General features: G+C 40.4%; 6 protein-coding genes across 13 annotated transcripts; 5 read left to right on the top strand and 1 right to left on the bottom strand.

Annotated features, from left to right (window-relative positions):
- The first annotated feature begins 12214 nt into the window (after positions 1 to 12214).
- TOPAZ1 (testis and ovary specific TOPAZ 1) lies at positions 12215 to 50548 on the top strand. Its single transcript, XM_053980352.1, has 20 exons — positions 12215 to 13370; positions 14778 to 17436; positions 19785 to 19840; positions 22235 to 22365; positions 24343 to 24404; positions 27589 to 27695; positions 29853 to 29938; positions 30665 to 30802; positions 35233 to 35296; positions 37024 to 37175; positions 37382 to 37474; positions 37745 to 37860; positions 38723 to 38789; positions 39755 to 39929; positions 41431 to 41531; positions 44520 to 44685; positions 45508 to 45672; positions 46691 to 46894; positions 47963 to 48146; positions 48799 to 50548. The coding sequence occupies exons 1-20, from the start codon at positions 12215 to 12217 to the stop codon at positions 49007 to 49009; spliced, it is 6093 nt and encodes a 2030-aa protein (XP_053836327.1). The 3' UTR covers positions 49010 to 50548.
- A 1536-nt stretch (positions 50549 to 52084) lies between these two features.
- Positions 52085 to 72338, top strand: TCAIM (T cell activation inhibitor, mitochondrial). Of its 4 annotated transcripts, none has more exons than XM_053985845.1 (12): positions 52085 to 52192; positions 54173 to 54248; positions 54378 to 54440; positions 57465 to 57600; positions 58139 to 58292; positions 59194 to 59440; positions 61094 to 61216; positions 63841 to 63938; positions 65538 to 65629; positions 67618 to 67850; positions 68365 to 68496; positions 71803 to 72338. In XM_053985845.1, exons 2-12 carry the CDS (start codon positions 54220 to 54222, stop codon positions 72026 to 72028), a joined length of 1533 nt encoding a protein of 510 aa, XP_053841820.1. In that variant the 5' UTR covers positions 52085 to 52192; positions 54173 to 54219; the 3' UTR covers positions 72029 to 72338. The 4 variants fall into 4 exon arrangements, with proteins under 4 accessions (XP_053841820.1, XP_053841842.1, XP_053841837.1 ...); XM_053985862.1 differs by lacking the exon at positions 52085 to 52192 and adding an exon at positions 52560 to 52783; XM_053985855.1 differs by lacking the exon at positions 52085 to 52192 and adding an exon at positions 52560 to 52787.
- A 42598-nt stretch (positions 72339 to 114936) lies between these two features.
- Positions 114937 to 169249, top strand: TRIM71 (tripartite motif containing 71). The gene is made up of 4 exons (XM_053989208.1): positions 114937 to 115809; positions 155809 to 155976; positions 165501 to 165635; positions 167798 to 169249. Exons 1-4 carry the CDS (start codon positions 114937 to 114939, stop codon positions 169247 to 169249), a joined length of 2628 nt encoding a protein of 875 aa, XP_053845183.1.
- A 9230-nt stretch (positions 169250 to 178479) lies between these two features.
- CNOT10 (CCR4-NOT transcription complex subunit 10) lies at positions 178480 to 210716 on the bottom strand. 3 transcript variants are annotated; one of them, XM_053998641.1, is made up of 20 exons: positions 210615 to 210716; positions 208860 to 208913; positions 204928 to 205019; positions 202148 to 202309; positions 201498 to 201648; positions 200354 to 200499; positions 199387 to 199473; positions 198601 to 198684; positions 197866 to 197983; positions 196854 to 197003; positions 195016 to 195218; positions 192310 to 192431; positions 191538 to 191714; positions 188845 to 188925; positions 184058 to 184171; positions 182594 to 182724; positions 181804 to 181839; positions 181576 to 181703; positions 180243 to 180318; positions 178480 to 178767 (listed from the first exon to the last, which is right to left on the bottom strand). In XM_053998641.1, exons 1-20 carry the CDS (start codon positions 210634 to 210636, stop codon positions 178613 to 178615), a joined length of 2289 nt encoding a protein of 762 aa, XP_053854616.1. In that variant the 5' UTR covers positions 210637 to 210716; the 3' UTR covers positions 178480 to 178612. The 3 variants fall into 3 exon arrangements, with proteins under 3 accessions (XP_053854616.1, XP_053854633.1, XP_053854624.1); XM_053998658.1 differs by lacking the exon at positions 208860 to 208913; XM_053998649.1 differs by lacking the exon at positions 210615 to 210716 and having other exon boundaries at positions 208816 to 208899.
- A 120-nt stretch (positions 210717 to 210836) lies between these two features.
- DYNC1LI1 (dynein cytoplasmic 1 light intermediate chain 1) lies at positions 210837 to 262266 on the top strand. Of its 3 annotated transcripts, XM_053998673.1 has the most exons (13): positions 237019 to 237263; positions 237563 to 237636; positions 247874 to 247990; positions 249483 to 249713; positions 252913 to 253082; positions 254237 to 254330; positions 255930 to 256065; positions 256450 to 256561; positions 257969 to 258028; positions 258155 to 258199; positions 258734 to 258854; positions 259023 to 259181; positions 261312 to 262266. In XM_053998673.1, the coding sequence occupies exons 1-13, from the start codon at positions 237097 to 237099 to the stop codon at positions 261422 to 261424; spliced, it is 1599 nt and encodes a 532-aa protein (XP_053854648.1). In that variant the 5' UTR covers positions 237019 to 237096; the 3' UTR covers positions 261425 to 262266. The 3 variants fall into 3 exon arrangements, with proteins under 3 accessions (XP_053854659.1, XP_053854670.1, XP_053854648.1); XM_053998684.1 differs by lacking the exons at positions 237019 to 237263; positions 237563 to 237636 and adding an exon at positions 210837 to 210932; XM_053998695.1 differs by lacking the exons at positions 237019 to 237263; positions 237563 to 237636 and adding an exon at positions 210974 to 211062.
- Positions 262267 to 269020: 6754 nt separating this feature from the next.
- On the top strand, positions 269021 to 277156 carry CMTM6 (CKLF like MARVEL transmembrane domain containing 6). The gene is made up of 4 exons (XM_053984019.1): positions 269021 to 269595; positions 274364 to 274540; positions 275465 to 275563; positions 276997 to 277156. Exons 1-4 carry the CDS (start codon positions 269140 to 269142, stop codon positions 277144 to 277146), a joined length of 882 nt encoding a protein of 293 aa, XP_053839994.1. The 5' UTR covers positions 269021 to 269139; the 3' UTR covers positions 277147 to 277156.
- Positions 277157 to 288358: the final 11202 nt, after the last annotated feature.

Genomic DNA, 288358 nt, shown 5'->3' with positions numbered 1-288358 from the left:
CACTCCAAAACAGAGAGAAGGAAGTGAGACAATGGGATTTTTTTCTTTCTTTACCAAAAGGTTCTATAATTGTTTAGTCAAGAATGAAGGAGGAACACTGCCCTGACCCATCTAACAGGACTGACAAAATGAAGGTGCATATAACTTCTAGCCCCGGAAGTAAGTTGTATATTTATACAAATTATGCAAACCTTGAGGGAATACAATACAAAACCAAAAGTGCAAATGAGCTAAAGATTAAGAAAAACATAACAAAACACCACAAGAGGAAATTCAGATTGTGCAGCACCTATGCACATGTGTAAACAGGCTAATTCCACACTGTACAGTGGTGACTTCCAGAGTCCTCTGGATCCCTTTCTCTCAATAAACTTTGTGTCTCAAGTTGCATCTCACAAAGGGCTGGAGAAGGGATGGTAGAGGAGCTGTCAGTCCTGGACACATCCCCCGCTTGTGGCCACCAGTGCAGCACCATCTGCTGGGAACACAGACACTTTGGACAAATCCTTCCAGCACCAGCATTTGTCCCCACCTGTCCTAAACACGACACACAGAAAATGTCCACCTCCCTGCTCTTCTGCCCTTCTTTTCAGCAAATATGAAGTGATTAACCACCACAGGCTAATCAGACTATTGCTTGAGGAACTGGCAGCTCAGAGGACTTTGCAGAAAGCAATAGCATACACAGAAAGCTGGCATTTTAAGGTCTTACTCAAGATGTCATTTCAATACAGTTACAGGTTAGTGATGCCAAAACGAAGCCAGGAACATGCCAAAATGAAGCGGGGCCCCATGGACTGAGCAATGTTTTTCGGTGTCCAACCCTTGCAAGGAGACTGGTTTCAGACATTCAAAATTGAGACAGAAAAGGTAAGAGTTAATTCAGCTAAAGGAGCTACTAGGTGAGAGATCTAAGCTAGTGAGCATAGCACTTGCTGAATTATTACATCAGTGTTAAATCTGTGGAAGAATCAGTCACATTTCCACAGTCAAAACTAAGCTTCATTATAAAGTAGGACATCAACATCTTTATTAACTATGAAAAACACCATGCGTCCTCCCTACATTAACAACAAGAGCCAGCTGGAAAATTTTGGCAGGCTTTTATTTTTTTCTCTCAGAAAAGCATCCTTTGGAGGAGTCTGAACCTTTGACAGAAATTAGAAAACTTTTACCCTGAAAGGATACTGAAGGACATAATTTCTGCAACCTCAGAAGGGCTGGTTAAGGGTATAGGCAACACACTGAGACAACCATACTGCTGCAGTTGTGAGAAATACCTCTATTTATCCTTCCTCAGTAATCTCCTCATCCCATCCTGTTGAGTGGCACAGGCATGGCCAGAAAGACATTAATGAAAAATGTCCAAAATTTTTGCTTACAGGAAGAAATACCTCCTGGATGTTTTGGGGTGGGACATTTTTGGTGAAACTTTAATTCTTGGATCTCCTTCAAAAGCAACCCAAAAGCTCCAAAAGCCAAGGATCCCTTAGTATGATGTAGCTTAGACTGAGTTGAACTTAATGGTATCATCTTAAGGTATAAACTTTACATTGAGTAAAAGAGAGGAAAGACAGACAGGAATTCTCAGTAGGCATTATTTAGTATCAGCTAACTAGTTATGTATGCATGCTGTAAAGTGGCAAAATATATCAGATTTAAAGACCAGAGGCACTTGGAGAGCCAATTCATCTAGTTTGTTTGAAAAACTCATCCACTTCTTTTGGTAACCCTGTGGACTGAGTTAGCACAGACAAGTCTGCTTGTGTATTCAGACTTTTGGTGAGAATTAACTTTTTATTCACTGAGAATGTTGTCATGGATTAACAATCAAGAAAGGGTCATCCATCATGTTTTTCAAATAAATGCTCCCTGTTTATCAGTGAATCCAAATATTACTAGGTTTTAATCACTACCTGGCCTCAGATTTGCAAATTCACTACACCACCATCTCATTTGCTCCATGATTGAATTTGCAAGCAGGGCAGCCATTCATTCTTGAAAAATCCAATCTACTAGCCACAGCTTATATTTCTCCTAAAACATATTATGATTCTGGAAAACAATTTCTATCATGAGGATTTCATAAAATAGCAGGGAAAATTGAGTGTATAAATCTATATAAATACCTAACTAGTAACAACCTCTAGCATTTTAATTCAGCATAGTTTAGTTTCCTTCTTATAAAAATGGTTTCATTTCACAAAAGGTACATTTTAACATAGGAATTAACAGAGTTTGGATTATTGAATTATCCAGATGAATAATCTGGATTACCCAAAATCACAGTCCTGACAGTCCTGATGAATTTCTTTTTCCAACTATTTTCAGTAACAAAAAATGAACAGGAGGAAAGGTCACTGTAACCAGCAGCGTTCTCTGAATCCAGTTGGTTACTGTTCACAGCAGCTATGTACAGTTTCAGGAGATAAATCCACAGGCCCCAAATATTTCTCAAATGCTAAATCAATTAGTCAATATTTAAAGGCCATCTACAACAAAATCCTTCATTCAGTTGCCCCTGCGAATGTTACCACTGTTATCTCACATGTACAGGGTACAGCAGCAACTTGCACTCTCCATCAGCTGATGCCTCACTCTGAGAATCAACGACACCCAAAATAATTGTCCCTGACCCAAAAGCCTAGTTTAAATGGCAAGCCTCTCCAAAAGGATGACATGAAGTGTTCTCTGGAAGGGGGTAATAAAAATGTATAGGTTGCATTTCCTAGTGAATACTATTGCAGTGTATATAATTCCTTTTCAGAACAGTACCTCTGCATCTCCATTTGACTAATGAGGCGTGCTGGTTTAGTTTGGGTTTTATAGCAAAACCAGGCTATATACTACAGCCTTTTTATAGGTTATGTACTAATTCATATTATATGGCTTGAAGCCTTCATGCATGGTAAAGCAGCAAGTAGACAAGGGAAAAGAAATGGTAGTGTCCTCACAGAGAATGCCAGGATTTCCCTATCCGTAGTCTCCTGCTTCTCCTGTTTATTTTCTTCTCCCAAAATGCAGAGGTTTGCACATGTGTGAAGCCTGGCTGTGGGGGCAGAGAACACACTCCAGCTCATGGGTCCAGCATGTGCTGGTCAAGCAGGTTTACCCGTCACCCTGAAATGGTGACACAAAACCCAAGCTGAGCGTTCAAATATGGAAAAGGTGAGGTTATAGCATGGACAGGTTTGTTGTTTGAATACCAGTTCTCATTCACATAGGGGTGTGTCCTTAGCATTTACTCACACATTAAAAGGCAAGACCAAGAAAACCCATCACAGAGCTATGCAACCCCATGTGTAGTCTCTTGTAGTCTCTAGGTTCAGCTGGACCAACATTCCAAAGTAAATGTAAAGACTCGGTGCAGTCCCTGAACTGTTTACAGTAACTTTCCCATCTTACTCTACAGAAAACATTTAGTTAGAGAAAGAGAAAAAGAGGATGAGGGTATCAGAAAACAGGTCTCTCAAAAAGCAAATTCTGTATATAGTGCCTCACTTTTTTAATGAGGCAGCAATTTGTTAATTCACCTTTCTGTTTTAATAAATACAGCCTGTAAAGTAAGGAAACATACTGTATTCACAGAAGCCTGTAACTACTCCAAAGAAAAAAATGTTAGTTAAAAACATCCAAACAAATTCCTGATTGGAAATAACTCTTTGTCCTTGGCTATACATACTAATTTCCTCAGCAGACAGGAAAAACAAGCTAACAGCCCCCAGAAAGACCACAATGCGGATTTATGTGACAAACCACCACTACCTGAAGATGAAGTGTAAATGCTATGGGTGAGTGGGGAAAAGACAAGGTACTGAGTGTATTCTGCAGCACAGGAAGAAGTTTCAGTTCAGCATTCGCCCAGCCCTGACCACCTGAATCTCTGCCAGCATCATTCTTAGCCCACATAAGGCAACTGACTAATTTCACTTGTCTCTTTTCAGACTGTTGAGCATGTGAAATGAATACAAATACCTGTCTTTCATGGTTCAAAACAGAGTAAGAAACTCAAACATAAGCTGCAAAGATAAATACCTATTTGCATATTTACAAAAGCAACTTATATCATTCTAATGTAAATAAATATATTGTTTACACTTATTTGACATTTCACTACACAACATAAACTATATATATAATTTTCCTTTAAATTCCCAGGGACCAAATAACAGTCCTGAAAAACATTCAGATGTGCCACATAAGGAAACATTTTATTCCACAGAGGGATAATACTACTTTACAGCTTGTATGCCCCAACTTTAGGAAGCTGTTCCCTCAGGAAAAAACATTTAGGCCCTTCTGGTCATAAAGCTCTGCCAGCAATTTTAACTCCCATGGAAGCTCTCTCCCCTCACAAGCAAGATTGCCCCCTGTCACCCAGTCTTGCCTGAAACCCTGTTCAAGATTTTATAATCCATAGCTTTGTAAGCAGTGGGACAAGACCTGGTGTTTGACATCTCTCTTTTCTGTGGATTCACTCATGTTTAATAAAGGGTGGGCCTTTCTTTCTATGGATGATTTCTTGTCTACATGTATGTCCATCTTCCTGAAATATGCAAGAACTTAACAGCCCTGGGACAGCCATGTCAGCCATGTCAATCCCATGACAGTCAAATTTAGACAAAATTCCCCAATACTTACTCAGAGACCAGGAAGGAATGACTGACATAAGCAGGCATACAAATAGTGAACGTAACACAATTGCTGCAGCCAAGAAGGAAATTGACTGATTTGACTGCTTTGCAGTTCTGACTTGTGTTGGGCGGTGACAACAACATTGCTATTCATTATCACTTATTGCCAGCCTTCTTACAGGTGAAAGAAATTACAGCATTTGAAAGAAAGGCTCCTGAGGTGCAAGGAAGGTACTTCTGTGTAGATACTGTAACACCGGAGAAGACCTACTCTTCTTCGTTTCTGTACCCTGTTCTGTGTGAACACATAATCTCATTTCCTCATGATTAATGCAAAACACCCCAGTTTTCATCTCCATCAACATGCCAAATGTTGTGAATGTGAAACTACAGTTTTAATTACCATCATGAATTAAAGTTTTTAAACCATCCATGTACAGTCTCTGTTCAGAAAGATTTCATATCTTCATGGAACTAGCACTTGAGATGACTCATTCAGTTGTCCTCAGCTAGCTGACCTGGGGACCAGGAACATAACTACTCACTTAAGAATTCTATCAACGTAATAGTAATAGTAACAGTAATATTATGCAGAAAACCTACAGTGGAGCTGTGACTCATAATGGGGTTTCAGAGCTGTTGTGTTATATTATTAAAGAAGGCTTTCTCTATATTGTGTCAAAAAAAAAAAAATGCTCTAGAAAGTGGCAAGGCTGAAGGGCAGTCCAGCAAATAATTTCTCCTATCACAGTGAAACATCTAATTTCTTCAGTAATTACATATTTGTCTACACCAGCAAGCACAGTGTCAATTCTGATCAGCTCTCCACAGTAACAGAGTAGTTGCTTGCAGGGCAATGACTCTAGAAATCATACTTTCCACACTTACTTATGTGCTCAGTCTGACCCACTGAATGACAGCCAAGCCAAAGAGTGGGCACTCTTGCAGTTAGCACAGCATGGAACTTGGGTCATCACAAACAGAACAACAACCCTCATGCTGATAAGAAAAGGATTTATTTAGGTGAAGAGGTGAAAAAGAAATTGTCTGTCCCCAAATGATATAGGACACACAGAAAAGAAACTAAAATGAAACTCTCTTCTCATACACAGAATGCAAATAGCTGAGATACCACTCAGAGGTTATGACCCAGCCACTCAGCCCACCAAAGTATGAAGATATGCAAGTGATATCAATATTAAGCAAATAATCTATGCTGGATGCAACTCCATGTTGAATGGATGCCTCGGTTTGACATAGCATCAACGAATTTTACCTCCAACCCTCACTACAGCATCTAATATGTGCCTGGATTATTTGTAGATCATTTTCTGTTGTTTTCAAACAGCATAATTAATAACATGTGAAGAAGTAAGCAGATGAATGCAAATGTAGGTAAATCTCTGATCTACTCTGCTCTTTCCTACACAACAAGCTATTGCACTCTTGTGTATGTGAACCAATAATGTCAGCTTTCATGCAACTCCTCCCATAGATTACCCTGGATATGTCAGTGGAAAAATGTTCAGTGGTAAAGTCAGTATACATTCCAAAATGGTTGCATGCTGCTTTGGTTAGGGGAAGCTATATAATTAGTGCACTGCACAACAGTCAGCATGGTTTCATCAACTGTAGAAGGTACTTTCATTGCTACAGAGCAATACGGCCTCAAAAAAATTATAAATATGTAAGTAGTAGACATTTCCTGGATCTGCAGCTCTAAAAACACAGAGTAATTGCAAATACACTCCTCAGGTTCAAAACTATATATACAAACTATGTAACATACTGGGGGATGTGGAGTGACTGATGCTTATGGATGAATCACCCAAGGAAGAAAAGACACAGCAAGTTGTTCTGAGGCTTCACACTCAGTACGTCAGCCACCTTGACACTGCTCAGTAGACAAAGATGTAAGCTCATTTTTAATGGATAACCATGGCACAAGAAATTGAAGCCAGTCACTTTCAATGCCTAACAGCAAGATGAATTAGGTCCCAGATTAGGGTCCCAGTTTGCGATTGATCACTGTTACTATTCAAAGTTCTGGCTCTCTATACTTTTCTTAGGAGCACTGCTAAAGACAATCCCCCACTGCTTCTTCAGTCAGTCTAAACCACAGGAAAGTTTTCTATTACTGTGTTTAGTCTTCACCACTCTCTTCTGCTTTTACAGAGTGGTTTTCTGAAGCGATTTGGGGGGGTTTTTTGTCTGTATTCTGTCTAGCACTGTCTTTTCTGATTGTTTACTGGTTTACTGCATTCTATCTATACCTTACTGCACCACTACCATTTCTAACCCTATGCCTTTTCTAGCTCTGATTTACTCAACTTTAATCTCCTCTTTTCCTTTCTTTTTTAACTTTCTCACCTAGAAATCACATTTTATAATCTTTCTTTGGCAGCAAGATGGAGGTGTCACACACTTGCTAGTGTGCAAATGCTTTCCTCCTAACTCCATCTTTTTCATCCAGACACTAGAAGGTGTTGATTCTAAAGGCAGACTTAGTGGTAGGTACATGGTATGTATTATCTATGTAAAAGCAAAGATATGTTTTACTTAGAGAATTTAAAAAATAAATTGAGACTGAATGTGTAGTCCTCTACTTGACTAGTTAATCCTCTATTGCTTGTGTATTTTTTAAATTTCTAATTCCAGCTAGCTAGCTAGTTTATCCTTAAACTTCTACAGATGCATGAATGAAAGGGAATAAAACAGAATACAAACTTTACACGGGAGTTCCCTTGTGGAACCTTAAAACTGATTACTGCCACCTTCTGTAAGATTCAGATCAGATGTGATCATCTGGAAAGTCAGTCTTCCAGAATAAATGTCAAGCAGCATAATTACAAAAAAAAGGCAAATTTTACAGATGACTTTCAAGGCTTGCAAAACCCAGTGTGATAGGTTCTTATCCCTCCTATGACTATCCTTTGACAGAAACAGAATTGCCAGAGGGAAACACTGATTCCATACAATCAATAATTTTGATTTTCATGCTGTCACAATTCAGTAGCAAATTAGGAATCAGAGAATCTACCAAGAAATGCCAGATGGTTCATTACAAAATATAGCAGCTGTCCTTTTTCCTCCAATGACTCATTTCAAACTGGTGGAAAATGAAGTTACTTTAATCTGCCCTGTACAGCTCTATAATAAAAACAGACACGAAAATAAAGGTTGAGGTATCCAGCTACTCATGGATTCACCTAGCCTGCCATGCAGTGTAATCACTCAGCAGTTTCACAAAACAGATCATGTATTTCCACCGAGGTATCTTTACTCTCACCACCCTACTGGCCCTTGTCTAATGGAGTTCACAGTGTCAGGGCAGACAAGGAAACAGCTGTCAGCATGAACTGGGTCAACACCTACACAGGGGAGATACCAAGGACTTGAGCTGACCATGAACATTGTACCTCAGAGCCAATACATGGGCAGTTAGCAGCATTCTCATTAGATGCCATGTCAAAGGTGGCTCCTGACTCAAGAGCCTGGAAGTGAAAAGCAAAAGCAATTTTAGAGGGATATACATGAATGGCTTGAAAGAAAAAGCAACTTCTTACTTCAACAGATTAGCAATACACCTATTTCCAAAGCACCCATGTATTTGAACAGAAAACAAGGGATAAAGAAGTTACTAAAAAATCATATCAATATTTACTATCTTTGGGTTCTAACTTTGCAAAACCTATAGCTCAGAACTCTTAATAAATCCTTGGGGTTATTAAAGGATTGTTTCTTAGACATACTAGACTGAAACTCTTTTTTTTTTTCTTTTTAGTTGTATCACTTTAGGGCTAATTTGGTGTGTTTTAAGAATGTAACAGACTAGACACACTCTTCGGAGCTCAGTCTCAGTTATTACAGCACAGCCAAACTCTTATCACCATGGTTTGCTAAAGATAACAATTCTATCCCTCAGCCAAGCATAAAGATGCAAGCAGTGTAAAAAGAAGTGGTCCAAGGGGACATTTTTCACATTGCTTCACTAAAAAAGGTTCATTTTCAAGATAATTCTTTCCAGTTCCCTAGCTAAAAAAAAAGACAGCTTAATTCCTATTGCTAGGTGAGTATATTAGCAAAGTTTAAAATACCGCCCAATAAAAAATTTACATGATCATCTCACCTATGTAGCTGGATTATGTGTTTATAAATTTCAATCTTTCAAAAACTTTTGGAAGATTGCTCAAATGTATCATTGTTAGATCTGCAGCCACAATTTCTCCACAGCAGCAATGTAAATTACATCAGTTGGAGAGATAAGTGCACACAATCCTCTGAAGAAAAAAAAAAAAAGAAAAAAAGTATGGGTTTTATATAAATGTAGTCACACAAGTTCCATTTTCCCACTTGAAAATTAACAGGCATCTCTAAATATACTGGTAATTCTGGGGAAAAAATATTTTGGGCACCACAATTGCCTTTTTACTTTCAGACACCTGGTACCTCATCTTTCTATTACTGTCTTGAAGTCTCTAGAATGAACAAGAAATCAGTGAAACAAAGCAACGGATCAGCAAAAGTTGAATTAGTTCTAAAATTTAGATATGGCATTGAGATAGATAACTATAAAACTCAAGAAGAACAAGTACTTATCTTTATTTCTAAATGAGATATTATTTTAAAATAAAGTTTAAACATTTCCTTGCAATAATAGTAATTCAAATGTTGGAATGTGAAAATAACTAGTTTTTCATCCTTAAGCTGTTTATATGATTTTTGAACGTTTTTTCCACTTTAATAACCTACAGTTTTAATAAACACTTGACACAGGATTTCTTTAAATATGCCTATATATTAAAATTATCTTTCAAGTATTTTTAAAAGATGGTTAAATTGATCCACTTTGCAAGACAATGTTTATACTACCTCTTTTTAGCAGTATTGTAAACGGAATGCAATCTGTTTTTTAACATAATCCACAGCTGCTTCAAAATGTCCTTTCTGAACCTCTAGTGCTTTTTTCAAAGTACTTTAATGAAGAATGCCTTTAATTAGAATTCATTTCAAGTAGATTTTTATTCATTTCATAAAAATCTGGTCTGAGGAGAGTTCTCATCATTGCAAATAACTGACTAAATACTAACGTCCTAAAAATTAGAGCTAGCAGTAAGATAATTCATATGCCATTTTTCCAGATTTCCTTTACTACTGCTTTTCAGCATATCTTCATCTTGCTATAAAACTTAAAAGACTCTGTTACACACTGAAGAAGGTTTAAACTGAAAGGTTAAATGGTTAAATTTCACCAGAGCTGAATGTTTTATGTAATACCAGCCTGGCAGAACACTGACAATGATAAATATTGTGCAGTTAACACCCTTTTATTGGGTCCTTTCTGTCCCAAGGTCCAGAAGCCCAATACTGAGCCATGGGAGAAAATGCCTAAGAAATCTGTATTTTCTGCTTTGATTAGCTTTAGTTAGCCATTTGCTGACTTTTTGTACTTAAGCATATATGTGCAATCTAAAAAGACCGTAAGAAAATAAAAGTTAACAGTTTCCCAGCCTCCCTGTTGTTCTTTCTTCATCTATGGAGAGATTTTAGCAAAAATGCAATGTTCTCTGTCTTTACTTGGACTGAAGTGTATTATCTCTACCTCTGGATAGAGAAACAGAGATGAAGTGAGTTACGTGGGCTGAAGTCACATAGTGAGCCAATGCCAATTAGTAAAATACACCTTTCCAACTACTCTTAACTTCACAGTACTGCACTTCTAGCAAGTTGTGATATAAAGCACCTTATTTCTTTGCATGGATCTCAAATTAGGATGTATGACATGTGAACACCAGAAAGCACTAAGCCACGGTGAAATGCATTTGAGTAAGGTATTTCATCCATCAGAGACCAGCTGAGGCAAACACTGCTTGTAGGACACAGTTATTTACCAACCATGTGCAATTTTGCTGACGGCATTATTGGCATTAGAGTACCACCACATTAAGTTTAATAATTCAGGATTTTCATAATGAATTTCATAACGAATTCATAACGAATTCAAAACGACCTGCCACTTAGATTCAGTCCCTGTACAACATTTTTTTTTTAAGCTAACTTTTACATGTTCACATTATCACGCAGTGCATGGTTCTGAAGCTTTGGTGGTCTCCACCTGTATTGAAACTATCACCCCATTCAAAGCCCAAACACCAACTTCTATTGTTTTCTGACTATATAATCTTTTTGAGTGATTTTCTCCCCCTAACTCAAGTCATAAGAAGCTGTGTTATTTGAAATACAAAGTTGATGTCTTCAGAACAAGAGACACGCGGCGCTCTTAGAGCAGGTCCAGTGTTAAAGTTGATCACAGAACTGGAACATCCCTCTTACGAGGAAAAGCTGAGAGAGTGGGGCCTGTTTGGCCTCGACAAGAGATGGCTGAGGGGGAACCTCATCAATGTCTGCCAGTATCTAAAGGGGGGCTGCCAGTGGAGCCAGGCTCTTCTTGGTGGTGCCCAGCAACAGGACAAGAGGCAACAGCCAGGAAAGGGATGCACAGGAAGTTGCACCTGAACATGAGGAAGAACATTTTTACTGTGCAGATGACCAAGCACTGGAACAGGTTGCCCAGAGAGGGTGTGGATCCTCCCTCACTGGAGATATTCAAGAACCGCCTAGACACAATCCTGTGCCATGTGCTCTGGGATGGCCCTGCTTGAGCAGGGACGTTGGACCAGGTGACCCCACTGTGGTCCCTCCCAACCTGACCCATCCTGTGATTCTGTGAAACAACCGCACGACCCCTCAGTGTTGGCGAGCTTCTGAAGCGCTGTGCTCCAAGGAAGGAATCACTGAGGGAGATGGAACACCCGACGAAATGGGCGAGCCTGGCTGTTTACCCACGCGACTCCGAGCTCGGGGCGAGTTGGGCGCTTGCTCACAGGCTCTGGCAGTTCCACACCGAAGCCCGGTACCTCGGGCGCCCCAAGAGCCCGCGGCTGCGGCTGTGCCCGCGGCCGGGCCCGCAGCCCCGCACGCCGCTTCCGGCACCATGGGGGCAGCACGACGGCTGCGCAGCGCAAACCAAGGCACGCCCGCCTGGCCGGGGGCTGCCGGCCTCCGCCTCGCCGCGCCGCGAAGCCGCCCTCACGACGCCGCACCACCATTGCCCGCCGGCGGGGCGACAGCTCGGTTCTTTGGGCGGGCAGGCGGCGCTTGGACGAGGCGTCAGGGGACGGATCGGTAGACGAGGGCAGATAGTGAAGGAGAGAGGGTGGGAAAGCAGCGTGGGAGGCTGCAGGCAGCGGCCTTCTTGAGTCTGGAGAGGTGCGGGGCCGCTTCCTTCAGCGCCCTGGTCTGTGAGAGGTTGCTCCGGGTGTGTGTTTGGGGGTGGGGGCAGTGAGGGTGTCAGGAAGGGCTTGTCGGTGGCCGTGGTTTTTCTCTGGGCGGCCTGGGCTTCCTTTCTGTCGGTCTGGGCTCCCTCGACTGTCCCCGGAGGCGGCAGCCTGGGAGAGGTTGTCTCCCGCTCCCAGGTCGGGCCTGCACCCATCGTGGGTGCCGGGCTAGCGAGGTTGCAGCGAAAGGTGCGCTGGTGAGCGGGTTTTGTGGGCTCTCTTGGTGTCTCTGCCGCCACCGAGATGCCGCAGTTGAGGTCAGGGAAAGTGGTGAGAGCCAGCGAGGTAAAGCCGGTTGACCTGGAGCTCAGCAGCCCCGGCTCTTCCCGAGCAGGGTGTGAGCCAGAGGGAAAGCTGGTAGTCAAGCGGAGTTGTCGCCTGGCACCAAAGAGAAAGCTTGAGCAGCCCGTACCTTCCTTTACACAACCTGCCAGGCTCTCTCACGCTTCCTTTAAGTGTTTTGCTCTGCCTGTGCCCATGCAGAAGGAGCAAGTTGAGAACAGACAGAATTTCCCAGGTAAAAAAAACAAGGGAATCCAGCACAGGAAGTCTCCCAGAAGAAGCAAGGCTGTAGCTTCACTAGTTTCAGACACAGCTGAGTGTGAAGATTGGCAAGCAGCAGCCACGGCTGCACCAATGTGCTGGGAAGAGACTCTAAGAGGGACAGGTCAAAGTCAACAGCTGTTTTTCTCAGGAACTCCTTTGCAGAAAAAGTTCTCAGCAGAGATTGAAAGGAATGAACATTGCTCAGAAGACCTGAACTTCTCTGGTTTCCACAAGGGTTCAGGGAGCTCAGGAACAGAAGGCAACCATTCCTGTATGGAAATAAAATTACAAGTCCCATCCTTGAAGAGGGAAATTGAGAGCACAGAGAGACATGGAATATCCCGTTTTCCAGAACCAGAAGTTCTTCAAAAGGTCACATGGAGTAATGAAGTGAAATGTACTGACTGCACAATGATGCAGAGTATGCAAATCCCAGATTTTAGGAAGAATTTGTGTGCTCAGGAAGCTGTCCCTAATCCAAAACCTCAGGAAGAGGTTGATACACTAGAGAAGTTGAATGAGTGTCCATTAGTTGGATCAAGAACACTAGGGACACAGGAAAAAGAAAGGAAATGCTTGGGCAAGAAAGGCAGGAGCTCAGTGGGGAAACCAAAAGTACATGGTTCCAAGGAGAGGGGTAGTTCTGCCTTGCTAAAACAGCATACACAGTGTCCAGAGTCCAGGAAAGGAGCTCTGACTATGAGGAACAGAAATGCCTTGCTGCCACAGCAGCTGCAGGATCTGAGTGGACAAGAAAAACCAACAACCAGAAGAAAGACTCAGAAGCGTTGCATGAAAGAAGAGCAGCAGAGCTCAAGCCCTCAGAAACGACCAGACAGCCCGGGGGAAAGTGGTAAGCTGGTAGCTCCATTGTAGAAGTACAGGTACAGAATTTGGGCTCCCAAATTGGTCCTGCAGCAAGACCCCTTTAAAAACTGGCTGCTGACTTAGTTTGGGAAAAGCTAGGGTGTGCTTCACAGTACTGTGAATACCACCAGTCTTACAAGACACATCTTCAGAGAGAGGAAAGGCTTTTCCTGAAGGAGAAAAGCAGCCTATTTAACACGAAGGAGAGGAGACCAGTTAGCCTTTCAAGGGGGTAGAGAAAGGGAGGGAGGAAGGGAGAGAGGAAGGGATATGGACAGAAACAGGCTGGCTGTTGGTAGGAACTGCTGGGAGTTTGTTTCTCTCAAAAGCATTCCCCATTTCTTCAGAGGTGATAAGCCACAAGCAAGAAAGGGGGCAGTAGTTTCAGCAATGCCAGAATGAAAGACAGTTAATTCCTCATTCATCTATTACCTGTTTATTTTTGATTATATATGATGCTGTCTTGTTACAGTGTCTGCTTTTATAGGATGCTGGGGTTTGCTCTCAGAACTTGCCATTTTATGAAAAATCCCAAAAGATGTAGAAGCAATGATTGTGTTTTGATGTTTTAAGAGACTGTTGAGTCAAACTGGAACAATTCTGAAAGAGGAGTTTTTAAGGTCTCTTTTTTTTCAGGATGATTGTCTAAAACCATTCTTTTTACTTTTGAAGTGGATACTTTCAAATGACATATACTTACTGTAGATGATTAATATTTAATCTAAAAACTATATTCTGAAAAACTGAAGTATTGACATTGTGTTTAACTTAAAAACAAAGGTCTGAAAAACGTGACATTATACTAGGACGCTCTTGAGTTCATTCTCTAGTCTAAATTTTCAGATACACAGTTTTTTACATAATCTGTATTTCCTTTTAAATAAAAAGTAGTAGTCTCTAAAAATGCAAGTCCTTCAGTTTTTCTGGATCTTCTTGATCAGTCAGATGTATTTGGTTGGACTGTGTCTCTGAAAGATATTCTTATGAGTAAGTGTTCCTACTACAGAGAACCTGCTGTGTAAACAAAAGATTTTAAGGCTGAGCATGCAAACAGCATCTGCATTTTCTTGCCAGATTTGCTCTAATTTGTTTTCCACCTATGTGGAATACACAACAAATACACAACTTCCAGTCTCCTTATGACACCGTATGGTTCTGTTCCTCTTTGCATTTGTTCCTGAAGATAATACATCCTTTTTACTCTAAGTGTCCCAATAGTCCCAGTAAAAAAAAAATATCATAAAACTTCACAGAAGTATTTTCGCCTTATATAGTGTCATGTTCTTTAGCAGCCTTTAATGTTTGGGGTTTTTGGTTCTCTTTATAAAATAGGGTAATCTTTTTTTCTTAAGAGTTTTCTGTAATGACACTTCTTTGGTTTTTTAATCAACAGAGGAACTGTTGAAAGCAATTGAGCAAGACACTGGTACTTCACAGGCTGTAAAGAAGGTTAAGACAAAGCAAAACAGGGTAGAAGAGTCTAAGGAAAAGGAATCTCACTATTCTAGATCTTCTACAGTTTCTACTTCAGGTGACACTGAAAGCAAGAGCTTTCTATGCCATGCTGTAAAAAAAGAGCCCGGTGTGCAGTGTAGAAAAAGGCAACACAGATCTGGTCAAATCAAGCACTTGCAAAGTTTAAGTGTGACTGCAGCTGAAGAAGTGATGAATACATCTACAAAATGTGATGCTGAACGTTGCAGTAATGCCCTAAACCGTTGTAGTGGCTTGCTCTGTGCAACTGAAAAGAATCCATTTGTGGTATTAGAGGACTGTAGTTACATCAATACATTAGTGAAGCCTTCAGCAAGTGGAACTACCAACAGTTATAAATTAAATGGGTTCTTCCATGTAGCCCATGGTACTGGAGACCTGAATGATAGAATTTGCATCACTAGTAGAATGCAAAATGAGAGGTCACTCATAAAAGGTGGTTTATCACCTAATAAAGAAAAGAATGAAAATGAAGAAGACCATGTTTCATGCTGCCTGAGTGAAAGCAGTAAGTGTTTAAGGGGAAAAAAGTGGAATATTGGTAGAAAGCCTAGAAAAAAGATGAAAATCACAAAGAAATCTGCAGACATGGCTAGTAAATGCAAGAAGTGTGAGTTACAAACCGAAGCAGCAGTTGCCATGTCAAGCTCATGTTCAGTTTCAGGACTAAATCATACAGATACAGAAAAAAAAACTCAGGAAGTACAAACTATATCAGCCTGGAGAAAGAATAGTACCAAACTACTTGAATTTGAAACTGGCTTTAAGAAGACATCTGAGCTCTCTGCAGTAGTAAAAGTAGAAAATTCAAGCAGTGTGGCACATTATGCAGCTGCCTCAGATAGCCTTCGAGCGTTAGCTCAGATCCATGATGTTTCGGATCATCACAAAAGCAAGACAGGAGGAAATTTGAAAAAAGTTTTTAAGAAATTGCAGCAGTTTACCTGTCAAAGAACAATGCCCATGACTGGTAAAAAAGTTTGGCCTGTTGAATCTTGTGCCAGGACTTCTGAATGGTTTCTTAAAAATCATAGGTCCATCTCAGAAGGAGAAAGACTTTTAAAGGCTGCTTTTGAGGATTCCTCTGATAAAAGCAATGTTAAAGCTGTGGAACATAGTGTAGTGACTAGGAATGTGAGACAGCTGGATTTGCATACATCATTGGCAGAAATTACAAAAGAAATTACACATAAAAAGATTGATCCAAATATTTACTGTCAGGCTTCACTTGAAACGATGGAATCCTCTTCTGTGGATATTTATGAGACTTTGACAGTGAACAATGAAAATGGGGAATCACCAGTTAATACAGATAAGAGTGCCATGGTTTTTAACCATGATGATGTGCAAGAAGTTAAAGCAACCTTGAATTTTACAGCAAAACAAAAAGATGAAGGAGATGTAACAGAAAGAAACAGGTCTGTGACAGTCCAGAATGGTACAATAAAACAAGAAGATAAAGATGAAGGAGCTGTGACAAATAGAGACATGTCTGTGACAGTCCAGAATGGCACAACAAAACAAAAGAATAAAAATGAAGGAGAGGTGACAAGCAGAAACCTGTGTGTGACAGTCCAGAAAGACACAACGAAACGAAAGAATAAAAATGAAGGAGATGTGACAAACAGAAACCTGCCCGCAACAGTCCAGAATGTTATAAAAAAACAAAAGGATGATAATGAAAGAGATGTGACAAATAGAAACCTGTCTGTAACAGTGCAGAGTGGTACTTCTTCAAGTAACACAAACAGTATAAACTTCAGCCCTAAATTATCAGTAGTGAACCAGACATTTTCTGATTTAAACCTAATTAAACCATTAACATCTGGAAACCTGACAAAATTCAAAATTCCTTTATGCAGAAACAAGCCTAAATCCAAGAAACGGGAATCTGTCCATTCATTTGAAAGCAAAACTTGTAGGCCACTAGAGCTTCTTGAAAGCACTAGTCCAGGAAGGCAGAAGACAGGTGAAGAGACTTTCTTGGTAAAATCTGAGCAGCGTCCTCTTCTTGTCATGAGTGATGCTACATCTCCAGCTTCCATACAGAAAAAAGCAGATGAGATTGATAGTAAGGACTTCCAGCACAATGGCTCTGTAAACCTCTCTGATGAGATGTCTGTGCTTCCTGAAAAATTTTCTGCATATCCGCATCCTCCTCTTGATGGACAGCCAGAGTCATCTGTGCCTGATTCCTATGGTACTGAATGTGTGCTGAAATCTAGTTTTCCTGATCATTCTTGGAATGCAGTTGACCACCTTACTGGATTAGAAATAAATGGTGATAGAAAATCAAGAGGGAACTTTTCACAACACAAAAGTCAAAATTTACCAGATATCCTTGAAGCTTACAACCAAGATGTTCTTGTCATAGATGTGATTCAGGATGACCCTGACCTTTTTGGAGCCAGTAATGAAGAGGAGCTTGCACCTGCACGCTGTGAAAATTGTCCAGTGAAAGCATCCTCTGCAAACTGCATTAAAGACACAAAGATGTATATTAAGCCTGAGTCTCCTGTTACCTCAGAAAAGACATATTCAGTAGAGAGTAGTTTTAGGTATGCATATAATTATTTTTTTATTGCAATATTCCCAAGTACTTTTATCGCCTATCCATATGCTTTGGTTGTAGTGGTCGGGCTTCCTTAGAGAATTCCACTAATTTCTGTTGAAATTATTTCTTTATTTGATTTTGAGTGTCTGAGTTTGATTGAGCTATGACAATAATCTGAATGCAGATAAATTAATTTGTTCTTCATAAGAGCTGGGATAAACTCTGAATTGTAGGACAAGGTAGTCCTCAACGGCTTGTTTAAATGAAGTGAAATATGAAAATAGAAACAAAGATAATTAAAAATAATGTTCTTGATTTGAGATAGCAGATATCCCTTTGAAGGCAGTTTTCTTAGTTGTAAAGTGGTACAATGCTTATAAATGTTTTTACTTTTTAGGTGTAGCTTGTTCTCTTGAATCTGTAAGAGCAAATGTCTCTACAGTAGGGTTCTGTTCTGCCATTCTTCTTCCCTCTTTCTCATATCCCCAGACATGTGAATATTTTTCAGATGTTTGATTTGGTTAAGGTGTTGTAGATTTTTATCATCCTGCATCTTCATTCAGCAAGTTTCTGGTGTAAATCATTAGGTGTTAATGTTTTACTGGGTTTTGAGATGATAATAAAAGTCACAGGAGGAGGAAAAGAAATTTAAAGTAGAAACTAACTTTTGTAAATGAGATAGTAGTTCTTCATGGAATGACCTCATCTACTGTTTAGTCTGTTTTCTCTCTTAAGCTTTGATACTTGTCGTCAGTGAAAAAGTTCTAAGATAGGATTTTTCTTTTTTTTTTAATAGAAGTAATGCAAGATTTTCCTCCAAAGATTAGGTTTATTTATTGGGATGGGTGTTTTAATTTTTTTTACATGGTCTTTCTAGGTGGCTTTATGTTACCTCTGTTTTAAGTAACTTTTCAGTTATTTTCATTCTTTTTTTTTTTTTACTCACTGCTCTCCTCATCCTTTACTTTTCATTAAACCCATGTGCAAAAGAGGAAGGGAATCTTCTCTGAGGTGCTGAACCCTTTTTTGAACATGAGAATATAAAACTTCTGGATATTAACAGAATAAAATTTCTGCCAAAACAAGCCTTTTAGAGAACAGGGCAAGTCTGTAGTAGGAGCATCCAACTTCTTGAGAAGCAGCTAGGCTGTAACATAGTAAATTTATTAGGAGGACTATTCATTTATTTCTGATACCTGTTGAATTTGTTTGCCAATAGCCAAGGGCAATAAAAATGCGTGATTCTTTCTTAGAATTTCCGCTTGATTTGCTAAAGAAACAGGCAACATTTCCTGTTTTGCTTTTTACCTTCCATAACTTGATGCAAAGATTATTAGATGGTGATTAAACAAAGGTAGTAGCAGTCAGGAACATATTAATGAACTGAATATGAGAATATTGAAATAAGGCAATAGACCTTATCACAGTTTTATTGGGTAACTTATGATATTACCAGATAATGCCAGATTATGGCCAGTTCTTTTTTTTTTTTTTTTGTTTGTTTTTTTTTTTTTTGTTTTTTTTTTGTTTTTTTTTTGTTTTACCAAATACAACTGGGACTTCAGCAGGTTATTTCTCTGGTGTTTGCATTTCACATAGAGAAAAGTGCTGGTCACTTCTAGGCATCAGGAAAACATTCTGGCCTGAAGCCTGAATGGGGCAGTAAAATTAATTTTTCACATATGCTTTTATTTGCCATTTTCTGTTGCCTTGACTGGACAGCTTGCTGTCATTACACTTGGTGTCATTCACCAGGTACAAGCTTCTAAAATGTGTGGTGATCATGATCGTGTTTTATGTATTCTGTGTGTAATATTTAAGATACATATTTGTCCCTCCTGAGCTTTTCTAAGGAGAAGTATTTATTTTTCCTAACTTATCTTTGAAATAGGTGAAGTATGTATCTTCGTATGAACAGTTGTTCTTGTTACTCTGTTTGAGATTCATTGTTAAGCAAATGATCTTGAATATAAAATTACTATAAATCACATTTTTTAGAAACTGATTAATTGGCTATTAGCACAGTATTTTCTTGATTTGGTATACAGAGAAAATTTCCCTTCCCAGTATTTTAGGCAAAGATTAAATTAGATCATGAGCTTTTACTGAAAATTTGGGGTTTTGAAATGTCTTGGTTTTACTTAATATGTTTAGACATATACCTGAAGGGATGAACATAAGAAATCCAAAAGAGAAAACTAAAAAGAGTCTTAAAACAGTGTGTTGGATCTAAGTATTCTGTCCATGGCTAAAAGTATTACTGAGAACTTTTGATTTTATGTAACTGATAGATTTTTTTTTTTTGCTTTTGTGCAAGATGGAAATCTTAAATACAATTTTTGTTCAAAACAGATGCATGCAAGAATCTGGAAGTGACACTGAAAATTCCTGTAATTTGGTGTTAAAAGGTAAGGGTCTCTGGAAATTTTTGGTATATAATCAAAAGAAGAAAAAAACAAAAGAGATCTTTTGTGACAAAACCAAGGCTTTCTGCTTTCCACAAAAAAAAAAAAAAAAAACCCAAAAAAACTTGCCTGGTTTTGTATTATCTTGTTATTGTAACAGCAGTTTGTTTCCTAATGCATGTTGAGTCAACATCTTTCAAAATGACACGAGCCTGAGTCATACAAGGAGCATTTACTTCCCTGTAGTAGTTGTCTGTTGGTAGTACTAGTGGGTTGGAGTGGGGTTTTGTTATTTGGTTTTGGTTCTGGGGTTTTTTGACATTTCTCTGACAGTTTTAGGCAAAGAATTCTGTTAGTTGTTGAGATCAAAGTAAGACACTGAGTTCTGTCATATTGCTTTGGAGTTCAGGTCAGAGTTAGAGGTGGTTATTCTCTTGTGTTCATCAGCACACAGAATTTTATAGTCAGGTTTATTTCCAGGTTTCTGGGGTTTTTTGTGGATGCTATGCCCATTCCACTGAGACACTGTTTTGTTTTTAAAGGATGCCCTTTTTTAATGAAGTAAGGTTATTTCTGATTTAGTGAGGTTTTTCTTCCTATTTAAAGCAGAACAGTCCAGCTAGGCAGCTGGATGTGAATATAATTTGTTTTGTTTTCTACAGCTTGCCTACCAGACCTACTGGTATACCTAGGTATACCTAATGTAGGAGTTTCTACTAGATAGGTTGGAAGAACAGGATTTTGACTTGGAATAGAAGCCCGTTACTGACAGTGGTGAACATACAGAGTGCTCAGACTGGGTTTGAAGGTTCATGGTGTTTCCTTTCTGGTATCAGTTTGTCAGCTTGTTGTTAATCTGACATTCTGACATCACATGTTGATTTTGTTTCAGGCTTGAAAGGTGTCTGTGACAGTACCTCTTGCTCTGGTTTTTCACATTAATGTGTTACATTCATGTAGAAAGAGTGATTTCGGCAGATAGCACCTCCTAGAAAGGAGTGACTAGAGATTGTTAGGGGAAGGGAAGATTTCAGGCTTCAGGTATTAGAAGGCAAAATAAAAGGTATTGAGGTTTTAAGAGCTCAGATACCAAGAAATAGACACAAGTTCCCTGAGGAGGAGTCAAGAGGAAAGTGCACAGTTAGGCCTCTGGTCATGTAAGGAGATGGGGGCCTGTGCCATGCAATCTGCAGTGCTGAGGTGATTGAAGCCAAACCTGGCAAAAAGTTTTGTACTATTCAGTAACTTCTGCATGTTCTTTGTTGTTTTGCTTCATGTTCTAGCAAAGTTTGAGGCTGAAAGTCTTTGGTTCTTTTTGTGGTGCTTTAAGTCCTTCTTCCCAGATCTGAGAAGCAGGATCACATCATAATCTTAGGTGACTATGCACACAGTAACTTACGTTTAATGCATGACTTTTAAAAAAGATCTGCACAGAACAAAAGAAGGGTGCCTGGTTTTGCTAATTACTGACTATTTATGTATTTATTTAGAAATAGGTGTTACTGCTTTGGTGTCCTGTGTTAAGTTAGTGAAGTCATGGCTCCTTGCCTTAGTGGCTTCACCATTTAAGAAGGGGAAAAAGTACTACAGTTAAAATATTCTGGATGACATCAATCCTCTTCACCTTTCAAGTGGAAATCTTGTGTATGTTGTCTTCAGGCAGTTGTGTCTTGTACTTGATGATCATAGAGACCAGTGACCATAAGAGAAAAGCCTTTCCAATACTAATTTGATTCTTTCTTCCCGTGTCTGGACAACACATTGCAGTTGGAAGTCATTTGTGTGATCCAGTAGTGAATTTCTTTTCTATGCAGAGCTTTTTTCTTGTACATAAACAGCCCTTTCCGAAAGTTGCAGCCAGGTGTGTGATTCATTTCCTGTGGCATCTGCAAAAGATGCTGAAATTTCCTTGCACTGAATTCTTACTGAGTTTACTATATTACAGGAATTTGGAGTTTCTCAGAGCTTTCTATATTTAGTTCAGGGTTGCATCATGTCAGATTAAATTATGTGCTTTTCTAACAAAGACTAAGTCTTTTTGCTTAGCAAATTGCCACACATATCTTTGGCTGTGTTTTAATAAAAAAGCTTGACTGAATTTATTTCTAAAGTATTGAATTCAATATTCTATAAGTAAACGTGTTGTACTGTTCTACAGGGGACCATTAAAGAACATACAGCTTGGATAGAATTTTAATTGCAGATTCAGCCTAATATTTATTTGAAATAGTTCCTGCCTTAAGCATGAAATATTTTTCCATATGAATTTCACATTTAGGAGGTCCTAGGAGTTCTTAAATGTCATTAGTTCTAAGCCTTTGTAATATTTAGGAAATAAAAGCTTTGTTGTCTTGTAGCATGGGAAACACATAAAGCAATACGTTTATACATTTTCAGCTGAAGATATGAAGACCCACAACTCCTCCAGAGGAAGCAGTCTTTCAGGAGATGTTAGTGAGGACTTTCTTAAAAATAGACAACAGAGCAAACTAGATGAACTTTTGACAAGTTTGGACGTGGATGAAAAGGTACTGAGAAATTATGCTTTCTCTCCTTAAATAGTTTAAGAAATTACAATCTACATAATTGGATAATTTTAATTACTAATGCTGTTTTATCAACAAAATCTTAAATTTCCTGAAATAAAAAGAATATTAGCATTTCCTAGATGACTGTGTATTGGCAATGTAATCTTTGCTTAACAGAACTTGGATTTTTTTTAATTGTCACCAACAATTAAACTTCAAATTGGAAGTGAAACAGGATATTGTTACATCAGTTGTTGCAGTAATGCTGTATTCCCAATGGTGTGAAAATTACTGTTCCAGTGTACTCCCATGAGTATTGCTTTGCATTTGACATTTTTACATAACATACCTAATTTTAAATGTTGCTGTTAAATGCCTCTCAGTATCAGAAGGATGAGGCAATGTTGGAAAGCTGGGGAGCTGCACAGCCATCATGCATCAAAGAAGAACCATTCTGGGCTTCATTACTTGGGCAAAAGGGCCTTTAACATACAGATGTCTAGCTGTTCAGAGGGAATCATTTTCATGCTCACTGACTTTATCTGACCTTTCTCTGTCTTCCCTCCTCTAGATAATAAGTGTAGGTCTTTTAAGATTTGCTGAAGTTTTATACTATTTGCGTCTTTGGTAATGAATTGAAATCTACATCTCTCTGCCACTCATACGTAGTTGCTGATAGCATTTACTGTTTTCCACTACTTAGGAGTGGCTAGTGGTTTTAACTGGATAAGTTAAACTGTAAAATTCACAGGGTTAAAATTGGTAAGTAATTGAGAAGTGAATCAAACAGCAGAGAATCAGTTTCCTGTCAAAATCATTTAAAAGAAGAGAAACATTTCCTTCAGCAAATGGAATTGGGGCTGCTAACATGCAAGTCACAAAGTTAACAGTGCCATTTTGTTTGCTAATCTTTTGGAGAGATAAAAAGGGTCTGTCAAATTGTAAGATTTGCTGAAGGTGGGGTACTTGTTGCAGTATTACCAGGTCAGTCTCATTTGGGTTGTTTCATAGCTTTTTGGCTTTACAAAATCAGTGTCCTAGTGCTTGCTTTTCTGTGATGTATTGGACAGTAGAAAATATGTACAAATAATCTCACCCAACCCAAACTCAAACCACAAAATGCATACTAAGCCCTACCTAAACCCCGTTCTGTATGAGGATAGAAAATAGCAGTGCACACCTGCACAGGGAATGAGATGGCAGAACACTTATTGCAGTTACTCTACCATCCAGGGAGATTTTCAGATTATGCTTTTTTGATAGTTTTTCCAATGAATAATCCTGGGAGAAGGGCAAAAACTACACATGGAGAAAATGCTAAAACTATTCAGGAACTGGTAAAATAACGTTTGGAAATCCAGTGAGAGCATATACATCTCTTAATTCTTTGGCTATAATCAATTTGAGATAGAATATGAAGTCCTAAGTTACTTCATGAATAATGGATGAAACAAAGCCAGGATTCCATTACTTCATTCTGTATTAGTCTTTTCAGAGTCTCTCCTACAAATATGTTTCATGCTTTTTTCTCCATATCGTTAGGGATTTTTTAACTATCCACGATTGTGTAGAGCTGAGCAAAAGGCTTAAATTCCTCCTCGGTGCAGTTTTAAATTTCATTAAACTTGATGGAATAACTTTTTGGTGTTCACACATCTGTCAGGCACAGTTAAAGTTGGGCAGTGGGCATAAAAATTGCTGAGATTATCATGGGAGCAAAGAGAAGTGAAGACAGTCACATTGCCTTTTTTTCCAATTAACAATCACTATTTCAAAGAACACAGTGTATAAAAGCAGGATGTCCATTAACAAAGATGTTGTAAGAATAATCATATACACTGAATAACAGTTTCTACAGTTAAGATTGTCTTACCACACCTTGCAATGATTACTAACAGTTTTAAGTCTGTAGAGTAAAGCATAACAGGCTTAGTAGTGCTTGCTGTACCTGAAAATAACTTTAAAATATCTTCACAGTTCAAGCTTGCAGATGGAGTGTCTGATATTGAAGAAGAAAATAAGACTGAAGCTGGAAAAAGGTACATATAGTGTATCCTTGATGTAACCTGTGCTATTTCCCAGTTATTGTACAAGTAAAACATGATGTTGTTACCTGAACACCACCAGTATTTAATTCCATTTTCCATGTTACTGTAACTATGTGATGAAGAAAATAAATACATGAAATAATATAATTTCACTCCACAAAGTACAGAACAAGTGTTGTCATAGCCTGACAGGACAATAGGGCTTATTTTGACTTTTGACTGGTGACAAAATATTAACTTCATGACAGTGCCTCACTTTCGCATCTCAATGTGAGCATAGCATAAGATGCATTTCTTGCCACAATAGCACTTACCAGAACTTAACAAAACCAAAAAATAGTAATAAATAAGTCATGAAACTTTCCTTTTTCTTTTCTGCTTATGAAAGAATTGAAAGATCTCATTCAAATTCAGGCTGACAAATATTTGTACAGCAGTAGAAAAAGGTACTTAAAAACATGTCGCATGCAGTTAAGGACATGCTTTACTGTTCTTCTAGCCTCAAGCTGTGTTTGTGGTGTTTACTGTACACATTTCTTAGTCTGATTTACAGAATCACTGAGTAAGCTGAGTTGGAAGGGATCCATAAGGATCATCAAGTCCTACTCCTGGCCCACCATAGCACTATTCCCAAGAGTCACACCATGTGCCTGAGAGTGTTGTCCAAATGCTTCTTGAACTCTGTCAGGCTGGTGCTGTGACCACTTCCCTGAGACCAGTTCCTGATCACCCTCTGGGTGAAAAACCTTTTTCTAATATCCAACCTAAGCTTCCTCTGACACATCTTCAGGCCATTTTCTCAGGTCCTGTCACTAGAAAAAAGTGCTTGCCCGTCCTCTTCCCCTCACGAGTAAGTTGCAGACTGCAATGAGGTCTCCCCTCAGTCTCATCTTCTCCAGGCTGAACAGACCAAGTGACTTCAGGCATTCCTCACCAAGCTTCCCCTCAAGGCGCTTCACCTTTTTCATTGCCCTCCTCTGGACACTTCCTAATAATGTGTTAATGTGTTTCTTACATCATCAAGAAACACGTCAAGACATGCCACATCTTGTGTCATGACACCCCATACTGCACTAAATATTGAAGGTGATGCCATGCCAGTGGAGAGTAGAGCGGGATAGTCCCATCCCTTGGCCAGCTGGAGATGCTGTCCCTGATGCCCCCCAGGACACAGGGCCCCAGTTGGCCCTCCTGGCTGCCTGGGCACTGCTGACTCACATTCAACTTGCCATCGACCAGGACCCCCAGGTCCCTTTGCTGCTCTCCAGCCTCTCAATCTCCAGTCTATCTGTACTTCCAGGGTTGCCCCATCCCAGATACAGAATCCGTCACTTTCCCTTGTTGAGCTTCATATGGTGATTGTCTGGGCCTGAATTACTGTCAGACTGAGAAATTTGCATTCATCAGCAGTCCAGAAATGACAGAGAATTAGTTTTTGTAGGAAATGTATACTTAAGATGATATTCTTAAGTTAGAAGAGAAATAACATACTTCAGAGTGTTATGGTTTAGGAGCAGCAATCACCAATTAGCTACTGCAAAAATTAACCCTGTCCTGGCTGGAATGAGGACATAGTAATTTTCAAAATAACCAAGAAACCTTAGCTGACATAGAAAGAGTACTGCTTTTTTTCCAACAGCACTCATTTCTGCAACAGACCTGAGTGTGCCAGAAGTCTGTTAGTGGAGAATACTGCATCTTTTTGTTAATCCACTAGCGAGCTCCAAGCTTCTCCTTCTGCTATAAAATACCCATTTAAATTTGCCTTAGTAGCATAAATAGTTCTTTATATTATAGAATAAGTAGATTGTGCTGAACAAAGTATATTTGTGCAATGGAGTACTCTGTATGGTTAGAGAAGAAACCTTCCTTTAGAGTTGAACTATTTTCTCTTGTTTTACTGAAAAATGTTACCATTGCAAAGTTTTATCTAGAAGAAAATAGAGTTGCTGTTCTTACTTAGCAAATTCTTCTTCTAGTGATGCTGTTATTAAAAAAAAAATGCTTGTAGAGCAATATAGTTTACAGTTCCTGGCAAAATTGTGTGTAGTTTCATGTCTAGATCAAATCTGAAGGAAAACTGTTGTGAAAATCCTTTTGTGTTAGAACTGAGGCTGGTATCCTAAGGAAGCATAAGAAGATTTTATGTGGTAATTTGAAATTTCTGAGTAACTAAAAATGCAGATTTTTTTTGTTCCATCTGGAAACCAAGCCAAATGCATTGATGAGAATAAAGATTAATCTTGAAAAATTTGGGTTTGTTAGATGGAATTTCTTCCACTCTACAATAGCATTTTTATTTCAAATTGTATTGAAAACCTCCCAAAGTTTAGGAACTATTTAAATTATCTTGTCTATGAGAAGTATTAAATATATTGAATCCCTTATAGGAGATAGCAACTCTGTTCCTGTCTGCAGAGGAGCAAGCAGGTTAAAACCAAGATTGTACTGAACCCAGTTTCTTAATTGAGAGGGGGAAGGGGAGCAAGATCTCATGAAAAGGGATGATATTTTTCCTGTGGCTTTGTTCACAAATACAAAAGAGATTACAAAGTATTTTGCTAGAAATATTTTTAGCTTGTTTTTGAAAACACCACATTTTAGTTGTTTAATTCTCTGGAATGTACATATTGGGAATAAAAGCAGAACAATCTTTATTGAAGTTCCCTTTGAAATCACCTAAATCTTCCGTCCAGTTGTCAGTTTTTAGGAAAGAAAACAGTTGACTCTTTGACTCTTCAAATGTAATTTGAAAAGCCTTGAGGTTTACTCCTTTGTCAAATATTAAATAACAGACTAATGTAAAGTAGATGCTTCCTCAGAGGTGACAGAAATCATCTCAGTCTTCTTGTCAGCATGGGGGGGAGGGAAGAAGTGGTTCACAGGTGCCTCTTCTACTTATTTATTGAATTTCATATGGTTATGCATTAGGGCAGAATAATCTCAGCTAAAATCATAATCAGATTGGACCAGGCAAATGAGAGTAAGGAAAGTAAAATTTTTGGGACTGCTGGCTATTTAAATTTATGGCAAATTTTGAAGTGTTGCATAAAGTGTTGAAGAAATTCTCATCTTTTATACACTTAATCTCTCTTTTTATGCATGAAAGAAACCCCTGTTTAATTTGGTGAAACAAACTAATTTTAACAAAATATTGGTTTTTAATATTCAACAGTGACTGTGACTACAAAGTGAACTGTGAATTGCTATCAGGATTGCCATTGAATGACCGAAAAGTAAATCTCTCCAGTGGAACTACAGAGATGAAATCCTGGACGAATGGTATTGTATGCTGAGCCCTTCAGATTTTTTTTTTTTGGTGCTTTATTCGGCAGTGAAATCTTAAGGACTATCTTCAGTTCCCTGAGACGTTGGCTGGAATTTTACTTCGCACATATAAAAGCAAAACTGTAAGATCTCATATGGTAGGTTAGGGGTTTGGTTTTTAGCAGAATTCTAGAAATAATTCTATTTGATATTTATGCCTCTCAGGTACTTCAATGGTACAGCAACGTTCTTAGTAGTCTGACACATTGTGTTTGACGTGTGTTATTAGCAAGTAACTTGTTTTCCTTTATTTGTGGTCAGAGAATGTGACTGCAGATTTGGTTGGTTGATTGTTCTTAAAACTTGCTAGAGTGGTTTGCCCACCTTGCTGAAGGTCAGAACTTTGTTGTTTATGCCAGTTCAAATGGTTTTGAGGCATTCACTGGAGTGGATCAAATAATTATATAGATTTAATAAGTAGTACTTCATGTTGACCCAGTATATTTCACATGTGAGACAGATGTCTGTGCCACCAGAGAAATCATAATGGAACTGCAGTCACTGCACATAACAAATCTGACATTTAGCCTTGCATAAATGCATGGTTTATTTGGCATGCAAGATAGAGAAAAATAGGAATCGATTACTTGTGGATAGATACTGCATTCTGTTTCTTTGCAACAGGTGCTTTGGAAATCAATGTTTTTAGAATTATTGCTTAATATGGATATTTATAAACATGGATTTCTTGAATTAAGACCAGTGATGGGTTCTTGTTTAGTTTCAAATTATACTGTCAGTCTGAGCTTGTAGAACAATTTTATCATCATGTCATGTAACAGTATTTTCAGATAGTGCAGGAAACACATGCTATAAAAAGCAATTTTTAAATATGTCTTCAGATTCCAGTTGTTTGAAACTGTTCGTGTCTTTGGCCTTCGAAGCATATGCACCTTCTGAAGAGTTCTTCAAAGTCTTCCTTCTTAAAGTTATTTGAAAGTTGCCAAAGCAAGAGTTTCTGTGCTAGGACAGAGCAAAACAGCTTTGTTCCCAGAACTGTGCAGGCAGGATGGGCTATTTCGCTTTAGGACCTGCTTCCCTACAAGTCTGACCTACAGTCAGCAAGGGAGAGTACAAACTCTTGAAAGGACCTGGTCAAAACCTTTGTGCTTGGGGATGGCAAGAATCTGGAGGAAAGATGGAACTCCCAGTGGCATTTTTCTATAGCTAGTGGTTGGCTCTTTACTCAGCCTTTTTCTTGTCTCTAAATGTATCCAATCCTGAATTTATCAAGTGGCTCACCATCACTTCACAAGTTTTTGCAATGTGACAATACATAAGATTTAATACTCTTTGTTCTGCATTATGCCCTGTCCTTCCTATCCTGTGATAGCCCTATCTGTTAGGAAGACATGGAGATTAAGAACCATGTACCTAGTGCCAGTCCTTAGTAGAACATTCATTATTGGATGCTCTTTAGTAACTATAGTTTGCCAGAAGAGGCTAACCACCCTGTCTTTTGAACACTCAGTCCTTTGAAGAGGCCAGATGGGAATCCTAGAAGGCAGGGCATTCAAAAACTCTCATTTGTCTTTAGATATGGAGTTGAAAATCTGAATTTTCATCTTCCATTAACATTACTCATTTTTCAAAGAAAGAAAACTATCATCCAATAATAATTAAAAGTTCTAAAACCAAGTTTCATGGTTAAGAAACCAGTAATTTACACTAGGCTTAAACTTACTACTTGCATTGCTTAAAACATAGCATATGAAAGGTTTACTATCAGTTTGGAAAAAATAGCTTAAATTTAGGGCTAGTGATGTTGGAATGCAAAGATTACAGATAAAGTGGGTAGTTTTTGAAATTAAAACTTCTTGATATTTTTATTCCTTTTCTTATCTCTGTAAGTTAGAGCAGGAACCTTGGATAAGTAGTCAAGTTTTTAATTTAAATGTGCTTACTCTTGAAGTTTGCGTAAAGTCTCACTTTTAGGATAATTAAGAAAACTGTAATTTAAATTACTGGCTTTAGACTGCATTAATCAAATTTTCATTAATCATTGCTGTGACTTGAAGGAGCTATAAATATAAAGGAAAATAAGACAAATGAGAGTGGTTTCCGTATGATTCATTTTTATTATGTGATTTGTGCCCTCATCCCAATTTTTAGGTTACAAATCTTCAAGAAGAAGTACTTCACTGCCATCAAAGAATTGTGGAGATTTTGAGCCATGGAAGATGGAGAAAAATGCAAGTGTGAGTTGTTAAATCTTTTGATTTCTGATCCTTTGGCACTAAATTTCTTATGGCTATTCAGACATGTATGGCTATTCCCCATGTATCAAGTCAAAAACTGTGAATCTGTATATGTTTTTACACTTTTAACAGATGTTATCACTGAGCAAGTATAATTTCCAAGAACAAAATCAGTGATGAAGGGACTGCTATTCACAGTGAAGTTTTCTTGATTTCTGTTTTCAGCTTAAGCAAAATCAGATAATGATTTTTGCTTTATTGGCGTTTGTAGAACTGAAAAGCAGACAAGGTTTCACATGTTTAAGACAGCCTGCTTTATCCACGATGCTGGGAAATGAAAAAAGGTTAAGGAAGTTGATGCCCCAGAATTCTCAGATGATGACTCAGAGCTGTGCAGGAACTTGTCACCTTTCTCCATCGTCTCTACTCACTGTCTATCTCATTTAGCAGTTCTTGCATTATCCCTGTTTGTGTTCTTCAAGACAGGCTTTTGTTGTATTAGACACTAACATGACATGACAAGGGATTGATCTTTATGTCCTTTGAAATGCTGCAAGTACAGTATAGAGATGAGGGTTGTTTCAAAGGCTTAATTATAGATCACATTTTCTACTTTTGTTTATAGTTTGTAGATACTTTGAAATTTAAAAAAAAACAAATAAAGACCATGTTTGCTTTCAATAAATATTATTTGGCTTTTTCTGCTTGTTGTAATTTTTATTCCAGGCTTCTCAGTCAGTCCAGCAGATCCTTGATGCACTTAACTTGCCCCATAAATACTGCAGATATTACTTCATGACTTCACGTGGGTGTGAAAGAAAAAAATGTTGGTTCTGTCACGTTCCAGGACAAGGGGATGAAAAGGTAAAACAAATTATTGAATTAAGGAAAAGATTCTAAATGTGAACACTTTTTGAAACCAAAACATCATCTCCTTTGTTCAATTACATATGGGAAGTAAGTAATCAATTAGAGACTGATGGATGAAAAAATTGTTCAGAAATTCTTCCTCTCAAGGTCTTCTAAAGTTTTCTTTAAAGCTGGTATAATTTTGAACTAGTAGATGCTTTAACACACATCAACAATTAGGCTGTACAAATACAGAGTAGTAGAATGGGCAGATTCTGAGACATTTCTATCCTGCGCATCAGAGACTTTAAGCGAACCTTTGCAAAGACTTGGTATGTACTGTTAAAGCCAAAAGCCATCTATGGTATATTACCTTCTGCATGTTTTGTGGAACAATTGACATGTTTGTTTTAAGATGCTGTAATCTCCTAAAGTAGAGCAACAATTCTCATAATATTTGCAAGCAACAATAGTTTTCCATTGATGGGCAAAGTAAATGTCTTTTCAGATCATTTAACAGAAGCATTTTGAGTTTAATGCTTCCAAGAAATGTGCAAGGCAAGCTAATGGTACTGACAAGTAATATGATTTTTAAATTGGCTGTATGAAAGTTTTCTAAGTTAACTGGAAGCAAATAAAAACATCAAAGCAGGTAACCAATAACAAATGCCTAACTTGTCCTCATCAGGTCTTAAAAGATTTATTTCTTACCTGCTATCTTACTGTATGGGTGCAATTTTTATCATTGATGTCAGTAAGTAAAAAATTTCATAATCAAAATGTAAAGAAAAATAACTTGCAGTTAACCTGTTAGACATAATTCCTAAAAAAATAACACCTAAAGCAGCTTGTCCATCTTCCTGATACCTTAAATATACTGTGTTAGAATTTTTAAAATACATCAGTGTAATTTGGTTTTCTTTTTCTTAATGTTTTCTATTTTCCTTTATATATATATATATATATATATATATATATATATATATAAAATCTGCTTTATATTTTTGTTAATGTTTTCTAACCCCTTTGAAATGGGGGGTTAAGGTATGACATCTTAAAAATCCCAAGATAATTTGAGAGTAGTTTTGTATGGAACATTTTTCCTTTTTTCTCAAGTGTGGTATATCTTTGGCAGGCTGTAGTGGATATTTGTAATTTTCAGCTAGTTTATCTGAATTATTGTGGTTTGTAGTGCTTCATTATATTACAGGCACATTAAAGAACTGTTTGCCTAAAACTGTTAAAAATCCATTTTATTTGGTTTTATTTGTGGTGCAATACTCCAACAGACTTTAACTCTTCTACCCACCAAACCTAGCCAAACTTTTCTGGTAGTCTAAAAGTATACCTGAGGTTTGTTTGTTTGTGTATGCATTTATGTTTTTAGACCTGTCCATTTAAAAATGATAATAGGCCAAGCACCTCATGGTGGCACCAAAGTACATGAAAGAAAAACAGGTAAAGAAGCTATGAAGGCATCTAATCTTATGCAGGAGGAATAAATCTCTTCAGGAGAACTGTTATGCAGACTTGTAGTCCACTTGCTTTACTCAGTGTTCTCGGTGATAATAGTCGCCAGAGTGTTTGAAGGGAAATACCTTTCCGCAATATGATATTTTTTCTTTTTCATTAAGTAACTGGTTGATGCTTTAAGTTATAACTTCCTATTATTTTATCACTTTACTGTTGTAGTTGATCGCTCAACACAGCAGTGCCTGAATTCATAAAAACATCATATGTTTTGAAAATGAGCATACTCTTGAGCTCAGCAAGTTGTACAAGTTACCAATTTTTGGGTTTTTTTCTTAAAGATGCCTCTCATTTTCAAACAGTGAAATCTGTTTTGTATTAGGTAAAGTAAACAAAAGACTGTTTCAAATACTTGCCAGAGTATTTAAAGGAAGGGTGGGTCTTAAAAGTATGTATCCAGCGATGGAGAAGAGCGTAAAGGAGGTGATGCTGGACTCTTCTCCATGGTCCTCAGTGAAAGGGCAAGACACAGTGAACTTAGTACAGTAATTTGTTTTGCTCAAATGACACTTAAGAGTGTCACACAGGCAGTCATTTCATGGTTAAGTAAGTGGTTTCAAAACATGTTGTTATGCAAGCTGTATTTCTTTTTGTGATTTTATTTTAGCGTTGTGAACCTTACTCTTTTTTTTTTTTTTTTTTTACTCCTATCCATTGAAGAAGTTTTTTACTTTCTGTGACTTCATACTCTCCTTTTCCTTGATCCCATGAACTTCCTAACTGGAAACAGAAAGGATATAAAATAGGAAGATTTCTTCCTTCATTAGTCTTGTCTTACAGCTTCAGGGCCTTGGATATATGTTTCTGTTGTGGTGGATTTTGGTTTTGTTTTTTAATGTGGCTTCCTAAAGAAATGTGATTCTACACTGTCCTTTTATTACTGTCTCTAAAGACCACTAAATGACCTTTGAACCTTTTGGTCAGTTTCAGCCACACTGAATAGGAACTGTGCATCTCAAAGCTCCCACAGCCTTCCTATAAGAAGGATCCTGGTTTTGATCTCATTGAGATAAAGGCTGCAGTATGGGAGTTTTTCCCTTACTAGACAATAGAGTGGGCACTGACTGGGAGATGCTGAAGTATTTTGTGAATTCCTGTGCTTGTTCTTCTGAATAAGCACCTCTGTGTTACTGTAGTAGGACCATGTCCTTAGTGGAGAGTTGGTTGGTTGTATAAAATAGAGACCTTTATTATGGTTTTATTAAATTGTTGTGGTAAATGAGTCATGGAACCAACTGATAGATGACAGAATAGTGTGATTTATACTGCCTTTTGAAAATAGGAATCCCTTTCATGTACCTTCATTCAAAACCTATTACAGATAACTCAAAATTTAAAGATTCTCACAGTTTTACATAGTCTGTGGGTGCAGTTACACCTTTCAAAATTGGAACAACTAAATCAACTGAAGCCTTCTAGAAGGTGTAAATGAATAACACTTTTAGTTTCTTTTATTAATGTAATACAGCATGTCCCATAACTGAATACTACTACAACTGGTTGTCCAAGCAATTTCACTTAATACTTGGAACAGTCAGAGCTCCAGATGCAATCTTGGCTTTTTTTGTGAGTCAGTCCAAAGAAGGAGAAAAACTAATTCCAAAAGGAAGCAAACTAATTTCCATACTGTAAGCATGTGCTAAAGTTTATTCTGGAAATGCCCTCAGCCCCCTGGGAGTGTAGATTTGGATTAAGTGTTAACCTGTTCCCAAGTGACACTTCACGTATATTAATGATCAAAAATCTGACATGATTTTCTGGAAGGTATATCTTGGAGTATAGCTCAACATTGTAATAATGCTTCCAAATAAAAACAATAAGCTTTATTTATACTTAGATGTATAATTTTTGTATTCTTTGGCTTGATGATCTAAACAGGTTAATGGCTTTAAAATAAGATGTCTCGGCCATGAACCAGTATCTTCTGCTTTGATGAGAATTCATTTGCTGCATAATGAACTTCATGAATGAATACTGTGTCACTTTGAAGTTGCATGTAAAAATAAACCTGATTCAGTTATGTATTACCATGACTACTAATTTAGGGCATTTTCTGTCTCTTGATGTTTAACTATTTCACAAAATAGTATTAAATATGACCAGTTTACATTGTTGTGCAGAAAGACTGAATGTTCTAGAAGTGACAGAGAATTTCTAAAACGGGGTGGGGGTTTTCCCTAACTTGGAATTCTAAGATATAATGTCAGTAGTTTTTATTTCTTCATCTGTAGAGATGGAGCAAAATGTGTAAGCATCAAAAAGCTGACAGCTTAAGATGTTAAGACAAGATTGTTCCAATACTAAATAACATTAGAATATCTAGGTATGGATTTCTTTTTTTTAGTCAATTCAATCTGCGGTGAAATGGCTCATTAAATCAAGTTAGTTCTGAGCTTTTTGTTCTGTGTCCTAATGAATGATTCTTTGGGACAGTTGGTGTTACCAGCTTCATTTCTGGATGAGTTTTTGATTTCTTAGTGGGTATGTTCATGGAATTTTTACTTACCACGTTTCATTTTCACATTTTTGCTTCCCTTTCTTTGTTTACAGTCTGCCACATTTATACTAATTCTGAAATTCTGCATTTTCAAATTCTCTTTTTTTTCTTTTTTTTTTTTCTTTTTTCTTTTTTCTTTTTTGTTTGCTATGTATATATACATAAACATGCAAACATCTGTGGTTCCAGCAGCCTCTTTCCTGAGCATCTGCATTATTTTTCTGTTTGATTTGCTGGCTTTTTGACAGAACCTTTGCCTACATACCCCATTACCTTCTTATATCATTTATCAGTATGTATGGCTTACATGGAAGCAATGTAAAGCTCATTATATAATAGAACTCATACTTGGAGTAGTTCTTTCGTTTGGCATAAACTGAAGTTACATTTTACTATTTTTTTTTCTTTTTTTTTACAGATTTGCATGGCAATTCTTAGGACATACATTAGTATCAAAGAATCAGGCCTCCTGAAACGTGCAGGTATGGTATAATAGTAGCTGTTGATGTATCTTTGTTACTTAGCTTATTTAAAGCAAATTAAATAGGCTGTCAAAAGAGAAATGGTTGCCACTTCAGCAGTGAATAAAAAGTTCTTCAAATGAAAGAATACATTCAATCCCTGCATTTTATTAGTTCATTTTCCCAGTAAGGCTAGAAATTTAGATAAGCACTTACCTCAAGAGGTTCTTAGAAATCTTATTTCCAAATAAAATGAACATACCTGACTGTAACTAGACTTGGGACTAGAAATATGTAGGGAGGAGGTTTAACAGAACCTGAATTTTATTAAGGTGCTTTTGAACACTGTCTTCGTTTGAAGAGACAGGAGTCTGTGAAGGAAGGCAAGGGCCTCCCATGAAATGGAAAAGGTAAACTCCCTCCCTCCAAATTACCACAATTTCAAAATAAAAAGGCTCTCAGGCAAAGATATGGGAATGGGAATAACAGTTCTTTACTAGGAAAAAACTAAATTTAAAAAAAAATGTAATTAGTACAAACAAAACTACTGATAGAGTCAGAAACCTGACACCCTGATGAGTGATAGTCCAGTTAAATGGTGGCTGCTCCTCCTGCTCCTGGAGTGGCAGATGAAATGCTGTTGAAGCGATGATCCAGTAGAAGGGTGTAGTTTTCTCTGGAGGTCTGGGGATAGAGTAGATGGGCCTGGTCTTCCTCTGGGAATCCAGTGAAGAGGCTGAGCTGCTGTCTCAAGAAATACTGATTTTATGCAGGTAGGGATGCTTGGCTCCTCCCTCTGGGTGGAGCATCTTACAATGGGATGATGTAACTTTATCAGTCATGCAGTGGGCCATTCAATGGCACATTAACAGAAGATATCTCTCCGGAGGGAGACATGGTTCTTGGAAAAGATAAGAAAACTGCCCAACAGATGGCAAATAGAATATATGCTTGTTTTACAAGCCAGGACAAACACCCTGGCCAAACATCAAAAACCTGAGAATGGAAGCTCTTCAAATTAAGTGTTGCTACTGCACCCACCCCCAACAGCTTTCATTTAGTGGTTACACCATATATACAAACGATTATGATTAACACATTTTAGGGACTGCAGTTCATTCAGATCCATCTGAGCTTTTGAGTTCAGTCAGAAAGGGCTTTTGTTTAGTTTTTACTCTGGACAGTGATTCCTTTTATACTGGTCCTGAGCAGACTTTAAGTTTTTGAAAGCTTAGAGTGTAGGAGAATGAGAATGGGGAATTCAGTTGCACTGTGTGCTGCAGTGTTATCGTGCTGAGTACATGAGTGTTTTAATGTGGATAACACTGGATACCAGCAGGCCACAGTATGTGTTTGTCAAGGAAGAGTGGCACTGGAACAGATTGTACAACCATCCACTGTAACACAGCACTTTCTAGAGCTTCCTGTCTGTAAAGGCCTTACTACCTTGATGCATGTACCAAATCTAACTTGGGTTTGTGCATTCTTCTTGTGCTGCACCAAATCAGCTAAACTTTCTGGGAATCTACAGGGCCTACAGTGCTCATATTCATACATATTCATAACATATTTCAGAATAGTCAGTCTGGTTCTGGTAAGGTTAACACTGTATTCAAACTGGATCCTTTCACCCATATTTCTCCTATCCCTGGTCTGTAGTATCTTGGACAATTAAGACACTCTGTCTAAAAATAAATAGTTAGCATCAATTAACCCCAAAGTGAAATTCAATTTAATTGCTTTTTCAGTCCAGATATTTGTGCAGTATTACAAAGAAGTTACTCCTGGTGTGGATTTTGCTTCTGAAGTGCTGAATGATCTTCTTGTTTCATTGCTCAACAACAGCTTGTTGCAGGAAGTATTTCAGATATTGAATACAATTGTACAAATCAAGACACTGGTAGGTGACTTTGTAATATTTTTTAAATCTTAGTTTCATAATTTTAGTTTTCTGAGTACTATGTGATTTATAGTAATAGGTTTGTTTTTCTCTGATACTCAAATCTTGGGTGAGGGGAGAAATTCAGAATATCCTATTATAAAATCTCTAAGCTTTCTAATTTAATAGAGTTGCAAAACTGATTGTGTTTTTTTTGTCTGTATTAGCCAGCTGTAGATGTTCTTCTGAAAGTTTTTGAGCATATGGCTTCTTTGAATATAAGAAATGCTGTGCCTACATTAATCAGTATCTTCTGTAAGGTATGAGTTTCATTTGTACCACTGCTGCTTGTTGGAATTTCTGAAATACATCACCTCTTTGAAAACTCAAACATATCAATTTAAAAACCAGCACTGAAATAATATTAAAAGTCTTATTGTGAGTTGCTGAATTTGTGGTATCAATTTTCATTTATTCCTTTGTTTTTGACTGTGTTTTTCCCAGTGTTGTTTGCCACTTAGCTCTGAAGATGCATTAAGTCATCACAACTTTTAATATGCTTACTTTTCTTACCTTGTTTGATATTACAGCTCATTGATGCTGGTATGTTCCTTGAGTTAGAACATTTGGACTACATTATTAAGTTACTTCGCCAATTGCAAGTTTCCAGTTGGGAAATGAGTACTGTTTTGAACATAAAATCCAGGTATGTCTTTAAGGAACTATTTCCTAATTATAACTGCCTAGCTCCTTCTTCAGCATCTATTTTTATAAATTTATGTAGAACCTTTAAAAGATGTGTTGGATGAAAAAACTATCATATCTTGCTTAATTACATTTTAAAGTGTTGTCAATCTACCGTGTTTCAAAGATCAAGCATTATTAAATCAAAATTTAGATTCTGACCACACTTAATAGTTTTTTTCCATATCAATCATCATTGTACAACTTGCTGCCAGCTGTGATAGAAGTTATATAGCTAGCCAAATCAGAAACACTGTGGTTTAATATATAGTTTATAATAGTAATATATCATTTACCCACTTAAGCAAATGGTACTTCTGCAATAAACAACCCTTTTAGGATTAGTTATAATCTGAAGTAGTTTCCTAGTTTCCTTTACAGTGTGACTATGTAAACATTTGTGCCAGCACTCCTAGGGAGGAGGGTAATTTTTTGAGTACTGCTGGGATATGCTGGACAAAATGTCAAATCTGTTCAAAAACTGCTAATACTTCCCCATCTCTTGCACAAGATTGTGATCCTTTTTCATTTTTGCATCATGTACACACACAAGTTGAGAAACTTAAGTTTGTCATTCATAAACATACCTTTGATTCTTAGTGGAAACCAAATATGCAGAATGAAAAGAGTTCTGCTCAATTATTTGTTTAATACATGCAATAATTTCCTTTGGCAAGATTTTAAATGAGCATTTTCAGTGTGCAGTTGGTGTAATGTGAAGCAAATAGGATCAAAAATCACATCAGTTTAATGTTCATATGTGATAATTTGTTGTTCAATAGGTTATGTTAAAATTCATGTATTCTTTTTTTTTCATATGGAAGATTTAAGGAAAGATATTTTGAAAAGACATGGATTTTTGACTTCAACTTGGCAGTGGCTGAAATTCAGGTACAGTATGTGCATTCTTTATGACTTCTTTTATACCTACATGAAATAGCAATTTCTAGACATATTTTAATTAGTGGGCTTTATTATCAAGTATAGTGAGCTTATGCAAAGCCATGTTTGGGAAGGCTTGACATGCAGGAGAAAACTGTCTTTGGCCTTTCTGTAATGTCAATATTTTGATTGACACACTTGTAGTTTTATATCTTCATTTTGCATCAAATTCAAAGATTTTGTAACTTTAACCAATTATTTCCTCTACTTTACATTTGTTGTGCTTTTAACTGATAGTGATACATCATTCCTCACCAAAAATGTATTTAATACATTATTTAGCAGATAGAATTCATATCTGGTATAAAAACACACAATTGTAAAAGCAATTAACAACATTGAGCAGTATTTTAAAGAATAAGAAAATATTGTAAAACATTTTTTATTTGGACACTTGTGTCTTTCATATTCAAGGTCAGATTACTCATTATGCACAATTATAATATAGTTTGTATATTATCACACATCCTGTGTAGATCCAGAGATAGGAATATATAAAGGGAAAAAACAGTACTGATTTTTTTGCTCCTTTAACACCAAAGTCATCAAGTGATCTGGCAAGCAAATGACTAATTCATATAGAAAATAACCATAAATTCAGTGTGCATCATGGGAAAAATACTGAATTAATGCCAGTTCCTAAATAGGATGAATAAGGTATGAGCTTTCTCAATTGGGGTCATGACATGAAAAAAGGAATTTCATTTCTTGAGGGATAGAAGTAATTAGCAGTCCATGCAAGTTTGGCAACATGTAGCTGCCATATGAACATGAAGGTTCTTGGCAGTAGCATTTAATCTGCATTTTTTTCACCTTTAAGTCTATCCCAGGTACATATCTCAAATTTCACTCTATTTTCTGTTTGGTTTTCTGGAAGCAGCTTTGCTTATATTTATCCTTTGCCTCCTTTACAGCATTGCAAGGAAAAAAGGGATTGGACCAAGCTGGGAGTTTTGTATCTTAATGCAAGAACTGGATGTGAACATTTTGAGGATCTTCAGAAATTGTTTTTATCTATTGCTGAAATTCTAACCAAAGATTCTGAGACAAACAGGCCAGGAGTCCCTTTTTGTGATTTTGCTGATACAGGTAAAATTAAGATGCAAGAAGTGCTTTTTGTAGATGTTTTAAAAGAGATAAAAAATAAATTAATATCGTTTTTTTGATTATTAGTTAATTTTATGTTACAATATTCTGAATCTTTTGAGGTGTAAATACAGTCAGCTGTAATGTTCAGTACAAGCAATTTTCCAGTTGCTTTATTTTAGAAATAAAATGCTTACACTTAAGGAAGATTCTGAAGGAGGAACAGTAAAGTTTTGTGAAATAAAAAGAGAACCCAGAATTCATGATATTTCAATAAAAATGGCCTGTGCTCAGGACAACGACAAATATATTTAAGTATTTTCATGTAAAGTGTCACATGAAAATGTTACATTATGTTAATAGCATAAATAAGCTTAATGCTGTAAGTATATATATACTTGTATATTTTAATAACACATTGAAGAGGTTACATCAGGTATATAATTTGTACTTTTTTTTTTGGTAAGTTTGATTTTTAGAATTATTTTATTCCCCAAAGAATCAATGGTTCCTGCAAGGGCTGGGTGCTCAAGAACCCAATGTTTTAATAGTTCTGGCAGGTTTTCTTGCCTCTTTTTTCCCTATGCCACTTCATTTGCATATCTGTATCATTCTTCCTAATGAGTTTTCAGATTACTAAGACTTGGTGAAGTGTCAGTGGAATATTAAATCATTTTGCAAAGGATTACTTAGATATTTTTCAACCTGTATTATCTACTAAAACATAATGAATATTTATTCCAGATATGTGACATATCCTTTCTGACCACAGACTTTCATATCATAAAAAAGCTTCCATTTGTGACACAGGGTGAAGATTCTGTTGGAGCTTGCAACTTAGTCTGTCTTTCCTAGAGCAGTGGTCTCCCAACTGATAGGCACCTCCATCAGTAAAAAAATTTTGAGCAGTGACCCATAATTTATTTATATTAATAATACATACATGTACTACTACACCAACATATTAAATTCTCTATAAACCATACACAAAAACAGGAATTACAAATACGAGATAAATATTAAACAAATGCTGTATTTTAAAGTATTTTACTTATTTTTATTTTCCAATAGTCAAAAAAATATTTCCTTCCCACTGCTGAACGGATTGTTGTACTCACACCCTACTTTGAGACCACTGCTCAAAAATTCTAACAGTGCTTCCAAAGAGGTTGTAATTACTCAGTTCTGCAATTACCAGAATTTCTTTGTGGTGCCAGAAAACGTAAAGCTTACTTTAGAAATAATGATGTTACAAAATTATGCCATTACATGTCCAAGCATTTTATGGATGACTTAGACTACTATGAAAATTTGTCTGAATAAACTATAGTTATTTACCCTACTTCTGATGTTAAGACTTAGGAAGTTGCTACTTTCAATGGCAAATATTTCAGAGAATGTCTTTAGTATTTTCACAATTACTGTGTTTTTGAAATGTGTAATTTCTTTAAAACTGCATTTGCATGTTAAATAAATAAATAAGCCTTATTCTTTTTCTTTCCAGTAATGAAAAATTCACAGCATAATAAAGCAGACAGACTTTTCATTGGAAGGACTGGGATAAGCGTAATGTATTCGTATCACAAAGTACTGCAGTGGATAAAGGTATGCAGTGCTACAGGAACCTGACTGGAAGAAAAAGAGAAAATGAATTAGTAATTTCTCTTCTGGATATTAAACTCTAGTTTCTCTAGTGGAATGTCTGGGTGTGCCACCTGCCTTCCTGCCATCTTAGTATTTCCCAACTGTCCAGCTGGATCAAAGCATTTTACTGTGCCTTTCTGAGCAGTAGTCTTCTGTGGAGGCTATCATAACTTGGTCTTACAACCTAGAAATTGATTGCTCATGTTCATTTTGTGATTTTTCTGAGTTGAGGTTGAATCTGAACTAAGAGACAGGTCTTCCTGAGATTCTGGGGTGAAGTGCTGATGGGATTATTTCCCAGAAACATCACTTTCTTCCGCCTGGCAATCATGTTGCATTCTGAGACCTCCCAACCGATATTTAGGGAAGTTTGGGCAATTTCCTGCACTGGTGCTTCTGCATCTGACCTCAAATAGAATGGATAAGGCCAGGAAGACAGAAAAGCAGTATGGCACATCTGCATTTGGTGAACTGCCTGTTCCCCAGAACTGCTGAAGTGCTTTTCTTCCACTGAATCTAAATTTCTAAGTTCCATGATTCTTGCAAAACTCAGACATCACAAAGAAATACCTTTACAGTCATATCTTTGCTGTCAAATATTACACAGAGCCAGGGCTAAGAGACTAGACTTTTGACTGGGTGTTTTGCATTCCTTAGGCCTCAGGCAGTATTGGTCATAATTTCACTGCAGCAAGATTCGTTTCAATATTAAATTTGTCTTTTTCTTCCTGGAAGGAACCAGTGCATACTAAACTCGATCTCTTATAGAAAGCAACATGAAAAGTGATAGCATAAGAAGTAATATAAACCTCCCCAGTGATTTTAGATTGTGTTTTGGTCAGTGATCCCATTCTGAACTTGAGCCTGATCCTTTCAGCTAATAATTATGATGTTCCTCATCCCCTACAAGGTGATTTCTAGCATGCACTTTTATGAACAGAAGCAAATGCTCTCATCCCCTTTTGTCTCTTGAAGTTTTGGGTTGGCTTTTCTTTGTGAATTACCCTCAGGGAACCATTTCTGGTTCTCATTGAGGAATTAAATTGTCTTTTGTACGATTGTCTCTAGGGGATGACCTTCAGGAATTCTGTTATGTAAAAACCTGTACACTGCTCAGTCTGTTTCCAGGGTCAAGCCAAGTCACAGGAGATACTTGGTAGAAGTGCTTAGTCTAGAGATAAGATACCTGTTCCGATGAACCGTTAATTCTGCAGCATTGGCTTCATGAGTTGAATGGTCTTCAGCAGGTCCCTTTCAAGCTGCAGCACGGCGTGGTACTGTTTAAGAGTAAAGGGAAGGAGAGAGTGTCTTTGCATTAGCACTTGAGTAATACTGCACTAGAACTCTAGGCATTTTTGTTCCACAAAACCTAGCAGTTAGAACAGTTAAGAAACTCCTCACCACAGAAGAGAGAATCTGAATTCTTGGCATTGAGGAGTGGTAGTGCTCACATGCCCACTGAAGAGTTTAGTTTGGCTTGGGTTTTGGCTGTCTTCTTCTTCTTGGTATAATGTTTGTGTGCCTTCAGACATTTTAGCTGTTTTCCAATCCATCTTAAGGGAGAGCCTTATCTTGGATTGCACAACCCCTGATATTTCAAGGAGATTCATCCTCATGTCCTAATTTCAGAGGTGCAAGTTGTGAAAAGCACATGTAGTGTTATCCTTGTACAACACGAGTTACTAAAAGTAGATGCTTCTTACAATACTATTATTTCTTTCATGTCTAGAGCAAAAGGTCTTTATTTCTTTGAGAGTGTTGTGTTAGGTATCAAACCTACTTCTCAAGAGATTACTGATCAAGATCCTCAAAGAGCTTTGTAGAAAACCATATTAGAGTGGGAATGAGGCTCTTCTCTGAATGATTTTTATCAGAACTGGCAGATCCCAAATTTATGTCTGCTTCAGGAAGCAGAATTCTTACCTCTCTCTACCTGTTTCACTCCATTATATATCTAAATATCAGATAAATCCCTAATCCTGGGGTGATATGCTAGTATCTGCTTGGTCCATGTCTTTTTTGCCCAAAGGTAGTCCAGAAAGTAAGGTAGTAATGAATTTGCTCTTCCTGCTCTGCCCAAATTAATTTTGGCTTTAGGACCTGCCCTGTGCTGTTTTATGAATATGTTGGACTGCCTGAAACTCTAAATGTGCTTTTCATATCATTTTTCCTTTAAGAACATCAAACCCCTTTATTGCAGAGCTTTGGTGGCTCTTGGGGGTAAAATATGTATGCTGCTTGGTCCTGAAGAGAATTTTCTTTATAAGAGGTAAGGAAAGTTCATAAAACAGATGTACTTCAAAAAAAAAAAAAAAAAAGCAACAAACAGCCACAAAGTTGTTAAGATGAAGTTTCTGTAGAAAACCGGTCTAAATATCAATCTAGAATCCAATGATAAAGTTATTGGTTGTTACAATGTTGGCCAGATAGGCACAACTTCTTCCAGTTTATTGTCCTGCTGCTTACAATCATCAGTGTTTTCTTTGACTTACACTGGAATAATTATTTCAGTTTAACAATTATGTGTCTGCTGCAAAATGAAAATTCTCTGTATGAGTTTTTAGAATTTGTAGATTGTGTAGTACTGAATGAAATACAAATAAATGTTAAACCAAAGTAAGCACATACAAATTAATTACAAAGTATATTAAAAATACTGTATTGAACATTACATAGTAGAAATAATGTTACGGGTAATAGTGTGTTGTGAACTCTTCAACAATAGGTTGGTAGAGTTTTTTTGTCTACATAGTAAAAAAACCCTAAACTCTTCATTTGAAATTTTACTGTATTTCACTCCGACTCAGCTTGGAACAGAAAACTGCATCAATACTTATAAATCTGTGTCACCAAATCAAATCTGTTCTATTTTATGTAAAATATACTCTGTGTTTGCTGATACCATTGTTTTCTCTGACCTTCCTTCTTTGCCTCTCCCTTTTACACCAGGGAAGGAAGGTTTTGGATAAACTGCATGAGCTACAGATACGTTTTACACTCTTGAAAGGACTTGTAGGTGCAGGGAGATCAGCATCCAGATGTCAGATTGTTAATAAAGCCGCAGAAATCTTTCTTTATTCTGGAAATTTGGATGGAGCAACAAAGGTATTGAGAGGTAAGCCTGTCTAAATTTTGAATTAAATTTGAACAGTTCATTTCTATGACAGATTTCAGATAAAAGTTACAAGCTGGTCTGTGCTCCTAAATACAGTCAGTAATACTGAGGCAACAAAGGAAAGGTGATTATCTTACTGGCTAGTATTCTTCTTTTTATGTATAAGAAATATTACAACTAATTTTTTCAGATGTTTTCACAGTATTCTACTACCAACACCATTTTATCTAAAAATCTGCCATAATGAGGGAGGAGTGCAGCTTGGAAAACGATGCTATCCCATGCTAGGAGTGTAGTTTTCCTTTGAACCAGGGGACATTCAGTGTCAAATTTCTGGCTTGGATCGATGCAATGTTGCTTTGCACCTCACAGTATCCTCATTTAATATAATTGCTTTAGAACAGTACTGTATTTCTGTAATTATTACATATGGCTTTTTGGAACTCTGATCTGCTGAAAAGAGAAGAAATTCAGAAGTAAAAAGAATAGAATGTATGCTGTAAAGTGATATTGAGGATGTAAATTTGCTGTTCAGTTTTACAGCTATACATAGATACATACATATCTATATATGCCACTGACAATCCATTTTACTGCAGTGATATTTCACAAAAGGGGTGATTTACAATATAAACGTTTAAAGAATCAGCCTAAGGACTATTGGTCATGAGGAACAAATTATTAATAAGTTGAGCTGCACTTTCTGTGCATTTCTGAAGTTTGTGTCATGGCACAGTTTACAGTACATTCTTAATGGCCCAAAGTCTCAACATCCACAAGTTCCAGTTCCTAGAAATAACTCTGCACTGTTGTCTGCCACAGAGTCAGAGTGGATCACTGATGCACCATTGTGGCCCTGTGATAAAATGGACATCCTCAATCGACATAATCTGTTATGTGCAATAGTGCACAAATACTTGAGGAAGAGTTTGTACAGGCAGGCATTTGAAGTTCTGCAGAACTTACCGGGTTTGCAGAAACATTCTGGTAAGTAAAGAAAAAGATATTATGTAAAGAGCTAAAAATATAACAGATGGTTCTGTGCTGTTCTTGTAGTGTTTTCTAGCTAAAATTTGTTGAAGAAGTAAGATGGTTTTATATAAGCCTGTTTCTGTTTTCCAGAGAGCATAGTGTCAGTTAAATATGTGTTGTGCTCTGCAGCTCTTGCTGAACTTTTGCACACACACTTGGATGTACACACACACCTTGTCCTCTTTTGCTCAGTTACTACACAGGGCAACAGGAAAGACCCATTAAATTTTTAAAGATCTATACAGTCTATACAGTGAGATAAAATAGGAATATTTTAATTTTATTTTACCTTAATTTCAGGTGAATGAGTTGGGGATATTTTCTTTAACTGAGCTAGCTAACCTAAGCATCTCTTAAAAACCGTGTTAAGAACCGAGTACTCTTTAAGGCTCAATTTATCTGACAAATTTTGGATGAATACTTCATAATGAGATATGTAGTTACTTAGGCTCCCCTAAGGAAACTTCAGTTGATTCCTGTGTGTAGGTCTCAGTCTGCTGCCACTTTCAGGTATGTTAGGAGAGATTGGTTGGGAGACCATCTACTTTAGAAAATACTGAAAGGATGTAGTTCTTCGAGTTATGAGGTAAATACAGCAAGGCTGCTCAGTCCTGCCAAAAAGGTGACAGTTCAGAGTAAGAATAGAAGCAGAAAACCAAGGGGATTTTTATTGATGGAAATCTTAAATTTGAGAGATCAGATGAAGATTATGTTTATAGGCTTGGGCACATGAATGTATTTTTATGTGATTCTATTGGTTTTGGCAGCAAATTGTTACTTGAACCTTAACACTTGTCCTTCACAATGTCAATGAAGTACTGTATGAAAAGACTTTTGATGAACAAAGCATTCATGTTATCCCAACGTTGTTCCATCTTGCTGATAGGAGCAAGAGTTCTGATTGAGAAATGATTCTTCAACTAGATTTGCATTTTGATTAATTCAGTAGTTAATATTTTCAATTTCATTTCAGATATTATAGATGCTTCTCAATACAGCTGCCTTTTTAACAAGCTGATAAATGCCTGTTTTGAGAACAAGAACCTTGGGGTCTCATCTTCTGCAGTAGACTTCATGCTTTCCAAAAAAATTGCTATTGATTTTGTTTTACTTAGAGGATTAATCACAGCTTTGGGAAGAAGTTCTTTATGGTCCAAAGCTAGGACCTATTACAAAAGTAAGTTGTTTCTTAAACAATATCCTCTCCTTACATTCTTTAGATAATGTGCTCACAACATTTCAGTAGGAGTTAAAAAAAAAAAAACAGTACTTTCTGTGTCACTCTCAGGAATTTACTTGTAACCAAAAATACTTATTAGGAAATGGTGAGTTGAAAATAAGAATCAGTGCATACTATCTGGCAAGAAATAAATATAATTGTGATAAAATTAATTTTTTACATTCAATTTCAGAATTTCAAGTATGTGAGCTCTGAAATGGTTGAAAAGTGCATCTTCGCATTTTCATCTGGGCAAATTAGATTTCCTGATACTTCTCTCTAGAAGTGTACCAGCATCTCTGTGGTGGTAAAATTATTAATATTTAAGATTTGAGAAGTCTGGCTCATTATTTTATCCTAACTATAAGAAAATTCATTTCAGCTAAAAGCTAATAGTCTGTAATGGTTTTCAACTCCCCATTTCTGAGCTAAGATAATACTGGGTGCACCACTCTGCATAGGGTCTCTCCATGTGGTCACATTATTTACTGTTTGATTCTATCTTTGAATCATTGAGGTTAGCAGACTGCTTTAAGAGACCATCCTTTCTGGGATGGATACTTTGTTTTGTCAACATTGGAATTAGTGTTTTTCCTCATCTCTTTTTTTTTTTTTTTTCCTGAAATGCTGTATATGTTGCGTTGCTGGGATCACTTGACAGAAGAGAAGGGAACAAAGCAGGAGATGCTGTTCAAATGTTCTCTCACTTTGACCATGATGAACAGCTTCTGTCTGACCTGCCTAAGTTGTACTTGTGTTATCACAAATTTGCTGTCCCCAGACTTCTGACAGAGCTTTTTAATCATAGCTGGTAAAACTCATTGAAAAAAAAAATCCAATATTTTACAACTGTGAATATTACATGCAAATGCTGTGTGCTGTGTTCTCCAATCAGGCCATTTCATAGGTGAAATAATAAAATCCATTAAGGCTTTGGGGTTGGTGTTTTTCCACATTTAGTCACACAGAAGAAGATAGATCTATCTTTGGTAATCCTAATTCCTCATTTTCTGCATTTACTCTCAGATGCTTTATCACTGGGTTGCTACCCAGAGCTGCAGGGAAATTTATATCACAAACTCCTGAAGATTCCCTTTTACCTGTCTGAAGTTGAGATGCTGTTGGCCATTGAAGTATTTCTTGTTTCAAATGCCAGTGATATTCAAAGTTCAAGGACTACTAGTCAGACTCTTCAAATAATACTGAAAAGGTTTGTTGTAAGATATGTACCTTTTTGATTGTATTTATTCATGTGATCATGTAAGTAATAGATCTTATTTTCCTTATCCTTCCCAAAGAATACATCTCTTCCTTTTGTTCCTTGAATAAGTGAGAAGTTTTTTTATCTCTTGTTCCCATGTGTATGCTACTGTATACCTGTTTGTTTTCTTAAGTAGTAAGTTCTGCTCTTGCAAAAAAATGTAGGTGTGTCACTTAGGCACAGCCTTGTTCCAAAAGTAATTGCATGCCAAAACTGAGTAAACCTTATGGATTCAAGCATGTACATGAATTCTTGCTATATCCAGTTCATTAAATGGTTTGCATTCCTTTACTGAATCTTCCAGCCCAGAGACATTTTTTAATTAAATGTGCTGTGAATATTGCAGAGCTACTTTGCACTGGTATTAAAGCTTACTACTTTTCATTACCATTAAAGATGTTAAAAATACACTTTCTGTAACTTTTTAATTCTTCAGAAAAATAATATAATCCATCTAGAAATTAGCATAATGTTTATCAGTGAAAAATACAAGGCCTTATTTTAATGTTTTTGTAATTTTCCTGCAAGTATAAAGTGTTAGACAAGTGACGCATAGGCCTGTATGGTACCTAATTTTATATTTGTTAAAATTCCCTTACAGATCTGAAGATACAGGTCAGAATAACAGTGCCTATCACGAGGCAGTGGAGAGGCTGATCCAGGCGGCTCATTTATCTGATCCAAAGTTTTTCCTTAAGCGTTTGACAATGAATGTTAATATGGAAGAAGTTTATAGCCTGGAGCATTCATCTGCTCTAAAATGGCTTCAGGAGAATATGAAATGGGCTGAGAAGGTCTGGCTGTTCCAGTAGTTACTAAATAGTTTCCACTGTGTTCGGAGTGTGCCTTACTGATTTACAGCAAGGTTTCAAACTCAAGTTGTGGTTTTAAATACTGTATTGATGATAATGCAGATAGTAGCACAGAAAGAGCAATTTTTTCCCTATCACACTGACTTATATAGATGTTCACAATGGCATCACCAGATAATGAGGAAGCTGCAGCCTCAGAACCTACATTCTCCATTCTTACAAAGAATTAGCACTTGGCTTGTTTCTCCCAGCAGATAATCATATAAGTGTAGTATAAGCATAGATAAAAGTGTAGGTAAGTGCACTGGTTGAGTGCATCTACTGTTCTTGAGTGAGACATTTTCCACATTCATTCATAGTCTGTAGAAGTAATACCTATTTCCTTTTGTCTGCCTCACAGTAACTTGTGAGGTCATTGTCCCAACTATTTGCACCTTAGATCTTAATTGCTTTGCTCCAAAAGCCCAATAAAAAGCACTGAGAATAAAATAAGTTCAAAATCACTTGAGACATGCCTGATTTAGGATACCTTTCTTCACAGAACTGAGAGCCTACACATTGCTCACAGCTGAAGGTTTAGTTTCTTGTAACTAAAGCATAATAATGTGGTTTGGAAGACTTACCACAATTTTATTTCAAAATATTGATAATTTTGAGAGTTTCAAAAAGTGGGACAGAGGTGAGAAGCTGGAAGTAGGACCTTGATAGTTTTATGGTGTTTTATAAAGAGCAATGGGGGAGGAAGGGGAGCATTTTGGAGGAGTTGTTAAGTTGTTAATAAATGTTTTTTAGTATTTCTATAAAGCATTCAAAATATCTGAGTCTGTATTGTCATTAAATTATTTAATTATATTCAGATTCCTGTAATGAACCCTCTTAGATATGCAGCAAGATAGGCAAGCAGCAAAGTAGAAGTAGAGAGTTTAATATCTTGTAACCACTACAAGAGCCTGGAGAATGATACACCGCATGAGGAGGTTAAGAAAGTGTGAAATCAGTCAGACTATGCAGTTCTTCATCACACCAGAGCACAAAATGTAGCAAATGCTCATGAATAAATTGGGCTGAAACTCCCAGCAGCTGTGGAGATGGCCAGCTTCCAGCTTTAACTGGAAGTAGAGGCTACAGCCAGGGTTACAGGCTGTGCTCAGTTCACTGAAGAATTCACATGGATGTTAGTAAGAGTTTCACTTGAGGAGAAATAATAAAATTAAATACCTCTGCTGTAGTAGGAGAAGTTTAATTACTAAAGTCTCAGTGTCATACTCCTCAGCTTAGTAAACTTTAGCCACAGTAAAAGCAATTATTCACATTTTTTGTCCTTTCACATTCTCCAGATGCATCTTGCATCTTTGTGGTTTTATTGGAGAAGGGTTTTTTTGCAAATCCAGCTTTATGTTTTTGAGTCTACATTGCTGCATAACTTTTTTTTATTTACTAGAATGATGTGTAGTATCAGAATGATACTGACATGATTGTCTCAGAGTTCTGGACCATTGCATGTGATAGGATTGGAGAAACGGATGCTATTTTTTGACCTTCCACAGACCAAGGACCAAAACAGAAAAAAAAAAAAAAAAAGAGTAAGGAGAAAACAGTTCCAATTGCCACTTGTAGCAACTTAGAATTAAGAAGCAAGAATGTTTAAAATTCTCTGTTAGGGCTCAAGACATAAAAATACAAACTTTTTCAGATGATAATTTTATCTGGTATAGAACAAGCTTTCCATTTAGAAATCTGTGCAGCTCTTGCTGAGCTAGTGGGATGTGTTCTGGGTGCGGATAGGGAATATCGTGAAGCCACAGTAGTACTCCCATGAGCACAATAAATGTTGAGACTTAGATAAAAAGCAGGAATTAATTCCTGAGCTGGGGCAAGATGGGGGTGCTCTGTTTGAAAATGTGTACCCTAAGCAGGTGGAGCTGATACCTGGCACTGGCACTTGCTGATGACCTCTCCCAATTTATTTTATTCCTCATCAAGTTAAAATAAATTCCAGGTGAAACAAACAGCATGCTTTTCTGTTGAACCAATTAATTTTTTTTTCATTTACATAGTTGTCCAGCCAATTTGCTTATGTAACTGATTGGCTTCTGTTGGGAAGTGAAAAACACACTGCACGTTACGGAAATTATGAAAATTCCCCAAGGACTGTGAGAATGTTAACTTGATTTAAAGCTTCACTGAACTACACATAGTTCCCAAACCTTGACAGTTCTCTTTTTAATCTTTTCTGGCTGGAAATGCAATAGATTGCATGCAAATAACGCCAGTCCCTAACAGTTAATCTCCCTTCGTTCTCGCGCACTGGCAGCAATAGACATTTTTGCTCCGAGATTCCATGTCCCTGTATCAGGTGCATTTTGACACCAACTACCCTTGGAAGAAAAACAGATGTGTAAATGTATGTGTACATCGAGAGTTGCTATCGTAGGACATAGTCTTAAGCTGTGCCAGGGGACGTTTAGGTTGGACAATAGGAGGAGTTTCTTGACAGAAAGGGTGATTAGACACTGGAATGTGTCTAAGGAGGTGGTGGAGTCACCGTCCCTGGAGGTGTTTAAGGGAAGACTGGACATGGCTCTCAGTGCCATGGTCTAGTGGCCGGGTGGTGTTCGGTCATAGGTTGGACTCGAAGATCTCAGAAGTCTTTTCCAACCTAACTGATTCTGTGTAACTGCAGGAAAGCAGCTCTTGCATTCCCCTCGGGACTGCAGAGTTCATGCCTGGTTCTTCGCCTACTTGGTGGTTTTTTTCTACAGAACAAAAGGCGACATGAAGCGCACGCAAGCATTTGGCTAAATTGCTCCCATCCCCTCAGCAAAAGGGCAAGCATTCCTTCTGACGGGCTTTTCCTCTTCTGTACCCGTGCGGAACCGCTGCAGGCGTAGCCGGACTGACGGGCGCAGCAGCCTCAGGAGTGCGAAGGGGCCGCTTCCCTCAGGCGCCCCTGAGGGGCGGGGCCTGCGGAGCGCGCGCCCGGCGCCGGGGGCGGGGCCCGGGCGGGGGGAGCGGGGGAGCCCCGCCCCCCGAGCGGCCGCTCAGCTGGGGAGCCGCCAGGGGGCGGGAGCGCAGGCGCGCGCCGGCCCCGCCCCCGGCGGGAATCCCCCGGGCCCGCCCCCTCCGGGGCCGTCGGCGGGGGCGATGGGGCCGAGCTCCGGCGGTCGCCGTCCGGCCTCGGCGGTAAGCGGGGCCGGGCGGGGGCCCTCGGCGCGCCTCTCCGCGAGGGGAGGGCATGAGCGAAGGCAACGCAGCCCGCCGCCCACCTGTGCGGGGGGTTCGCTCGGACGGCGGCCGGAGGACGGTGCGAGGCCGAGCCCAGGCGGTGTGGAGGGGGGTCCGCTTTGAAACCGGGCCGGGCCGCGTCGCTCGGTGACCGCCGATGGGGTGGGGGCCGGAGGCTGCCCGCGCGCTGGCACGCGCGTGGCGGTACGTGCGCGCGGGCACGCGCGGCCCCGGGTCTCGGCTGAGCTCGGGTCGGTTCGGCCCGGCCCGGCATCGGCGGCTCCTTATCCCGCGTCTTGTTCCCGAGGGGGCGAAAGGCCCGTGAGCCGGATCGCCGTCAGCTTTTCCGCCCTCTGGGAAGACCTTGCCTTTAGCGGATCTTAAAGCGAATTCTAACAGGGCTGTTTTCGGTGGTTAAAATTATTAGTGCTCGGACCACTGCAGCTGATTCCCTTTCAAGCAGTGAGCGTGTCACGTACACCCGAGCTTATTTTCTGGGCGCTGTCATCTTGTTGATTTTCACGCTGTTTTCTCCGTGCTGCCTCAAGTGTAGGTAAACACCTGAAACAGAGAACAGCGGGCTGAGCGGGGGGGTGGCAGCGATGTGAGACGTCGGGATGCCAAAGGCTTTTGCGCCATAATTCATATTTCGTTATGTTTCAGCGGGTTTGTCTTTGAGGTGAAGCTTAGTCAAACCCAGTAGGTTTTGTTTTTCAGCTAAGCCGTGTACCAATTTCCAAGCAGTTAGTAGAGCATTTAAAGCAAGAAACAATGATGCTTTTGTCTGGTTATATAAAGCGTCACCGCGGATTAAGTGAGATTGTTGAGGTTTTTTCCATCCTCTACCCAAAGTCCTGAAGCTGAAATTACAGTGAGGGGAAACTGTCTTATGACCAGAGAGCTTGTTAATGTATTTAACTTAATTTATGATTGGGACTGTTGTTACAGATAGTAAAAATGACATGGTTATTGTTTTGCCCACCTACCTGAAAATCAGAAGACAAAAATTACCAAATGTTTTGGGGATATTTTTGCTCAGTGTATTTTTTTTCCTCCCACGCTCTGTTTCTAGTGAAAATTTAGGTTCTTGGTTAAGTATATTGGTATTAGTAATATGCACTTCTGAAACTTCAAGTGTTTTGCAAACTAGGCACAGGAAATGTCATTCTGTAGTGGAACACAGATGATGTTTCTCTGATAGCTGTTCATCTCCTGTCCTTTAAAACAGCATATATAGCAGGCATGTTATTTTGATAAGTGCAAAGCGTAATTTAAAAAAAAAAATGCTTGAAAACATTACCAGTAGGGAGCTTACCTCATAATCCCTAATAATTAGGTGTATATTTGCACTCTGACATGCCAAGTGGTTTGTCTCCTGTTGGCAAAGTCTAGCCTACCGTTTCCTAGTGCAGAAGTTACTGGTAAGAATTGCTAATTCATTTTTATAAATGTCAGCAAACCTTTGATTAAGATTCCCAGGCATTGCTATATGACAGTGATTTTCCCTCTGGTTTTATATTACCCTCCCATAAAGTAGTTGGCACATGCATTTTAAAGTATTAATACTTGTTTGAGTGTAGGACTTAGTAAAAGTTTGCATGGAATTCCATGAATTAGTGCTTAAAGAAAGCTTCTATTTGTTTGCTTTTTTAATTCTTAGGAGTTCTTTTTCCCTAACTGGAGTACCTTTAAATGTTCATTCTCAAACAAGATACTGTAACAACTCATAATATTGGCAAGGCTCACTGTTAGTAGAGGGAACTGAAAGCATTCTTACACAAAGCTTTACGTTTTATGTGTTCTTGCTCAATTTTATATTACTATTGTGACTTAAAAGTTATCACCCAAGATTTAGAAAGTGCACTGGTAAGTAACAGGGGAAAATATCCATGTCCATTTCTAAAAACGATTTTTTTCTTTTCTTCTTTTTTTTTAAAGTGAGTTAGTGGATGGCTGAAATTTGGCTCAACCATTAAGTTGCTGAAATGTTTTGCTGCTTGAGAACCGTGAGAAGGTATGGCATGTTACTGACCTAATTTACCTTTAGCATATGTTTCAGTGTTTGCTTATGACTTGCATATTTGTGAAACTGGTTTGGTACTTTTGTGTCATGCTTATTTTTTTGACATTCTCATCTTTACAGCTTGAAGCTTTCAGCAGAGCATCCACAGTTGAAAATTCTCCAAAGCCATATGCCTGTCCTCAAGTGAGACATTAAAAAGGCTCTCAACAAAACAAGGGTTTTAAAATGGCTTAATAATGAGAAATATGAATATGTTAGCTAACATATTACTGCATTATTGAGTTATTAAAGCTTAGTGCTTCAAAATGTGTGAATACTTCTATAACTATGAACTTAATTTAATGGAGCTTTTCAGTGCCAAAGCTGTACACCAAAAAGTTGAACTTTGGAGAGATGTGGAGAAAAAGGAAGTTGAAGGGAGTTATTTAACCAATAAATTAAATCAGTCTTGGAGTATGGTTGCATAATGTGTTCTAGTAGAGATTGTGTTTCATGTCTTTCGTGAAATAGAGACACTGCCCTCAAAGTGGTTGTGACCTTGATTTTAATACTAAGCCTTTCTCTGCTCTTCAGATCTAAATGAAGCTCTTGGAACAATCTTTGCTCCTTGTGAGTGAAGCCATAAACATCTTTCTTGCATTTTTCCCCTCTAAATCCATTTTAATTCACTGACTTTGTCACTCCAGTTGAAAGATGCCTCAGAGTTCTGTCTTTCACCTTCAGTGAATGAATTCTTCCTTCTGTCACGCAGACTAATTTTGGCATTTGAGCATTTCTCTTTTAGGCAAGTTCAAAATAGATTTTTGGCTGGAATCCTGAGCCTTCCTTCTAGCATGACAGTGTTGTTTAGATACAAAACAAGGGAACTAAAGTTAGCCGTACTTGGCCATTTTTCATCTAGAACAACAGATGGAACTTTATGATTAATAAACTCAGAAGTATGATTAATGGTTTCCAGCTATGTTGAACTTTTTTTCTGAACTACTGGAAACATCATGCAGTATAGCTTGAGCGTGGATGTGGGAAATGGTATACAAATAAGATGAACAGAGAAGTGAGCTACTCTTCCTCCTAGCAGCTTGGTCTAGGAGGACGTGAATTTCTTGCATGTCAGTCAGCTGCAATCAGAAGGGTAACTGGTTAGTTTGCTGTTTTCCTTTGCTGGAAATACTTTTTTCCTTTTACTGTTTTGTGTCCACTTGCTACCTAAAAAAAGATTGAAATTCACTATTTTTCTTTCCCAGCAAGACAATTATTTTGGTGCTTCCAGATCCAAACTGGTAAAGCATATGACCAAGTGGACTTTTATCCAGAGTGCTTTGCTCCTGTCCGGCCTAGTCTAGTAGAGGTGTTTTTCCTGCATCAGTGAGCAACTGTGGCACGATCTTGTCATTAAGAGCTTTCACTCTCTCTAATAACATTATATTGCTGTGGTATTTCACCATCTCCTGCTATTTTGAGTAGGATCATGGGCTGTAGTGGTTACTAGTCTTAGTTTTAGAGTCTCTAAGGTGCAGTCAACAAGGAGGTAGAAGTGTTTGCCTGTGACATATTTTAGCTTTTTTTTTTTTTTAATCTTACATTTCATCTACATGCATGAAAATTGTTTTTAAGTCATAGCAGATTTGGAATTCCATTGGCCTTCTTAAATCATGAGGGTTTTGTCCCACTTTTCTACAATAACTTCTATTTTCAGCAAGCTGACTTTTAAGATTTGCTAATTAAATATTTGCCCACCTCTTAGGCAGAAAAAATTAGTCTTCACTGCTTTCATGTTTCTAATTGAAGAGCTGGGAAGGTTGAGAGAGAAAAGGTAAAGTAAGGGTCACTGCTTCTGCTTGACAACTGAAATATTATCATTTATCATTTGCCAAAGTAAAACATTCTGCTTATTGTCTGAGCACAAATTTGGGATTTTTTTTTTTTCTAATTAATGATATCAGTTGCGAAAGTCTCATGAGTCTGTGTCCAGGATGATTATTTGGTCTAGGATGCTGGATAAATAGCTCTCTGTAAAACAGTCCGGCTAACTATTATTAAAAAAGTTATTAATTTTATGTGAGTTGGATGCAGCTTTGTCTCTAATCTGCCATATATTTTCTTATTTGGGGGTTGCAGTTTGAATGATACTGTAAGGAATGAAACTGCATTGACAGAGCAGAGTCCCTGCCCTTCTGATTTGCAAACTAAAATGAATGTTAATCACCAAAATTGGCCTGATGAATTTGTTAGCTTGTGAAATCGGCTGAAAGAGCAACCTGTTGTTGTTTATTTTCTTACTGCTTTTATGAATACTCTCTTGCTTCTTAGTTTGCTAAACCTGAATATTACCTTTGAGCTATGGCAGGATATTTTAGTAGTTTTTAATGCAGGACTTGTTTTTTCTTTCCATTTCAGTCTTCTGTAACACAAGTGTGCTCGTTACAGAACTTTTGTTTAATTTCTACATAATTGCAGGCATTTGATAATTTGAACTTTCTGAACTTCCTAGAACTTCAACTTAACTTTTTCTTCTCATCTTAGGTAAAACAATCTTTTTCTTCTACCATTAAATTTCTTTTAGCCCTGGTTTCTTGTAATTCAATGAAGATGAAAGGGTTAAAAGTATTGTCGTTTTACTTGATGTTTTCTATAAAAGAGTATGTATGTTCAGGAAAATAGGGGTTTTTTAATGGACACAAGTATGGAGCTCAGAAACTAATCCAGAACTTTTTTTCACTAAATTTTGATTATTGTTCCTGGGTAAAATTTAATATTCTTGTGGCACTGCTTGAAAAATGCTGGGTTTGGCTTCTTAACGTGGAGGTTCAGAGGTATATAAGGGTTGGCTTTTAAGAGCAGCTTCAGCAATATCTACAAAAAATACCACTAAAGCCAGTATTTGCAATTTTAACTACTTGACTGGGAATTTTTATTTGAGGCATATTTGAAAAAGTAGAGAGAAGTTTCTGTACTTATTTACATGTCTTATTCAATCATTAGCATCCACCATTCCTCAAACCTATTGGTTTGGCACTGTCAAAACACCGCCTTGTTAATCCCAAGGGAAAGATCCAGAATTCAGACTCCTAATTTAATTTCTTCACTTTTAACTTATTATACTTGCAACTAGAAATGTTTACTCCATTCTATCACATTTTAATGTAATTCTGTTAGTTTGTTGTTTGATTGGTAGCATCATACATAAACATGTTACTATTTTGTTAGGTTATGTCTGGACAAGATATTGCTGCAGTGCATTCTTCAGTCAAGAACTTTGTCAGGCGCTGATGCCATCAATGCTCTCAGACCTTTCTATTTTGCTGTACATCCAGATTTCTTTGGCCAACATCCCAAAGAGAGGGTAAAAATACTTTAGTATGCTTTCTTTGTAAATATTTCATATATCAAGAATGGAAATTTTCTAGTTTTCCTGCTGTCAGAGAGACAAAAGTAATGTTAGAATTAATTATGGTTGGTACCAGAGAACAAAAAGATGCACTTCCTTAATTTTTAGCAGGGATAGGTCCCTTGAAAGTCCCTTATTTGTTAATCATATTTTCTAAGTGTTGTAAAGATAATACTGAATCCTTCCAGGCAAATTTATAATACATTTTACTTTATCCCTTTGAAATGCTGTGCATTTTATTTGAATCAATTAATTTCTTAAAGCTTGAAAGCCAGTGGATTTTGGAATGTACACAAATGTACAAGTATGTACACCATACAAATTTATTCATGCAAGGTAATTATAAATGCGGAGAACATGAACCATATTACTGCTTGTTAAAAGCGACCAACATTTTGTGAAACCTAATTCTGCATGTAAGATTAAAAAGGTTTAGATGAAAAATGGCCAAATTCATAATCTGTAATGTTTGTTTGTTTTTGTTTTAAAACAGGAAGTAAATGAAAACTCTCTGAAGAGGCTGAATGGCTACTTGGAGAACCTACAGAAACCAGGATTTCGTTCCTTTAAGCCAACTCAGCTTACTTTTTATGTAAGAGAAAGAGAGCCAAACTCTTCTAATGTTCAGGAACCCTTCAGTGCTTCAGGTGCTTTTATATCGTGTAGAATGTATCTTCCTGTATTTAAATTCCTTCAGACCATTGCTTATGCCTTGTCAGTCATAACAACTTCTCAACTGAATAAAATCCTGTCAAACCATGAAAATCTGTATTAGATCAGGCAGGTGGGGCCATCCCAAGTAATTAAACATCTTAAGCTTTAAAAAGCCTTGAAAGAATGAGACATTACAGCCCTGAGGTCAAGTTACAGTATAAGGATGTAAAAAAGGTGGATGTAAATTATATTTCTGCTTGTAATACCATTGCCATGTTTAACTGGAGCAACAGATGAGTCCTTGTTCTCATTGCAGTTCATGCGTAGTACACAATGTCAGGGCACTTGTAGAATCAGTAGGAACTTACTCTCTAAGCAGAAGCTGTATGATATCTGAAGTTTCAATTTACTTCATTGTCTCTTATCTTTGAGACTACAAAAAATATTGCCAAATTTGGAATGTTGCTTTTGATTAACTTTATATACTTGTCTCCAGTACCAGAATGCCTTACCTAACAGAAGAGTTTTACATTCTATATCCTGACAGTCAAAACACTTGAGCAAATCGTGAGGGACCCTCATGCTAGAAAATAAAATCCTGCTGTTTATCAAGAGAATGGTAGGGTTATGTCTGGTCTCCTTAACATAGCATTTGAACTGGAAGATGTCTTCTGCTCTTGAGTCAAAAGCTTACTTTGTAATTAGGGAAATTTAGGCCCAGTAGCTAAGTGATGGGACATCGTTAAACTGCATGTGAATTTTGCAGTGAGTATTGAAATAATAGTATCATCATAATTTCCAACTGCCTGTGCCTTGTTTAGCTTCTTCTGTAAGAGGAAATGAATGGGAATGCATTTAAAATAATTTTAATTAAATAATACTTGTTTTTTACAGGGTTTCGAGCAGTCAGTTTTACATTACATACTAGGGATCTCCTGAGCACAGTACTAGATATTCTCAACTCCTGCAGTTTATCTACAGAGCATGTTCAGAGTTTGAATGTGAACTCTCAGTCCCACAAGGAAGCAAAAAGCACAGTGAACAGACCTATCAAATGGGATAAGACTTATTATTCATTTACTGGATTCAAGGATCCTGAGGAGGAACTAGAGCAAGCCCAGAGAGTGGAAACAACTTTACTGTATGTAATGCTTTCATTGAACTGAAATTTTGAAACCTAAATTGGTCTTATTCTAATGCTGAGTTTTTTAAAGGTAGGCAATAAAAATTCTGAACAATACAAAACTTTATTGTCCAACATGTAATTTTGCCATGCTTGTTATAATTAGAGTTCAGATGAGCTCCTGGAATAACTACAGTGCCAGCAAAGCTGAAGCATTCTTGTCTCTTTGCCCAGCAGTCATGTTTGGTCAATCTAGTTTTGGCTGATCTAGTTTTTCAGATTTGTGGAATATTGGTGACAATTCAAAAGGAGACGGGGGCTCTACTTGCTCCACATAGCTCCTTACCTCTTACAGGACTTCTGTAACATAAATCTATATGGTTTTTAACTTTATTGTTCCTGTTTCATTATCACATTCTGTTGAGGATGGGAGCTAATACGTGAAAACTAATGTTAAAAGCTTTTAATATGCGTGTTAACACTGTATCTTAGTGTTGTGCTTCTCAGTTGCTGTTCAGCAGGAAAACTTGAATATTTAAGTCAATGTAGTTATAAAAGCTGAACATGCATTGCATGTAGCATGTTTTGTAGTAAAGTTGGTGGTTCAAAAAAATTTGTACGTGCTCATTTTGGGACACATATGCATTTTGGAGCCTTGAAGAACTTTTTATAACAATGAGATTTAAGTGCCATTTGAAATGAATGCAGAACTGTGCTGGAAGGATCTTCAGAGCAAAGTATGCCCCTTGTCCTGCATACCACCTCACAAATAAAACTACTCTAATATACACAATTATAAAACACTTAACTGAGATTTAACATGCTAGAGAATATTTTTACTTATTTTTACACATTTACAGGAATGCCACAGACAGTTATGTATTAACAGTCTTGTTTAATACATAGACAGCTGGCATCAGGCCTCCCTTTTTACTTGACTTTGATTTTTTTTGCTTCAAATACAAATGAGAATGCAACTATTTGTTTGCAAAAGTTAGAGTATGAAAAGTATGAACAAAGGCTAAATCTCTTAAGTAGTAACCTTTTCCTAGAAACAAAATTGCCTACTGAAATCTTAGATGTACTCAAAAGAGTAATGTTTGTCTGATTGTGATTATTGGCAAAAAAACTATAAAACTTTGACCTGTTTAATCTATGTTCATGTCATCTCTGTAAAAGTTACCTAACTTAGCCCTTTAGTACCACCTCCCATATTTGATAGTCTACTATGATCATTTTGTTAGGGTTTTTTTGGTTAGGTTTTGGTGTGTTTGGGTTTGTTTGGGTTTTTTTAAAGGCACATATGTGGAAACTCCTTAAATTAAATCACAGAGTTCTAAAGATCTCCCCTGAAGTCACACTGATCTGTTGTTTTATGGCTTTTACACATACATCCAAGTCTTACAGTTTTAACACTGTCTGTGGTTTTGGTCATTAGATTTCTTAGGCCCCTCCAAAGACATTAAGTGCCAAGGTTTCCTTCGTAGATATCTTAAGGTGAAGTGCTTAGCAATTTCATCTTCTATCCTCTATTTTTAAAAAATCCCTTTACCTGAGAATTTGACTTGAAACACTTAAATTATCAGTAAGATTTGAGTTACCTGTACTGCTCACATGATAGATCATACAGCAGCATGCTTCTACTGTTGAGTATTTTTCCTCCTCTTTCAGGTCCTGGCTAGATGATAATGAAGCAAGTGCAGTAAAAAAACTGAAAAAGAGTTTGCCACTTAGAAAAGAATTAGAACGTTTAAAGATTGAACTTTCTCATGAACTCCAGCTCTCAGATATCAGGTAATTAATTAGATCACTTGAACTTGGATTAAGACAATCAAAGCAAGGAAGTGTTGTCTAATACTATGCTATGAATGTTAAAACCTTATTTCAGCAAAACAGCTATATTTAATATATGAAGAAGTGTTACTGCACTGAGTAAATTTCTAGAAGTGTTCTACTGGGACAAAGTTTTCTGTTACAAAGTTTCCTGTTCCTCCTATTTGTAACTGAAAACATAGTCTCCAGTTGAAGCAAACACAGAAATTTTTGTGTATGTGTTAGTTTAGATGTTTTGCTGGTTAAAATTGCATTTCCTGAAATCAAGTTAATATCTACAAAGGTAACTGGAGCAGCAGTGAAGTGCAGCTTTGCACATGGTACATAATGACATTCTGTGAATGCATAATAAAAATGTTCTTTCTTTCAGTGTTTAGTTTCTCACTCTCTGGAGGAGATTTGTTTGTTTGAAAGATATGAGTGCAGTTGGAGATCTTGATTCTTCAGAATATTTTCCAGAAAATAATTTGTGATCCTTTTTTAATTTTTGTGCCTTTGAGTGAGTATGTTGTGAAGTGAGATATTCAGGGTGGAGAAGGTGGCTGTGAAAGTATTCACAAATGGAAAAATAAACTTTGGGGAATTATTTCAAGGGCTAGTCTGTTTTTTTAACCAGGAAGGAGAGAGTTGGAGCTTCTAAAATCATGCTTTTGTACTTTCACCCTGCAAAAGACCCTGGTTTCCTTTAAGCTGGCGCCAGGTTTTTTGAGCACAATTTCTAATGCTCTGTAACTGTGCTAGGGTGAGAGTTTTTAACATTCTGAAACCGTCTTCAGCATAAAACGCGTAGGTTTGATTCTATTCATGGCTTATATTAATTTTCTTAAGTAGTTTGTGCTTCTAAAATACATTAAAATTATTGTGTTCCATGAAGAGTTATTTATCTTCCATGAGTTACATTGTTATAATTCAGAAAAGAATGTGAGTATTGGAAATCTGACAAGCCAGTATCTTAATAGGACACAATGACCTGTGATTCTGTAGTCTCTTGCTAGTGTTCACAGAGATCTGAAAAATAGCTGGGTCACTGGCGTTATTCTGTGTATAAGTTTAGGACAGATGAAGAAATGGCCACCTTTTTCTGCTCCTGTCTGGTGCTGCTGAAAGCAAAGTGTTATTAGTAGGTAATAGTAAATAATTATTTGAATTACTTGTATTTGATTAAATTTGCTCACAAGTGCTGTGGCATAGTGCCATTCTCTGCATCCCAAAGAGTGAGGTTTTGCCAAGAGTTAGGTTTCTCTAAATGAGATGATGTGAGTGACCCCAGCCAGCAGCTGAGTACCCACACAACCACTTGCTCATTCATACATCCCCAGCGGAATAGGAGGCAGAGAATAGGAAGAGCACAAGCAAGAGAATTTGTGGATTAAGGTAGAAGTTTAATAGCTGAAGTGAAGCAAAACTGTGAGTTCAAGCAAAGCAAAAGGAGAAATTAATTCTCTGTTCCCTGTTGATGGGCAGGTGTTCAGCCACTTCTGGGCAGTTGGGCCTCAGCATGTATAATGCTTGCTTGGGGAGACAAACACCATAACCATAAGGGTCCCCCTTCCTTCTTTCCCTCAGCATTTATTGTTGAACATGACATATGGTCTGGAATATCCCTTTGCTTAGTAGGAGTCACCCAGCCTGGCTGTGTCCCCTCCCAGCATCTTGTCCACCCCAGCCTACTTCCTGATGGTGGGGGGCAGAGTGGGAAGAAAAAGTGAAGACCTGGACATTGTGCCAGTACTGCACAATATCCAAAATATTGACGTGTTATGATCACTATTAATAAAATATAAAATATGAATGTTATGAAGAAAATTAACTCGATTCCAGACAGATACAGTACAATAAAGGAATGGAATTCTTCCCCTTTGAGACAGTTTTATATCAACTAAAAGTCTGTAAAAAGGTGTATTTTTCCAAAACACTGGGACTTCACAATTTAGATGCTTTTTGAAATTTGCTTAGCAGTCAGTCTAATCGATCTGTGATGGAAAAAATGTCAAAAAACTATGTGTATTAAAGCCAACAAGGTAACACCTGGCTCCTGTATGGTTTAACAAAAATAACTCCACTATAAAATATGAATAATACATAACAACTTTCCATTGGAATCATGGTAATGTTTTGGGCTAGGAACCAATTAAAAAAAAAAAAAAAAAGAAAAGAAGACAATGTCCTTACATACTGTATTTGCTCCTCTGGACAAACATTACACAGTGTCCAAACAAACTGCATGATCCACGACCAAACCAAATACTGGGTTGTCTGGTGCTTTTTCTCTTACTAACCCCCTTCTTTCTGTGGGAGATATTTACAAGTTCTGTCTACTTGGTTTTATATTTATTTTTCCTTATTTTGTTGGTTTTTTGTTTGTTTGTTGGGACTCACTTTAAGAAACACTGGAATTTTATTTAGGCTTTTTATCAGTTCAAATAACATATGACATTGACAGCTTTTGAGTAGCCTTTGCTTTTATTACTGTTGGGGTGCTATTTTGCTTGTATTATAAGGCTTTGAGCTACATCTCAACTTTTGTGACTTTTTTTTTAAATAATATTGAGGATTAAATGCTTTCAATTGCAATTTTTATTTAGGTGGCAGAGAAGCTGGGGCATTGCTCACCGCTGTAGCCAGCTACACAGTCTGGGCCGCTTAGTCCAACAGCGACCTGAAATATTAGAGAATGTTAAAGGTATTTCTGTTGCTTGTTTCATATATCCTAATATAGTAGTGATTCAGAAATGAGCATGGGTCTTCTGTGACAAGGGAGCTGTAGTTCTTTTTACAAATCCTTTTGATAACTGCAAAAACAAACTTGTCAGTCTTACTGAAAAGCTGGTGAGAACTTATATTTAAAGCTTCTAGATATTTTTTAAAGTGACCTTTCCTTAGAATTGATTGACTGCACTCAGCTTCTAGTTTACTTCTTAATAAATGCAAGTAGAGTCTGTTGAAGGCACTAGGCTTAATATTAGCAATGAAAGTAAAAAATCTAAACTGAACCTCTTAAAGGGTGGAGGTAGCAATAGATTGTTGCCCATGGTAGATTCAAGACAAAAATGTGAGTAGGTCTCTAACCCTCGTGATGATTTACTAGAATACCTTAAAATGCTACTGCTTTCTTTTCTCATATGTGTTCCATAAAATAGCTATATTAAAGTCAGTATTTTCTCAGGAAAAACTAAAATATTCTGTAAACTTACCATCCTTCTCATACAGCTGTTTGACCTGTGGCAGTAGCTGTTTCCTGTAATTGTAATTCCACATTTTATGTCTGTCTGCAGATACCCAGTTTTGAGTGGTTTTCATTTGAGGGTTCACCTAACCCTTTGCCAAAAGACAGAGTGGGAAAGACAATGCATAGTAGTTTTAAATTGTATCAGATTTCAAATTAGATTCTTTTCCTGAGCATGCTAAAGATAGAAAGTGTTAGAGAAGTCTGTCTTGTGAACATGTTGTAGTCTCCATTTTTGGAGATATTTAGTAATGCACTGGATAGATACCTGTCAGTAACTATACAAGTACAGTTGATGTTGCCTTAGGGTACAAGGACGGACTAGATGCCTTGAAGTCAGTGTTGCTCTTTCTTTGGGATTTTGAAAAACTGATTTCTGAGAGCAAGAGCTTCTACTTAAGCCTTGTCTTGTAGATTAATACATCACACTGAAGACTTTTGTGGAAGCTTATTTTGATAAATAATTGCCTGTGCTTTTACCCTAAAGAATTCTTGCGGGTAACTTTAAAAAACACACTCAAAACTAATTTTTCCCCATAAAAATCCACCTAGAATTAGCCTTTTCGGTTGTCTCTATTTTAAAAAAATAATGAAAACATAATGTGCAAGTGTTTCTTACAGCTTGCATGTTGCTGAGAGTTCAGAAATAGAGTTGAATGGCCTTATTCATAATTTTTTGACCAACTTTTAATTTGTATATATTTCAGGTATATAGCGTGCGTTTCCTACTTTATACACGATTTATACATGAATATCTTCTCTGATGAGATTTTCTTATATTTTAAAAGCAGTCATAAGAAAAAAGTCCAATTAAATAAAAATCTATCAAGTTCAAACAGAGAGAAGGCAAATGCTGGGTCAGGTTTGTGTGAAAAAAATTCTTAAACTGGACTTTTCAGGAGCCTTTCAAAATTTTGAGAATAACAGAAGCACCTACTCATGCATTTGTGCTGCAGAAATATATTGCTTGTGACATCTTAGCCTGGTTAAGTCTTCAGTAATTGTAGGAATGATTGCAGTAACCCAAATTAGTAAAGAGCTTTGTTCAATCTCTAGGACGCACAGTGGTATTTACAGACCGCTCGGGTATGAGTGCAGCAGGTCACATAATGCTGGGGACCATGGATGTTCACCATCACTGGACCAAAGTAAGAAGATTTCAAATCAAATGAAAATGCCCCTTGTTGTGAAATCCTTTTTTAAACTATAAGCAGAAATATTAATAGGTGCAGATAACCGATGAGCGATTTAAAAGCAAACACTTAGCTAATGCATTTAGCATAATGGTGTACACTGCATTTGAAATTTAATCCTGTGTGTGCTGTTACTAACAACAGTCTTTGCTAGATCTTTGCTTTCATTAGTAAGTCAGTACTACTTCTAATTAGAGATAACAAATTCGTTTTCTTTATGCACTGTTCCAGTCCATGCAGTGAGTCCTGGCAGAATACTTTGTGATCCATAAAAAGCTAATTCCCATGAAGAGCTAATGGATTTTATTCCGATCTTTTGTAAATATGAGATTTACAGGGAGTTGAGAACTGATGATTTCAATCAATGACTACTAACCAACCTTGTCACTCCATTTTGTTCTTCTAGGCAGCTAATGTGGATGTTGCAGAATTTTATCTTTAGTGACTATGTCAATTCTGCTGCTGCTTGTGTAAAGCTCAGAGTTGATAAGCTTTCTGACATCCTAAATGATAGCATTGTATGCAAAGGACCAAAAACTAAATATGTAGCAATATCAACATGTCATTTGAGGAATTCTTTAATCTTGGTTACTGAAACATTACTGATAATTCTATCGAAAAACTTTTATTCTTAAAGGGGATTATTGGTGGAATTTCATAGTTGGGAATTTCACCCTTCTAGTATGTCAGAATATTCTATTTCTGTATTCCAGTCAGTGAATAATATAAAAAGTTAACACTCGATCTTCTTTTTTTGGTGGTGCTTTGAATTTTTGCCTGTATGTTTCACTGAGGAGGGAAAATGAACCATGGCTTGTTAGTGTGAATAATTTACTAAGAACTTAAACTGAGAAACCAGAATTTAATAGAAAACTTTCTGAGATTTGTGAGTGTTGATAGTCATTGCAATGAAAGTGTTCTGATTATACTAAAATAAACACTGACTTCTTGAAAAGATAAATGCTTCATCTTTCTAACCTCTGCTGCGGGTTTTTCCAAAGGCATCATAAAGCCACACAAAATGCCATGCAGATGGAACAATGTGTGTAGTTAGTTGTAGTGATGGTATTTGCTTGGGAAGACAAAAGAGTGGTATGTTTTTGAACCTGAAATCAGAGGCTTTTTGTCTTGTAATGCAGCTAAGATTATGTGAAATGTTACACAGAAGGTCAGTGAAAATCTTGAGGTCAGTGAGTCGGTTTCTAGAGAGCATATTTTTCCAATTCCTACCTTATTTTAGAAAGCAGTCCTAAGTACTATTACTTTCTGTTACTAATTTCTAGAAGAAGGAAGCAGTAGAATATTTGGTCAGAACTACAATATATAAAGGATTTTTGCTGGTTTTCTCTGTTACAAATGCCAATGATGAACCAAATTTTATTGTGCCAAGAGCTGTTCTGACTCTACTGTCAGAGCTATCTACTATCTATTCTACTGTTCTCCTGAGTTTCTAAAGAGATAGTTCTGAAATCACTTGACTTGTTGCAGCAGCAGCTTTTTCTTTTTTGTACGAAAAGCTACTTCAAAATAATGTCAACAGGGTAGATGGTAGATAGTGACTAATGTATGAGAAATAGCTCTACCACTATAACTGTTGTAATAAGTGTTTTATATAGGCATCAGTTTATATACAGTTTTTTTATCTGAGACTATCAATTTCTGAATATATAGAGGCTATCTATCAATGTTTTTATGTCCTTTTGGTAACTTTATGTTATAAATACAGAAAATATTTAAAAGCTTGTTCAATTATATCTTGTCCCAAATAATTTATACTTGATATTTCTCACCTATGGTATTCTTTGATTTTAATTTTTTCCCCTTGGGTTCCATGTTTGCATTGTTAAGTGTCTCTTTTCTTGTTTCTTGTTATTTTTTTAATTTATTAAAATTAACTTTTAAGCTCTGTAACATAGAAAATGTTTGTTCGTATGTATGCACAGATTTTTGAGAGACTGCCAAATTATTATAAGCTTCAAAAAAGGCTGCTGCTTTTGGAAGATCGGATAAGCCAACTTCTGGGAGGCATCCAAGTAATATATATTGAAGAACTGCAGCCTCTGTTGACTCTAGAAGAGTACTTTGAGACTCTGAACTCTTTCTATAATAAACTACATGACAGCAGATTACCTTTTCATCCTCGCAGTCTGCGAGGCTTGCAAATGATTCTGGAAAGGTAGGTATTGGCAGGGAATGTTGATTTCTTTTAGAGCTTTTACTCTTTTTTTTTTTTTTTTTTTGTTACACTGCTTATTGCTCTCATTAAGAAGAAAAGTGATACAATCTCAGATTTTCATTGTCAAAGTCTTTTTGTTTCTGAAGGTTTTAAGTGCATTTTTAGGGGTTAAGAAGGAATCAGATTGAAGACAATCCTGCTTAATTTCATTCAAGTTGGACTCACAGTTCTGTCTGGTTTAGAGTGTTGTGCTGGGTTAAATCAAAAATTTTGTGCTGTCATGATGGTGCTTATATTTTTTGAGTATTATTGTCAGTTCCTTTTAAAATGTAATTTTTAAAAAGCATAACCTACTATATTTCTCTATTCTCATGAACCAAACTTGATAATTTTTTACCAATTATTCTGATTGTGATTAATTTATATTCTTTAGAATTTTTTCTGAAAGTAATTTATATAAATAGTTGCATTAAAAAATTATACCTTGTTTTTTATTTCCATCGTGTTTCATTAGTGACAGATATGCACCAAGCTTACATGAACTTGGACACTTCATGATCCCAACGGTCTGTGATCCAGCAGCACTTCAATGGTTTATTTTTGCCAAAGCACAGGAAGCAAGAGAGAATTTGAAAAGAAAGGAGGAGTAAGTGTTCATGTGACTCAATACACTTAGCTCTTTAAAATCTTTGCATGTCCTGTTTTTTTATTTGAAGGAGGAGAATTTTAAAAAATGTATTCATACTCTTTTGCTGAAAAACCCCTTTTGTTTCTAAAATAGAACTTTACCCATCAGCTTTACTAAGTAAAGAATTACAGAATTACTGAATGCAAACAGTTATTAGAAAATACCTTCTTTCACCTTGTAGAGACAATTGTACATCATTCAGAATAAAATATCTTTGCTTACAAGATAAAATTGCATAATTCTTTTTACAGTAATGTCCCCAAAGAAGAGGTGGAAAACACCTTCTTAATGAATAAGAAAAGGAACATTTTTTATTAATGTTAATTAAAATGTGACCAAAACAGCAGTGAAATCTAAACTCAAAATAACTGAGACCAACTAGAGAGTCATTATTTCTAATTGTTGGTCAGGTAGTTGAGAAAAGAATTAGTACCTTACAAGGCAAAGAAAAAAAAAAAAACAACTGGGGAAGAATGATGAAAGAAACACCTTGTGGGTACTCTCTCATAGATGACAAGAGTGATTATGACAGGGAGTCACAGCACCATGCTTAATATTAGGACCATGGTCTGTAATATCCATCAGAACTGTGAACTTGGTTCTGGACCTTGTACCCTGTATGTGTCCTTGAGGATGAAGTAGAAATACTGGGCTTCTTAAATAAAGTACTGTTACAGGTGAGTGGGTGGTACTTGTCCTTTCAGAGCTCGTTACTGCAAGTCTTTTTTTCTACTTTGGAAAGCTTTTAATGAGTTGTTGAACTATCACACTGTCATCAGTATACATGATGTATAGATCCATATATGTTCCTGTGAAGTTATTTTAGGCATGAGTCATGCTGAAGGTTCTATGGTTTTAGCTCTGTTAAGACCTCATTACTTGTAAAAATATGTTTTGCAAGTGGACTTCAGTAAACATGATTTATTGGAAATTTTCCACAACCCTAGTCCAGCTTGGAAGTTAAATTTTTGCCATATAAATTCTAACTACTGAATAGGTCTCTATGTAACTGTCCACATGTGGCAGCTGGGAAAGTATTGTGTATAGATTTTGGGAGGGATGTTGTAGCAAATATATGCATTTGCATCTGGGTAACTCACTCTCCAAAAAACCTCTCGCTACCACACTTCATAAAGACACCAATCCAGGATAACTGTGCCCTCAAAGTAAAAGCAGCTGTGTTGTAAGAACGTAAGAGCCAAGACACATATCTTGTGTGCTGGATGATTGCTGGTTTGTATTAAATAGTAATCAACTATACTGGGTCGCAATATTTGCCCCCATCATCCATTAGCTTATGGAGAGGCTTTATGCATCGGGCAGAAACTGTGGTAGGTTTTTTACTCCATACTCCTTCCCAGTTTGTGTCTGACTGCACTTGAGAAAATACTTGAAGCTGGAAACATTATCTCATGTTAATAGCAATCAATAGACTGTTTATTTTCCCCCCTCTTAATTATCTTACTACTTTTTGAGCCAATTTGCATTTTGTGGCTCCAAATATCCAATGACAGCAAATTGCATATTTGAATCACATATGGCATGTGTATATGAAAGAGGGTGGAGGTATTCTTTGGTTTATATACCCACAGCCTGATGATTTCATTTGTTTTTCTTTTGTTCTTGTGTGATAGGAAATACAAAACAGTCATTCTGTATCACCTCTGCTTTTGTTTTGTCTTTTATCGAAGCTGAAAACTTGTTTTCCACTTAATGCTTCCTTGGACTTACTCATGTCCTTCTGATTTTCCTTAGCCTCGTGTGGTGGTTAAAAAGGCCCTAAGATAAAGGAAAATACTTTGAGATGTACTGGCTGTACTTTGCACATGGACTTGAATGTTTTGCATGCAGTAAACAGCATAGAGTGGCCATAATTCTGACCTGAATGCACAAGGAAATCCAAACACTGCTGCTCTAGAAAGTTCTGTTTTCTGTTTGGATAATGTCAGTCTTCTAATAATGTAGGATTCTCCTTCCCATGCTTCTTTAAAGTATCAGGTTTGTGTGGTGATAAAGGTGCAAGTCTCCCTGTGTAAGTGACAGAAAATAAACCTGCAGTTCTCCAGCTTACTGGAATTCCTTCAAGGGAGTCTGAGATGTCACAGAACTGGAAAGCTTGGTGCCTAGGTATTTGGGAATGCACTCAGGAACGTGGCACGGAAATGGCCCATAGAGAGGACAGGCTTGCTCTGGGTTAACTCGCTGGCTCAGCTCATTGCTGACGGCCAGAGTGGGCTGGGCTCTTGGGCCTCAGCAGAGCTCAGTGCCATGCAAGTACACAGAGGTCCCATCCTGAGCTCTGGGGAGTAGTGGCAAGGCCCTACAGTAGCATTTTCACGTGAGGCAAAGGTAGGTCTCACTAGCTGTGTCTGTGCTTAGCTTGGGCCGGTCATTGGTGCTCCTCCCCTGTCTAGCACAGGGCCTGTGCTGTAGGGCAGCAATGGTGCTGAGTCTGCAGCCAGGCTGGCTTGGACGTGCAGCTGTGTTCATGTGGCACAGTGCCTGAGCTAGTGGGGCTAGCTGAACCTGAACTGTCTCTTCATCAGTTGGTCAGTAACAGCTCCAGTGCATTAATTAAATGTACACAGTAACTTCCTTTCTGAGTAGTTTGAGTTCGCACATGGTATCTTATTTCTCTGGGATGAAGGAAAAAATCATCTGCAAGCTTTGGATTCAAAATTGATAGAATCATTTAGGTAGGAAGAGACCTTTAAGATCATTGGATCCAAACACATCAAACAAAACAAAGTTCTGCAATTGGAAAGTTACTAACACACTTAATAAGCATTAGTTTTCTATACCTATCAGTTGGTGGTTTTGATGACATACAGAGTACTGGTTTAATTAAGACAGAGTAATTATGAGCATGAAACCTAACTTTCAATGTTATTTAAGTATTTTAATTCCTTACATTAAAAATGGAGCCTCACAGGATTTTTATTTTTGTGTTTTTCCCAGTTACTTAGCAAAAAGATGTCAGGGCATGGGCCTTGAAATGAGTCCATGGGCATGCAGTGCCCATAGTCATGGAAGAATGTTCACTCTGACTTCCGAGATAGTCACGTGTATCAACCTGCACAAAAATCTCAGCTCCACCATACCTGTATATGAATTGACACCTTTGTTTACCTGCATTTAATCTACTTATTTCAGTATTTCTTGTTTTAATATATGTTCAATATATATTGAAATGCTTTTTTTAAGGTGGGGGTTTTAAGAGATGAAGTTGTAAGTTTGTCACTATGTGTTGTCTCCATTTGCTAGGATGATGATTACAGAGAAGGAGCTAATCAACACTTCCACGGAAAGATTTTCTTTGGATCGGCTGTATAAGGAACCCAGTGTTTCCAGTGCACAGATGATAGATTGTTGTAAGCGGCTGCTGGAGGAATCCTTACCCTACCTACAAGGCATGCACCTCTGCATTTCGCATTTCTACTCTGTGCTGCAGGATGGAGACCTGTGTATACCTTGGAACTGGAAAAACTGAGGGATGTATCTGATAATCAGATGAATTGTTTTATTTTCTGTAAGAGTTTATAAATATGAATGTTTTTAAGAGTAAATTATTTAAATCTGTATTTTGATATCAGTATTCAGCTCACAGATTTTCTTTCAACTGCTGCTGAGGAAGGATTGCAGTTCTAGACAATTTGCACAATGCGCAGTATTGGTAGTCCTGGGAAAGACATCTGTACGTTATCCATTCTACAGTAGGAGTCCCAGTGTATGGTTACAGTTGTGAAACCACATTTTTGTAGTGAATTCTGAAAATACATTAAATTTCAAGTCTGCAAAAATGTGCATGTGTATTTTTAATATATGTGAATATCACTAGATAAATCATCTTAAATACAGGGTGTACTGCTCCAGCCAGGCATTACATGCTGTCTTAAGGGGTTCATTGAATGCAGAAGCTAGGTGCAGAAGTTAAATCTGGTGACAATACTGGCATTTCATATTGCCACCTATCACTGAATTAGACAAAAAAAGAAGGAAAAAACACTGGAATATTTCTCCTTTGCGGAAGACAGCAGTATGTTAACTCTACAGCAGAATTTCACATGCTGGTCCAACGTTGTTGCCTTAGAATTCCAAAATATGCCAGTTACACTGTCTGTGGTTACTTTAAAGCAGATGTCATACTCTTTGTTTTCCGGCATTTGCTCCGTAAATACCTGCAATCCTCTTTACTTACACTAAAACAGACTGCAAATCCCATACACAACACTTAGACCCTAATGTGACATCTAAGGGAAGGAAGCACTGATTTGTGTGGGATTGCCTGCAAGAGTAAGTACTTCTCAGTAAGAACAAGGACTTTGCAGTATGGCAAACGCGTGAATACTTACTGGTATCCTTGAAATACCTACTGGTATTCCTTGGAAAAAAATGAAATAAAGAGTGAATGCATGTCAACACTTCTTCATTGTAATACATGCCAAGATGCATTTTAGTATTTGGATTACTCCTTAGCAAAATATCATTTGAGAAAGACCAACTGCTTAACATTTCTGGATTTGAATTTACCATAACTGACAAAAAGAAAAGGAATTGTCGAATGCTTACTTGCCTTGTATTTTTATTTGTATTGAGCCAGGAAATTGATGTGGTTCTCTATTTTCTCCTGTTAGAAGGCTCAGTATCAAGTTGTTTATTGAGATGTCAAAGCAAAAACCTCCACTGTCATCTCAAAAATGTCTGTTCTAAAACGTCAGGACAGAAGCCGTGACTTCCTCAGGCCTTCAATCTAAGGGATTTACTGGTAAGGCCTGGAGAGGTTTTGAAGATCATTTGACAGTTTCTTCCAAGTAGTTAACTTCCATGGCACGTGCCCTCCCTCAGTCCATCTAACACTGCTGCTACTCTGTGTCCCACCTGTGCAAAGCAAGTGAGCCAGTCCCATCAGCTGTAGCCCAGCAATATTCCCTCATTCAGCTCTTTGAAAGTAGGGTGTCTTTGGGAATAAAAAGACTGTACTAGTGGGGGGTTTTCTTGCTTGAGTTGAATGACCCCTTACAGAGTTTGCGGGAAGATGGAGCTGTCCAGTTTGACTGTAGAAGAGATGATAAAAGGTTTAAGAGAAGGTGAGTGGATGCAAACAAGAGCCTGAGGCCATCCTGTGAGGACTGACACTAATGTCACTGAAAACAGTGACTGCACATTCTCTTTGCAGCACAGAAGGGACAACTGGAACTGGCTGGAGAAGAAGACATAAAGGGCCTTCATGAAATAGAGATGGGATGTTTCCACAAGTAATAGGGACCCTGACGTGGAATGGGGGTTGGAGAAGGCAAAGCTTGACAAGGGGGAATGGGACTGAGCTTAAGTGTAGAAGCAGTGAAGCCGTTGCTGTGAAGCATTTCTAGTCTGGGATGCATCTAAAGATTCTCACCATTCCCTCTAAGGGAAAATAGCCAAACTCCTCTGCATCAGCCCTCAAAGGGTAGCATGGCAGCTTACTTTCCTGATGGTTCCTCCAGGCTAGGGTCTTGGATCTGTGCAATAAACCATAGTTCCAGTCCTGCCACCTTCCCACCAGTGAGATGGTTGTCTCACATGCCATGGGGGTGTGCCTTCCCTCTTCTATTAGGTTTTTTTTTCCTGAGGTCTGAAGGAGATGCATTATGAAATCTCTAAAACTGCTCAGAAGTTTAACAGTGTAAAAATGAAGGTTGAGTATAGGTCAGTAATTCAGCAGTGTAAGGTCTGGGTGTAATCGGCTTTTTATAGTGCACTTTGTGTAAGTTAGTTTTGCTGCTGAATGATCAAGTTGCCTTTACAAACATATGGGCCTCTTTACATTCTTTAACATATTTAGAAAAGCAGTGGGGACAAAAGGTGCATGTTGTAGGTGTTTATTTGGTCATGTTTGATTTATTTTGAAGACTGTCACCAAAGTAACAGAATTATCCATTTAGGTGAATGTATATGAGTTAAATCTGTCAGAATTACATTTTGATTTCTAACATTTTATATATGGCAAGGGAAAAAAAGGAGTTAGAACTCTGAAAATCTTTTGTCACTATGGCAGCGTGGAAACAGATGATGAATTGAAACTCTTGTGTTTTTAAATAGTGCAGAACACCTCAAATTCTGTTCAACAGACAGTGCTGTCACAACTCTGTGGAAGTATATTTGAATGAGTACTGACACCTACTGTAGTTTTATCCAGTACAACACTCCTGCTTGCTCTGTGACTAGTAACTGAAAACATTTGGTATGAAGATTCAAGAAGCATCCTCTTTAAAAACAAATCCATATATTAAATTAGGTGGAGTTGATGTCTTGCTGTTCTAATCATTATCATTTGGCTTAGATTTGAGTTTTTCTACTGTTCAGAAATTTGCGGCATACATTTGGAGGGTAAGTAAGAAACCCTACCACTGATCAAAGAATTGAAATGTGTGTTGGTTATCCGTCATGAGTCAATAAACCGTGATGCCCAGATCGTGTCATTCAGCCTCTGAGAGTGGTTTAGTATTTTAGTGCAGCTGCCAGAAGGAAATTCGATGCTAAAATAAAAGAGATGGGGGCTTGAGACAAAATTTATCACCTTAACAAGTTATCTTGATGCTGTTTAATACTGTGATCTTGAGATGCAGGCACTGGCAAACATTTTCCATTTTGTCACATGTTGATGTAACATTTTGCAGTATCAGTTCTTTGTGAATTCCAGTGTTACAGAACTCCTGCCTGTGTTTTAACAGCTGTGTATGAAAATTGCATGAAATTGCATGCAGTACTGCCCATTTTGTCATTGTTCTTATGGGTATTAACAGCTGGGATAGTCTCCAGCACTAGTAGGCTTGTATTCATGTTTTGTAAGACATTCAAAAGGTTGATAATGAATCTGGAGAAAGACTTAAAAAGGGAAAGTCTTCCAGAAGATTAGAGCTGATGTATCAAAGCATATCCAAAATTCATCAAAACTCTTCATGGAAAATGTAAATCTCATCTGGTTTGTGTACATGACAGCTTGAAAAACCTTTCTGAGGAAACTGAAATTTTTACACTTAGTAATTTCCAGTTGTCTTTCTGAAAATACATAGTACTTGTCTGAAAAGTATTATCTCTGTGACTCCTTGGACATACTCTTGTACGGTATGTGTGTAGTACGTGTATACAAAGATGAGACTTTCCTAGTATTTCTTTATAAGCTGAACATTATGCAAATTTGTAATAGAGAAGGGGCAGGAAGTTTTGTTGGGTATTTTTTATAGAAAGGTAGCATAACTGAGGAAGAGAAAACATAGCTGTAAATACAGTAAAAATGTTAATTTTAAAAGTTGAGAGAGCGGTGATCCTTTTCAGATGCATATAAATACTAGAGTAATTTGACTTTAAAATACAAGATTAAAAGCTGGGATCTCAATTCTGTGCATGGGGAAAATGTCTAGATATTTCCCTAGAAAGCCCTGTTAAACTACAGTATATACTGATGTAATGGGGAAATAATCTTGTTTTGCAGTTTGTCCTTTTCAGCTACATATTCCTTACACAATTGCTTAAATACTGAATAATTTAGTACTTCATTTTTGCTAAATCCTCCTATGGGGTGCTGTGTCTAAGTAGCCAGACTGATTGATTATGAGCTCAGCAATGTCTTTAAGACAAAAAAAACTTTAGAATATATTTTATTTAGTAGAGTTGAAATTTAATATTTTTGCCAGCTTTTATATTCTGAAAGTGTCTTTTCTGTGATCGTCTAGTTCCATAGCTTTTGGCTATTGTGTGGCTCCATATTTTAGTGACTTTAAATGATTTTTAACCCTTTTGCTTTTCCTAGTGTATTTACCAAAAGAACACAGGTTTAAATGTCTATGCTGTGAACTGTGCTAACTGCAGACTCCCCCAACATGCCTGAAATTGGGCTGCTTATCCTCTTTGTAAATTTCTCTTGGATTTTAACAGGGAATAAGATTTCAGAAAAGTGAGAGCAGCCCAAGTTCGTGCCAAATGTAACGGCTGCAATGGCAACATGAATGGTTCTTAACAGTGAGATTAAATAAAAAGAGCAGGGTTAATTTTCTTCTTTTTAGTACAACATCCCTACCTAGCTATTCAGGACAGCACAAGGCAATATACTGTAGATTAAGATACCAGTCAGTTTAATTTCTTTTTGATTGTTTCTCTTTCATCATCTCCTTTGTCATTTGATTTTTTTATGTTACAGGGACATAGTTGAGCAGTCAGCTAATGCCTGTGGTAGATGTGTGCAGCCTCTTTCTGTAATGGGATATTCTGGGACCATTTAATAAAAGCAGCAATCGGATGGGAACCTGATGTCCTCCCTCAAGAGTGCTCTGTGATCTGGCGGCCACAGTTCAAGATCAAGGCATTTCCTTGATAGTGCTTTGTCCAGCCCACACGTTATTTTACCCATTGGTTTGTCATGCTCCTGGGAACTTCTCATTTGGAGCTGTTTGGTTTTTTTTAATGGGATGTTTCAATTTCATTGAGTCAGTGGGTTGTAGCTGTCGACTGAGTTTTTGAATCCTGCTTGTGTTATCATCCAAGGGCATGGGCAACTTCTGTTTTCAGCTTGCATTGATTTCAGACAGACCATTGAGACAGAGCTGCAACTTTTATGCAGTACTGAAAAAAAAAAAAAAGAGTAAATGCACAGATTTTATGAAAAGGGTTTTTTTGCCCTTAATATCCTATTTTGAAAGGAAGAGTTTGCTTTGTCCTGTAATTGTATTGTCATAACATGAAGAAGAAGATAGACTGGTACATTCTTCATTGGTACATTCTTATTGCGCTTCAATTTCACGCAATTCAAAGCACTATGAAGTACTTAACAAGGAGCACTAGGTGTGACTTTAATTTGATGTCTCTCACCAATTGGCAGCTAGGCCACTGCTGTGCACGGCCTGTATGATTTGGGGCTTACCCTGCTAGCAGAGCACAGTGAAGGTGACATCTCAGAGAAGCTGACCTACCACGGGCAAGCCAATGTTGTCTTCATCAGGGCTGCCTGCACAGCCCCAGGGGAGGACATCTGATGACAGCAACCTTCCAGGTGGAGTGACCTGAGGAGCCCTGCTTGTCTAAAAAAAAGATAAATAAGTAAAATAAAAACAACCAAAGAAACAAAAGTGAGGAATGGCCTTTCTTAAATTACTACCTGAGACTGTAGCAGTGCTGATAGAATTAACAGCTTATGGTGTTTTGAGTCAATTCTCTGATTCAATTTTGCATAATTCAAATAAGAGAAGATTCCTGGAGGATGATGTTGCTGTCTTCAAAATACACAATCCCTCCAGCCAGGTGATATTTAAACACAGGGCCATTAGTGTATTGCATGATCAGATGCACATTCCTCTCTGTTTAATCTTTGAGCTTGCAAGACCTTTCTCTAAAAGGTCACAAAGTGTTAATCTAGATGTGACTAACCAGTTCACAAAGGTTTTAGTAACAGGGAAGCTTGTCTTGGTCAGTATTTGTGTGATGGCTGGAACAGCTCAGTCTCTTGCATTCTCTATTACCACAAACAAACAAACAAAAACACAAACAAACAAACAAAAAAATCATGAATAAGAATTTAAAAGCCCATATGGCTGAAAAGTTTTCTTCATTGCTCAGGTCTTTGTTAGCCTGGCATGACAGCCTTTGGAGGGAAAATAAGCTGTGCTGTAAGTTGAGGGATATATTTGCATCCTGATTTTAGCCAGAAATCTGTGCTTCATTTTGAGACAGGGAAAAGTGAGTGATACAACAGACCCTGCAGATCTAAACCCCTCATGGCCAAAGTCAGGATGTCAAAAAAAAAAAAAAAAAAGCATATATATTTTCTTTCCCTCTTTACTGGGTATAAAAACCATAACTGTAATCTTCTGGCAGGAGCCATATTTCATCTACAGTTTATGCTCTGGCCTAAAAATGAGGAAAAGGAACAACCAAGTTTAGGATTGCTTCAGCTTTTACAAGTTTTTACCCACATCCTTCTAATGCAGATGATATTTCTAATTATAATTTAGTAGCATACCCCTAACTGGGTGGCAGGGGAAAGCCACAGAGACCTTACTGCATTTGCAGGTATCTTCAGATGTCTTCAAGGAGTCCTAAAGGACCTTCTCAGCTCATGGGTCTCCCTTAGAAGCCTTGACATTTAATCATGCCTTTATTTGAAAAATCTCTTGAAGATACTCTCTCAAATACCAAAATGAAAATATATTCTCTCATCCAAGTAAAGCTGTCCAAGTCTGTATAGGGAGCATGCTGGGCAGAGGCACGGTGCCCTAAACCCTCATGCTCCATCATAACCCTACAAAATGTAGTCTTCAAATATGTTCTTGTATGCCGTTCATCTCAGTGGTAAACTGTAGCAGTTCTGTACAAATACTGAGTCATCCATGGCACGGGGTACTTGGTAACTCCTCTGTTCTTTTTTGGGTGGTGTAAAGTTTGTGCTGATTTTGTAATTCCCTCATTGTTTCCTTCTTTTATTATGTTCATTTATTCCAAAGATAAACCAGCCTTTCTTGAGGACAGAGTTAATATTAGGTGAAACTCAATTATGCAGTGATTAATGGAGGCCTAGGTGCAGTTAGCAATTACTTTTAAAAGGCTGGATTTCCAAGTGATTATGTTGTTCTCTACAAATTTATTTTGCAGACAACTTATTATACTGAATTTTTCTTGGATAATAAATCTGTGAAACATTTGCAGCATCACCCTGAGGCACTAACAGAAACTGCCTCCTCACTGATGAATAATTTAGATGGGTAAGATCTCGTACAGACCCCGTACACTCAAAAGGCGTCATCAGTTCCCAGCTTCTGGAGGGAAAAGGTGACCACAAAAGCAAAGAGAACTGCCCTGGAAAATTTGAGCATTCACACCATGGTGCACTGTTAAAGTCATGGAACATTTAGGTAAGAGGCACAAACAGACAATATCTGAAAAATAACTTGGAGTAGCTGTAAGCTGTACTAATGTTTCCCTTTCTGCTTTTTTAGTCATTGTGCACCTCCCACTAGCCAGGTTATAACCTTGGGATTACTCTTTATGTGATGAGTATATTTAGAGTGAATATTTGTGTCCTATAACTTTAACCATAGCATATGTTATTAAAAATTAATTTAATGGCCCTCTAGGATCCAGCTCTGGAGGTAGCAAACAAGCATCTTTGTTATATATTGTCCTCAATTATTCATTAAGAGCTATGGGGAGATTTTCTAGAATGTATCTCTAGTAAAGCTCAGAGCTGTTCTAATGCCAACGACAAAGCTCTACTACTTAGTTTAACAAAAATAGACAAGATTTCCCTGTTGTATTTCTCTGTTTGAGCTGTGCAATATTTTATCACACTTAATAAAGCTTATTACAAACGTGACTAGGTACAACAAAAATCCTTATGGTGAGGCTAAAGCATCATTTAATTTTAAATGGACATTTTGCCAACAAGAATTTTAATATATCACCATGTGTGTGAGCATAATAAATAGTTGAGGACACACAAAGCTTCAGTATTAATTATTTTCTTGTACACTGGAGCCATCTTCTCAGCAGTTTGCACTCCCAGTTGCATTTATTCTATCCTCAGTGTTATTCTGGTTTGCACTTTGTAGTTGTTGTTGATTTTTTTTTTTTTTGGTAAAGCAAAGATGTTTTCTTTAAATACTGCCAGTGCTGCATCCTCAATGTGGGAAAGGGTCTCATTCCACTTTGTGCACCAGATGTACAGGTGCATAAATATACAAAGATCTATGGGAAGAGTGTATCCAGGAAAATGTCAACATTCTGAAAGCCAGAGTTGAATACAGGTTGCTAAAATACTACTGTCTGAGTATTTGTTGCCATATTTTGTTTTCTTTTTGGTTGTTCTATTTTCTTAAGCATATACTCTTAGCCATAAGTAAACTTGTAAAAGTTTATTAACTGTTCCAGAAGTGGGCTTCCAGTGGGGAATTGCACCAGAGTTACTGTAAGCTAAATGTATGCTTTAAATGCTGTCAATTTTGTGATGACAAGTCCTTGTGTGGCTTTAGTGAAGTCCTTTCTCATTTACATGACAGCCAGTTAATGTGTTTTATAATATTTCCCCTTTCCTGAAGGATTGCATAGCATTTCTGTAATCCCTGTTGGATGCTTTGCATCCAGAAATTACCGTTGAAACAATACTGCACCAAGTGTCCTGGACTTCTTTGTAGATGTTTAATTTCTGCTATGAACAGGTCAAATGCACAGATTTTGTGAAAAGGTGTTCTGTTGTTTTTTTTTTTTTTTTCCCTTAAAATCCTATTTTGAAAGGAAGAGCTTGCTTTGTCCTGTAATTTTACTGTCCTAACAGGAGGGCACAACATGAAGGAGAAGATAGATTGGTACATTCTTCAGCACGGTTATAACTGAACTTCAACAGAGCAATGTGACATTTCCCTCCCACTTTAAGAAGGTTCTGAAGAGAGCCATACCACAGGCTTCACACTGACAAATTCACTTGACTGCATTTTCATCATGCAGGAATGTGGCTTTCCTGTAGAATGCCTCTTGGAGAAAGGTCCTGTCCACATGCATTCCCAGTGATGTGCTGCTTCCATTAAGTTACACTTAAGGGAACACCTAGGCAAGTCCTCTTCTACAGCCTGCCTATGATTCATTTCCAAACATTCTGTTTTATAAAAAGCTGGATCCTCTGCTAAATTTCCAGCAAACAAAAGCTGAGTGATGGTATTACATGATCCAGCAGCTCAGAGCAATTCAGCAGGCTCCAGCCTGGAGGAGAGGGCTGTGAGCACCTGAGCTGTGCTGGAACCATGGGGACCCCCAGTTCTCCTTTCCTGGCATGACCTCCCGCCATGCTGCAAGAGGAACATTCTGGCATCTGGTGCTTGTGAGAGGAGTTCCATGGGTATTCCTGGATTTCCCCATCCACATCATCTTTGCCATCTCCGGAATCAGCATGAGCCAGAGTTCTAAGAACCCGCTGGTCCACATGGAAAGATCAAGAAAGCAAAGGCAGTGCCAGCACTTTCTGACCATCCTTCAGGTCATGAGCTCTGGGGAGGAGCAGCACTTGGTCCTCTGATGTGCCTACGGTGGAGGCCAGGAAAGGATCAGAGTCTGCCTGCAGGACTTGCAAAGACCTGAGTGAAAGGAGAGCATTTCAGTCCTCCCTGCCACAGGTTGTTTGCAGCTCCCCTTCAGACAGGCTGGGATGTCATAAGGGACATGAGGGACAGAGCTGTGTTCTTGTCACACTGGTTATCAGCAATCAGTGCTACATCTAAGGTTGCATCTGCTGCTGCTGTGGGTCATAGGCCAGCAATGCCTGGGGAGTGCAGGGACCCACACCGGGCAGCAATATCTTGGTAAGGTGGGGGGCTGGATGGTGCAAAGCCTTTCACCAAGAACCAGGATTCCCCACGTGAGGGAAAATGCTCATCCTTTGCTGGGAGCCCAACCAGGAGAGCTGGAGGCTACCTGGAGATTGGGCAAGGAATCCCATGGGCAGGGAGAGCATGGCTGTGGGCAGGAGTGCTGCAGGCTGCAGCTTTGCACCATGCTGTGTGAGCTCAAGAGCTGTGCTGAGGCTCAGGGCTGTGGACCAGCACCAGGGACGTTGATTCTTTCCAGAGTGATTCAGGACATGAGGGGTCTCTGGGCTACTCCTGCTCACTTGCTTGTAAAAAATGTGTCAGCCTCCTGGAAATGCTTCATTATGATGGAAATTAGGTTTGGTACAGGGTAACTGTGAGAACTGTAGTCATCCTGGTGTGGAGGGGTCACATCTAAAAAGACCACACAATCCCCACCCCAAGCTCTATGAACGGGCCTGCTCATGGGACAGAGGTGGATGAACAGGCTTCTCCCATTTGCTTACGTTTTATCTCCAGAGGTTTGCCTTATCTCCAGGCCTTACAGGTTGCTTTTCCTTCCTGAGTACAGGCAGTGATAGTCAGCAAGCAGCACTCCTCAGATGCTGCCAGTGGAGAGCAAGAGTGTTCCAGAGGAAGTGCACTGTTACAGCAAAGCTGGCCATGAGACCCTGCCACATCCCACCCACTGCCCACCAGGCACCTCTCAGGGTGGGCTGAACACCCATCTCTCCATCATCATCATGTGCTACCCTCCTCCAACACAAGGCAGCAGTTCCTCAGCGCTCACTAAGGCACTACACTGTTCCCAATCCATTCATGCTCTGCCAATGCCACTTCCCCCAGGGGCACAGCGAGGCCCCTCAGCTCCAGCCCCTTAAGTCACAGTGAAGGACATGCTGTTTAGGGCTCCACTGGCCAGTAAAATTGTTTATATTCTGTCTTTTCTTTATATCACCTTCAAATACAGAGATATCCAGGTTATCTTGAGGGTTGCGTTCAGTCTCTCTGTCCAGGTGAACTCTTTGGGTCTTGTTTTTCACACACACAAAAAAAGAAAATTTCTAATTTTAACGTAGCTATTTAAATGATAAATCTACAATGGGGTGTGGTCTAATGCAGAATGAATCTCTCAAATGTTTTAACAAAGGAGAGTAGGGCTTGTGGGACCTGGAGCTCTGTCCTGCCAGAGGAGCAGCCGCGCCAGCGCGATGAAAGATATTCCACTGCGGGATTTCTGACACATGCTGCCCCTACATTTCTGGTATTTATTATAGAGGGAAGGGAAGACAAAAGCTCAAGGGAAAACAAAAATCTAGGTCTGCCTCAGGTTATTATAAACTGAGAATTGATAGGCAGGCTCAATTGCCTGTTGCTAAGCAGCTAAGAGAATTGGTTGACCATACCCTGGGCCTTTTAAAGAAAAAACACAAAGCAGAAAGCTTTGTGTGTGTGTATGTGTGTTTGGTATATGAAATAACATGTAAATATCATATTGGAAAACAGACACATAATGTTTTTTGTTGTTGAATGTTTGTGAGATGCTGCTGCATGGGTGATGTAAAACAAGTCAGGCCTTGGGTGGGCAGGATAACCTTTGCTTTAAAATAAAAAGAGAGAAAGGGATTCTGCCATACAGAAAGACCAAGAAGCATTTTCTTGAGTGCTTGCCCACGGAACTGTCCCTTTGGGACATGATCTCGCATCCCTCTGAAAAAGCTGAAGGCTGATGATCACAGGAACTGATTCCTGGGGAGCCAAGTCCACTCCTCTCCCAGCCATTATCACCAAAGTCACCTTTAGCATTATTTTTTTCCAAACGCCAATGTATAAAACAGAACAAAGTACTGGAGAGCCCCAGCTCTTATTTTCACCACTGCTGTTCCCAGCTTGCTTTTGGCCAGAGCTGTGGAAAAGGCAAAATTCATACTGGGTGAAGTAACACCAGGTCCCAGGGAGAGAAGGGAAAGCCCAGCCCCAGCTAGGGACACCCACTATGCTGCAGGCTTTCCAGCTCCTGGCTTTCTCCCTTTGTACTCCTGGTAGTCAGGCAGTTGAAGTGGGAGAAAAACTCTGTCTGCCTGGCAAAACAGTCTGCCAGAAGGTTATGGCAGGTTTTTGTTATTTTCTTATTGCTCAGACAAGCTAAAATGGTAAAATAAAATAGACATTTTACTTGATGAAGACAATGTTGTCTTAGGAACCAGTTTTCCTCTCACCACCTATGATTATTTCACACCCTTTTCCTTGTTGCTTCAAGTGTGATTTGGCATGCCTCAAAGCTAAAAACCCAAAGCCTAACTTAGTTTGCAATAATCAGTCTCAAAGTTGGCGATTTCTCTATTCTGACTCTGACATCCCCAAGTCTCTCCTCCACTCCAGTACCTTCCCAGCAGCCCCTCACTCACCAGCAGCACCCACAGGGTTATCCCAATTCAGAAGAGGTCTGCAGCAACCTCACTCCTTTGCACCAAACCATGTCTTCCCCAGCACCCAGAGCAAATCTCCTTGGAATCTGCTCACTATGGAGCACTCCCTGTCCAAAACAGCTGTAACATGTGCTCCTGCTCCTCACACATGCCAAGCAGTCTGCAGGGCTTTTGGGGGTGGTGAGAGCGCCCTGGTACCATTCCTGGCTCACTCAGTGACTTGGAGTGTGCATGGGCACATGGGGCCATCACTGCAATGTGCAAACAGGGGCAGGCACAAGGAGGGAACAGAGCAGAGCTGCGCCATCGGGCAGGGTCAGCCCACCCCTGCTCCCCCTCCTTCCCCAAGCACGGGCCTAAAAATAGATGTAATCGGGTTTCAAAAAGGAAAAGAAATGGAAAGGTCAAGTGTCATGACCTTAGACACGCTCTGAGGCTGCTTTTCTCCTCCCGTAGCTCGCCCTCGCTGGGCCCCCCGATGGCGTTTCCGGACCAGAAGCAGCCGGGGCGCGCGCCCTGGGCACGGCCATCAGCTGTAGCCTCTGGTCAGGGGGTTCTTCCTTTTTATCCTTCCCCATCCGCCTTCCTGCCGCCTGCAACCAGCTCCTTCCTTGCCTGGGAAAAAGCACCAGTGGGCCCCCAGGGCTCCATCTCTGTCCCTTTGCTGCAGTCACCTCACAGGGCCAACCCCCTCCACTGGGGCACCTGCCAGAACCACATTGATTTTGGGGTGCTTGAGCCCCACTCTGTACCAGGTGGGTGCAGGGAGGCACCCAGAGTTTTCCTTTCATGAACCCACAAGTGTTGGCTTTTCGTGGCTGGCCCACAGGGCTGCACTGCTCTCATTGATTTTGTCCCCATCATAACAGAATAAAGCAGCACGTTTCATGCTGGGAACCCCAGACCTGGAGCAGGGAAGGTAGAGGACATTGCATCTTTGCAATTACGTTCTCATTTTTCCCAACTGGTGAGAAATCCCTCCATTGTCCTTTGCTTTTTCCCTGCTCAAATAACACCTGAAAAACTTTGGTAATTTTTTTGTGCGTATGTGCTCAGTGCAGGTTTGAGTCAGGACTCACATTCTGCCTTCTCTTTCCTTTTGGTGCAGTGAAAAGCACACAGTCCACCCTCTGGATCCAACCAAACAGCCAAAGGGAGTATTCTCTGCCTCTGCCAGCCCTAAGTCTGCCCTGGCACTCTACACTTATGAATGTTGCAGAAGTCACTATATTTCATTGTTCATCAGTGCATATGGGGCTGGCATGGCAACAAAGTCCTTCCCCTGCTTTCCATTTGCAAATTTTCGTTCTGGGAGTACTGGGAGTATTCTACTCAATAGTTTAATTTTTATTGCAGCAGGAAAATGTAACAGTGCAGCAAAACCAGTCCCTGGGTACTGTCAGCTCAGGGCATCCTAGGGGCAGACAAAATCTGCACCAGGTCCTGACCTGCAGATGCAGGAACTGGCAAAGCACAAATACTGCAATCAAAGCTCCCATAACATATTTATTCTGCAGAAGGCAGAGAGGGCAGGATTTGGGTTTCTGGGGATGCCATGCAGATGTTCCCTCCTCTTCAGGGCTGGGAGAAAAGGTCAAAAAATTACATGTTAAATAAACCATGGCAGTTCTGAGGTGTGAATGGTTATTATAACTGCCTGAAATATTCAGCAATGTAGCACTCTGTCTTTAGCATTTTATTTGTCCCCTCACTTTGTCCTTGTCCCCTGCTTTTATCCTGTAAAGCTCCCACCTCCGTGTTCCTGGTGTTTCCTTCTGGCTTGCCTGTGCCTCCGCCCTCCTCCCGCATCCTGCATCCCTGGGATCCTGCCTTACAAAGCACAGCGGAGGATTTCAAAGCCGGTTGTCTCTATACCAGTCCACCCAACTTTGCCCAAAATAACTGTGGCACACTGAGAGGTAGTGGCTGTCACACTGTTTCCAGGAGCCACCAGTAGCTGTGTGCACACACTTTGCACAAGCTGTCCTGCCATTAGCTAATATCCTGGATGGATGCAGGGGATCTATAGCAGATATTTTTTAAAATCCAAAATATTGATACTAGAAAATCACTTTGAAAGGGTATATTCAGAATAATACTCCATTTTCTTTAATTATGATTTATCTATTAAACAGACATATTCTCTGCTTTAAAATGTTCATTACTTCTGCAGTTTTCTGCTTCTATATGTCATAAATCTTTTCTGGGCACGTGGCTTCCTCCATAATGATGTGTGGAAATCCTGGTGCATGTCATGTTATTTACTACTGGTTATTTGCTTCATCTGCAATACCAGGATCTGCCATCTGAGGTGGGATTTGCTTCAAGATCCTTAAAAACTTTAACTCAGAATATAAATCAAAGAGCTGCTTTAAAAAAAAAAAAAAAAATTAAAACCGAGCCCTTCCAGTAGGACGTTTCCTTGACCCAGATGGGAACTCATGCCAGCTGATGAAAAGGTTTTTATAGGAGACTGGCTCAGCCTGGCCAATGGTGCCAAGTGGTACCTGAAGACATCAGGTGTTGAATAAGCCCTTGGCACTCCCAGTTGAGCACAGGGAAGTTCATGGCCATTGATATCTTCATGCCTGTAAGGTGTCCCTAGGCAGCAGGAACCCCTGCTCACAGTCCAAAAGGAAGAGTGTGGGCCACCACCTCTAAAACATCCTATGTGACTCACTGGAGGAAAGGCGAGGCAGTGTTGTGAGACCCCCAGGTTTAATCCACTCGTGGCCCTCTGACCTGTGTTTTGTAAAATGGGATCCATTGAACATTGTTTTTATTCTTTATACTGGCCAATTCTTGCTACAACTATAGATGCCAACACACCTCCACCTCACTCTGCCAGATCTGTGGGGCATCAGAACTAAAAGCACTCAGTGCCAGACCACACACAGCCCCAGGGAAGGATGTGGGAGCTCAGGGGATGCTGTTCCCATGGGCCTGACACAGACTGTGCCTCAGCTGACAAGGACATTGTCATCGAGTCACCTGTGGGCTCCCAGAACCCCCCAGGGACCGCAGTGCCCCAAAGGCTCTGACAACTGGTTTTATGGACTTGAGCACTGCGTGTCCTGGCTTAGAACAACCCAGCACAGCAGCCCCACGCTGCTGGTGAGTAAGGAATGCTATTTTGGGGATTGAAACCTTGCTGTTACCAAGCTGTGTGGGCTGTCAAGGCTCGCTCTTCCCACTGGAGTTGTGAGGGGTTGTCCACCAAACTGTGTCTTGTCGGTCACATGACTGCTGAAATGCGGGGGGCTGTGTTAGGGCTGGAAGTCACAGGATTACCTCGTGTCAGGCCAAAAATATCTGTGAATTTTTATTAGCACAGATAGCAACTTCTCCTAAAATTTGATGAAAACTTTTCCCAGAATCTGACTTGCTTGTGCAAAGAAAACTTGCTTCTATATCCACCCAAACTGACCACCTTCAGCAGCTTGAACAGGGTAACCAAGCTGAACTGAGAAGGCTGGACTCAAACCTTGTGATGTGCAGTGTGACCTCTCCAAGCAGACAAGAGCTGTGCTGGTAAGCTGGGTTCTGGATGTTTTTTTGGGGGTTTTTCCCAAAGCTTTGGTTGACATTGGCCATTTACCCACAGCAGCAGCATTGCAGAGCACATGACAGGAGAACAAGAACATGGGAAATATGCAATGAATTGGGCTCTGGTATACAAAACACATGCCCACGGCACGATCTGATGCAAACATCAGACCTCTGACACATTCAACAGAAGCCAAACATGCCTGTGCCTCACCTCCTTTGGGGTTCTGCTCTGACTGGCACAATTACATGCAGGCAGGGTCGGTGGCCTGGGCTATGAATTGTCTCTGTACTTTGTAGCTCACCTTGGGGTCTCTACCATGAGATTTCCACACCTCCTCTGACTCGTCCTATGAAGAAAAATGTGTGTTGGAAGTGAAACCTTCCTGAAGCCTGGTTTAGACAAGTTTGAAAATACTGAGGGATAATCACACTGACTAAAGGAGAATTGGGCTTACTTTAAAACATTTATTGTGAAAAACACTGATTCCTCATGGCATTTTTGCATGAACTCCTGAAGCTCCACCAGCTTCCCAAAGTGCAAATTTTGCTTCAGCTGTCCTTGAGAAACTTCACATGCCAGCAGCCAAGTGGTGCTGCACAGAGCATGGCTCTTGCTGTGGCAGATGGAATTCAATTACTTAATGTGTCACAACCATGACTTTCAGGCTCCTGCTGCCTCACATCTTGAACAGGAAGAGGGTCAGGAACCATCAGCCCAGGTACAGCTTGTCTACTCTGTTTGCACTTGTAGAGCAGAAAATGAAAATCAAATCCCCAGGGCCAGAGGTTTCTCTGAGGCTGTGTCTCCATAAAAAGTAGTTGGATTCCTTCTGGCTTGTAAATCTGGCTGCTAATCCTTCTATGAGAGGACAGCACCCTCCAAGGTGTGTTCCATTTGGCAGGCAGACCTGACAGATGTTAACAAAAGCTTTTTAATTACCCTTTGGGAAATACTGATGAATTACCAGGAGGAAACTCAGATGGGCAATTCTCAGAAGGAGAGGAGCAGCTCCCAAGGAGGGTGGCAGATAAGCCTTGCTGAGTTGTTCAAAGTCAACTGGAGTGTAAAAAGTGAATACCACAAAGCAGAAAGTAAAATAATTATGGTAGTGGGTCAGATCTGGTGTGTCTCCTCATCTCCCTCTAGCATCAACAAGTAGCATCTCCAAATCTCCCTCTACCAACAACAAGTAGCAGATGTTCGAGGAAAAATGAGAAATGGGGTAAAAGTGATATCCTGGTATGTTCTCCTGGATTTCGGCACTCTGTGGTTTTGGCAAATCTCTAAGTCCCAGGGATAAATCATACATTAAATCTTTTATAATTCTTATTTCTGTGATGCATCACTGTGAGATTTTTGTCCTGAATCCACATGAGCTCATTCAGCCACTGAACTGGCTTTTCAGAAAGACTCTGAAAAATGGCATTATTGCAATATCCTGATCTTCTCTGTGGTTTTCCATGTGACTGCTGTGGAAGGGCAGCCTGCTGGGCTGTCTAAATCCAGCCAAGAAGCCTATACCAGCTACCACCCCAGAAGTCATCAGCTCCAGTTTCCCAGCAGTTACATGAATGGTTGCAGGTCTGACCACAGGAGGAATGGTGTGTCTCCCTCTGTGGAACAAGAGCAAGGCCACAGCGTTCCTCCAGGGCTGAAGGGCCATTAAAGTCTGTCAGGACAACTGCAGATTTCTCTGCAGATTGGTGGGATATCTCAAGGGTTTCATCGAAAAAGGGAATGCCTAAAAACACAGGGGAGAACATTTTGAATGTGTAGTGCAGGGGGCTCTACCCATGTTCAAGAGGATGGGTTTTGAAAAAGACAGAGTGAAAAGTCAAAAGCCTTTTTTCTTTGCAAAATACTCCATTTCAGCTCCAGACTTTGCACAGCAAAGGACAGAGTGGGGTTGTAAGCTGTAGCCTCAAGCAGCTCCCATCCCAGTGCCCTTGGGGTGCCCTGGGGCACACCCCCAGGCATTGGCCACCTCAAGACGTTTGAGAGGCAGAGGGGCTGTGGGTCAAGGAGAGGATGTGGCCACTCCGAGGGGCAGTCCCAGGCTGTAACCCACACCGGAGATCGCCTGCTTCCACGTGCTGAGCTGGTGGTAGGAGAAAAAGGGAAAACTTGGGGCAGCCTAATCCAGCATTAAAGTCCTCACTAATTCTCTCCTTCCTGAGGACACCTGAGCCGCGGGGCTGGTGCGTGGGGGCCGGCGGCTGCCGTCCCAGTTGGCTTGAGCAGCTGCAGCCATCTGCAGTCCTTGTCTCCAGCAAGGTACAGTTTCTGCAGGATGGAGCCCCGGGGTTGGATTTCTGCTCCTCAGGAGTCACCCCAGTCGTGGGGAGAGAGGGATGCAGCTTTCTGGACAAAAGGAGAGAGAATATGTTGCATAAATAACACTGGTGCCAGGTGGGAGATGCTAAACTTCTTTGTCTCTCCAGTAGGAATGCATGGGAGGAGGGAGAAGTGGCTGCCTGGAGCAGAGCTCTCCCCTTACCCTGAGCTGCTGGGAGCCAGGACGCTGTTGGAAACTCTGCAAAGGGCAGGCAGAGAGAAGGCAGGCAAGTCCTGTCCCACGGGGTGAATAGGGCAGGTCCTGCTGTAAGCAGTTCACATGCAGATTTTATCCCCAGTTGCTGCCAACGATAAGGAAAATTGCCGGGTCTGTGAAAAGGTGAGATAAGGCAGCAACCTTTTGTGCATTTGTGTTTTTGCTGCTTTGCATCTTTACAATGTGGTGATGGACACACTCAGATCCAACAGTAATATAAACTGACCTGAAAAAAAAAAATCAGATTGATGCAAAACCTAAAAAGGAGAAAAGGTACAAAGACAATTTACAAGATCATGTCCTCTTGGGTTGTTAGACCCACTGAGGCTGAAGCAGCTTTCAAAATGCATAAACAAATCAAAGATCTAAAAATAACACCAAATTATTAACTCACATTCACAAGTGGTGCTTACTTAAAATAAAAGAATTGAATTTTTAAAATCCTTCCTATGTTATTTAAGTGCACCATAGGCTATGTTGAGCATACAAATCTATATCCTTCATCAGCTTTGCTTTCTACCCTGCACGCTGATTTTTTTTTCCTCCTCATCTTTGTTTTCCACTGCTTGGAGAAGGAAATCAGTCCAAGGACCAGAGGAGCTTGCTGGTTCTTCTGCCCTCCCTCAAAGCAGCTGGGCAGTGCATGAACATCCATCTCAGGGCTGTCATCAGCCCAAGGGGCAGACAGTGAGATCCAGCCTGGAGGATGCTGGTGTAGGGCAAGGAAAGTGAGAAAGGCATGGGAGTGATTCTCACAAGTTGCAGCTCAACTGCAAGATTGCTGAGTGTTCTCAGGGGTGGTCCCAGGCCAAATCTTGGGCCACAGTCCCACATGTGTAAAATTGGGATAATGTTTTCAAAGCTTACATGGCATTCAGGAAGGCTGTGACTATGAATGGTCATGAAAAACTCCACCACAGCAGACTTGTGGTCCTTATAAGGGCTGCTGTCTCTCACTTGAGAGAAAAGGCTTAATTCAAATCAGCTGTCCCCATTGGTATTAAAATTGTTATCACCATTCCTCTTTTGGCTGTCTTGGAGCAATTGTCCTAGAACTAAAACTGCATTTTAAAGATTTGAACTGCAGTTTGACCTCCACAGGTCAGCCAGATTCCTTGAAAATAAAGGTTGGAACTTGCTTCTGATTTTCTTCTCAGAGTCTTGTCCACAACTGGGCTTGAAAATATAAACACCAGTTATCAGCATTCAAACAAAAATGACTCAGAGGAAAATAGTGCCATTATTTGGAAGCCACAGCACAAACTGCTGGCTACCCTCCTTCAGAGCAATAAAACACAGATAGTCTCAGTGAAGAAGTAAAATTAGTGCCTGAGTTTCCTACCCCTGACTGCTATTCCAGACTGCAGTTTAATTCAGCTGTTTATGTGAAGATGCCCAATTGGGATAAGGCAGTGAATCCATCCAATGTTGCAGAGATGAATGCCTTTATTCTTCCTGAAATAAAAATGGTGTCACGGGATCTTTCATGCCTCCCCACAGACAGAAGCATGATTTAAAATGCTGTCTGAGAGATCACATCACTAGAAGCACATATTACTTCCTAGCTCAGTGCTGGGGTGTTGACAGAAAGCTATAAAGTGTCCTCAGCCATGACATGCAGTGAGATGTTGTGTTCCCAAGTGCGGCTCAGCACCAAGCCACCTGTGCTGTGGCAAGGGACAATCAGGCTCTTCAGTCCCTGGACCATGATGGCAGATTTGCACCCCTTCTCTGAAAACACTTGTCTATCCAAATCAGTATAAGCATGACTTTGTAAAGAGCTAATGAACTTGAAAGATCCCCACTGCAGCATTTACTTAGCTCAGCTTTTGACTGTGTAATTTATGTTTCCCCGTCCACACTGCTATTTTCAGATAGGGTTAGTACAAGGATTTCAAGTGTAAAGATCCTTGCTAAGCGGAAACTTCCCCATAATTTATCTATTATTTCAACCATCCCTTGAAATGTGTTTGTTCAATGGTGTCAGCAACCCCCAGCTGACATCAGAGGACATCACAGACACCCACCACGCCCCTGAGGAAGGCTGGAACCTGGGCCACTGGAAAACACATCTCAGAAATGTGCCTGCCATCAACTGGGAAAGATGCAACAGCAGGCACCACCTGCCACTGCAGGACCATCCTGACCCAGAAAGGAGCTACAAAATCCCCAGGGGTCATCTATTTTTGCCATGGTCCCCACAGAGTTTCCCAGTGTGGGGAGAGAAAAGAAGCGTTTTGTGGTTAAGGAGAATGTAACAGTGGGAGTGTGTGGAGGAGCAAGGCTATGCTGGCTGTAGTGAGATTGCACTGAGGAGAACAGGTCTGTGCCCAGAGGTGGAGAGCAGTCACATGTGGCCCGCTTGGAGCAGCACTGAGATGAAAAGTGCTGCTGTTAGCAGTTTGTGACAGCCCAGCCTTTGGAAAACAGCCGGCCTGGGGGAATGGAGTGTGTTGTGTAACCAGGTACAGTTGCAGGAGGAGTGACATTTTCACCGAAGTTGCTAGAACATTAATTTTCAGCCTGGCTTGATGTCCTGCCCCTCCCACTGCCCAGTGTGTTTAGCAGAGGCAGGCAACCAGCAAGCAGGGCATTGCTTTAACCAACACTTGGCCATAAGGAAATTTCCATGTGTAGCCACAACATGGAAATCTCACTGCACTGAAGTCACTACCAGGAGTAAGGCTGTCTCACCAGCACCACACAACACGCTTGGCTTTCTTCCCTGAGGGCCCATGTCCTTTGGAATAAACCCCTTCACTTTACTGTATCCATTCCCAATCTCTTTGTGGGAATTTACTGTTTTGAACACCGTTTTGGGGCTAACTTTCTGGCACAACACTTCAGGGTCAGGTCTGCTCTGTGACAGCTTGCTCAGGTCTCCTCCAGTGATGTTTTCAAGACAGTAAGTGAGCTGAATAGACAAATTGTCCCAAAAAAAAAAAGAAAAACAAAAATATATTATTCAGTGATTTGCTGTCTGTACAACAAAGGCAAGAAGTAAATAAAATAAGTAGACATACTTGTGAAGCCATTGATGTGAGAGGGAAGAAGCTGAGCTGATGGGGGAATGATGACTCCAGAAGCATTAATGATGCAAAAGCATCACACTGGTTCCTCAGCAAAATCTGGTTCAATTCCTGCGCTGCACAAATCCCTGTGTTGGTGGGCACAGGCCTGCATCACTGCTGACCATTCCTGCAAGTGAAGAAAACTGCTGGGCAACAAGCTCCTGGGTTTGTCTGCAGCTGGGCTAAGGGACACTTTTTGTGCCCCTGTGCAGCATCGCTTGGGCCACCAGAAGGAAAGGACAGCTTTTCCTCCAGGTCTGGTCCTATGAACAGCTTCTGAGCCCAAACCCAGAAACAACTCAGTGTGAGGCATGCTGGCAGAGGCCGAGGTGGCAGACTCCCCTCTTGCACTCCCACAACTGCTGCTGCTGAAACACAACCCTGGTTTTAAATCAGTTGCAGTGAAACAGAAGGCTTTGAGAAAACAAACTCCTTCCAAACATATCCTTAACTTCATTTCCTCTGGTGGCCCTCCTTCTTTCTAGGCTAGGTTTCATGGGTCACTCTGTGTTTTAAGGTTTTTTTTCTTCTTCTTCTAATTTTAATTCTTGTCCCACCAGGGGTTGTTCTTTCATAGGATCTCAACCACAGATTCTCAGATGGCAATGAGAGCTGAGACAGGGACTTGTCTGTGTTCTCTCTGCTTTTTTTCTTTCCTCTTTTTTGCTCAGTTTTAAGCTGAGCTCTTAACATATCCCATATTTTATTCATTTAGGAGGATTCTTTTACACCAGATTAAAAGTAGATTGTCTGCCCAGTCTGTAATCATGCTAAAAAGATTTAAACCTACAATAAATACAGGTCTTTTTCCTAAAATATTTTTCCACCAAACACCTCTTCTATTGAAATGCAGCCATTTGAGCATTATTTATCTATCATGTTTCCAAACCTACAGTTGGATCATCCTTATCAACAGTCACTTCTTACAATGACAGCAATGTTCAACACCTTAAACAAGGGTAGGATTAAGATTCACTTGCCTTAGGAGTTCCGCTGGAGCAAAGCGTGGCAGAACTGGCACCGTCTCTGGACCAGACCCAGAGGAGGAAGGTGAGGGATAGGCTTTGGGCTTTGTGGCTGGTTCACAGAAGCATGCAGACCATTCTAGACATGACTAATGTGGTGTTTGTTACTCTAAAGCAATTTATTAAGTTCTTTTTGCCAAAAAATCTGTTCTTGAGTGCAGTACTCCCAGCCCACAGCAGCTCCACTGAAATGTCACTGGCTGGGATTACAGTTAAGAGTGACGGATTTTCATCTCCTCTTCCATTTCTCCTGTTGGCAGAGAAAGGTCACGTTTGTCTCATGCAATCCAACCCTGAAGCACCTCTGGCTCCCTCTTGGTAGGATTCCCTCAGGATAAAGCTGGTGGGTAGAGAAACCATGGTCCCTGATATTTGTAACAGCGAGAGAAAGATCCCAAAGCCTGTAGCTCCCTTTCCCTTCCTGCCCCAGCTGCTGACCTTCTCTCTGGCTTCCTCAGGCCTCTGCCACTCCTCCATGTCTGTGTCATTTCTGTTAAAACAAAAACAAAAGCAGAAAACCACACCAGTTTTCAAGTCCTTCCCAGGGCTAGGAGTCATAGAACAATAGACGAACCGAAACGCAGACTCAGAGTCTCACTCACATAGAATCATAAATTCATCGAATGGCCTGGGTTGGAAGGGACCTTTATCATCATCTAGTTCCAAATTCCCCTGAAAGGATTAGGGATATCTTCAACTAGATCAGGTTTTTCAGAGCCCTGTGCAGCCCTGACCATGAATGTTTGCAGAGATGGCGCATCCATCGCCACTCTGGGCCACCTGTGCCGGCATCTCACCGCCCTCACTGTAAAAATCCTTACTTCTTCCTTACATCCAATTCGTCGGTTTGCACCCGACGCCCTCTGCGTTATCGCGACAGGCGCTGCTAAGTCGGTGTCCCTGTCCCCCCGGCATGCCCGGTGTCACACAGCCGGCGGCGCTGTCCCCTGTCCCGGTGCCGCCGGGTGCCGCTGGGTGCCGCTCTCGCCCCGCCGAACCCGCCGAGCCCGGGCGGCCGCTGCCGGGACCCCGCGCCCCGCCGCCCCTCCGCCGGTAGCCCCGCCGCCTTGGGACCCCTCGGCCCTGCTGCCCCTCGGCCCCGCTCCCCTCGGCACGGAGCGCCCAGGGTCTCCGGCAGAGCGGGGACGCGCCCCGGCGGGAGCGGCGCTGCCCGGGAGCATCGCCGGGACGCGCCGTGTGCCCGCTGTTCGCGTCTCGGGTTCCTGCCTTCGGAACGAGCCCGAGACCTCCGCAACCGCCCGTTCCGTGGCGGGGGTCGCGATCTGCCGCCGGGGAAACAGACGGGGGGCTCTACCCAAGGAGCCGCAGCGGATCCCCGTTCTCCCATCGTTTCCCATCGGAAGCGCAGGCTGCGGCACGTGCCGAAGCTCCATCAGGGCTGCGCGCTGTGCAAGGCTGGAGACCCCAAACCAAAGTTTTATGATAACATCCAGGCGCTTCATTCCCGCTGTACTCAAAGGGAGTCTGACACTCAAACAACTTCGTGGATCGGGGTGCAAGGGAAGTAGGCTAACGCGGGTTTTGGAGCTTTTCATTTGGCAACTATATTTTATGGCATATTTTCATAAAGTGAGTTCAGTTTGTCCCTCTGGTAACAGAAGCTACTGCTTTTTTTTCTTTTTTTTTTTTTTTTTTTTTTTTTTTTTTTTTTTTGTGTTTTTTTTTGGTGTTTTTTTTATTGAACAGAATGAACTTTTAGATGGAAAACACTGGATTGTGTAACATGAGGATAATACTCCAAATGAACATCTTTTCATTTTAGTAGTGGATGTTTATTTTTAAGCTGGCAAAGAGCAGATGGGCAACTATCAACAAGCACAGGATAGTGGCAAGAGCAGCTGGACAATGCATTAGCTCATCTCTATTTAAAAGTACCTAATTAGGACTTCAATATCAGAAGTCACTTAAAAATGGAAAACAAATTCTGACTACAAACATAAAACAAATTTCCCTGTGCTCATCACTGGTGAAGTTCAGCAACCAGCTTTACTTATGGACTTTTCAGTCTATTTAGAGTATTTATACTGACAGTTTCTAAAGAAAAGAAAAAACGGATCATGGGAACAACTCAGTAAACACAGACTTCAGATGTAACATCTACTGAAAAATTCATTAAGTACCTACCTATCTGTTTGACCCCAGGCCCATTAATCCCAGAGTGAAAGGTCTGACAACCCAAGAGGGTGTGGGCTTTCAGAGAGGTCTTTCTTCTTGGTCCACATGGTTTCCTCACAAAGGAAGCCCCCATCCTGCACATGCACAGCAGCAATGTCCCTGTGTGACTTTTATATCCATTGGAGATTGATGGATCTAGATATCCACTGACTTGTGGCCATTAAGCTGAGATACCTTTCTGTGAGGCTGCCAACTATGCTCAGTCAGAGGAATTCCTCCTGGAAATGTGTACATTGAGGGAGTGTGGATTGTATGGGATTTTAGTTGCTATAGGATTAACCTTTACTCAGCCTGTAGGCTGGGGAGGAGGATTTAAGTGATGTGCTGGAAAATGTCCCCTGGAGATACTAATCTTTTCCCCTTCTTTCTTATTTCACTTTAAGCCTTCTTCAGGAAATTGCTTGTGGTTTAAAATTGAGATCTCTGATGTACCAGCAAACACATCTCCCAGGGGCCCGAATGTGCATTTCACACACAAAACCCACTTTAGCTCAGGTGTCTGTCAAAGCACCAGTGTGTAAACCAAGGCAAAGAAAAGATGCAGAGAATGGAGAAACATGCTCCTGGAGCCGTAGCACACGAAAGAGCCCATCTTTAGAACTCAGCATGAAAACCAGAATAACGCATGTCAGAAACTATTTGAACAGCCAAGGAAAAGGAGCGTTTTACCTGAATGAAAAATTGTTGAAGGTTAGGTATGTATTTTCTTGAGTAAGGTCTGCAAAGCTTCAGTATGACTTGGTATTGTTTGGATGGATTGAATTTCTAAATGCTGGGCTTCCAATATAGTCCAAATACAGCCTGAGTGGGAGTTTGGCCATTTATCACCCTGGGAATATAAATCAGACCATGGACTATGCCCAAACTGCACATTCTTGTAGGGTAATCATGAACGTGAAAAAGGCTTACGTGCTTCAAAACTGAGCAGCCAGTACTTAGCATGGCAGGCCAAAGAGAATTTAGTATCCCAAATCCTGCAGCAAGCTGTAAAGGTTTCAATTGTATCCAAAACATATCATTAGGCCCTTTCATGATTTTTGGTAGTCAGAATCTTCCCAAATATCTCTGAGCATTTTCATTACTTCGTAAATTTTCCCCAAATAGTTTAGACAAATTATTTTCAGCAGATGGCTTGTTATGAATAGCTTGTGAATTTTTCACTTTGACATCTGTACTGTGTTTACTGCGTGGTTTAATCAGTTCCTGGGCTGAATGACTGAAATGTTTGCAAGGGAGGAAAAATGAGCACAGGATACTAAATAAGAAACAGTGCATTTCAAGGACAAACATATTCAGCTGACTGTTTTCACAAATACTTTCAGAGATTTCCAGCAATCGCTGGCTGCCGTATGGATTCTGAATGCTATGATATATCTATGCCTGCAAGCCAAACTCATCTTGCAGCCCAAAGGGTAATTGTGATCTTCTTCTCAATTTTGAGCAGCCATGGTTAGCCATGCTAACCATGTTATTTGGTCAGAACCCACCAGCAGAATTTTTGCTCCGAGTAGTTGTATTTTAACCACTGCCCAATCCTGACTGTCTCGACTCTGATGTGGAGACAGTCTAACATTGTTAGGCAGAGTTGCATGTCCAAACTATGCTTATCTCCTTGCTTTGTCTTCCTCAAAATAACACTGGAAGATAAGGTACTCTCTTTGATCACTAACCCCCAACTGGTGAATGTTGACCACAAAGGATAAGTATGCATTGAACAGAAGTCCTAATGATCAGCACGTGGTTACAGTTTCAAGGAATGGGAAAATTAAAACAAAAAGGAAAAAAACAAACACAAAAAAACCCTCAAACCAACAAACAAACAAAAAACCCCAAACAAACAAAAAACATTAAACATGAGAGAGGCTGAAAAGGAGGGAGAAATAAGGCCAGTATAAAAAATTTCAAATATCTTCAACAGAGCAAGACCATAAACAAACATACATTTGCTGATGAGAATTAGCACACTCTTGCTTCATAGTGTCCTCTCCTACCTAAAGATAGTTTAATCTATAAGAAAATTGCAGTAACGGGGAGCAAACTACCAGGACAAGAATTGTCTCTGTTGTAGATTTTATGGCACGTGGTATAAAGGGGTTCTAGCACAGCCATCACGCAAATATTAAATAAAAATAGCACTGGGACGAGTGGCAGGAGGTTGTGAGACTGCAACACCAGTGGCAAAGCCATCTGCAGTAGCGCAGGCTGCATCACACTCCAGGCTCCAGCCGTGCCTTTTCTCACACCAGATGCTGCTGCACCCACCACCTCGGCTCACCCCCGAGTCCCCGGCATGTCTGGCATGCAAAGGCTGGCCTCAGGTTTCCTGAAAGGCTTGTGATTTTCTGCCCTGAGTTGCCATCCAAATGGTAAGTAATAAACACTTTAATAATTCATGACCAGTCAGTAATATCTTAAATAATTTAGCAAAAAAATTTGTCATCTTTCCTTGTGGTAGAAGATGCTGGCTGGAAAAAGGCTGAGCAAGGTTTTGTGTCCACCTCAGCCCTCCTCAGGAGTGAGCTTTGCCCCTGCCTGAGCTCAGCCAGGTGGGTGCAGCCTGCAAGGGAGCAATGGGAGTCTACCCTGACCTCAGGGAGGGGTGAGCACCAACCAGCTGGTCAGGGGAACAGGGGGAGCTACACATCCTCTCCTGTAGTGGTTGTCTATACTCAGAGTTGTATTTGTGGAGCTGTTTTCCTACCCACTGACGTTGGTGCTGAGACACTCAATTCCCATCTCATGTATCCCTGCTTTCTTCCAGTTAAGGATCCAGCTTCTCTGCACAACAGTGCAGACCCTGGAAGTGGCAGCTCCTGCTGCGTCACCCAGGCTGTTAAAGGATCACAGCAGGCCTAAGGCTCTTGGAGAGTCAAATGGCCCTTCATTCCCACACAGCTTAATCAGCAAGTCCCAACAAGGAGGATGTTATCTTCCAAAAGCACGGAGAAGACCTTGGAGCTGTGCTTAGTCCAGAGAACCACTTCAGAAGACAAAACCCCAAGAGAAATAAGAGAGAAAACACACTTAAGTCAAAACCAGCAGTTTTACCTGTTTAGACTGTAGCACCCACTGCAGCACAACCCTGGCATCAGGCTAAACAGAAGTAGCATCCAGCAAAGCAAGCCAAGGTCTCCAGGTGCTTGAAATTATACAAGTGCTTAAGAATGTAATTGAAAAAAGCACATAAGGAACACAAGTGGTGTCAGCCTGAGCATAATGAATATATAATAAATCATATAGGAGAATTATTTTTTATTATGCTTCAAAAGAAGTCTGTGCTCTTATTTGCAAGCAGTTCCAGTCCTGAAAATGGATGTGATCCCCTGCATGCAGGCTTTATTGGAAAAGATGTTGCATTGACTCCATTGAAGTTATGCTCGCAGAAAATGTGGTTCCCCGAAAACTAGCTGTTCCCCAAAAGCTAAAGCATTTGCTGTGTCTAAGTATATATTTTCATTTAAGAATAGCAGGCCACCCCACTATTAAAAGTGTTTAAGACAACCTCAGCTTTGCAGTGAGCATCCAGCTAGAGCAAAACAGGCAGCCAACCCAGTGGAGCACTGGGAGAATGGCAAGAGGAACAGGACAGAGAATCAAAGGGCAGCACTGCCCAAAAACCATACCAGAAGGAAGTGCAGCCCATTCCTGCCATCCATGAGAGTGAGACCTCAGACATTTTGCAGAGCTTGCTTACAGGAAATGGTCCAGCTGAAAAAAGCAGGGGAATGTCTATAGCACGCTTCTTACCCTGAAAACACATCTGCAGCTAATTGGCATGGCACATTTTTAAAAGCACCAAAGCAGGGCTTAGGAGCTTTACCCATCCCCAAACAAGTGTAAACTTATAAGCATTAAATCACTTTAAAAATTCCCTCTGAGAATTAAAAGTCACTTTTGTGACTCATGACATGAGGATGCCATTTCTGAACTTTTTAAATGGCAACTCCAGGATAAGGGAGAGCAGAGGGAGACAAGCCTTTCCTTGCATGGGATGGTTCTTGTCCACTGTAGGGAGTTCCCTCACCAGGAGATGATTCTGCCCTGACCCAGCTGATCCTGGAGATCCAATGGCTCCTGGAAACAGCCCCAGCCCAGCAGGAGACAGCTGTAGATGGCAGGCAGCTAATCTGAAGCAGTCCTGGTGATTTCTTTGAACCAAAGGACTTGGACTTTACCCTGTTAATACCTTTTCTATAATGAATGACATGTAAATGATCTCTCATAGCAGGTAGGGTAGTATGTGTGTCAGCACTGACATTTGCCAACTAAGAGAGCTTTGGGAATTTCAAAATGACCTCACAAATGTATGTTCTTACTTACTGTGTCTGCTTGCCCACAAACACTAACAAAGCACTAATTAACTCCTTCGAAGTTCTCTCCTAGCCCTCACTTCCTGCTTTCTCCAGCCCTGCTATTTCTTCTTTGATAGATTTTATTGTGCTTAGGGGAATCCCAACATTGCAGCCACCGTGTGTCCCAAAAGTCACACCCATTTGATGACTGCAATAGTTTTTTACTTCTTTTTGAAGCGATCTTTCCTTTGCCTTACAGGTTTTCCCCCCTCAATAACCCCAGAACCCTTTTCAAAAATATACAAGCTGACACAGTTGGCGGATGTCAGGAAAACTGTCAGTTACTGAACGGGCAGAAATCAGCCTTCTGAGAGATGCAATACATTATTCATCATCCTCCTAAGATCATCTAGAGGTCAGGTTATTTTGGCCTCAAGGTGGCTAAGATATGCACTCACTTTGTGGGCTGGTCACGCTCCCTGTACCTGGAAGCCTGTGGTGTTACACAAGGTGCTTGCATCAGAAACCTGAAAAGCAGAGAGGGCTTCATAGCAGAGATCTGCAGATCTCTGCTGGCAGGATCAGATAGCTCTTCACTGGCTTTTGGAGACACCCTCAGGTCTGAGAGAGTCAGCACTTCAGTCTTTGCACAAAGGTAAAAGCTTTGCTGTTTTGCCAGTGGGGAACTACAGTTTTAGCAGTTGTTAACGTAATTTTGGGATCTGTACAATCAGAGAATAAAAGTTCAAAATTTCATCCTAAAAGACAAATTTATGCTTTCGGTTCAGAGCAGCTACCTGCCAGGGCCAGCGTGGCAGGGTGCCCAAGGGCAATCAAGGCAGTGGAGATGCTGCCTCAGCCCTCAGCTCCTAATATTGGGCACCCTGAAATGCCCAGTTTCCTAGTCGTGTTCTGGAAGTTTTGTTTAGACAGGCATGGAGTCAATCATCCCCATGTCATGCCTTTGGTCGATATTCAAAGCATCTTTGGGAGCTGTTTAATATTATGGGAAGTTTAAAATATTTCTCCCTTGAAAACAAAATATAATTAGCCAGTTAGGTGAAAGCTTTTAGGGTGCTGTATATAGCTACATCAAGAAAAGATATAAAATCAGTTTTAAAAATAGAGTTTTTTCATGTCTGGGGTTTAAAAGAAAATGAGTGAAAAGTGATCCAGCATTACGAAGTAAAAATACTATTTGCATCCAGGAAATACAAAGATTTCCCTCATACCTCCAGAAAGGACACAGTATTTGCCAACAGCTCTGATATTGCCTTTGTTTTCATTGTTGAAATAGCCACATCAGAAAGGCTTGAACTGGACCAGATTCTCATATCCAAATTTGTGCCTCTCATTCAACTCTGCAATATACATGCAATTGAAAGGATTAACAAGTACCAGCAGAAATGGAAACAGTTCAGAGGACTAACTAGTAGTAGTTCTTCAACCTGAGGAACTCAATATAGTTCTTCTTATAACTTCAATTGTTTGAAATAGACTGTAACACCATGGAGTATTTATTGGTCAAACTGCAAAAGTTCAAGTTCTGCAATTTTAATTGCAGTTCTTGACTTTGACTGTGCTGTGCTGTCCCCCAAAAAGGAGCGTTTGGGCTGCGTTTTCCAGGCTGCACAATGCTCGCCGAGGTGCTGAGCGTGGTGGCTTCTGCAGCAGCTCTCACTCTGCACAGAGATCTTCACTCGCTGCTTTTATCATACTTGAAGGCTGCTTTGTGCATCCATCAGCTTCAGCCAAGACTGTGTTTGATCTGCTGATCGATGCTTGATGTGAGATCTGCCTTCAAAAAAAAAAACAAAAACCACAAAAAAAAACCAAAAAACAAAACAAAACAAAACAAAAAACAAACAAAACAAAACAAAACAAAACAAAACAAAAAAAAAAAAAAACCAAACAAAAACAAGGCAGAAAGGAGAATCTGGGGAAGGACCAGATGGTCAGACTCAATTCAGTGCCTGGAGAAATTATGAAGCAAGTCCTGAGGGACTCTATGTCCACCTCATGAAGAGAGTGACTATGAGTAGGGAGAAAGTGTGCCTGACCAGCCTGCCTCCCCTGCTGATGGAATATGGGCCCTGATCTGCAGGGATGAGGAGGGCAGTGGATGCCTCTTTCCTTGGCTTTAGCAAGGTTTCCACCATGGTCTCCCATAGCATCCTTGTAGCCAAACTAAGCTGACATGGGCTGCATGGATGGACTAGAAAGCAGGTGAAAAACTGTCTGGATTCTTAGGTTCTGGAGGGAGTGGTCACAGATTCAGAGTGCATCAGGCAGTCCATAAGTGAGTTTTGGGGTCAATACTGAGGCTATAATTGGTTTATGCCAATGTCACACACAACCTGCACACTGAAGGATAACACCTCCCCAACAAGCTGAGAGACAATGTCAAAACAGGAGGAGTTCAATACTCTGGAGAGCAGGGCTGCAGTTCAGGATCTGGATAAGATGGAGAAATGGGCAATGGGGACCTCAGAAGTTCAGCACAGGCAGTTGGAAAGTCCTGCACCTCATCTAGAATAACTCTCTGCATTAGTGGGGACCTACTGGGGACCTGGGCAGCAGCTCTGCAGAGAAGAACCTGAGGGTCCCTGTGAGCAATGACCTGAACATGAGACAGCAGAGTGAAGGCTAATTCCAGACTGGGTTTGCTCAGCAAGTGCATAACCAGCAGGTGAAGGAAAGTGAGTGATCCTTTCCTTGTTTTCAGCAGCAGTGAAATTGTACCTGTGCTACTGTGTCCCGTTTGGGCTTCCCAGTGCAAGAGAGTTATGAATATGATGAAGGAAGTGCTGGAGAGGAGCACTAAGATGGTTGGAAGACTGGGGTGTGATTTGTAAAGAAAAGGTAAGAGAACTGGGTTAATTTAGCCTGAGAAGGCTGGGAGGATGAGGCAGCAGTCAGGAATTGCAGCAAGGAAAATCCCACTTGGATGAAAGGAAAAGCCTTTGTTGTGATGGGTAGGTCAGACACAGGAGCAGGAAAGGCTGGGGAACCTCCACCCCTGAAGATTTTCAAAACCATCCTGGTAATGTTTTTTTGTGCCTGCTACCAATGCAACAGTCATTCTCACGGGGGCTACAAGAAATAAACATTTTTACCTGACTTATTTTCAAATTCCTACCAGAAGAGTGACAAAAAATACCATTTACTTAGTGAAGACTTGAATGTCTTTTAGGAACAGAGATGCTGTGACTAGCCCATGGGCAGTGTAAGGGCAGGAAGGTGAGTGCCTGGGGCTGCAGCAACACTCGGTCTCATCACCTTGGTATGGGACTCCATGGAATGATTGAAAAAGCTGCTATGCCCACCGTTTAGTTGGAATTTGGCCTGGAGTGAAGTCAACAAGAAAGAAAAAAGCCTCTAACATCAAAGCTTTCCTTTCAGGGTCAATTTACACCCTCAAATTGCCTGTTGTCTGAGTCAATCTAACAGCTCACTGCTGAACAGGGAAGGTTTACTTACCTCTAAGGACCCCCGACCTTCTCGTGCTCCAGCTCCCCATCCTATCACCTCCTCTGCTCGAGCACTCATCAGACCCTGCTGTCAGCTCCCTGGGGTGTCCACTGATGAGCAGCAAAGAGCAGGAGCTGGAGGGAAGGAGCAGGACTTGCCCCTTTCTGATGTGTTGAGCTGTTAGATTGGCTCAGCCACCTCCTGTCACCTCCTGCCAAAGGGCTGGGTGGGAGGAAGAAGGAGCTGATGGAGCTGTCTAGCTTCAAAAGAAAATGCTACCGCTGGAAATGCACAAGAACAAATTTCCCTAACCTAGTGCTGGCAAAGTCACTTGAACAGGTTCATTGTGGAAGAGGTTCCCTGGGATGTAGTGGCAGCAGATAGAGCAGTGGTCCTCTCAGAGTGCCACTGGAAATGGCAGGACAGGCACTGGCTGCTCTGCTTGGTCTCTGCACAGGGGATTGCAGGGTGCGTTTACCACTAATGGAGGGGAGGTCACTGACTCTGTCCCCTTAAGTGCCCACAAGGCCAAAACAATTGCCAGGTGGATGCTTTTTCTCTATCTACCCAAGGCCAAGGAAGCAGACTATCTAATATTGCCTGGCATAGGGTCTGGTGAGAGGAGATTACTGACTAACCACTAATTTTTACATAAAAGAAGCTAGCAACATGTGTGGGTCAGATTGTCTTTCTACTTTGTGCATCACAACCTAGAAGACTGTTCCCTACCGCTGCTGCAAATCAATCAGTCAAAAGTTGCCTGGCTTGGTCTCCAAATAACTTACCTTTGATTATTTCTAGTTCCACTGTATAGTCCACCATGTCTTGAGGCCATGGGACAAAAGCCAGGAGTCCTACAGTGCAACTGCTCTCTTAATTCCTTGGGTGTCTTCCCTTCTGATACATAGCAGAGATTGGCAACTAATCTATATATAGTACAGCACTGCAGCAGAGACACAATGCCTGCATTCAGCGTGCATACATGATGATGTCAGCAATGGCTCTTTAATTGCATCATGGGAAGTGAAGGGAGAAAAGAATTGGAAGAAAAAAAAAAAATAAGAAAGGGGGCCCCTGGCCCCTCCACTTTACATAATTTCCTTCACCGCCAGATGGGAACGCATGGGAATGCCGGCCCTGCATCTCAGGAGCTCCCTCCCCAAAGCCTGGCATTGCCACATCTGTTTCCCTGATTTCCTACTCTTCTGATCTTCTTCACCTGCCCTGCACCCCACCACCTTGGGCGAGCTTCCTGAGATGCTGCTACCGCCATTTGATTTGGCTTCCTGAGGCTCGCTCCCTCCTTCCTTATTTTCACTTCTCCAGCTTGCAGTAGCATCCAAAGGCCTGTAGTTGTGAAACACCCTGGAAGGGGAGGGTCTGCATGCAGAGACCACACAAGCCCCCTGACTGCTTTTATTTAAATAAAGAAGCATCTGTACTGCCAGGCAGTGGTTCACAAAAGGGGCTCTCAGGCTCAGCACAACTCCACTGCTCTGCAGCTAGCAGAGAACAGAAGATATACAAACTCCTCTTCCCAGCAGACATCCATCACTGTAAATGCACATGGGTTTTATTTGAAAGGAGAGACAACACCCTCCCTGCTTTAGTACAGCAAAAAAGGGAAAAGATCCTCAGAGTGACAGCATCCCCCTCTCTAAGACCTACAGTGTCAGCCAAATCAACAGCTTTAAAACTTCCCTATAAAACTCCTGCAAACATGACCTGTGGTATCCTCCATTTTAAGAAAGCTTCCCTTTGTCTTATCCCCCAGCCTATTTATAGCTGCTGTGGTGGAGGTACACTGGGAAGGTTTACACCAGCAGGCGCAGAGCATTTCCGTGCTCAGCAGGGAGGCACGTGCACAGGGACATTTAATAGCCTCCAAGAAACCTGTGGTTCCTTAGGGCTCATTTTCTGGAAGGAGACTCTCACCCAAAGGGTTTTAGCTGCCTTTTTTCCCAGTGGCATGCGAGGGGGCTTTGGGCTGCGACGTGACTCACCAGCTCTTTTTGCAGGTCCACTTTTACGAAGGACTGTAGGGATGCCATTGGGGTCTCATGTAGGAGAGGAGGCATCTGCCTTCTCCCACTGCCAGAGAGAGCTGGCCATGCCAAGAACTTCTTCCTTCTAGGCTCCCTGGTGGAGTAATGAGGAGGGGAAAGGCCTCTTAACAGGTCACTTCTTGTTCCCAGAGTCTTTGCAGAGAAGCGAATATAGGAGACTCCAGCCAAGACAGGAGACTCCAACATCTTGCATGTCTGTACACAAAAGCCTCAACCTGTAACCTGAACCTGGAGGAATAGCATGCTGCAAGATAGCAGAAGTTCCCTCTGAGTCCACCTTACAGCTTTCCCTACAGGAAACACAATTATAACCACAATAAATACTCACATAAACCAGAAAGTCTGATTAGCACCCTGCCTGGCTGCTTGCTTGTTCATTCACTCTCGTAAAGGAGCACATTACCTTTGTATGTACTGTCCCTGACCAGTGTTGGTTTTAACATATAAAACCCTAAACATTTCAGGTCCAAATTAGTTCCAAGCATGTTTCCTGCTAAGGACAATGCAGAAATAGCACTGCTTTTCCCTCTCAGCATTCAATTTATACCTTTGGAATTGATCTGTCTTGATGAGAGCAGCTGCAGGAGAGATCAGCACCTGAATGTGGGTTAGGATTAGTGCTGTATGTTACATGACATCATCTGAGGGATCCTGCCACTGGCCGAGGTTCCCGGTTTGCCAGTGCTCAGGGAATTACACTGTATGACCCTGAGGGAGAAGCGATCTGTCAACACTCCCCAGGGAATAATGATGAGGAGGTAGAAGGGGAGAGGCAGTACTTGGATGCAGGCGGCCTTAAGATATAGAAAAATGTAGGTGACCTTCGCAACCATTCAAAGAGATGGGAGACACTATTGTCCCTCTGAACACACTGCACAAGCACTTCACCCTTCCCAGCACAAGGTCAGCCACAGCAGTGCTGCAGCCTGTTAGGGAACACTCACAGCTCCCAGTTTGGGGGCTGGTAATGAATAGCTGAGGGTGCCAGGATTCCCAGCTCCCGCCGCCAGATCTGGAGGGGAACAGCTGCCTGCGCCCAGAGTTTACACAGCTGTGGGGAAGCATTAGCAGCTGACAAGCCACTCTCCCTTAAGCATCAGCATGCACCACCTCTCGCTGCTAGGGGCACTCCTCCAGCCGAGTAAAAAGATCTCGCAGATGTGAACAAGAGAGGTAAGAGAGGTAAGGAGAACTTCTGAGTTACAGCCAAGTTAACTGTGCAGAGAGGATAAATGCAGAGTGAGCAGAAGCAGTGTCAGGAAACAGGAGGCTAATAAAAAAATTTTTGCAGTTATTAGCCCATAATGTTGGCACCTGCTTTCTACCTCCAGCTGCTCAGAGCTTGCATTTCTTGACCTGCAGAGCCCATTTGCAAGGTATGTCTATTTTGCCAAGCTTTTCCTAATAGGGAAAAGTGATCTGATGGGACTTTTTGTTGAAGGTGAGTTTGAGAACCTTCAAGACTACTCCAGCATCAGTTTTCACTCCCAGTCAGTGAAGTCACTTCTTGTGATTGAGACATGGATTTATACTATTCTTAATTGTACACATTGCATTTGAAAGCTGTTTAGAACAGAATCAGGGTGAAAAGAACCAGACATTTGCATCTTCTGGCCTTGAGCCCATCCTTGGGGGGCAATAGTTGAGCTGTCATCATCAAAGATTAAAGCCAACACAGGTACTTAGCCTAGCAAGAAATCTGATTGAACAGATGGTGAATAGGGAGAGATTTGAGAAGTCTGGAAGAGGAAACTGGCTTTAGAGATACAGTCATTGGGAGGTAAAAGTGCTAAATCCCACTAAATGGTTAGAAATGGATTCTTTTCAGCCAGAATTTCTGAAAAGAGGAAAGAATTTATCAGAATGCACAGGGAAAAAAAAAATAAAAGAAAGGTCATTTAGTTTTGTCTCAGATGCATACTGTGCAGTAGGAAAGCTAGAGCAAGGCCTAAGCATAAAGGTGCTCTTGGAGACATTATAATAGAAGTGTAAAACCCAAAACTTTCTATAGCACATCAAAAAATAACATATTTGCATCAGTTGCCTGCAGAGCTTAATGCTGTGAAGCAAGGCAGTAGGTGCTTGCTTATTTCTAGAAACAGAGGATTGATGCCTAAACCTGGTAGTGTCTCTGGGGTTAAAAGTAATAGCTACTTGAGTGCAAGATCCCTGCTTCCCAAAGCCAACCCTTGAAGACTGTACAGACGCAAAGATGCACACCAACAAGATCTATAGATTTCACTTGCACATGTGCACAGAGGAGGCTCTCTCTGTTCCTTTCTGGATCTCATCACACCCTAACAAGCCCATCTTTAAACTCAAGGTAACCCTGCTGTAGGGGAGATGGATGGGTGGAGGAGGGGGTGTCAAGAGCTTGAATTAATCTGCTGAGCAAGCCAGTTTCCAATGATTTATACCATGGGGACAACACTGCTTCTTTGCTCCCCAACCTTCTACCCTGCTCAAGATCCAGCATACCCTACAGGAAGCTCAGCAACACATGCAGAAAGTTGAGCTTACTACTACTGTACTTACCAATGGATCCAATGACAGATATATGGTTAAGCAAGAGTCAGTGTGCAGGAGCAGGCATGGCAAATTTGGAATCTGAGGCAAATTTAGAAGTTTGTGCTCGCAAGAGGAAAAATGAGGGAAGGAGAAGAAAAAACAGCACAAATCAGAGCTAAAGTGGCTGAACTTAAGTGGCACAGTTGTCCATGGAGCACAGTTGTGGTGAAAACCTAAAAAAAGACAGATATTCCTCTGAGCATAATGAATAAGTCAATAACAGTGAGGTAAAAACCAAGAACAAAACCTTCCTCTTTCATTTGTCTGGCACTATTTGTCAAATGTGAAATCTCCGAAGGCTACACCAGCATCAAGATCTTGCTAAAGACTTTCTTTGTGAGTAGACCTGTTGTAAGTGATGTTTTTGTACATTGATTTACTAGATGAATTCTTGAGCAGGAGAGGCAAAGATCCAAGCAGGTTGTAATGCTGTGTCTCTTGTCTCTTTGTTAACAGATAAACAAGGAAGGGGATTCTCAGGAGCAGCAGGACAGGGAGAGTTTTAGATCTTGGTAATTTCTAGGAAAGACTGTGCAGAATTTGAAGCTATGAACCACTGTATTGGCTTTTAATGGCTGTGGTATAGCAATATTTGAGTTGGAAATGTTTTCTGGGTCCTTAGGTGCAAAACAGCAACAATGATAACAGGAGTTCAGACCCCTCTGTTTACCATTACCTGTGCACATTCAGGGACTTGCACAAGCTCCTCAGCTACTCCTGCTCACAAGACCTGCTGAGCTCTGAGCTCACGACACTGCCTTGGTGCTCAGCACAGCAGGACAAACCACATCAGGCTGCTAGACCACTTCATGCAGGTGGCATAGGAGAGAGCTCTTTCTGTGAATGTTTGCCTCTAAAATTACAGTAAAATATCCCCAAACTCACAATTACTCTACCTGGTTCTATTTAACAAAGCTTTTAACCTCCAGACCCCTGGGTTTTCCAGCTGTATTGCTTTTGGCAGGAACACCATTCTGTTTGTCCTGTAGTGCTGCTGGCAGAAGGCAGATGCTTTCCTTCAAGAAAACGGAGCTTCCAAGTGGAAAGCACATCCTGGTATTCTAAGCAGATGTCAGAGAATGACTCAGGTGCAGTCTTCTGCCCTAATGTCCTATTTTCCACTAAAATATAAGGGAAAAAAAAGAGAAAAAAAAAAAGCATTTTTAATGCATCCTTTAGCTGCAGTGGCTGGGCAGTTAGTCAAGAACAGACAAATGTTGCCAAATAGAGATTTTTTCAACTAGGTAGAAGCTGGCCCAGATCTTCAGAGCTATTTAGATTTTTGTTAAGTGTCTCTGAAGATCTGATCATTCATGCCTAGATTTCAGCATTGTTAGAATGTTTTAATAGCTAATGTTTTAACACAGTTCTGATGTGATCATGACACAGTTATGATTTTAACACAGTTTAAAGTATGGAGTTGCCTTTAGTACAAACCACATCATTTCAAATTCAGACCAGCAACAGTGTATGAATGGAGGACAAAAGAAAGATGAGAGAAATGGGTTGAAGAAGACTGGAAAAAGGGGGATAAAATGCGAGAAACCTCAGCAGAGTGACACAAAGGAGAACTAGCAGAATGCAGAGAAATGTCTCAGATGCTCACATAAGCAGGGAGATTTCATTTATTTGGCACAGAGGGACAATAGCCCTGCTAACCAGGATAGCTATTGTTCTTTTGTTTTTAAAAAACAAAAAGGGAAAACGCAAAGCACTAGCTTCCCAGGGAAAAATCATAAAAATAAGTTCTCATCCTGCTGTCCAACAAGGAACGAGAAGCCTCCCGCACTTCACCTATCGCCCCCACGCTGTTACTCACTCACGGTGTTTGTCGGCTTAGAAAACAAATTAAATATATTGAGGCCTTACTCTGAGAAGAGCTGAGGGCGTTTTTATAGCAGAACAACTTAATTGAATAGAAAACCATTGAGTCAACGCATTAAGCAGAAAAATGCGCAGTGCAATCTGCTGTATAGTTGAGCGCAGAAGTGCTCCAGCAGCCAGTGTTTCAGAAGGATTTTAATACTGGTGTGTTCCCTTTAGCTTTATTTCAGCATTTTTCATAGTGAAGACAGAAAGCCATCCATAATTGGAGGAAGCCTCAAAATGTTGCATTCCTTCAGTGGTGGAAGTGGAGAGAGAAGAAAAGGAGGATTCTGATTCAGCAAGACAGAGGTGCTCCAATACGAGGGCGACAGCTGGAGAATAAGGACCCTCTGTTCAGGGACAGTGAATTGCTTATAGCCTTTTACAAGCTCAGGGAGGGGTAAGATGTAAACGAGCTTCGGGAGCCTTGGCACAAGCACAGTGGATCCTGTCAGCAAAAAGGACCTTCCACAGCACATCATGAGCCCGTTAAGGACCATTTGAAGCATCCATGTGCAGAATTGCCCCCTTAGCCGGTTTGCTGGAAAGCAAACAGCTGTCACTGAGGGAGGCAGGGGTGTCAGATATGCCTGGGGACACGCATCTGGGAATTTCTGCCCAATTAAAATATTTCTGAACACAAAAGATGACAGTTTCCATTGAGGGAGCTGGTGCAAAGCATTATCTGGGAAACCCAAACAGATCAACCGTGCACTTGTTGTTCAGGGAATTCCCGCTCTTCACAATTGACTCATCGGGGAAAGGACAAGCTCTGCAACATCATAACTCTCTGCAGCAACCACAGGACAAATAAACAGAGCTGAGGCAAGGCTCAATGATTTTTTAACCTCTGGATAGTCAAAGCTGTGGTGGATTTCACCTGCATGCTCAAATGTGAACATACGGTTGTGTAATATACAGAACAGCCCCAGAGCCAAATCCTTTAGTGATACATTAGGCAAGTTCTTAGCAGAGTATACTACTGAGGGGCATAAAAAATATTCATGCTTGTTTACAACTTAATGCACCTATCTCGCCCCATGGACTTCATCAACAATTCCCATTGCTTGGTCTTGCGTAAGGGTGTCAGCACTCCTGAGATTCTCAGTTCTCTGAAGGGCTTTTTGAGATCCCCACAGGCATGGCTTGAGCTGTGTTTAGTACCTGCCAGCAGAAGACAAAAAGCATTTTTAAGTAGACAAGTTAGTGTTATTTGTGCATCTAAGGCCTAAATAGCATTAGTTGTTTGTACATCTAAGGGCTAAACAAAGGAGAAACATAACTAAATATATTTTAATAACCAGTTTTCCTGTTCTGTGGTGGTTCTGAGAATTTATTATCATTACTGAACAGTAATTAGTTTTGAGCTTATTTTGGTTATTTACAGATGCTTTCATTCACTAATCTCTATATTTTCCCATTTTTATCCCTTTTCCTTTTTTTTTTTTTTTTTTTTTTTTTTTTTTTTTTTTTTTGACTTTCCAATCTCTAAGCAGTTCCACGTTTTAAAATTTCTCAGATCTCCAGTTTCCTTGTTAAGGGTGCAATGCCATGCATCCTCTCTTGCTACCGCAAGTCCCGCTAACCAAGAGGGTGGCCAGTCAGTCGTGCTGCAAAGCCGAAACTTTCCGCCCACACGTTTCTGGTGGCGGGGCATTTCATCAAAACCAAAATAATTGTTGCATATTTTTATTTAAGTGCGGTCTCGCAGCAGCGCAAATGGCATCCCCGCTAATTTTCGCTAACTCCATCGCGTCACTTTGAAGGAGAGGAAGCGCCTGCCCCTGCCCAGCAGCAACCCCCGCCCCGCGCTCGCCCGCCCGGGCACGGCAGACCCGGCGGCAACCGCAAGAGCGCGGAGCGGAGCCCATCACCCCTAGACTGGGCGTCAGAAAACAGTTTCTCGAGAGACTTAATGTTTAAAGCTGCATTAACGCCTCGGTGCTTTCAAAGAACGGCCCTGAAGCTCCGCTCGCCTCCCCAAACCCAAAAAGGGCGCGAGGGTCTGGCGACCGCCCGAGCCGCGGCGCGTCAGACCCACGGTGGTAGGGGGGTCCCCGGCACTGAAACCGGCAGTATTAAAAGATGGGGGGTGGGCCAAGGGGGCTGGATGCGGACGGATGGGGGCAGGTCGGGCCGGAGGAGGGCGAATGTTTCCTGCCCGCCGCCGCCGCCCCCCGGCCGCCCCCCGCAGCCGGGCGGAAGTCAGCCCGCGCCGTCGGAGCTTAAAAGGCTCCCGCACGCCGCGCCGCCCCAGTGCCGGCGGCCGCAGCGGGGCCGGAGCCAGCGCCGCCGCCAGCCCCGCGCCTCCCCCCGCCCGGGGCCGCCCTCCGCACCCCGCCAGGCGGGGAAGGCGCCCGGCGCGATGGCTCTCCCCGGATCCCACGCCGCCTGGGACGGTGCTGCCGCATCAGTGAGTAATTCCTGCTAGTTTACCCCCCGGGGCCGGTGGGCTCCGGCTCAGCAGATCGCAGGGGAGGCGGGCGTTTTGGTTTTCTCTGCTTTCCTCCCGCCGCCCCCCCCCTCCTCTCGCCTCTTCTTCGGGTTTTATATTATTTTTGTTTTCTCAATAAAACACCACGCGAAGAGGCGAGATGACAAAGGAAATGTGATCCTAGGCGCTGCAGGGGCTCAGAGCGAGAGAGAACCGGAGAGGAGGAGGAGGAGGAGGAGGGGGCGAGCGTAGCGCTCTCGGATAGCATTGCACAGCGGCTCCAATTTGTGCGAGCGAATATAATACACCCCCCATGAATAATTCAGGGCGGCCGGCGGGGACCTGCCGCTGCTCCTCTGCCCGGCCGCAGCAGCCTCTGCGAGCCGCGCCGAGCCCGCGGCACTGACCGGCCGGCAGCAGCCGCCCGAGCCTCCGGGTACCGCGTGTGCCGGAGCTGCTGCGGGCTTGGCGCTGCCCTCCGCGGGAAGCCCCGCGTAAAGGAAGGCGTCCGGCGGGAGCCGGGACTCGGAGAGGCGAGAGAGGGGACTGCCCTTCTTGGCCGTCCTCGGATCCCTTTTATTCTTCCCATCTCCTCCTCCGCGTCCCGCCAGCGTGAGTCTCTGCCGGTGGGGTGGGCACCAACGCCGCCCTCCATCCCCACCCCCCAGTCATGCGGTGGTGGAGCAGGCGTCGGCGGGGGAAGACTGGAGCCGGAGAAGTCTGCCTGGCCACTGTGTTTCAGTGCCTCTCTCTCTCCTAGAGCTGCTCTGGATTGCAAAAGTGGAGGGGGGAACTGAAACGAAATTTCCCCTTCCCCCCCGACAAGCACAGGTTTAAAGGAAAAGAGGAAAAAGCCCAACGCCCCAAGAAGAAAGAGCGAAACTTGAATTAAGCCCCTGCTGCCCCCACACCCGCCCGGCCGAGAGGGACTTGCACTGCCGCCCCGACCCGGTTCTGCGGCCGTGGGAACCGGAGCCAAGCACCGGCGGACAGAGTTCGGTCCCCGCTGGATGCGGCGGGGATCGGGCGGTCGGCGCCCATGCACTTTCCGTTGAGGAAGAGGACAAGTAACCAAACCACGTTGTCAAACTGCTGACCCGAGGGGGAGATGAGAAGACTGTGTGAGGTATTGACCGATCGGGGGAATCGATACAATTTGTCTAATGCAACGGGGAATCGGGGGTTAAGTACATGAGAGGGAAGAGAGGATCCATTTACTGAGGGAGAACGGGACAGCTACACCTTGATACCAAAAATACTCCCCACTCCCCGCAGCAGCCAGCCCGGCAGCAGCGAGGTACGAGGAGAGGACCCAGCTCCCTGCAGACCGCCGGATCGATGACACCGTATTTGCAAAACCGGCCCATCGATCCCACTTGGCAAAACGACTGATCGATGCCAGCTTGCTCGTAAGCTGCTTGCAGAACTACCTTCTCCCCGCGCCTCTGCTTTTCCGCCCACGCTTTTTTTTTTTAAATTTTTTTTTTTTTTTTTTTTTTTTTTGAGGTAGGAGGGACACGTTTTTGCCCCCCCATCGGGGAGTCAGGCCCATCTCAAATGGCTTCGTTTCCCGAGTCCGACTTCCAGATCTGCCCGCTGTGCAAGGAGATGTGCGGCTCGCCGGCTCCCCTCTCGTCCAACTCCTCCACCTCCTCGTCCTCCTCGCAGACCTCCAGTTCCTCCGGGGGCGGCGGCGGCTCCTCCTGCGGGGGCCCGCCGCGGCGGCTCCACGTCCTGCCCTGCCTGCACGCCTTCTGCCGCCAGTGCCTGGAGGCGCAGCGGCACCCCGGCGCGGGGGACGCGCTCAAGCTGCGCTGCCCCATCTGCGACCAGAAGGTGGTGATCTCGGAGCCCTCGGGCATGGACGCGCTGCCCTCCTCCAACTTCCTCCTCAGCAACCTGCTGGACGTCGTCGTCGTGGCGGCCGCCGCCGACGAGCAGAAGAACGGCCGCGCCACCGGGGCCGGCCCCGCCGCGGGGTCGGGCGGGGGCGGCGGCGGCAACAACCGGCACCACGGCCGCCCGCCGCCGGGGCCGCCCCGCGCCGCCGGCTCCTCGCCCGCCGCCGCCGCCTCGGCCGCGCCGTCCTCGACGTCGTCTTCGTCCTCCTCCTCGGGCGGCGGCTCGGCGGCGCTCCTGTTGCGGCGGCCCCACAGCCGGCAGGGCGAGCCCCGCTGCAGCTCCTGCGACGAGGGCAACGCCGCCAGCTCCCGCTGCCTTGACTGCCAGGAGCACCTGTGCGACAACTGCGTGCGGGCGCACCAGCGCGTCCGCCTCACCAAGGACCACTTCATCGAGCGCTTCGCCGCCGGCCCCGCCGCCGGCCCCGCCGCGCCGCTCGCCCTCAGCCCGCCCTACCCCGCCTCGCCATACAACATCCTCTCTGTCTTCCCCGACCGGGCCAGCTACTGCCAGCACCACGACGACGAGGTGAGCGCGGCGCGGGAGGGAGGGAAGGGGCGGCCGCGCTCCCGCCCCTGGCCGGCGCCAGAGGGCCCCCGCCCGCATCGCTCGCTGCCGGGGGGCGGCGGGGACTGGCCGCGGCGCTCCCGCCGCCCCGCGGGGCTGGGGACAGGGGGCAGGGCCGCCCCGGCAGCGGCCGGTGCGGGGCGCAGGAGCCGCTGACACACCGGGGGAGGGCGTGCGGCGAGGCGGCAGCGTCCCGGGCGCGCCCCGCTCCCACCGGGCGATGCTCCGCGCCGCCGCCCGAGAGGAGGAAGAGGTGAGCCGGGGGGCCCCTCCGCGAGGTGCTGTCCCCGGAGGCGGCCGGCGGAGCCCCGGTCTGCCCGTGAACGGTTTTCAGCGGGGACACTGGGCTGCTGTGGGCTCTGTGCCTCTCAGAAGGAGCTCGTCGGATGCGTACCGTGGAGTGGCGGGGCGGTGGAGATGCAAGAGAAAAAGGTTTGGGGTCCCCCAGAGTCCCAATGCTAAGTTAAACTGGTTTGTAGAGTCTGCTTTGCACAGCCGTATTCGGCGTGTTACCCACTGGAGAAAGAAAAACGAATAAATAGGGAAGGAAGAAAACTGTGTTGAGAAAAGGACACCTTTTAAATTAATTAATTATAAATAAATAAAAGGTAGTGAAAAAGTTAGCAGAGATACTCACGCTTGCATATGCCAGCTATATCTACTACTCTTGGTCAACATCTTGCCTGCTTCTGTGGTGGCAAACATCTACTGATGCAAAAACAGGAACTTGCTTTATGTGGTGTTAATTTAAAACGCTTTGGCTTTGCAAGTTTTGATTCTGGCGACCCTAAGTATGGTATCATAGATCTTAAAAGAGGCAGTGGCTTCTTCAAAATGTACTTGAAAGTGTCTTACGTTTCATTGGGCTTACTTACAGTTTCTTACTGTGATAGTTTGAAACTTGATTTTTCGTTTGAAGCTGGAAAATAGCGATCTGCTGACTTTCCCCTCTTGCTCTGGGGGTCAACGCGGGGGGGATTTTACTGGAATTTTCCAGTAACCGGTGTTGGAGGTAGTTTCCTCCCAGGATGAAATTGGACAGCACAACAAGGGGCTTCAGGGGAAAACCTGCCTGAGGACAGGGGTGGTACAAGAGTTTCTGTGGGATGCTTGCTTAACTGATTCACGAAGGCATTTAGCTTAGGGAAATGTGGTGATGCCTTTGTCTTCAGTTTTCAGGGACACTTTTTCTATCTCCTCTAATGTTGCTCTAGCTATGAAATCATTCTAGAAAGGTCTGGCATTTTGGGTTTCTTAAAGTTACTAGTAGCAGGGTACACACCGCATGAATTCTGTGGAAAAAGAAAGACCTTAAAATGATACCTGGGGGACATGAAGTGTGATTAAAGAACGATCAAGTCTTTTAACAAAAAAAAAGGGCAACCCAGAAACGTTATGGCAGCTGGGTTGCTTACAGCTTTTCGTGGTATCTCAGTATCTCCCTAAGAGTAGGCTTCCTAAAGCACTTGTGTAATACTGAATGCTAGACTGAAATGAGGCATGATGTTTTTAAGACACTAGGAAAAAACATCTTTCTGCATTCATTTTGGAGTATAACTTTGGTCTTGTGGTACAGGCTAGAAAGCTTCTAGTTTTTGCGTTCTTAGTAGGATGAAAGTTATTTTTGAACTGTGTAAAATGAAACAATTGAGGGCTTTTGGCCATAGCGTAGAATATCCAGCTTCTAATGCAATGTATTCTGAATCACTTAGTAAAAGTAGCTGGGATAGGAGCTCCAATGTATTTTGTGGACTTAAAAGCTTAAATTGCAAAGGGAACAAAGGTATTCTAGCCTTGCTTAAATTGTACGGCTTTTCTAGAAGTAACTTCTGAAAAAGCTTAGTTTATTTTACATAATTTTACTTTCAACAGTGCACTCTGAAAAGAGTTACACCTCTTAAAGGATTGGGTTTGGGTGTTCCTGTGTCCTGTAGACCTAGAAATTGTTTTAAAACGAGTGAGTATTTTCAAGCCTTCAGCTCCTGTTGAGAAAGGTTTTTATTCTGCAAATTAATGATCTACTACTGTTCTTGATTAGTGTGTTCTGGTGGCTCCTTAATGCGGGTGTGCCTGATCAGCATTTGCAAGTATTTATTATTCACTCAAGAGGAATTGTTTGGAGGAGACTGACTGTTGGGAACAGTTTGTCCTGTAAATCTTTATCACTTTGGCTAAAAATATGGGTGAGGTGTACAACTTTTTTTTTTTTTTTTTTTCTGAGAAAGGGTGGCTGCAAAACTGTGAGGGTTATTGCTTGTTTAAGAATGCTATTTACAACCTCATAAAAGGAACGATAATAGAAAGGCAGCCTTCCAGGAGAGTACTTAGTGCATCACTTGGGCACTTTGTGGGGCTAATGGTGTAAAAACAAACCTAAAATGCAAGGCAGGAATGGTAGCCTGAAACCTTAATATTAGTAGTTAAAAACTCAGGTTCTGCTCAGTATATGAGAAAAGCTGGTGAACAGGATATTCCCTCAGATTAATTAATGCAGGTAAGGTTTGGGCATAGGCAGATCCCATCTGCAAGCTGCTGGAAGAGTAATTCTCTTAAATGAAGAGTTCTCTTTCCCCAGGATATATCCTCCTTACCCTGTTATAAGGAGTTTGACCCCATCCCCGAGGATTTTCTGCACAAAAGTTGCTGGTGCCCTTATTTTGTGCCTTCTTGCCTAGAACACGATACTCCTGTCCTAATACTGCTACTCATCTGTTACCTTTAATCCTGTTCCTCTCTGGTCTTTCCACCCCTCCTTCTGGGAATCACTGTCCATTCCCCATAATTTTCCCTCATTCCACCTCTGCTTTGAGTGGAGTGAGAAGGGAAATAGCACAGTGGGTGGTTACTTACAGGGTGTTCCAAGTTTCAAAACAAGACTACACATACACATTTGCCAGACAAGATAAATGTAGTTCCTCATCCTCTTAATGTAGACAAATGCAGAATTCAGCTCTTAACTGGGATGTCTGGCATGTAGTCTCTTTTTAGTGGAGATGGTTCTGGTCTTGGGTGAGCTGTTGACTCCTGTTGTGTGCTATAAGTACATAACAGTCTCTGAAACATAGAATATTGACTGTTACACTAGTGGCAAACATTAGAGAGTGGAACCCTGGACACTGCTTTCAGGGTAGCAGTGCCTGCAGATACTACAGTGATGCATGAAAGAAGGTGAATAAAACTGTTGGGGTGGGGGCGGGAAGCAAAAGCCAATTCTTTGTCATAGAGCTTCTGTTGAAATCCAGTCTGGTGGTTTACTATTGGGAACCTCACTGTCTGATGTAAAATGCTATCGTGGCAGCAGGGGAAATGCTTAATTTCAGATGTTTCAAAGCATTCTACAAAAGTAACCATGTTACAACTCTGATAATTTTCTTTTGTCTGGCAGTGTTTTTTGTAGGTACAGCACTTCCAATGCTACAGTAGCAAGTAGGATGTTATTGTTAAAAAAACCAACTAGACAGAGGACTTGAAAAAGATTTTACTTTAGTCCTGCCTATAATTAAATCAAACATCCTACCAGATATGTCAATGTGTTCTTGATTGTTTCATCTCGGACTGAAAGAGCACCTCTATTTTTCTTTTCTTGGAAGTATTAATAGACTGTAAACTAAACCATGATCTGAGAAAATGTTGGAACAGTTGTAGGACACTTGGCTTGTATTGATAAACTATCTGAATTCAAGTGAGTTTGCAGAAAGTGGAAAATGCCACAAGTTGCAAGTTAAACAATTGGGGTTTCATTTATGCCAGAGCTCAGCTCCTGTGCGCTTGAATATAATTTCATGATAACAGTGGCGGATGGTCAAAACACTTTAATAGCAGACTTCTAACACTTTCTAGGGAAAGCGTGGAGTTGCCAAATTCAGTCAGCTTAATGGTGTGTAACCCTTCTAGTTGTCATATTGCTGTACAGATTCCATTTTAGAAATGGTTCATGGAGTACCAAGACACACAAGACAAAACCCTGTAGCACCACAGCTCCCTCTGTTGCAAGAAAGGATTTTAAAGGCATTTCCCCCCTTGCCCTTAGACACACTGTTCCTTCTCCTTGCATCATGTCTGTCTTTGGTCAGGTTCTTAACTGATCAGATTAATTTACAAACTCTTAAGTTTTTTGCCATATCAGTGAGTTGCAATGGTTCATGGGACTATTGGAGCATGCAGACAAGGCTCGCTAAAATCAGATTGCTATGTTGAATTCTGGGGTTGCATATATTCCTGGATTTCTTATTTTTTTAGATTACAAATAAAATGCATTCCTTCTTACTGTTTTACAGATTGTGAAAGATGCAATTTTTGGAGGATTGTACATGTATAGGGGACAGCATTCAACTGTATAGCTGTCAGCTGAACTGAAAGCTACTTAACTGGTACCTTGGCTAAATTTGCTGATTGAATTTATGTCTTAAGCTGCTCTAATGTAGGGTAAAGCTGTGGTTTCGCAATAGGGAGCAAGCTGTCTTAACATCTCATGGCTACTCAGAGAATAGGGGCTCTCACTTCCTCCTCTGTTTTCACCAGGCTTGGCTGTGCACACTCAGGAGATGCTTCTGTGAGCCAATTTAACTTGCTTAACATGACATAAGACTTTTCTCCCTTTTGCTAGCACTGGTATAAGTTTATTTTAATTGCAAGCTGAACTGGTATGAGGGGAAAGGAGGAATAGAGTGGTTAGACAGGAATGGTAGGTTAAATGTGGTTGCTTTCGTGTAATGGCTTTCCATACTGCCAAATGCTGAGTTTTGCTCTGTGGTGCTCCCAGTGCCATCCACCCACACGTCTCGCCAAAGTAGTTGGCTGATGCAGAGGGAGTATGCCTGAGTTCCCAGTTCCAGTTCTGCATCTCTTGCTCAGGGGTTATTTATATGAAACTGCAGTGTGTGGTACAGGCTCTTGCTGTGTAGTGATTAAGGTTTTTGCTGCCTAACAAAGAGATTAAAAATTTTAGGAGTGTATCCAGATACTTTGTGTTGCTAGTGTTGTGACTGCTAGAGCTTCAGCTTTAGAGAAAAAATGTGCACATGAGCTAGAAAAATTCATACTTCCAGTGTATGTAAGAAACTGCGTATAGTTCTTTGTACTCATGCAGCCTTCATTTATCATAATTACTGTATCTTTCCTCTTCTGATATCAAACACACATACAGGTGCCCATCTGAGGACAGTGCTTCAGATTAGGTTACTGACAGTTGTGTTTTCCTTTTTAACTTTTTCCTCATGAAGAAAGCAGGGTAGTGAGTTATTTTGTTCATATGTGATACATGGAATGTGGATTTAACATCCTTAGGATGATAAGGGGTTGGAATAATCTTTTTTTTTCCACAATATTTTTAAACTTACAAATACTGTTCAGCTATCAGGTGTTAAACCCCTGGGATTACTCTGTCTTCCCTTTAGATGCCTCTTCCCCATTATATCTTTAGCTCCTGGCTCTTCTCTGCATGCAGAAATCATTTTATTTAGCTCCTTCTCTTTAGTAACGAAATTAAAACTTTGGGTTTTAAAACAGCTTTAATACCATACTGTAGAATCCAAACGCCCCCTGCTTTGCAGTTGACTGGTGTTGAAATCCGCTCACCATTTTAGGGTAAATACAGCAAAGTTGTCAGGTTTTTCTCTTGGTGATAATATGATGTTGTTACACTACTGGCTTAATTAAACACAACTTCAGACAATTTTCAGTGAGTAAAAATGGGAAAAAGCAGGTATGCCTTGGATGTTCAGTCATGTTTCATGGACTGTTTTTACTTAGAGCCTGTCTTTGAAAACCCAAGAGTATTGCTGTGTGTAAGGGTATTAATGCTTGCAGGCTGCAGCATAGACCTGTGAGGTTGTACTGACATACAGCTGGAGATATGCATACAATAAATAGGCATGAAACTAGACTACTGTATACCCATAATTTTTAAATTATGGTTTTGTTAGAACCAATGCCTTGAAGTGTATCTTGTAACTAGGAGAGAAGGTCTAGCTGAATTTTTACTTCAATTTAGTGATGAAATATTTCATCATGTGTAGCAGTTTCTCTTTTCAGCTAAACCTTCAGAGCATGTAAACATGCTTGCTAGACCATGCTTCCTTAAAGGAAAACTACTTGGTTCCTCTGTTTTTAAAGTCAAGGAGGTATCATTCCTCTTTCAATACTGTCTTGACCCAGTGTCTTCCTAGTTTTCCTCCCATATTCCCTTCCTTCCTGCAAAGTTGTTGGTGTCTTTCTATCAGGCAAAGAAGGAATCACGATGTGTTGAGAGCACAAACACTGAATGCAAGACTAATGTTACCACAGATAAGATATCACAGAAGGGGTTTATTGTCTTCAGCTGTACTCCACTTTCAGTAGAGCAGTTACAAATATAGTCTTGGATCATATTTATGTAGTACATAATTTTTACTAATGCTTTTAACCTATCATTCAAAGTCTTGAATTAAAGTGTAGAAATATTGGGTGGGACTGGCTACTGCTTGGCAATCCAAGTATTGGTTAATGTAATGAATGGATGTCCCTCATCCTAAAATATATTAGGCATATTGACTTTCTTTCAGCTGTTCTCTTTGTGGGCTCAGCTGCAGCCTGTTCCATGACTTGTTTTCTCCTTTCCCTGGCTGTGCTTGAAGAAGGGCTCTGTGGGTGGGATGGGTTTGGTCCTCCTAACAAATTAAGCTTGTGCATCTGAATCAAGTTACAGAAATGGAACAAAAAACATGTTAAGGAATTGGAGCAATATCTGCCAACTTCTATCTTGAGTACAAAAATTTCTTTAGTATGTAATGTCACCTCAGATATTATTTTATTATTCCTCTTTGCTCTACCATCTTAAAGAAGAGAAATTGTATGTGGCTAAGACAGTAGTGTGCTTCTTTTCTAAAGTTCTTTTGATTCTCAGCTACTTGTTTCTTCCTCTGCTATCAACCTCAACAAAATAAGTTCTTTTCAGTTAAGAGTCCATAGCTGCTAATCTTTTTTTAGCAACTAAAAATGTTGGCCAGCTTTGAATGCTTTAGCTGTATAGCATAGTATGAAAAAGGAATAAAACCCAGTACCCATGGATGAGGCTCATGAATATATATTCTGTGTTGTTCAGGCATCTTGGATATGTGTGTAATACTGACAGAAGAATTAATTCACAGTTATGTGTTCAGCTCTAAGAAATAAGAGCTCCATTCCTGTTATTTCACTTGAGTGTGTAACATGCATTGCTAAAACCCCAGATGGTGAACTTGTTGGCTAGGATGATGACTAGTTAGCAGTTTCCTTCATATGTGGTTGAAATATTTTTGAAGTGACTAAGACTTGAACTGGAAACTTCAAATGCTTATTGTTTTATGGTTCTGTATGCTTTGTGCTGTATGCCCCCGCACTGGTGCTGACTTGGAGAAAATGGATTACCTCCCAGCAGTAGGGAGGCGACTTGAGGCAAGCTCTAAACTTGTTGGACTGGCAACGGGTGAGAATCACTTTTCTGAGTTGGGTACTTAAAATTCTGGGGATTGTGAGATATGCCTTGAATGCTACAGAGAAAACCTCAACTGAAGAAACGTGAATTATCTTTAAACTAATTTCTGAAGTAGACAAATTAACCCAACCAAAGGCAACTGCTGTCACCTCAGCAGCTATGTTTTACTCCTGTTTGTTACTACAGCATTCTCTCTCCTAAGAGCACACAAGCAATCACCAAGGCTGCTCTTTTATACTAGTGCTTTCCAAGGATGTGAGAATAGCAAATGCTCACCCTTTAATCTGTGTTGTGGGGGAGAAGGGTGCTTTAGTGAGCCAAGGGTAATAGCTAAACTTGTGTTTATCATTTTCCCTCTAATGTTGCTTAGTCTCCATGCATAACCAAAATATTTAAAGGTTTTCTGTGAAGTTTGCTAAACCCTATCTTTTTCATTTGGTTGCTTGTATTACATGCCCCCCCCCCCATATATTTTGTGGATAGCAAATATTGTTATAAACTACCATCTACTGTAAATATTTCCTTTTGCTAGGCAAGGTATTGTGAATGTACAGAACTGTCAAATGCTGTGTTTGGCTGGATTAAAAGGCTGGCAAGGGCCTGAAATTCAGCAATCAAACTTCATTGTGATTCTTGGATGGTAGTGCTGGAGCTTGTTGCTGTAACTTCCCCATATCCCATGTTGTCTTGGGTTTTGTGGATTCTGTTTGGATGTCTAGGCACTTGCTGTCCAGAGTGGCTGGCATATGCTAAAAAACTACTGTTATACAGCCTTTTGTTCTGCTCTTGGTTAACAAAAGGCAAACTATTATTTAGGGTAAAATGTCAGCTATCAAACTTCAAATCCTCCCCCTTCACTTCAGTGGTTCTTTTTATGCAGCTATTCACACTCTCAGACAGTTAAGTGTACAAAATAAAAATCCCTAGCCTTAAATATTGGGTGTGAGCAAAGCTTGAAAGCTGTCTGCATTATGGATGCCCTTAAGCTTTGTAATACAGCCTAGTGCTGGATCAGGGACTAGAGAAATGCTGTTGTCTTGTGTCAGGGTTGGTAGTGTGATGCACCACTGAGCGAGTCAGTGTGGGTTACCTGACGAGGTTACTGTTGCTGATCTTCTGTAACCTTGAAAAATGCCATGTCAGGCATGGAGGGTGTAAGAGAGAGTCACCAGGTAGCTCCTGGGGTCTTGCTGCTGCTGTGTCTTGCTGTGCTTTGGAAGTCAACTGTATAGTTCCAGGATGTTTTAGTAAGTGCATGTGTATGTGAGGCAGAGGGTCTGTTACTTTGAGGAAGAACTTAATCAGAGCATAGAAAGAAGGAGCAGCATGCCTCCAAGCCTGCCTTTTTTTTTTTTTTTTTTTTTTTCCCCTTTAAAAGCAGTGCTGGTAAAGGGTTAAATTCCAGCCCCCTGCAGCACACCCCGCCCCCACCGCTATATATGGTATGCCCAAAGGCACTGGAGACTTAATACATTGAAGTTGGAGCGTGAAGGGGGTCTGCAGCCTGCTAGACAAAGTCACTCAAATTTCAAGAATACTTGATCCATACAAGGATGTTACTTGAGAAAGGCATGGCTTCTCTGTTAAGAAACCGGTTGCCGAATGAGCCGGCTGAGTGTCCCAAACACAGCTTTTGTGGCTGGATGAGCAGATTGGAAACCAGATTTTCTTAAATCAATGACTGACTGATCAGCAAGCTAGCTAAAGTTGTTGTGAGACCCGAACAGCCTCCCTTCAGAGAAAGGGTTATTTGTAGGGGAAAATGAAAACTGTTTCTCCCACTGAAGTGCTTGCAAGTTGGAGGCACTATTATGCAGATAATGATACAAGAGAATTCAGTTGAATTGACTGAATATTAGATTGAAATAATGGAAAATAATTTCCCCAGGCTAGTTACTGTAGGAGTACCTACAGTGTTGCCGTTATGTCCCAATAGGATGTATTTGGTGTCAACTTCTCTTAAAGGCTTTTAAATGAATGGGAAAATATTGGATGGGAAGAAAGGAAGGACAGTTTATGGAAGAAAAAAAGAAAAACAAAACCAAAAGTATCATAATAAAGAAATTGGTACTGGAAATATCAGGCAGTGGTCTGGAGTGGATTCTACCCTAAAGAAAGAAATAGCAAGCAACAATAACAAAACATTAGGGAATTGGAAAAGATGGAGTACAAAAGAATTCCTAGAACGCTGAGGTCCTAGTCTTTCCAGTGCTGCTCTTGTATGTACTAAAATGGTAATGGGGGTAAGATTTAATACTCTCTTTGCTTCTTCCTCTCTTGTACTTAATACAGTTGTCAGTGAGGGGGCAGATGTAATAATCCCTGCCTCCCCCAAAATCATGGAAGCATTGATAAGATTAGAATTAAGAATTGAATTAGAGTTATAAATGGTGGCTGTTGACAGTTCCAAAAGGTAACTACATGCCCTCTCTTAGCATGAAGGTGCTGTCTTCTTTCTCTGTTCCAGACAACATGTATTTTAATTGACAATATTCCATGGTAGCTCCTGTACTCTTCTTGCATTACTAATTTTTTCAAGGGCTCTGAGACTGTTGCTAGATAATTAATGCATGGCCCCTGAGCTTTATGTTGCTGAAGCATGGCTCCCTTACTTGAATTACCCTGTATGGTGGTTGGTGAGATGGTTCATAAGGAGGTTCATATGGGCAGTCTAAGCAGGCTGGGCTGAGTGGAAACACAGCTGAAGCGTCTTGAGCTGACTTTTACTGCGTAGCTGGCAATTTGCTGGAGGGCTGTCCACTCCAAACCTCCAGCCACTCCTGAGATGTGCTTTTTCCATTTGTATGCACTTCCCAATGCATACAAATTTGATAAACTTCCTGAGTTTTAGACAATTGTGACTTGTCAAAACAAACACGACTTTATCTTCATGTTATTGCTTTTCTGGCAAAGGTGGAATTATCCCACCTTTGCATCTTGTCAAAAGTAGTTCATTACGTGCCTCTGAATCTGAACTGTTCCTCGGCAACAGTTGTGTCAAGTCAGCCTAATTTCTTTGTCTCTTACCAAAACAAGTAGAAAGCCTCTAAGGCAATGTTCTGCTGAACCTGATGGGGTACATGTGGGCCCCTCATTCCAAGTGGTTTTATTCTTCAAATATTTCCAGGGAGCAGTTGTACGCCCTGATGCTGTTACATAGTGGTACATGGTTAGTGCATGTTGGTACATTGTAGTAACAATTGAAAATTCTTTACGATTTAGGAAGCCAGGTCTTCTAGAGAACCACTAGAGAGAATTTTGCTGGAAGTTCTGAAGCACTGCAGTTACAATTAGTGTAATATGTGCATTTCATTTCCCCTTGTAGTAGGCTTTGGCATTGACTTGGAATATAGGTAAGGTCAGCATGTCTTTGCAAAGAGTAGTTAGATTCTGTGGCTGGCCACTTGAGCTTGTAGTGGCATACTTGGGCTTGGCTCAGATCCAGAGGCTCTTCTTTCACTGGAACACTTCCTTGTCAGTCCTTTCATTTCTTTTCCTATGCCTCTGAGCCAGTGAAGGGAGTTCAAGTAGTACGTGATTACTGATAGTCTTCACTAGTGCTCCTATTCAGTCTCTTAGCAACAATGCCAAAAAACTTTATACACTGTGGGAGACTAGGAAAACCATAATTTAAAAGTGCAGGTATTAACATAAACTTACTTTCACAAACTGCAATGAAAAAACCCAACTTGAGCTGTTTTTTAAGTTAATAGTTTCATTTTCATATATCAGTCCTTAAATTCAAGCAATTAACTTAGTTTTCTTCAGCGAGTACCATAATCTTTATAGTTGTAGAAGTTATTTAGGGTGTTAAACTACTTATAGCTTTATTTTAATTGGTTTCCAATTTGCTTGTCTAGCTGCAGAAACCTTGTGAGGAGGAGTTACTCAGCTGCCTCACTTGGCCGCCAGTTTCTTAGAGTGAAGTCTTGCCTTTTAATTAACATCCTTGTAAATACAATTCATGGCATTTTTATTCTGATATCACTTCTGACACCTGTTCTTAATGCCAGCCTGTGCCATTCAGCAGAGAAAAAGGGCTGCTAAAGAGCTTCAGCTGATGGAACTCGTCAATGGTGTGGACTGAAGATATATTGAAGGCCCCTTTCTCTTGTCCAAACCTGTTCATCTCATTTCCTTCTCCAGCTCTGCCTTAAACTTAGAGAAGGAAGTTGAATAACATAGATGCTTTGAATAAATTTTTGGTGAAAGCCATAGTTGTACATTTCATTATAAATCATTCTTGTGACTAGGCATCTCACTTTTAAAATGTTGTGGGTTTTGGTAGTGCAAGTCACTGTGTAAACCTGGAACAAGTGTTCATTCCTCTCAGCTGTTCAGTAGTATGCTTTTTCTGTTGCCATTCATTTGTCTTCATTATATATTGTCAGTGTATGCATGTAAGCATCATTTTTATATAGTATTTATGAGGGTTTGGCTAGCTTAATAAGACCAACTTATTTTCTCCTAAATGAAAGATAAATCTTGACAGTTAATCAATCTAGGAATAATGTATTGAACCAGTACCCTGTCAGAACTGCTGTTTTGTCTTCACCAATGTTCAATACAGCTGTTTCAGAAAAAAAAAAAAAAGGAAAGCTGTTTAGTACATATTTTAGAGTTACTGGTCTACAATGTGTCCTTCCACTTAAAATTTAAAATTATCATGGGGAAGCCTTGATGGTGTCCTGTCTTATATTATTTTAATATTAGTTTTCTAATGTAAGCAACAGAAAAAAAATCATGGACTCAACTGAAAATACCATATAATGCATGAAATTCAATATGATCTTGTCTACAGGAGAACACAATATTTTCATCAATGTTTGTTTGAATTTTAAATTCATTTTAATACCATCCCAGGAGGAAACATAAAAGGAAACACTTTTCATCAGCTAGGGGATAGATTGTAAAGAGGAAGTGTTGCACATCAAAACAAAGACCAAAAAAAAAAAATAGAATAGTGATACCTCCCAGCTGAGATTATGTATGCTATCCAAATGTGCTGTCAGCAGGTGAGAGACTCACTGACAGGGAATGCTGTCTTGGAAACCTTGTTTCATCCAGTTATTCCTCAGCATATTAGAACACAGCATTAACCTCATTGCAGAATATAGGTACATTTGTATATGGCTTCTCTAGGGATGGAAATCAGACAAACTATTTGGGATAATGGTAACCTCCCTCATTATAACTCTATCCTAATTTTCAGCTTTTTGCAGTTTATTCTTCCCTTTGAGAACAATTTTCTCAATATATGTAGTGGTGTATGATTTTGCTCCAAAGCTTCCCGGTATGAATTTTTTTCCATAAGATGTGCATAAGTGTTATCCACCTGTGTTAGTGAATTCAGATTTTGGATGTAGATGGGCAGTTTTCCATTTGGCTTCCCAGCCAGAGGTATTTTGACAGACAGCTATGTAGTCCCTTGCTGAAGGAGGGATGTAGTAAGGGGAAAAAATCTAAGGTGACTGACACAGCTCCAAATCTAGTAACTTCTTTTGGATGTACATATTCTAATAAAGTAGCACAAGTTTTTTTGTGCACCATGATGTGAAATGATACAAAATGCTACACTTACTATCCAAGAAAGGAAACTCCTCTTCAGAAACCCCTGCCTAGCCTGGGAAAACTGTTGCTAGTCCTTCACTAGGAACAAATGGCTGTTGTTGGAAGATGCTTACCTAGATCAGTAAGAGTCAGAACATCATGGTGTGTCAGTTTTTCCCCATTTCATGTATCTGTTTTTCTTCAGGCAGGGGTGACATTCCTGCCAAATATGAATGCCATCACTCTTTTTCTGCTACAGCTAGGTGGAAATGCTTTCAGAATGAAAGATCTTTGTAAATCAAAGTTTAAACAAACAAAAAGAAACAAAACCAACCAAAACAAATTCTCAAAACACCCAGCTCCCATGTGGTCAAAGAAGCCACTTCTTGGAGTAAGCTAACTTGTTTCATGTTTGATCCCATATGGAGTTACGGAGGGAAACCATTCCTCGAGTGCTTTTGTTAAATAAAGCTGTTGCCATGAATTAAGCAACGCTGCCCTGGAATGTTTCTGATCATGGTCTTGCAGAGCTTGTGACCTTTGCACTGAACATGTGAACTGAAACTTCATCTTCCAGTGTTCAATAACCATGTTAAAAATTCAGAGGTGAGGCAGTCTTGGGATTTCCTTAGGCTAGCTTAAATGTCAAATGAAATTTAAGTACCAATTTATAGAGTTACTCTTACTTTTTTTTTGTGCCAAGTCTAAGGTACAACTTTTATTATAAATCTGAAAATTCTTTATCAATTAAAAAGACCTCCACGATTGCATAGACAATGTCTTAAAATGCTTTCATTTATAGAAGCCTACTAAAACATTAAAGTATTGCCACTTTCTTGTCTTGATGCATTCAATTACTCTTAATTAGAATGTTTGTAGTAGTATACTACTACTGCTTCTTAAGGCAATTGCTTTGACCAGGAGCTGGTTGTAGTGCCTGCAGAGGATATTCAATTTTAACTGGGCTGTAGCTGAAAGGGGGAGAAAAACAGTTTAAAAACTGTGTCTCTTGCAGTCCAACACTTTGATGCCACTGGACTTCCTACCCAAAAAGAATGCTATTAATAATTAGTCTTCTTCCTGTTTACCAGATAGGAACACTGCCACCTCTTGGCTACTCACCATCCTGACCTTTCTGAAAAGTTTTTTGCTTGTGATGCTTTCTGGTGCAGTGCTCCTGAATAATTAGATTGTGGTGTATTGAAAGCCTTAATATACCATATTGTAGACTTGAGATTTTGTATGGATATCCTAATAATTGTGGATTCTACCCTGGAACAAAAAGATGGAGTATTACTTGGTCAAGTTACTTTCAACTCTGATCCATTGCAGTATGCATCCCTTAAAAATGTACTAGGTTAAGATGCATTTCTGCCCTCACTAGATTAGCTGACCACACAATTTGGCAACAGTGCTGGCATCTGAAAGTCATGTCTGGCACAAAAGGGATTCAGCCTTTATGCCATTAAAAGGGAATTGACAAAGTATTTTCTACTGATCTTTATTTGGTTTTGGTCAAAACTATGTTGATCAAATGGTGAATTCTACAGTTGGGGAAGAAAGGCTGTGTTAGGTTCTGACCATGTTTCTAATATCAGTTTTAGTGAAGCTGGCTTGAGAAGTCGTTTAAAATATTAAAGCTTCAGGATTCCCAATATTGTGGGGAGTTATAATAGCTGTTAATTCCAGAACACTTCCCAGTTAGAAAGGAAGTTATGCTTCTACCCAAAAGCCTTTTCTTGCTGTAAGCAGCTTTGTCTTTTTTGTAATCATCTAGTGTTTTGCTGGCCACATGTTTGTCTGGTTCTGCAGTGAACGTAATTTTCAAGAATATGCACAGAAGGGTGACTTCTTCAGCCCAGTTAACCTGCCACAAATAAAATGAGCCTTAAGGAACACCCCTAATGCTGCCTTTTTCTCTAACAAGCCAGTCCAATGAGTGCTGGGAAGAACTCCTACTTAAGCCTGCCCATGTGAGAGAGAAGTCTGACACGCCACTTCTCAGAGGACCTTTCCTGTAGAAAATTCTGGTGCAAAGCAGTGACACCCATAGCCCAAAGGGCTATAACACCAGCTAGTGCAATCCCCACCTCAAGCAGCGAGTTTTAGTGGAATGTAGAAACTTGAGAGAGAGACAAGGTGCTTACAGAACATGAGAGGACTTCAGTGGTTGAGTGGGATTGTCAGGATGCTAACAACATCCTGACTCTTATATTAGCAACTGGAATTAATTTCTTGATGTGTAACTTAAGCTCCATAATGGTAATAGAGGATATGGGTTTCCAGCATCTGTTCATAAGTTACGTCTCAAAACCCTTTCTCAAAGGTGGTCTCCTTCCTACACCCTCTAGCCCAGCTCCTTCAGGTGTGGGGGCGGGAGGTCATATTGGCGAAGCGGCTTTGTGCTGTTGTATCCCTGTTTTAAGCACATCTCAAAAAGGAGACAGGTATAAATCTAATTTCCTGTGAATGGACTTTCAACTATAACTTCTGAGATGGTGGTTTGGAGTGTCTTGTGGGACAGACTTTTATAGAAGAACCAGAGTGACTGGCTTGAGGAGAGTAAGGGAGAGCCTGGCTTCCTCATCAGTAGGAGAGGAGGAGGGCCTGGGGTGCCAGTGGCTCTTATTTCATATAGATAAATTACTTATTTAATATAAATAAATTACTTATTTCAAAAAAAGACATGAATTGTTGTATTACTGCAGTACAAACTAGAAAATAAGCTGCAGAGCTTTAAAGACCTTCTGTAGCCTTAGCAAATAAGGCTTCACTGTGCAGCCTATATGCTTCCTTCTTGCAGATCTTAGTGAAGTAACAGAAAAGGATGAAAGTTACTATACAAGCTTTTTAAGCCTTCTTGCCTGGCTCCGTGAATCAAGGTTTAGAACTGCTGAAATTTCATTATTGGATTTAAAGGACGAGTAATTTGATAGTCTAGAAGTTACTAAAATATTTTTGTTTAGAAGAAAACCCTCTGTGTTGCGTTTAGTTTTGATGGCATACAGATTAAAGGTGTATTTTGCTGGTGCTGTGGCATTAATGAAAATATTATTTAGTGCCTATTTTTCAGCATCCTTATTAGTGCAGCGTCAGTCGCACTGTATAAGCAGTAGTGATGGATTTTTTAAATGGAGGCTTGCTGAAGTGAGGAAGGATTGGCAATTATATGATGTATCTAAAAATTACTGGAAAATAGTAATTTTCAGAAGTGTTTCTGTAGTGGCGGATTCGTTAGAATAAAATGTTAACTGAATAGTTTTGACTAATTTGTGATAGAAGTGAACAGATAATGGAAATCTCAGGATTGCTCCCGGCTATTATGATGGCTAAGTATTTTGCATGGAAGAACAAAAACCTACCTTAAGGATTTTTTTCAGCCTTTTTGACAAAGCTTAAGAGTTTTTAACATCTCAAAACATGTTTGACCTCCCCACCCTTAAGCCATTTTGACACTCTTTACCATTGCATTTCAACAGGAAAGAAAGATCCTTTTTATAGCCAAATGGCTTCCTCCTTCTCTTCTGCCTCTTTTCCCCTCCATCCCCCACCCCAGAGAGCCTTTCTAGTGCTCAGGCTTCAGCTGCTGCCTGGATACTGGCTACATCTGTCTTGTTTAGATGGTCCTAAGAAAAAACAGCACTGAATGTGACCGGAGGGCCGACAACAAGATATGTTTCTTTTCAAATTTGAAAGGAAGCCCTGCACTTGCTTCTGCCTGTTTCTCTAAACTGTTTTTAAATCAATCATGGCTCTTGCTGGTAAATGCTTTCCATTCCCTCCCTCCCTGAAATGGTCAAAATCCAAAACATTTGAAAAAAATCTAACGAGTTAAATATGGTGGTGTTCGCAAGCCTGTTTCCCCTCATACAGCTTCGAATTTGATGAAATAAACTCTTTATGAGCTCTTGCTTTGAGACAGCCATTGGGAAAAGTTTCAAGGAGGATAGTGTGACTCTAGGTGGAATTTGGAGGCTTGCAAGTCCATAAATACTTACACTGATGGCAGACTGGGCTTTTGTACTTGTGTTAACAGGGACAGCATTAAGAACTGATTTTGGATCTAAGCAGTACTTGATGTTTTGTGGTGAAAAAGATTGTGACTGTCAGGAAAAGACTAATTGTGTGGGGCAGATGGAGGATCGAGTAGTTCCTATTTCGGGGGGAATCATTTGATACTTTTACAGTGCAGGATTAGAGCTGGAACAATGACAATCTCTGCCAGTCAAGAATGGAGTTACAAAAATGTGAGGTGATGGTTCTGTTTTTTAAAGGTTCATCAGCTGGGTGGGGGGAAGCCATGCAACTTGATCCTGTTCATAAGATTCAGGCATAGCTAAAATGTATTTGCCCTTGTGACAATATCTTGTTACACACAAAATAGGAGAGGAGACTGTATTAATGCATGAGAACACGCTGATGTTTTTGTATCACAACCTCTGTGTGCCTGGCTGGAGATGCTAACTTTTGGTTAGTAGTGCCTTTGCCCCACACCAGAAAATGCGTCTTTATAATCAGAGGAGAAAGAAATAGCAGAAGAAATTGTTCTTTTAAGAGTTCCTATCATCCCTTGATTAAATAATGATTGCTACTACTTTTATTGGTTAAGGAACTTATTAGCCATTTAATTTTTAATAGGCTTATACTGCAGTGCATAGTTCTGTGTATGAGCTCTATTTTTTTCCTAGCTGTGTAGTTTTTAGTCATGAAAATAAGTATGTAAGAGATGCACCCTAAATAGTTGGCATGTTACTGGTGTGACTTGGGTATCCAAGAACCTGGTCCATTAAATTTTGTGGAAATGTTGCTGGAGTGAAACTGTTTCATTGCAGCATTTCCTCTGTAGTTACCGCGCTTGAACTTTGGAATCCACTTTCCTGGCTTTTGTGTGGGGAGGCAGAGCAAAATGGATGTTTGCGCTGAACTCAGCACGTGCACTGAGCTTCAGATAACAATTATTTGGCTTTTTAACATCCTTGTTTTTGGCATGTTGAGCCAGCCACACGGGGTTGTCCGTGAATTCACACACAAGGAGCAGGTCAGCTTGCTGGAGCTTTCATTTCCACTAAGCTCGTCTTGCTGCACTTGTGGTTCTGTGCAGACATCTATAACCTCACCCAGCTCTGAGGTGGTTTTGGCTTGTGTTCTGGAACAAAGACTGAAGTTTGGTTCTTGGATGCATTGTAAGGACAGTCCCTACCTCAAGGCAGTCTCTCTTAATGCATGCTGCAGGATTTGGTATAGAATGTGTAGCTTATTCCTAGAACAAGAGGAGTACTTTTAAAATGTGTTTCCTTGTGAAAAGCTGGATTAAATAGGAAAACAGATTTGCAAAAAGTGAATTTAATAATTCTGACTCAATTTCTTCCAGACTTGAAGGAGTAGATTTCAATTTAATTCACTGATTTAATAAAAAATAGTGGCCTGACATCTGCTGGCTCTCAGCAGACCTGAGAGAGGTCACAAACTGGAATAGGCTGTGCCTATACTGGTGCGTTTAGCAGTGCTGGCACAAGGTGACACTTGTACACTAGCTAGATTTTTGTCTTCAACTGAGAGAGCTGTGGAGGCCTTGGAGTCCAAACTCTCTTGCAAGTAAGCTGTAGCTTTGTTTTCAGACTTCTCTTGAGAGGTGCAGATTTCCCTGTCTGGAACAACCTGCTAATGCCCAAAGACCTCTCTGATTTGAAACCCGTGTCCCATTTTCCTGCAGAAAAATGGAGGCACTGGGGGATAGGGATGGAAATTAATGTATTAATGATCAGCATTGCTTTAATATTCAGTTTGCTAAAAGCTGAGGAATTTTGATTTTCTGTCATACTATGCTGTAAGGATTGGTCTTACTGCAAAAAACCATGCACTTGGCCCATATTTAGCTCTGTGTGCAGCCCTGTTCTACTGGTGGGGGGTGGAGGATGGACACAGCACACATAAGTAGTGTACAACTGGGGGAGCACTGAGGGTACTAACAATACTGTGTCAGCGCTAATACAAGTCTCCCGATTTTTATTCCTTGTCTTGGGACGCTGAAGTTTGGCCTCCTCCATCCTGGGCTCAGTGCCTCCAGCTCCTCAAAATGGAGGCTGCTTGCTGATACAAAGGCAAGCGGCGATGCTGTGCTGCTGCCGGAGGGCGTTCCCTCCCCACCTCTTGGCTCCTTCAGGCGCTGGTTCTGCGGTGGCCCCAGCGAGGGAAGGGCAGTGCTGCTGCACCGGAGAGGAGGGGCAGGCCGGCCCCTCTCCTCCCTGCCCAGTTCTTCCTTCCCACCACTGGCTTGTACATCAGCACCAGCTTTTACACCTCTAGCAGTACTCCTGTCACTTTCCCATCATCAGTACAACAAGCTGTATTCGTGAACTGATGAGCAACTTCATCCTTTGAAGACCGAGGATGAGTTTTCAGGGTAGTCTTCACATCAGTTCTCTGGTGGCACCACAGGGTGCTGGTACTTGCTCGTCTAAACTGGGAGGGTGCTTGAAAGGGTGGTGGTTCTGGAGAGGTGGGTTTGCTTGGATCAGCCTTCAAGCCTTTGTGGAACCTCTGCTGTGTATTTGTGAACACAAGTCTGAGGTTGCATTGGTGCTGCATTATGGAATAGATAAATGCTTCATGTAAGTTCAGAATCTTTGGAAATAGAGCTGACTTCTGACAGCATCCACAATGCAGCCCTGGGGACTTAGAATTCTGCCTAAAGTAGAGGAGAGAAGTGGTGTGGGATTGGGATAATTACCTGAAACTTGGAGCCTCTTGGGATTGAATAGCTTCTGTTTGATACCATGAAACCACAGTACTATACAGCTATCTCTTGCAGTAAACCATGAGCCACGTGCACCTTCAGATCCAAAGTATTGCCTGCAGTGGATTTGATCTTCTTCTTTTTCTTCATCTTATTAAACTGTGCCACTAACAGAAGAGCAGTCTTTATCAGAAGAGAGCCTGGTCTACTGCACGAATACAAAAGTCAGTGTGAAACTGTAATAGAGGGCTCTTGCCTTGTTCCTCAGTTTACCAAAACCTTCTGCAAATACCATCTTACAGTGGAACTCTTTACACTTTGACTTGTTTAGTTGTAATCCTTTATCTTTCAGATTTCCTGCTTGTCTGGCACCACACATTTTCACCTGTCTTCTAATTCAATACTTAGGGTTTTTAAAAATGTGGCTTTAAGGAACAAATAACTTCAAGTAAAGGGAAGAATATTAATGTACAGTGTAACTGGTGCTTCTGTGCACTGTAAGGGTCTTTTGACCTGCTTATTAGTGGGGGCATTGTTCTGGTAAGCCATTCCAGGACCCATCCTGCCAGTCTTCTGCACAGGATTAATCATTTCCTCTTGACCTCCTGCTCTCTTTTCCTAACATGTTGCATTGATCAGAATCCTTAACTCACAAGTTCGCTCCTGTTTTTTAAGGAACGGGAGGAAAAGGAGGGGGGAAGGAATGCAAAGAAATTAGATATAATGTCTGCTGTTAACATTCTTAGTAAGCTTTATTCCTTTTTTTCCTGCTTGACTCCTCCCTTCTCCCAAGAAAAGAAATCCCTTCCTGGTATGTATTAGCTCCAGATCTCAAGCATCTTGAGTGCCTCTGTTTCACTGGAATTACTTTTTCTGAGCGTGCAACTTCCTGCAAGATCAGCTCTGCTTAGAAAGGTCACATTTAAAGCTTTACCTAGCTGAGTCTTTCACAGGCTACTGATCTACCACATTAGAGCACTTTATTAATCTTATCTGCAGTATTTCCATCATAAGTAAGGCGGCATCTAAAATACTGCATGTGACTCTTAATTTCCCTCTAGTTTTTTTTTAATGTCAGCAGAGGAGAAGGTATTTAGGGGATCATATAGAGTACCTCGAAGTAGGAAAACCTCCATGTTTGTCTTTACTGACAACATCTTTGTTACGCCTTTAAGGGAGCTGTTGACTTTAAGGTACAAGGGTCTGCTGCCAGCCAGTCCCAGATTGTATCAGTAACAGAAAGGAGGACTTGTTCTGTTCTACTGACCCACGGGTCCCTGTATTCCCCTACTACCTGTTGCTGGCAGCTGAACCAGACTTCACGGATGTAGACCTCTCTAGACTTCAAATTTTACTTATGGATGACCTAATTGTTCCAGCCCACTTGTGCCCAAGTGTGGTCTGATTTTGAGAAGGCTGCTGTGGCTTGTACTTCCTTTTCTAAGGTGTTAACAGCAGCTCCAAGGGAGAGAGTTAAGATGAAGAAAGGCAATGGGATAAAAGCAAAGGTCTGTTTCCTGTTCTCATAGAACCTCTTTCTGTGAGGCTGCATGTCAGAGGTAGTCTTCCACTCTTAGCCCTTGCTTAAGACTTCATCTCCTGGAAATAGATGATTTAACCTGCCTTGTATCTCTGAACAGTGATGCTGTTCTGATAAGCTGTTCTAGGTGCAATGGCCTTGCTGACATCAGAGGAATGCTAGATGTCTGTACCCGTTCCCAGGAGTACTTTGTGCTACTCTGGGCTACCTGGGGATTCATCTTTGTACCCCAGTTGAGGCCCAGAACGGCTCCAAAGGGCACTGAACCACATGACTGACAATGCACAGATTACTGAATAGCAGAAGTGACAAAGCTAGAAGTAGACCACGAGCTGGAAAGTAAAACTGGGTATAGTTGTCCTATCAAAAGCAAACAGATTGGAAGCTCTATCTAGTAATAAATTCATAGTCCTGTGGAGTGAGAGATCTGACTTGGCCCATCCATTAAGCCCATAGCACCTGAGCATGAGACACAGTAGTCCATTGTTCCTGAAGCTGTGGGGATTATTAGCTTTTTGTTAACTGCTGGTTTTGGAGGAATCTCCAAATTCAGTTTTGTTTCCTGCCCTGAGATAGGGTTGTGGGACTGTCCTCTCAGTAAGAAAATTATGATGGCTTTTAATATCTTCTTGATTCCCAGAGCTGTGTGTTAAGACCAAACAAAAAGGCCACAGCACAAAGCAGCATTTCGCTGTCACAAAGAAACTGGGGGCAAGAATTCTGAGATAATACAAGATACTTCCTAGTAGAGAAAGCTCCATGTTTGTGGTTTTGCTGGCATCATTTTTGTTGTGTTGTGAGGCAAGGCCTTTCACAAGAACTCCTATGCTTGGTAATAAATAGACAAAGCCAAACAAATCACCTGCACTGAAGGCAGGTTCAGGCTGATAGCTCTGGCACTATGCATGTGAGGGCTGGAGCTCGGTGGAGGGAGCTGTACATCTTTCCTACTTCTCTCAGAAGATCCCATGGGTCCTTTCAGCCCTGCCCAAGACCTTGCATTAAGTAGTTGTTTTGAGCTGGTCTTGGCCACCACACCCGAACATCTAGGCTATTGTCCCTGGCTGCTGCTGCTGGCTGTTGTGCTCCCCTAGCATCTGGCTCTAGTGATAAGAGACACAGTAGCAAAGATGAGGAGGATTGTGCAGCAACAGAAGGGGGCCTCTTACTTGCCCCTGGTCCAGCTCCAAAGGTCTGTCTTCCTTTTCCCCAAGCTTCCTTGTTTGTGGAAGGCTACAAGGTCCCTTACTGCCATTGGTTGATATCAAATGGGCCCCTTCAGTTGGGGTGTGGAAGGGGGTAGTTGCATAACATGGTTCTCTTTTCATGTGTTATCTTGATAGACTGTCTTGGCAGTTATTAGCCTGTTCAATCAGGAAAAAAAAAGCCTATTGACTTGTTTCTAAAACTTCAGCTGTTTGGGCATACATACAGTTGTTTCCAGTGTTGAGACTATGTGCTTGCAAAAAAATGACAATGGTGATTCTCCAGGAGTTTCTTACAAATGGTTTCAAGATACAAGATGTCTTTCCACTCTAAATTTGAAGACCTGCCTCCAGTTCAATTTACACAGATGAGAACTCATGGAAAATGATTTTTTTCCCCATATAAGCAGAGAAGATATTTTTCAGTTTCACATGGCAGTCAGAATAGGACAGAGACAGGATCAGGGCCAATAAGTCAGTCACACCTGCATAATTTACATCTTATTCCACTCCCATGCCATCTTCTGCTGAAGAGCACATGGCTGACTACCTGCAGTGCTGGTCCAGCATTTGGCTGCTCGTTCTGGTCCAGGGAGTTTAACTGAACCCCTGAAAAACTCTAGGGCATTGTCAAGTCTCATTTCTAGCTCAAACAAGAAACAGAACTCTCTTTTCAGAAAAGAAGGTATCCAAGTAGTTGGATTTTTATAAGTTTTTGTGGCAGAAGCTGTGTCAGTGCAGTATCCCAATTCCAGAAATAGCCTTATTACCAGTCTGAAACCAATGTAATTTGGTAACTGGTATGTTTCAATGAGAATTATTTTTTAAAGCTAGAGATGTGAGGAATAACTATTTCTAGCAAGGCCTCTTTTAAGCTTTGTACATCTTTTCTTAGAGTGTGGTGACACTGAGGAAAGGTTGCCCAGAGAAGTTTTGGGTGTCCCATCCCTGGCAGTGTTCAAGGCCTGGTTGGATGGGCCCTGAGCAATCTGTCCTAGTGGAAGCTGTGTCCCTCCTTATGGCAGTGGGGGGCTTGAAGCTAGATGGTCTTTAAGGTCCCTTCCAACCCCAACCATTCTGTGACTCTATGGTCTTATACTCCTCTTGGATCCATGAAAGGTAGTACAGCAACAACCATGAGAGTTAACTGAAGTAGCTTGCAGGCCTGATGCAAGCTTTGATTTTCTCTTTTGGAGGGAAAATGTACAGTGGTAGAACCTATCTGTCTAGGAAGCAGTGGGCACGTTCAGGCTGCATGAAGTGAGGATGATACTTCATGGTGTCTCAGCAGTGAATTTGAGTTTGTGTGAGTAAACCAGAGTGCTAACAAAAAAAAAAAAAAAATCTGTTATATTTTTCTCAGAATGGTCTTGATGAGAAATGCGTGTCTTCTGCAATAGGAGTCTTCTGATTACTTGCTTTACTCCTTCAGTGTTACCTGAATTGAGTGCAGAAAGGATTAAGATTGGTGCCATCTGTATGTTTTGATTTGGCAAGTAGATTAAGTTTGAGGTCGCTTTCTCTAAGCAATTACCAGTGTGGTCTTTCAGCGTTCTTTTGGTATTATATGTAATTAAAACAGATTTCAATATTCTTGTCTGAGCATTAGATTGTTACAGTCTTTGAAGAGAGAAGTCTTAACAGAGTGGTTTAGCTCAGTGGCCTATGTGTAGCAGTCTATATATTCAGAATGTGCTATGTTTGTGTTGTCTTTGTGATCACAGACCTTTCATAGAAAGAAAGGATGTGGGAAGAGAGGTGGTTCTGCTCATCCTTATTCACTAAGGTAGGTGTTAAAGGTGGTGTGCTTTTCACTTTGCTACTGAAAATAGTGATTGCATATGAAAGAACCCTGACCAACTGGCTTACAGCTTACCACCGTGTGGCTTACAGCACAGAGAGGTGTTTCACTGAAGTTGTTAGTGCCAAACTACAATTCTCTGAAAATATTCTTCCTCCCTCTTCCTCATCAGAGGTTGTGGATATACAGTTCAGTCCATGCCCAAAGTCCCTGCAATAGTTTAGTTTCTCACATGAAGAAATGGCAGTGAGTAATCCTGGGACACTAACGTAGGATGGGGAGAGGAGCTCTCTGTTCTGAACAATTTGGAAAACTTGTCGTCACAAAGGAAGACACCAGCTTGTAGTGCCCTGGCAATAAAGCATGAGTTATGTGACCCTTTTGGACTAAAGAAATTGCTTGAAGTTGCTTAAATATGCATAGAAATGTCTTTAATCCACCTAGAAATACCTTAACCAGCTGATTGCATGCAAACTTGTTTTCGTTGTGTGTGTATGTGTGCAGCTGGTAATGGAGGCTCAAACATGTTCTTCAAGTGTCCCTTGGCTGGTCGGAAGCCCCTTTGATACCTGTGCTGCCCTTTGCCAAGCAGCAATAAAACCAAACCCTTTCTAGGAACTTGGAAGCAGCCAGACCAGAACTCTGCACATACAATGCCAACATTCAGCTGAGCAGTTCATAAGGAGCAGTTGGAAACAGAGGGCAGTAGTAGATGAAGTTTTAAGATCAGTGATGATAGAGAAAGAAAGTGGAGGCCAGTTTTGCACTTTGTCTGTCTTTCTTACCTAAGTAAAAAAGTAGTGGGGGTACAGGTAGACTAAAAGCGTTGCTCTGAGTCCTTCATCTGAAGAAGCATGAGGTCTATCTCAAATGTATTATTTAAAAGAAAAAAAGTTAAGTCAGCTGCTTTAAAGTGTTATTTCAAAAAACTGAATTCATTCCAGGAAAGAAATACAATATTCTAATATTCTCTGCAATGAATTCTTTATGTTCTTAAATTCTGCTTGCTCTCACTGCTGTATGATTAAAAGATACTTGAATGAGTCAAATGTTGGAGTGTCTTTTCCTTAAAGCTTGATAATTTAATAATCATTATTTGCACTTACAGATTCACAGTGCAAATTTGGTTTAGAGAGATTAAAGTTAGTTTAATCTTTGCCTTCAAGACCTTAAACTCCTCCTTCCCACCCACCCCTTTCAAGGATAATATTCCACTGTGCCATATTGCCCACATTGCCACCAGAAAATTGCTTGGACCACTTCTTACAAAATCAAAGGTCAACTCCATGCCTTGGTGGCAGCTGGGAAACTAATGATTTAATGCTGCTTTGACCTTTGCCTTCCTAGTCCGTTTGAGTCTGACCCAATGTTTTAATTTTCCAATACTGCTGTGCAGTTGGCTTTTGTCTGTTTCCAGATGTAACTTGCATATTGAGGCCTGTTACTGAAGTGAGAACAAAACAACAAAACATCTCAGCCTACAAGGGGAAGGAAAAATAACAGCACCTACTTCTTATGCTACAAAATACAGCTGTCTGATGACACTGATGCTTCTGCAACTAACCAAGGTCAGGTTTAGAATAACAAAATGTGAATATTTGTCCCAGTATTCACATCTAAAGTATGTTAACAGCAGTCTTAGGTAAATGCTGCTTTTTAACGTGTCTGTAAAAAGTAACAGAGGAAAAACAGCTCTTTTCCTTCCATTCTGCCCTCAGTCTCTCAAAATAAGTTGTGGGGTTTTCCCCCCCCCCACTGGAATAAAAGTCAATGTTTGTTCTGATACTGGGAAATATAGCAAAAATAACCAGTTGTTGAAAATGCACATGCTTGCCGTGGGTTAGGGAATTGAAAGAAGTGTAAAGTGAGATGCAAACCAGTGGTGACATACCTCTTTATTGTGATTGGGAAGTTCTTTTTTTTTCCCCTCAAAAAAAAAAAAAAAAAAAGCCAACAAAACCAGCACTCCTCTAGAGTATTTAGTCATGGATTTTTTGGTGTATACACAAGGTGAATAATGCATTAGGCTTTTGCAATACCGGTAATTTTGCGACCATTGCCAGTACAGTTTGCATTGGCTGTTAATGGTGTGATAATGGTGGGGAAAGCACCCTGAGGTGACTCTTCTTTTCTTAATGAAAAGACTGCTGATTGTTTGGGAAGCTCCCTCTTGAGTACTGATGCATATGGAAGCTCCTCTTTGACTGACAGTGCAAATCTCTTTTTTTGCTTGGTCTGTGTGCCCATCTCGAGCACCGATTGGACTCGATTCCTGCCTTAACTACACCGCAGCTCTCAAAGGTCAGCTCATACCCGGGCCTGTGTGTGAGACGTTAGTTTTGCCGAGCAGATGGGCTCCTAAAACTTTTATGGTTTCCAGTCAAATCACCTCAAGCTGTAATCTCATTAAACCTTAAGTGAATCAGTGGGTCTGGTTATTACTTGAAAGCAGTGTTACAGGAAGTGATGTTCCTGATGCAGTAGGTCTGTCGTGGCAGTAAGCTGCCAGAGGTACTTGCCTGTGTGTGGCTCTTGAAGCTGCTCCCTTACTTTGATAGCTAAGGCGGTATGTGGGGTGCAACGAGTTAACCTTTTGGTACAGCACAAAGGTAGAAATGCAGCTTTTCCTGAAACTGTGGTTGTATTAGCTTTGGGAATTTAATTTTTTCCTTGCATTTTTAATCAGACACACCCATTGCATTGTCCCAGTGCTCATTTGTGTCTTAAAATAAATTACTACTAATTAGGAAACCAGCATAGTGCTTAATGCTGTGCACAGTTGCTGAGAGAACTGCATGACCGCACTGTCCAGAAGCCTGACCTTCTTCCTATTCTTTAATTCAGCATAACTGTCTTTTTGGGAGAAAATAGTACGTAAAAGAATCTTCTGGAGGGAGGCAGGTAGCTTAGTTGAAACTCATTTGACCAAGTAGGGTTGATTCTTAGTTTAATTGTCCTGTGCTTGGAAATCTGGTTAAGCATGTTTTGTGTCTGGATTGCAGAAAGGCTTTTTCCTCTTTAGAGAGAATAAACCTAATCTATGACCTACTTGTACTTCTTAGTCAACAGGGGACATGTAGGACTAGTTTGGCAATACATAAAAAATTAATGATCATGGCATAACGCGCAAGACTTGTGTACACAAGAGCATTCATAAAAACACAACCTGCTGATTGTGCAGAGATAATAAAATTTCTTCTGCCTTGCCTACCCACTTCCTCCCTCAGGATATGTGTGTGATGCATGAGACCATACCTTGTGTTAACCCAGCCTTTTGGCTAGTTCATGTACCTAAACTGCATCAAAGTCCTGCTGATCCTTGTCAGAAATGGCTTGTTTCTAGTTTAGGTGTTTATAGTGCACTTTAAATGTAAGAATGTCCTATTTCTTAAAATTTTATATCACAAGAAAGTGTAGATAGGGATTTTTTGTTGTTTTGTAGTAAGACTAATGTGTATTTTTCTTTTCAAGAGTTGGGCAAAGGTTTAACCTTCTTAGCCATCCTTTTCCTCTTCTTCCTTTGGTAAAGTGAATCACATTCAAATCTTCCCTTCTAGTTCAGCCTGGATAGCTTTTCTTCCCTTCACTGATGATTGAGCAAGCTTTCTATATTTTCATTTATTCCAATTTAAAGCTTAAACAAGGCTACAGTTAAAGTTTAGGATAAGGCTACCTTGCCTGCACAATGTAGAAGCAATCTAAAGCTAGTGGAATGTGAAACGGTGGATGCTGCTATTGAAAAGGCTGGTGCTTTCACTGAGGGATTCAGAATATTTAAGCATTTTAAATAATCAGAATGCCTTTAAACTCTTAAAAAGGTCCTTGAAATTTGGCCCTGAACCATGACAGGGTGGCATCAAACCGCTAAAGTTTGGTTAGACCAAAGCTGTAGTGCTCTATAGCAGAATTGTTCTGGTGTTTGTAGGAATGCCACACTGTACACTTGCCCCACGAGAGCAGCATGGAATAAAAATAGTGCCTATCAATCATAACTTAAGCTGTGACTGTGATAGAAGATTGTCCTCGTTCTCCCAAAACTGAAGCTACTACTCAATAATGGCATCTATGGCACAGTGACAAAGTGTAGTTATTTGTGCTATTATCTGTAAGCACCTCACATCTGTCCTGCACTTTGAAGGAGTAGTAGCCATGCTGTCAGTTTCTACTTACTTGAATAGTCTTCCTGAAAAGCTCATCACTTTCCAGCATTCCCAAATTCAGAAGGAAAGCGATCTGAAGTCCTCTCCATGAGGAAAAAGGCTATTAAAATAGGACACTGTGCAGCTCTTAATTCTTTGACAGAAATGCTGAAAGTACATTTTCAGGGATTAAAAAAAAAAATCCTCCCACAATCAACAAAGACCACATGGGAGAACAGGGGCTTTAAAATTGTTTGTACCTATATATTAGCCTCTTGAAAATAAGTATGTGGTGGGTAGGTAATTCATTCAGAGTTCTGAAACTTTGAGGGTTTGCTTTCACTCTGTTGTCAGAGAGGTGAAGGGGAATAAATAAAGACACACTTAAGTCCTGGTGGACAATTTAAATTTTCATATATAAATATTGGTTCTCTCACTTTGTCTTGTTAACAAAAATTTTCTGTTGTTCATGTTTTTTATGGTGATGGAGAAAAAAATTATTCTGTGCAAACACTTTTGCCTTCCTGGAACAGCTCTTTCTTATTCTTAGATGTCTTTCCTTTATGATTTACAGTACCTTTTTTGGCTGTAACTACAGAGCTGTGTAATTATATGATAGATGGACAAGAATTTACTCATTCACTCATGAGGGATTAAAGAGTAACCTGCAGTAGTGTTTGTTATACGATTATTGAAATACCCTGTGGCTGTTAAGACAGCCGGGTCTTCCAAAACAAACATTAAATACTAGAGTTCAGTTGGAAGTAATAGTGCACCAGCACCCATAGGATAACGCTTGCATGAGTCTTTCATAAAATGTGATTTGTATAATCCTCCTTAAAATTAAGAGGAGTTGTAACAAGCGTATTAATCTGACAAATGCAGTCTGACATTCTACTTCAAGCATTGTAGTTTTGGTCCTTAAGGGGACAGCATTGTTTCTCTGAATAAGATACTGCAGTGTATGTGCCAAGCCCTATGCTGGGAGCAGATAATTATTTTTGACGTGGATGGTACAATTTGATGGTCTTAGCTAAGGAAGCCTATAATAATACACTTCCAGAAACTACAGCCTGGATTTGGAGCAAACCAATTTTTTCTTTTCTTTTAATGCCATCCAAATTTGGTCTTGCTTAATTAAGATTCCTCATTTATGAGTAATCTCAAATGAAACCTCAATGTGTTGTAATTTTTTTTCTCCTCTGAAACATGTGCACTTAAGCCTAGTAAAAATTTTACACTTGCATATTTTTGGTGTGTTAGTCTTTAAAAGGATGATGGTATAGGGGTAGAACTCGAATGTTTTTTGAAGATACCTTCCAAATGTTCCTATCGGCTACTTTGGTGAAGAAAGAAGTTCCCTTAAATTCCCTATTCTATAAGGACTTCATATGTAGGTATATAGTTGTTGTAAAAAGAGTGTTTGGGAAAGAGTTAGGCAAAGAACAGAGTGGGCCAATTCGGCACTGCCTTTGTGCTTTCCACGAAAGCTGTTCCACATAAGCAGTAACTAAAAACATTGCGGTATAAAACACTTGGAATGGGTTTATATGTCAGTTTTCCCAGACAAGCGTCTTGCCTGTATTTCCTAATAAAAGGCTATAGTTGGTCATATTCACTTTGACCTGAGTTTGATGTGCATATGGCACTGGTAGTAACTGGACTTGTTTAATAGGAATGGATTGTTTCACAGTTAAAGAAGAAAAAATTTAACAGTTCCTGCTGTGGGGGTTCAGTACCATGGCTGTTCCTGTTACAGCTTTTCTCTGAAGACAGGGATTCGAGGCAGAAGTGGGAGGAGCAGCAGAACTGTGCTGTTCCCATTAGATTAGGGCTGCAGCAGTGCCCAGAGCCCAATGCCGAGGTGGGGTGGGGTGAGGAGAAGAGGATGCCGCCTTCTACCCCTTCCCCAGTCTGCCACGCACACGTGGCCAGCTGGATAATTTACCACTGAGAAAAAGTAGGGAGGAGGAATTCCTTTCCATAGTATCCCACGTGGTCAGCTTATGTCCCAATGGGTAAATTGCTTTTATTGTGATTCGCTTGTACTCCACATAAAAACAGAGCCATAGCAATCCTATGGAAGTTCAAACTAAATTTAAACCTGATAGATGTGTTTCATGTTTTGCATGTGTAAAAGTTCTCGTTGCAAGCAGCCTAATCATCCTTTGGTAATTGCAGTGCTATCTCTGTGGGGATATTCACTCCCGTAACACTGGATCACTCTCTGGAGAGCTGATACTGGAAAGCAGGGGAGGAGGGACAGTGTCTTGTACAAGTTATGTGGACTGATTGTGCTTACCAGGCTGTTACTCAAACTGGAGTTACCAGGGTCTGGTAGTGGTGGGGTTAGATACCAGAGTCTCTTCACTTTGCTAAATGTGTGCTACCAATCCTCTTTGTTAAAAGGGCTTTGAGACTTGTTAGTCTACAAGTTTGTTTTTTTCTTCCTAACACAAATACTCCTTTTAAAAAGTATAAAGAGAAGCTTTTAAAAGAATTATGTAGAGATTATGTAATGTTATTAAAATTAAATGAATAATCAGCACAGAGACAACCTCCCCAAATAATGTATGCTCTTGAAGATTACAGATTAAACATGTTGAGCTGCTGCCTACTGTTGATTTTATGTTCAAGTTGCTTCCATATAAAAACTACTTTATCTAAAACTTACAAAATTTTGAGCACTGTTCTGTACTAATTGTTTTGATTCTGGATTCTTGCACTTTTCCTCTGTGATTGTCAGTAAGGCCACATAAGCAAGGGGGAACAAGGAGACAGTGAAGCTGGAAAGTGCTGGAAGCTTTTCTAGTACTTAGTTTTTCAGTATTCTTCAGCTTCTGCAGTTTGACTTATTCATGTGGTGTTTCAGCTGTGGGAGTTTTCAAATACATGCTTTCAATCTTTTTTTTTTCTTGTAGCAAATGAGTACTAGATGTTTTAATTGAAGCATTACATGGTGTGAAAGAGTTAAGTCCCAACTCATGTTCTGAAGAAATACTTTTCTGAACCAAGATTTCTAGTATTGCTTAAATTAAAAAAAAGTGCAAGCCCCCCACAAAACCTCACATGAAATAAAATTCTAAAAAAACCCAGAAAAACCGCTGAAGTAGGACTTATCACAAAGCTCAAATAGATAAAGCAGAAGTATATCTGGATAAATGTGTTCTTTCTTCTCATACTGAGTTTTTCCCTAGCAGCTGAGCATTATGAATTTAAGCTGTCTAGCCTGATAGGCTTTCTGACCCCCCAGAGAAGCCCTCTAACAATATTAATGGGAATCAGTTGCATCAAAGTGAATTTTGTTAGGTGGTGGTAGACTGACTAGAGACTAGCTGTGTAAGAAAATCAATCCTACTCAAGAACTGTTTGTGTTGGGATCAGAGAAGTCTGTCAAACTGCACACAACCCATCTGCTTGACATGTTGTTTCTCAATTGGTTTGTCCTCACCATGAGGACTAGCTGCCCTTGAGTGAAATCTGGGAACTTTAGGGTTGTTTGTTTCTCTTCCCACTCCCTTCCCCCATCAAATCATAAAAATAAGGTTTGTCTCCAGTATATTAAGAGACAAAAACTTTTTATTCATTTGCAAGACATAAAATGGCACCCTTGCTGTCATATTTCCATGTGAAGATCAACAGTTGCCAAGGACCTGAACAGAGCAAGTGTTCTCTGCAGCGGTGTGGAAACAGTATGGGCTTGAGGAATATGGATTTTGAGAGGTGAGGCTGTACTGATGATAGTCACAGAGATGACACAGGAGCCTTGTGTGTACCCTGACTCTTAGTCCAGCCCTTTCTGTGCATAGAAGGAAGATTTTTCACAAGCTCTCATGCTGTGCTTTGCAGGAAAGGGGAGAACATGTTACATAAGGAGTTTGTAGGGATGTTAACATTTGGTTCTCTCTAAAATACAAAACACCTTGTGCAATAGCAAAGAAGTTGTCAACCTGTTGCTGTTTACAGCATCACTGAAATCATGACCAAGTCTTGGATCAGAACTTTAAGACACTCTGGTTTTCAGAGAGTTGAAGAATTTAGAATCTCAGTAGAGGATTTGCAGGGACTCACAGCAGTGCCTTGGACAGATGGGCTTGAAAGTAGAGCTGTGTCCCGACCCACTCTGTCAGCTACCACAGCAGGCTATTAGCTTGCATGCTTGAACTGTTGAATATTTAGATCCACCCACTGTCCCCTGTGAGCCAAGACCACCCTGCTGCTACTCATGTCATGCAGATTTGGCACAGAAGCTGCATTTAAACAGCTAATGAGTTGCATGTTGAAGCACAGGCTGGTCTCCCCTATTGAAATCCGTGAAAGAGCTGTGACTTATCTTGGGCTGAGTAATCTACTAGCTACTGATACCATTGCATCTTTCCCTAGACTGGCTACCTTACCTGCATCAGTGTTGAAACAGATTATTACTTGTTTGTTTGTTTTTTACTCCAAACAACTTATTGAAAAGGAAATTGCTGAATGTTGACTTGCCACTATGTAATAAATAAACAATAGTCCACTGTGGGATAATTATACCTATATCACCTCAGTGTTAACATTAAAAATAGTATTAAGCCTTGCTTATCCCTTTTTAGGAAGAATTGGACCAATGAATTAATTTGAAAGCAAGATGCTCTTTCCAGTCCATCAATAACTGGAATCTCTGAGGTGGTGTTAGATCAGCTGACTGAGTTACCTTGCAGCCAAGAGCTTTTAGAAAGTTAGCTGATGAGATGGCCAAAGTCCAGTGACTGGTGTGCTGCTCCCTCCGTAATCAGAGTGGATCAATGGGGGCGTAGTGCATCTGGCAGAGGTGTGCCAAGAGAAATGCTTGGGAAGCTGCAGTGCCAGGTGAGTGGCTAGAACCAGAAGCTGCAGTCATCACATGAAGTTTCATTTATAACATTTTAACTTAAAACACAGAGAATGCAATTTCATAGTAGGCTGGAGCCAGCAGATCCTTAAAACAGCTTTGTCGAAGGTGTGACTTCCTGTCTCCTGGCCCGGTTGGCAGCCTGTTGTCACACCATTCCAGTGATCAGAGTGAAGTGGAACTTGATTGTCACTTCTACCCCAAATTCCATTTAAATTTGCAAATGCTGTTTATGTTGGCAAAGACAACTTAAATGGTCTCTTCTCCACTCCCAGCTGGCTGTTAATACCTGCTGGGTGTTCTAAAAGTGATTAATGTGGCTGTTCGTCTTTCAAAAAACGTTGCTTTTAACCCGGATGGTTTGACTGACTCAGTGCTGTCACCACTCTAAAATATGTAGCTGTTTTTACTGGCTTCATGACATCACAGGAGGATTGAAGGAGGTAAACGTTAGGAATTTTAAGAGTATAGTACTCTGTTTGATTTACCAGCCTGTTTAACTCAACTCCAGTTAGATACTGTTCTCTTCCAGTTAGAACTTGAGACTAATGCTATCAATGAGAAGATTTACACTGATTTCCAGCTGTGAGGTTGGCAGAGTACCAGATAGTTGTCATCAAATATCTCTATACCCTTAATTATGGGTTCTTCCCCTTCCTTGTGCTGGTCCTACTAATCTTCTGATCCCAGGCTCAGCTGATAAAAATAGTTTGTTCAGAAATGAATTTTATGCTTTTTGTAAAGATACCCAGATCTTTTCACCGAGACTGGATCAGTAAAGGGAGGGAGATAGGAGCAAGACAGGGGAGATTTAGGGCTTCCTCACAGAGTAGCTGTTAGTTTAACTGCAGAGTGAAGTGGCAGCCTTGAGCTGTGTGTGGTTTCACATTTGGGGTTTTATTTCTGAGCTTCCTTCCCCTTCATGTACTGGGCCAAGAGATACCTGTGTGGCTGAGAAACAAAGAACAGAACCCACTGGAGCATCTGGGGAAGGAAGGGTATTAACACTAGTGCTGGAAAAGCGTGTGGAATTTCAACTTTATTTCCTATAAACAGACTTGTATGAGCCAAGTCATCTGTTAGCTGGGCTTTTATTACTCCAGGTGGGGTAAGGAAATCAAGGTGAATTTAACAAAAGGACTGAATGATCCTCTTGCACTTGATGAATTTCTAAGTGGAGCAAAACCCACCTCTGTTCATCCAAGTGGCAAAGGAAGGTAACAGTAAACTAAATTCACTATTGCCACTTGGTACAGCTACCTGTGCATGCTGTGTCTCTTCTACACCAGAGCATCAAGTTAAAATACAAGTTCTAGGAGCAATTTGATCATTAACTGGTACCTCTGAATGCCAAATGCTTAAGGTATACTGGGAAATTGCCTGTAGTTCTGATGTGTATCATGTGACTTGCCCATGTCTTCAGTCTTTATATTTAGCACTCAAATTTCAAATTAAGGTTCCTAAAGTACTACTTTCATCATGGTGTGAATTCAGGTTAATTGTCACAAATTGCCATTGAGGTGGAAACCAGTTTCCTACAGAGTAAAAATATTACCTATTTTTGCTTAAACCTGCAACAATTATCTGTATCAAACTCTACACCACTCAGGAGGACTAGTTCATTTGAATACTGTTTAAAAAAAAAAAAGATAAATAATTGCTGCATTCAGGGAAGCAGCTTTTTCTTCAGGGAGGGAGAGAAGCAAAAAAAAAAAAATCAAAAAACAACCCCACAGTACTGAGGAAGTAGGACCAAAACTCCTTGGCAAATTGCTTTATACTAAACTCGGTCATCTAAGCCTTACACACTATGTAACAAAGCCGCTGGTGTGTGCCCTACTGTCAAGGGAACTTGATAATAAAACACCTTTAGTAATGGAAAACTTTAAACTGACTATAGTAAGATTAAAAAAAAAAAAACATAAAATCAACCTAAGTTAACTTACAAGTACCATACTGAAACTTTTCCAAAAGTGGAAACCAGGAGGCTACTGTTTTGTCTGTAGCCTTATTTTATTGTTGGTTAAGATTACAGGGTAGCTTTTTAGAGCAGACTTGCATTTTAAAAATAATGTGGCCTTATGTGTTGCTGCTTTGTACAGATTTTTAGCACTGTAGGCTTAAAAAAATCCTTGGAAGACACTGAAATGTCATGACAGAAAACAGATTTTTAATGTGATTAGATTCCCCATGCTTTATTGTCCATTTGCATGCACATGTGCTCTGAAAATGAGAGAAGTGAAGTGTTTGCAAGCTGGGAGGAGAAGGGCACCGTGAGTATTGCTGAAAGAACATTTATTTAAACACAGTGTAAGGATAAGCCTCCTCAGATGCTGTTTCTGCTGAATTCTCCTCTGTCATGGTGCCTACTACATTCCATTCCTTTTGTCTGGGCTTGGTATTTGGGAAATTTTGGTGAGGGCTGGAAGGTGGGGGAGCATGCTGGAAGCTGGTCAGCAGTAAGGAGAGAAGAGCTGGTGTGGGAATTGTGGAGTGGGGTCAGGGTTTAACTTTAGTGGCCATTCATCAGATGATGATTGATTGCTGTGCAGTCCCGGGGGACGTTTAACAACATCTCCGCCCATCCCCCTGCCCCCTTTGAAAGCAGATGGACCAAAAAATGGGGAGAGCGACACCCAGGAATTCCTGCTGTTGTAAAATGTTTTTACGGTGCACTGTACAGCCTTTCCTGAAGCAATCACATTTATGGCCTTGCTGTTGTATTTCTTGGGCTGCTGTGGCTGTAAAAGATGAATAGCCCTGTAACATGGTTCACTGATTCTGTTTAAATTGAAGTAGGCTCCCTTTATTGTTTTGTGTCTAAAATTGTATGCCACCGATTCAGGAAATATTTCCTGTTTGGGAAATAATCAACCCATAGCTGATTTATTTTAAAATAAATCACTTTTAACTATCTCTAAAACTAGTCCCTTCTTCCTTCTGATTTCTCCCTTCACTTAATTCTAAAATACTATCTAATGTAGTAGAACAGTTTAAAAAAAGAAATAAAAGCTTCTAAACGTGCTTATTAATTTTTTTTCCCTACTGGATAGGGTGTTGTAGGGCACCAGTTTTTTTCTTAAAAGTGGTATTTTTGTTTAACTACTTAATAATTACTACAGAAAGAAACAATTCATTAAATGCAATTTACACAGATTATAAATTTCTTTGAAAGGACAAATCTGTCTCTGCTTTCATACTTCTTTCCTTGCTACCCATGTGCTTTGGAAAAACCCAGAAAGTTTGAAGGTGTTTATTTATAAACCAATTTTTCTTATGTTTGGGTAAATAGTGAAATTAAGAGGACAATAGTTCATTTACAGCTTGATGGATCTTTCGGGTGTTTCATCTCTGCCTCTTCAGATAGGGAGGGGGGAAAATCTTCAGGACTTTCCAATAGGTACTGTTTTGCTTCTTTGTTTTGGTGGGGTTTTTGTTTTATTTTGGATTTTTGGGGTGGTGTAATTTGTTTTTTATCTGTGTGTAAGCTGATGTCCACTAAGGAAGACTTAGTCTTACTCTTCCCTCCTGCTCCTCCTGCCCATCCACACTTCAAGACCAGTCTTGTTATTTGTCCTGTGATGAGCAGGAGTTATTTGTCCTGGAAGGAGCATTGCAATGCTGCAGTAGCAGTGAACTGAAATGTGGGCAGGCCGTCTCACATTGCTACAACTGGAAGGAGGGGGGCACAGTGATGCTCACTCTGTGCATCAGTTCTGAACTGAGAACACAGCTGTGCATTGTCCTACACCTATGCTCGGTATGATTATCTTTTTTTTTTTCCAGGGAGTTGCTTGTTGGGGAGAAAGGGGAGCTCTGGCTCCCCCCATCCCCCTCTATTTAGAACCAGGCATAGAAACTTAATCTAACGTGACCTTTGTGGCCATGACCTAGGGACTGGGATGTGAGCAGGCTTGAGCTTAACAATAAACTCCTGGCTGTGGCTGCAAGCACAGGCAAGTTGGATGCTGTGCCCAAGCCCCATCAGCCCAGCTGGCACAACCTCCCCTCACTGTTGTACCCTGCACAGCCAGAGATTTCCCAGCTTTATCCTCTGGGACCATGTGCCCCCTTTGCTGGGTAGAGCTGATGTACAGCCTGCTGGGTGCCCCTGACAAGTGTGCGTGACACTGACTGCAGGAGGAGACCTGCCCTTGTACCCCTGCCAAGTTTGGGGCTTCTCTTGTAGTCTTTGTGCCCAGAAAGGAGTTTCTGGGGAGTTGCTACATCACCTTGAAGCAGACTTCTTCAGTGCTCTTCTGGTGGCTAGCTGGCTAGCTCCCCTCCCCACAGAGAGCACTAGGGATTGTGCATTTCTGATTTTCCTCTCTGTGTACTTAAGGTAAAGTGTAGTGATGGAGATCAGATCAGCATTATCTACTTATTTTTGCCCCAGCTTGCTAACTCTTTTGCTCTCTGTTTTAAATCTATTGTTGTTTTTACCTTTTTTGTTTTATTTGTTTGTTTGACTAAGAAATTAATAAGGCCGCATCAATGGCTCTGTAGTGTTTACTATACAAGACCTTCCCCTGCCATGTCCTGTGTAATCTGCCTATTTCCTAAATGAGAATAGGGGTCTTGGCACTCTTCATTCTAAATTTAGGAGTGATGTTTCCCACCACATTTTGGTGGGTGGCAAGAGGCAACTGAACAATTTAAGTTTGGTTTTTTCTTTGGCTTGAACAGCTGGGTGACTCTTTTACCCAGTGGATGCTGCTACCTTGCAGCAGGAGTGGACCAAGTGCTTCTGGTATTGACTATTGTGGAGGACTAGTAGTAGATTTAACTTGCTTCTGGTCTTCTGTTCATATGGTCACCACTTTCTTTTCAGCTGCTCTGCTTGACTGAGGCCCCAAATCCCTGCTGTATGTTTTTAAAGTATATCAGATTCATATGACTTAACTTGATACCTTGTCTTGGTTTTCATTCTCTCTCAACTTCTCAGTTGTTTAAGTGGAGTTATTCAGCAACATGTAATAAACATTCCCTGTAATTTCAACAGAAAAATTGCAGAACTTTATGTGCAAGTGAACATTGTATACATATTTAGACAACCACAGTGTAAGGACAAGGATCCCTCTAGCTGAGGAAGATGATGTGTTTGAACAATGCATTTCAGAGCAAAGGCTTTTTTTTTTGCTTGAAAAAATGGGAATCTGAGACACTGCTTGAGGATTTAGTGTTTGAACAGAAGCAAACATAAGTCTGTTCCAGTTTCCCTCCAGCAAAACTTAATTTCAGAAAAAAAGAGGGCAGGTTTTAGTAAAATCTGACACGTGCACATGAACACACACATACCCCTTTGAGAAATTAATCCATATACCACTTCAGCTGTTGTGCTTATAGGAGCTTAAAATGTCACTTTATGCAGCCCAAGCAATCCAAGGGAATCACCTGTCCTGTCCTTCCCCTTGCTCTTGAGGGAGAAGGGAAAGGGGGATGTTATGCACCATATCACGAGCTGTTAGCTGGAGTTGGGAGTGGCTGGATGACAGCTGGGAGAAGACAGGCATATCAAACACTTGTCCAATCTTTGTTCTGCTCTTGCTCCTTTCTGTGAGGTAGGCTTCAAATATCTGGTGATGGAAAAGTTGTTTGTAGTATGAAACTTTGTGCCATTGTATTGTTCCATGGTAATACAGATTTTCTATTATTACACTCCAGAAAAATAGTGTGTGTAGTTAAGAGCAAAACTTGAATACAGAATTGTTTTTTGTGTTGGAGTGTTGTGCTCCTTCATTTGCATCTTTGGAAAGAAAAACTTGAGAGCCAGTTTCTGCTTCCCTCTAAGAAGGCAGGCTTCCATGGAAGTTGCTATTTCTGTGTGTTACTTCCCTCTACTGGATGGAATGGGAGCAGCTACGGCTGATGAATGGAAACCAGCTTTCTAGGCTAACATCTTGGTCTAAGTTGTGATTTGAATATAGGGTTTGGGAGTGCTTTGTGAACAGAACAGCGATTTAGTGGTTACCCACAGGTCACTGTACCATTCAAATGCTCTGATGGGCATGATAAAGTTCCAGTCTTGTTTTCCAATTCAAGCATCTCAAAGCATCACTAGCATAGAAAACACTGTCATAGCAAAGGATTTTTGCGTTGTTGATGGAAGTGGCAGGGGGGAGTTTTGCCCAATATTGTTGCTGTCCTGAACATAAGGGATTTGCATATTTTGAAAAGAGAGGATGGTTCTTGGCGTGCATGGTTGGTTTTCCCCTTGTGAGCAGTGGGTGTGCTGCTGCCGCAGCTCTCCAGTGTATTGATTATTGAATGGCCCTCTTAAGAGATTTTGGTGTTTGTATTTGCAGGAAAAGTCTTCACCTGAAATTTGCCATAGATGCCATCTCCAATCTGCAAGTGTTGGCAGATGGCTTCCGCTCTTAAGAGGAGCTGATGTGGACACTCTTCCTAGTATTGTATTGCAAAGAAAACAATGACACTTCCATCTAACTGTTAGAGCATGATTTGGAGTTTACTGGGAAGGATAGCTCTTCCTCTGTGGAGAAACTATTGTGAAGTCTTTGCCTGTTGCTACTGCCTCTAACCATCTCTCTTATAAGCTGAGCTTTTGGATTTGTTTGTTTTTTTTTTTTTTTTAACACATCCTGGCTCTGTTTTCTTTTCATTTCTTCTTTATGTAGTGAGAATTTTTTTTCCTCCTTCTTCCAGGTACTGCATTTCTACTGTGATACCTGTTCTGTCCCCATATGTCGGGAATGTACCATGGGACGACATGTGGGTCACAGCTTTATCTACCTCCAAGATGCCCTACAGGACTCCAGGACTCTCACCATTCAGCTCCTGGCAGATGCTCAGCAAGGACGACAGGCTATTCAAGTAAGATACTCCCAACTTGAGTACTTTATTTCTCTCTCCTTCTTCTCCCCCCTCTCCCACCCAGCTTGTCTGTTACAGGGCAAGGTGTCAAGGCAAAAAGCTCTCTGCTTCTGCTGTCAGTCTTCTCACCCCTTCTGTTTTCTCAGATCCCTGTCAGAAGTGGTGGTGGAGCTGAAAATAAAGTGCTGTTATATGAGTTTTGCATTCTTGTAGCATAATCCTGTCATGTAAATCAAAATATATATGACGCTCTGTACAAATGCACTTGGGTGTGAAGTGTTTCAAGAAAGCTCAGATCTTATGTGGCAGTGCCAAACTTGGTTTTGTTTTTCCAACTGAGACTTTCTTTGAGCATCTTCCTGCCTGTATAGTTTCTCGCACTCTGCCTACCTTTGGCTCTTGTTATGTCTTCAGTGTTGCCACCAAATACAAAATACTAATCAGCTGCTGGATTAGTGTGAAATTCCTTAACCTGTATGTGCAGAGGGTCTAGAGCTATCTCCATGAGAAGATTGCTCTGCACACACAGAGGCACACTCTGCCTATTACTGTACTCTACCTCAGCTGTGTTTTATAGTGCAAACATCTATACCTGGCAAGGGCTGGAAAGAAGGTAGCACAGTGCTTCAAACTAAAGAAGGAATTTTCATCAGGAATTAAACTGCAGTGATATGTAAATACTTACTTTTGCTGAGTAGTACCCAGTGGTAAGTGTGAGATTATATTAGTAGTTTTGTCTATAGGGAGACTTTGGATGGGGAGACCATAGTGGAAAGTTTCACACCACGCCTGCTGCCATGTAGTTTTGTTAGTGTCATGTCCTAAATTTGAGTTGGGTATTACAAAACTCAACACTATATGCTTTAACTACTAAGTTTTTGTAGGTTTTTTTGTTTTGGTTTGTTTTGGTTTTTTTTGTTTTGGTTTTTTTTTTGGGTTTGTTTTTTTGTTTTGTTTTGGTTTTTTTTGAGTAAACTTTTGTAGAATGTCATGGATAGGGAGTTAACTTACCTTCCAGATTGGGTGGGCTTTCCTGGCACATGCAAGATATAAATAGTAATTAAAATAACCCAAAGCTCATAAGCTCATTGTCTTCTCTCTGCTGCTTGTTTCTAGTAAATTAAGGAATTAAGCTTGTTCTGTGAGACAAAAGTAACTAATTAGTCTCTCATTAAGTCTTTGCACCAGTGGAATCATAATAGTTTGTTTGTATAGATAGTAATCAGTTGTTGACATTTTCCTTCAGTTTCTGATGTTAACTTGTTTACTGTGCCAGTGTAACAAGTTTTTGGAGCTGGATGGCTAACTTTTAACTCCAGCTTCAGGCAGAATTCTTGAAAACCTAGCATCTTCCAAGATTTGTTTTAAACTGGATTGTAAAGCTCTTCAGCAGTATCCATAGTGAAATGCTTTTCACACACCCAAAATGACAAGAAGGAAGGAATTATACTAGTTTAAAGACCATCGCTGAATTTCTCCAGGCTGTCCTAGACAAGGGCTTGCCTGTTAGTAATTAAATTACTGCTTTTGACCTCCAGGGCTCTTAATCATCTAACTGGTACAGCTAAATCATCTAAGGTCTGTGTTTTGGAGTAGAAACTAGCAGATCATGGAGCACCACTCTGCTACTATTGCATAAATGCTTTTGTGCCTGATTTTCTTCCCACTGAGTTTACTTTGCTCATTCCTTCCTTATCTTTTTCTGGCCTTTATGCTGAAGGCTCCTGCCATTGTGATGGGCTGATTGTTGCTTGATGGTGCAGGTAAAAGTTGTGTGCTCATGTAACTTGAACAAGCAACTCTATTGAACTTAGCTCATGCACATTTGCCCAGGCCTGGCTACAGCCCATCCAGGTTAGGAGGCTGTCTTGGAAGTATTAGTCAAGCAGCTTGTGTAAAGATCTGTAAAATGAGCCATGTTTTAAGAGCTGAGCTGTTTCATTAGTTTAGTGGGGTTCTTAGTCTGGACCACTGCAGAAAAGAAGAGTAGTGAGCAAACAGATCTGTGATAAAGTTCAGGGTAGAAATCTGTGTGCACATGTGTAGGAATGGGAAAATTGCTCGGCCCAAGCCAGCTACTCCTGAAGCAACATCAACAGGAGCCAGAAGAGCATGTGTTGCTGTTAAAAGCAGAGGTGCTCAACTCAAAATTTTCATGAAGCAGAGCTCTCCTTATTCTTGGGACAATGTGGCTGTGAAGCTGTATGTCTATCCTAGGGAGGAGACAGCATGTCAGCATGAATTCAAAACAAACTCTGAAATATGTAATCTATAAATTAAAATCTATAAATTAAAAGAAATTGGCTTGAGTGGTTTTCCTAAAAGTATGGAAATAGTCAACAGAGAATTAAGTGCCAGTACAAGCTGTAATATGAGGGACACAAGACTGGAACTCTAAGGGGCTTGAAAAGTAATACATTGTAGTAACACTTCTTAGTGGGACTGATACATAACTGCTGCACCATAAACTCTTTCTTAATAGGCACTGAAAGTGATAGCTCCCCTGACAGGAGATGTTGAGGATGGATGAGGAGGGGTAGTTGAAAGTAAATGGGAAAAGGTGGAATTTGAAGGGCAGCCTTGCAGGAGAGAGGAAATCAAGCCATGAGTCAACTGGCTGGAGAGTATCTGGTTAAGCAAAGTTGAAGGCTTTTAAGAAGAAATGTTTATTTAAGCTCTTCCTGTGGCTTTGGAGGAAAGATTGTTTTTCAGACTTAAAAAAAAATGCTGTGACTTGGGATACATTTCAACCTCTTGATCCACTGAAGCCTGATGTAGCCTGTCACTCCAGAAGAGTCCAAACCTCACTTTTCAAGGAAGTTCAAGTCCTCTGTAAGAAAGAGCAAGAAGCTTGCTTTTTTTTCCTAAGTGATATTTCTGCAGCAATGGAAAGCCTTCCATGCTTCTTTGTGCTATGATGGTCCTGGCCTGCATTCCTAAGCCTGTCTCTAACTTGAGAACTTGTGCCTGTGTGATGAACTGATCCAGCTGAAAGGGTATCTTTTCTGTGGGTTAACTTTTTGGCTGGGTCAGCCCTCTGGCTGGTTCGCTGCAGTGCTACAAGGTCTGTTGGTGGTGCCAAGGAATGAAGCAGCAACATCCAGCTGGGCTGCTGGTAGGACTCTTTCTTATTTCAGCAGAAAGCTATACTCCTAGCTGGGATACTTTTCCAGCCTTTTCAGAGACTCAGATTGATTCACAGGGTGGCATGAAAGCCAAAGTTGACACTGGATAAATGGTGTGGGAGGAATCAGGACTGCTGCCTTTCTATATGTGGGGAGCATGTCCCACTGCCTTGTTTTACCTCATGAAAGTGCACACTTAGCTGTCTTCTTTCAGAATTTTTTCCAAGGACTAGGTCACAAACTGAACGTAAATCTGTTATGGTGAAAGATAGATGGCTTCTTCAAAATGTCACCTTCTTAAAATACATCTATACATGTGTAACTGTATATATGTATGGATGTATGCATGTAACCTAATGCACTTGCGTAACAGTAAAGCAGTGAGCGCTCATGTTCATTTAGGGTCAATTTCCAGGTGAATACCTTAAAATACATTTTCATTTGTTCATCTCAGATGTCTTAAAAAGTGGGTTTATTGGAAAACAAGATAAATTCTTTCTTAGCTGAGCCTATAATTGGTTTTGCTGGGGTGCTTGACCATGCAAGCTTCTCACTGCCCTGTGAGACTGATCATGTGCAGAGCATAGCGGGAGCTGCTCTCTTATCTGTCATGAAAGGCTTAGGAGCTTCCCTCCCAAATCTGTGGGGGAAGTGGTATGAAATAGATTAACACCTTTATGGGGGGCGAGGGGGTACTATAAGAAACTCATCTGGCCAGAGGAGGAAGCTGATCTGTTGCCTTGAGCCTCTGCCCTTCAGTGGGAGCTTCCCTGTGGGTTGCCATATGGATCTGTGCTGCTGGGAGGTCGATACCTGAGAAGGATGGCACTGCTGTGCTGCAAGGGATCGTTTTGGGGTTGTCACATTGAGTTAGCTCAGGCAGCCTTGTGCATGGCTTAGAAGTCAGGCTTGCAGGTTTGAGAATCTGAAATGAAGCTTTGTCAACAAAATGGAGTCAATTGTGCTTTTCTAAAGCTGGGTTTTATATCAAGAGGCTGAATTTCTTTGTACTTTTAGCCACTGTTTTGTGTGGTATTTCAGTGAGTTCCTCAGTGCAGCATATGAGCAGATGGTTATTGGGGAAGATGGATTTGACATGTGTCACTGTCCAAACTACTGTTCTGCCTAAAACTGTAGGCAAAAAGTCTGTTCTTGCAGTACAAACCAAAATGATTGCTGAGTTGTATCTGGCATGAGTTAACCTGGCCTCTAGCCCTCCCTCCATCAAAGCTTCTTTAAAAATTATCTTTGTGAGGAACTTCAAGTGAAGATGTTGTAGTGTTTACAGGCGTTGGACTGAAGCCTTTAAATTGGTCCAGCTACTGTGATTTGTGCTATAGCTGCACCAGTATTACTAAAAATCCTGGTACCTTTCACTGCAATTATGTAGGATCTTCCAGTTAATTTTTCTAGTGTGAGAACATTAGGAGGTTTGTATCCAGTTCTTGATGCCAGGGAAAGCCAAGTGTTATGTCCTGGTTGTTTTATCCTGCTTGACACAGTGATAAGTAACTGGAAAAGTTCAGTGAAATGAGCCCACTGTATCTTTTTGTGCCTTAAGGAACTGAAAGCAAACCACTTATGGCTGGAACACCTTCCATTTGGTGGAAGAAGGCTAACTTGAGACATACCAAGAAGTTTCCTTCAGGATTTTTTGTAATTAATGTGCTTTTAAAATCCAGAAAGGAGTTTGTCAGAGAAGAAGCATCTCAGCTGTTTGTTCCCCTCTGATTAGGGTTAACTTAGTCTTAAATTCCTTAATGGTTAAACTGCAAATCCTCCATACTGAGGTAGGAAAGTGTATAATTAATATTCTTTATTCAATACCTGGGGTCCATTCACCCCTGAAATACTGAAGAATTCCTCAGTAGAACCAAAATTTGCTTTTGAATTTGAGTTTTCTCTCCAGAGATTTGCACCTTCATTGGAAAACTTGAGATTGGGAAACTTAAATGTCAGAATTAATGGCTGAAAAATTATACCTCCCTCCCATCTTTGGATGGACGGATGGAATAGAAAAAATCCTAGGGACTTTTTAAAATATGTTCATGCAAGCCAGCATTGATGAGTTGCAGTACAGTTACCATAAGCAGCCTTTATAGTATCTCATGGTGCTTCCACTGCACTGTGGTATGTTGTGCTGCAGTTTGTTCAATTGGATAAATTCCTGGACTAAATTGGTGTGATCTAACATCATGGCTCAGCATCTAGATCAACAGGTCCTGCTGTTTCAGAGACCTGAGGTAGCCTCTTCAAATAACTGTGTGCTGTGTGGACATAGCTGTGGGCATACCGATTTAATTTGAGTATCAGACAGCAGAAACCACTCAGTGAGGGCATCAGCACCTCTGTCACAGCTCTTCAGAGCACAAGCTATGTAATAGTTTTTCTTTCTCATGGAGCATTTTATGCTTCTGATAATTTTTTTTTTTTTTCATTTAACAGAGCATCAGCACTAGCAAAAACTTGGGAGTCTACTATATCCCATCGGAGTATTTAGATAAACATGAAATCATAGATTTTTTTTTTTTTTTTTTTTTTTTTTCTTCTTATCTTGAGGCTCTAGTTCCTACTGTTCAACAGAAGACAGGAAAGACAAAAAATTACTGACTGTTGCCATTCTACAAAATGGCAGCTCTTGATTTGGGCACCTCTGTAGTCAGTGTAGATATCCAGAAGCATGGCCAAGTTCTATAATGCTACCCTGCTACTTCTGATAATTGCAGTTGATTTCTTCATAGGTTTATGTTGTACCATCAGTTGCTGTAGCCACTGGAGCAAGACCATCACCAGTTTTTCCTTCAGGTGGTGAAATGTAGATAAACTGGAGCTCCCAGAGGTGTCCACCTAAAGGGAGCTTGTGAAGGACACCCAGGTTCCAATACAACTTTGCCCTTCACCTTTTACTCCAAACTGAAATGTGCTGGTACCAGTAGCTAGTGATGGATGTCTACATTGTTTTCCTTCATGGGAACAAGTTTGTCTGCCTCACTGGAAGCTGTGTATGCAGTTTCCTTGTGTGGTAGTCCCCTGGAACATGTCACCTGCACAAGGACTGCTACTACTTAAATTTTGCTCTTGAGGAATTGGAAGTACCAGTTTGAACCTTAAAGTTTACAAAATACACTGCAAAGTAGTGTTTTACTTGTTTTTACTTGTTCTTAACAAACACAAGGCACTGGTGACATCTCTAATAGAAGGGGGAGTGGTATTGACCATCTTTAGAGCCCTGAGAAGCCACAGTAGAGAGGTACAGCTGCAAATAGATTATTTACTTTCTTGGCCAACAGCAGGAAACAAAACAATTGTTTTCCATCTCACATTCAGTAACTCAGCACAATTCTTGGATAAACACAGGCCTTGTCTTCTGTCTCCCAAGTGTGTGAACTGGTTGACCATCTAATTCACTAGCACTGGGAAAATTATGACATACCATGAGGCGAGAGCATGATAAAAGCTATTCTTCTTTACAAGGATTTGTTGTTAAAAAGATTGTGTGGTGTCTGACCAGAACAAGAAACACTGCTGCATAACATGCTTCCTAAAAAGTTGACCTCCAAGACAAGTTCAGTACAGAAAATGCCTGCAAAACAGCAGGAGTGAGTTTTCACGGCAGAACTCTGACATCTTACAGTGATGTAATCAAAGTGAACAAGGGATTTCCATGTGAAGAAGACTCCCAAAAGTTGTACTTAATGCTCTTGGCTTTTGCTTCAGATATAGATAACTTGCTATTGCTGTTCCCCCCATCATACCTCTGCATGTTTGTTGCTGGTCAGCCTTCCTAAGCTGTTCTAGCTTATTTGGGCAGAGTGCAGAATCCTATGAATTTTACCAAAACTTCACCAATATCTTGGATGATATTAGAATCCTAACATTTTGGGCATCCCCCACTGATCTGAGCTGTTCATACTTGGGCAAGTAAAAATAAATCCGGATGATGACATGAGTTGTTGGTAGACAACTAGCTGTGCATAACTGGTTCCTATAGCTGAAAGATCCCAGCATCCACAGGGAATTACTACCTCTCCTGCTATGATGGAGTCCTTGAAAGGTGGACTCTGGCTTTAGTGGGGATTAAAGAAGGAAGTTGGGATTGCTCTTATCCCTAAGGTATAATAAGGGATGCATATATATGTAGATCATAGTTCTAAATGGGTACTGAGTACAAAAAGCAAAAATAAGTAAATCAAGATTTTTATGCTTTCACAGACATCATTGTTAAAATTGGAATATGAGTGGATAGTTTCCCTGACACTTCTCAAAGTGATACCGCTTTCTCTTTGCAAGGGAACAAAGGTGTTTTGCTGTACTTGATGGGAATCGAGGTCTGTTTTGGAAGAAATGCATGCTTTTCCCCTGCAGTAGGGCAGCTTCTGTATTTGAATGGCAAAGAGGTCATAGAGGCACAGTATTCTTACGTGTGGCCTCTTCTAGCTGGGTCTGAGGCCTACCGGCTTTTATGAAGTCTTAATCCATGGCCAGTTGTGACTTCATGTCTACTTTGCTAACTGTTGTAATGAGATTTTAATTTTTTGTCAAATTTGCCTGCCAGAAGCTTTGTGAGAGGGCAGGGCAGCCTCCAGTGGAACTGGGATATATAGGCTGTCTATGAGTTTGAAGACATTCCCTGTTAAAACTGTAGTGAGGGTGACTCTGGGAGTTCATGAAGGAGGAAGTGCTGAAAGACCTATTCCTCTTACTGAGCCCTGGGCTGCAGGCTGGCTGTCAAGTAGCACTCCTGTTTTCCCCTGACAGTTTGCAGGAAAATTCTTTGGAGTAAAGATAGAAATGTTGTCTTGTCTGATTTTGTCAGGGTTGTCTTCAACTTGTCTCCGGAGAGCAATCACCTGGCCAGGTTAGTCTTCTTTTTTCTTACAGAAAAGTATCACCTATGTGACCTGGAAGAATTAGTCTAGTTCAGCCTAGTTGTCTTAAAATAACTTACCTGGAATGAAAATGTCCAAGTAATGCTATATTTAAGTTTTTATGTTTTCACATTCTAGTTGTTGGCATCGACTAGATGCTGCTGAACTGAGAGTTCAAAAATGCTAACAGCTATTCAGTGAAAGATGACAATGTGTCCTGTCTGACTTCCTCAGTGATGCTGGGTCACATTGGGTAGTTCACAGATGGTTGCAACAGGTGGTTCTTAGATTGGTACATCCTCATACGTGCAATTAAAATGAGGATATCTTCCTGAAGGTTCTGAATGTATGGTAAAGCCTTTAAATTACTTTTTAGCTGATTTCAATGAGCTTGCATTTCTGAGGAAAAAGAAGTGTTTCCTAATGTTCAGAGGGAATGTCTGTTTCAGTTAGTGCCCATTGCCTCTGGTCCTGTCACAGGGCACTGCTGGAAGGAGCCTGGCTCTGACCTCTCAGAGCCCTCCATTCAAGAGTCTGTATACTTGTAAGAACCCCACTCTTTTTTAGGCTGAATATCTACACAGGCCATCACCGTATTCTAGAATTTTGTAACTGATAAGTTGCTATCTTTTTAACCTCTTTTGAGGGTCACAGGTTCATCTGCTGGTTCACTGTATGACAAAGGTGTTAAAAAAAAATTGTTAGCCATTGCTATTGAACCTGTTCCATTGTGATCCTTCAGATTTGCCTGGTCTTTGTTTTTATGCCCATTTCTGTAATATTTTGTGAAACTTGGGAGTAGTTTAGGATGGATTTTTTTGAGGAAACAATTTTTAATTTAAGGGGGGAAAAAAAGACGTGCTCCTTCTTGGTCCATTCTGCAGAATACTACTACAGAAGATTTTAAAAATACTATCATTGCAAGAGTATATTAGAAATAATTTGAATACTAGAAATAATTCACACCTCTACCCAAGATGTGAATAACTATATGAATACTTTTTACTGATAACCATTTCTTCTTAGTTTTTCTTTTAAAATTTATTATCTCCATACTCTTTTAGGGGTATTTCTGTGCAGCTCAAATGCATAGACAACACAGTCTGTTCCATACAGTGTCATTTTTTACTAGAAGCAGACCTATCACACAACAACAGTCTGAACCATTTTGAGGGGGTAGAAAAACTGGGTTCTCTACATGGAAGAAAACAGGAGTATGAACTTCTGTGCAAGTCTCTTGTTCACCATATTAGCTGCTTGTTGCAATTGCACAGGGAATTTAGTGCTGTGGTGTTGGTGCAAGAAGGCACAATGAAGGTGTAAACTCCATGTAATAGATGTATTTAAACAATCCTGAGAGATTTTAGGCTGCTGTGTATGAAATGGGTGAAGAAGGCCTAGTAAGAAATGAGTTGTCATTTTACACCTTTACCTGAAGGCGTAGCATGTAATGTAAAATGTAAGCAGCAGTCCTCTGGTGCATTTTTAATCGGTTTGGTCAAGCCCTAAGTGTGTCTCTTTTTCTCCCCAGCTGAGTATTGAACAGGCTCAGGCTGTGGCAGAGCAAGTCGAGATGAAAGCGAAGGTGGTACAGTCTGAAGTCAAAGTAGTGACCACTAGACATAAGAAGGCCTTGGAAGAGCGGGAGTGTGAGCTGCTCTGGAAGGTATGCACCCTTACATTGGTGGTTTGCGCTGCTGACAAGTGTTTTTCAAACTGAAAAATTACTCAAACTACTACACAGCCAGATTCTGATATCCAAGGAAAGCTGCAGGTTTCCTTAACCGGAGCCGCTGGTGGGGTTTTGCAGGGGCTGCTGGATCCTCGGAGCAGCACAGCCCCACACGCGGGCTGGGCACTCCCCCTGCTGGCCCAGCAGCTGCCCCGGGAGGAGATCCCCTCTAAACAATGTCTTCAAAATATCTTTAATGGGCCGCTCTAGAATTAGCTACATAGTATAATTGGTTTTCCAATCCACTTCTTATAAAGGACAGGAGCAAAGCTGTATATCCTATCCTGTCCATTTTTGTTCCTAGAAGTGCTAGTAGAAATTCTTTGAGACCAACTTTCATTGTCCCCATCCTTAAAAACCTACATTGTCAATCAAGGTAGCGTCCTCCCTCTAAGTAATTTTTTTGAACTAATATAAGAAAAGAGTACTCTCCAGCAAGAGTATCTGCACAATTCTGAACTGATGGGCTCATTTCAGCCCAACAATGCATGTGTGTTATTTTGAGAGGAGGAAAGGAAGTAACAGGCAAGTTTCTTATTCCAGAAAAGTAATTCAATGGTCATGGTCCCCTGCAAGAGAAGCTTTGTTTTCTTCTGTAAGTGTCAATAGCAAGATTAAAATTGCATTTTATGTAGTTAGTGTACTTCAAATGCTGGTTTTTTAGCTTTTGGATTGAGGGCAATGAGTTTACTTTTCTCTTAACCTTCGTCAGGAAGCTTGGCAGCTTTCTCTTTTAAGGTATTCCTAGTACAGGAGGAGTCAGATCTGCCCCTGAGCTCTTTTTATCCTACTGTGCTGTACAAATGCACTTTGTTGGACTATCTGCACTGAAAGCAATCTCTCTTCAAGATGCAAAACATTATTTTAAGAAGGAAATGTGGTGGTGGTAAATGATTTTAGCAAAACAAACTCAGTCTACTATCAAGCTCTTGTATCAAGCACGCTAATAAACAATTTTGTATACCAGAGCTGAGTCTAAGGATTAAGCTGAGACCTAAGATCAATAATTTGTTTTGGACAACTATTGGAAGAAGCATCTCCAAATTTTTTTACAGCTTGGTAAAACCTACATACCTCAACTTTTAGCATGTTTGTACATATGTTATCTAGTCAGTGTCTAACCAAGGAGTCTTCAGACATTGAGTCTTCCTTCACTAAAATGCATTCCAGATATTGTTCTGAGGCCAAGCAGGTATTCAGACATCAGGAAATGTACTTTTGCAACAATAAAACAAAGACATGTTACATTAGTTTTATGAAGCAGGTGTCTTCGCCAGCTGGTCCAAAGTGGTTTTTCACAAGTAAGGGTAGACACAGGCTTGTATAGATGAGTTACAAACCAGGCGTTTTTTTTTTTTGCACCAACATCAGTCTCTCAAGCAGGGAATGGCAGCAACCTTCTGTGTTATTTGAAGTGAGATTTACAAAACATCCTGTTTTAAAGCACAAGCTCAGCATGACTGCCAGTATTTACAAGAAAATATTAAAATAATTGGATCCTAAAAATCCCTGGAGATAGATGTCTGGTATTATCCAGTCACATGAAAAGAGTTCTGGCAGGCAGGGAGCCCACGTGCATTAGCTGGTGCTGACTCCCAGCTCAGGTCCATGGGACAACCACCCACCTTCTGAAATTGGTCTCAGTTCTGGTTAGTGGAGCCTCAGCCTCTGTTCTTCTGGAGAGGCTGCAATAACTTCTGTCCTCCCTGGGGGCTGAATGAAATGTGCCTTTGGATGATCTGTCAAGTACCTTGCAACTAGAAAACAGAATAGCATTTGAGGAAGCAAATAATTACTACTAAGTGAGTCTCGCTTTCAAATGTCACTCTGATGCAGCAGATCTGCAGAGTAGGAAAGTATGGTGTTGCCTGGAGGGTAGGAGAGACTAATAATCCTAAATTTGGATAAGTAATTAGTTCTCCTTGTTTCTTCTTGTCTACATTGTGATTTTTAGAGGTTTGTTCCGCAGCTGTGTGTCAGCTTGCTATAACAACTGTCCAACTGTCTTTTATGTAGAAGGGAGACTGAAGGAAATCTGTGTTGTGGTCTGTCTTTCCTGATGTAAGTGCGCTTTTCTCTCTCCCATTTCCAACAAGGTGGAAAAGATTCGCCAAGTCAAGGCCAAGTCACTCTACTTGCAAGTTGAAAAGTTACGTCAGAACCTCAACAAGCTGGATAACACCATTAGTGCTGTTCAGCAGGTCCTGGAGGAGGGTCGTACCATGGATATTCTTCTGGCTCGGGACCGCATGCTGGCTCAGGTGCAGGAGCTGAAGAACGTCAGAGGCCTTCTCCAGCCACAGGAAGACGACAGGATCATGTTCACCCCCCCTGACCAGGCATTGTATATGGCCATTAAATCAATGGGCTTTGTCAGCAGCGGGGCTTTTGCTCCCTTGACCAAAGCCACAGGGGAAGGTCTCAAGCGTGCACTGCAGGGCAAGGTGGCCTCGTTCACCGTGATTGGCTACGACCACGACGGGGAGCCTCGCCTTTCAGGGGGTGACATGATCTCTGCAGTGGTCATGGGCCCAGATGGAAACCTTTTCGGGGCAGATGTCAGCGATCAGCAGAACGGAACCTACCTGGTCAGCTACCGTCCCCAGCTGGAGGGAGAGCACCTGGTGTCCGTGATGATGTGCAACCAACACATTGAGAACAGCCCCTTCAAAGTGATGGTGAAGTCCGGGCGCAGCTACATGGGCATCGGGCTGCCGGGGCTGTCCTTCGGCAGCGAGGGAGACAGCGACGGCAAGCTCTGCCGCCCCTGGGGGGTCAGCGTTGACAAAGAAGGCTTCATCATTGTTGCTGACCGCAGTAACAACCGCATCCAGGTGTTCAAGCCATGCGGGACCTTCCATCACAAGTTTGGCACGCTGGGCTCCCGGCCAGGCCAATTCGATCGCCCTGCTGGCGTGGCCTGTGACATTTCGCGTAGGATCGTCGTGGCCGACAAGGACAATCATCGCATCCAGATCTTCACGTTCGAGGGGCAGTTCATTCTGAAGTTTGGGGAGAAAGGAACGAAAAACGGGCAGTTCAATTACCCGTGGGATGTGGCTGTCAATGCAGAGGGCAAGATCCTGGTCTCTGACACAAGGAACCATCGCGTTCAGTTGTTCGGGCCCGACGGCGTGTTCCTTAACAAGTACGGCTTCGAAGGGGTACTCTGGAAGCACTTTGATTCCCCCAGAGGTGTGACGTTCAATCACGAGGGCCACTTGGTAGTGACAGACTTCAACAACCATCGCCTCTTGGTCATCCATCCAGATTGTCAGTCAGCACGCTTCCTGGGCTCCGAGGGCACTGGCAACGGCCAGTTCCTGCGCCCACAGGGAGTGGCGGTGGATCAGGAAGGGCGCATCATCGTGGCTGACTCCAGGAACCACCGGGTGCAGATATTCGAGTCCAATGGTAGCTTTTTATGCAAGTTTGGCACTCAGGGAAGCGGCTTTGGTCAGATGGACCGTCCTTCAGGTATAGCTGTCACCCCTGATGGCATGATTGTTGTGGTCGACTTTGGAAACAATCGAATTCTCGTCTTCTAATCTGTGTTTGAATTAGGAAGAAACTGTCTCAGGGAAATTCTTCTAAGAGAAAATGAAAAAATACAACGTTAATTCAAACCTACCTCATCTTTAATTTTTTTACAGATGAATGTACTTACCTTTTCTGCAGGGAGTGAGCCTGTAAAATTGAATTCTATCTACCTCATTGTCCTCCCTTCCCTCCCCTATTTCTCGCCCCCTCCCCATCCCCACATACTCATAGTTCAGAACATTTTACCTCTTTCCCCCCCCGATGGGGTTTTCATGCACAAACAAGAATTGCTGTGCACATTAGGTGGTTTGTGTGGTGAGTTCTGTTAGACTAAGCCAAGAAAGGCGCTATGTAACTTTTTAAATGGAGAAAATGGTAGTAGGTGTTTGTAGAGAATTTGTGTTCTTGACCATTCTGCAGTTCTGTGGGTGGGGACATGGGAGGGAGGGACATTTGTTTTTGTTGTTGTTTTTGGGTTGGTTTTTTTTTTCATTGCTGCTGCAGCAGAGAACTTTTTCCTGTTCTCCTTTTTATACCTCAGTGTGTTTGATTTACTGGCGAGCACAGCATCTTGTTCCAGACAACTTTAAACGTTTTATGAAAGTGAGTGAGATTCACTCGCCAGTAAGAGCAAGTTTGCATCTTTTTTGGCATTTCTGTGTATTTTTTTACTGAAACACAGTAATTTAACAGCACAAAGTGAAGCTGATGAAAATGCACAAAAATTCTTTAAGTTTAAACCAAATTGTTCATTTTAGTGGCTTAGTGCAGTCATTGTAAAGTTTAGATAAAAAGCAAGGCTTCCTTTAATGTATCCTGTAATTGAGAATTTTGTTTTTACCCCTTTTCACCTAAAAGCTAAATTAGTTTGAAAAAAGTTGCAGTTTCTTTTTATCAGTGCCCCTAATCCAGGTAACAGAAGAGGTTAGGAGGAGCATTGAAACAGGGAAAATTAAACCCTTTTGATTTACTTTCTTGTGAAATGACTTAGCGTTTTTGCCCCTTCCCATAGAGAAAGCTTAAGGGAATAATGTTTGAATTTGTTAAAGTGGTACCTTTTTCCAAAAGTAAGAAATAAGCACAGCTTTGGAGATTCAGGGTGTGATTTGGAGAAGTCAAGAGTTGTTTTGCTTTGTTTTGTTTTCGGGTTTTTTTGTTCAGAGAGGATTGCAATAACTCTATCACTGATTTTTTTTTTTTTTTTCCCCATCTTCTGGCTTCCCCAGAGAGCTGGACTGAAGATTTTGGGAATAGCTACTGTAGCTTTTAGGGTGGGTGAGGTGGGCCTGTAGCTCCCTGCTGCAGGAACTCTGGCTACAGATCCAAGTGAAGAGTTACCAGTACCAGCTAAAGGCAAACTGCATCAAGGTGAAATTTTGCTGCTTTTTTCCCAGGGCAGTACCAAAGACTTCTGTGTAACATTAATGTATTTGATCCTTAAAAGCTTGGAGGCAGAGGGAAGTTTGCCCTTTTGGGGATATAGAAACTGGTGTTCTGAGAAGCAGAAACCTTTGGAGAGAATAGAGATCTCTTTAGCAAAATGTTACTTTGAGTCCCTGGAAGGATTTGGTTTTAGTCTTCAATTTCCTGCATTCCAGTTTAGCTGTTCATGCAGATATGGTCTCTACAGACCTGTAGCTTCACCCTCTGGTGTTGGCAAACAAGAATTGCTTAAAGTGGGGAACAGAGAGCTCCTCTTGCTCTCTGCAATGGAAAAAACTCTTGTCAGTACTCTCGAGTTTGATTTACTATGGGATTTACCTTACCATTTGCAAGAGAAGATCTCAGAAATGTAAATGTGGTCATTGTCAAAAAGTCTGAAGAGCCTTAACCATCCTGCAAGGAAAGGGTTCATCTCTCTGCCAGCCACCATGCACAAAAGCGACCTGAGGTTGAAAAGCTCTTTACAAGTTCGTGAGAAATCACAAGGTGCACTTTCCTTCTTGCTGCTTTTCCCCTCCAAGGAGTGTTAACTTTCTGAGTTTTGTAGACATGCCAATGATGTGTGCAGACAGAGAGAGCTGCTGCTTTAGAGGAGGCTTAAACTAAAGGACCAGAAAGAGACAAGAAAGGTTCATGAGATGGCAAAACCTCTTTCAAAAGAAGGGTGAGGAAAACCACCCAAATTAAATGGGATAAAACAACTGTGCTGCCTTTCAGCCAAAGCCTCAAGGAAGCAAACTCTTCAAAGCAGTGTGTTTCAGTTAGGCTTAGTCTTAGGATGGCATGGTTTAAAAACAGTCTTGAAAGGATAATCTTTTATACAGATGTCTGTCATTAAATTTCTGTGGCCACACAAAACATGTATGAGAGAGAGCTAGTTTACCTTAAAGTTTTGCAAGTTCTGCCTGTGTGCACACTTCCCTTCTTGGGAGTGGCCTACAGTTGTGAGAGATGTCAGTGGTTGTCTTGTATTATTCAGCCCAAGAACTATTTGCAACTTGGGCTGTGAAAACTAATAGCCTGAAAGATCTAGATACCAAAGAATAGTGGTTTAAAAAGCTTTAATGTTTAGTCTGCAGGGTCCTTGCAGTTATCCTATCATGTCTTAATGAAAATGCCAGGTCTCTAAATAATTTGACCAGAGTGGCTGGCAGTGTTGAAGTGTCCTAGGAATGCTCTTGTGCTTAAATGCTTCTGGGGTTTGCCCTTCTCTGTGGCTAGAAGGGAGTTGTTTTTCCAGGCATTAAAAAAAAAGTTAAGTGTGCAGCCAGGATTGTGTTGAACTGGAGGAATGTTTTGCCCCCCCAGTCTGCACCGTGTGGAAGGTGACAGACACTGAAGTTGCCCTTTGCTGTTTTGAATGGAGCCATTGCACAGCCCCCCAGCCCAGCTCAGTCAGGAAGAGGAATGACTTAAACTCTTTCTAAGCTGCTGTCTATTTAACTCAGCGGGATTTGCTTGCAAACCGAACCTTGAGTGTTTGACCTCATGTTGTTGGGGAGCTTTTTCGTTTTAAAAACACTACTATTTAGCTACCCAAAAGAATTCTTATCTTTGTGATAGATAGTGCTAAGCACACTTGGTCTCATTGAAAAGTGATAGTGTAGCTTATAAAATGGAGTGTTTATATGCAATGAAAAAAAAGTAGTGCTAATATACAATGCCAACATCAGATGCCCCATAGAGGCTTATCAAAAAGTAATAAACAAGATTCCAGCTTGCTCTGCTTTTCCATGCATGTTCTCAGGTTAATGCCCCTGTAATATACATGCATGCAGAGAGGAAAAGCAAGGCTTGGAAACTGGATTGCAAACCAAAAAAGCATTCAGAGTAACCTTCTTAACTAGGGGCAATGGCCTAGAGAAGGGTAAAGTAAGTGTGTGCCTCTTCGTTGGGGAACAGCAAATGTAGGGGACAGAACTGTTTACTTGAACTCCCAAAGGATTTTCTCTATGCCAGGTTAAACCAGTGGCTCTCTGTAAACCTTTTGCTTGACAAAATGTTACCAGCAATCAGTGTGTCTGGTTTGGGTGCTCAGCATATAAAGCAATCTTGCCCTTTCTCAGAATTATTTAAGCAGGAACTTTAGTAGCAAGCTGAAGCAGATTCAGTACTTGATAATGCAGGTCCTTCACATAACTTGCTCCTTTTTATTTAGTACATTTTAAATACAACTTATTTAAGGAGGCCCACAAACTTTTAAAGAAAGAAGGGAAAGGAAGATAACACCTGAAAACTAATGCATGTTAGAGCCAGACATAACCAACCTGGGAGAGAGAACAAGTCACTTGGATGTGGCGCTCCCTTGGAATTGAAGGAAAGTGGGCCCCAGTCCATTACATTACAGTTAAACCAAAATTGATTTCTGAAGAGAGCAGGTTTATAGGCTCATCTTGCCATAACCTTTCAAATCATAAGATTTCTTTCTTCGTTCTAGATTAAAAAAGTATTGTGCCAAAGTTTTGTTTATTTTTTAAAGGAGTGTAAGCCAAATGGTGCCAAAAGGTAATAGGGTATTTAAAAGTAGAGATATTTAGACAAACAGTTTGGAACTGTATAAAAAAGGAACACTGGTACTCAAGTTAGACAAATATTGTACCTTTGGTCTTTGAGTCCTTGGGAGTTTGAAACCCAGTTTGCTGTGGTACAAAACGCACAACTAGAGATGCCACTATCTTTTGCTTGAAGTTCTACCTCACTTTGCAGAAGTAAATCATCTACCTCAATTTAGCATCAGACAGGTTTGGGACATAGTTGAGAATCTGCCTGGGGGAAGGATTCATCCTGCCTGTTGGAAAAGCATTTTAATTGAAACAGAGATACTAAGTGTGTTCTATGTGGTGACTGCTTGCTTTTGTTTGCTTTTGTTTTTGCTGCCTGCCTATGGAGATATTAAACTGCCCTTGCTAGAGAACCTGTAAATAAAACCAAATGTTCAGGCAAACTGGACTGAGACCTGAAATGCTTTCGGGTTTGTTCTGGTTTCACTACAAGGTATGGAAGTGTAAACTTTTGTTCAGTATTATGACACTACTGGCTGACGTGACATACTTCATGTTCATTTGCAGTGTTGTTATGTCTGTAAGACCTTTAGGTCTTCTCTCTACAAGAGAAAAACTTTTATGCATGCCTACCAATGTGTCCTGTTTGGGAGGACTGGTGTTATGATTGCTGTAAACACAATGCTATACCAAATGCTTGAAGGGAATAAGGTCCTGGTTTTTTATTTTATTGACTTGGTGATTGTATTTGTAGCTTGCTTGACTCAATGGGATTTTTTCCACCATGACAAAGCAATCAAGTTCCTATTCCTGGAGGGCAGCTTAGGTTCAGACATACTCAAGAGAGGCAGTTGAAAACCAGTGTCTTGGGGTTTTAGGCAAGTTAACTAGTGACATGCCACATGTAACCCATTTTACCTGTGGAGTTAAGTTGCAGAAGCATATTTTCAGACTACTCTATTGGATTAAAAAGAAGTCCTTTTTCATCCCCAGCTCATATTAAGGGGTGGCAGAAGTGGGTACAGGAGACCCCTAATAACAACAGGCTGTGTTGGGTTTGGTAAATGTTATGGTGGGAAATGTACATTGATGTCTCTAAGTGATCTTACGGGTTAACAAGCCAGACTGGCATCTTTTTCCATCATTGTTCAACCAATAATGGTTCTAAAAATGCTTTGTGTACCTGCATGGTCTTAGACCTTCTATTAATGATTGTATCAACTTACAAACTCAGGTAGATAATTTTTTAAGCTCTTTTCATAGAGCCTTACTTACTGAATGTTAAGTGTCTGTGTACTGATGTAGTTAAGTAGCTTCCTTTTGAACTACCAGACTAGTTTAAAAAAAAAAAAAAAAGTTCTTTTATAGGTTTGTAGAGTACTTTTCAGACAATGTAGTAGTTTTTCCTTCAGAGGGAGGTTTGTTTCTGAGGGTTTTGTTTTTTTTTTTTTTTTTTCTCTCTAAAATGACTAAGAGGTTTTTAACTAGTTTGTAAGGTTTGCTTAGTCACCTGAGTTGGTGGGGGTTTCTTATGTCTGTGGCTCTTGTTTGTATTGTGCATTACCTGTCATGCCCTGCTTGCTTCGTGCACAGGTCCTTGGAGCAGTTGAGGGTGTGAAACTCATACCTGCAATTTAACTCAAATAGAAGTTGCAAGCCTTGAACAAAATGAAGCTCAGCCCCATGAAACCAATGTCAAACATGACTTTTTTTCTCTTCCTCCCTCCCCCGCCCCCCCTTAATTGGCTGTAGATGTATGCCCCATCTTGCAAAATTTTCTGATTTATGAGTAGCATTGATGTTTTATAACTAGCATTGCCTCAGTGCAGGTTTGCATCAGAATCCAGGCTGATCTTGTCATTTTTTGGATGTTGGGCATCTTGGGTTGATTTGGTTTCTTAGTTTCCTCTTCTGTTATTTCTTTTCTACTTTAGTAACTAATCATGCTGCTCTCCTAATAATAAAATATCTCAGGAGGTCAGACAGTGCTCTGCTTTTAATGAGCTGCTCAAAGATTTTGTATCTAATTGAAAATGAGTCGGGCTGTGACAAAAATTGCTGTGCTCCAAAAAAGGGCATCACATTTCTACTTGGAGAAAAAGTGATATAATTTCTACTTGTCAGATGTTGAGTACTGCAGAGAAGAAAGCATGACAGGTTATGTGCAAACTTTTATGTAGAATAAGTGAACAAAATGTTAGAACCCTTGTGTTAATGGAGGCTTCTGAATGTATCTTTGTGGTCCATAGGGAAGGCTGAAGGATGTAGCAAGGAGACGATGTATCAGCTACTGCAGCCTTAAAACAAAGTCAGTGTCTCTCTGGACTTTAAAATGTTCCTATGCAGTTTATTTTATTTTTGTTTAATCAAATAAATGTGAGTTTTTTTTCACGGCAACTCTGTGTGTGTGTGTGTGTGTTTCTGTACCATCCAGGAAGAGCCTTCTCTTCTATCAGGATGCAAAAAAGAAAAAGCCCCTCCTAGCTGTTATGTGTTATTAGAAAAAGGCCTCATTGTCATGACTGGAGAAAAGAGTTGTGATATTGAACTCACTGCTTCCAAATCCATCGTTTTTTCCCAATATTTTGCCAGAAAATTTCTGGTTTAACTTTTTTAGGTCCATTTCTATGTTTCCTTTCCTTCACCTTGGCCACTGAAAGAATGCTTCTTCTGCATGGCAGTGTAAAGCAAAGCCACCAGAACATTTCATAAGTCTCTCTGGCATCTTACAGGGCAGCCTGTCAACAAAAGTTGGGTTAATTAAAAGCTTCCATTTTTCCTCACTACCTTGGAAAATGTTTGAAAAGAATTTGTGAGCATAGGAAGATGCTCTTCAAGTGAGGTTTGAGAATTAAAGCCACTGACTAAATTCCCATCGTGGGTAGGAGTGGTGGTGGATTCCAGGCTCTGGAAGTGCTGGCTGCTTTAGCTTTTTGAAGCCAAGATGCCTTCTGGGCTTGTACAGCTGTAGGGCTCTCAGCACCATTCATCAAAATCCTTCACTAGGCCTTTGCTTTCTTCCTGCTGGAGCAGCTGGCAACCTGTCAGGAGTACACAAATCCCTTCAAGAGGGAGAGAGGGAGGGAGAAGGCCCTGTGGAGGCAAGGGACAAAGGCTGCCCGGGTGAGTTTGTCCAGCTTCCTGTGTTACTCTGTATTGCCTTGGCTCCCCTGTGCCCTCTTCCTGAAGACAACTGGAACCCAAAAGCTCCCTGAACACTGGGAGATGGCTCAGGACACTGCTGGATGAGTGCTGCCCAGTCCTTGCACCGGGACCATGGGCAGAACTAAAGGTTCTGGTGAGAGAAACAGCAGGGGCCACAGGCATGGTGCAGGAACAGTCCTGAAGCAGCAACAAGGGTTGTGGTGGGGGAAAAGGGAATGCACCCCCTTTCTCCTGCTGCGGGAATATGAGCCAGTGTGCTGCTGTAGGGGAGATCCTGGAGGTAAGGGGAGAGGGACAGGCACCCTTTCCTTCAGGAAGTGGCCCAAACCAAACTGCTGAGCATTATTGGGTTTACTAACTTAGCCCACTGCTGAGCCTGGGCTGCTCACGCTCCCCGTTTTTCTACCGAAGGACAGCACCATTTTACTTGACTTTCACTTATTTCCTACCAGAGATTAAAACGATTGAAGGTAGAAGTTAGGTCAGGTGCTTGGCTGCTGCCTCCCTTTATGTGTTATGATATTTAATTTTCCTTTCTGTTTAATAGCAAGCGATGAAAGCCGAGAGCCGTCATTACCCTGCGCGAGGCCGTGCGGCGGGCAGCGGGAGAGCGGCGCAGCTGCTGTGGGGGCTGCGCCGCCCCGGGGCACCGAGCTGGGGCCGGAGGCCGCAGCTCACGTGCAAACGCGGCTGCGATAAGATGTGCCTTATCTAGGGAACAACTGCATCCTTCACCGAGCCCGGGCATGGCCAGAGCATCTTTTGCATGTGAATGCCCCGCATTCCTGGGGGGGGGCGGGGAAGAATCTTCTCTATTCAGGGCCCGGGACCACACAGGGAGCATCTTGAACCTTCTTGTATTTAATCAGTCAATCTACTCTGACGTAAAAGATCTATCAGTTCCCTTTCTTCCTTCTTTCAGTGAGGTGATCGATACCAACTTACTTCGGATACTTTTTTTATTCCTAGTGTTTCTAAACTGTTTGCCCCTACCTGAGGACAAGGGTGCATTGCAGCTCCTGCAGTAAAGTTACTACTGAAAAAGGCAGCTACTGGGTTGTATTCTGACGGGATTGAAAAGCAGGGCAGGCAGTTATCTGACAAGAGACAGAGCAGCAGGTCTCAAGCTTGCTCTGTCCTGCTTCCTGCTGGAGACACACCTGTGCTCACTCCACAACTTGCACATTGTTTAATACACTTGCTGTACTGTTTCTGTCAGCCGGTTTCTCCAAGATGATGGACACAAAGCCAGGGCTGTCCTGCTGCCTTCCCCTCCTGGACACGTCTGCATTCCCTCACACTCACGGTACTAAGAGCAGAAGTGGCAGGTCCTGAATCCAAGGTGCTGCTGGGAGAACTGACCTCTTGGTGCTGGCTGGAGGCAAAGTACAACGCCAGCAGCACAGGGAGATAAGGTGGTAGCTGAGCTCTACCCTGGAGATTATCAGGATAGCTGAAATGGCACAAAACAGCCCTGGAGGGACTGTGAGAGGCGTGCTGGGCTCCAATTATCTTATGCCTCTCCTCCCCTCCTGTGCTCAGAGTAAGTAAGCAGAAGGTCCTTGATTATGCTCCATCTTCCTTTGAGTAAAAGGCAAATTTTTTTTTTGTTAAAGAGAGGTATTCATCTATATTGGAAACTAGATTTAAAAACTGCCACAATCCCTCCCCGCCCCAAAAAAACCAACAAAAAAGCCCAAAATCCCATCCAAAACACCCCCCCCCAAAAAAAACCCCACCCACCCAATACCCTGCTCCCCACAAAAAAATCCACCAACAAAAACCTACAAAAAACCACCCCAAACCCAACCTTTTTCTTATAGCCAGATCCATGCTTCCTCCATAGCTGCACCATTACACTGGTTGGGCAAAGGAAAACCAGGGAGAGGGGAAAACAAAAAAACAACAACAAAAAAAAAAGCAACAGAAACAGGTTCCCTCTTCATTGAGGAAGAGCATGCCTTATATATGTCAACACAACTACTCAACTGCTCCTTCAGAAGGACTTTACTTCAGGTAAATGGTTTTCTCCACTCACTGCTCTCCTCTCTATTCTCTTCAAAAAGAGCTGAATTACACACTAGCATAACCATCATTCATGAAATAACCTTTACAAACAAGTCTTTTGGTTTACATCTTTTATTAAAAATTTACATAAACAAACACACTCCAGCAATTGGGGTATTCAGGTGTCCTAGGTTAAAAAAATATACAAAATCCCAAGCCCCCCTGACCAGGGCAGCAGCAGGTTAAAGCACAACCTCACTTCCTTTGAACAGTGGTGAAAGCTGGCATCTGAATGGGCTGGATGGAGTGGACTGGCTGGAAAACAGGCTTTTTCCGCATGTCAGAGAGTGTTTTCACAGAAGGGAGCAGCTGGTTCCTCTTGATGATCTGCAGTGCCAGCTGCGTGTTACCTACAAGGCAAGTTTCAATTAAAAAACCCGAAATGCCATTTAATGACATATGAATTACTGTTCAGGGACAGAGCTGATAAGCCAGCCCTGAGCCCAGGCCAGGTACACCAGCAGTGCTTCCTCTCCAGTGGAATGCTGGTATGGATAGGAAAACCAGTAGACAACAGGAAATTTGAAAAAAATAAGTTTTGATTGAGTCCAGCTATTCTGGGCTGAAGACATCAAGCTTTTACCTCAGAGCTGGAAGATGGCAAAGCACCTTCTAATTTCCCAAAGGTCACCTCTTCTCTTTCCCAGCTGCACAGTGAGGTGCTAGATCACACACAAAATGCCCTCACACTGTGACATTGCAGACAGTAATATGAATGCCAAGGGGATACAAGATGTTTTTAAAAGAAGAAATCTGATTTTCAACTGTAAGTATGGTCCATCAAACAACTACCAATATACATGGAAAACTCACTCTTTGTTAAAAATTAAACCTTAAAAATTATAGGAGAAAAGGAACTGAGTTGTGAGGAGAGTAGTTCTCCCTCATAATTTTCTTTCCCTGAAGTTTTAGTTTCAGAAGAGATGCACCATTTTGTTGTTATTTATAGAACAAAAAATGTCTTTAGCCTCTTTTAGTTATCTACTTAGAAGAAGGTGAGTGATGTAAATCCCACTTTCTACTCTCTTCTGCTCTGTACACCTCTGTTGCAGAAACAAAGGTTTCCAAAATTCCAATTTAGAAAATCTTTGTAAGAAAAGCTTTGCAGAAGTCTCAATTCCAAATGCAAACGCTCAAATCCTCTGCCTGCCTGCAATGCAACAGCAAAGGAGATGTTGGAACATCCAAGGAAGGGGAACAGGCACACAGAACATTTCACAACACTTGGACATGAAGTGCCCCCAAGGGGCACAGGTCTGCAACCATGATCGCTTCAAGCAGCATCTGCACCAGTCTGCTCACACTGCAGAATTCAAGTGCAACTTTTCCAGTTTCCCATTATGTAGAGCTTTCACTTCATACAAACAAAGTGAACCTTCAAAGGAAAGCATTGTGGAAGAGAAAGTTATCAGTATTACAAGTTTTGCTGCCATACTTGCTCCACTTGCTCTACGTACTTGACACAGCTTCTTTGGGAAACTTGGATTGTGGTTGCCTTTTAATGGAGAAAGCTTTTCAAACCCTCTTTACACTATAAACTTCATCAAAGGTTTTACTGAGCCTATCCAAGACTGATGACTTCTGCACCAAGACAGAAAACTTCATCTCAGGAAATGAACATTTAGGAGGTCTGGAGTGTGTAAAAACAGAATGGCAATAAACTATGGAAGTGAAGGTGCACATAAATGGATCCACAGCAGTGTAAAATGGAGGCAGGGCCTAAAGGGTATAGCTCAAATGCTCTCTAGATAGAGTAGGAATGATGACTACTGTCCTCCTGCCTTTGTATCCCAAACTTAGGCTGCCAGAACATCTCCCAGCTTACCGTTCTGCAATTCAAGATACACAGCCAGCAGGATGGCCTCTGGAGGGATCTCTTTGGGGTGGATCAGTGAAGCAGCCTGATTGAAAAAGAAGAGGGTGGAGAGAAAAAGTGCTTAACAGAAAGTTCCAGAACAAAGAAAGTGCCCCTTGACAAGATTTCACCATCTTAGGTAACAATACTAAATAATTCATCAACTAAGACCAGATTTTTTCAAACTCATACGCTCCATCAGATTTAAGCATGCAAGGAGAGATGGTAAGATTATCTACATAGCAAGACTGTTTCACACTAATTAGCAGGACCATCTGCTGTGTACTTATGTTCATATGGATCTGTATTTCTTGGGCCAGCCTAGCATGGTTTCCTGGTGAGGTGACAGGTGAAGAAGGTAACTTCCACTGCTTCAAAGGTCAGAATACAAAGTTAAAAAGGATTGTTCATTAGCTTCCCATACACAACCATTTTTCAGCTATGAAGTCAATGAATTTACTGCAGATGCAGAGCCCCACTGTATTTTACATCCATGGGTAGCCTTGCACTCCTTTGGGCTTTACACAGGTGTTACAGAGCCCAAGCAGAGACACCTGCCCCATCATAAGAAGCCTCAGAAGGAAAAAGAGCCAGACAACTGCCTTAAGTAGTTGAGAGCCTCACAGAATTTCAATCTTCACAATTACTGTGAAGTAATTTGGAAGCTGATGTTTCAGTTTGTAGCTCAACAATGCATCCAAGAAGTCTTCCTGACAGGCAGGAGTGGCTGCAAAAAAAGAAACTTCATGACTGAAAGACATGGGTCCCAGCCATGAGAAAGACCAAGTGATGTGACACAGGCTAAGTGGAGACAGCATTTCAAAAGCAGTACTTGAGAATTCTTGGGACAAGAGGCAGACAAGGAGCATACTTCCAGCAGAATTGCAGTTTGTTCTCACAGCCCTAGAGATAACAGTTCAGATGGTGAGTTATTAAATTACATGGGAGGAAACTTTTCTCTGAATTATAACAATTACTACTAGACCATTAAAAAGACCACAGAAAACCCCAAACAAACAAGTAAACTTAAACGTGAAAAGGCCATCTTCCACTGTTCAGATATGACCTAAGGAAAATAAAACGCTGCCTATAGTGGTACTGAACTTCTTACATAAATAAGAAATTTAGAATTAATTTTGTTTTTAATAGAGACTGGTTCATAAAGACAGAAGAAAACCACCATCTCAGCAGGATCTGCAAATAAGCCTGGGCTGTGAAATCACCAGAATTCACTGTGATCTGAATGGCACTTCGAAGGAAGTACATTTGTCCCTAAAGCTGCCTTGAAATTTGTTTTTCATACCTGATGAAGACACTTTCGAGCTTTGTCATATTCACTCCTCAAGCAGTAAGCACTTCCAAGGTTAAATAACATCATTGTTCGAGCAGACGTGACTGAACTGGGGTAACACTGTGGTGTCTGCTTGCCAGCTGCAATTAAAAAAAAAAAAAATTATTTTTTCCTTACACTTTTATTCCAGCTAGCCAAGTAAGTTCTTGTTCTCTGCTGAATACAGTGGCTGGTACTTACAAGATTCCATTGCCTCATTCTCTCCTTTGTCAGATCCTGCAAAGAAAAAACAAACACAAACACATCATGCTCTGTGACCTTTTTTAAAGGTTATTACAAAAATAATACAAAGATACAAATTTTCTGCTTTCTTCACAGTCTGACATTAAAGGGGGAAAACAGATCAGTTTGCTCAAGAGTTTGTGTCATTCAAGACTTCCTGTTTTCAGTGTTGTGCTTTTAGATTTGCAGATGAGTACAGCGAGTTTAAACTGCAGGCATGTCACTGGAATCAGAGCTGTTGTAGACTCCACTATACAGATGGCTCTGAAGTACTTTTCTCTTACAGAATACACACTCCTAAAAAGAAGACTAATATATAGATTAACTAAGTTCTACTCACTCCTGTATCTCACTAAAGTAGACTACAATGTTATGACAAAGCCTTTAAAGACCAAAAAGCTGGAAGAGTTGGTATAAAACCCAAACTTAACCATAATAGCACATTTAACAAAAGCAGCTTTCAAAAATTTCCTTCAAACAAGTCAGAATACTACCATATACAGTCCTATTAATGCTACAGAATTAACCACCTCATAAGAATGACAAACAAGGAAAAGACACACCAAACACAAAGTGGGAACTGAAGCCAGGAAAATAAAACCACAAACAATACTCTCCCCCACCCTGTAATAACCTACAGGTCTTAAAACAAAATGTCTTAATCATCATTATATTTGTGTCTACAAAGTTAGAGCAGGAAGGCAGCTTGAAAGCATAACCAGTCATAATGAAGTGTGGATGCATTAACCTTGATCCTGCTCATTTGAAGAAATCCCAAGGGAAACATCAGTAACATTCTCGGGGTTCAAGTGAGTGATGGCATCAGATATTCTGTCTAGAGAGATGAGAGCTTCTGCTGCATACAAATGCCCGAGAAACCTACAAAAGCAAAGGGTCAGGGTACAAATGTCAGCACAGCCATCCCCACAGTTTGTTATTAGAGACAAACAATGCAGTTTTTAATGTGAGCACATGGGAACTATTACTGGGAACACTTGCATGGAAGTTAACTTGCTCATAAGGCATTGTCATAATACCTAGTTCTACCATTTACTGTTTTTAGGGATCCAAGTTATAAAAAAAAATCCACACGTGAATAATGACAATTCATCCATGCACAGAGTTTCCATTCCACAGAGAAAGTACCTTGGTGGGGCTTTATTCAGAGAATTAAGAAAAGCCACCCCAGAATATGGATAGATCTACAATTTAAAGTGTTACTTTATTTTACATTCAATAAAAATAAAGCACCTATTTTCCTGGGACCAAGATACATACCTCTTTGTCTGTTATTTAGCATTTCCTTCATTACGTAACAGTAACACAAAATTATGTGTTACCTTGCAAACTCCTCAAAGATCTTGCTAATACAATGACTGTGCAAAAGGATGAACTGCAGTAGTGTGAAGAACAGAAGCCAAAGTATTTAATTGGCATGGACCAGTTGAAAGCATGGTGTCAGCATACAAAAATAAGCACGAGTTACCTGGCCTTCCACAAGTACATTACCAGTCTTGAAAAATACTACTACTGTAAAAACCTCTGCTATCTTGTGCATTAAATGCACAGTGTCAGAAAGATAGGACTGAAGTTGCCTTCTTTGAATTTGCAGAGCTGTATGAGAACTGGTGGGTAGACAAAGAATGCACTTTGAATATCCTTCAAAAAAATACAGTGCCAAATGAGAGGTGAATAAGAGAAACTGAAGAATGGAATCTACATAAGCAGCAGTAGCAGGTGAAGTGATAATCCTGCACACACAAGATCTGTTACCCTGAGTGACTAAGCACACCTTTCCCTCTGAGGCTGTAGTTTCAAAAGTAACCTTTCAGCTGTGTGGGTTTGGGCTGATGTTGGCTACCCACAGCTGCACATCCCTGCCCCTTGTGCTGTGCCAAGCATGTGCAACTCTGTAGTGAATCACAACAGAGACCTGATGGTCCTGCTCCTGCATGGGACTCAGCTGGAGAAACAGTAATAAAAGCAGCAATTGATTCCAAATTATGTGTAATTCATACACAAAGGAAGGAATTCATGTTCCTGTGTGTCAATGGACATTTAGTCAGGGCTTCAACAAGAACAGGAGCAGGCCAAGCAATTCTTTGCATCAGACACAGATTTGGCAAGCAACTACATAAATTGGAAGCTTCAACTCGGAACTGTCCAGCAAAAAACAGAGCTGAGAAAGAAGAAATGATCCCATCAGACTTACTTAAGAGACCCTGAGAGCTTTGGTTGCTGCAGAAGTTTATCTGCATGATTCAATGCCATAAGGTTATCCCCCAAAGCCAGAGCCACATAAGCACTACATGCAAGGATCGAGCACCTGGAAGGAAACACAAAAGGGGAGGGAGAGACAGTCAGTATGTTAAATGGAGAATTCTGTGATTCCAAATACACCTGTTAAATCTTTTTTCTTGTTTAGTGCTGAAGAAATAAATCAAACTTTCAATAATGACTTCCCACCTAACTATGAAGTACAAGATTTAGTTTTCATTATTTATGGATTCAATTGTCCTACCCATATAAACCAAGGATCACCATGGTGTGCTCAGCAAGATTTTGCAGTTATCATAAATAATAGACTAAAAAAAAATGGACTTCACCATGTGTCATTTTTCTCATGGTTAGTTTCCCTTTCTCACACTCGTTACTGGTCTTGCCTTGGATTCTCATTTGTACTCCTCTGCCCTCACCTTCTGTTGTAGAGAAGAGTAGCAAATTTCTAGATTGCTAGAAAACACAATCTACAGACACAGTAGCTATCAATTAAGCTGTAACATATTTCACTCTTCTATTGAACAACATCTGCACACAGGGAGACAAACACCGGAGAATTTGGCATTTCCAGTTTTGTGTTCAATTGAGGGCTGTAACCCAGTGCCAAGACTCTGAGTGATCCACGACATTTTGTTGCTATCATAGACTTGCTTATCTTTCCAAAACCAGAAAATCTCTGGCAGTTCATTTAATGAAATCTGAACTACTCACATTTTCCATCTTCAAACAATAACCCCACATCAGGATGCCATCATTAGGCCAAGCTTCACACTTTGTAATAACTGCCCCCCTCTCCAAACACTGTTCTTGGGGATATTTTCCACTTGGTAAAACATCTTTCAGTGCAGGCTGCCTTGTCCTCAGGGCACAAGCCTCTGCCCATGATGCCCTGCTGTGAGCAGGACTCTGTTCTCCAGGGAGGACAAGTGGATGCTCTGAGTGGGGTCTCACGTTGGGAGCGACAGGAGGAGAGCCGTCAGCTCTCCCGCTGGTAGGCAGGCTATTATTGCGCCAGCCTTCTGGCAACTGTCAAGCCCACTTTTGGTCCAGCAGTAAGTCATGTAATTCATGGCAGGACCTGGGGTGCCTTTATTCCCCTTTCCCAGGAGGCATGCTCCTTAATTATGCACAAGCAGGATAAGAAACTTCTCCAGTGTTTCCCCCTACCCCCCACTTCCTCTCCACCGTGGCCAGATGTCACATCAAATCTGAACACAGACAAAAGCGTGAGAGAGGGAGAGGAAAGCTTCCCCAGCTCAAGTCCCAAACCTAAAATACTTCTGAAAGGTTGTGACTGGGGAGGGGGATGGAATGGAGAAAAAAAATCTCTGTAATAACAGCCTGCTTCTAACTAACCTCTTTTTGTCTCTGCCTCAAGGAAGTACAGCTTTTAAATCAGCAGAGATACTGCGCGTCACCAGCAAAATACCCTTAGACACAAGTCAGGGCCTGCAGAGTTGGTTATTACTGACCTTCCCATCAATGTGTGTTACATTACCCACAACTTTTTTAAAGCCTATTTTTATTTCTGTAAGTGTCAATTCAAACACAACACATGCTCCAATCACAGAACAGGATGAAACCTACTCCTCTGCTCTAAGCACTAGTCACTATTTGCTACCACATCAGAGCTGGCAAAAGCCTTCAGCAACAGCCATCTAAGGAGGAAAACATTCAGGTTTCCTCCCATGAAGTTGTGTTCTTGCACTTGGATCCATTGTTGAGTTGGCTGAACCAAACGCTCAGGAGAGCTGACAGCCAACCGGAGCAGAAGAATTGCACCACAAGGGAAAAGACAAACTAGTTTTTCACCCCGGTCAGGATTCTGACAAAACTCCACAGGTCGCCTTTGAGCACGGCAGACTTCCAGCATCACCGAGCCTCCACATGCCCTAAATAAAACTGCCTTTGCACTAGGAAAAAGAAAAATGTTTTTTTAAACTGCCAGATTATGTCAAACAGCCCCTTGTGTAGGTCTAGGCAACAGGATTTGTCAGCCCACACAGACTGTAAATTTATGGAACTCAAACTCCACATCTGACTTGCCTTATTTCTCAGGGAAATGGCAAGCCAGAGCAAATCCAGTCCTTCAAAACTTAGTAATGAAGGCACCAAAAATGACACTTCTAAACCATTAAGAGAACATCACTAATCTGAAATAATTTCAAATAGCTAAGCCCAACAATGGATACAAAATACCTACTTTTTATGTTTCAACACAAGCAAACAATACAAAATATTATTAAATACAGAATGCAGACTGTGCTTACTCCAAGGGGAAAATCAGCACAGCAAAGGGGAGATGAGGGAAGAACTACACAGTGGATAAGAGGGAGGAAGAAGAGAATGAAACAGGTATGGGTGATAATCACTGTAAGCTTCTAGTATTGTGACAGGGCCAAACAGACCACTGCAACCTTTAAATGGATAACTGAGGCAAAACTGATAAGTGTAGAGAAAACAAATGATCAAATGATTCCTTTATCTCTATCTGCTTTGAGGGGGAAAATTAAGGTTCTCACACAAACACCTTCAATCTAGGGAGAAAGACTACAACAAGGTCTGTTGCTGTCCATCTCAACTTTTACAATAAAATCCACAAAATTTTCCAAATGTAGAACTACGGTCTACCAGAACTTCTTTTTTCTTGATGTATCCAAATAGTGTTAGGTGGCTGTGGTGTGCTGTGCCTGAGAGCAGGGCAGGGGAATTGGCTTGTCCAAGGACAACAAGCAGCAAGGAAAATTGTTTAGAAGAAACTCAGAAGAAAAACCTGGAGTTTCTACTTCCAATGCATAAATTCTTAGCAATGATTGGTGTCCTCAGACTTCTGCTTGTTGCTTTTAAAACCTTGCAATTGAATTACTGCTTATTATAAGAAAAGTCCACTCAACCAGTCCACCAATTTGTGGACAAGTATCAAGCAATATATTGGACATGAAAACCTTTTCCTGATGATATTTTTAGCTTTTAAAAACTGTTTGGGGGCAAAGGTAAGTCAGGCATTTTGAACTCTCACAAGGATGCGCAACTGTATAAAATCATCCAAAAAAAGTCATTCACAGTCCCTTTTCAGTTCTGGAAGCAATAGTGGTTTTTCAATTCAGCAACTTACCAGGAAGAAATTGAACAGATTCCTTAGGATAATCCTTGACAACATCCAGAATTTTTTTTTCTTCATTTTCCCAAACTCAAAAAAAATTTCAGTTTTCTCACTTAGCTCCTTAGTAGCAAGGCTACAGGAATTTACTATTTATAATATAAATATAAAAGACTACTATTTGAGTGTAATGTATTTTGCTAGTTACATCTCCAGAAGCTTAGAAACATTTTCAGCAGAAAAAACTCACTTTGTAGCAATGTGGAGTCCTCTAGATTAAACCAAAGTGTGTAGTGAAAAAAAAAAATTTTAAAAAAAAAATCAATGCTTTTCCTTATATGAAGTTCTTTACCAGAAGCAGCTCACTTCTTGCTGAACTGCTAAGTTTTTCCTGACATGTTGTCAGATTTCATCAGTAGATAACAACAGCTGATTGTGAAAAATAAGACTACGTATTAAAAAAAAAATCAGAAAGTGACACCATGTAATTTTGACATGTGGCAGCCACATTTTCAACAGTCAGGAGGAGAAAAAACCCACAAAACCCACAAGCAACCCGCATCACTGTTTTTAATCCAGAGTGTTCTATTTCAAGTAGCACACTCTTGTACCACTTCAGAATAAGTAATCGACATTGCCTCACAGATTCCTCCTGAAGTGCTTTTAAATGAGTACAAGAAGATTTGCTACATGTAGGGGAGCAAAGGAAAGGTTAAGCTGGTCATTATAAAACATAGGTTACCTGGGGTTAGGCTGAAACAGAATGTTTACCTAAGAGTTCAAGTGGGAAATTATTGTATGTTTTGTCCATAATGGAAACTTAAAACAGATTTCTTTTTTTCTAAACAGGTGCAAGCTTTATAGTAAGAGATTTTCAACAGGCTGTAAGCCACCTGAAATAATTAACATTGCCAGTAAATGGTAATCTTGGGGAAAAATAAAGGGGCTCCAGATAACCTGATACTTATTTATACACACGTGAGTTATTCTATCTGGAGAACACTCAGATTCCTGAACAAGCAGTTTAAGGACTTTTGAGAACACATAAGAAATTTACAGTGAAATTTTACCTATATTTTTCCATTGTGAGAAAGTCAAATGCCTGGACAGAGGCATTTTTGCTTTCTATTTTATGCAAACTATGAATTTATTCCTGCTGAAAGGAACACCATTCCCATTGGCAAAAGCAGCTATGCTGCTTCCCACTTTCTTTCCCCATCCAACAAGCATATAATGTGGGCACTGAATTCTAAACAAGCCTTATTGTGGCTTTAAAGAGAAAAGGTACATACAGCAATTTCCACCCCCTTCCACCAACAGCAACAGCCATTCTCAGGTTTTTAGATTTATCCTTATGGGACTTGATATTTTCAGCTTTGCCCAATATATAACACCAAACTTACAATACTGGGATCAAACAGACTGATCTACCTAAGCTGAAATTCTGGATGGTTTCTATTTGTTCAGATTCAAAGCTGAGAAGAAAGGAAGCACACACATTTGAAAAAAAGATTACCAGCTATAATTCAACATCGCAGGTGGCTACAAAAAAACCCCTAGGAATCACAATTAAGGAAGAGGCTCTTTTTAATGGTGGATATTTTATATTATTTACTTGCCTTAAATTCTCCAATTCCTGTTTCTTCAAAGGCGAAGAAGGAGGAGCTGCAATGAATTTATCCCCTTCATGACTTTTATTGCTAGAATAAAAACAGTGCATTACTATAATAGATAATTTAAAAAATCTCAGTTTATTTATTCACTCAATTTAAAAGAACATAAATTCTGAAGCCAAAAATAGAGGGAGTTGAAGTTATTCACAGATTGAGGCACATGTTTGTATCCTAACCACTCTATTTGAGAAGGAAGAAGTGGGACACTTGCTGGAAAGGATTTGACTGACAGACCAAACAACCCACACCATTCTTCACAGCCTTGAGCTATTTTTGAAGTTCAGTGTAGGATAAGCATTTTTAACTGGAGGGACACAGAATTTGCTGAATTTGTACCTTCTCTTCTTTTAGCCTGTAAGAAAAGCACTAAACTAGTTTTCTCTCCAGACCTCTTAAAAATTAGTTACATAAACACTCTAGAAAGAGAGATAACCCACAAAGTGCTACAGCTTCCTTTAGACTTCTAGCTACCCTTTATTACAAAATGTCTCTTCTTTATTTTCTTTTTTTTTTTTCCTTTCTCCAAATAAAATTCCACTTTCTTAAAATTACACCTTGTTTTTTTAGGGGAAGCATTTGGGGAGTATCCATTCTATTTAAGAAGTATGAAACTTCACCCTCCAATAAGCTGAAAGAACCTCCTTCTGGAATGAGAATTGAAGAGACAGCTAATGGCTGTGTCTTGGCAGTGAGAAACATCATGGTCTAGAAAAAGATTTAAAAGAAAATTCAGAATTGAAACGGAATCAGTCCATTTAACAAGAACTTAGTTTATGAGTTTCATGTCTGTCTATTACAAATAGGTAAGATAACTCCAACATTCAAAACATACAGCAGAAATCTCCAAGGAAATTCATATTCAATACTGCTGTAGAGTACATACTTCATGCGTTTATCAAAAATCAGTTCAAAAAAATACCCTTAACCACTAAAAGTATTCGCTGTTTTCTTGTGAATAAGAGAAGAAACTGCCTTAAGAGTCAGCCTGTTCAATTAGTGGGATTTGCTTTAAAACCATCCTGGTCAATTAGTGTGATTTTCTTCAAATGCCTTGTATGTTTTACTGTTCTCTCACAGAGGTTCTCTTGTCAGAAGGAACAAATCCTTAGAGAACCTTTCAGAATGTGGTACAGAAATTGAAGAACAGCTTCCTTTGTTGGATATTTTGAAATTGGCAATGACTACAGGGAGATATGAGGGAGTCCTTTCTTTAGCTTTTTTTCAGCTGAAGAAGCATCTGGTTTTGAAAGCAGAAGGTAGCAAAGGATCTTCCCATACAGGGCATGTTTTCCTTTCCTCACTCCTACAAAAATAAACAAAAACCACCCCAATAGAAAACAAAAAAGGAGGTCTTGTCTGACTAAGGGCCACCACTTTATTTTCATCGCTGCCCCTCAGTGAGCCCCAAAACCTTAAAACTGAAGTCCCATTTAAACCAGAGAAGCTTCATCTCAATGGGCTGCATATACACTTGCCAGAGAACCTCCAACCTTAGTAAAAAGAAAAAAAAAACCTACAACAGACAACCGGACAAAAATAAAAACCCATAACCACCCTCTCCAACTTTTAAAAATCATTTGGTCACTTGACAAGATAGATTGTAATTGGAAAAACAGGATTATAGAGAGCTGCTTTCAAGTATTGTTGCAAACAGTAACAGCCGCTGACCCTCAGTCTATCTGCAGACAACCTTAGAATACATGAGGATGCACCTTGTGCCTACACAACACAGTATGTGTACAGTCAATCCTGCCTTGTGAGAAATGGATCTTATCTTCTTAACATCTATCTATACTCAGGTCTGACAAAATCAGCGTGTTTTTTCATTACTCTCTAAGTAGTTCAAGTTCTACCACAGAAACTTTTTCCAGATGAGTTATCATAACATTTCCCCTCAAAATGGTCTTTAATGAAAGTTCAGACTATGATCAAAAATTACTCTTTAAAAGGAATTCCAGAATGTATGAAGTGATCCAATAAATTAAACCATCTTCTTTTAACATCCACTGTCTACAAATTACTTTTTCTGAAACTTTATTAAGAGAAAAGATTTTTCTTAAATTCTTTTCTGCAAAATATGATTTATTAAGCAATAGCTCCATACTATTACTTAATGAACCCTACTTACTTCCTAAATCCAGTTTCCCATTTTAATGCAAATACAACAAAGCATACTAGGGATGATGAATGTCAAATCTGATCATGGGGAAATGTTTACAACTGAGTTTCCAGATATTCAGATATATACTGAATCAAGTACATGGCGCACGTGCGCTCACACACAGAATCACTGTAACATGAAATTTCACTTACAATTAGAGAAATACCAATATGCACAGCAGGAGGGTGTGGGAAAACATAACATTTGCAGCACAGAAAAAAAGATGGCCAAGGGAAAAAATAATTTCACTGTCTAATTTAATAAGAGTTGATAGGGACAGGCGGCATCAACTCAGTATTTTATTTCTAAATTAAAACAACAAGCGGCTAAACAATTTCCTTGAACATACCAACATTATAAGAGACTTTACAAATATGTTCTGTTTTTCTGCTGGCCAAACAAGGTAAATTGCAGACACAGACTTTCAGCCCAGAATTATTCTGGACAAAAAGAAGGGTTTATATTCAATTCTGTTTACCTGCATGCTTCACTGCTTTCAGTGTTTTCTGTATTTCCCCCCAGCTGATTATTAGTTTTAGATCCATTTTCCTGCTTGGGCTCCTGTTGATCTTCTGGCAGTAGCAGCAAGGCATTTCTTAGACAAATCGCTGCAAACTCCATGCTGGCTACAGGTATTGCTGAGGACTGCCCATCACTTAAAGAGACACAGAAGTTGACCAATAAGTAGCAATCCTACTAAATTAAAAATAAAAGTAAAGCTCCAGAAATATCTGAATGCAGAGAAAACGTCATCCTAAAAATGTTAAATAACATTTTAATATACCAAATTCAATTTATTAAGGTGTAGTATCTTGTTGTCTTTACATATTGAAAATACATCACAATGCCCAAATAAATTCACTAGATTTTTGATTTCACTTACTGAAGTTTTATGGCAGAGCAACTAGATTCTTCCTGCATTTTTCTAAAGTGGATTACTGAAAATATACTTTTTTTAGTGAGAAAAAGAGGACAGATTCAGCTATCTGAAAATAAAATTTCAGGTAAGTAAATTTTAAGCTTTAATTCTCATCTTACTTACAATAAACACACAGTTAAGCCCTCTGCTGGCTATCACAGAGGAGGCATAAAATTATGTTTAAGACTCACCAAGCATTTTAGCATGCCTGTCTCTTCACTGCATGAATGTAGAGTTATTCCACAACAGTTTTAAAATCTCTGATAAACAGATATATAGCCTTAACAAAGCTATAAAAACAAAATAAATAACCCATGGAAAACATACTCACTTATATACAACATTCTGTATGGACTGGGATGCTAGGACTATCTTACGGTGGTAGCCTTGACCTACTATTGATTGCACAATTCCCTTTTTGCTGGGAAGACCTTTAGTCTCTTGTTCTGATGTCTAAAAGAAAAAAGGGGGAAAAAAGAGCTTAAATAACAAGGCTATTGAATGAGAGCTTGACAAAGTAAGTGAAGGCCGAAGGAAGACCTTGAACCCTGCTAAAATATAAGAATAATGGATACAGTTTTAAATCTAAAGTACAATGAAGGATCAGGCACCTTCTATTGTCTTTGTGTTGCAGAAGGGTTTTACTGCACACAGTGTAAGCACAGATTAGTTCTGACAGCTTGTCTGATAGCCTACTGACCTAGTTTCTCCTCTGTTTTGAAAGCAAAAGAACAATGAACCAAGTCATATTAAAAGAACTGACAGAATATCTAAAAAGAAATAATTTGGTCTGCCAAATAACATTCAGACTTGGCACTGTAACGCTTGCCATCTTCTCTCCCTGCTTACACAGCATTCAAAATGCTCTTTGGAAAAGCTGCTCCCAAACTGTTCCATGGGGAGCACAAAGCTGAACAAAAACATATGCAAAGATACATTAAATTAACTTGTTTAATGGATTGTTGAGTATGCAGACACATTCTGGGGGTCAAATGAACTTAAAGTACCCTCATTGTCAGTCCCAAGAATTATCTCTACACCATGTTTACTGGTGTATGTTTCGCTGTTTTACCATGAGCCATCTTAACTTCATTGGTAAGTTTAGTGAGTGATGAAGAGTTGCAGTTTTAAGAAAAAAACTTATCCTAAATTTGGACTTTCAATAGGTGTCACTTTAAAAAAAAAAATTATCAGAATCTATTGTAAAAATATTGACATATTAGCATTTACTACCAAATAAAAAATACATATACCGAGTTTGGATATGAAACACATATTTCAAAAAAGGTTTTTGAAATGCAGGTATATTAAAGGGAATCTTCTTCCATTTATATTTTATGCTTATAAAATACTAAAGTGGGTGAAAATTAGCGTCAGTGAAATTGTTTTTCTGCATGGTGTTCAGAGCATAAATATGAATCTATGCTTAGATATAAAGGAATACTACTGCAAATTGACTTACAAGGTCAAATTGAACATATTATTGACTTTAGGACCTCATTTGTCATGTTGCAAATCTAACAACTTAAAGACACTTTATCTTTGCCTTTAATATTAATAGCATCAAAGGTTTATTTTTTTTCTTTTAAGATTACAAATTTAGGGAACAACAAGCTGGTTTTTTGACATGAATTCAAGCTCTCTGGTACACCACACATCATGATAACTGCACAGGAAGAAAGCCTCAGGAACCTGGCATGATCTACTACTTTGGCTAGTCTGAAGTAAATAGGGAAGTGCCCCATAAAGATCTGTATTTCCCATTTCCAGATTGCTAAACACTGTCCTTGTAAATGGAAATCTTAGCTTTGGATTTTTGTCACAAAACCACTAATCCACTCTCATATTCAGCTTTTCATTAGAGATGATCAGATTTGTCTTCTTTATCTATTTGTGACTTGCACCCAGTAGGATTGATACAGAATTAATTGCAAAATTAATATGAAGAAAGCTGTTCTTCCTGCATTTGCTGTGCTTTATAAAACTCAAGTAACTGACAACAAGTAACACATATAGAATCACAGTCAGTCCAGTTTTGACCCAACAGTCTTGAATCTTCAGTGCTCTGCCTCTGAAATTGGTATACAAGCAAACCTCTGCTATGAAGTTGTATCTTTTGTAAATTCTCTGAAATAGAGATACCAAAATATTGAGTACTGTTCAAATTCCCAAGGGAAAAGTTATTAATTTTATATTTGGATAGTGTGCAGTAAATAAATGTACAGAGGCCACCAAGAGAGGAAAAACAGATAATTCATGGGTGGAGGGAAAATAGAGTGAATATAGCTATTTGTTCAATTCATCTCACACATCCTGTGTAAGGAGTTAAATTGGCATACTGTGGGAATAACTGCATAGGATCATGCAATTACAAACGATATCATCACTCCCCCACACTTAAGGGGTGAATTACAGTTTTACAGGGAATCATTACAGTGTATCTTAATTTCACAGATGTACTATTTAGGTGCAGATTTCTCTTCTAATAGCAAACGATCCTGTCCTCAGCCCTCTGAATTTTATCATATAGGTTTATCCTAAACATACATGGATCAACAGGTTGAAAACAAGATGACATGCAGTATGCCTGCCATCAGTAGGTTTCCACCAACTTTTCCACGAGAAGAAGGTGAAGACTTAGCAATTAGAGACTCAGTTTCCCAGCAGGTGTGATCCCAACAGCTTCAGGATGGAGAAGGCTGATCTCTGCTTCCTCAGCCTCTGTCACTTTCAGGCTACTCACACTACAAAGTCTGACCTCACTTAATCTTTAGTGGACAATAGTGAGGAAACAATGAAACTTCAGATGAGCTTTGGCTGCACAAAGAGAAAAAGACCACATGCAAAGAGTTCCCTTCACCTGTTGCAGCTCCAGATTAAACACATAAAAATACATATACCTAAGAAATAATTAATCTGGATTTACAGAGGTGTCACAACATCAGGCCTTCAAAATACACAGCTTAACTCTAGGTATTAGTTCTACCTTTCTGTAATCACATGCCATTCTTTAGAAGAATTTTCCAAAGCCACTTACCCCTTTATTGGCAGCAATGCAGCATTCTGCTATTCTCAGCCACAGACGAGGGTTTGAGTGATAAACCTGGACTGCCTCAATCAGGCATTCAAAGGCAGCTAAGGGCCTCCCAATATGCAAGAGCTGAATTCCACAGTTATAGAGTAACTCATACCGTTTGTTAGTCAGTAGTGTACACATGGGTCTCCCTGAAAATTTTTTACCTGCAGAAAAGGATTACATCATATTGGATGTGCAGCTCAAGACAGCACAAAACTCTAAGAGGAAGAGGGAAGCTGTGAGAAACACCCCAAAGCTACCAAAAGCCTCTCTTATTGCTGAAATCCACTAACCTCCCTCTGTAAATTTCTTTCATACCAAAACTGATTTCAAATACAAATTAATTGTATTCTTAATGAAGACTGAAGTACATTAAATGCTAACCTCATACGTTCCTTATCACACAAGCTAAGTGTTATACAATAGTACTGAATCCGAGATTTGTGAGAATACACACATCTACACGCATTCCAGAGAAAACAGATTCCAAAAGAAAACCACTTTGCTGTTAACAAGCATAAAACACTTTCTGTATTCACTTTAATACCTAAGGCTACACTTAGGTCCAGGGGAGAAACAGGAAAAAAACAATAAAATGTCTAATAGTGAATATATTTTAGAGAAAATGAGAAATGAAAACAATGATAACTTCATCATGAAATGATGAAGACTGAGTGATGAGGCCCTCTATAGTCAGATAGGAGAGGTCTCACATTCACATGCCCTGGTCCTGCTCTCTGGGACAACACAGAAGGGCATAAACAATCCAGGGGATTCCAGGAATGTGTTTATGATAACTTCCTTCTCCAAATGTTGAAGGAGCCAATGAGGACAGGTCCTATACTGGACCTCGTTCTCACCAACAAGGAGGGGCTGGTTGGGACCATGAAATAGTGGAGTTAAAGATCCCTAGGACAGTAGGAAGTATGCACAGCAAGCTCACTACACGGGCTTGACTTCAGGCGAGTAGACTTTGGCATCTTCGGGGGTCTGATTGGTACAGTACCATGGGATACAGCCCTGAATGGAAGAGGAGCACAAGAAAGCTGATAAATATTCAAGGATCACCTCTCCACCTCTCCCAAGCTCAGGAGTGATGCCTCCCAATAAAGAAGCTAGGCAAAAATGCCAGGAGGCCTCCTGAACAAAGAGCTCCTGGACAAATTCAAATACAAAAAGAAAGCCTACAAAGGGTGGAAGCAAGGACCAGTAACCTGGGAGGAATACAGAGAAACTGAGAAACCAGGGACCAGGTTGGAAAGCTAAAACCCTGACAGGATTAAATCTGGTCAGGGACATCAAGGGAAACAACAGAATCGTCTATAGATATGCTGGTGATAAAAGGAAAACTAGGGAAAGTGCGAGTCCCCTCCACAAGCAAACAGGAGACCTGGTTACTCAGAATATGGAGAAGGCATCCTTCATGTCCTGATGATTCTACACATTGTCAGCAGGACTATAAATAACCTAAGCAAAATAGGTCACAAAAATATTTTTTTTTCTCATACCTCCCTAACTGATGGACAAAGTCTATAAACAAGGGAGAAGTAATTGTCCCAGCACCATGGTACATCAAGAAAAACAAAAAAATAAAGAACATATTTAATTATCATCATGTATTTCTGCCAACAGCAACTACATCCTTACATCAGGTTATCATCAAAATTCTCACCCCTCTTACCCTGCCCTCCACAAAGAGATGGAAGGGGAATTTTGCTGATAATTACTCAAACCTTCTGTTCTCTATTTCCTAGACTTGCCAACCCCTCTTCCACCATCTGTTTTAATCTCTTGCTTACCTGGATCCGAGCTGCCCGTTCCCAGCTGTGCACATGCGTTATCATTTTCTTGCAAGGCTTTTTTAAAGTAAAAAATTCCTAAATTGTGTTTTCCCATTGCAAAATGGATGCAGCCAAGATTGTTCCAGAACATACACCTTAAGCATTCACCTAAGAGAACAACAAAAGAGCATTTTCAGAAAGTGAAAGTTGTTGCTAAGCCCACAAAATGCTCCAACCACTTTCTCATGGGCCAGCATATTCTGGCAGTCTATTAAACATGTTTTTCAGTGAGACGTTCATTGGTGACGGTGTTATATCCAATATACATATACATATATTTATGCCAACCTAACCATACAAGCAGGAAATTCACTCTTCTTCCTAAATATTCATTCAGGTAACACTGTGAGAGGTTTTTTCTAAATAATAAAGGACAAAAAATTAAACTTTTCACTTACCTGCTGTTGACTAAAGTTTTACATTAACATGGATAATAAAGACAAAAGAAAAAAAACCCACCCTAAAAATCCAAATAATCAGACCATTAGCAAATTAAATAGACATTCTTTTAGTCATAGCCTAGGAAGACTACTAAGTGAACATTATACTGTGCAAAAAGGCTAATACAAAAAAGTTATGTGATGGTAAAGTTTTCATAAAATTTTAAATCATAAAGAGAACTTTAAGTGTAAAAACTGCCAGAGAGGCCTCAATTCTAGATCTAATATGTTGCCTTTTGTTTCATTTATTGATTAAGAAACTCAATTATGAGCATTATAAATATAACACAGCTTCATAAATCCATTTTCATGGACAATCACAGCCTTCTGTAGAAGAATGTTCAATGAAAATCACTACAGTGTTGTGTGAAAGTACAAGAAGAAAGATGAAACATATCTAGCATATAAAGCCATGACTTGCAGGGCTGACACTGTTAAGTAATCATTAATATCCTTAAAATTGATATCAACAAGTAGTCCTATTATACTAGACACTGAAGTACCTGCAGGATGAAGGGTTTTTATTTTACCTGTTTTCATGAAGCCTGGATGTTCGGCAATGTTGGCACTGTTTAAAAGTTTGACAGCTTTACGGTAATTGCCTCTCAAATACTCGAAATTGCTCTTAAGAAAGAGAGAAGGAGCTGACTGTGAAGGAGAAAACAATAGTTAGTAATGTCTTGGTGGATGATTTCTACTGCTAGTGTTACTTCACTTCACAAACTTGCCTCTGCTGCCATTTAAAAATAAATGGGTTTAGGCCATAATACTTTCAAGAACTCTCTCATGAACTTTAGAGAACCCTGTCATGGAAGTAGCTAAGGGCAAAGGATTTCTAACCTGTCTTCTAATGCCTTCCTCCTCACTGCAGAGTTCCTCATAGACTGTAATTTTCCTAGTCTACAACACAGACCTCATGATCCAGAAGGTTTTCTGTTAAACTTGCTTTCCAGCAAGACATAAGCCTCCAAAAAATGTCAACAAAAAGAAAAAAAACAACCCCCCAAAAATGCCCACATATCCCAGAATTAATGTTTTATAAACTGGTTTAAACTACCAATTACATCAAAGTTTGTAATATGCATAACATCTGCAGTGAACTAAAATTTATTTCATTTCAATTATAAAGAATGCTGAACCTGTTTAGAATTACTTCGAACATACACGCTCAAAAAGAACTTTTTTTGTAAAGATGATTAGCAAATTCAGTTTTAAGACACAGAACACATCTAGATTTGAAAAACAACAGTCTTAAGAATACTTACATTCCCAGCTGTATTCATAACAGACTTGATCTCCCTTTTGCATGCTTTTAATGACTTCATCTGGATATAGGCTCTCACCTTATACTGTTAAAAAATTAAATCTGTTAAATAATATACAATAATTTGTGTGTTTGCAAGACAAACTGTATCTAGATATTTACTGCAGAATATTTTATATACATCTTTAAAATATGTAGCAAAAAGCTATTCAAAAAGTCTTCACAAAAAGAAATTCTATTCAGACTTTAAACACCACATTTATAGAGTTTGCATTTACAATAAGCAGATGAACACTTTGTTCAATGGCCAACAGCTGCTCCATATTCAAACACAGATACGAGCACTTAAAATGACAAACTAATTAAAATAATCTAACATCTTAAACCCAGACATTTACCTACTAAACTGAAAAAACAAGTGAATGCTAATAGAGAAGCACTCTGATTCTTCACATTATTTTTCAACAGAACAGTACAGTGAAATAAAACCTCAGCTGATTTAGACTGTTGGAGGTTGAACAGACAAATTCAATGCAGCGAACTGCCATGTAAAGAAATTATTATAAGACACAGGGACTGAAATTGTGGTGATGGGCAGGATCTTAGGTCAGTTTTTTCCTGTACATGGATCTTACAAAAAGGAAAACTAAGGAAAAAAATCTTTTTTTGTTTTACAACAAGGAGAGAGAAAGCATCATCATTTGGGCTAAACTAGTTAGGAGATGACGCTCAGATTTAGAAAACCCTTGAAGTAATGTTCCTGTATAAATAACATGCAGACCCTTACCTGATGTATCTTAGATTTAGCAACTTCTATCAAAGCTCCACTTTCAGCTTTTTGATTTGAGGAATCTTTATTGGTATTATTACCTGACTGTCAAAAAAAGAAGGAAGCATTAGCGTTAGTCACTTTTTAAATTTAGTTGACAGATTCACCTCACATGAAGAAAAATAAGTATTATTAATAGTGTTAATAATAATGCAGTTTTGAGTATTTAATATCAAAATATACACAACCCACCAGAAACTAACTTGGGTTTAACAATCAAAATCCTCGAACCATACCAGCCTTTGAAGAGCTGAATTCTGTACTAACATTAGTGTTACACTACGTTGCACTGCAGTTAAGAATTCTCTTGCCTAGAAGGATGACATGCATGTTCTACAGTACCTCTTTAATACCTCCTTCAGTAGAATTACTATATACTTTAAAAGAGAATATTTTATCTTAAGTGTGACATTCCATCGACAGGATAACAATGAAATGTCCTCTCTTCACTTCCAAGCCACCACTGATTTTCTTGATTTTTCCAAAAGGCATATGAAAGATTTCATTTCAAAATGTGCCTCATATTTTCAGATACTATGTAAAAAAGATACGTAATTCCCCATCCTATGCTGTGCAATTGCAGTTCCTCTGACAGTAACTTCCCCTTCAAACTTAGGGTCTCATATGGTCATAGTCAAAGACAAGCAATATTTGACCCTGGAGACAACTGTTTTTCCAATGCAAGTCTTTGACTGAAGAAAGACATTTTAGCTCCCTGGAGTAAGAGAAAAGGGTGAAAGAGAGGCAATAAACAGCTGTTGTACACAATTAACTCAGTTACTAACATATTTAAGCTGCTGTCTAAAGTTACAGGTGATCTAACATAGTCTTATCATTCCAAAATCTTTTAAGATACTAATTTTGGATTGAACTAAAGCATACTTCTGATAAAGATTTAAAAGCATTTGTATGATTTTAAGCTTACCTCATTTTTTCCATTCTTGCTGTTATTGTTGCCCTGTGAAATCATTTTTTCCAGAACAGCAAGCAGATGCAAGGCTTTCTCAGCTTGGTAAGTTAACAGGTATAAGTCTACAAGCAAAAAGCACACAGCCTGGGCAAACTTCTCTTCTGTGAAAAACAAAGAAGAAAAATTTGCTTTACAGCTCTAATACCAATCCCTGCAAACATGGATGGAAAAAAAAATACTATAAAGTGCCATCTATGCAACATTATGAGAAAATAAATATATTACATAAGAAAAAATAATGCAGCCATGTCCAACCCACAGCTAAGTACATACACTGAAAAGAAAGCTCATTTATTCAAATGGCATAGCCATAGAAGCACAGACTAGGGACAGCTTACAAGTATTTCATGTTCATAGATTCTGAGAACTGATCTAAGTAGATCAGCACCAAAGATGCAGCATCCAAACAGACAGAGCCATATGCAGAGGTAGAATCCCACAGAACTCACAAAGATTCTGTACAAACACATTACTGTTTAGCTGACTTCACAGAGAAAGTCCCAATTATGCATATTGAAAACTGGGAGGAACTGAAGCAGAAACACAGCAGCATTTACTTAATTTACTGAGACCCACACACATACATCCTTCAGCCTTCTCACTTATAAAATTTAACAAGGATTATGAAACTGTTTCATACAAATATGGTAATTCTACTACACAAGGTATCATAGCTCATAAAAGTTGCAGACTTTGTATTCAGATATAAGCACATACAATTATATATTACCTAATTAAGGTATTTAAAAATGAGTGCCCTGAAAAACAGACACCCATCTGTGAAGTTGCATGATGACTCAAAACATTAGATTTAAAATAATTTCATTAGCTTGTACATTATTATTTACATTAATACCATCTCAAGTTGAAAAAATCCATTTCAGTTTCATAGCACTTTGTCTGCTAAAGCTCTCTGAAGCACCTTCCCCCAAATTCGTTTGTTGTCCTTGATATAAGTAAAACAATTCATTCCAAACCCTACCTATTTACTTAAAACTGTAACAGACAAATTACAAATTACTTGTCTGATAGTGAAAAAGACTGAATTGTCTTTCTGTAGTTCTTGGAATGGACAAAATTCTTCTTTCTGCCTACATACCAAAAGGCTCTATGAACTGGTACAGCTTCTCCCCGACAGATATAGCTTCAGTATACTGACGCAGATGGTACAGGATTACAGCTTGATTGTAGTACAGCATACTGTTCTCAACATCATCCAAACCATCCATTTCTTCAACAACAGAGTGAACCTGAAAAAATCCCACTCATTTCATTAATCTTTCAGTACCTATGATTTTAAAGTACCAGGTATTTAAAAAAAACCTCCAAAGCTATGAATTTCTTCAAAGGTAAATTATAACTTATTGACCTAATAAACTTCATTGTTGTAATACATTAACACAGCAAAAAAACATACAATGAAATACAAAATTGTCAATTGAGTAGTAAAGTAATATTTTCACTTTTTTATCATTTCACAAACTATTCCACGTTAAGGAACTTTCTACCTTAAGAACATAGCAGGTCCTTCTATTGTTATAATCTCAGAACAATTTCAACAATAGTTAAACAACTATAAAAACTGTCCTACAAGATTAAACTGACTCAGATGTTTAAAAGTAATGTTACTTTCTTATTTTGTTAAATCTACAGGACAAGGGGCAGAAGTTTTACTCCTACTTCACAGAAAGATTCCATCACCATTAACAGTACACAAAATCAAGTACTATGTCAATACAGTTGCATTACCTGGTTTTTCAGCTGGTTAAGGGTTTGTCTCAAATTGTCTGTGGTGGTCTGATTACTTTTACAGAACTCTGCAACAGCAGTATTCAAAGTTATTTTGTAGTCATCTTTGTTTATGTCTTGAAGGGTATTTAGGTGTTGTAAACAAGCATCATAATTTCCAGCCTGTAAATTGCACACAAACCAGAAGCATTCATTAGAAGATACAGTCTTTCCTTTATCAATATAAGTGAACTAAATGTGTAAACACATATTTCATTATTTATGTAGAATAACATGGATGAGAAGCAAGTATAAATGTTGAAGCCATATCCAAACTTCAAAAATAATTTGGTGGAATAAGGACAAATTAAGTAGATGATTATTATTAACAGAACTTTCCATGAAAAGTGTTATTCTCATTTATCTTATTATATTAAGTTTCAAGACTGTTTCCTCAGTTTTCATAATCTTTCCACATTTCATGAACACTCAACAGCTGCAGTTGCTTACACAATTTCCAGCCCAACATTTTATGTTCAGTCTTCAGTTCATCTGAATATATAGTGATTTACAATTTGATCTACAGAAGTTACCTCATATTAAGAGCTCATGAGAGACTCGAAAAAGAAAGTGTCACTTTCCCAGAATAGGTTTAAAAAACATTTTTACAAGCTTTAGCTGTTGGATGAAGTATTGAATCACCTAGGCATGCCTAAACAGAAACTAGGAGCCAAGCATGATGTTCCACTGATGTGTGATTTAATAGAAAAATCCCTTTCTTTGACCACAGGAATAAACAAGGACTTCAGATTCATGCACCTCTGCTTACTTTCAGTTTTGGTCTTTTCTGTGTTGGTACAGGAGGACTTTAGTGGCATCAAGGAATGAAAAAGAAACCCCTCACTCTTTCTCCTCACTCATTAAGCCTAGATTATGCTTCACTTTCAACTGCTAAATTCCCACACAGGAATAATCACATTCACCTCTTCCATATCAGATGTGGTCAGACAGATAAACAGATGCATTTCCATCTCTGTCAATGGTTCACACCCAACAGCTAAGCTCTGGAGTACCACCCTCCACTTACTCCTCCTTTTCAGGTGCTCTTCCACAGAGCTTCTCCTGGACTGCTGTGTAACTTCATATTAAGGGCAGAATACAACAGAGAAGAGCTCTGGGGTCCTTCTGCTCTCCCTGAGAAAGTTGCCATTCTGCAGCTCCTTTCCATGGAACCATTCAAATTCCTTCAGTCTCCCAGGCAGGCACAGTTATACAGCATAGAGAGATGTAGCAGGACATTGATACATTTTCACAACTCTAAGCAACAACAGCATGGATTGCCTTCTGATTATGTGCACAAACACAGGAACTTGCAACTCAACTGCTGGCATGCTCTTTAGCTGCGACAGTTCATCTCCCAGTGATTCTCTTCCTGCACTCACACTTGGAGCTTCTCTTCAGTAGGAGCTTTGAGATCACAGCAAGGTTCCTAATCATGGCTGGACTACAAACCTTGAACCTTTAAATGCTCAGGTTATTTTGTGATGTTTTTCATCAGCTAACAGTCCTTTATGCCACTCTACTAGATAGGATCTAGAATATAATACCCAATTTTATAGGAATAATGTCAAGACTGAAACCAGATGTGTAATATGATAAAGCAGTATGGGAGGCAGTCCACAATGCTATCTGGAACTACTCAATAGCAAGAAACAGGCAAACAAGGCAGCAAATTAATTCTGCTCACATCTGTTGCCACCTCACTCCATGAACACAGGGAATTCTTAAAGCAAGAAAAAACATGACAAGATAAACCAAATACACTGGACCAGGATAAAAGTAAAGATGAAATCATTAGCAGATCAAAAGTATTTTAGGCATTTAGATGTGTGGGCAAGGTGGAAAACAAATGACTCTCTCACGTGTCTTCAGTTCTCAGGATCAAATGCCACTGATTAAAATGTTATTAAACAGAGTAATTGAGCTAGACAGCGTTCAAGAAGTTCATTAGCGAACAGTGTTAAGAACTAACCATATGCACTTAATGTAACAAAATGAGTGAAACATAGAAGTACTGAGTGAAACATTGAAACAAGAACCTCAAAAGAAAAATTATTCACTGACTTATTTTGCAAATTTAAAACTGAATTTAAAGCAAGTCATTTTGGAGACAGAGATACAATTGAAAGGAAAAGCAATTATACTTCCTGCCACATTACATAAAATTAGGAGGCAATACAAAGAAAGAAATAAACTGAAAGACCTGGTACCTGAACTTTAACACAGAAGAAAAAAAAATCTTCCAAGAAATACAAAACAAGTAGTAGATACTGCCTGTTACGCATTCAGAAATATGCAAAGGGACAGGACATTATACAACATTTTTTTGTGAAAGAATATAGCATGATGCTAAAACACAAGTGTTCGTTTCACTGCTGTTTTTTAAATACATGAGGTTCCTTTAAACACTAACACACCGTTTTCAGCTTGATGTGATTAATTCTTCCAAGAGATCATGCACTTCCAATGCTGATGCAGAATAGAAGTCTCATATTGCTTTTAAGGCTACTAAGTTTTGAAAATCAAGATTAAAAGTGCTCTTGTTCAAGTACCCTGTTCAGTCTTCTCACATCACAGCAGATAGAAAATGCATCTGCTGTCTTAATAACGCAACTAGCACTACTTTTGAACATCTTCTAAATGCATTTGCAACTGTATTAAGAAAACAGGAAAACAATTACATAAGCCCACTTAGCAGTAATGTGGTAATTTAGAAGTCTCAAAGTCTGACTTTGTCTTACCTGAAAAGCTTGTAATGCACTGCTCGACAATTCCTTTTCCTGATCAGTAATCCCAGAAGTACCTGCTCCTTCATGTTTTTCAGTACCTTGATCTGTAAAAGTGAACAGAAGATTACAACAAAGCTTGCAAGTGTGATAACAGCTGTACAGCCTAAAAACTTTGTTTCTTCCAGTTCTCAAGGTCCTCCTGCCAATACAAGTAATTTTCCGATAACTGCAGCAGTGTCCCTATTACACTATCTATATTCCAAGTTACATCTCCTACCACAATATATCAAGTTATTCTATGCTCCTAGTGAATTTCTCTCCATAAAATGTAAATTATGGTGCTCAATGGAACAACCAAAGCCTTGCAAGTTAACTTACAACCCATACATTTTAAATTTCTCTTTAAAGCTACAACCATACACTAGGATCTTCTTATTTTGCTCAAAAGTCAGCAGTGAAGGCCATACATCATGAAATATATACCACAGCAGGTTAGATGAAAACCCACACAAAATCCTGTATAGTGCTTCCTAAACAGCAAGCGAGGGATACTCTAGGGTGCAACAAAACCCACAGTAAACACTGGAACTTCCCCACAGCTCCCTACTTTGGAAGAATATCTCCCCAAATAAGAGGCTGCACTTGAACCATCATTGTTACTAATCATAGACAGATCTAGTATATTTTTAAAAAAACCTCTCTATACTTCTGTATTCTTCAATATACTCCATCAAATGCTGTCTGGTGATTATATTGCAAGGCACAAGCACGTGCTGCCTGCTCACTTTTTCAGTCTCCCTCCAAATCTTATAGATCTTCCTTTGAACCACCTCTCTTCTAACATGAGCAGGAGCAGTTTATTCTCCATCTTCTTCACATTCTTTTCCCAGAATCTTCTCCAGTTCTACTATACCCTTTTCTAGACTAAGACAAGAACAACATGTAGCAACTATGATGGTGGTCCCTTTATGCATTTATATAGCAATGTAACAAGGTTTTAATTGCCTTCAATTTTTTACACAGAATTCCTAATGATTTATGTTTCAATCACTATTGAGCATATTTTTCAGAAAGAAGTCTACTAAATCCTTTTATCATCATGTAATTAAAAATTCTGTGAAGTTGCATTAAAAAGCACAGTACACACATTCCATGTCAAAGAAGCTGGAAAAAAAAACTCCACTAAGCCCTTCCTTGTGCTGAACACAAACTACTGAGAAAAAAATAAAACAACCACACAATCACCACACTGGAGAAAGTATTTCTAGGAGCATTAATTAATGTGCTAGAACATACAAAAATAATGTCATGTTTTTGAAAAAAAAAGACTTTATAAACCAGCAATGGTTTCTGCTTCTGCAGAAAAGGATTTATTGAATTTCACAGTGGAAGATTTGCTCTAAAACATGCTTTGCTATCTTAATAGACTATGTAGGCTATGTAAACTCAATGCCTGCTTTCTCTTCCTTATAATTCGGAGATGTAATACAAACTCCACTAATTTTGTTTTCACTTTGAACAAATGAAAACACTTAGCTGTGAGTTCCTCTGCAAAATGCATTCCCCATCACCACCAATATATCTCAATCTTCTACTACTGACCATGAAAATTTACAAATATAGGACACACGACAATCATAAGGGGCAGTCAAACCTCAGAAGATTAATCATATAATATCCTCAGTAAGAACAAAACAGACTTAGTAACCTGTTAAGTCTGTGCCTTTGCTGGGAAATAATACAATTCCTTCCACCTGCAATAACACTATTGCCCCCTGCAACTGAGCAAGAATTGTAAATATTTGGTTGGGACTTTCATCCTGCATTAAGATGTCAACAAAGTAGAGATTATAAACTCTCAACAAATCTTACATCAGCAAGAGTAACCCACTATCATTTGGACAAAATTCAGGGTTCAGCAATTTCAGCACTCTGGAGGGATGGATCCTCAAGGGCCTACACCTGCTATGAAATCTGACTGCATAATGCATTGATCAAGAGCATTTGCATGGCCTTGCCCTTCAAAAGGAAAGGTGAAAGAGAAATTTAAACCACAAAAAAGCTCAGAACATTTCTGATGCACCAAAAGCTTTCTACAGTGAAAGAGGAAAGAAACAGGAAGTACCTCTGCTTCAACCTAAATATAGCATAGATTTGATTCCAGCTCTAAACCTTGTGATTATACTGATGAACTAAAAGCTCTCACTCTCCAAGCATCTTTAGAACAAATAAACAAATGCATCTTCCCTCAAACTTTCATGCTAACAGTGGCATTATCTGCTTTATTTGCTCAGCATGCCTGTCAGATTGTGCTGGTAAAGGTAACCACAGTGCAGAGCCTTGAGACTCTAAAGCTTTTGAAGCTGATAACACTCAATCTGATCAGATTCCTCACATACAGGTTTACCTAGCAGAGAGCCATCAACTACCAGTTACATTACTGATTACTGCCTTTGTATGCAGGTTTGTAAGAGCAGCGTCTCAAAGGAAGTCTGAATTCTAAAGTAAAATGTCTTCAGTGAAGTGACAGATAAATCAAGAGATACTTGTCTAAGGTCTGCAATAAAAACTACACTTACATAGCTTGGTTGATGTAATTCCTAAGGAAAAATCAGGACAGGTCTTCAAATTTCACTGTCTCTCTGAACTTGTTGGTACATTAAAAAAACACAAACAAACCCAAAACATAAAATGAAGCTGGGGACTACTTTAAGCAAAACCAGAGCTGTCTTGGTAATCCAAACTGCACCTACTAGCACTCAGTAAACAAAGCAGGTTTGTGAAACCTGAACTAGAAGCTTATCAAGAAAAAATTAACATCCAGCTGATGTAGTTCACAGCATAACTCCTTCCTTTGAAAAAAAGCTCAACAAACCACTTTGGCTACTCTGTACCCTTTTCGTCTAAACACGCCTGAAACTTGTTAAAGAACTAAAAGCCACTCCAGTCTAATATGGTACTGCTATTCTTGTTTAGACTGGGATCTACTGCTTCAGCTGATCTGATCTTTGCTATCAGAGATCCCTCCAAGAGGAGTCACCTGAAAGCTGTCTGGCACAAGATACTGAACAAAATCCACCAATTCCACTGAAGCAGCAGGGATGGTGGGGAGGGAGTGCTCCTGTTCTCTTGGCTGCAAATGGCTATCCCAGTGCTTGCAAATAAAACTGTTACATCCATGTGCCTTGAAGCATTTGAAAGTGAAACATGTAGGAAACTTGTTCCCTGGCAAAAGAAACAGCATGCCTTGCTCACTTGGGCCCCTGTGACCTTTGGCACTCTTGCAGAAGCACGTGGTGTAGGTAACACATGGCACACAAGTCATCTCTGATGTGCTCCCATCTGTACAGCAGCCACAATTATCAGCTGAAATATCCAAAGCAGTGCAGAGTCTCTACTTCACAAGTGAGAGAACTTGATTTATCTCTGTAATTTGTATTTAAGTATGGGCCTGTTTGCTTAACTTTTCATTTGTCCAACTTTCATGAGTACAGACCATCTCTAAAACTAAAACTTGTGTAGGTTCATGACGAGGGGCAAAAGGGGCAACCTGGAACAGGATGGAAAAATCAACCACTCAGATTTTGATCTGGAGAAAGCTGCACTGAGTTGAAAGTTAAAAAATCAAGCCAGGAATTATCTTCCTAGCTATCAATCCTGGGGCTGAGCAGCAGCAACACTGTGTCACGGAGGCTGGTTTGCTTTGTAAAAGCAGGAAGCTGCTCCTGCTGGAGAAGGTACACCATGGTGGACAGCAGAATGTCAGAAAAACTGTCCCTGTGAAAAGAGAACAAGGAAAAGTATGAGACTGCCAGCTGAAAAGGAAGATTGCTCTCCTCATGGGCTTGCTGCCAGAATTTTATAAAAGCAACAAAAGTCACATCTCCCACATACACATACCTGAAGACACCTGAGAGTGACTGCAATCATTATCCTTCTCATACCTGCTCTCCATTTCTCCAAGGACTGCTGTTCCTGAGCTCTCTTGTTCCTATGCCCTGCAAATTACATCTTGCATGAACTGTGCTGCTGAACACCAGAGCATCTCTGGAAATATTTTTAATTTCCAAGCTCTACAGGCAGAGGGATAATCTCTTTGTTGAAAGGGGAGGAATCTATCACATGACTCTTGCTCCAAAAGAATTTTAAAGGGTATGAAGCCCAGCCAGTGTCCAGCCATTACAGGACAACAGCTTGTGGCACCAAGACTTAAGTTTTAATTTTTGTATGAAGCCCTTCACTACCAGCACAATAGACTTCTTTGGTGCTGTGCAATAAAAAGCAAACATTTCTCAATGGAAAGCTACCTATAGCTCACTGCTATGAACAAGTGCAGCATGCAGAATATCCTGCCATAGCTCACATCTTTGATTCATTTGGCACATACTTTTAAGAAAGTAAAACTGAAAAGTTCCTTCAACACTTGAAAGAACATCAACAAAAAGGTATTAAAAACTTGATGCCAATTTTTTTCTTGTAATTTAGCAGTCACTTACAGTTCTTACAAATAAACACATGACAGTTTAGTAAACAACACTCAGTGCACTATACTTATTTTCTCTGTAATTATTTTTCCAAATACTGAGGCACTTCATATTTAGCATCCAGAGAAAAAAAGGCTTAAGGTGATTTTAAATAATACTCCCCCCACATAAAAATAACTAGAAAAAAAAAAGCTGACCAGAAACAAAACCAGAAGGAGTGGCATGAAGCTGTGTCAGGGAGGTTTAGGTTGGATATTAGGAAAAGGTTCTTCATTCAGAGTGTTTGGGCACTGAAATGGGTTCCCCACTTCGCACAAGCCCAACAGAGTTTAAGAAGTGTGTGAAAAACACTCACAGGCACATGGTGTGATTCTTCGAGATGTCCTGTGCAGGACCAGGAACTGGAATTTGTTAATCTTTATCAGTCTTCCAACTTAGGATATCCTACACTTCTATTAAGTAGACCTATACAATTCTGTAAGGCTTTCCTCCACATCACCCTCTCTTTTCTATCCCCCCAAGAGCTGACATCTGACGGAATGACCTTTCCTGCAATGAAGACTTCTTGCATGACAAGGAGTTGTACAGGAGATGGATGAGCAGTAATTTATCAGTGCTACTAAGATTTAGTCTGTCTGTTTACCAGAACATAGCTTATTTTTTAGTCTCGGTGACTTCTCTCTGCAGTGTCTTTTCAGGCCCGAGTTCAGTGAGGACACACTCATCCCGTGAAACCAAAGCAGCATCCCTGACGGAATCAGACTGAACTCCAGCGATTAAGCAGCACCAGCAAGAGTTATAACCTCCCTCATATCTTCTGCATGCCCCAGTTTAACAAATTAACCCAGAAGCTCGACTTCTGTAGGGGTTTATAAGCTCTGGGTGACACAAACACACAAACACCCCCCGCCCCCGTGCCAATACGAACATTGGGCCCTCCCCACCGAGCCCTTCCCGGCCAGGAGGGGGCAACAGCTGAGCGCCGCTTGCCGAGGGCACGGAGCGCCCGCCGCGCACGGCCCCGCCGGTGACCCGCAGGTGTCCCAGGGGCCCCTCACAGCGGCCCCGCGCCCGCCGCACACTACCTCTTCGGCGGAAGGACACGGCACACAGCCGCACAGGCAGCTTTCCCCCGGCGGCGCGCGTCCCTCCGCGCCGGGCGGCGCAGGCCGGGGGCGGGCACGGCGGGGCCGCGGCCGCTCCCCCCGCACTCACCCGCAGCCTTGTCCGCCGCCATCTCCGCTTCGGCCGCAGCTCCGAGCGAGACCGCGCAGCCCGAGCGCGCCGATAGTTGTCGAGAGTCCCCCGCGCGCTGCGCCACAGGCGCCGCCCGACCGCCGCCGCCAACCGGTCGCTGCCCCCCGGCACTACTTTGCCGCCGCCGCTGCCCTGCGCGCGTCGGGCCCGCCCCGCCGGTTGCGCCGCCCGCCCCGATTCGCCCGCCGCTTCCGGGTTCCCGGCGCGCCCGCGACGTCCGGTGGTTGCTGGGGCACCGCGGATGTGACGCCAGGACGCGGCGGGGCGGAGGGAGAGGTGAGCGAGGCGGAGCCGCCATGTTGGTGTGTGAGAGCCGGCGTGCGGCGTTGCGCGGTCCTCCCGCGGCACGGAGCTCGCCGGCAGCTGCCGGCCGCTGTCTCGAACGGGGTTTGTCCTTTCTACCCCGGTAAGACGTGCCGGCTCTCATCAATGGATGTAAATTTCTAAAGGTGGGGTGCTAAGAGGTGGAGTCAGGCTCTGCTCGGTTGTGCCATGCAAAGGGACAAGAGGCAACGGGTAGAAACTCATCCATGGGAAGTTTCACCTGAACTTGAAGATGAATTATTTACTGTGTGGGTGACTGAGCACCTTAACAGATTGTCCAGAGAGGCTGAGGAGTCTCCGTCACCAGAGATACTCAAAACCCCCTGGACACAATCCTGTGCAATGTCTCCAGGATGGTCTTGCTTGAGCAAGGAGGTTGGACCAGCTGCCTGCTGTGGTCCCTTCCAACCTGACCCATTCTGTGATGCCTTCCGGAGCAATAGCGGTGACCTGGAGGCTTCCATTCAATGTATTCTCTAGTTTATGTGGATTATCAGGTGGATGATCTAAAGTGTTGTAAGGGTGCTTCTCACCATGCTAATTAATGGCAGTAAGTGCAGGTTCAGTGCCTGCATCCCGCATTCCTTCCTAAGTGGCTGTTTGGGCACTGGACACCTGAAGCCTGGGTAGGGGGACAAAACCCTCATGACACTGAAGACCCCAACTAGCTTTTGTAATGGTCGTTATTATATTTCTTATTAAAGTAACAGGCATGGGATAAATGGCACTGGCATAGTCATGAATAATAAAGATTCTTAGGGTGTTTGTGTCCAGTTCCAGGCCCCTCAATTCCAGAATGACATAAAGGTACTGCAGTGGGTCCAGCAAAAGTCAGTGAAGCTGACTAACGGTCTAGAGGATAACGAGGAGCAGCCAAGGGAGCCAGGGTTGTTGTTTAGCCTGGAGAAAAGGAGGCTCAGGGGTGAACGTATCACTCTCTACAACTGCCTGAAAGGAGAATGTAGTGAAATGGAGGTCAGGCTCTTCTCCTGGGCAACCTGTGACAGAACTAGCCTCAAGCTGTACCAGGGGAGGTTGGACATCAGGACAAATTTCATGGGAAGAGCAATTAAATATTAGAATAGATTGCTCAAGGAGGTGATGGAGTTGCTGCCCCTGGAAGTGTTTAAGGAACAACTGGACATGGCCACAGTCTGGTTGATGTGCTGGTGTTCAGTCAGCTGTTCAGTCAGTAGGCTGGACTTTCTCATCTCAGAGGGCTTTTCCAAGCTAATGGATTCTTTGATTCTGTGATTACTTGGATTTGCTATACATAGGATTTAAGCATTTAAATTTGCTTAAGTTTTGCTATGATGTGTCTTGGTAGGCTCAGCAGCCACTTCTTGTTCTGACTCTTGGGCATAGACTCTGTGGATGAGTGCAGAGGAGCCAGCTAGGGGGTTCTCTTTTGAACCCCCATAGTTATATTTACAACAGGAAGTAGGATGAGGTTAGAAGGCACCCCAGAGATGTCCCCTTCAAGCACCAATAGGTTCCCTGTGCCTCTATCCCTTGGAGTCAGGCTCTAGAGACACAGGGACAGTTACACTTAATGGCCATCATGGATGTGCACCGTGTGCTTCTTCTGTGTCACTGTGGGGTTCCTGTCAGACACTGTTTCCACAGTGAGAGTTATCTGTTGATATAGAAACACTTTCTTCTATTATTTCTCCAGATGTGGTTCTCCAAGATTTCCCACTCCTTCTTCATTTATTCCTGTTAAACATCACCTTGTTTTTCAACTTGTGATAGCAAGTATAGATACACTCAGTTCTGATTAAGAGACTTTAGCTTGTACAGTTTTTGTTTCTTTGCCAGCAGACAACATTTGTCAAGTCAGCCCAGAATGTCTCACGTACACTGCACCTATGGCATGCCTCTTGCACATTAGAGAAAAGTTGTCCTTGAGGAAGTCAACAGCTAAAGGGTTTTAGTGGAAGCAGGCTCCTCAGAGAGGTCAGGTTTGTAGGCAAGGAAAGATTTAACACAGGGAAACAGTTGGGAAAAAATGCACTCTAACACACACCAGCTCTGAACACCTTTAAATCACAGCTTTTCATGAGAAAGGCCCTGTAATGAAGGATTCTGAAAAGGAACAGGCTTATTTAAGGAATTTGAAGAGCAGGATTATTCTGTTTTGTAATTGAAGTTCTGAATATTCCAAATTATGTCTAATAACTTACTATTTATCACTGCTTCTTCAATTCATCTTCACTCAACTCTCATCTTCAGGCTTTCTTTTAGATACATATATATGAAAGAATCACACAATCCTTATTCTTAAATATCTTATTCCAAGTCTCTGAATTTGTTGTATCTTCTTTTGTATGAAAGAGCTGTTGGACAAGACCTGTGTGTATTTGTGAGTACCTGCAAGTAAAGTTGCAATAGCAAGTTCTCCTAAAGTGTATATATTTAACATTGTAATTATTTATTAATGTTGCCACTCTATTTATTTATATGTGTATATATATGTAAAAACCATGCTGTTTTGGTACAAAATAAAACCTATAAGGGGAAGAGCACTATGCTGCAAATGTAACTGCATATTCTCTCTGATTTTATCAAAACAAGGAAGTCACCAAAAGTCTGTGCTGAGTGACCAAGCCAGAATGGCCAGTGTGGAGCTGATGTGAATGTCCGTGTCCCTGTCTCCCAGGCTTGGTCCAGTGTTTATTCCCAGTGCCTGAGCAGGAGCCTGCTTGCTCCAGAGCATGTCACATCAGGATGGGCACCACGGTCAATTTGCCGTGCCGTACTGTAGCTTTTCTTTAACGATCATGTCAAAACCTATTTAGCTTCAAGTGTGGCAGCCCTGGTATCCAGCTGCTCCTCTTCCACATCGTGACATCTAGAGGACAGTAAGAGTTTGCTTTATCCATGTCTTGGCTTGAAAAGACAGGTGTCTGCTAAGGAAGGCAGGAGCCTCCTTTGAAATGGAAAATGTAAACCCCCTCCCTCCGAATTATTATAATTTTAAATTAAGGGGCTCTCGGGCAAAGATATGGGAATAGGAATAATAGTTCTTTGTTAGGAAAATTAAAAATACAAATGTGATAGTACAAAAAAAAAAACACTGACAGAGTCAGAATACGACCTGACGCCCTGTTGGTCAGGGTGTTGGTAGCAGTCCCATTAAATGGTGGCTGCAGTTCTCCTGGAGTGACAGGTGTGGCTCATATAGAAGGGTGTAGTTTTCCTCTGACAGTCCAGTGGTGGTAGATGGACCTGGTCTTCCTCTGGGAATCTAGTGGAGGAGACAGCTGCTCCTCTGGGAATCTAGTGGAGGAGACAGCTGCTCCTCTGGGAATCTAGTGGGAAAAAGCTGCTTGTGGTGTTCCAAACCCAGATTATAACCAAGTAGGAATGCTTGGCTCCTCCCCCTGGGTGGAGCATCTCCCAATGGGATTATGTAATTTTATCAGTCATGCAGTGACACTCAATGGCCATTAACAGCAGATATCTCCCTGGAAAGAGGGTTGGTCATGTAAGAGATAAAGAAAACTGTCCCAGCTGTTTTTGACAGATGTCCCAATTAACAGAAGATAACTTCCCCACCTCTAACAGATGGCAATAGAATACACACCCCCAGCCACATCTTGCAACCTAAGACAATCCATCAAGCCATAATTTTACCACAGGACTTGTTTACCTGAGGGGTGCTTACAACAAGCTTTGGTATAACTTCCATCATCATTTTGCCATGTCTGTGGCTTGTAGTTCCAAAATAATTTATCTTTTTCCATTTCTAGGGAGCAGACAAAGCAATTTTTATCAGCTGGCCTTTTTTTTTTTTTTAGTATGGATTATTTTTAAAAGGAACTTAAATAAAATCTCTTCTTACTAATACTCAATTGCTTATGTGTGTGGAGGCTACCAAAGGAAAGGAAGAGACCTGCCCTTTATTACAATTCAAACACACAGTCATGCAATCAAAAATTTTGACATTTTTCCTTCAAAAATATTGTGATAGCATCACTATTTCATCTAAGGAAAGAGGAGCAGATTTCTTGCATAATTGTTTCTTATATTGTACTATTGTTTCTACGTTATACGAGGTTCTTGTATCATTTGCATTCTGCTTGGGATCTCTGGTCTCAGGGAGGCAGGCACGCCATCTGCTGTGGAAGATACAGAATAAAATCAAATACCATTTATGAGAATTAAAAAAGTGTGGGGAAAAAAAAAACATTCCTAAAATATTACCTCTCCTGGAATTTTGTTTTTTCAGGAAAGAAATTACCACAATTCAGGCTTTTAAAACAAATCTCATTCTGAAGAAAATAAACATGGTACAGAGATGGGCAGTTTTTCTAAGATTCTTTTTCTAAGATTCTTTTGCCCATTTCTAGGTTAAATCGTTAAAAGCCCAAAGGAGACAACTGTAATTTGTAATTTCAAGGACAGTGGGGGAAGTTTCGGGAGGAATAAAACATATCTGCTCTCAGCATCTCATTCCTGCCTTGTACACTACCTTTCTTTAGAGACTAAATTAAGTAGAAGTAGACCAGGGTTTTCTCTCTGCTTTTGGCCTCAAAAAGCGAACTTTTTGGGCTCTATTTCAAGTCCTTGGAGACCCAAACCCAGCAATACAGCAATCTCCTAGCCAGCCTTACAGCTGTAATGAGATGAAGATAACCTCACCACTGATCATACCAGCAAGACCTGTCTAGCAGAGGAGAAAATCAGGATTTGTGGCATCCCCAATCACTGCCAGGCTATGGAAGAGAGAAAAGAGTATGGCCAGCTCCAAAGGGAACTGTGAAAATTACAGGTTTTTGCCAGATTCCACAGTATGAAAATCTCAGCAGCACTTTGTTTGCCTAGTATATTCCAAAAGAGAATTTAATAGAAGAAATGCTTTCTATGTTATTCATAAAGCTCCCTCTCCTTTGCCACTCTAGTTTAAAAGCAATTACCCCCTAGGTGGCACTGTCTAATAAAACAAGGCATGTTTAAATATGGAATGATCATTAAGAAAGAGTCATTAAGGCTGGAAAAGACCTTCAAGATCAACCTGTGGCCAAACATCACCATGTAACTAAACCATAGCACTTAGTGACACATTCAGTCATTTCTTGAACATTTCCAGGGATGGTGACTCCAGCACCAGGGGCAACAGGTTGTACCAATGCTGTACCTGCCACTGGCTGCCTGGGAGAAGAGGCTGACCTCCACCTGGCTACAAGCTTCTTACAGCGGGTTGTGGAGAGCAATAAGGTACTCCCTGAGCCTCCTCTTCTCCAGGCTAAACACCCCCAGCTTCTTCATCTGCTCCTCACAGGACTTGTGCTCCAGACCCTTCATAAGCTTTGTTGCCTTTCTCTGCACACGCTCCAGCACCTCAATGTCTATCTTGCAGTGAGGGGCCAAAGACTAAACACAGAACTTGAGGTGCTGAGCACAGGGGGACAATCACTGCCCTGGTCCTGCTGGCTATACTATTTCTTTTACAGGCCAGGATGCCATTGGCCTTCTTGGCCACCTGGGAATACTGCTGGCTCATGTTCAGCAGGATGTCAACCAACATCCCCAGGTACTTTTCTGCTGGGCCTGTGGAATTCTTGTTTACAATGTAAACTAGCATGAGTATGTTGAATGTAGCTATTAGTCTCAGCTTGGTAATCCTCTTTTTGTGAATCTGTCTCTCAAAGTCAATAAAACATGCTGCTGTGAATCTCATTTAAATACAGTATTTTTACTTTCAGAGTGCTATGGAACATATTTTCCTGGAAAATTATTGTGCATTGCATGTATTTGTTCTGTCTGTGCTCAGTGAATAAACCAGCAGAGGCTGTGCTTACTTTAGCAAGTCATTCAGAGCAGTAGAAGCAGATTGACAGCTGTAAACTGCAGGGGCTGAGGTTCCTCACAGCTCCACTGTATTCTCACACAGAAGTTATTTTGCATCTGGTGGGAATTGGCCCAGTACTGCACATCATCATCACCTATTTTGAAACTCTCTGAAAAAAAGCTCTTTCACAAAACTTCCTCAACCATGGGAGCTCTCAGAAGCACCAAGTTCCCCTTTCACCTGTCTCCCATAGATATGTTTCACACCAGTGAAACTCCACAGGCAGACAAAAGCCCTCTTTTCTCACTCCTCCAGGTTCTGAGTGACACTGTTTTACTAGTTTCATATTGTGCTCTTCACTCTGGTGCTGGAACATGAATTGCTTGGTGGCGCAGGGGAGGAGGAATAGCCGTTGCCCTCCAGGCACTGTAGCAGTGCCAGGAAAACACCTTGAGTACACCCTTCTTACCTCTTGCTTTCACATAAAAAAAAAAAAAAGAGACAGCATATCTTTCTGACAGTGTTTACCACTGTGACAGCTTTGTTCACAGTCAGATAGAGATGCTGAGCCTAGGAGACAAACTTAGACAGACGGACAGGATGTTGGCATGTGGAAAGAGAACAAGTGGGTGCAAAACTTCTGAGAGCAAGGGGGTACCTCTGAGAAACAGGGAACTGTGAAGCATAAGGGATTTAGAGGAATGATGCCACAATATCCTCAATTAATTTCTGTAATTCCCTTTTGAGAAGAGGTGCTCTGCTTTTCTTCATGTTATAGTACCTGGTAAATAACTCCATCATGTACCTCCTCTTTGCTCATTGAAAATCTCCTCTGGTTTTAATTGTATATGGTATTATGTGTTGTCCCTTCATTTGGGTCTCACAACAGCATCATTATCTTTTTCTGGTAATGGGTTTAAGTCCAGAGATCATCCAAATTGTGCCATGTAAGGCTTTCCTAGGATAAGAAACAAAATAAGGTTTTGTATAGTCTTTTTCATTTTTCTCTTCCAGTGTCATTCAGAAGAAATCTGCCCACCCAATTACAATTACTCTGGCAAACAAAGAGGTTGTGGGAGAAGAACTATTCACATATCACCATACATTTGGGGTTGTTTACCTTCCAGTAGAGAAGGCCAGCACAAATCTTATAGAGCTTTGGATTCCAGTTCAACTCTCAAATTGGCTGGAGTACCTTTATTTCAATAAAAGTATGCTAAGACTCAATCTATAACTAGCAGAGGGGCAAAATTTCCAGTGTTACCCAGTTAGGAATAAAAGGTCTCTAAAACATTTTGTGATTACATCAGTGCCTTTTAGTGCAAGCAGGAATTGATTTATTCCTAACTGGAGGATGTCTGCATGATATATTTGTTTATGGCCAATGTGTCAAGCACTACTTTATGCCCTTCCACCTTGCAGAGCTTTGACCCTTTTTAAGACACAGAACTAGAAAGCAAATGTACCTGTGATGAATCAGAGGCTTTGAGGTTTGGTTCTTTCAGCCCAGTCTTAAGAATTCTTCCTGTGCTGGCCCAAGCTGATATGCATATTTAGTAGGAAACTCTAATACTGGATGTCTTTGGTTTGCTAGCTAGGAGGCTGGAGTTTATTAGGAAATTATATTATGTCTCCAGGCACTGAAAAAGTAAATTCTTACTAATGACTTTTTTGTTGTAGTTATTATTCTCAGCATTTCTCCAGACATTCAGAAATAGATTATTTCTCTCTTGAGAAGTATAAAGCATTTTTTTTCACTAAAGAAACAAATTATTTTGTTGATAAAGCCTACATGAGATGTTGCAAAAGCCACAAAATGTGTTCAGTAATTTTTCTACCTTAACAGTATGCAGTAGAATTTTTATGTTTGTTCTCATTATTTTTCCTTATTTTTTTTAAGCTTTCACAGGCATTTGAGTAAATTGGAAGTGTTTTTTTTCCTCCAAAACTTTTAGGAACTTAGAAACATAAGACTGTGACACAATTTGTTGAAAGATGTTAAGTCTATAGTGATGGAGTTGTTTTTTTTTTTTAAGAAATAGGAGGGGGGTTTACCTATTATTTGCCTAAAATTGTAAGCCTCTGTAAAACTTGCATCTAAATGCCTTCATGCTGCACATCTTAAGATCATATTGAGATATCCCTTTTTTGTTTGTTTGTTGTGAAAAGCAACAGAAATACCCTGTTGGCAGCTACTATAGGTCTCTGTGTGAATCTGTGTGGTTCTGACTCAGACAGTCTCCAGTTCAAGTCAAAACCTCAGGTTTTAATGATATATGATTAAATACAAAGGGAGTTTTGTTGGTTTTTAAATTAAACTTGCTGTGTTACATCCCAGGAACAAAATACTGCATCTGACCCTGGATGAATGCAGGACAAAAATCCTAACCCATATGTTTTCTTTATTTATAAAGATTAATGTAGACTTTATTTTATTTCGATAGTTCATGTTGACTCTTGAATTTCCAAATATATTTGACTGCAGTAGTAATTTCTGAAAGCTATTTTAGCTTCTTTCTATCTGTCCTTCCTGCCTAATCTAAATCAGTTGTAAATGCATCTGGCTTCAAAGGAAGAAGGAAAAAAGCATAATGAAAATAGTCAATGTGCTTCAAAATGTTAAAAAGATGGAAAAACTATTTAAAGAACAAAACATGTCTCAGGAGCTTGAGAATCACTGTGGACTGACATATGGTAATCATATGTCAGCATATGTCTGTGCTGCTTTTACAGCATATCTCCATTTGCTAAATTCTATTTGTGTCCAAAGTTGTAGCAAGAAGATCAAGTTTCAATGCAGTTAAAAAAATGTACAAGCATGATGACATGTTTAATTTTTAATTTTCTGTAGAAACAATCCTGCATATTTTTATTCTTTCCTTGCTCCTTTTTCTGATTTCAGAGACCATCTTGACACTTCAATTTACCCATCTCACCCTGTGTTAAATTCTCAGTATCAGGAAAATTGGGATCAACTCCAAGATTAACAAGTATTTCTTTAAGTTGCAGGGGGTGGTGGTGGGGGGGGAAGATTCAAAAGATGCAATGCATAGAAACATGTAGAATTAGAAGAGGGGAAACAGTTTCCTACTCTAAATCTAGTAATTTAATAACCTAATCACTGAGTCATTGTGTGTATTTGTTTCTGGTTTCTAGAACCCAGAAATCCTATTCTGAACTAAAGAAATCTCCCTTTGGAAAATTTTGGTGAAGTTAATATAATTTTAGTTTCAATTAAATAGAAATATTAGAAAAGTGTTAGGAAATTTCAGCTGCAAACTAGCTGTGAGTTATGAGCTAACCACAATTCTCATGTTGATTCCTAAGAAATATTCCTTCCTCCATCTCAAAGCTGAGAATATCTGTTTCAGTTTTATAACCCATGTTAAGGCTGACAAACTACATATTTGACTCTTCTGGCTACTAGAAAAGTAGGTTATTAGGAGCTCCAAACAATGCTGATAATTAACAGTAAAAATATTGACTATTGTATATGGGTATAAGATTCCTTCCATTACTACAGTGTAAATGGAAAGCATTTTACTTAAGGATACTGGATGACAGGGAAATAGGTTAGAGCAAGAAAAGATTCCAAGGGTAACATTATGTTGTTTGGGTTACACAGATAAAGTAAATGGAGCACGTATTTCCTTTCTATCTGGAAACACGCAGTGAAGAATTTCAATTTCCAGTCAGATGGTCAGGGAGTGGATTCTCCTCTCAAGATAAACCCAAAATAACTTTGCCAAAGGAATGTCTCTAGATTGACACTGCTATACTCCAGCTGAGAAATTCCCCCACATTTCTGAGTCTCAAGCATGGATGAACACAGCAGACCGGTGAAGCAATCATTTAATCATTCAGTTCTATTAAATGGGACATTGGTTAGCTACATGCATCAAGAGCTAGAAAAAGAAGAGCTACTTTGAACATGCACAGGCCTTGGGATTAGAAAACCGCCACGATTTCTGCCCAACGATTGCTGCACTAAAATCTCTTGGAGGTTTCTGTCATAACCCAACGCTGTGCAATGGTAGCTGCAGTTTCTGCTTCACTGCATTACCTTGTAATGACATTAGCACATATTTTACATTCTGTGAGGGGAATGCTTCCCTCCTCCTCCTCCCTGCCGCTTAGAAACAGTGAAGAGATGAGATCTGACACTTGAAAATGCTATAGTGCTGTGACCTCACCGGGGCATAAGATGGTCTTAGTGGAGGCAGAAAATTCAGCTGCCTGAAGTACTTTTGCTTCGTCCAGCTGGTGTCCTACTGTCTGCAAAGCTGCTTCCAGACAGCAGTGCTTTGTTATTCACTTGACTTTACTAGCCCTTGTCAGAGTTAATTGGATTTGTGACATGGTCAGATGTTTATTTCTTGATTCTGTTGTCCCTTGCCTTACAGAACACATATGCCACGGGAAACAACAGTACATCTAGCAAATACCAAACTATGAAGAGATACATAGAAATGCTGTCCAACTTTTTAGGAGATAGAATTTAAGGAAATGCGTGCTTAAAATATTTTTTCCCTCTAATTTATGACAATATTGTCACTTAGCTCTGATTTATTACAATAATTAAAGCAGTTATAAAACCTTTTCAAATATATCCACAGCTCTCTAGATAGTCAAATATCACATTAATAAATGTGGTCACGTATAAATGCCCAACTAAACCTTATTGTAGCTGAATGCGGTTTTGGGGAAGAATGCACATAAATCACATAAACACAAGGTTACATTTCTGGTAAAAAATCTTAGTTTATTAAGTATTTGAAAAACTTACGCTCTTCATGAAAGCCACTGCCTACAGTCATAATTTTATTATACCGTCCTTTGTGTAGTAACTTTTGGTTTGTATGTGAGATGATATATAATAGTAGTTATACAACTCACTTTCTAAATCTTTGCTAGTATTACTGATGTAGTATTTTGCTGTAAAGGTTTTTAAATACAATGAAAAAATGTTTATGAAGTTATTGATACCTCTAAATGATTTAAAGAAAAAACCAAAAAATTACTTAATTTACAACTGCTACAAAAAGCCTGAATTTTGGCATGGAATCCCAGAGAAGGTTTTATTCTGAAATGTAGTCTCCTTTTTTACAGAAGTTTTGGCTGGATGAGAGGCCCACACATGACCTTAGAGAGCAGATAAACATACACACGCATGCTCACACCACTCTGGAAGTCACAGTGGGTGCAGTCTTTTCTTCAGGCTTGAAACAAGAGTGAATCAGCCACATTTTTTGTACACGGAGGGTACAGAAATACCTGAACACTCATTCATATGTCAGCATAACTAAATTTCATAGATGTTATATGATAATAACAGCAGGAAGAGAGCTGGAGAGAGAGACAGATTGACAAAGCAGTTAAGCATGGGCTTAACTTTAAGTTTGTATCCAAATCCTCATGAAGTCAACAGCTATGCAGTTGGAGCTATGCCAGGATGTAGCTGAAGATGTGACCATCATAGTCTACTTTATGTAAGCATGTTATTATTAAGTTTGTAAGCAGAAATGGAGTTAGGCAGTTATTGATCAGTAAGTGTTATTAATCAGTAAGTACAGTTATTAATCTGTAAGTGTTGTGAAAAACACGTTGGCAAAATTTTTATATTGGCTAGTGCAAAAGAGTAATAAAATCAAAGAGAAACTACATGTCATCACGTCAGCAAGAAACAGAGTGTATGATTTATTTCGATTTCATTATAATTTTATTATTAACAGACCCCCCGTGCTTTCAATACACATAAAGCTGCAGTAGCACAGGGGCAAATCAATTGAGCTTGGTGTAATTTTGGGCAGCTATTTGGAAGCATCTGAAAAATGCACAATAAGGCCAACCTACACTCCAACATATTGTACTAGCTGAGGAACAGGAGAGGAATGTTTTTTTGTTTTTTTTTTTAATTATAGCGCTCCCACCTTTTTGTACTGATTTTGATAGGTCATTGGTTCCTTAAATAAGGCATTATTTAATCCTTCATCTCTGCACTGTGAAGTAACATTGTATAAGCCAAAATAATGTCCACCTAGACTCTGAAACTGTTCCTCTACCCCACTAAGAACTTCAGGAATAGACTTACTGCCTTTAGTGGGGCAAGGTCTGAAGTAAAATCACTAAGCATATTTGCTGAAAAAGTTACTAAGCTGGAGAAATTTTATCAGATTATCACCTTCTATTGTATCACTGTCTCCATTTGCCAAATTAATTACAAGACTTTCTTATGATCTACTGTACTATGTTAATTAAAAATTCTTCATTCCATTTCCTTGAGGGCAGTCATAAAAAAGGTATCTCCAGATAATGGTCTATAAAATATTTGGTGTATCACAGTTCCTTCATTATATTCACATGTGTCTTTCAGTATCACTATTTAGCTTCAATAAAGTTGAGATTGATTTATTTACATGACATCTAGTAGCAATCTACAACCAAAAGCTGGAACAAAAAAGATAATTCTTCTCTAACCCAGCCTATTATTGTGTAATTGATTTATTTTTGGAATAGAGTTCCATTAGGAAAGATAAGTTTTTTAGCAAGCTATTCAAAATGCAGGAAAATATTAAAGAATAATCAGGAAAAGGAAGAAAAATTGTTTTGTGCACTTATTATTTATTAACCTGAGTTGGCACTTACTTTGATACAAAGAGTTACACACCTCAGAATGCTCCATGCTCTTAAATTGTACTTTTTTCAGCCCTGAAAAGATAGGATAAAAAAATTCTAAGGTCAACAACCATGTACATACCAGCATAAAGCTTATCAGCTTCTATTTATTCTTACAGTTCTTTCACAATACATTATTAATACCAAGGTTGTATCAACTACCATGAATATTTAACTGATTAAAAATTGCATGTTAGTACACAAGATATTGCTGATATCTGATTGAAACTCAAATAAGATTAGATATTAGGGGCGCAAACAAGAATGTCTGTTAAGATAAAAGGAAAGCACAAAACCTCAACAAAACCTAATGCTAATCTCAGAAGCCAAATTCCAACTTAAAAAGCAACATTCCTCTAGACATGCTGCTGCATTTTGTGTCATTTCTTCATGAACCTTCCTCAGAAGCAGGACTGCTACAAAGTGATGTGTTAAAGGCATCCATCCCTGCTTTCAGGTACAAGGCCTTCCTTAGTGACAGAAATAGGATGTCCACTTATGAAACAATTTCTTAAAGAACTACTAAAAGCTGGCACAAGATAAAACATTTCCAGGCCTGGAAGTTCCTTAGCTTCCAGCCCCGCCAGGAGGCACAGTCCATCACCCCAGGTGACAGGAACCCTTTGGGAGCGAGTCCATCTGGACACCTGCTCAGGGACCTGCAGCCCTGCAAGTGCTGCCAGCCCTGCCACAGAGGCAGCTGCAGCTCTTGGAAGGCTGGGCCACCTGCCAAGTGGATGGGTAGAGAGCTGGCAGGCAACCAGCAAGTTTCTGGCAAAAATTTGACAAGCTTGGGTTCCACAAGATTTCTCTTTTAAAACATAAGAATGCTACCTTCTCTTCATAACAAAATACTAAATAGTTTATGTTACGAAGTGCATTTTGTACAAATCCATTTTCTCCCTCCAAAAATACACATTGAGTAAAATTTAACTTGACAGTTTGTGGTGAAGTTCAGATAAAACCAAACATTAAGGAATATATGCTTAATTTAAAAAATCAGTATTGAAATAAATAGAACCACACAATCTACCTGGTAGGTGGCATCTGTTGCTTGAGTAGTGCAATACGGGACACTGTAGAAATTCTGCAATTAGTTCTAAGAAACACTGAAGTATCACAAGCAATGTATCTGTTTACCCATGGCACCTCCTCAGGCAGACCAGGGCCACACACAGGCAGACATTGACTGGAACAAGGGGTTAAAATGTAACTCTCCCAACTTTTTGTCGACTTCCTTTAGCTAGAAATAGTAAAAGCACAATGTGATTGTGTGATACAGCTCAGTATGAAGTTGCCTCAGCACAATTTTAAATACGTATTTTAGACATAAATTAGCACATATTAATGTTAATGGAGTTACAGTGCTTATCGTGTCTGAGCTAGAACCTTCAGCTTGGGTTGTGCAGTTTGCTTACGTATTTAGAAGAGCAGGAAAATCTACAGCCCTCCTACTGCCAAATAGCATAATAATAAGTAATTAATCAGCAACTACTTAGCTCTTCAACTAGCTAAGCTAAAGAATTCTAGCAGCTATACTTTTGGGGATTGAAGGCTGAATCTACACTGATGGATCCAATATTCCTTCTGCATTTGTGTCAGTGCTTTACACTCTGACAGGGTGGCTGGCAAGCCCCAACCCAAGTTCATATTCATATATTGTTTTACAGTCAAGAGTTCACTATAAGGAATGCTGACAGAGTTGTCCCTTGTGAGTACCTACATCTGACTGAATTTGGTTTTCAATATTCCCCCTTCAGCTTTAAACAAATGCAGGTTTCATGCACCCAGCTAAGTATTAATTAGCCTGATGCCTATCACTTAAGGCAGAAATAACTTTATGCCATGTTACATTCCTTCAGCTCTTATAAGTGTGAGAACCAGTTTCAGCTGTTATATGCGCTTCTGCTTTTTTTGTGCAGGAACCTAAACAATCTGTTAATGAAGGTAGAAATCACTGTAGCAGAGAATCACTGTCCTACCTTGTCCTTTGACAGCATGAAAATACCAACATTTATGGTATCCTTTTGCAGCCAGAAATTTCTGTTGTACCAGTACAAGACTTGCAGGAGAAAATACCTGAAAAGACAACAGAAAGTGCAAAGTCTTGTCTCAAAGTTTCCATTTTATATATTGCACTATTTAACTTCCTCGATCAAGGAAGATGGTGAAGTTCAACTCTTCTTCCTTGACAGCCAGCAGGAATAGAGGCACTACAGATTTTAATGTGCTGCTGTCTCCTGCACTCTCCGGACCATCGAGAGGAATTGTGCATTCCCTGTGAGGCTTCCACTTATGGATATAATGATGAATATGATATATTTGGCTGCCTTCCTAACAATACCTAGCAGCATCCAGCACACATGCTTATACTGTATTAGAATATAACAATTTTGTAAATGTGGAAAAGGGACCCATTTTCTGAAGTCAATGAGTACAGCCAGCAAAAGCCATACCAAACAGAAAGGACTGCACTGCAGACCACTTGTATAAATCAAAGCCTTTTCTTCAGAGAAGGACATCTTTATTTCACAAATTGATATCAAGCTGAATTTCTTTGTCCAGCTTGTATGTTCTTGGTCACTGGCATTTTTCATGAGACAAAGCAAATGCTGATCCTCTTTTCGCTGTAAGGGAAAACAGCTGCTAGTCAGAACTGGGTTATTGAGAGCACTTGGTCAACCCAACTGCACAGAAGGTTTAAGTACCTCCAGACTGTATCACATCTGTCAAAGCAGCAGCAAATACAACACAAAATGTAGAGCAGTTCCAATTTTTAGTGTGTCAGTAGAATCAGCCTGCAGTTATTTTTAACTGTCTTGAAAAGCTTAGCAGGCAGATACAGTTAATCCTTTAAAGGATTTGCAGGTATTCATAGCTTAATAAGTACGTATAGTGGATTAAGCCAATAGGAAATTGTAGACAGTCAATCTTTACATCTAAAAAATTAAAATAACAGATTCTTTTATATAGTTCCTTCCTGACAATTACCCTAAGTTGTGTGTGCAAGAATCCCATAGAGTGAAATATGAAATAAAATGTTCATCATTAATGTTAACGTGTGATATTTATCAGAAAGCAGTGAATTTCTCTTGTCTTCTATTTCTATTATCCTATAAGTGCTTTGAAAAGCAGAACTGCATTGTGAAAACAAATTATAAATACATCTACTTATGTAATAAATAAATAATAAAACTAAAACTGTACAATTCATTTTAGTAAGAAGAAAAAAGGCTGAATTAATTTTAAAGGTCATATTCTATATTGCTTGTATTCTATTTCAGGATTCACTGACTTAGGCTCAGCTGACAGATGTGGGCCTTCAATATATTCATAAACACTGTGAAAAAGAACACACATAATAAGACAAAGGGGAAAAAACTCAGATTACACAAAACTATTAGGCTGAGGAAATCTAGGACTGGCTATGAAAAGCTTTGGAGGTGGTTCAATACTGAATGGGTGATAAAATGCCAGAGGCTATTCAGTGTCATTAAGTGCAATGCACATCAAGAAGGGAAGAGAAAATACACATATATGTGTATATATATGGGGTGTTAGTATCACCAGGAAAGAAATCTGAAAACATCTGGTGCTTAAAGGAACAAACATACCTGGGATTTATTTAAAAAATAACAGAGAAAAACATGAAAAATATGCCCTGTAAACACTCAGGCCACAAACAAATTATGAATCCTATATGGAGCTTTAGTAATTTCATTATCAAAAACATCATGATAGAATTAGAAAAACATCTAGAGACAAATATGAGAGCAATGTATCAAGTAATGACTATTCAAAAGGTGACCTGGTAACAGTTATTCACTAGTTTTCACAACATAAATATGGGAAGGCATGCCTTTTTTTTTTTTTATTAATAAACTAACTTTCATTAGATATTGTGAGGCACAAACTGTACATAGACCAGAAAAATCATGACTTCATTGATTCAGCAGTTCTATTCAGTAGGTCAGCAGTAACTGTTAAACAAAAGAGTCTCCTAGTCACTGAAGGCCTGAAAAGCATGATGGAAAAATCACTGTAAGCATGACTGCCTCTGGACACTTTTCCCATAAGTATCTACTTACTAGGTTAGGTAGACTTTTCATCTGGCTGAATTCAGCAGTTCTCAGGTCCTCATGACTAGAATGACTGAAATCATGATGTATATTGTTTGGTATATTGTTACAAGAAATTTGGCCAAGAACTCCCTGCTTCTATCACTGCTACTTAAAAAGAATAACGATAGAACAAAACTGCTTCATTAACTGTCCAACTGAAGCAGCCTAATTTCCTACACATTTTTAAGGCTATATATTCTGGCTACCAGACAAACCACTACTTTCACATCTCAACTGTGTTAACTGAAATATAGTTGAAATATATGTAGGTAACAGCTACATGAAAGAGAAGAGCAGGATATTACTCCACAAGGTTATAATTAGGACCCTGCTCTTCCCAGATGAGTCAATTGTGGGATTTATTGTTGACTCTGATGCTTGAACAGAATTGTGAGACATATGAACATAGGACTAGAAGGGAACTCCTAAATCACTGCAAGTACTCTTACACTTGCAGTTGTATCACTTAATTTATTTCAGAAACTGACCAAAATCCCTTTAGTAACTATTCTATCAGATGGCAGTCTCAAAGTGTCTCTTCTCTGACAGAAAATTCTGTTTGATTTTTAGAGTCAGTGTATTCCTAGTCAGTTTATGACTTATGCTCTTCTACTAACACAGTTCCTTGGCTTCAAGAGACATTTACCTCTGTGATGGTGCATTCGAGAAGGAAATTATATCATCTGTTAATACTCGTTTAGCTTGGCTCATTGAGGCAAGCCCTTTCACAGCACATCTCTCCTACCGCAGTATGCAATGTAAAGAGGCCCCAGCTGGCTGTGACACCAGGCCTGTCAGAGCAGAGACACTGCAGACATTCTACACCCGCATTGCCCTGGTCCCAAGAGCTGTGCAGATAGGTTAGCACATTCCTTTCAGGCCAATGTGCCCTGTCACTGAGACAGCCAGTCTTCCTCAGCATGCATTCAGAGCCAAACTAAGGTGGCTGCACTAATTCACTTCTGGAAACAGTTGAGTGGTGGTTAGATCAATTATTTATGTACTATACTTCACTGTGTACTGTAATTACGCCCCTAGTTTCACACTGTACACTTCCAATCCCATGGATCACCAAGCTCTTTCTCCTCACTGACTCTGTACTGATTTGCTTTTCTGGAATGCAATATTCGCATGAAACAGACTCCAGTTTTTCCATGCATCTCAAAGTCTATGATAACTTTTGACACGCAAATGCAAAAGATTTTCAGCATTTGCACTAAGGGCTTTGCTGGAATGCTGAGCCCTGCAAGTCACTACAATGACTCTGAAGCTTAGTGACAATTCTCTTATGAGAATGACATGACTTCTTATAGTTTTGGAAGAAATATCTTAATATGGTAGTGACATTACTATATTAAGTATCTTAATATATATAACTGACATCACCATCACCAAGTTCCTAAGAGATACCTGAGAAGGGAAGAAATACAGTTAAAACAGTAGGAAATCAAGATTTGACAGAACACTTGACAATGGTTCTGCACTTTTTAAGAGCAGCCTATCTTAATTTCTCACACATTCCAATCTTTCCCCTTTACAATCCAATTTGCTTAGGTAACCTGGACACCATTCACTCCTCATGGTTTCTCTGGCTCTGTTCCATCCTGCAGATTTGTTGCTGCAAGTCATTCCTACTAATAGACACTGCACAGAGAACACAGTTTCAGGAAATCCACCACTTATCTCACTGAGTGCTTCACTGTCGTATCAGCACTTCTGAATTCAGGAAGGGCGGGGGTCTAGGAGTGGGAATGAGAGATATTGCTTAGGCAATGGATTCTATCCTGACACAAGCACGAAGGAAAGACCAACACAAAAATCAACATAAACATCAAAAAAAAAAAAGGTTTTTGAAGACATAAAAGGGCTCCAAAACACAGGGATACCATAAAAAGAGTTTTATCACAGAGAGAATGAAAAACAGTATCATGGAATCACTTGGGTGGGAAAAGACCTCCAAGATCATTGAGTCCAACCATCTACCTAACACTGACACTAAATCATGTCTCCAAGTGCCACAATATCAGAAGCTCCAGGACCTAAATGGTCCAGAGTGAATTGGTGGGTGGGAGGATGAGGGGCATTCAAGTTTTACAGATGAATAAGAAAGAGCTGTGAAAGACAAAATAGCTTAAGAGAAAGGACACACAGAAAAACATTTAAAATGAAGATATTTTTTTAAATGTGTGGCCTTCTGCAGAAATTTAGTTATTGAATATCACCACATAATAGCTGTGTATGCATATTTATTCTTAAGAAAGCAAGCAAAATACTACTGAAGTTGAATATACAGCCTACATGTATTTACCCCAATATGAAACCATACAATGTTTACCTTACAGTAATTCATACTCTAACATATATTTTGAAAATCTGTAACACATATCTCAAATCAGACTATGTAATTAGAAATATCTGTTTGCTTAGCAGGGGAAACAGGACTGTGGGTACTTCCTCACTCCCTTTCTGCCATCCTAATGTCCTATTGCCACTGTACCTGGCTGCTGTGTTCCTCACACACTGAAGAAATGAATAAATATGAGGAAACAGCCTGCAGGAAACAGCCTGCGTTTGACTATCCTTTCATGCCCATTTTGCTTTGTTGCAATACCTCTGGCTTAACAGGGGTTTCACTTGATTTAGTTCAAGTCAAGGGAAGAATCAGCCCCATGATGTGCCCATATACCTACCTAACACAGCCTTAACATTCCTGACGAACCTTCTGAACACCTGTCCAAAGGCAAAACAAAGCAACTGGATTTCAGATGCAATCAATGTAATGTGATGTGAGCCAGACAAATGCTTCAACTGACCTTGATCTCTTCCCAAAACATGGAACACTGCATTAATAAATATCAATAATAATTTCAAAATCTTCAGAGTACTTAGCTGAAATACTTTCATTGTATTCATACAGTCAAGTGTTAGCAAATTTTCATCTTAAAGATAGATGCTGCATTGGCAGTTTGCAAAGAATTTAGAGAAAAAAAAGTTAACCAAACACAGGAAGCCCCAGTGACAAACAGAATGCTGGACAACTATAGTTTTTTGGGAGAAAAAACCCACCCTGATTGCCTTAGAAAACATGTAATGTTGAATAAATCAAGAAATTTTCTTTCCTTGCTTTTCTTTGGTATTTTACTCACTCAGGTATATTTGCTGTGAATCAGTTTCATAGAATAGTACTTCCCCAAATTAAAATTTGATCCTTTTTCTTCATCCTGTCAAGATTCTTTCCAAAGTAATGAGAAATTGTTTTTATGGTCCACAAGATGAAATATTTATTCCTTTATTATGAGTCAATAAATTTATAAAAATATCAGTTAATCCTCAACTCCATCCATAGATGTGCTCCCATCCTATAGGGATTAAGAATCAAACAGAGGCCTTTCCCTCAAGTGTGGCATCACTGAGCAAAGGGCAGGGATAAGAACCTGGGAGGGTGCCATGAACAGGACAAGAACAGAGCATCTGTTTCTGTGTGGCTTTTTCTCTCTTCCCACACATTCAAGGGAGAAATGCACACAAAGTGTGTACAGTGCTTATTTTTAACCAGTCAGGCAAAGGGCCATCATGGCTCTGTCCCATTGCTCTGTTTATCTCAAGGACAGCTACAAAAGCCTTGTGCTGAGATCTGAGGCTCCACCCTCATGCCATGGCATGCCCCTCCCCTATTCTTCAAATGTTGCCTTATGTGTTAAAATGTGTCTCAACAACACATATTCTTGGCACTCTGCAGGCAGTTCTGCTCCTTGTTTTTGTGCATCACATCTCTTAATACAACATAAGGATAGATCTCGCCAGGACTTAAACAAAAGCCAAAAAAACCCCAAAACAATCAGGCCTCCTTCCATGCTAAAGAACCTTCATAATTCTCTTTACTGAATGTATTATTTCATTTAGTTTTGCTTTCAAGTGAGAACTCTCAACTCTCATTGCCAGTATTTCGCTTCTTATCATATTAACTTTTTTTTGTTTTCTGTTAGACATCCTAAGACATTTTAAGGCTATTCTATGGCAGTTTCCCATATGGTCAATTTTTTGTTTATTCTCTGTTTGGGCTACGTTTTTCTACCAATTCACAGAGAGCACTGTACAGGTTAGTCACACATTCATAACTTGATTATACTAACCAAAGTCATCCATTTATACAGTTCTGAGGAGGAGGATGATTTTACCAGGCAATTTTATTGAAAAGACATAATCCTCAAAGATTTTCACATCAAGAGTAATATGAAAAATAATATCCTCCTCTAACATATGAAACAACATACCCCTTAGTTAAAATTGTGATTTCTAATCCAGTAGTTTAAGGAAGTACATATATATTTGAACTCTGTAGGGCTTCAAAGACTAGACTGTGAAAGGGAAAAAATTGAGCACATTACATTTTGCAGTAAATGGAAGATATCTTATTCCTACTGAAGACAGAGCAAACACAAAAATCTTCACGGATACCTTGAGACAACATGCATAAAGTTGGTGCCACACCACAAACACATCCTTATTTTATGTTAGCCCATCCAAGTAGCCATGCCATCTGGCAACCAAAAAGCCATTATAAATAAAACCAGCTACTTGAGAGACAGTCATTCAGCTCCCTGAGGTAAAGAAGTCCCTGAAAAGGCAGAATTTTAAATAAAACACAAGGAAGTGCCTACTGCTGACTGCCTCTACATTAATCTGAAAAATTATTAATCCATATATATTTTTTTCTGAATAAACAGTATTGTATTAAATAACCAAACCAACTAACCAAACCTGAGACATTTCTCTCTTGGAAGAAATTATCCTCCTCAAACCAATGGAACAATTGTACTTACACCATGTTGCCCTGAAAGAGCTGAATGTGCCTTGAGAGGGAATGTACCTGGTCTCCCAGTGGAAAACAAGGACATTTAGATCTTGGCTGATCAGACTCTCCATAGTTATGCATCATCTATATATTCATAGTAAGCACATATTTTTAATCATCAATGAGACATGCAAAGCACATTTTAAATCCCACTGATTCCAAGTAATTTTAAGGGTGTACTTAAACATATGCTTAAGATGCTCTGGTAACAAATTTATATACAAAAATCAAACATTGAAATAAAACAGTTTTTGTCTCCTTTTCAGCAGGCCATAATATACTGCTTCACAGTTAGCTAGTCCTGACCATTCTTAAAAATTTACAGTGCAGCATGTAGAAAATAAATTTAGAACTAAGTGGTATATGGCTGCACAGTCTGCAGAGCTTATGTTCCCAACCAGCACAAACCATAACTGGATGAATAACAAGATTTATTGGTCAAGTGAAAAATAGAAATGTGATACACAAAACTGGTCAGAGTCTTGTATTTCTTAGGATTAAACCCAGTAAGGCTTCTGAGACATGTTTGTTATCCTTAAGTATTAACAAATTTCAGCATACAGATTAAAATATTAATTCTGTGCTAAAGTAATCCATTTGCAAATTGTGCTATTGCAACTATTCAGGTAAATCATACAGTATTTTTTTCATTTCTTGACAGAATAACTTGAATGTTGTAAACAAGATCAGTAATTCACTTTCAAGATTAAGTTTCAGGTGACTGGCTATTAATACTAAAAAAATCCACTTTCAAAAATCATTACCGACTTCATGAATGCTTTCTGAATATTAACTACACACAAATTCTGATCAGCAAATAATGACAAATCACCCTGTGTCTCTTTTAAAGACTTAGTTTTATATTTTTGAATACATTGCAGGCAAAGGCAACAAAACATCTTTTTGGAAATTTTATGTATTCTGCTTCTTCATTGCTGCCTTTCCAAAATAAAGCTTTTTGCACAGCAAACTACAAGCATGTATTGAGCACAGTGACCTCTATAATTCTGATTTCAACAACAAGGTCAACATTGCTAAGAAGCCAGTTTTGCCTTAAAGGCAAACATCTCTTTAAGAACTCAAAATGGATCTTTTAAATGTAATTGAACTATAACAATTCATTTCCACAGGCTTATGAAAAAAATGCCTTCTAAATTTGCAACCAATTTTATAGTATTTGGCCATTGACAATAGATGCAGACAGGGAAGCTGCACCATTACTTTTTGGATTTCATACACTGCTAACTCAGACAAAAGTTTTTAAGTGAAGAAAGACAGGCAACAAGGAGCCTCCTGTTAAGAGCAAGCACAAGAGAGTCAAAACACATGAGAAAGTGAAAAGGCACAGAGTGTGAGAAAAAGCGAGACTCCACTCCCAGGATCACCAGCCAGATGTACACAGGTGGTGTCTCCCTGTTGGTGCCTCCTTGGTCAGCACAGCACAGCTGACACAGCTGGCTCCCTCCCAGAGTCTGCTCTTCAGCATCACCCCAGGGCAGCTCACAGAGGGATGGACAGCTTGCCTGTATTAGGAAATTACATTATTTCACCAGTGAGATGCTGCTGCATTTAGTTTACTCTTGTGCATGTGTGTAGTTAAGCCGTTGGCAGTGCTGCTTCCAGTTAGAATGGTTGTAACAATCATCAGCTGAAAAAATGTTATTTCTCAGCATAGTTGAGGGACCAGTTTCGTCATTACCTTTGTATTGGATAGGCATACCTATCTCTGTAAGTGTAACAGCCACTGAGTATAACATAGTATCAAATCAAAAACTTTAACTTCAACACTTACATTTTGATAGCAGGTAAGGTCTTCTATTTAATGTCCTTGGCTAAATAGCAACAGGTTGGGTGAAGTAGAAGAAAATGAGGCTTCAATGTTTGCTAGGCATCCATTCCTGTTCCCAGCTATTTGAAAATGCTACATGGAGTGTTTTTTACTATACATTTACAAGATAATTTTGGCAGACAGAAAGTTATTTCACAGGGTAGGAAAGGAAAAAATGTATTACTGATTTCCCCCTGCTTTTCTAAGGTTGCTTCATAGTAGCTTTCCTAAATTACCTCTTCCTATCATGCTGTACAGCTAACTCTATGAATAATTTAATTGGGATCCTCTATCAGCATACTGCAGTTGATGAAGGCTTGATTCTCTCAACGTTTTTGCTTCCATCCTGATTTTTTTGTAACCTAACCTGAGAGCATGATGACCAAGCATTTCCATTTTCACTTTCTCCTCCGCAGCTCTCGAGACAAAAATAAAATGGAGAGGGGGCAGAATGGGAGGAGGGGGATGCCTTCTGCTAAAGGTAGAAAACACATCACACAACCATCATCAAAACTTCATGTGTGACAATCTGCTAAGTCAATCCTCAGGGAATTTTAACTATACATATCCCTTCACAGGTACACAGCAAAATCCTCCATGACAAGAGGATGAGGCAGTGACAGCCACCTTAAAAATACTCCAGAATGAATGGATGTCAGGGGAAGGAGGAGGGAGAAAGAAAAGAGGTGGTCTCTCTTTCACTGTGAATAATCCTTGTTAGCTTTATAATTACCAGGGTTTGTTGTTTTTTTTTTTTTTTCCAGATAGCAATATTAGCCTCTATAACAGTAAAAAATCTGGAAAATTGCACTATCTTTTCTCAACATCAATATGATCCTAACTCAGCAGAAAGGAGCAAGCTTTTATTATCATCATTCTTCCTTGTAGCTTTTTATTTTCTGCTACTTTCACATATTTAAATATTACTTCTGTCATCTACATTCTAACTTCAAAAAAAGTCGTAGGGTTATATTATTTACATATCTCAATTGAATATAGTTCACATATGAACAATATTATAAAGAACATAATTTAAAATAACAAGCAACATTAAGTAGTTTAAAACTCTCCTTACTTTCAGTGCCTCTGCAAGTGAGGTGTTTAAAGCTAATTAATCAAATTTCAGTGATCTTCCCTTTTTTAATAAAGTTTCACAAAAATCTAAAATCCATACACCAGGATAAACAGCAATCCATTTCTCATTTTATATTAAAAGCAATGTTATACCTTTTGATTAAAGTAGATGGCTGAAGTTTGAACTCTATGAAGTTGTTTCTTTTAGGAAATGTATTCCAGAATCTGTTGGCCTTCTATGTGTATTCTCCCCTTTCTCTTAGAACATGAGCTCAACCTGCAGCTGAGCTGATCTGTTTATTGTCACTGAAAAAGCATTCCCATCCCACTCTTTCCAAATTCAAACTTTACCCTTCTTTTCCCCTTACTCTCTGGTCAATTCTGTTCTCCACCCTCTGTATTGGCTCTGCTGCTTGCCAAACACTTCCCACAAGCTGCTTCAGCTCATTAAATTAGCAGCATTATTCAGCCATTTCAAACATCAATTTTTCTGTATTTCTGTGATTTAAGTCAGTTGACCCAACAATGATGAAAACCAGAGATAACAGGTGAAGGCAGTTTACAGCAGGCAATAAGGAGGCCTTGCAGGGTGGTCATGCAGAAAGGTTTTTTTTCTTGGCAGCTTTTCAGCAGCATTCATCTATTCAGTGGTCCCCGTTTACCAGATAATGCATCAACATCAAAACTTTGGAAGTCTTCTGCACCTACATTCTGTCCATGACAAAATACTTCTGATCAATAACTGTGCATCTTCTGTGACAGATACCTCCAATTCAGCATATGGCTACCATCATTTCACTTATTTTATACCTGAAGTACCTGAAAGAAATACACTTTCATGAATGGTGACCTCCACGTTACAACAGCTGGTCCCTAATAAAACAACAAACGTGAAAGAAACGTCTGTATTTTGGGTTGCAAAGCAACAGAGAGCCACTGAGAGAAACACATGGCTATGAAAAACAGATTTTTTTTTCCCTGTTTCAAAATACTACTTAAAATCAGTGTTTTCCGGGGAAAAAAAAAATCAATACAACAGCAAGAAAAATAAAAGTACAAACTGCTGGCACACATAAGTCGCTAATACAGCCAATACCTTTCCGCACGGCCAGAGTCTCTGGGAACATGCATCCTTTGTTTAAAAGGGGGGACACAAGGAAACATCCCCTGCGTTAGGTTTTCCCTGAATTCCCCTTAAGGGACAAAACTCATCCATTGAACTTTTACAGAATTTACCACCATTTTTGTGTTACCCTAGGAAACGTATAAGGAGAGGGTTGGCACACTTGCTTCTTCTGGAACTTCTAGCCAAAGTCAAGCTGTTAAAATGATGGTGATGTGACCCATCTTTTCCGAATTCTCAAGCGATACTCGTGAAGGAAGACCAAGTAACGAGGCCTCTCTGTCCTCGCCAAAAGGCATATCTTGCCCCTGAGCCGCACTTACTTCTCTTGGACGAGAGGTGCTTCCTGCAGGGCCGGGGCTGCCCGGGGAGCCAGCGGCACGGCGCAGACCCCCGCCCATGGCAACACCTCGCACGGGGGAGCGGTGCCAACCGCAGCCGGGCCGGGAGCCGCTCGCTGCTGCGCCGGGCGGCTGCGGGACGCGGCTGAGGGGAGAGGCCGAGGGGAGCGGCCGGAGCGCCGCTGCCCCCGCCCCGGCCCCGCCCCCCCAACATCCGGGTCCCCGCCGGCGCCGCGGCGCCGCCGCCCGCTCCGCGTCCCGGGGAGGCGGCGGGGCAGGGGAGGGAGGAGGAGGCAGCAGCGAAGATGGCGGCGGCGGTGGGGAGAGCTGGCTCCTTCGGCTCCTCTTCTTCTTCCGGGCTCGGCTCGGCTGCCAGCTTTTCCTCTGCTTCCTCCGCCGCTTCTACGGCCACGGCCAACAATAACAACGCGGAGCTGCGGGCGGGCGATGAGGACGATGGGCAGAACCTCTGGTGAGTGCCCGCCCCGCCCCGCGCACCCGGGCGCGCTGGCCGCCGCCCTCGGGGCGCCTCGGTGCCCTGCGGGGGGCGAGGGGAAGGGGGCTGGATAATGCCCCCGCCCCCGCTGGGGCTCAGTGCCTCTCAGTCACTGAGCTGGGGGGGCACCTCCCCTTGGCAGTGGCGGCTCCTGCCCTGCCCCCCGCCCCTCATGCCGTAGCCCCCCCCCCCCCCCCATCCCCATGAGATGGCGAGGGTGGAGACCGGGAGGAAGCGGGAGACCCTTCCTAAGTGCTGTCGTCTTTCCGTGCCAGGTCCTGCATCCTCAGCGAGGTGTCCACGCGCTCCCGCTCTAAGCTGCCTTCGGGGAAGAACGTCCTCCTGCTGGGTGAGGAAAGCATCCCGATCCTGCTCCCATCCACCGCACACAGGCTGGCTCCTGAGCCCTCTCTTGGGTGCCCGGAGCTTCTCTTGTTCAACGCTCCAAGGGGAGGGGTGTTGATGGGTGGCAAGGCGCTGTCTTAACCCTCTGCTTCCTCCCTTGCATGGCTTTGCTTCATTTTGGAGATTGTCCACAGATGCTTTAGATACGCCCCTCATCGTAGGTACCTCGCCATAATACCCTCGCTGTCCTTCCCCCACCCTGGCTCCGTAGGCGGGGATGGCTTGGATGGGAGCTGTTATTGTCTCTCCCCGTGAGCGTTGGCTTCGGGGGGCGTGCGGCTCCCGAAGCCTCCCTCGCCGGAGCCGGCGGGGCCGCTTGCCGGCGCTTGCGGTTGTGTCATGCGGACACAAAACCCGCTTCCGTGGCCCGAGCGGCATCAATGACGGTGCTGCCTGCGGGCCGGAGGGCGGGGAGGGCCCGGGGAGGGCCGTACGAGCTCTGCCCTGCCCACTCGCACCCAGCGTGGCGGCACCAGCGGCTGCGCTGCCGCCCCGGGATCTGCACCCAGGGCCTTAGTCCAGCCTGGCCCTCGGCAAGGTGAGAGGTACGGAAGGGGACTTTGATAGGACGGTAATGAGACACCCAGCTGCAATTCATGAAGGAAAATGATACGTCAAAATTAAAAGCTTCATGGAGGAGAGAGAGAAATGAATGCTCTCAAGTGTATGTGTATGAATAACTATTAGTATTATTATTCGTGTGGTGTGTTTTTTGTTATTTTGTTTGGGGTTTTTTTCCCCGAAAGACTATTAAATACTATTAGCAGTAGACAACATAATGAGTTTAGGTGTATGGATTTATAACTAGCTGCTTCTTCTGCTCCTTTTGGCGACCTCCAGGTCCCCAGAAAGAACTGTGTTAATATTTGGAAACAGGGTTAAAATTCAGTAAAGATATTCTTGTAGAGTCTGTGCACGCTATGATTCTGCGTCGTCTTGTGGCTTATATTCTCTTGAGGTTCTTCGAGTTAGGCTTTTCTTTTTTTTTTTTTCCCCTCTGTAATCCTAAAGCAATCACTGTGATCCTTTTCTTCCTGTTTTGATAAGCTGAGTGGTTACTTAAAACTCAGAAGGAGACTGAGAAGGAGAAGACTGTGCAAGGATGATAGCATGTTCTTCTGAAGCTCTTACAAGACTTACTAACCTTTAATTTGTTGCTTTGTATTATGTAATTAAGGAGGATATTGAGATTGGAAGTTGCAGTAATATTAAAGGAAATATTTCATAACGATTGACAGCTTTTTATGTGACACATTGAACCTAAATTGGATGATTGTCCTTGCTGAAGTTGGAAGATTCTTCTTCAAGCTGTGATCCTTGTCAAGAAGATTACACTCTTTGTTTTTCCTCACTCTTTGTAGTCAGGTAATCCTTAGTGCTCAGTAACTGGAGATTTCTTTCTTCAGAGCTAGAAAGGATATCATAAATTGTTTCCACATGCTCATTTAGTTTGTGCTATACAACCTGTTGTATATAAATTTTCTTTCTTACCATTTATGTAGAGCTGATAGAATGGCTTAATGTAATACCTTTTTTCCTTTAATTAACTGTTGCTTTTTTTTTTTTTTTTGAAAATGTACAGATTTATAGAAGAAATTCTAATTCTTGCTTAGATATTTTGTTTTCTGGAAGGCCTTGATCCAGGAGGGGGTAAAAAAAACCCCAAATTTGGCATGTATTTAGGAAAAAGAATATCAGCTCTGAAGACTGGCCAGAGAGGACCATGGCCATGTTTTTCATGAGAATGCCTAATCTTTGTTGTTCACTTGCAAGTCGTGATGCTGCTCCTGAAGCACACCATCACAGGAAAAGGAGAGGTCTTATGTATTCTGTATTGGACAGATTCAGTATGTGAAGTTCTGTCTGTTTGGATTCTTGAACTGTGTTTACAGTTTCTCTGTTATCAAACATTTCCTCTATGTTCAAGCTCTGTTCATTTAGATAGTTTTGTACTAACTTTTGTTACTAATACAAAGAACTTCTTGGCATGATTATTTTCAGATTCTTTATACTTTCAGTACTTTTAATGAAAAGGTTTAAAGCTGACCAGCATCTTGATGGTTTTCAGTCAGTTTGTGGCAGGCGAATATTTCCTGTATAAACAGTCATATTGGTCAAAACTTGCCAGATAAAATATGATTTATAGTAACAGATGAGTTCTTATTTTCAATACAAACTGCATTAAAAAAAAATCCCTTAAACCTCCAACTTCTCATGGCCCCAGCCCTGAAAAACCAACTGGAAAAACCCACCATGTAGTGTTCTCTTTTTTTGCTAGGACAGGTTTTCTAATTTGCCTACAGCATTTTTATTTTTCAAATAGTGCATATAGTTGTATGCCTACTTGTTCTGGGAACCTGTCTGTGTCTGGCATGCTAATTCTGCTATTTCAGTATTTATTTTTAGCTGTGTTAACATCTCATTTTTAAGAACCTGGAAAGCATTTGGAGTTATCTAACTAAAAGAGACTGGAATGCCAAATGTTAATCTCTAGATATGGCACATAGTTTTGTGAAGTGAAGGTCAACAAATAATGTCGGTAATCATTTGCTCAAAATAATTTCAAAATTAGTTGACTTACAGTTTTACTTCTCCAAAGTTGTTTCACTTGCAGACATTTTATAAATAACTATTTTTCTTTAAAGTTAAAACTCTGGTACCACATGTGGCATGAAAGCTTCTCATCTTTCTGTGCTTGTATGAACAAATAATAAAAGTGCAAGCTTTTCTAAACTTTACTGTAAGTCCCTTATGCTCTGATTCCTAGGTAGTTTTGTCAGAGTGGCCACAGCTACCTCATTTAGCAAACTATACCAGCAGAAAATGTAAAATGTCCATGCTTTCTTAAGGAAATTGAGTGGTCTCATTGTCATTTCTAGCTACTTTTTGTAGATAGCTGAAGCAGTGTTTTTGTTGCTTTTGCTTCATTTTTTTCCCTCTTTTTTCTTCTACTCCTGGAGTGTCTTTTGCTCACTTGTGTAATAAAGGTTTATCACAGGAGATGGCTTTTGTGATGAGAGAACTGATGGTTATAGTTGGGAGCTCTCATGTTCATTCCCTTTCTAATATTATCAGCAAGTGGAGTAGAGGGGAGCAGCTCATTATCAATGAGCAATCCATTGCAGATTGAATGGAATCCATAGTGCTGTAGAACGTGTGAAGGCTTGAATTCAGAGACCTGAACTAATAATTTCTCCAATAAACTGCTGCATGCATTCAAGCAGTAATGTTCAAAGTCATTCCAGGATGCACCAGAACATAGGCTTCCAGCTGGCAAGCGAATTAAATAGTTGTTTTCTATCTGGCTTTGTGTTTCATACATTCCTTTGTCTCTGAAGCACAGTATATTCTTTGCTTGAAATTTTAACAATGTCAAGCCATCCAGTGACCCTCGTGTGCCTGACTCTCTGTATCTTATTGCACAGTACTTCTACTGAATCGCTAGTGGGCTTGGGTGTTTTTATGCATTTTACTTGACTTGATGATAAAAGCTGTGAGTTTAATGGGCAGTGAGAGTTCAGCTGCCTCATGTCCACATTCTCTCTTTACCCCAAACATCTCACTTCCCAGGGCTAGGCCTGTTTGTTTGAATCTTGGAGATCTGCTTCTGTCTAGTGGCTGTAAGGATGCTTGGTAAGAAGTACAATCCACAGCTAATTTACAGGTGCACTTTTCTGTGTGCACATGTACCGTTTTCTGCAATAACAGCCATTCCCAATATATCTTCAAGAGCAGATTTAGCTTGCTGCTTTCTTCTAGTGGACCTGTGGAATATGAAGAACTTGAAAATTTAAGTTTTAATACAGCAAATTTTTGTGAAGCTATAAAATCTGCTTACTTAAATTTGTACTCAAAACTATAAAAATTAGTTTTGCTTTTATTTTTTCCTTTTCAAAAAGCTGACAGCTTGTTATCATTTAATAATTGAAACTGATAAAATACTCCTTGTTCATACTGTTCATATTATTAATCTCAAGTATTTTAAATTCCCTAGTACTGCAGAAGTTAAATTGAGTGTTTCTTTTTGTCCTCTTCTTGCAACTAATTCACCTTCTGCAGGCAATGAAAGCCTTGCAAATGTAGTCAAATTGTGTTTAGGTCAGCAGAGTTATGCTTCTAAAGTGTCAATTGTTTTCATGGGGCATTGACCTAGATAAAATTCTAATTGCTTGTTTTGTAGCTACATTTTTTTAGAATTAAGTAGTACTTCTTTGTTGTGTCCTTCCTGCTATAATACCCTTCCAAAAATCCAGAATTACAAGGATGCTGTGTAGTAGAAGTCACTTAGAACAGCATGGAAAGTTCTGAAATTCTTGAATTGCATTTATTTTAGTTTGTCTACTTAGTGTCAGAGGTGCTGCTGGTTACTGGATGTATCTCAGAAATAGCTCCAAAGGTGAAGAACAGTGAAAGGAATTGTGCTTTTGTGTTCTCCAGGCAGGTTAATGCTAGGAGTACCAATAAAGGTGTCCCATGGATAGTAACATGGGATTATTCTATTTTGGTAGTGAACTTAGATAAAATGCACTAGACAACTTCCTGCTATGTTAAAGGAGAAGGACTGAGTTTGGAATGGATGCTGTTCACAGTCATCATAGAATTCTCTGCAATATTTGCCTTTCTCTGACTGTGGGTCTCTCCAAGCACAGGTAACACCATTACTGTTTCCACAGTCAGGCCATGTTTTCTTGTGATGCAGGACATGGCAAAAGACTTGCTGGAAGAGTAGTCTGCAATCTGCTTTTTGTCATGTTGAAAGGCTGAAGTGCAATTAAGGTGCTCCTCAGAAAAGTTATTTAATTTTTCAGTGTCACAAATTTACCAAGTGAATAATTTGTGAGGGGAAAGATTTAATCTGGCAGAGTGAAATAAACTTGGAGAAGGAGACAATTTTTATTCAATGAGCAAATGAAATTTTAGTGACAAGTTATTTGTAAACTTGTTATGGCCTACTTATTGTGAACTTCCACGTTGGTTTGAGAGATTGTATGCTGTCATCAGCATAATGAATTTTGTTCTTTAATTCTCTGAAAGCAAACTAAATTTGGCTTACTCTGATTATTTTGGTCTTGTTCTGTGAAAGACTTTCTTCAATTAGTATAGAATGTGTAAACAAGCCTCTTTCACTAATATACAGCTGTAGAAGAGGCAGTTATTAGCTTGTGATAAGTATTTTATCTTGAAAATAGCTATAGTGCACATGTGCTTGGTTCTAGTAGGAAGAAGATCATTATGTCTCTACACCACTGTGTCAGGATTCAGGCATTCCACATGGTATGGAACACAGATTGCTCTGGGATTCTGGGAAGGCATCTTAGCCCCATTGAATAACTCATGTTTAGACTTGATGGCTTTGTTCTATCACATTTAAGCAAAATAGATTTTTTTCCTATTAATAAAAATATTCAATATTTTATGCTACGGATATTGAATGTTCTGAATTTTTCTATCCAGAAGCGGTCTTTTGCATTGTAAAAAATATAAAGCTGATTCACAAAAGTATGCTTGGGGGTGTGGGGTGCAGAAGATGTTAATTGGGACCATTACTTCTAGTTTTGTTTGGCGTTGTTTGAGCACAGTTTTTTTACAGATGAGTTGTAGAATTCCCATATGAAGCTGAATTTTAATTGATGGGTTTAAAATGCAAACAAAAAACTTCCTTCAAGGAAAAACTAGGATTGTAGACTACAAACAAGTAAGGTATCCAAGGTTTTTCAAAGCGCTGTTGAAAAAAAATCACAGTCCTGGATTGAAGAGGGACAGGCTACCAATACTGATGACACAAAATTACTCACTTCTTACTTCTTTGCTTTGACATGTTTTAAACATACTGGACACTTTACAATGGAGAAACAGTTTAAATAGACAGTCAAAGCTCATGTCTGTCCTGGAGATAACACATTGATTGCTCCTCCATGTACAGATTTCTGTGACAAGTAAGAAATGTCTTGTTATAGGACCAATGAAATTCTATTTCTGTTTTCATTTGCTAAACTGAAAGAATTGTTGAAATAGCAAGAGTAGTAAATATTTTGAATTTGAAAATGTTAATTGAAAGTTTGAAGAAGTTTTGTAACGGAGAGCCTAAGTCCTCTCTTGGTTAGCAGGACACAGATAAGTGCCTGTGTTTGCCGGTACTCACAGAAAGAGATTCATTCACCTCACTGCCCATCCTTCCTGTCTGGAGGCACCATTCTGCTAAATTCTGTATTGTGGCATAACATTTAGTGATACTTGATTTTCTGCTCAGCAAACATGCTTTTTGCCTGGAATAGTGAGAAGGGAGGAGGCTGTTATAGTTTCCTGTATGTTTGAGGCCAGCAGCAAGAAAGATGTTTTCAAAATCTGTTTTGTGAACAGAGTAGCACCTTGGACAGAGGAGCTTTCAGAACCCCAAACTGGAGCTCATCAGAGGAATGAAGTAGTAGCAATGTGCAGATAAAAATGCGACAGCGTTTGTTTAGTTGAGTATAAGACTTACCATTTTGTTAATAAGACAGTGAAATACTGTGTGTAAGCAGATTGGTTTGGCTTTGTTTCAACTGCTTCCTAGCCTGACTTCTGTGCAAAATTAAATCTGTTGTTTTTCTTTTACTTGTATTCAGCTTTGCATAGCACTGCTTGCTAGAAGCATCACTTCTGTTTCCTCACTGTTGTATTAATGTGTGAGTGCAGTTTGGTATAATGGAGAAGTTTTGTTCTTTAGTATTTACTCTGCAAAAGGAGGCCTTTTAATGTTATTTGCAAAAGAAGGATGCGAAATCTACCTGATTTTTATTCAACCTTGAAATGCTATATCAAAAATGCTATGTCAGAAATGTTTTGCTCTGTGACATTATGTATGGAAGTCAGTTGTTAATTTAATTATCCCACAGTTAAAAATAAAGAAGAAGCTACAGGATTTTCCAAAATTCTTAAATGAAGTGGAGGATGACGGTAATTATTCTTGAAGGTGCATAAGGCTCTGTTTTCTCTATTGCTCCAATAGCACTTGAAAAAAAATTATTTCATAATATTAATAGGCAGGGATGTTTGTGCCTAGGGAATATAAAATTTTCCTTTTGTCTGATACTAAGCAGCTTTACTTCTTCATATACTTTAGAGAGACAAAAGAAAGGTAAATGTGTTAAATGTGTTAAGGTTTACTATTTGAAAAGCCAAATGTGAGTATATATGTATTGTGATTGACATTTTTTCTAAACATATATACTTTTATATATGTCCCAGGTAGTAATTAACGTTAACTATATTAGTATGTTATGCATTATCAGTCAAACCTCCAACAGCTAATAGGCTTTAATTCTCTTGGCCCAAACAGTTATCTTTTCCTCACCTTTATGATCAATTGTTTGAGCAAAAAGGAGGAAGTCCTTGTGTCATAAATGATGGTCCTGTTTTTACTTCCTCATGGCTTTTTAAATAATACCGGCCCTAATTTGTCTTAAATACATCAAGAACTCTGGATCTCCTATGGGGTGGGGCACATTTGGCTAGGCAGCTATTTTGTACCCTTGCAAGTGGGTCATCCTGTTTGTAAACTAGTTGGTTTATGTATTACTAACTTCAGACTTCACTGATGCATCTATTCTGGCTTTCCCTCATGAAAGACGAGTACTGTTCTCTTCATGCAGTAACTTGTACAGCACTGTGATGTGTTTCAGTGATCCACCTGCCTGATCTTGATGTTTTGAAATGGGCAAGTATTTGCTAAGGACAAGAGAATAGACAGGTTTCCTCATGGAACAGATTAAATTCAAATTCTTGGAAGGAACGGATGGAAGGCTGAAATAACTGCTGTGTGTGCATATGTGTCCAGAGGTATTAATTTTACATCAAATCAATTTGTCTTGTGCTGTACTGATAAAATTTCATTCTGCGTAGAAGGGAAAATAAAATTCCAGTTCTTACTTTGCCATAAAGTATTAATTTAACAGTGTTGAACTCCAGTTTATTTTAGGCATTTGGAAATACAGGTTTGGAGAGGAAATTACATAACACAGAGCCATGACAAGTAAGGGGCTTGTGGAAAGTGTATTTCAAATTTGCCTGTATTTCTTAGCATGAGCACTTTGTAACAATAGTTGTCTAGATATTAGCATCTGTATAATAAGTATGGTTTAGTTTACTCTGTTTAGGTGCATCTTTTATCAGGTGCAGAACTTTTTAAAACTCCAGATGTTTCTTAGACTTGTTGCAGCTACTTTAACGACTGGTAGATACACACAGGAGATAGTAAAGTTTCCCAAATTCAAGCAAGTTGAAATCTTTAATGTCACTTGTGTGAATCAAACTCTAGTATGCAAAAGAATTTAGCTGGAAGTCAACTCTTCTGAGAAACTCAGAAAGCTTTTAAATGCAACACCTCATTAAAAGGAATAAGAAATTTTAATTGAAGCTACCAATTCAGAAAGGTAAAATAGCATAATGAATCATACAGACATTATTGGCAAAGTTAAAGCAGCTTCGTAATTTGTCAGAGCAGCAGCAAATAAAGTCTTCTCAGTTATTTGTAGATGATAATTTCAAGAAGCTTGGATAAGTACAGAGGTGAGGGCAGAAGAGGAATTGTAATTCATCTATGGTGATGAAGCTTGAACTCTTCACTTTTTCGTCAGAATTATTTAAAAGATATTCCTACAAGAGGAAAAGCTTGATGTGTGACTAGAAAGTAGCACTGCTTTCCAATGGTTATTTAAAACTAGCCGTAATTGTTTGCACAAGTACATCTTGATTCAATACAGGAGCTCACAAACGAACCCTTAAATTGTGGAAAAGTTAAAGGGATACAACTTAATTTTTCATTTAACTTGTCTATACTTAACTAGACTTCAAACTTCAGTTCTGATCTTATTTCTCTCTCTCTTTCTCAAAATATATTTCATTTTAAATACATGCATTCCATTGAGTAAAATCCCCATGGCACTTTAGACTAAGTCTTATGTTTTCCAGTATTAGTGAAATATGAAAATAAAGCTATCCTCTAAATTGAAGACTTAGTGTGGCAATCTTGGGGATGTTATGTTAAGCAAATTTAAAATCAGTCCATCAAAGTATATTTCTGTTTTTTACAGTGGTTGTAGCTATAGTGTTTTTAATGTAGCCATAGTGACATCTATAAGATCATGGTCAGTTCTCTTTAAAGGGAAAATGTCATTATGTTTAGCAGTGAAAGTTACTGCCCTTGAACTTTTGTCTTTGTTATGTGATTAAAAGCATGTGTTTAGACATGGTCTCCTAGAGAGCATGTCTCTCCTCTGTCTGAGAGACTTGGGGAAAAATGTCCTGTTTTGACACAAAATTAATAAAGTGCTTCTTAGGGACCTGGGATTAACCTTAATTTTTTAAGCTGTGAGTGAGTTTCAAGAATTTTGTAATATCTGTTACATACTCATCATTCTGCAAATTGGAGAAAAAAACAAACTGGAAAACCCCTGCTTTGTGTCCAAATTCAGTTTGATTACTCTTATGAGCTGGAAAAAATGCACCTGAAGTTTTGCAACTCTGAGACCTAGGACTACAAATGAAGTTTTTAAGGGTCTCTGTCAGTTGTGGTGTTTACATTGTGCATATACTATAAGGTTCAGTGGTTATCCATGCTCCCTTTGGAGGGGAGAAAACAGGAGTGAATGGATCTGGATTGCAGGCTTGTCTCTGTGCTATCCAAATACACACACATGTATTGTAAGGCAGTGAGCTTACTATTTGTCACTTCTTTTTAAGGTGTCTTGAGACCTGTAACAGAGAAAATATTCAAAGAAACTAATTCATAAAAGCTGAGGTAACAGATTTGCCTTATTCAGTGTGCTGTTTGAAACGAGAGAGTTTTGAACTGGAAGAGGAGCTTACTGTGAATTAAACTCTACTTTAGAAAAACTTAGTTACTACTTAGGTTGTAGTTGAAAGACTGAAATTGAGGTGTTTAACTACTCCTCAGCATATCCTTTTAAAGATGGGTATAAGAGCCTATTTCGATAGCATTGTCGGTGGCATAATTGCATTGCAAATAATATTTGAAGTTGAAACATGCACTTAGAACAGATGGATGATTTGGGCAAAACTTGCTGTGTTTCAAAACCCCAATGTGCTCAGCTGTTGGGATATGGTTTTCTTCTTGCCCCAGGTGGTTTTTAATATGTAACTGTGATTAAAGACTGAGTGGTATTTTACTTCTGTCTCTCCAGGTGAAGATGGAGCAGGTAAAACTAGCTTAATAGGAAAAATTCAAGGAATAGAGGAGTACAAAAAAGGAAGAGGAATGGAGTATTTGTATTTAAATGTGCATGATGAAGACCGAGATGGTGAGTCTGTATTTGTAACAATATCTTAAACCAGTTTGAAAGCAATGGTTCAGTAGTGTGATATCTGAAATGACAGTGGGGTGTTTTTCTGTCTTTATAGTATGCAGGAACCCAGCTTATGCCAGAAGTGATTTGTATCATAAGGAATTCTGTCTGTAATTTCTTCGGTAGATACCAGGAATGACCACTTAAGTAGTAGAGGAGGAGAGGAACCTGTCAAGAGAAAAAGCTAAAAAGAAAAGACCAGGGGAGCAGACTTAGCTACAACATTCTGAATAGATGTGTGTTCCTCAGGCCTAGAGGAGGAGGTGCCCAGGCTTCTATCTTCCATTTCAATTGCTGTGGCAGGTAGTTATCCTGAACCTACAGAGAAACCTTTGTCTTGCTGGCACACAATCTGCAAGACTACTGTCATTGACTGATGGGTAGGAAATTGTGCACAATGCTAAAGGAGATTTAAAAAACAAACAAGAAAACCCAAAAACTTGGGCAAAGATATGGTTAGAAAGGAAAAAGTGTGTTTAAGATCCTATTTAATACCTCAGTACCTGGAGTTATAGGATGTGAATAAGGATATACTGGAAACTTTGGAGAAAAATAGGAACTCTTGTGTATACTATAAAAAAAAATCCCAAACATGTTGAAGGAGAGCTAGAAGAAGTTGGCCTTTTTTTTTTTTTCTGAAGTCACCTGCTTTACTGACATTCATGTCTGGGTATTGGTCTCAAAGATGGCTTGGAACCGGATTTAAGAAGGTTGGGAGTTTGTTTTAAATATCTTCCTCAGAACTTCTCTAACAGGTAATAAAAATTTACCTGAAAGGAAATGTAATTACATGAAACCAACTAATTTTGAATCAACATCTCTTCCTTTACTGCACAAGTGTTTGTGAATTTGTAGTATTGTGGTATTTTCGGGGGGAAAAACAGTGGGATGGTCTATTTGTATGGTAATTGTCCTTTTGCAAATTGGAAGAGTAAATCTATTATGTTAAACTCAATCATTAAAAATTCTTCAGGTTTTTTGAGTGGCTGAGGTACATTCTATATTCTAAGAGTTAACCAAACATGTCAGATGGAGTTTTGAAGGGGAGATGGCAATCCTTGAGAGCTGAGCAGGCCAATGGCTGCAAAAAAATGACTGAGTTCACCCAGTTTTTCTCTTCAAAGTTGCATCTTGAAGAAAACATTTTTCTACTCAAAAATGGTGAACAACTATTTTGAAAATGTTGAATGCTTTCTCTGGATCCTCCCTTTCAGATAATGTATTTAAGATCTTCAGTTATCAGCCATTAAACATCAGGGTTTGAAAGGCAAGGAGCTTGTCTCCCCACAAGTTGCAGATTGCTATACCATTATGTATTTTCAATGGACTGATAAAACATAATCTGCTTTCTTCCTTGTATTTTACATGTCCAAAGAACATTCAGTAGCCATTATGTAGTGGTGTGTTTTAAGTAAATCTCATTAAATGTTTTTCCTTTTTTTTGTAGACCAAACAAGATGTAATGTATGGATTTTGGATGGTGACCTGTATCACAAAGGTCTTCTTAAATTTGCAATGGAGGCAAGCTCTCTAAAGGACACTCTAGTTATGTTGGTAGTAGACATGTCTAGACCTTGGACTGCACTGGATTCTTTACAAAAATGGGCAAGTGTTGTAAGAGAACATATTGACAAGTTAAAAATTCCTCCTGAAGAAATGAAAGAAATGGAGCAAAAGTGTAAGTATTCTGCAAATACATGGGGATCCATTTAAATATGCTTAATGCTTTCTGCACCATTTAATCTCTCCATTGCAGTCTTTTTCATTCTTTGGAATTGTTATTTAAAATTAGAACTTATCAAGCAAGTCTAGCTTCAGCTAAGTCTCAAGTAGTTATGTGAACAGTACTAGTACTTCTTTCTAACAGAATAACAATGTAGGGGGGAAAAAATTCAGAATGAACATAGCTGAAATTACAGTCTTGCTTTTTATGTATTTTTCTAGGTAAGATTCACCAAGCAAAAAAAAAAATAAAATCTAAGCATTCACTTTTTCATTTATTTGTTTACAGGCAGATCACTACATCAGCTTCTTAACTGTTCCTGTAGTTAGCTAGTTAGAGAATCTGGGACATGTTCTGTGCCTACCAAAAATGTAAATTTTGAGAGTAAATTCATGGCAGTATGGCCATGTCTGGGCCCTTTCCACTTGAAGAGTTTTATTGTAATTATTATTGATATTAACAGAGCTATGTGTTTGTTGCTTTGTCAGTGTCTTGTCTTTTTAGTTTTAAACATGCAGAACACAAAGATCTTGCAGGGTTTCTTAAACTGCCTGACTGAACTCAGATTATAGCTCCATATTACTTTTGAGCAGCCCTTTGCATTTCTCTTGAGGTATTAGAATTTGAGTCTTACCCATTAATCTCTTGGTGAATTACTACAAGGAAGAGATTTGAGAAAACTGTGTGTTGAGATCAAATAGCATGATTAAACTTTCTTTTTAAGTCTGAAGTTGCACTCTAACTGGTACATTCTTAAGCAATGAGTGCTTATGCTAATTTAGAAATGCAGGTTGTAGCTGTGCTGTAATGAAGTGGAATGTAAGGTAACAGTTGTAGATACTCTGGAGTGAGGTATAAGGAATGTTAGTTGTTTTGTTTGTACCTTTAAGAGACAAATTATTCTAAGGAAAGTGTCATCCTTGAGAACTGTATCTTCCACAAGAGGTTGTTTAGGTGAGAGGAGCTGAGCTCTCTTGGATGTGTTTTTTGGTTTGGTTTTGGATGATAGTGCATGTGTATTAAACATCCCCTCAAACACTTTCAGGATAGGATTTTGCTGGATGAAAGTATGGATACAGTATCTATGATATCAAAGGTGTATAGCTGATAGTTTTGCTTCTTTACAGACTGAGTGAACAGAATAGAGAAACTCTACAATATCCAGAAAATGTAAGCAATTAAATGAGTCAAGAAAAAAATGCTACTCCGTTTAGTTTTGTCTGTTTTGATTTTGTGTCATGTGGTCTAATTCTTACAGATGTAAGTCATCTGAACATTTGGTATAATAGAGGCCCTGGACACAATCCAGATGTGGCTGGAAGCTGGTTTTTGTTTTGATCCTCTTGGGAAGTGACTTCATGCATTGCTAGGCGGGCAGGATCTTGACACTGCCAAAAAGAGGGAGAGAATATTGCTTGTCTGACTTTTGGCTACGGGATCCCACTAGGTTCTTGTGTCAGGCTCAGTGCTCCTGAGAGCTGATTTAACTTGCTACCAGGACTGAAATCTGCTGAGGGTTTGTGTGTGTAGTTTTCTGGAGGCATGCTGCTGTGTTTGTCTTCATTTCTAGCAGCTTAACTCCACTCAAAGACAGACCCTGCGAGGACTAGATCTGATGCAGAAAGGCATTTGTGGATACATAGCAGCAGTGTGTGAAGGGTTGAAATAGCTCTTCCTCTTCACTGAATTAATCTGTGTTTCGTGAAATTGTGTTTCTAAGGAAGACCTGAGATAGTATTCCACAGTTTTGGAGCTGTGATATACTAAATTAATCCTTCTTTTTACTGCTTTCCCTACTTACATAAAGATTAGTGTTATCACACATTGGGAATTTTAGGAATCCACTGGAGGATTTATGCAATTATCCCAGGACAGGATACTATGCAGGAAAGACACTGTAGAGTGATTGGCATATTGTGGTGAGAACTCTGGGTTTCAGATACATCCAGTTAATCTCAGAAGCTCTTTGGACCAGACTTGAATTAGCAGCATTCCCTAAATTAGAGCCTGGGTTGACAGTTTGAGATGATAACCTGTGCATGTAATTAACTTTTTTGTTATTGTGAACTCCAAGATCCGAAGAAAAATTGAATAATCTTCACGTAATATAATTTTTTCTCTAGGGCATTGAAATAAGTTTTACTCTTTTAATTGCACAGATGCTTTTCTAGGTATGAACTCAGAGGGCTTCAGTCAGTTTAGTGACAGCAGCAGTGGATTAAAACAGAAATGAGGATGTTCTGCTGTAGTTCACTGCCCCTGTGCACGATGCAGCTGAGCTGCCTTGCTGCCTGACTTCTTGTGCTGAATCAGGATGTGCTACTCATGGAATAGCAGGCAGTGCATTGGTTTGGTTTGGTAGAGCCTTGTTTCTGCTGTATGGAACAGGACATGTGATGTGAAAAATACAGACATTTTATGCCTCACATGGCATCCCTGACTGTAGGAATAGTAAGTGACTGTGTAATTAGAGGCTTGGGCGTGTGCAGCAGAACATGACAAGGACTAGCAACAAGAATTAGGACAAAGGAAAGTTAGAGGGTAACTTACCCTGCTTGCTACATTTTAAAGTAATATCTGATAATTTTAAAGCATACCAAATGTTTAATATGCTATTAGGTAATTATAAAGCTAGTTAAAACTAGTGTTTATGTATTCTATTATTTTTTGTTTACACTACTGTTGAGTCACTACAGAGAGTGAAGTGTGGAAAAAGGGTCTGTAGGTAAAACCTGGTATACAGCAACAGCTAAGCAGTTTGTGTGTGGCTTAATTCTGTTTATTCTGACAAACTGTTCCATTAACTTTGCCAAGAAGAATAGAAGGAAAGTTATGTCATTTAGGAAGCAGATCGAACAGTAATCCTTAGTAGCAACTGACTAGTGGTTTCACAATGATAAAAAAAATTATGATTTCCTGTTGTCCTTATGGGCAGTTTTATCTGATCATGTTCTTCTGGCTGCTGATCCAGCAGATCTCAGACTTGTGCTGCACAGAGCCAACAGCTAGCCAGGACTAGGTGCATGCTCTGTTTTTTCAACACCAAGATGCAGAAGTACTATACAATCAACAATGCTAGAGATCAATGGCAGTGGAATTCATTGTTGAAATAATAAAGCAGCTGATGTTTTAATGTAACTTTTTCTACTTTCAGTGGTAAGAGACTTCCAGGAGTATATAGAACCAGGCGAGGATTTTCCAGCTTCTCCACAGAGAAGAAATACTTCATTACAGGAAGACAAAGATGACAGTGTGATTTTACCCCTGGGTGCAGATACACTAACATGTAACTTAGGCATTCCAGTAGTAGTAGTTTGTACAAAGGTTTGTTTCATGTTTTAGGTTTTGCATATTTTATTGAAGTAACTCTGTCAATTGCTGATTGGGGTGGGAAGCACATGGTTGTTAAGTTATTCTGAATACCTCACTTAAGAACTCCTTAAAAGTGTTTAATATTGAAGGTTGGTTATCTTCTGGAACCCATAATTTAATGTAATTTTGGAATTAGTTTTTCCTTTAGTTCTACCAGTTTTCAAGGAATTGAGAAATACCTCAGACCTGGTTTTGCTCACAGAAATGAGCTAGTCAGTAAACAACTAGATTTCCCTTGATTTCCACAGTCCTCCATATTCTGAAAATAGTGGGTTTTCTTAATATTTCTGATATTTTTCTGAAGATAAACTTCTTTGAGAGTTGTAGTTAGTGAAGTGCTGCGTTTTACCATTTCTCAGTTCTTAGGATGTTTATGTGATCAAACAGATCTAGTTTCTGTTAGATATGTAACCATATTAAAGAAAACAATGGTGTAGTTCTCCTGTGGCTATTTTTTATCTGGTTTTGTTGTTTTTTTTTTTTTTCCCCAGTTCCTCAGTTCTCATTGGCATTAAGCATACTGCTTCTGCAGCCTCTGCTGGCCCCCAGGGAAGACATAAACCTTTTGATGCATATGCTGTTCCTTCTCTGGAAGGCTAACCCTCTAATTTGAGCAGCATTTTTTTTCCCACCTGCTAGTTTCTTTTTATTCTTTTTTCCACCCCCACACCTTTTTTCTTTTCCTGCTTCCATATTCATTGCTTTTGCTTCCCTTTGCAAAGAGCTAGTTAGTAACTGGATTAAAAACACTGTCTTTTAACGCCACAGTGTGTAAAAAACATTGGGTAAAAAATGGTGTTATCATTTAGTGGTAAGTTTTCAACAGAGATTTTGAGAGGGGAGTGCATTGGAGTGGGGAGGGAGAGTGAATGAAAAGTTCCAACTGTCAAGAACTGTCAAGTTATGCTGACTCCATATTCATCCAGTTATCTGTTATTAAAACCAAAAAGGTTCAATTTTGCTTCTAAACTATCTTAGTAAGTTTTTGTTTTCCTCTGCACTACCCCACCCCACTCCATCTCCCTTTCCCCTTGTGAACTGTAGTAGCACTGCTATTTTAGCAGATGACTGAAAGCAATATATTAATTTTGTGTTTATTTTGACAGTGTGATGCCATCAGTGTTCTGGAAAAAGAGCATGACTACAGAGATGAACACTTCGACTTCATTCAGTCACATATCAGACGGTTTTGCTTACAATGTATCCTTTAACACATCACAAAGATTATGTAATTACTTGAGTCAATGTTTATATTAATTATTACAAGTTTAAAAGAATATTTGTGTCTGTACTAAAGTAGGATGCAACTCTCTTACTGTAGCTTACAGTCTGCTTCAGCTACCCCTATGGGCAGCATTGAACTAAATTTTTCCATTTTCTTGTATCTTATTTTTACAGAGCCTGCTGAGTTTCTAGTATGTCCCCTTACCATGAATTTCCTTATTGCCTCCATTTCTATATTTAGGAAATCAGCTCTCAGAACAGCACATCTTAGCTGACAAGCTTCCTAAAATAACGAGATAATTCATTTAAGTATGATCTTGCTCCAAATGCACATAAGGCATGTTATTAATTTTGTCCCAAATATGCAGTCTCCTCCATGTTCAGTAATTCCACAGGATGAGGTTAGGAGGGAAGGAAAGAAGTGTGAATTGCTCTAGGCAAGGTCCACTGACTTTCCTTGTATTGGTACAGAGACAATGCACAGAAGCTGTTGCTGTGCTATTATTATTTTTAAACTTCATTTTATAAAATACTGTCTACTGTTGTTTAGTCAGATAGATATGCTGAGATCTAGATTTTAGATGCCAGTAATGTGCCTACATTGTGTCATCGTTTGTGCTGTGGTGAAGGGAAGTTTAAATGCTATTGGAGGGACAGCAGGTGACAAATTGAAAAATTAGTTCATGAACCAGAGACTTCAGTTGAAATGGCACTTCCTTCAAAGTGCTTCCAAGACCTAATTTTTCCAAATGAATTATGTAGTAACTCTTGTGTGTGGCGGAAGAATATAAAATAATAGGGATTAGCCTCCATGATTGCATATGCCATGTACAACTTGAAATTCCATTCTAAATTTCACAGAATAGGAATCAGAGCCCATTATATAAATTTCTTCTAGGATTTGAATTGCAGACATGTAGAAATAAATTAGGGAATTTGGTACTTTTATAATCCCAAAGTAAAAATTTCTCTTTTATTAATCTTGTGCATAAAATGTGTTAATTTGATACTGAACCATGCTAGAATACTAAGCACTCTCTTGGTCTCTTGGTAACTGATACATAGTAAACTCATTTGCCTTCATTTCCTCTAAAAGCAGATCACTGTATAATGTAAGAATTTGTTCCCCTAATTAAAAAGACCCAGATGGGAAAGTGGAAGATCTTTGGCATTTTTGAAACTGCTAGTGTTAGTGCTGCAGTGATTGCAGGGTGGGATAATGAGAACATATAAGGACATGGCGTGAGAATATTTGTTCACTGAAAGCAGAAGACTGTTTTAAAGGCATTGTAGTGAAACCGTTGGTACTGGGGGGCTTTGAAAGCGAGAAAAGCCTTTACTTTACTTGAAAATCGGTAGCTGAGCTGGCCTAAAACAAATGCAGAAAAAAAGAAAGATTGATTTAAATTACTTAATAGCTTATTTCAGAATGAAATGTTGGAAGTTACTTGACCTGTTTTGCTTAGGTTTTGTATTCCCTTTCAGAGTAGCTGACCCTTTTTTGATAGTGTAAAGGTTACTTCAGTTTCTTTTTACTAGCCACTAAACTGGGTTTTCTTTAACATGTTTATTCAGATGGGGCAGCACTTATTTACACTTCAGTAAAAGAAAACAAAAACATTGATTTAGTGTATAAATACATAGTCCAGAAGTTGTATGGCTTTCCTTTCAATGTTCCAGCTGTTGTTGTGGAAAAAGATGCAGTATTTATGTAAGTTATCTGCACTATCATGGGTGTGTGACTACAAAATGTATCTGTGCAATACTGTAAAACAGCATTTAGAGCCTTTTTTGGTTTATGCTTTTTAAAATTCTATGTAACATTCTCATGAGTTGGAATTTGGTGAGGGCCAGTGGATGAAGATTACAAACACTCACTGCTCCAAAGGGAAATGTTAAGCCCAGAGATTTTCCTCTTCTCTATTATGTTTAACCAGTCTCTACCTACTTGTTTGTACTGATCAGTAACCAGCTTGCATAGCAGAATGGCCATTGTGACAGCTTTGCTGGCTCTTAGTTGTGTGCAGTTCAGGAGTGCATGCAAGAATAGCCTGAAATAGCAGTAGAATTTTAAGCCAAATAATCCTTTTTCTAGTCCTGCAGGTTGGGATAATGACAAGAAGATAGGAATATTGCATGAGAACTTCCAGACACTAAAAGCAGATGACAATTTTGAAGATATCATAACAAAACCACCAGTCAGAAAGGTACCCTGAGATGTCTTTGCATTTAGCTGCTTTGGTATTTACTTGCCTGCAGTTTTTTTATGTTTCATTGAGACTATGCTTCCAGCTTATCAAAAGTGTGATGTACCATGGAGGGGTGGTGTTCTTATTTTGTTCTTAAAGTTGCTCTTTAGTTAACAAAATTAAGAGCATTATGTGTTTTTGTTCTGTATATCTCTTCTTCAGCTTACACCTTTTTTTCTTCCACTGTTACATTGTTCAAGACTATAAATACACTTGTTTTGCTTTTAAGGCATATTTGGTATTGAAAAGCCTAAACATGATTTACCAGTTTCTCAGGCTGAGTTGTTTTTTTTTAAGAACACTTAATTTTGCTCTGAGTTATTTATAACTTCATAATACTTTGTTTCCTTTGGAGTATTTAAAATAAGAAAGCTTGAGACAGTGTAAAATCAAAAATAAACATGTGCAAACAGCTTCTATATATATTCAGTGTATTTTCCATTGTACTATCTAACAAAAGGCCTTGACAGAATGACCTGTAAACATATGTGAGGTTGTTGAAAAAAATGCCTGCAGCAGTGGACTCCCATGCACTCAGAGGTTATTGATGGCAATATTTCTATGGCTTTTTTCTAACAAAGCTAATATTTTGTGACTGAACTTATTTTCAAGTGGGAATTATTTTAATGGAGAAAACTAATACTATGTCCTTTCTGAAATCTTTAGGGAAAATATCAAGACATTTTAAATAGGTATCCAATGAAAATACAACTGACAATATTTCCTTTTGCACGATTATAAACTTCAGGCCTAGATTATAAACTTCGATACTGATATTTGCCGTGCTTGCTTCGGCAAAATTTTTGATGAGCTTATTTGGGAGGAGAGTGCTTGCGATTTGATACATAGAACTGGGATCTGAGACATCTGTGTCCAGTTCCTGTACCAGTGTAATGCAGCACAGGTGAAGAGTCATGTGTGCCATAGTTACCTATAAAGTAATACTGAGGTGAGGCCTCAATAAATTACCAGGGACACGGGCATGATGCAGAGTGTGTGCATCCTTGAATGTGTCTTACTGACCCTGAGACCCCTGAATATGCCTTGTAACCGCTTGCTTAATTCCTTTTTACTGAACAATTAAATGAACTTTTTAGTGGGTCTTTCTGCAAATGTATCTACAGCTTTATGCCTGACAGGTCAAAGGAGTTAATGATAATTCTATTTCACTTCTAATTAACTTGGCCTAAATGGAATCATGAGGCAGCAGTCTTAAATATGAAAAGCGTGATATGCAGCAATCATAGTATTTTAGACATGTACTTCATTATTAAATGTTTTGGTCATATTCACCAGCAGATAAAAAAGAAAATACCTTCCTTTCTTTCTTTTAGTCAAATTTATGGTCATGTTTTTGTATTGCAGTTTGTTCATGAAAAAGAAATTGTAGCAGAGGATGACCAAGTTTTTCTTATGAAGCAGCAGGTAATTTTCTGTCTATAAAACAAGCAGCAAGGGTTTCATTTAACAACATTCCCAATACAAATTTGGGGTTGTATTCTTAGTCATTGTAATATCTAACACTTCATGTGTATGTTTGGTTTTTTGCAGTCACAGTTGGCTAAACAACCACCTACTGCTGCAGGAAGGCCAGTGGTTAGTAACAAAAATTTTAAATTTTAAATATCATCACATGAAAATCATTAGCTTTTATATATTTAGAGGGTTGCTCTTATCAGCACTGTCAAATATTGTTTGATCTAATTGTTTTTAATATATAGTATTTAAAGACTCATAGTGCTCTAAAATTATGACCCTCCACAGTAAGTCATGACAGCTTGTATTGACAACAAGGGCTAAAGGTCCTGGCTTTCATTTTCATATGTTAAAATGCATTTATGGCCAGAGGCACATGGATTTTCAGGTTTCTCATGGGGATGAAATTAAAATCTTCTGTTTGCTTTAGTTACACCAAGTTAATCGTTTTAACAATGTTCTATGAGCATGAAAAAGCTCGTACACAATCAGCAAAATCGAATCCTATGTCATTTCAGTTCCATGAGATACTACATTTAAAATACAAAAGCTTAGGAGGTGTGAGAAATAACAAAATGCTTCATTTAATCTATTCTTACACTTCAGGTTTGTTGTTCTGTTGTTTTTTCGTTCTGTTTTTTTTTTTTTTAATAGGATGCCTCACCAAGAGTTCCTGGTGGATCTCCTAGGACACCAAATAGATCTGTAACATCGAATGTTGCCAGTGTTACACCCATCCCCACTGGGTCAAAAAAGATTGATCCCAATATGAAAGGTACCTTTTCTTGTGAGGGCACAAATGCAGCTGGAGAAGCAAAACAATTGCTTTGCCTGCTTGCTTTAATAGGCTTATTTAGATTTATTAACATAGTAAATCAGTGTTTACTTAGAAAATCTGTGTTGGTTTTGTGTTGTGGTTTTTCTTTCCTTCTTCCCCTTGTAGCTGGAGCTACATCTGAAGGAGTCCTGGCTAACTTCTTCAATAGTCTCCTGAGCAAGAAAACTGGTTCTCCTGGTGGCCCTGGTGGTGTTGGTGGCAGTCCAGGAGGAGGTGGCACCGGGGGTGCTGGCAGCAACTTACCACCCTCAGCAAAAAAGTCAGGTATGATTAATGACATTAAAGATTGACTCAATCTAAATTGAGTGATGGATTGTTCCTGTTAGTATAGTTTATCAAAAGTATGAATACTACTATATTTAACTGAATGTTATATATATATATGCTTTTATATTCTATATGGCTTTTTGCTTTTGTTTTCACAGCACTTTAGTATTGCCTTTTTGTGGCTTTCAGAGGAGTGAAGAAACGATCTTCATGTAGTTGTTTAAGCATGAATCGTGTCTGCATGAGTTCCTCATTTTTTCCCTTTGTTTCCACCATTCCATGAAATGGCTTATGCCATAAGCCTCTTCCAGCCTTATTTAAATAGGTTAGGACTGTGTTTCAAGCTGAATCTTTTTGACAATACTGTCAAAAGTATTAAAATAGCTTTAAATTTTGTTTCACTAGTGTTCTAGCTGCGATGTGATGGGCACTTTGAGTTTGGTGACAGCCTGTAAAAATACATACGTGTTTTCTTTTGACAGCTGTTTATATATGAGGTGTTTAATAATTATTACTAATCCAGAAATGTTTAATAGTGACTGTGCTGAAGCTAGATGCAGGATTATACTGGCATTTCTTACTATTCCAATTTAAAGTGTTTCTCTATTACTTAATATCATGTGTACACAGACAACTTCCATCCTTGCTTCCCCAGAGGTTAATAATGCTGCACTTAGGGGAAAATGCTGGTCTTTCATTGGTACTTCACACTTCCCACTAACATTTTGTGTAGATTAACCCTGAATTTTTTTCACCTGTGCACACTTCCCTTCTCTAAGTGCAAAAGTCAGTGGGATAAGCAAAGTTTAAGTGCTTCCTAATGTGCTGTAGGCAAAGTCAGCAGTGCCAGTGTGAACAACATATGGAGATTGTTCAAACAAATGCAGCTGACGCAATATGAGGCACAGAGAGCACCCACTGAAAAATCCTGTGGGGAGTGGCTGGCAGCAGGTTTGGATGATGCCAAGCAAACAGAGGCAGCACTCCAGAAAAGTGTTCTGTCTGGGGCTGTGGCAGAAACTTCAAGGACAGAATTTAATTATTAAGGAGCAAAACAGTTCTCAGATATTTCCTACTATGCAACAAATGAAGGTTTAGGGTTTAACATCAGAAGGGACTGTTTTCAAGGAATTACCATAAATACTAACAAATTTCACTTAGATGTGGCCTCTTCACCTTCCTCAGTGTTTGCTGTCTTGTATTTAGTGGTATCTGTGGCACTCACTCTTCAAATCTGAAAACTGTCTGTTAAGACAGTAGTTTGGAATTTGAGAATTACTTTTTCCTCAGCAGTTTGGGAAATTCCTCTGCTTTTTAGTTGGAAAGTTAGCTGCTTTGATTCTAATACTGTATTATCTTTTGTTTAATTATTTGAAGAGCAGCAAAGTACATCTGGCCAAAATTACCTTTATGGATAGTTCCTGTTAATTTGCATCTTCAGAAAGGATGCTGGGGCACTGCTACAACTGCACATGTGTCAGAACATTCTTTCAGAACAGATGCTGTGCACTCTTGTCATAGTGTTGGAGTCCTAATCCTGCACTGCCTTTTCCCATGTTGTCTCCTCCATTCTTGCTATAGGACATAGTGGGATAGAAACCTAGACTGAGGAGTAGAAATTAAAAGGGTGGGGGGAAATTGTGTGTTTTGAGCTTGAATTAGGTTAGAGTGTGGCTGCACAAATGTTTGTGCCATTTCAAGTTAGGGAGGGGATAACTGGATGAGGAGAGAAAGGGATTTGCCATCTGCAAGTCTGTGTGCACCCATGAGCAGTGGTGTCAAGTTTATGCTGACCAAATACACAAAACTGACTTTGCTGGGCTTGGTGAAACCCCTGATTTTTACATTCAGCATTGTTTAAAATACAAATTATACAGAAAATTGTGTAGAAGTAGTCATAACTGCTAGTCTTAATAGTCTTCTGTACTTCATACTTAAACTCTTCAGAAATATGAAAGGAAGTGACTTTCTCTCTACTGTTTCTTTTCTGTTTCTTTTGGGTTTTGGCCTTATGTCTTAATTGTGCACCCAAAGCCAGCAGTAACACTAGGATTTGTCTGATATGAGAATTGAAGATACCATAGGTTTTTCATTAGCATGACTGAATGATACACATTTATTTTGTAGGTCAGAAGCCAGTTTTAACAGATGTTCAGGCAGAATTGGACAGAATTTCACGAAAACCTGAAATGGTCTCTCCTACATCGTCTACATCTCCCACAGAAGGTGAAGCATCTTGAAGACACCAAATAAAACAAATTGTTCAGTTTTCTGGGATAATTCAAACTTGCCTCTGCCTCTTCCTTCAGTGACTGGAACTAAAGAACTGAAATATCTTTCAGAACACAAACCATTGATGTCTGTCTTTCTTTTATATGTGTTGCCCAACTTTACAAAAGGGAGCTGTACAGATGGAGAACGGTTATCACATTGTGTAGAAGCTCTTCTCACAGTGCAAAAACAGTAAATTAATTTTTTTTTCTGGGTTTTGTTGAAAAGTCAGTGTAATTCTGTAAAATTGCAAGTATGTCCACTTAAGTGATAGGGGTTGCTTAGAGCAAGAAAACTGACACACACCACAGGCACTTAATTTATATTGATTTCCCAATCTGTTAGGTAAGTTTAATACTATCTGAAATAGATTAACCTCTACATGAGAGAAATACTGCTAGTTTTTGAAAGAGAAAAATAATTGCACAAATCTGTAATAGCAACAAATTCCAGTTATACTTAAACACTTCATTGGGAATATGGTTAAAAAAATCTGTTTAATCTCCACTGAAATTTGCACTGCATTAAAAAACTCATGCAAAAATTCATTCTGGGTATAAGACTAAATTAGTGGCCCCTTTTTTTTTTTTTTGTTTATTCCTCTTTGATTAATTGCAGACACTGAATAAAATATGTATAAAGAAAAAGCAGAGGTTAAATGTACAGAATATCAGTATCCAGATTTGTCTATATATATATGGCTCAGCCTTAATGTCCCCCACTATGTTTCCCACACTACTTATGGTTTAAAATTGGTCATCAAAACTGTAATCAGTTAATAAAGTATTCTCTGCATTCAAATTTAAATAACTTTCATTGAAGCCATGGTGTTCTTCTTCGTTTACAGTTACATCTAAGGATGTGGTATAAAACATCTTAAAACATGCTTTTTATATTTTTACCTCTCAGTGAATAACATCAGTGGCAGATTTTTAAAATTCCTTAAAACATTGTTTCTGGAAGGAAGGGGATAAATCTGCAGTGTTTGTTCCTAGGAGTGAAACTAGCTTATCTGAGTTGGGTGGTTTGTGCTGCAATGTTTTCAGAGCACACTCATTAGACTAAGGATCCTGCTGCTGGCTGCAGTGTGTTGTCTCAGTAGTAGTTAACCAAGGTTAGGGCTTTACTTAAGCTTTCAGCACACAAATGTTGAACATCACTTTTTCCTCTGTGAAATTTGTGGTTACTTTCTACTTACAGCCTCAGACTAGGAAATGTAAAAGATATATTGTGATCAAATGATTGCCAAGACATATTAATGAGTTCAGGTTTTCTAGGTTTTTTTAAAATCAGTCTTAATTTCTCTGATTTGTTAGAAATCTCTCTATTTTGAATATGGTGGTACTCTTCTTCCCCAGTTCCTGTATTCTGTAGTGGTTCTGGCGAATTCACAGAATGGGTCAGGGTGGAAGGGACCACAGTGGGGTCACCTGATCCAGCCTCCCTACTCAAGCAGGGCCATCCCAGAGCACATGACACAAGATTGTGTCCAGACAGTTATAGAATATCTCCAGTGAGGGAGACTCCACAATCTCTCAGAGCAATCTGTTCAGTGCGTAGTCACCTGCACAGTAAAGATGTTCTTCCTCATGTTCCAGTGGAGTTTCCTGTGCATCCCTTTCTGGCTGTTGCCTCTTGCCCTATTGCTGGGCACTACCAAGAAGAGCCTGGCTCCATTGGCAGCCCCCCTTTAGATACTGGCAGACATTGATGAGGTTCCCCCCTCAGCCATCTCTTCCCGAGGCTGAACAGGCCCAACTCTCTCAGCTTTTCATTGTGAGAGAGATGCTCCCTTCCCTTAATCATCTTTGTTCTCCATGGGACCTGATCCAGGAGCTCCATATCTCTTGTCCTGAGGAGCCCAAAACTGGACACAAGCACTCCAGGTGTGGCCTCACTAGGGCTGAGTAGAGGTGCAGGATCACCTCCCTTTACCTGAGTTATCTCCATATTTTCAAAATACCCAAATTTATTTAAGAACAACGTTTATCTTGCTGTGCACTTAACTCCCTCAAGTTAAGCACACTTGTTAAAATAGAAGATTGAATTGTGGACTGAGAAGTTTCAGTGGATATTCTTAGCTATGTCTTTAACTGCAGTCCTTAAAATTTTGCTTATGTCGACAAGTCAGTGAAAGTGACCCATGGGGAAATGCATGACCTGCTGATGAACAGCTGTACAGAATAAATTGTCTGGAAGAAAAAAATTAGGCTTCTAATTATGGATGCATGGCACACATCAATATCAGAACAGTTGTCTCTAGGTTCAGTATGTAAACTTGAAACTGAATTTGGAATGTGCTTGAGAGAAAGGATCCTCTGATGATGAAAGCAGGACCTGTTCTCACACAACTGCAGTGGTATGTGTCATTAGGGTGAAACTGGATTTTAAGGGCACCATTTTAAACTAGTGGATACTGTCCATATTTTTGAAAGATAACTCCTGCAGACTCTAAGTTCATTTGAGCATCTGTCAAAGCACAAAACCCTTTATGAAGCTGGAAAACTGGCCATATAATGCATTAATAGTTATTACACCAGGTGCCCTTATTTGGGGAGGCTGGGGCAGGGGAAAAACGCACAAATTACTCATAATTTCACTTCTCAAAACAAATGTCACTTCTCTGTATTTGAAGCTTCTAAATGTGTTTTTCCATAAGGAAAAAACACATCGGTTTGGAGTTTTGTGATTGTTTTGATTTTTAAATTATTATTTACAAATGCTTATTGTCACAAAGACTCCCCTACCATGCCATTTCATTCTAAAAGACTATAGTAGCCTGCTTACCTCCTTCAAATTCTCTTAATGCTACTGTCACTTCCTATCTGCAGCCTGCTGTCTGGGTGGGAAATTTACCACCAAAGGAAAATACCTGAGAATATTTCTGTGTAACCTGATGTCTTTGGCTTCTTGTTTCCCTCTGATGAGATCAAAGCTCCTGGGCTGGTTGGTTTGTCCTCTTGAGCTGCAGATCCCCCAACTACTGCTTTGGTGAGAGTAGACAATTAAGATGGGATTCACCACAACTATCATGCAGAACTAGTCTCTGTGACAGACGTCCCTTTCCATAAAAAGTAGTGCCAGTTAACCCTGCTCCTTGTTCTTCTTTCGCCATCAAGTCAAGCGCTAAACTAAATAAATTGGGTAAAACATTGAAGCTAATTTGGCAAGAATACTTTCTTGTTCTAGGCTGGGGAGGGGTTAGGTTTGGGATTACCCCAATTTTTGAAAGAGTAACATTACGAATTACATTTTGCTCTCAATCACTCTTCTGTGCCTTTAGTGCTGTTGGGTACAAAGTTTCAGACTAGCACGTAAGATGCAGAAAGCAAAGAGGTGATACAAGAAATACAGGGCACAATTTTAATAGTGATACTTCTAAAATTCTTTTCAGTATGAACGCTGAAAAAATGCTACAATATAAATCAACTAAATTCCTTTAGATTTTCAGAGCTAGTTCAATGTAGACAAGTTGCTGATTACATTGAAACTAAACAGTTTCAGGGGAATTTTGAAAATCTTCTCTTCCTCCTTCTCTACCTTGTTCCCGTGTCAGTTCTTTTGAGTATACTGGTTCTAATAAAGCTGCTCTGCAAATTTTAAGCTTGAAATTTTTGAGTAAATGTCCACTTTACTTCCAGGCAGGTCATATTTTTCAGCTGAAAATTACAATCTCTGCAATGTGTACATGGCTTTTAGGTTTTATGGACTAGCTTCTATATTAACCTTAAATTTCTAGTAATACTTCTAAAATGCAAGAATTTCTGCCTGTTGGGCTGCAATCTCTTCTAGGGGAGCAAACAGTTTGCAGTGGGACACCTGCAGCAGCAGAACTGTTGCCTATCAAATACCTCATGGCTTAATGCTTCTCTGTACCATGCAGATGCATGCAAAAAACCATTGAGAAGAGTTGGCCTAAACTTGCATTTGGAAAGTGTGGGGATTTCATCTCTAGTGCCATAAGGGATACTTAGTAATAGCTGTTAAAAATGCTAATTCTTCATCTTCAGCTGTTTAAAAATCACACATTTGAGCCTGTTTAGTGTGATGTCACGGTTTGTGAAGTTCAGTTGCAATACTGAGCACAAAAATAGAGCCTTAAGAGCTAAAGGAAGTACAGCAGATGCAACACATTCAAGTCTTCTCTGAGCTCATTGTTGCAGTACTTGGAATATTCCATTTGCTAGCTAATCATTCTGTATTTACTTCATGTAATACATGGGGATAGTCTTGAACCGAATATGTTGAGATACCCATGTGAGAATATTAAAATGAAGGAGGGAGTCGTGCCTCAGACAGGCTGTCTTTAGTGGAGCTCCCTGAATTGTGCAGTAACACACACTTTTTCCTCTTCCTCATCACTCTTCCAATGAAACTAAGTCTGTCTCTCAGTGGTTTGGGCTTCCAAGCTGTTTTCCCATTTTTCTACTTCCTTCTTTCTTGCCTTCTGGCAAGAAAAGCAAAAAACCCCATAACTGCATTTTTGAAAGTGAGAAAAGGAGAACATGAATTTGTGAGGCCAGTGCTGCCAATTCTGAGTGTGAGGGACTCAGGCTTTAGTGTTGCACTGTAACACAGCACACAGAGTGTGCCAAAGAGCCACTGGGACTCACTTGATGAAAACAACAACGCAGCTGTGGCCTGAAGCCCCCTTATTGCAGTAGCTGGCATTTACTCAACTGCTTCAGGGAACTCCAGTCACAGTTTTTGAAATTATTTCAACATGGGGGCAAGAAGTGGCAACTGTACTACAGCTATACTGTGTACATTGCCATCTCCTCTAGTGAGGGGGGCTTTCTCTGTTGGTATTTCTTTTTGGTCACTATGGCAGGTGTCTTGGAGGAGATGTAATGAGGGGGAAAACTAGGTCACTCATCACTAATCTGTTTCCACTGATGTCCCTCTCTGTGCCTGGCTGACTGGAGATGTTACCACAGCTCAACATCTAACCGTGGGGTTGCTTCTCTGCCACCATATCCTGCCTTAGCTCTGCTCCTGCCAGTCCAGCAGAGGCTGTGGCAGGGTAAGAAAGACTTCTTCTTCTGGAAAACTGTCAGGTGTAGCACATAACTGAAAGGAAATTAATAGCTGTATACCTGGAATTGGATTTCCATCACATCACAATCAGCCAGTTACTGTTATTTGCATTAAACCCTATTGTTACTTACATCAACTCAGTAACTGTTGTTTTAATTCCCTCTTTAAAGGAAAAATACTGTACTGGAAAGTTAGTGTGGTAAAAAGGGTAAGAAACACCTGCTGTACCTCTGTGAAGAACAGCATAATGTAATGCTTTAAGTATTTTCAAGATATCAACTCCTATGCTGTTGTCCAGTTTTCATTCCTTCTCTGTCATATGACCTTACAGTTCCCTAGCTTTGCTGTAGTTTCACTTTTCCTTAGTCTCTTAAAAAATAAATAAATTGGCCTCAATAAGTTAGGCTTTAAATGGCAAGCTAACCTTTATCATTTGTGCATTGTTGATATGTATTTCCTGGAGAGGGCCTGAATGGGAAAACCAGCTTAAAGACAGTAGAAACTGGAAAGAGATTGCCATCTATTTTATCTTTTGTAGTCTCGTTTTGTGTTTCTGTGGCTCCTGGAAAAGCAGTATGTCCTCAAGACAGTTGTCTTCAGTACTAACATCTGTATTCATAATCTAGCAATGCTGCATGAAGGCATTCTAAAGACTCATAAGGGAAGGGCTACAAAACAGCCTTAGATGCTACTGAACATCTTAAAAGACTGGACAGCTGCTTCTATCTTGGTTAAGTCCTGTCTCTGTCAGACCACAGTATAGCCTAGACACATGTTTTGTGGCTTTGGAGTTCTTCAGCCAGTTGTGAAATATTATGAAGGAAGAAAAGAAAACAAGAAGGAAATTTCCTTCAGAAGAGAGATGCCACCTTCTGAAATGTAATTGAATTTATAATGTACTAGTGTGAAAAAAGGTAGTGAAGGCACTGGGAACTTATAAGCCGTAACAGCAAATGCTCCTGACTACACCTACCTGCTCAGTCCTGTAGTCGGGGATGGTGCCAACAGAGCCATGTTACACTCACCCCAATCCCAGGCAGAAGCTGGGGCACACCCATGGTGATACCTCATTTGTTTTAGTGGAAACGCCTACGCCTTGGGAATCACAGCACTTGCCCTACTCATTTGCCTCCCAAGCCAATTCCTGCAGCCAAACATTGTTTGTGGCAGTGACAGGTCTGTATGATCCTGCCTAGGGACACTGTGGATTCCCCTGGATTGTGTTTTCTTACCAGGAGAAGAAGGCATGTGGCCTGCTAGTACACACTCAGCAGAGAGCGTGGCCCAGCTGCTTTGGTTCTGCATCTGCCCAGTTAAGGGGGTGTTCTGGCAGAGCTAAAAGTAGCCCCAGCCTCATGGGGCTCTGTAGCACGCACATTCCCACTGCACTGTGCAGTTCCCAAGGAGAAGCAGTATCTGGACAGCCTGACCTGTTCCCGAAGCAGGGAATCTGTTCCTATACAGCTAATGTTAAGCAAGCAAATCTCTTTTTCAACCTGTAGCTATCTTCCATTTCCTTGAATTTAAACAAGTATCATTGAACTTGACTACAAAGGACCATAATAACTCTGTGGGTAATACATCAATATAGAAGCAAACACAACACACCTTTGCTTACACATAAAAGGTTCAATCTACTCTTAGTAGGCAACAAAAACTACAGCTTCTTTGAAAAGCTGGCATGGGCAAAGGTATGGGAATATATTAGAGGAGGCTTGGCGATATGAGTGTTTTCTCTCATTGACAACAAGGAATGTCTTCAAAGACAATGATTCTTCTCCTGTAGTCAGCACTAGTGAGGCCACACCTTGAGTGCTCTGTCCAGTTCTGGGCCTCTCAGTTCAGGAAGGACATTGAGGTGCTGGAACAAGTCCAGAGAAGGGCAGCTGAGCTGGTGAAGGGTCTGGAGCACAAGTCCTATGAGGAACAGCTGAGGGAGCTGGGGTTGTTTAGCCTGGAGAAAAGGAGGTTCAGGGGTGACCTTACTGATATCTAGAACTGCCTGAAAGGAGGTTGTAGCAAGATGGGGGTTGGGATCTTCTCTCAGACAACACATGACAGGACAAGAGGACATAGCCTCAAGCAGCAACCAGGGGAGGTTTAGCTTGGTCATTAGGAGGAATTTCTTCACAGAAAGAATGATTAGACACTGGGATGGGCTGCCCAAGGAGGTGACAGAGTCACCATCCCTGGAGGTGTTTAATGCAAGACTGGACATGGCACTCAGTGTCATGGTCTGGTTGACACAGGCTGGATTCAATGCTTTCAGAGGGTTTTTCCAACCTAATTGATTATGTGAATGCAACCAGGGAAAGCTTTGGCTTAAAACTTTCTTTTGATACCGTAATCTCGTGTGACAAGTGAACACTCGTGCAAACTTTACTTACCAAGCCCCGGTTGGCGAACTGAGCCCAGACCGCGCCTGAGGCAGCCCCGCGGTCCGGGCCGTCCCTCACGCTCCCGCCCGCGGCCGCCAGGGGGAGCGCTGGCGCAGGCAGCGCCCTTGTCCCACCAGGACCAACGGCCGGTGCAACCGCAGCCCCCCGGGGCCCCGGGCTCGCCCGGGGCCTCTCGCCCTTCCCGCTCCCGTCCCGCCCGCCGCCCTTTTGCTTTCGGTTTTTCCCAGCTGACAGCCGGCTGCCCGGCCATGGAGAACCGCGCCGTCTACAACAAGACAACGGAACCGGAGGCGTCCCGCCGACTGCCGCCCTTTTTCTTGCGGTTTTTCCCCGATAGCAGCCGGCGGCCCGACCCGCCCAGGGAGAATGGCTCCGCCTCCAACGAGACCACAGAGGCGTCCCGCCGACTGCCGCCCTTTTTCTTTCGGTTTTTTCCAGCTGGGAGCCGGCGGCCCGGCCCGCCCAGGGAGAACGCCTCCGCCTACAACGAGACCAGGGAACCGGAGGCGAAGACTCCACGCCCGCCGCCCTTTTTCTTTCGTTTTTTTCCAGCTGGCCGCCGGCGGCCCGGCCCGGCCATGGAGAACGGCGCCGTCTACAACGAGACCACGGAACCGGAGGCGAAGGCGCCCCGCCGCCGCCCCTTCGGCTGCACCCTGCGGCACCTGCGGGGATGGCGGCTGCCAGTCAAGGTGGTCCAGACGGTGAGTGCCCTCCTCCCCTCGCCGCGCGGGACGTGCCGGGCCTGGCGCGGAGGGAGCACCTCTGGCAGGATGGCTGCCCCGGGCCGGGAAGAGACCTGCATTCTCCCGAGGCTGAGCCCGGCGGGGAGGTGTGCCCCGCTCTGGGATGGAAACGAGCGTGTTGTGAGGACCTTCGTCTTTACGACGGTCCCCTGTCGCTTAAAAATTAACTCCTCGGTGATCCAGAGCAGGCTGGGGAGATGGCCGCACACAGGCTTCGAGGGAATGGATTCTGCCGGTCGGAAAGGGCTGGCTTCACCGGGAAGGTGTCCTGACTTGTGACGTGCCATGGGGTCACTAAAGTTGTGCAGACCTGTAACTCAGGTGGAAAGCTGGCGTGGTGCCTTATAAAGCTGGTTCAAAGTGGTTTATGGTGGGGAAGTGGTGGGAGTGTTCCTTCCTCATGTCCGAGCTCCAGGAGTAGGTGCTGACATCGGATGGTGCCGGCGTCGTGTGCCCAAGGATCGGTTCTGCAGCCGCCGTGGTGCAGCTACCTGCTGGCCTTAAACACCACCCGCCCCGGCTGAAAATCAGAGGGAAGCCTCGCAGGAAATGTAGTGCTTTCTTCTGAGGGCCGGGTTGGATGAAAACAGGAGGAAGAAGCCTTTGGTTGAATCTCACCATAGGGCAGTAGAACTGGGAAGGGCATTGCTGGGTCATGAGCTCCAGATCTTCCTCTCTTGCTGCTCCTCCAGCCCATTCTAAGCTTGTCAGCCTGTGCTGTCCATGCTAAAATTAAGGAGCCTATTTCTTCTATGATTTGTGGTAGAAAATTGCACCAGAAACCCGTAATCATGGTGCCCCATTGCATGAGACATCACTTCATGTCAGGCAGCCTGACTTATTTTCTGCCTTTTATACAAATTGTTGTTTCTGAATCAAGCAGTTGGGCTCCTGGTGTAAGATCCTCTTCAGTGTTTGGTGACAGGCTCTTCCAAAATGTACCAGTGTGACTGCTGATAAGGATGTGAGGAGCATCACTCTGATATACTAGCAGGGAATGAGGGAAACCCGTGGTGGTAAAGGGCGGCTGACTGCAAATGTGTGTCAGCCTGCATTTTGCAGCCAACACAGTGGTGTTTTAGTCAGATGTGTCATGCTCACTGGAATTGTAGGTGATTTCCAACCCTTTCTCGTTAACTTCACCATTGCAGAAAAGAGGACATTTGGGTTTTAAGCTTCATCTCACACACAGTCAAAACCTTCAACCAGAAACGTAATATTCTTTAGTGTTTGTAAAGTGGTAACACTGCCAAAAATAAAGTTTTCTAAGACTGTTTAAAAAAAATCACACCTAAGAATGCTTTAAATAAATATAATGGAACATAAACTCTTAATTTATCTACTGGAGATTATTAAAGCAGGATCTGCTGGGTTCTGCTCCCTGACAAGCAGAATGTTTATATAAATAGGTTCATTGACTAAAATAAAATAAATGATTATGTAGGCAAATTTACTGTTGTACCAAAGCCTTAAACTGTTTAATTATTTAAAACTCTTTCTAAGTAGAAAAAAAAAACAAAAAAAAAACATTATCCCAAACGGATGAATAGCTGCTTGATATGTTCTTAAATAAGTAGCAGTTTATGGCCTGAACCCATTAATCAGTGAGAGGAAAAAGAAAACGGAGTTATAGCTGTTCACCCTCCTAATTTCCAACATTTCCCCCTCCTTTTTTTGTAACCTTTATCAAAATGCAGAGATCTTGAGGTCTGGGTCAAAACACTTTAAACAAGCCCCGGAAAGTCCTGAAGGTGGAAGCCTCTGTCTCTGCAGTAACAAGGTTCCTGTTCTGGGAAAGTGTTGATTTTTGTAAATGTCAGTGATGGTCATTAACTTCTGGCTTTGTGTTACAACAGTGGTTGTTACTGGGATTATGCCCTGATAATTGCTTGTGTGGACTGCTAAACAGGGTGTTGCAATCAGAAAGTGGGCTCTGTTCATTGTAGAGGTGATCAAGGGTTTTATAAAACATTCTGAAATCATCTGCAGAAAACTGTCTTCTAGACCCAAGAAATACTTTCCTTCAGATGAATAATGGCATACACTGTAACCATAGCCAGTTCTTTTGAGCAAATGAAACAAGGAAAATGTCACTGCTAGAAGTCACAAAAGTGAGTGCCAAAAGGATGCTGGGAGGCATGTTATTGCACAGGTTTCTAGGATGTTTTTGTTTTGTTTGTTTTTATTTTTTTTTAATAGGTGGAATGTTTTTGTTAGTCCATGACTGGTTCAAATTCAGCACAAAGGTAAAGGGCACAGTGTGTATTGTGCCAAGACTGAGGTAGAAAATAATTCTTACCTAAAGCAGGACAAGTTGTCATCAACTATTGTTTAACTTGAGTCAAAATGCCCCAGCTGGAAAGGAAAGTTGTAATTCAGGCTTAAAAATCAGCTCCTTTTTGAGCTGTTAATGTCCTGTAGCAACCTGAATTGTGCAGACTTAAAGGAGAATTAATATGTGCACCCATCTGAACTATGAGATTTTGTACTGGGAATCCCACTGCTGAGCATCTTCACAGGATTGTTGGCAAGTTCATTGATCTGCTCTATTTTTGTAGCAATTTGTTTGTTAAATTCTTCTTTATAAAATTCACTTGTTAAATCTTCTTTATAAAATTGACATTTGTTTGGAAACTTCCAACAGTAATGTCAGTATCAATGAATAATTTCTTGCTGGTAAGAAATTGATGAAGATGTTTAATTTCTGGTGTACATACAGACAGGACTGATAACAAAATAAAAAAAAATCCAAAACAACTGCTTCTCAAACAATGCTTTTGGTGTTTAAAACTTTTTTGGTGGTAGTAGGACAACAGAGGAATCCCTTTTTTTCCTGATCGTGATATCAAACAGCAAGTTAAGAAACCCAAGCAGAGCTCTCTGGCATCTTACAAATGTGCTGCTGATATATTAACTTAATCAAAGCACTTACTGAAAGTTCTTCAAGCCAACTTTTTTTTTTTTTTAATTGAGGTACTCTATTTTATTACTCAACGTATTAATAAAAAAATTGAATGTTGACTTGGACAAGTCCCACACAGCATTCTACTTGGTAAATCTCAATTATTTGACACTGAACCCTTTATAACTGCTCTTTGAGTGGGATTTTTTTCAGCTTGTTTGTACACTCAGTGGAGAAGATTTTTTCAGCTATGTAGATCATATGGCTATCTGGAAATATACTTTCTTTAAGGACAGGTTTATTTTCTTTCTGTTCTGTTTCAACCCAAGTGAAAGTGATAACTTAGTGTTTCCAGTGCTTATAAAATGAGATAAGTTTTTATGTACAGTGCTATCTCACAGCTGACCTAGTGAAAAATGTGAAATTGAAAGCCATTGGATGCAGCTATAAGCCCATGTTTAGAAATGTAAAAAAAAACCCAAACCATAAAAACTGGAAAGTCAGAGTTTAAAACATTCCTGGTCTGACATTGTAGTTCACTGGTCTAGGTGCAAGGGCTGCTGAGAAGTTTGTGTTGCCAGCCACTGTGGGAGAGAAAGGAAGCATGTGGAGGCCTGATAGTAATATTGATGTTTCCCAGCACCCATTCTTTCCCTTTCTGAGCTCCTGTTTACTTTATATTGTTGCATTTCCAAAACGTGCTTCTCTGAAGTGCTCTTCTGAGACCTAGCTTAGTAAGGGGAATTTACACTTCCTACTGCTAAATTGTTGTTCTTGTTTTTACTGTGAGAAAACTGAAACCAAAAACTGTTGGTTATTTTCCAAGAACAATTCTGAATCTTAAATTTAGATTATTTCTTTTTAAACAAATAACTGTCACTCTCTTCATTGCCCACATACTCTAATTAAAAATATGATTGACATTCTCATATGTCTCAATTTTATGATCCAGTCTGATTCTTGCTCATGGTTTTGTTTCAATTTCGTGAACTCCTTACTACAAAGATCTCTAAAGCTATGCCATGGGATGAAAGGAATGATGCTATTTATGGGATGAAGGAAACTAGCAAGAAGTGGCCAAAATAAGTGAATAGTTAAATAAGGCAATATTCTTTATTGTACAATAAAATAATAGAAAAGCCAGCATCAGGGATATGGTGACTGTATAGGAATTAAGTCACATTCTTTTCTCAAAACACACTGTGGCAGAAAGGTGAAGATAAACCTCTGCAAAAATTAAACATTGTCCTACATAGCTTGAACATAGTGTAAACTTTCAGTTCCTACTAGAGCAGTCGAGCTTCTGTCATTACTGGGTCACAGGCACGTGAGTGTTGGGTTCATGGACTTTCTCTGAAGTTTTATCAAGTGACGTAACATTAGCTGTGAACTTTTAGGGAGGTAGCTGAGTGTGTCAGGGCTGTCCAGTTTCCCCCACTGCCCTGAACCCACATACATTCAGAACTGAGTACAGCTGTCTGTAGTAAGCAGCAGCATTTTGCAGGATGTATATTCTCCATTCTGCTTCAAACTGGCAGTTGCACAAACACACAAAACAGGAATCTCGTCTGTCTAATGAAGAAACCTCTGTTTTGCTGTGTACTCAGCTTACCTGAGTGTACTTTATGGACCACCTTAATAGCCACGTGTAAACCATGTCATTGTATAATTATTTCTGTCTGTATGAAAATAGTACAGAACTTCAAACTTTTTGTAGATTGAGAATTTTTGTCACAGCTAGCTTATTAATGTTCGTATCAGAGGTGTCTGTTTGTTGAAGATGTTAGAGACTTGATCCAATTCAAGCATGTTATTTGTTTGCAGATTTTCTCTTTTGTGGCTGTTGTTTGTGAAGAAATTGTGGACTATTGCATCACTTGTAGTGGACTTTATCTCTTTGAATTCACAAGCTGCAGTGCCTTTCTTTTGAGCCTCCTGATTCTGTATGTGTATTGCACTGATTTGTATGAATCACTGGGGGAAGATAAAGTGCAGAAACTGGTAAGAAAACTTTTTTTTTTGAAAAACAAACCATTTCTTCTAAGTGCATGAAGTCTGCTGTGGAGTAAAAAGCCTATGCAAAATGAATCCTTTTCTTCTCCATGTAAAGGGTAGATTAAAGTATCTTATAGTTTAAAAATGAGCCAGCTTTGAGAGATTATATTGACATCTTTTTCAAAGCTGGCTACCTGCAGGATTTTAGGACTTGTGTGGAAAAGTCTTTCCATTAATATACATTAGTACATTAATGGTACTAATACTACAGCATAGCCATCGCAGATCTGTACACATATGGAATATAATTTACTACCAGCATGATGCTTGCAATTAAAAAAAAAAAATTAAAAAGCTTACCCTTTCTATTTTCCTACTGGGTGTAGACTACCTCCTTTTTGGCAATAATCATAACTTGTTACAGTTTATGGCTTTATACTTCAGAAGGTCCAGCAGCGGGAGAAAGTTGCTCTGTAAAGTCAGCAGGAGCATTATTCCATCTTTCAAGTGTCCCTTCCTATGTGTGCCTTCAGAACAAACAGTAGTGTCTTTATGTGAGGGTACAGATAAGGGGGTGTAGTAAAAGGTTTGAATGAGCATATTTACTTACAGTTTTCTGATTTCTTAAATGTTTTACATAAGGAATAAAGCTACCATGGTTGTCCTGAGCTTGAATTTGATGGTGAAAAAAGGTTAGATGAAATTAATTATTTAAAAAATACAAAAACAGGGCAGACTCCTTTAAATAGCTGATAATGTTGAATGTCATTTAGAATACAGTTGTAAAATGTATTTTCTGAAGCTTCCACTAGCATCAAAGTATCAAAACATAAATTCACAGGCAGGTTCACTCAACTGTTGTTATGCTTGTTCTTTTTAGGTAACCTATCTACAGTTAAATTATATATGTTTTTATATATATATTTGCAGAATTTTTGGGCTGTGCCAGTCATAGGGGCCTCGTTTCTGTTAGCATCAATAGTGTTTTCTGCAACCTCCTCTGACTCTGCTGTTGAAAGTGCTGCATGTGTAAGTCTTAAAATGGCAAGATTTACTTTGTATTTATCTGGTATGTTATTTTCTCTGTCCTCTAAACTTCACTCAATTTGCAGAGAGGAAACTGGGCAGGGAATAGAACTCAGTGCATTGTGATGTTTCAGGAGGAATTAGCTATTTCAGATCTTCCAGAAACTTATCACAGGAAATCCAAAGAGCTGGCATTCCTCAGGATTGCTGGAAGGCACTGTGTGCCCTTGCAGCTCCGCCCCTTTTGCATGCTGACTTGGATTTGTATTATTTCCTGTCAGCTCTTGCTGTTCAACATTGTCTTCTCTTGAAGTTTGCTCAGTTCTCTGATACACTACTTCTGAAATTTCTGGTTTTCCTCAACTGTCCTTTCATAATGTCACCCCCTTACAAAGTCAAGAAATCCTGTCTTTTGCTTTTACAGAGCATATGTGGGCAGCACTGACTTGCACAACTGCAATAAGAGCAGCAGTTTCCTCAGTGACAGAAAGAGTAGAGCAACTGGGCATTCATCTCTTAGGGAACACTCAGAGCAAGGCACTAAAGGGGCTTTTGCAATGCTGTAGATATCATAATTTCCTAGTCATTTGAATACTTCTTTTATGTAACTTTGGAATTGTGCACATGTGAGTTTAAAAGATCAAATTCTTGAGTGAGAAAAAATTATTTGGAAAAGAAAGCAAGATAATTCTGTTCTATGGCAGCATCAGCTATTAGACATACACACTTTTGTATAGTCATCTTATGTGATGTAGATCTATTTAGACCTAACAGTTTGAGCATAAATCAGGTGTCAGCTTTGCTTTTTTTCTGGAAAAAAAAAATCTACTGTGATTTAATACTTATTAATGTCAAATTACTTTGGTCCAAACCAGTTGTGTATAATTTAGGTAGAGTTAGAATAATGCATATGTTTCTTTCCTTGTTTGAAAAAAGCTGCCTGCTCCTTACCACTTCTCATCTTGCCATGACTGGTAACAAAATGTCATTCACAAAATGTCATTTCATTCTCCCTTGCTGACTCAGGCTCTGCAGATCTTCTCTTCCTTCACCTTCTGTGTGTTATTCTTCTTCATTTACTCTCATTAATCAGCAGCCCTCTCTTGGATAAATAATCTGCTATATGCTGTGCTACTTTAGTAACTGATCTTGGCAATGCAACTAATATACTTTTGCTGTTAAACGTTGATTAGAACCCAGTGTAAGGTTCACACTTGATTAAAAGAAAGAAAACTGTAAAAACTTCCACAATGAATGTGCTAGAATTACGATTTCTGATCTGTGTCTAATTTGAATAGAACTATCGATTTAAGGAGTACTGTAATCTTAATAGTATAAGCATTATTAATGTATATAAAATGGTACAGTGAATTTTTCCAAACAATGTTATTACTGTTTATGCATTTTAAAAGCACATATTTCTGTCCGTTTCACAGGTATTTGGATTTTTTGCAACTTTTGCCTTTGCAGCTGAATTTGGTATAGAGTTCTATCTCAGGCGAAAACAAAACATCGATGGACGCCCTGAAAATCCTGGTAACACTCCGAGTGCCACAGAAAATCAGCCATTGAATAAACAAAGCTAACTTCCTGAAATGGTTTCTTTTTTTTAAATTTTTCTTTTTTTTTTTTTAATTGGAGCCAACTAAAATGAACTTTCAGTGCACTGTAGGTAACAACTTCTGTTTCTTTGTTCTAGTCGATTTTGTATGCATTGCTCATCACAAATTTTTATGGATTCTTGGTCAGATAATGGCATCTTGAGGATCATGTTCTAAGGTAACTGGTCCTGCCATCTGCTGGGGTGACAGGGACTAAAAAACCTTGGGTCTAAGTAGAATAACTTCAGGACAGCAGTGTGCTGATTTGATTTTGACAGAGATGACTAATGAAGATTAATGTCTGAGGCATAAATTCTTAGCTATAACCTAAAGATATTTCCTGGTTAAATGAAGTTTAATGTTGTAAGTTAAAAATTAGCACAGCAGAATTCATTTTGTACTCCCTGGTCAAAATGAATGCAAAAGGGATACCTAACTGGAATTTAGAGGAATTTTTATCCTTAAGTAAGGGGTTTTGGGTTGTTTTTACTACTCCTATGTCTCAGTTCTGTCTGTGGAGATCAGTTTAATGGTATAGTGACTGTAAGGGGTTTATGGGGAAGGTAATGTAAATGGTATATTGAGGAGACAGTTTTACACCCCATGATTGTCAAAGATTGCACTTGTATTCCAGCATCTTCTTTCAGATGGTTTTGAAAGCTGTAACAGTTGCAGGAAGAAACTTGAAAAGCCAGCAGTGAGAGGAATAAGATAAAGTATTTTACATGAAGCAATCCCAGAAGTAGCAACCTGAGTATCAGTAAGGAAAGAACCTTACAGCTCGTTGATTCTACCCTGGTGAATATTACTTGCAAGGTTAATACCATATGCAACTTGTTTATGTGTAGATAATGCTAACTTTTGCCAGAATGGTTTTGAACCTCACCATTTTCTGTGTTTACAAATATGGCAGTAGCTTAAGACTCCTTGCTGCTGACTAGCTCAGTTGGTAAACAGGTAAATAAGCACTTATCCCCTTCATTTGTTTTGCAAGCAACAGTCTGTAGGACTGCAAGGAACACTACTGATGGGACATGTATCGGACAAGTGACGGTTGTGTCAGACCAGATGTTGATGGCTGTAAAAGAAATGAAGTGCTGAAAAAGTTTTTCTGATGTCTGAGGTAAAAGCAAGACTGCTATGCCTCTCTTAAGAGGAAAGCCTTCAAAAGCAGAGCAAATTACTATAAGCCAGGAGATGTTCCAAAATACCAAAGCAAATGAGAAAAAGCTGACAATGTTTGAGTGCTTGAGACGTTTGCCGTGTCTCCCAGGAGCTAACTGCATTTCACCGATATCCCAATCTGGCATGTTCCCAGTCCTGTAACCTGTTGTGGCAGCATTGAGGCCAAGCCCTCCAGAAACTGGCTGAGCTGTATTTGGGAAAGGAAGAGGAAGCTGTTTTAAGACAAAGGACTGTAATAGCAAGTCAAAGTTGGTTTTTTTCCCCATTGCTGCCACTTTCTGGTGGGTGTGATTTTGTGATATTCTCTCTCTCTATGGCCTGAGACTTAAGACTAACACTACACTTGGAGGATGTTAAATTTTGCCAGGTGGTGTGAAGCACCAAGTTAAAGCCACAGCTTGGTTTTAGAGGAGATACTTTCCTTCATAGAATTTTCGGTGTTGTAAAGAAGAAATGCTCTTTGGACTGGCTTTTTTTTTCTTGTATTTATTAGTGTCTGTTTGCACTAAAATCTGATTTCAGTCAGTGCTTGCTGTAGCTGTCTCTGATAACTGGGTGGATTAGGGATGTTTGGTTTACAAACTGTGTTACTGGTGATACAAAATATCCATAATGAGAAATATCTCCTCTATGATCTGCAATGTCTTACTCTGGGAACCCTGCTGGAATAATTAACATTCCAACAGTCTTGTTTTGGTTTCTTTTTATTGCCTAGAGTCCTGCTGAATTTTTTTCCACATCAAAATGTCTATAGTCTTTAAATCTTCATCTGTTATTGGTAGCTGTAAATATAGAGTAAGAGCAACACTGTGCTGCTAAGTATTTATTAAGCAATGCAGCACCGTGAATGGACTTTTATCTTGAGGTAATTTCTCCTGTTATTTTTCTCAGCCTGAAGATAAGTAAATTGAAGTCTGGGTTTTGGTTGGTTTTTTTCTGTAGGTTTTTCCCCACCTAAGTAATGTGTTACTGATGTCCCTTCCTGGAGATACAGAAAGGGATCTGTAAAATCATCTCCTGGCCTTGGCAGTTTACCTGGCCATAGTCTGTCACATAGTAGTTAAATACTAGGAGCAAGTCACAGAATGGTTATAGGTTTAAGGCAGTTGCCTAAAATGTTCCTTCCAAACCAGTTGTTGGCTAACATGCACTATAGTGCTGTTAATCCTTGCACCTCATAAGGTGCTTCTGCTCTGTTTTAAAATAGTTGAGAAGCAGATTTGCATGTGTTTGTGTTGTTTTCTGCTTCTGTTATTTTTTAATATTTTTTCTGTTATTTTTTAACTGCTTTATCAGCTTCCTATATCTTAGCTTTCCTTATCACTCCCAGGTCCTCTGCCCTCCCAGTCTAGGTGGGGGAGACGCTTCTTTGCTGCAGTGACTGGACAGACTGGTCTGCAGTCTTGAAATGCTCCTTTGATGCCTCTGGTGTCAGGTGCTGGCTTTAAATGCCTGTCTCTTAATTAGACTGATCCTAGAGAATGCTGTTGGAGCTGGATTAAATGTCTGGTTCTGCAGGAGCTCTGTGTGTATGACTGGATGCCTCTTAACCCTCGTGCTCTGTCAGCAAAGCCTTTTGCTCATTTCCCAGCCTGCTTCTGATGAAATCAGCCAACCTTATTTAAACCACCATTAAGGTGGTTGATTTTGGCTTAAGCAGATTAGGATTGTTCAGGAGAGTGATAGGAGTTCTGGCAGAAGTGCTGTTAGATACAACTGCCTCAAATTTCTTCTGTGGGCAAAGTGAACATCTCTGTACATCATAACTGGTAGTAAAGCCTGTTGGAAAGAAGCAGCTGGCCCAGTACATCTGTCTGGGGATTGCCTTCTTCATTCTTCACCACAGTGCTTGGCAGTGGTGTTGGAGCCTGCTCGGACACTCAGCCTTGGTGTTTTCCAGCTGAACCTGTCAAGGTTAAGGCTCTGCAGCCACTTTCAAGGCTTTTTTGCAGTGTCTTGAGAATCAGTGCAGAGGATTTTGCAGGATACGTGAGGACTTGTCCAGTGGCTGGACTGTGAGCTTCTGCTCTGAAGATCTGTACTGGGCATTGCTTAGATTGTGAATGTTAATTTTTGTGTTTGATGTTTAGCCCACATTAAAATCACAATGCCATCAGTGCCCTTTGGTTCTGAGTATGGGAAGGAATTGTGCTTTACTGCCTGTACCCTGTGCTTGAAAAGAGCAGGGAAGGGTTGTGGTCTGTTACAGGTGAGTTCTACCTTTGCACCTTCCAACCTGAAAGAGCAGTGAGCAATCTCACACAATTCTCAGAGCTCAGCACAAGATGTTTTTGTGCAATGGCTGTCGTGGTGATCCTTGTTCAAATTTGTGCAATAAAATATCAAGCTTTCTGCACGGAAGGGAAATTCTTAGTGAAATTTTCAAAGATTCTGTAAAATTGTAGCAAATAAAGATGCTGATAGTGCCTTTAGGATGGAAATAATCTCTTTTTTAGTCTATTTCTGTAAACATAAGCAGCTCTCGATATTAAATTTATGCTGGACAGAGCTATATGTCACTTTTAATGCCATTAAGAAATTAAGTGATTTTTAATTATTATTAAAGTGGGATGAGAGTACATGAATGTTATATATATTTCCAGTGTTGCATATATGTTTCCAATGTTGCATTGAATTTCTATCTAAATAATTTTAAAATGCTTAAATATTTTTTATCATTCTAAACCTGTGATATTTTTAAATACATCGTGTTTTCTTGATCTAAGGAACTTTATAAAATATTTTGTAATCATTTTTTAAATAAAGGTTTAGTAAATAAGTGTTTCTTGGTTTTGCTATGATTTGTTGTTGCTATGTACTTCTCACAAAACCAGCCATAGGAAATAACATCATTCTTTTGTTCCTGGTTTGGAGGAAAGAGCTTGTATTGTGTTTGCCTGTTCCTGGGGAAGAGGGTCCAGCTGGCTGGATAGTCTCACTAGAAGTTCCCAGGAAAAAAGATCTGGTAAGGTCAGTATTGCCCCTGACCACAGGGTCCAGCCTAAATAGTTGCAGTAGCTTTTACATGTGGTCTATAAGTTACTGTGAGAAGCATAATCAGGTGCTGCTTCCTATTGTCTTGATTACATGGAACTGAAAAAATAAAGGGGCAGACTTGCTGAAGGAAGGAGCACAACCTAGCCAAAGGTGTTGAAAGCAAATAGTTTATTCTGCTGTAGAAAAACGCAGGTCACTGACTTCCTTGGTTGAGGGAGGGCTGCTTGATCTTTAAAAAATTGTTTGGCTGGTTTTCAGTGGTAGGGGGTGAGGAAAAGGAAGCAAACCTGCATGTTTCGCTTTTTGGCAGGGGAGCACTTTTTTGTTTCATAGTCCTACAGATTACTTATTACCTGGTGGTCATGTTGTACACAGGAGGAGAATGATGCTTCCTTGTTGGCACAGAAACTGGAATGCCACAGTGTGCTTTTCTTTATTTTGTAACATGAAAAGATGAAATAATTTAAATATGAAATTGTCTCTTTGATGAAGTTGCCAGAGATGAGTGTAATTGTAAGGACTCAAAAGGGAAAAAGGTCTCAAATGCTTTTAATTATCTAGATGCAAGAAAACAATCAAGGCAAAAGGTTGTATTAGAAAGGTATGTCAGTGGTGGATTTTACACCATGAGAAAATAATTCAGAAATACTAGATTTAATAATTTGAAGCTTGACCACACAGTTTAAGTCATGTCATTGCTAGAATCATGACAACCCCCTTCTCAGGAGCCTAATCCAAGTTGGTTCACTGTAAATGACCAGAATGTAGTGCAGCAGGGCAGAATATGGGCTGGTAGCACGCAGCTTTCATTTGTGAGTGCACCTGGTCACTCTGTCTGTGCATCCCTCGGTCAAGGCACAGATGTGTTTCCTTGCTTTGGGATGGCTTTTCTCCTCACAGGGAGGAACAGGACCAGCCATCTGCTCTCTCACACAGCTGCGGTCATGCAGGAGCCGAGCGAGGGTTACTGCCTGGCTGGGCTTTGGGTGTGGCTGCCCCTTGGGTTCGGAGTGGCTATTCTTAGCCCGCGGAAGGAAGCACAGGGAAGGGCAGAAATGTATTTTGTCTTGTTCCTGCTGTCTGCACAGGAACTTGCCGACAAGCTGCAGGAGGGAAGGTTGTCCACAAGAGGGCAAAGATGATCCTGGGATTGAAATTACTTGGTCCGAAGGACTCCATCCTCTTCACACCTGTATTTCCAGTGGGATTGAAGCCCCCATGTCCCTCTATTGTCAATGTGGCTATAAATTGAACTGTGCATTTTAGGGATACTCTTTCCATTAATTTTCTTATTTCTCAATATATAGCATGAAGTATTTTTGGCAATATAATCTCATCAGTATTGTCTCAGGGAGATACTTTGCCTGAGCAGTTTGAAAGGGTTTTGCTTGCATTACTTGTATTTTGTAACCTGCCAATAAATGTTTTTAAAAATTCAAGTCGAGTTTCAGCTGCATGACAGCACCTGCACTTAAGGCACTGCACTGCAGTCTTGGAGAACTTTGTGGTCTGTACTATGCTGTGGTTTTCAATGAAAGGTCTGTGGATCACAGGTGGGGGAGGAATGGAGTGGGCCATACCTTGCATTTCCTGGACTCTTAAGAAGTTAAATGAGGGAAGCTTATTATCCAAAAATGCAAATTATGCATGCTGGAAAAAAATCAGGGCCCACAAACAGAAATGTTGGCAACCATAGCTGTAAAGCGTGCCAGACAGGACTTCTTGCAGTTCCAGTCCTCTCCAGGCATCCCAGTGAAACTTGCCCTGATCACTTACTCAGTTTGTTTCTTATGACCTATTATCTCTTGGCTGAATTATTGGTGGGAAAATAAACCAGACTTGGCTGTTTAGAAGTTGGCAAGTCCTGAGGTGAGAGTCAGGCTTCATGAGGAGGTGACAGCACATTCTTCTGCAGAATGACACATATGCAGCCAGATGGGGACAGCAAATCCCCCATCAGGGTATGCACTGCTTGATGTGTTGCATGGAGGCAGGCACTGTTCTGCAGTGCTAAGCTTGGGGTGTATGTCAGAGCTCTCTTTTTAGTCCTCACTTGGACTTACAGGAAGCATAACATGGTAAGACAAAAAGGATGACAACTTTTCTGCGACCATATGCTCTACCCTTGCTTAGCGACTGGTGCAGTGTTGCTCAAAATAATGCAAGCCTGTCTGCACTACAGCCCTCCTTTTAACTACTTCCTTTGTACCAGCTGTTCCTCTCCCAGAAATAGCAGTGCAGACAAGATTCTGAAATCCCTGTTCATGTTGAGGTCCAGGTGAGGAAGGGATGGTTACTTAATTGTTCTGTGGTCTCTGCACTCCACTAACCAAAGGTGTGGAGCTGCTGTCTTGATGTGAGCAGCAAGGCATCCTCAGCAAGGAGGACAGACTCATCAGTGCTATTTTCATTAACAACCATTTTCAGTCTCTTTTGCCTGCCTGCTCAGTTTCAAATGCTTCAGAGCATTGGGTTTTGATACTTACATTGCTAAAGCCCTGCTTCCCATTCCTGTGCCTCAAACCTAAACTAAACCTCCCTATCAGTGCAACTCATAGCAACAAGAGCTTTGGCTAAATCTCTGCCTGCTAGTTTCTCAAAACAGCTGGGATAAAGAGGCTGTGGAGGCCTTTCTGAGAGGGTACAATACAGCTCTCAAAACAACTGGCTCATTAATGTAAGCCTGTTTTCTGCCTCATCGTCCTTTTGCTCAGAAAGGCTTGTTTTATGAATGAACCAATGTTGTCCTTGACTTGATACAGTTTTGGTTTTTTTTTTTAATTGTAAACACTTGTGTCTGGCAATTGTGCATCTCATTTGAGGGTAACAAGGGCATAATTATTCAGCTCTCATGCATCACAAACTGCTGAGCATGAGGTATTAATGGAGTGCTTTGCTGCCACCATAGCTTAATAGCTACAGCTGCAGCATTGTGCTCTTATTTGGCAGGGGTTCATGGAAAAGGGGGATGCAGATCATTAAGCTTTATGTTAAGAGTGATTTACAGATGTAGCAATAACAGTAGACTACGCTAGATAGACAAAGCACCTCTGATGTAAAAGGAGCTGTTACACCAGCAGAGCTGTAATTTATACTAGTGGTGGTACAAAGCCCCCAGCACCAGTCCACCTCATATAACCCCCAATAATCATAATAAAGGAAAGTTGTGTTAGAGTAATTGTGTGTGTGTGCTGGCAGGGGGAGGAGGGGAATCATACCCTACCATCACATCTGGCTTGCAGATGTAATAGAAGGAAGCTGCAAATGGATGCTTTTGGCTAGCTACAGGCTTTGAAGTGGTATAAAATCCCTAGCCTGGTCCTTTTCCATCCACCCAGCTACAGCACCAGCTCTGTTATGTGCTGAGATACAAGTGGCAGAAGTAAAAGGTGAGTGTTGCCCCAGCAGCACATGGGAAGGTAAAAGCAGTGTCTCCTCAGCTCCACCCTCAGATGTTCCAGCTGAGAGGCCAAGCTGCCCTGGTAGCTGATGGAGGAAGAGGCACATCTAGAGGGTGAATCACATGGGAAGGGTAACTCCTGCACTCTGACTTGCGACTATGATTCACTCTTGCCCTTCTCTTCCTCCATCAGATGTGCAGGGGAGAGTGGCTAAGTGTTAAGGCTAGTCCCATGCAAATGGTCTCCAAGATACACTGTCCTTTTTCCTGGGACAATGATATTTACTCTCTTTGAGCTGTAAGAGTAGTGCAGAATGAGTGCTGTCTCTAATTTCCTAGTCTGACCTCATATGCTGAAGGGTTTATATGCCTCAAGTCTACACCTATGGAGTCTTCTTCCCCACATTCCAGTTCCTTCTTGTTACAATTCCTCCTGTGCTAAGAGGGCTGCCTGTGTTCTCTTCCTACACAGGTGCAAACATGTAAGAAAATAACAAGTGGTTCAGACATACTTAATTTAGCAATGACTCTCCATGAGTGGCCTGGGGGGATATTCCCCTCTGCGGGCAGGAATGCCCCACCACCCTGCATAGCTGCCACGTCGTTCACACACATGCCAGCTTTGCCTCAAGAGCTGGTGTGTTCTTGTCTTTCTGGGAGCCCCTTCAGCACCCACAGAAACACACAGGTGCTTCCTTCACCCCCACACAGGACAGTTTTTCTACACATACCCACACATGCAAGCACAGAGCACTCAGCCTGCTCCTTTTCTTCTGTGCTATTCCCTCCTTCCCAGGTGCTTGGCTTGCTGCACAGTTGCCTGCCCGCCTTTGCATGGCCCCAGCTGTCTGGAGTCCCCTGGGAGAATGGCTCTGAAGTGACAGATGTGACAGTGCCTCTGTGCACCAGGCAGGGCTGAAATCATTACAGGGGCAGGCAGAATAACCTGGGGGCTTTGCAGCACCAAGTGTTGGCACTAGACACCTGGGCATTCCTGGGTTACATCGCACTGCAGGCAGAACTTCTTGTCACCGTGAGGAGAGCAGGAATGCTGCTCTTCGTCTTAGGCTTTAGAGGTTGCAGTTTATTCCTTTCAAGCGGTTGCTTTGTGTCTTGTTATTCTAGGTCTGCAAATATCTAAAGAGCAAGAAATGAAATTCTCACAATCTTGGGCACTCTGAATTCAAATCAGTCTAAGCCAGGATTATCAAAAATTAATTTTAATTGAAGGAAATTTATCTATGCCCTAATCCTTTTTTCTGCTTTAAAAGTTCAGGCCTTTATGGCTGGCTAGTGCTCTGAAGGACATACTTCACCCAAACATACGTCTCACCTGAGAGCCAGCGTTTACCCAGTGAGAAAACTGCTTTTGAAAATACTGTTGTGTCTTTCTGTAATCTTGTAGTTCAGCAACATGGAAAAACCAGGTGCTGCTGGAGGTGGTGTTATGCTCAGGAAGTGATATAAAAATGTTAATCCAAGGAACAGCACTGTTCTGAGCTGTTCCCTCAGGAAAGATAGTGCTGCTACTCTGCAGTGACCCCTTTAGTTCCTTCATCTTCACTTTCTCTTTTAGCTCTACCCTCATTTCTCACCATCACCACACAAGAAGCCAAGGTCCCTCACAGCCTTCTCCTCATGAGCCCTCCCTATCGTACTACTGTCCCCTGCAGCACATTACAAGCAGCCACAGTCAAATTGGGCCTTTGACTATTCAACACTGGAATCTTAAAGCCAAGCTTTCACAGCACTAAGCCAGAACAATACCAAGGATTTTGGTATCTAAATTCTGCCTCCCTGTAAAACTGAAAGCTCGTCTTGGCAGCCACCTCATCCCTCAGGCAGGTAACTCCTGTGATGCTGCAACTCTTCTAATTATTGTTTTCTTCTTCTTCCCTTGTTTTTTTCTTTTTCCCCCCCTTAACTTTCAGTCTTCCTACCTGTGAAGTGCTCCTTCTGGGCATGGCCAGAGAGCTTCGCTTTCACTATTAGCACAGCTCAGGCAGAGGTTTGGTACAGGGCAAAAAGCAGACAGATTTTTCTTGTTGTTGTTGTTGTTGTTTTTTGCCAACTGCCCCAAGGCAGAGGGACTGGTTCAGGCACGTGATGAGGGCTTGTTTGATCCTTAATAAATTGGCAAGTCATTTACGCAGTAGAATAGTGCAGATATGAGAAAACAAGAAGATAAATCATAAGTTAATTAGAAATATGGCCCTCTTTTTTTTTTTTTTTCCTATTTTATGCAAGCTCTGTAATGGTGGGAACCTGCTGTTGATGTTGATCAGTCCCTAGTAACAAACACTGATGCGTACTTGCCATATTGGCTGTGAGAAACCAGCGTGCGGACCCAGGGGACCAGCTGAGGCTGATGGACTGGGCTTAGGGACAGGCAGAACAGAAATAAACTCTGGAGTAGCCTGCTGTGGGTAATCAGTGACCTCTAGAAAGGACATCATTCTTTTCCTGTTTTCCAGCTGCTCTTGTGCTGGAAAAAAAGTAATTGTTCTTCTCCAGGAGAGGGAGATAACAAGCACTAGTGCCACTTTCTGACCTGCTAGGGTTAGCAGGGTTTAGCAGGGTTAAAAAGCCCTGGGACCTGGGACTGGAACTAAGAGCCATCCCAACAGGGTGGCCTCCCAAGTGTGCAGCCCTGTGTGTCTGCAGAGCAAAAGGTAAGCCAAGGGCATGGCACTTGCACTTGCTCCAGTGTGAAACTTGAAACAGCCCAAACAGGTGGGTTGCTTAAGAGCACCCTAGAGCTTTGTGGTGAGGGCTCCCTCCTGCCACCTGGGTATAAATCTCTGCAGGCAGAAAGAACAGGATGTGGGCCTCCCTTTCTCTGGTCCCCACTTCTCCCTGGCTCACACAACCAGCAGCAGCTCCCGGATGCCCAGCAGGGCCCAGTGATACGTAAATCCAGCTTCCCTTGGCTTTCTGATGGCACTCAGTCTAAAAGTAGGTCCATACTTTGCCCAAGCTGCAGCGATGGCCAAGGCCCATGGCCAGCACACAGCTTCAGCAGCACCATGTGTCTCCATGCTGTCTCTAAGCACAGTGGAGCCCACAGCAATTTTAAGTTAAACAGGGCAGAGCCTATGGCAACTTGATGCTACATTCCACAGCCTGTGGTCAGGTCTCGTGCATCCCCCCACAGCTTTAGCAGAACAGAAAAATCCCAGACACAGGGTATAAAGTGCAGGCAAGAAGTAAAGAGACTTCTCTGTCACTCCAGGCAGATCTGCCCTTTAATAACCTGCACAGCCATAAACTGTTAATATCTGCCACAACTTCTGTTACTGTACAAGGCAGACACATTAGTTTCCCCCCCGCCCCCCATAAGCTTTCTCTGGATGTTTGCACTTGATCTTCCTTCTCTCCTGTTCCTTTTTGTCCCAGGAAGTTCCTAGTCCTCTTCCATGGAGCATTACTCGACACCCCACCACCAAACACACTTCCTTACAAGTTATCATTATCCTGGTGTCCTGCTACCCCCTTTAAACCCCACATAGTGAACTGTTTCCAAACAGTGCAACCAATTCTCAGCAACAGAAAAAGCGTGCAAGTTATGCAGGTCACACAGCCTGCAATGTCTTCATCCAGCACTGTGGTCCTCAA

Source organism: Vidua macroura, chromosome 1 (assembly GCF_024509145.1).
Source record: "Vidua macroura isolate BioBank_ID:100142 chromosome 1, ASM2450914v1, whole genome shotgun sequence".
NCBI classification, from domain to species: Eukaryota; Metazoa; Chordata; class Aves; order Passeriformes; family Viduidae; genus Vidua; species Vidua macroura.
Note: the sequence above shows the minus strand (reverse complement) of the source record. Positions and strands in the feature narration are given on the sequence as shown.

Excerpts from the sequence above, each read along its gene's own strand:
- TCAIM (XM_053985845.1), top strand. The coding sequence starts at position 54,220 with ATGTTTTGCTGCTTGAGAACCGTGAGAAG. Across the intron at positions 58,293-59,193 it reads GGAACCCTTCAGTGCTTCAG|GGTTTCGAGCAGTCAGTTTT; the intron begins GTGCTTTTATAT and ends TGTTTTTTACAG. Across the intron at positions 59,441-61,093 it reads AGAGTGGAAACAACTTTACT|GTCCTGGCTAGATGATAATG; the intron begins GTATGTAATGCT and ends CTCCTCTTTCAG.
- TOPAZ1 (XM_053980352.1), top strand. The coding sequence starts at position 12,215 with ATGCCGCAGTTGAGGTCAGGGAAAGTGGTGAGAGCCAGCGAGGTAAAG. Across the intron at positions 29,939-30,664 it reads AGATGGAGAAAAATGCAAGT|GCTTCTCAGTCAGTCCAGCA; the intron begins GTGAGTTGTTAA and ends TTTTTATTCCAG. Across the intron at positions 37,176-37,381 it reads TTGTACAAATCAAGACACTG|CCAGCTGTAGATGTTCTTCT; the intron begins GTAGGTGACTTT and ends TGTCTGTATTAG.
- CMTM6 (XM_053984019.1), top strand. The coding sequence starts at position 269,140 with ATGGAGAACCGCGCCGTCTACAACAAGACAACGGAACCGGAGGCGTCC. Across the intron at positions 269,596-274,363 it reads CAGTCAAGGTGGTCCAGACG|ATTTTCTCTTTTGTGGCTGT; the intron begins GTGAGTGCCCTC and ends ATTTGTTTGCAG. Across the intron at positions 275,564-276,996 it reads CTGTTGAAAGTGCTGCATGT|GTATTTGGATTTTTTGCAAC; the intron begins GTAAGTCTTAAA and ends TCCGTTTCACAG.
- DYNC1LI1 (XM_053998673.1), top strand. The coding sequence starts at position 237,097 with ATGGCGGCGGCGGTGGGGAGAGCTGGCTCCTTCGGCTCCTCTTCTTCT. Across the intron at positions 256,066-256,449 it reads GAAAAAGATGCAGTATTTAT|TCCTGCAGGTTGGGATAATG; the intron begins GTAAGTTATCTG and ends TCCTTTTTCTAG. Across the intron at positions 259,182-261,311 it reads ACCCTCAGCAAAAAAGTCAG|GTCAGAAGCCAGTTTTAACA; the intron begins GTATGATTAATG and ends TTTATTTTGTAG.
- TRIM71 (XM_053989208.1), top strand. The coding sequence starts at position 114,937 with ATGGCTTCGTTTCCCGAGTCCGACTTCCAGATCTGCCCGCTGTGCAAG. Across the intron at positions 115,810-155,808 it reads GCCAGCACCACGACGACGAG|GTACTGCATTTCTACTGTGA; the intron begins GTGAGCGCGGCG and ends TCCTTCTTCCAG. Across the intron at positions 155,977-165,500 it reads AAGGACGACAGGCTATTCAA|CTGAGTATTGAACAGGCTCA; the intron begins GTAAGATACTCC and ends TTTTCTCCCCAG.
- CNOT10 (XM_053998641.1), bottom strand. The coding sequence starts at position 210,636 with ATGGCGGCGGACAAGGCTGCGG. Across the intron at positions 201,649-202,147 it reads TTAACCAGCTGAAAAACCAG|GTTCACTCTGTTGTTGAAGA; the intron begins GTAATGCAACTG and ends GGATTTTTTCAG. Across the intron at positions 197,984-198,600 it reads TTATGAATACAGCTGGGAAT|TCAGCTCCTTCTCTCTTTCT; the intron begins GTAAGTATTCTT and ends TCTCCTTCACAG.